General features: G+C 30.6%; 21 protein-coding genes across 61 annotated transcripts; 11 read left to right on the forward strand and 10 right to left on the reverse strand.

Moving 5' to 3' along the window:
• Nucleotides 1–4,908: 4,908 nt before the first annotated feature.
• On the reverse strand, nt 4,909–10,731 carry LOC122501579 (serine protease inhibitor 88Ea-like). Its single transcript, XM_043611144.1, has 4 exons — nt 10,575–10,731; nt 8,041–8,422; nt 6,180–6,567; nt 4,909–6,061 (listed from the first exon to the last, which is right to left on the reverse strand). Exons 2-4 carry the CDS (start codon nt 8,383–8,385, stop codon nt 5,502–5,504), a joined length of 1,293 nt encoding a protein of 430 aa, XP_043467079.1. The 5' UTR covers nt 8,386–8,422; nt 10,575–10,731; the 3' UTR covers nt 4,909–5,501.
• Nucleotides 10,732–13,809: 3,078 nt separating this feature from the next.
• LOC122501580 (protein O-mannosyltransferase 1) lies at nt 13,810–17,535 on the forward strand. The gene is made up of 7 exons (XM_043611145.1): nt 13,810–14,110; nt 14,195–14,457; nt 14,542–14,843; nt 14,963–15,137; nt 15,228–16,314; nt 16,506–16,807; nt 16,933–17,535. The coding sequence occupies exons 1-7, from the start codon at nt 14,021–14,023 to the stop codon at nt 17,117–17,119; spliced, it is 2,406 nt and encodes an 801-aa protein (XP_043467080.1). The 5' UTR covers nt 13,810–14,020; the 3' UTR covers nt 17,120–17,535.
• Nucleotides 17,536–17,860: 325 nt separating this feature from the next.
• On the reverse strand, nt 17,861–21,826 carry LOC122501677. Of its 2 annotated transcripts, none has more exons than XM_043611335.1 (6): nt 21,503–21,826; nt 21,212–21,347; nt 20,097–20,996; nt 19,614–20,015; nt 19,345–19,521; nt 17,861–19,254 (listed from the first exon to the last, which is right to left on the reverse strand). In XM_043611335.1, exons 3-6 carry the CDS (start codon nt 20,970–20,972, stop codon nt 19,090–19,092), a joined length of 1,620 nt encoding a protein of 539 aa, XP_043467270.1. In that variant the 5' UTR covers nt 20,973–20,996; nt 21,212–21,347; nt 21,503–21,826; the 3' UTR covers nt 17,861–19,089. The 2 variants fall into 2 exon arrangements, with proteins under 2 accessions (XP_043467270.1, XP_043467271.1); XM_043611336.1 differs by having other exon boundaries at nt 21,726–21,814.
• A 76-nt stretch (nt 21,827–21,902) lies between these two features.
• LOC122501675 (rho-associated protein kinase 1) lies at nt 21,903–30,307 on the forward strand. 3 transcript variants are annotated; one of them, XR_006301581.1, is made up of 13 exons: nt 21,903–22,287; nt 22,361–22,576; nt 22,883–23,217; nt 23,315–23,475; nt 23,555–23,893; nt 23,982–25,115; nt 25,194–25,494; nt 25,609–26,024; nt 26,218–26,859; nt 26,940–27,350; nt 27,421–27,637; nt 29,066–29,365; nt 29,910–30,307. XR_006301581.1 is itself a non-coding variant. In XM_043611331.1 (13 exons), the coding sequence occupies exons 3-13, from the start codon at nt 23,037–23,039 to the stop codon at nt 29,995–29,997; spliced, it is 4,113 nt and encodes a 1,370-aa protein (XP_043467266.1). In that variant the 5' UTR covers nt 21,904–22,287; nt 22,361–22,576; nt 22,883–23,036; the 3' UTR covers nt 29,998–30,307. The 3 variants fall into 3 exon arrangements, 2 of the variants coding, with proteins under 2 accessions (XP_043467266.1, XP_043467267.1); XM_043611331.1 differs by having other exon boundaries at nt 21,904–22,287; nt 29,066–29,288; XM_043611332.1 differs by lacking the exon at nt 22,361–22,576 and having other exon boundaries at nt 21,904–22,287; nt 29,066–29,288.
• A 1,958-nt stretch (nt 30,308–32,265) lies between these two features.
• Nucleotides 32,266–40,679, reverse strand: LOC122501676. 2 transcript variants are annotated; one of them, XM_043611333.1, is made up of 11 exons: nt 40,526–40,679; nt 39,813–39,881; nt 37,763–38,001; nt 37,275–37,606; nt 36,897–37,187; nt 36,350–36,809; nt 35,847–35,944; nt 34,702–34,813; nt 34,051–34,409; nt 33,736–33,947; nt 32,266–33,314 (listed from the first exon to the last, which is right to left on the reverse strand). In XM_043611333.1, exons 2-11 carry the CDS (start codon nt 39,866–39,868, stop codon nt 33,176–33,178), a joined length of 2,298 nt encoding a protein of 765 aa, XP_043467268.1. In that variant the 5' UTR covers nt 39,869–39,881; nt 40,526–40,679; the 3' UTR covers nt 32,266–33,175. The 2 variants fall into 2 exon arrangements, with proteins under 2 accessions (XP_043467268.1, XP_043467269.1); XM_043611334.1 differs by lacking the exon at nt 40,526–40,679 and adding an exon at nt 40,130–40,409.
• Nucleotides 40,680–42,610: 1,931 nt separating this feature from the next.
• LOC122501679 (Wilms tumor protein 1-interacting protein homolog) lies at nt 42,611–46,583 on the forward strand. The gene is made up of 8 exons (XM_043611337.1): nt 42,611–42,893; nt 43,098–44,410; nt 44,489–45,034; nt 45,251–45,341; nt 45,592–45,761; nt 45,851–45,913; nt 46,000–46,182; nt 46,304–46,583. Exons 2-8 carry the CDS (start codon nt 43,106–43,108, stop codon nt 46,523–46,525), a joined length of 2,580 nt encoding a protein of 859 aa, XP_043467272.1. The 5' UTR covers nt 42,611–42,893; nt 43,098–43,105; the 3' UTR covers nt 46,526–46,583.
• A 670-nt stretch (nt 46,584–47,253) lies between these two features.
• On the reverse strand, nt 47,254–50,057 carry LOC122501680 (uncharacterized protein C18orf19 homolog A). The gene is made up of 6 exons (XM_043611338.1): nt 49,805–50,057; nt 49,553–49,711; nt 49,158–49,437; nt 48,881–49,026; nt 48,445–48,518; nt 47,254–47,932 (listed from the first exon to the last, which is right to left on the reverse strand). Exons 2-6 carry the CDS (start codon nt 49,695–49,697, stop codon nt 47,837–47,839), a joined length of 741 nt encoding a protein of 246 aa, XP_043467273.1. The 5' UTR covers nt 49,698–49,711; nt 49,805–50,057; the 3' UTR covers nt 47,254–47,836.
• A 2,585-nt stretch (nt 50,058–52,642) lies between these two features.
• On the forward strand, nt 52,643–66,056 carry LOC122501723. Its single transcript, XM_043611432.1, has 6 exons — nt 52,643–53,224; nt 54,167–54,386; nt 63,580–63,836; nt 63,988–64,051; nt 64,272–64,520; nt 64,604–66,056. Exons 2-6 carry the CDS (start codon nt 54,183–54,185, stop codon nt 64,868–64,870), a joined length of 1,041 nt encoding a protein of 346 aa, XP_043467367.1. The 5' UTR covers nt 52,643–53,224; nt 54,167–54,182; the 3' UTR covers nt 64,871–66,056.
• Nucleotides 66,057–66,642: 586 nt separating this feature from the next.
• Nucleotides 66,643–107,544, reverse strand: LOC122501722 (voltage-dependent L-type calcium channel subunit beta-2). Of its 16 annotated transcripts, none has more exons than XM_043611420.1 (13): nt 106,632–107,542; nt 104,382–104,938; nt 82,812–82,928; nt 82,127–82,246; nt 81,775–81,985; nt 81,266–81,363; nt 79,064–79,069; nt 78,839–78,975; nt 78,588–78,753; nt 78,141–78,510; nt 76,882–76,911; nt 76,327–76,369; nt 66,643–70,620 (listed from the first exon to the last, which is right to left on the reverse strand). In XM_043611420.1, exons 2-12 carry the CDS (start codon nt 104,574–104,576, stop codon nt 76,329–76,331), a joined length of 1,491 nt encoding a protein of 496 aa, XP_043467355.1. In that variant the 5' UTR covers nt 104,577–104,938; nt 106,632–107,542; the 3' UTR covers nt 66,643–70,620; nt 76,327–76,328. The 16 variants fall into 16 exon arrangements, with proteins under 16 accessions (XP_043467355.1, XP_043467351.1, XP_043467358.1 ...); XM_043611416.1 differs by lacking the exon at nt 76,327–76,369 and having other exon boundaries at nt 106,632–106,771; nt 106,956–107,541; XM_043611423.1 differs by lacking the exon at nt 76,327–76,369 and having other exon boundaries at nt 81,868–81,985; nt 106,632–107,544.
• A 1,214-nt stretch (nt 107,545–108,758) lies between these two features.
• LOC122501695 (protein abrupt) lies at nt 108,759–135,631 on the forward strand. 6 transcript variants are annotated; one of them, XM_043611355.1, is made up of 8 exons: nt 108,759–108,916; nt 114,699–115,054; nt 115,227–115,833; nt 119,376–119,609; nt 119,738–119,944; nt 120,203–120,368; nt 120,479–120,532; nt 131,333–135,631. In XM_043611355.1, the coding sequence occupies exons 3-8, from the start codon at nt 115,627–115,629 to the stop codon at nt 132,283–132,285; spliced, it is 1,821 nt and encodes a 606-aa protein (XP_043467290.1). In that variant the 5' UTR covers nt 108,759–108,916; nt 114,699–115,054; nt 115,227–115,626; the 3' UTR covers nt 132,286–135,631. The 6 variants fall into 6 exon arrangements, with proteins under 6 accessions (XP_043467290.1, XP_043467292.1, XP_043467289.1 ...); XM_043611357.1 differs by lacking the exons at nt 108,759–108,916; nt 131,333–135,631 and adding exons at nt 108,974–109,123; nt 121,155–123,972; XM_043611354.1 differs by lacking the exon at nt 108,759–108,916 and adding an exon at nt 108,975–109,123.
• A 2,029-nt stretch (nt 135,632–137,660) lies between these two features.
• On the forward strand, nt 137,661–183,281 carry LOC122501698 (tensin-3). 7 transcript variants are annotated; one of them, XM_043611367.1, is made up of 21 exons: nt 137,661–138,003; nt 147,764–147,872; nt 148,662–148,699; nt 164,438–164,563; nt 166,594–166,662; nt 168,768–168,995; nt 169,116–169,279; nt 169,362–169,517; nt 169,592–169,889; nt 170,005–170,242; nt 175,873–176,150; nt 177,110–177,657; nt 178,957–179,170; nt 179,243–179,395; nt 179,615–180,100; nt 180,405–180,712; nt 180,796–180,874; nt 181,096–181,279; nt 181,388–181,735; nt 181,810–182,092; nt 182,165–183,281. In XM_043611367.1, the coding sequence occupies exons 1-21, from the start codon at nt 137,899–137,901 to the stop codon at nt 182,322–182,324; spliced, it is 4,572 nt and encodes a 1,523-aa protein (XP_043467302.1). In that variant the 5' UTR covers nt 137,661–137,898; the 3' UTR covers nt 182,325–183,281. The 7 variants fall into 7 exon arrangements, with proteins under 7 accessions (XP_043467302.1, XP_043467303.1, XP_043467308.1 ...); XM_043611368.1 differs by lacking the exon at nt 164,438–164,563; XM_043611373.1 differs by lacking the exon at nt 179,615–180,100 and having other exon boundaries at nt 137,662–138,003.
• LOC122501701 (putative sodium-dependent multivitamin transporter) lies at nt 142,039–149,612 on the reverse strand. 2 transcript variants are annotated; one of them, XM_043611380.1, is made up of 8 exons: nt 149,116–149,612; nt 146,201–146,233; nt 146,020–146,124; nt 145,439–145,660; nt 145,006–145,349; nt 144,758–144,877; nt 144,017–144,682; nt 142,039–143,841 (listed from the first exon to the last, which is right to left on the reverse strand). In XM_043611380.1, exons 1-8 carry the CDS (start codon nt 149,191–149,193, stop codon nt 143,589–143,591), a joined length of 1,821 nt encoding a protein of 606 aa, XP_043467315.1. In that variant the 5' UTR covers nt 149,194–149,612; the 3' UTR covers nt 142,039–143,588. The 2 variants fall into 2 exon arrangements, with proteins under 2 accessions (XP_043467315.1, XP_043467316.1); XM_043611381.1 differs by lacking the exons at nt 146,020–146,124; nt 146,201–146,233.
• LOC122501699 (tubulin glycylase 3C-like) lies at nt 149,760–155,136 on the reverse strand. 5 transcript variants are annotated; one of them, XM_043611375.1, is made up of 10 exons: nt 154,881–155,136; nt 154,674–154,790; nt 154,403–154,582; nt 154,196–154,312; nt 153,925–154,104; nt 153,715–153,831; nt 153,444–153,623; nt 153,234–153,350; nt 153,018–153,143; nt 149,760–152,880 (listed from the first exon to the last, which is right to left on the reverse strand). In XM_043611375.1, the coding sequence occupies exons 2-10, from the start codon at nt 154,765–154,767 to the stop codon at nt 150,161–150,163; spliced, it is 3,831 nt and encodes a 1,276-aa protein (XP_043467310.1). In that variant the 5' UTR covers nt 154,768–154,790; nt 154,881–155,136; the 3' UTR covers nt 149,760–150,160. The 5 variants fall into 5 exon arrangements, with proteins under 5 accessions (XP_043467310.1, XP_043467309.1, XP_043467313.1 ...); XM_043611376.1 differs by having other exon boundaries at nt 149,761–150,035; nt 150,127–152,880; nt 154,674–155,136; XM_043611377.1 differs by having other exon boundaries at nt 149,761–152,610; nt 152,701–152,880; nt 154,674–155,135.
• LOC122501707 lies at nt 154,359–155,965 on the reverse strand. The gene is made up of 3 exons (XM_043611389.1): nt 155,632–155,965; nt 155,361–155,540; nt 154,359–155,267 (listed from the first exon to the last, which is right to left on the reverse strand). The coding sequence occupies exons 1-3, from the start codon at nt 155,660–155,662 to the stop codon at nt 155,146–155,148; spliced, it is 333 nt and encodes a 110-aa protein (XP_043467324.1). The 5' UTR covers nt 155,663–155,965; the 3' UTR covers nt 154,359–155,145.
• Nucleotides 183,282–184,330: 1,049 nt separating the features above from the next.
• Nucleotides 184,331–188,573, forward strand: LOC122501683 (transmembrane protease serine 9-like). The gene is made up of 8 exons (XM_043611342.1): nt 184,331–184,462; nt 185,412–185,721; nt 185,793–186,099; nt 186,190–186,347; nt 186,496–186,518; nt 187,355–187,664; nt 187,933–188,239; nt 188,332–188,573. The coding sequence occupies exons 1-8, from the start codon at nt 184,423–184,425 to the stop codon at nt 188,497–188,499; spliced, it is 1,623 nt and encodes a 540-aa protein (XP_043467277.1). The 5' UTR covers nt 184,331–184,422; the 3' UTR covers nt 188,500–188,573.
• A 116-nt stretch (nt 188,574–188,689) lies between these two features.
• LOC122501703 (carboxypeptidase B-like) lies at nt 188,690–191,942 on the reverse strand. Its single transcript, XM_043611383.1, has 6 exons — nt 191,628–191,942; nt 191,335–191,529; nt 189,889–190,022; nt 189,610–189,785; nt 189,188–189,419; nt 188,690–189,106 (listed from the first exon to the last, which is right to left on the reverse strand). The coding sequence occupies exons 1-6, from the start codon at nt 191,920–191,922 to the stop codon at nt 188,747–188,749; spliced, it is 1,392 nt and encodes a 463-aa protein (XP_043467318.1). The 5' UTR covers nt 191,923–191,942; the 3' UTR covers nt 188,690–188,746.
• Nucleotides 191,943–192,392: 450 nt separating this feature from the next.
• Nucleotides 192,393–195,569, forward strand: LOC122501706 (peptidyl-prolyl cis-trans isomerase 6). The gene is made up of 5 exons (XM_043611386.1): nt 192,393–192,543; nt 193,076–193,280; nt 193,461–193,663; nt 193,820–193,962; nt 195,361–195,569. Exons 1-5 carry the CDS (start codon nt 192,499–192,501, stop codon nt 195,485–195,487), a joined length of 723 nt encoding a protein of 240 aa, XP_043467321.1. The 5' UTR covers nt 192,393–192,498; the 3' UTR covers nt 195,488–195,569.
• A 284-nt stretch (nt 195,570–195,853) lies between these two features.
• On the forward strand, nt 195,854–218,056 carry LOC122501697 (piezo-type mechanosensitive ion channel component). 6 transcript variants are annotated; one of them, XM_043611360.1, is made up of 38 exons: nt 195,857–196,254; nt 199,054–199,143; nt 201,689–201,904; nt 202,187–202,398; nt 202,470–202,901; nt 203,690–203,812; nt 204,753–204,864; nt 204,970–205,079; nt 205,154–205,420; nt 205,499–205,828; nt 205,900–206,045; nt 206,129–206,272; nt 206,369–206,499; nt 206,582–206,724; nt 206,805–206,981; nt 207,067–207,583; nt 207,660–207,755; nt 207,827–208,269; nt 208,342–208,738; nt 210,629–210,694; nt 211,438–211,577; nt 211,889–212,065; nt 212,664–212,957; nt 213,030–213,106; nt 213,442–213,516; nt 213,715–213,985; nt 214,055–214,218; nt 214,296–214,439; nt 214,536–214,706; nt 214,772–214,919; nt 215,009–215,223; nt 215,344–215,502; nt 215,604–215,730; nt 215,801–216,207; nt 216,284–216,591; nt 216,703–216,955; nt 217,042–217,269; nt 217,356–218,056. In XM_043611360.1, the coding sequence occupies exons 2-38, from the start codon at nt 199,071–199,073 to the stop codon at nt 217,471–217,473; spliced, it is 7,611 nt and encodes a 2,536-aa protein (XP_043467295.1). In that variant the 5' UTR covers nt 195,857–196,254; nt 199,054–199,070; the 3' UTR covers nt 217,474–218,056. The 6 variants fall into 6 exon arrangements, with proteins under 6 accessions (XP_043467296.1, XP_043467301.1, XP_043467295.1 ...); XM_043611362.1 differs by lacking the exon at nt 203,690–203,812 and adding an exon at nt 204,112–204,159 and having other exon boundaries at nt 195,869–196,254; XM_043611361.1 differs by lacking the exon at nt 210,629–210,694 and having other exon boundaries at nt 195,854–196,254.
• A 257-nt stretch (nt 218,057–218,313) lies between these two features.
• On the forward strand, nt 218,314–220,145 carry LOC122501704. The gene is made up of 2 exons (XM_043611384.1): nt 218,314–218,546; nt 218,914–220,145. The coding sequence occupies exon 2, from the start codon at nt 218,918–218,920 to the stop codon at nt 219,800–219,802; it is 885 nt and encodes a 294-aa protein (XP_043467319.1). The 5' UTR covers nt 218,314–218,546; nt 218,914–218,917; the 3' UTR covers nt 219,803–220,145.
• Nucleotides 220,146–220,382: 237 nt separating this feature from the next.
• On the forward strand, nt 220,383–222,779 carry LOC122501702 (venom serine carboxypeptidase). Its single transcript, XM_043611382.1, has 2 exons — nt 220,383–220,739; nt 221,490–222,779. Exons 1-2 carry the CDS (start codon nt 220,455–220,457, stop codon nt 222,606–222,608), a joined length of 1,404 nt encoding a protein of 467 aa, XP_043467317.1. The 5' UTR covers nt 220,383–220,454; the 3' UTR covers nt 222,609–222,779.
• A 38-nt stretch (nt 222,780–222,817) lies between these two features.
• On the reverse strand, nt 222,818–224,839 carry LOC122501705 (lysosomal thioesterase PPT2 homolog). Its single transcript, XM_043611385.1, has 4 exons — nt 224,568–224,839; nt 223,935–224,184; nt 223,706–223,824; nt 222,818–223,634 (listed from the first exon to the last, which is right to left on the reverse strand). Exons 1-4 carry the CDS (start codon nt 224,712–224,714, stop codon nt 223,281–223,283), a joined length of 870 nt encoding a protein of 289 aa, XP_043467320.1. The 5' UTR covers nt 224,715–224,839; the 3' UTR covers nt 222,818–223,280.
• Nucleotides 224,840–242,293: the final 17,454 nt, after the last annotated feature.

Below are 242,293 nucleotides of genomic sequence, written 5' to 3' on the forward strand. Positions count from 1 at the left end.
GCACGACTTTGAATTAGAAGTACTCGCATTTTCCTGGACCACCCATCTAATGGGTTTTCTCGACAGAGCAGAGGGAAACTGTAGAAAACCTCTTCTGAATACATAACCGGTTTATCAACAGCCGAGTTCTAAAAGTGCGTACTGGACAATATCTCTACGACAGACCTGCCGCTTTATATGTCTTAAAAGAAGTGAGAAAAACACCGGGCTATAGCGAGAGTCGAAGCGCGGTTACCGAGTAATAACATTGTACTCAGGTGTGCTTAACCTTGACGATCGCAATATGAACATGTTTGCTCGAACACGTTTGATAAATGCCGATTACAACGATTACGACAGGCAGTATCGGAAACTTATGAAACTGGTCAAAGTGTGGGGTATCAAAAAGCATCTTTAGATGCAATTAAACGAACCTAAAAGCTTCCGAGTATACTCGCTTTTATGAGCCTGGCTCAAATGTTCGAAATTTTTGTCTGCCTTATGGAATTCGACATTTAACATTTTTATGAGCTTCACGGAAAAACCTTTGAGAAGTCTGTCTTTTCCCACTGTCACAAAATTTCGCTTCTCACTGCATGAAAAGTCTGATCGCCCACCACTGGGTGCGTAGCATTACCGTTTTCGATAGACAAACTTCCCAAAAAATTTAGAAAATTACAACTGGGTACGTTGGTCACCCAGTTTGGGAGTGCAGATGAACAAGTTTAGTGGTGGCGCTGACACATAAGTTTCGGGTGAGCAGACTGCTTAAAGGTTTTTCCGTGTTAGCTTAAAAGAGATCATTGGCCCCACTGGTTTAAATGACGTGAAATTACGGTAAAACAAATATTTTCTAATAAGTTTTTCTTTACACGCCCCTATACTAAAAATTCATGAACAACATCTTGTTCAAGAAAATATAAACTACATATACAGGACGGAAGTGTAAGTAAAAAATTGTGCTTCAACACAATTATTAAAAAATTAAGAACTTGATTATAATTATCCATTTTGCTCTCTCACTAAGCCGTTCCTTTTTAATATTCAACAAGCTTTACAAATTGAAGAAAATAGCACCGATGCACTTTTTGGCAATGGGTGTTTCTTGGAAATTGTGCTTCACCACAATTATAAATTCATAAATTTTTATTACATACATGTTATTACATTAAACACTTCTGCTTTTATAAAATTATTTTTACTATAAATTTTGAAAATGATATTTTCCAGAATGTTTGTTTTTTAAAATAAGAATAATATTGTATTTCTGATCGAATTAGGCTAAAAAATACGAGAATCAAAGCGATTTTTAAAGTTTTACAAGTTATTTATAAGACTTTAAAAGTTACTTCCACATTTTTTAAAAAAACTTTCAAAAATAAGACTTTTTTACAATTTTTGGTTTTTAAAATATATACCAATAATTTCGTGATTTCTAATCGAATTAGGCTAAAAATAGATCAATCGAAGCGTTTTTGAATGCTCTACAAGTTGATTATGTCCGCACATGCGAGATCTACAATTTAAATAAAAATTCATCCCCGAAGCTCTTCATAATCTTGAAATATTTATGAAAATGTAATGTTACACACACATACATACGTACCCAATGGGAAATTGCCAATGCTCACCACTGGCTTAATAATTGACCAATATTGGCTGCCAACAGTTTTTTCTTGGTCAAACATTGGCAGCCAATATTGGATCACTATTGGCTGCCAAGGCAAATGCCGGACTTTCCAAGCCTTGGTTATTCATTGGCAACAAAGATTGGACCATTATTAATGACCAATTATTTACCAATGCTTTAAAATTAAATTAATGCTTGGTTATTCCTTGGTTACCAATACTGAACCAACGTTTGAAATCAATATTTTACAAATACCAACCATAGCAAAAATTTTTCAAAAAAAAAATTGAATTACTAATCTAGAGAAGGAAAAGTAATTAATTTAATTAGAACACTCTGTTAAAAACAGAATGTGATAAAAATCAGACAAAGATAATATTTGTCTAAGTTCGAGAATGCAAGCGTCTCTCCTTATATAGAACTGGTAACACAACTTGCTGGTGAGTGAAAGAAGCTCTGGCGCACCCTGGTGTTCGAATTTGAAATGCCCCGCGCTGCTTCAAAGTATATGCTCGAAATTACTTTGGATAAGTGCCACCAGGGTGCGCCACAGTTTCTTCCTCTCACCAGCAAGTTGTTTCACCAGTTCTATATAAGAAGAGACGCTTGCATTCTCAAACTTAGACAAATATTATCTTTGTCTGATTTTTATCACATTCTGTTTTTTTGCTATATGTTGGTATTTCTAAAATATTGATTTCAAACGTTGGTTCAGTATTGGTAACCAAGAAATAACCAAGCATTAATTTAATTTTAAAGCATTGGTAATTAATTGGTCACTAATATTGGTCCAATATTTGTTGCCAATGAATATCCAACGCTTGGAAAGTCCGGCATTTGCCTTGGCAGCCAATAGTGATCCAATATTGGCTGCCAATGCTTGGCAAAGTCGTGATCATCCCAACCCGAGTCGAAATTTAAGCCCTACTTTCACCCTGAATTTTCAGGGGCTGTTGAGTGTTAGGAGTAGTAAAGTAGGGTCTAATTCTAATACAATTAGACCCTACTTTGACTCCCAAAATAGGCGGAAATTTGCCAATCTTCCATTTGGAGAAGCAAAGGAGGGTCTACTTCTAAGAAACCTATACCGTACTTTTAAACCTCGTAGACCCTACTTTCATACTCCTAGACCCTACATTCTAAAAGAAAATTTTGAATTATTTTTTAATGCATTACTTGAAACACTGCAAATGCAAAAAGTACTCCAAATTCATAAAACACATAAAATTCCACTTTTACTCATCCCAAGTGCTTCAATTGAATCTGAGCAAATCTTCAAATTTTTCTTTTTCTAATTGTAGGATCTAGGAGTATGAAAGTAGGGTCTACGAGGTTTAAAAGTATGGTATAGGTTTCTTAGAAGTAGACCCTCCTTTGCTTCTCCAAATGGAAGATTGGCAAATTTCCGCCTGTTTTGGGAGTCAAAGTAGGGTCTAATTGTATTAGAATTAGACCCTACTTTACTACTCCTAACACTCAACAGACCCTGAAAATTCAGGGTGAAAGTAGGGCTTAAATTTCGACTCGGGAAGACTCTGGCAATAGTGGCCCAATATTGGTTGCTATTATGGCACCATCATTGGTACTGCTGGCTCCCAATATAGAACCATTATTGCGCCAATGGTTAATTTCCCATTGGGTAATGAAATTTTTTAATTTCTGAGATCAAATAACATAAAGATATACCAAAAAAGCGAATTTGAAAAATTTTGGTATTACAATAATACTTTCTCATGAGGAAGCAAAATTGAAAAGAATGTAATTTAAACGTTTTTTTATGACAATTATGATCTCCTGCTAGCGTTGAGCTGTTGCTGCTAGTATTTAAAATCGTTTAAACATTACAATTAAATTTTCTGTCCTTCCGGATGTTGTTCAGCAACATCCCAGAAACAGTATAGGTTGTTATCAGTCCATAAACAACAATAAAATTGAAAGAAATTTAATTTAAACGTCTTTTTATGACAATTATGACCTCCTGCTAGCGTTTGGCTGTGGCTAGTACTATTTAAAAGCGCTTAAAAGTTAAAATAAAATTTGCTATTCTTTAGAATTTTTGTTCAGTAACATTCCAACAACAATCTAGGTGAGCATCAGTCTATAAAAAATAATAGATTTGAAAAGAATTTAATTTAAATGTATTTGTTTGTCTTCATGCTTGATCATTTAAAAAATTGTACAATAATATTGTTTAATTGTTGATAAAAATTTGACCGGGAAATTTTATAAAATTGACCAGGAAATGACAATATACAAAACTGAACTAATTTTATTATTTTAATGAATTTGTTGGGATATTTAGGTTCCTCGCGAACAAAGAAATGCAAAAAACATCTATCAATATAATTACAAAGATAAATAATATAATATTTATTATTTATTTTTTATAATATTTAATATCATATTTTCTTTATTATACAACAGCCTTTTTAATAATAATAATAATAATAATAGTAATATAAATACACTGTAAAATAAAAATCTTTAACGCCTCTTTTCATTACATATACCGTTTCTAAAAATATCTGTTTTGATAAGTTTTCAGAAACAATCAGAAGATTACTGTTAGTGTATATATCTTATAATAAGATGCCCTCTTTTTACATTTTAATGTTTTCACTTGAATTTACTTTTCCTTTTAGGGAAGTAAGTAAATTATTATTGTATTAAAAACAAGGGCGTTAGTGTTTGCACCCCCCGCCCCACAGCATTAAAATTTGCAGCAATATTGTCAAATTTAGATGCTGTGGGGGCCGAGACATGAACGTGTGCGAAGTTCGAAATATGTATTGATTGTCGAAGCTTATGGAAGACTGTGTAGTTATATTTAAATTGTCCGCATATGAGGAAATAGTAAATATCCAACTTAAGCGACAATTGCATTGTAATATTTAGTCAATATTGACCATCAATGTTCAAGATACATTATTGTCAGTATTATACATATGCAATATTAATTAGGTCTGTGCGGTATTGAAAATCCATTCAGAACATTTTGGTAATATTACGAATACCCGATATAATATTGCAGTTAGTGACATTAAGGAAATACCCTACTAAAAATCCCTGTATAAGATCTTGTACAAGAAAATGCACACGTTCAGCAGCTGAACTTGTACAAGTTCTGGTTAGAAAATGTACAATTTCTTGTACCAGGATTTGGAACAAGTTCTTGTATTAGAACTTGTACAAGAAAATGTACGAGTACTTGTACAAGAAAATAAACTTGCACATGAACCCGTACAAGATTTTGTACAAGATCTTGTACAAGATCTTGTACGGGTTCATGTGCAAGTACTTGTACATTTTCTTTAAACATTATTTTTAAGTTGTAAAAATTAAAAACATTAAAGGCTGCGCAGTAGTTTTTATAAGCTTTTAGAGCTGCGCAATAGTTTTTGGCTTGCCTAAAGTGGAGAGTCTTAATGCTTATAAGTTATTAAAATGCCAATTTAAAAAAAAAATTTATTTATTAATTTACTTAATCCAATTTTCTAAAAAAAAATTATTTATAAATATACTTGTGCAAGAACATGAACGTGTTCATGTACAAATACTTGTACTTGAACTTTTACAAGTTCTTGTACATTTTCTTGTACAAGTTTATTTTCTTGTACAAGTACTCGTACATTTTCTTGTACAAGTTCTAATACAAGAACTTGTTCCAAATCCTGGTACAAGAAATTGTACATGTTCTTACCAGAACTTGTACAAGTTCAGCTGCTGAACGTGTGCATTTTCTTGTACAAGATCTTATACAGGGATTTTTAGTAGGGTATTACGTACTGTTTGGAATTATCTACTTGGAATACTGTATATGAAAGATATTTACATAGTTCCTTTTATATTCTTTCATTATATAGTTTAAAATTTTTAATAGATAAACTGTTTTTTATTTACTTGGTTTACTGAAAATTCCACTGAATAGAATATTACGAGATGAATGATTGTATATTATATATAAAAATGGATGATTGGCATGAAAAACTACTGGCCCCGTAGGTCTACTTGATCTGAAGCTGAAGAGAGCTGTAGCTGCAGTAGCAGTAGTACCCTCTTCGGTAATCTCTATTTTAGCATGGTGTACAGCATCTCCAATGTGTAAACTTTCTTCTCCATCCTCTACAAAACCTAACAAGTTAGCAGCACCTGGCACTAAAATCTCACTAATACCTAAATTTTGAGCTAGCGGCACCATAGGCAACTCTTCTTCGAAACTAAATTTAGGTATTTGAACATCCACTGATTTTGCCTGCATTCCTCCGTCTAGAATTTCGTGTAATTCTGCCAAGCCATCTCGCGATGTAGTCATTTTCTCAATTAACTGAACAAGTCCATCTTGTGCTTTAATGCCACTGGCAGCAGCAAATGGCGGTAAAAAAATAAACATGGAAATATTTTCATCTGTGTATGGTAACTGAAGTACATGGGCACCGAGAACCTCTGAAATAGCTGAAAAACATACAGTGTGTGATAAGATGTAACATGTTTTCAGTTAACCCAGATAACTATAAATGTTTCTCTAAAATTAAATAGGAGGGATAATTTAATAATTTAATAATTTACTTACTGTGATTAAATGTTCCCTTTTGACGCATGAAATTTGCGAAAGTTGCGTTATTTTCAGACGGGTAAAAAATATCTCTCTTGGTATTTTCAGAATTAAAACGATTTTTCCATAATCCTTTGAAATATACAGCATTCGTCAGAACAAGATCAGTGTCTTCGGTAATAGATTGAAAAGGCAGTAATTCTGGTATGTTTCCTTTAGTTATATTCTTAATCCAATGATTGATTTCATTTCTTGCTGACTCAGGATTAGATCGAAAATCAATTTTCTTAATTTCGTGATTAAAAATATCAGACATACACATTCTAATATTCGCATTGATTTTTATCCATAATCGATTTGCTACGCTATATTCTACATTAGGTAACTGCGCAGATGAGGTTTCCACCTGTTAAAAAAAAAAGTATAAGTGTAACTGTAAAAATGTCAAATTACATATTTTACACAAAACTTAACTTCCATGGGAGCTTCTCCAATTTTACTCTAGAATATTATGTGAGGATTCTAATAATGGAAATTCCAATTAATAGATTCCCATGGTATAAAGATATAGATTCTATCTTATATCCTAACACATAATCTCACCATAACGGATATATTATTACACATGTAAATACATGAGAAAAAATTATTACTCGTTTAAAAACTTTTCCTCGTGGTATTTACAAGTGTTTTAGTTTCATTAGGGGACGTCAAGAGGGGAAGTTAAGGATTCAAATTTTTGCATACAAATACATAATAACTTGTTCGTTATACTAAGATTTAATAGTAAGGTTTAAATATAACATTCTCATAAAGTCTCAAGTTCTATAACAACTAAAGAGATTGAATTTTTAAACTGCATGTTTCACTGGGGGACACAAAATCAGTATAGTCTTTGGATATAATTCATCAAGATAAATTGTTCTTCCACATTTTAAAATATTTAAGACGACGTTTTTTACAAATATTTAAAAATATATTTCTTTTAGGCTTATATCACACAGCACAGAAAGTCTCCTGGAAGTTGAAATTAACATAGGCTACAACCTTCGGAGTCTTTAGTTACGAAGCTTATGAAACTTCAAATAAAATTGTTTTTAATTGTTTTACGCTAAAGATGACTAAATATTGAAAAACAGTATAAACATTTAAAGATTACTTTAAGTTTCATGAGATTCTCAAGTCAAGACTCCAAAGATTGCATGCAAGTTAATTTTAATTTTCAGGAAACTTTCTCCAATATGGGACCACTATATATATACTATGGTGAAATCGCGGGATGTCCATGCGGATGCTAATAATTATGGCAGCCATTATTGGTTAATTATTGCTTGCCATAAAAAACCAATAATAAAAATAAATTATTTAAGTAAATTTTAATTAAATGATATAACATTTCTTTTTTCAACAATTATTTTATTAAAATTATAATTAATAACAATTTTTTTTTCGATTGTCGGAAGAAAGAATTAAATGAAACTAACTTATTAATATTATTAATTAGGATGAAATTATTATTAATACATATACGGAAGGTATATGTATTATCCCTTTAAGGCGGACATTTTAATATCACTTTAATAGATACCTGGAATATTTATTCGAATATCTAATGTAATATTACCTTCATTTTAAGATTATATTACGTGCTGCTTGGGAATATTTTTAAAAATAAATAACTGTTTAAAAAAAATAATTTTATTATTTAATTAAAATTAATTAAAATTTTTTTTTATTATTACTCTATTCGTTCAAAACAACGATTAGTGGTATTGTTTTAAATTTCGAGAAAGTTATCGTAAAACCATAATTTGATGTATTAAGACGTATTCATTAATTATATTTACAAATTTTATTAATTTTAAAAGAAAATAAATACCTGCTTGCGATTATCATTACTGTCAAAAGAAAAAAATCTCTGTACATCGACCTTGGACAAATGTTCCGGAATAACTAGAGCTTGTTTCAGTAATTTTTCTGTATTTCCTCGAGAACCAAAGTAGACAAGAGTAAAGGCTTCGTGTAAACTGATTGGACTGAAGAAAAAATTTTCACCTTCACTTATATTTGCTATTATTTTTAAAACATTTAAAGAAAATTGAAAACGTCCATCGATAAGTAAATTCCTTGCATCATAATTAGTGATAACTGGGTTGTCATTCGTCGATAAACACTGAGCATCCGCCAAATAGTAGTAAGAGAATAATAAAATAAATAACTTCATTTTAAAAGATAGTTTCGATATCCTGAGTCATGTAACCCTAAAAGCAAAAAATATAGATAAACATATATCATTATCTTGAATTGATGAATGTTTCAAGAATTAACTTGTATACATTTTTGAGCTCACTTAATATTATACTTGTTTTTGGGATAGAGTTTAATTGAATGGCGCTTGAAAAAGCAGCAAACTTTAAAAAATAATTTATTGTTTTTCTTACATTTCCTTAGTATTAATGAATACATTTGTTAGTACTGTGTCCAAATAAAACTTTGCATTTTATCATTTACATATTGTTATTTTAATTACTACACCAATACCATTGGATTGATCCCAGACATGTTATCTTATCTATCATAAATTGCAATGTAAGTAATAAAAGCACTGAGAAAATGAAATTTGTTGTCATGTAGGCTTATTATTTTCACATGACTTTAAAAAAAAGAGTTAAAATTTAACCCTCAAAATGTTTCCATAAAAGTTGAATGCTTTTGGAGTTAAAAAAGACAAAGAGTAAAATATTGGGAGTTCAACTCCACTGAGACTTAATTTGAACAGTGAAATACGTCAGCATGACCATATTGGAATAATAATATTAAAACAAAAATATTATACAAAATGTATAAAAACATATTGTAATAATATTGTAAAAATAAGCTTAAAATATAGGGTCTATGTCTATGCGGACTCTGTATGGCCATCAATTACAATAATTTTCAGTGAAATACCTCAATCCTACTCTCTTAACTATATTTGAATCAGTGATAGGTATACGACTAATTTAGTAGTAAGTTTCACTGTATGTTCAATTATAATTTCCACTAATTGAGGGCGTGGAACGGATAACTGCCTGCAACGCATGGTCGAAAGGGACTATACCCTATACCAGTCAGACATCAGTGAGAGGCCTAGAGGCGCTCACTATTGTCTGACTGGTTGACTGGTATAGTCCCTTTCGACCATGCGTTGCAGGCAGTTATCCGTTCCACGCCCTCAATTAGTGGAAATACACTGAAAAAATCTTCATTTCACTATATTAGCGAAATTTTAAGGATTTTAATAAAAAAATTAATACTTTCGCTATTATAGAGAAACTTAATTTATAATTAATATAATTCCTGTGAACATGTAACTTACACACAGAAAACCCGGTAAGAAGAGGTTGATTTAAATAGATTAAAATGTTTACACATAATTTCAAAAATGACATTGGTTTGGCATTAAAGCATATTTAATTTTGACCATATAATATGCAGTCATTTTAATGCATTTTATTACCTTTTCATTCAAATGAATTAAAGAGTCAGCAATATTTAAGTCATAAATGGAATTCTAATGATTACAAGAAATTGTTTTCAATTCTAATTACCCAATAAGAAGTAAAATGTATACCGAATTAAATAGAATATAAATGTGTGCAGATGAATTATCTTTAAAGGAATTAAAACATGGAAGTTCAAAATGACATAAGTTTGGCATTGAAATGATTCAGAATTTAGCGATATTTGTATACATTTTAATCTATTTTAATCAACCTCTTCTTACCGGGTAAGTTAAACACATTAAATATGATTAACAGAAAAAAATTATATTACGATATGATTAAGATATTATATTCATATCCTCAAAAACAAGTAGTAGTTTGAGGTGAAAGTAAAATCACAACGTGCGCACATCGCAAAGGAGAGAGATACAACTTTCATGAAAATGTATAGGATTGAATACAAATTAAAATTAATTTACATAGCATAAAATCATTGCTTCTCACTAAAGCAGAATGTTTTGCAAAAATATATATACAAATAAATAAGAGGAGTAATTAAAAATATATACCACAGAAACCTTATCTTGACATGCAATAAATCAGTTACAGCATAAATAGAAAATTATCAAAATCGATGATAGAAAGTGAAAGCAAAATATAAATTAAAATCTTGTCAAGAAACAATCATTTTAAAATGCATATAATTATTTAGAAATAATGAAAACAAGTATTTGGAAGAAAATAATAATGAGCACCTACTTTTATTTACCTACAGTAAATAAAAGAAATGCAAATGCAAATTATCTTCGTAAAAAATAACTATCAATGTAATGTATAAAAATTAATTCACCAAATAAAATTATAAATTATTTTGATAATATAAATGAAAAATCCTAAGATAAAAATTTGAAACACTATTAACACGTACAATCTTGTTGATAGATGATTCCTTAAAATGTCAAATTGTAAATAGTAAAGATTTTCGAAAAATTAAAAACAATCATGTTACTTGGGCACTTGTTAAACAAGACTAAGCAAGTAAATTCACATTCATACTGCTTTTACCAAGCAGCTGCATCCCCACTATTAGAGAGAATGTCTTCTTTTATTATTCCATAAGTGAATATTTCTTTCTTTCTTCCTTTCTTATATAATAAAGTCGTCGAATTGCTTAAACAGTCGAAAAAAGAGAAAGCCGTCAAGATGATTAAAATTGAATTGTTTGTGAAGAAAAAATAAATACTCACTCTATAAATTCTAGAAGATAATAATATCATATGTATATTATATATAGAGTCTTGAAACTCTGGTGCAAAAGTTAATTTTTTAGTAACTCATTACAGTTAAGTTACTTATTAAAAAAGTAGCTAAATTACTTTTAAAGTTACTTTAAAATTTGCCATTTCGAAAAACAATTTGTCTTTTAATTAAAGTGGGTATTAATTAAAAAGTGTCATAGTATCCCACACAGTACTGAAAATTTTCAGAAAGTTGTTCTTTAAATGCCCGATGTTATTCAATGTTTGACGTAAAAGTTGACTGAACATTGCATGAGAGTTGAAGAAATTTTAAACCTTTATGCAGTGTTCACTCAACTTCGCGTCAAACATTAATTTTTACCAACAATTGCTTTTGAAACTTGAATTATAATTTTGCAACTTCTAGGTGTCATTACAAGACTTGCATTACATAGCTCAAAAAATTAACAAAAATTCTAATATCTCAAAGTACAGTAACTATATGTAAAGCTTAATTTTTTGAGTAAATAAGTATAGTAACGAGTTGCTACCCAACACTGCTCTAATAAATTGTTGTTCTATATAAAAGTAAATATAATCATAAAATATTAACTTTCTTAAAAATTAATTGGTAATTTCAAATCTGTATAATTTGACAGAACTATTGACAGATTTTAATTTTTATTAGGTAGTCAATTTTAAAGCACTTTGGTCTACTTCTCACTATACTTGATGAACTACATCTTTTTTTTATCATTTCCATTGGTTAGCTGAGATTTTTTACAAGAAATTATGTAAAGTTGGAAAATGTGACAACAATGGGTTTTCAAGAAAATAAAAAGGAGCTAGTGTCTAAAAAGTTGGTTAATTTGCATTTTCAGTGTATATTGTTGTCCCTTTCAAACTTTATAAATAACTTATTGGAAAAAATAATCAAATCAGCTTTCTAGATGTTTGTATAATTATTCATATAAAAAAAAACATTTTTTACAGCAATCGGTTCAGGAAACCTAAGATACTTGATTTCCATTCTTACAAACCTTTATCATACAAAATTAGTGTTATCAATATATAGTCTAACAAATAGAGCAATTAAACTATCATCAGATAAAAGATTTTTTAACTCCAATTTAAATATTGTAAAAGAATAACTCTACTCCTGTTGAATCCTGATGTTTATGGATTGTGACTATTTCTCATTTCTTTTTTTTTTATTTTACAGTCCCCCACGAAAGATACCGTTAAAACTTGAAATTTGTGCCTAGCCCTTTTTTCACAATAGAATCGTCGCGGGTCTATTGTTACGAGCTTCGGGTCTTTAACCTGATTTTTATTGCTCAAAAGTTTTGCAATTTTAACATTTTAAGTGAAATGAATAAAAATTCAGAATCTAGAAATCTCGACGATTACAAATATCTAAAATTTATCATAGAAAAGATTTTTTCAAGAAAACTGCAACGTATCTCGAAAACCGTAATTGTTAAATAAAAAGGATATCATTTTTGAATTTCAGTTCTAAAGGATATACATATTGTATATAAAATAAGAACATATATTATTGTTAGAATTCTAAGTCGATGAAAATAAAGTATAATGTTTAAATAAATATAAACATAAACAAATAAAAAGAGTTCTCTTTAATTTTATAACGGTCAGTTGACCGTCGAGAGGGTGTCGACTTTGTATAAAAAACCTAAATATACTTTTAAAGTTTTCTCACTAAATATGACTCAAGCTGACGTATATTCCCAGTGAGAAGCGAGGAATTGAAAAGGATTGAAATAATTCAAACTCTGTATGGTGTAGTAGAAATTATCCAATACTTTTGAATGCCATTTCTATCCAATACTTTTCTATACCATGATAGGACCACGTTTCGTCTAAAAATGAATGCTATTCAATTCTGTTTGTAATTGTTAACAAAGACAAATTTTTTTTCTGATAATGCTTTCCAATCCCATCCGAAATTATTACAGCCTGTCATTACATCACTTTTCAATTTTTCATTGGGATATTCTGTTAGACAATAAATCATAACCTAAAAATGTCAGAGACCTTTAAACACTTTTAACCCTCTTAACTGATAATTTAATAATTATTCCTTTTTAAAATAGCAAATAAAGTCATGAGTGCAGTTATTTGAAAGTAATTGAACATTCTATGCAATGTCAACAATATTATAGTATTATATTATTATACTATATTTGTATGAGCATTTGAAAGGATTGAAATTGTAAACTTTTCAACTACTGTCGCGGAATTCAGAAGCATAGGACAGAAATGGAATTCAAAAGGATAGAATTTTTTTAATGCTTCTTAATCTTTACTTTCTTACTGGGTTGTGACTGCAATCTCTGCAATCGTAACAAAACTAGTCTACAATCATTAGAGAATCTGACTAAATTTCTGTCGTTTGGTGACTTTATTTTTAGTAGGGATATCTTGTGTTTGATTTTGTTTTAAATTTTTTATTTTACTTTTTATTTTTCAATCAGTTTTCTTCCATAGTCTTATATCTTTTTATAGTATAATATCTTTTCAGGTTATGTAAATAACTGATCAGAAGTTCATTACCATAATTATAAATAATTTCTCAAACATTTTAATTAGAATTTTTAACAAATTATTAATGTTAGAGTGGTTTTCAAATCAATTAATAAATTTGAACTACTACCTACTAATAAGACGGTGTTTACATGCTTGTGCTTGTGTTGAATAATGAGAGAGAGAGAGAGAGAGAGAGAGAGAAAGAGAAAGAAAGAAAGAATGCTTCTATCCGTGTCGCTGTTTGTTTTCCCTCGAACTATCTGACGTCACATCTCGAAACAACTCTAACGTTTTAAGAAGTGAATTGTGGACTCAACCTTAACTGTAGTTGCAGCCGCCAGTGTGCGTGCCCCATTACGGTGCACCTGCTCTGGCAACAACAACTTAAAGTTCTGCATACATGTGTGATACATGTGGAAATGTGTGGAACCGCTAAGTACCGTTATTATGGTCAGGTCAATGCATGTTACTTATAAGAGAAATTTATTTTCCTATTTTCTGTAGCATATTGATATAAAATGGTTTCTTTATTTTAAATCGTTTTAAATTCAAGTATTGTAAAGACTGATAAAAAATTATAAAATACGAAATGGAAGTACGACGTAGAAAAGTAAAAGATCCTATTGGAAATTTTGATTTCAATGCCGAAAATTCCAATGAACAAATTTTTTCCAAAGCGGTAGGTAAAATTGTTATTCTAGTTATTTAAAGATTAAAATTTATGACAATAACCTCTTTGTATTATAAATAAATTATTCCACAGAAAAATGATCTGCCTGTAGACACAGCAAATAAAGAATTAAAGAAAAGAAAAACTGATGGAATTGTGACTAATATGACAAAAAATACAAATGAACGAATATCGCATAACGAAACTTTAAATAATGAAAGGAAGGAGCAATTTGTAAATACTACATCACCAATTCGGCTTAAAGTAAATTTTGAAATAGATTTAGTGGCTGTGATATTATTAATATCTGGACTAGTTACTCGCCTCTACCATCTGGAAGAACCTCGTAATATCGTGTAATGTATTATTTTAGTATTTGAATAAATTTATGTCAATATTAATTTAAAAAATGAATTAATTTTTTCAATTATCTTTAATAGATTTGATGAATTGCACTATGGCAAATATATAAGTCTCTATATGAAAAAAATATTTTTTTTCGATTCTCATCCTCCTTTGGGAAAGCAACTCGTGTCAGCTGCAGCATATTTAGCAAATTTTGATGGACAATTCAAGTTTGATAGAATAGGAAATCCTTATGATGAAAAAGTTCCTCTTTTTGCCTTAAGATTAATACCTGCGTTATGCGGAAGTTTTCTCATTCCTACTGCTTACTATTTATCAAAAGAATTTGGCCTTAGACATTGGAGTTGCATAATTACTGGCTTAATGCTGCTTTTTGGTAAGATTAATAGATTTTATACATTGTTTATTTAACAATATTTTAGAATGCTCACGTTCTAATATCGACCTAATGTCTCAGACATTTTTTTATACAGGAAATAAAACCTTATATTTCAGATAACGCTCTCTTAACCCAGTCACGTTTCATTCTTATGGAAAGTATTTTAATTCAATTTTTACTTGTCGGTTTATTATGTGTAATGAAATTCAGAAAAGTGCATGATCAACCCTTCACTTTTGCCTGGTGGATTTGGTTAATATTGGGGACTGTGAATTTGACGTGTGCATTATGGTATGTATATTGATAAATTTTTATTCTTCTCTAAAATTAGAATTCATTATATCTCGCTTAGTAATATGTTTAAAAATATTTATTTTTCAGTGTCAAGTACGTAGGGTTTTATTCATTATTTCTTGCACTGGTCTTGATTGGACGAGATTATTGGAACTTACTGTCAAGAAGTGAAGTTTCAAATATAATACTTTGGTGTCAGTTATTTCTGAGAGCTGCTGTTCTCTTCATCATTATGGCAGTAGTTTATTTAGGAGTATTTTACGTTCACCTGTCAGTACTAACGAAAGCCGGACCGCATGATTCCGCGATGACAAGTGCATTTCAGGCCAGTCTGGAAGGAGGACTGGCCAGTATCACAAGAGGACAGCCCTTGGAAGTGACTCATGGTTCGCAAATCACACTTCGTCACACGTACGGCAGAGCTTGTTGGTTACACAGTCACAATCAAGTGTATCCTTTGCGGTACCCTGATAAGCGGGGAAGCTCACATCAGCAGCAAGTAACATGCTACTCGTTCAAAGACGTCAACAATTGGTGGATCGTTAAGCGGCACGACATCAACGACTTGGTCGTTACAAAGCCTAGCGAACCTATTAGACATGGCGACATTATACAATTAGTTCATGGAATCACGAGTCGGGCTTTAAATTCACACGACATTGCAGCACCGATGACTCCTCAGAGCCAAGAAGTTTCATGTTACATTGACTACAACGTCTCCATGTCTGCCCAGAACCTGTGGCGCGTGGAAATCGCCAATCGGGACCAAGCAGGCAACGTCTGGCATGCCATACAGAGTCAAATCCGACTGATTCATATAAATACGGAATGTGCTCTGAAGTTTAGTGGTCGCATGTTGCCCGAATGGGGGTTTAATCAACACGAAGTCGTGGCAGATAGAATAATTGAGCAATCTAATGCCGTGTGGAATGTGGAGGAACATAGGTACACAAAAAGTGAGGACCAAAAGCAGAGGGAACGAGAACTGATTAACGCTGAAATGATTCCATTGAAGGCTACGAGTTTATCGTTTTGGGAAAAGTTTTTGGAGTTACAAATGAAAATGCTATTTGACACTGATGAAGTACAAAATAGTCATATGTACTCTAGTGGACCCTTTGAGTGGCCTTTTTTAACCAGGGGCATTGCTTACTGGGTTTCTACTAAAAGTAATGTGAGTTGACATTGAATAATTCTTCAAAATTCTCAAACTAACACACTTTTTATGGAAACACATACAGGGTGTGGCAAAGGAAAGGAATATATGTTGTTAGGGTTCCATTTTTTTGCCACTCTTAATCTTAAATTGATGATAAAATAAGAAATTTTAATATTTAAACTGATTAAAAGTTTATTATTGTTTAGGCTCAAATATATCTCTTGGGAAATATAGCTATTTGGTATACTGGAACAATTGCAGTAATAACATATTCAGGACTCTTAATTTTCTATTTGATGAGACGAAAAAGGCTTTGTTATGATATTTCTGAAGCAGAATGGAATAAATTTGCAAATATTGGTCAAGTTTTACTAACAGGATATTTATTACACTATTTGCCTTTTATATTTGTAGAAAGGACTCTTTTCTTACATCATTATTTACCAGCCTTTGTGTATAAAACTCTATTAACAGTTGGCACCATAGATCATATATACTCTCTACTCAGGTTAGTTAAAAACTTTCTTTAATTTAAATATTTCTCTAAAAATAAGAAAATAATCAAATTAAATGAAATTATTAAGAACATTTCTCAATTAATTAAAATTCTAATAAAATGTTACTCCTTTACAGAATTCATTTCAAGCAAAAGCATTTTTGGTTTATTTTTAAAATATTCGCCATTTTTTGGATTGGCTTTACTGTTTTCGTTTTTCGCAAATTCGCTTCCCTTAGCTATGGAATAACGCCTCTAAGTGCTAAAGAAATTTTAAAATTACGGTGGAGCGAAACATGGGACTTTATTATTCATAAAACATGAATAAGTTTTTTCTCCTGTTTTATTATAATAATTGGAGGCAATAAAATACTCTGTAATAATGTTGTGAACTCGTAATAGTCAACAACAATTTTAAATTCAATATAAGATAAATTTTACTTAATAATAATAACAAAAATGTACAAAATCATATATATATATAATGTTATTGATCTAATTTTTATATTAAACTTTATACATTATAATTATATTATATTTTATAATTGCGAAATGTACTAAAGTTGCCAAAATGTATAGCTTTGGAATTGCAAAAGGTGAAAGCTGTAAAAATTAATTTATTTTTGTGTCGTATTAAACGATTTGATATTAAATTTATAAAGAAATTTAAAGTCTTCCAAGACTGAGAATTAGAAACTGAATTAAAGATTTTTATAATAAACTACAATTTTATATACTTACTCTCTATCTCTTATTACACCTTCTACCAACGCTTTATGCTCGAATTTTCTCAAGTAATATTAAATATGTATTATTTAAAAAATTAATAAATTAAACATTTAATTCATTTAAGTAATAATTTAATTTGTCCATTTTTCTAACTACAATAACTAATAATAATGTCAGCTTTGCAATTTTAAGCAAGTACTAGAAATGGTAAAAACAGAAATGGAAAACATTTTTCAATTTAAAACGTAAATAAAATTTTGTTTGTGAACATTAGAAATGACAAAATTGTTTGCAAGTTTAAAAAGTTTACATAGGGTTATAAGTAAACACACTATTATTTTTTCTGTTGTTAACTTTTAATTTTTCTTTGTTAATCTTAAATATGCATATTAATCAATTCAATCACGTGTTCGCTTTTCTCAACTATGTACCTAATTTTTGTGTTCTAGCTCAATTTATGTAGGAGCTAGAAACAAATTACATTTTGTTTTACAAAATTTTTACAATTTCCTTGACTTACAGATTAATCTTCTATTGCCAAATAGTAATTGCTACTTATTTATTGAATGAAATATTTCTATTCTATAAATTAAATAGTATTTATAATTACTGTAGTATTAGTTTTGTTAACAAAAATCATAAAAGCGTTAATACATATATCAAAATCTAACAACTGTAAGAAATACTTGACGTTTTAGTTTTATATTTTTGTATCATCTATGATTGCTTCAACGAGCTATGAATTTAATGTTATATACAATAGATATTTTCAACTTAATTATTATGTAGGTAAAAAAATCACACAAATCAAATTTTTATAGAAACTCATTCAATTCATCATAATTTTTAACTTTTTATAAATATATATTATTAGTTTATAAATAGGCATTTTAAGTTTTCTTTTCTTTTTCTTTTGTAATTTAATTTATATACAATTAAAAATAATTTATACATATAATATACATGTATTAATAATACAAATTCATAAACAAGAAAATATAATTTGTGCTTAAATAAAAGTCCCTTATACGAATATGATTAATAATTATATATATTTCGGTTTTTAGTTTATTTTCTAAGCATTAGTTTAAACAACAATAAATGGACTTTAATATAATATAAAATATTTGTATGCAATGTATAATAATGTTACTTTTTAGTCGTACATTACCTTGACTTAAAATTAATATTGCATGGCATATTAAAAGTACAATTTTAAATTTGACAATACGTACGTATTCTTTTTTCATTCCATGCAATATTATCTCGAGGACGACACTGTAATGCATAACATACATGTTGCTTGGGCTAATGCTTAGAAAATAAGCTAAATGTCTAATTTTATAATTATACATCTATATTATTGTGTTGTAATATAATAATTAATATTTAATATTAAAATGTATTCAAATTTGTACATGTATTTTTAAAATTGTCTTCAGTTTGACAAATAACAATTCACGCACAAAAAATGTATGTGGCTAATATAAACATATACAACACTGCGTCTTCTATATCACAATTTGACAATTCATTCTGATTTATTTTTATGAGTTGAAAAAATTTCAGTGATAAGTAAACACAATAGATCTGATTAATCCATCTCGAGTATTATTGTCTACATTACCAGCTCCAAATGTGAAAAGAACAGTATCACAGTTCATACTTTGAGAACAAATTCCCATCGGATACCGTCCAACTTTGTTGAAAACCACTCCGACTCGATATACCTATTGAAAAGAATTATAATTATAATTATATTTTAACAATTATTATTATAGTAGCATTGATGCATCGTATTATAAAAGTATAAACTTTACCTTATTCTTTTGTATGTAAACCGGACGGTTGAAAGTAATTTCAACAAGAGTACCGCTGTCAACTTTAGTAGTAAAGTGAGTGTACGTCAATCGTGAACCATCTGAATCGAGGAGGTGAGCATATAAAACCTCTGTATATGAAGAATCCATTGGAAACATATTTCCTTGGTTAGTCAACTGAAATAAAATGGATTATTATTTTTTAAGAAGCAGTAAAAAATGTTGTATTTATTCATTAAATTTGCATTTGCATTTGCATTTGTGCTCACTTGTATTTGTGTTGGTACTTGAACACCGAGGACACAAATATTTTTATCCACTGTAAATGTGACCGAACAATCCAATACGCTTGTATTGACACAATCCAGTGGTGTAAGAACATTTCTTGTGCAATAATATTTGACTCCATCTCTGTCGAAAACTGTATGAGAAGCAATAATTGAAGGATGTTCTCCTGATGCTAAAGATGAAGGGCCACTTCTCAATGAACTGGTTCGATGATCTAAATCGTCAGTCAGTGGTACAAGTGTTGAACGTCCCATTGACGTTGTGGGAAAATTGAAGGAAAAAAAGGGGCTGTCTACCTTGTACGGAGTTGTGCATTTGGGATACAACTCTTCAAGGTTTGATATGCGTTTGGCTGTCCACTCAATTATAGGAACCTTAGGAACCTTTAAAACAATAAATTTGTGTTACACACTTTTAAATTTAAAATTACAATACAAGTCTTTAATAATTAGTTGATAACCTACTGTTTTTAGATGTATCTTATTGTTATATCTTTTCTGTGTATTTGTGGAAAAGCCTTCAGGCATAGAAATTTCACTGTTGCTTGAAGAAATATTCATTAATATTGCAAAAGCTTCTTCTTTCGTCAATAAACTTGATCGTCCCGGTCCTTCGGCAAATTCTTGGGGTGTTAATGTTAGAAATCTAATTTTTGTCAAAGAATTGCCAATAACAGATCTTTGTGATTTTTTATCCAGGGGATCCAATGACTTTCTCACACATTCTGCTTTTGACCATCGTTCTAGAGCAGTAAATAATTCTATCTCAGAAGAAATTATTAAATCGTTTTGCTCGAAAACTGTTAAAAGAGTTCCTATTTCTATTTCATCCCAACTAGATTCTTTGAAGACATCTAGTGTTTTTGTGCATATTATTTGCAAACATTTTTCCATCAATACTGGTTCTTCAAAAAGCTTGGCAAATTCATAAGCCCTGCAGGCTTTTTTTGGAGACAAGTCTGACCACAAAAATTTTGTACATTCTTCAACAAGAAAAGGCAGCATGTACTTTTTAGCACAATAACACAATTCACAAGCCAATTCAAATGATCCCAAATCCACACGATCAGTATAAATATATTCTAAAAGAGCTTTAAAAGCTTCTGGTTGAACATCTCGAATTGGTATCGGATCACTTTTCTCAGCCATTCCTCCATAAAACATAGCTTCAAAAACAGGACTCGACATGGCTAAGAATACCTTGTGTCCTTCGAGGACCTGCTGGTGTGGTTCTCGACCGACGATAAATTTGCAATCGGACCATTGTCCGGTTTCTAAGAGATACTGTCCTCTTTGTGACACTTTCTGTTTTTTTGTTTGCCAATCACAGGGGAATCCCATTTTTCTGGATGGCCGCTTGTCAAACTAAACACATAAACATTACATAAACCATTTGCACTACTATTTATTAACTACTGTTTCATAAAACATTCAGACATGTATAATTGTCAATAAAATATGAATATGTAAATATGTAATGCGAATATAATATTATTATACAATGTAAAAAGTATACTAAATATTTGACACATTTTTTTCTACATCAATTATTTTGAATGAAAAGTTGCAAAAAAACTCACATTTCTCTGACAAAGATCCGTGATGTTGTTTTCCGTATTGAATGTCTAGTAATGTATATTATTTGTAGGAGAAACTCAAGTAATCGTTCTGTTGGTGTATGACGTAGGGTTACGGACGTGTCTATTCTTGCGCTTGCTATAAATATGTTGGTATAGTTAAACATAAACAATAAGAGGAATAAAAAAAGTCTCCATCAGAAACAAATTATGAATGAATAGCATAGAAACACAAGAAGAAGTGAACGTTTAATATTTATGAGTATTTATGAGATGAAACATGAAGACAAAAACCTTGTAAATATTATCAGTTTGGGAAAATGACTCAATAGCTTTAAAGCGATCTGTCAAAATACAAATTCCACTTATTTTCTAAACACAGCAAGACTCTTCGCCATCTTGACTGCTTCGTGCGTTGAACTTTTTTTTATAAACATTACATATAATGAAAGGAAATATTTAATTTTTTAAATTATACATAAAATCATATGATTTATTAAAAAATTTTAATAATCACTTTTTTAAAACTTAAGTAATATATTCTGCAAGTCTCATTTTTACATGTGTATGTACACACAAACTCATGCAGTTTATACGCAACGTTAGTATGGGTGGAGATAATACCATCGAACATAACCTATAAAAATAAGGTAAGTTTATCGTGTCGTTTTATGTATATGTATAAATAATCTATATGCGTGAGGTGATGTGATGTGATGTGATACATATTGAGATTTATGCATTTTGATATACATGCGTAGGGAAACTTGTTTTCAAATTTAATTTTAGTATATTTTTAATAATTTCAAATTTTCTATGTGCAGGAATAAATAAATATTTCGAGATTGAATGGAATGCAAGTGAAACGTGGGAATTTTTTCTTCTATTCTATACGTAGTATGTATGTATGTATAGAGGAAACTTGGTTTTGATTAGTGTAGTACATTTTCCAAATGGCGCATGTACCGCTCAGCTGGAAAATATTCATTTACTACGCGAAGTAATCGAGAATGCAGTTTTATTTGTCGACTTTTTATAGTATTAACAAAGTGCTGGACACTATCTTGGTGATTCTATAGGTACGTAAATGTGAATTCTTTTGTTGATTGATTATTGGGTTGAAAATATATTTAGAAAACGGCGTCTTTGTAGCACCTGCCGTTGGACCCTCCTAAACTCGAGACAATCGCTGATGTCACAGACAACTGTATTCCTTCATTCTGTCAACAAATAAATTTTACCTTTTCTTTACTGCATATACTTATTTTAAAGTAGTGTGATTTTATGTTTGGTTGAACAAGTACATGGAGTTTAATTACAAGTGCACGCTGGCCATTAAATATAGACAGAGAAAAAAAACTTTCCAATGTAGGTACTTTTCAACTCTAGATTTCTATTTTACAATTAATTTCTTTGCAAAACTTAAATTTTCCTTATTTTGCTACTTGAATTTTTTTTATTTTTAATCTTTTTTCAGCAGTATTTAAAACATTCTTATTAAAATGAAAAAACTCATTTATATTAATTGTTGCTTTGTTCTAGACTTAAACAATTAATTAAAATTTGTATGAAATAATAACGAGACATTTATTTGTAGAGTATTATTGCAATTATTATTGTTATTATTGTTTATCAAAACTTTTGTAATAATCAAGTTTTATTATTTTTTTTCAGAAAAAATGAAATTTCACTAGTAATAATGGCTGTGAAGTTATCACATGTTTTCTGTATGTAATGAAAGATGTATGATTTTTTGATTTAATGAACAATAATCAAAAGAGGACGGTAAAGACTGTGTAGCGAAAGCTTTAAGACTAAAAAGAAAATCATGGAGGTTGCACGAGATGAAGACCGAACCAGACGTCTTCGAACTCTCGAAGATCGTATAAAAGATCCTCGCAGTAATGCAAATATTGATTGTTTATTAGATACCGTGCAGGCTCTTGTAGCAGACTGTGATCACCCTAGCGTAAAGCGGATGAAAAACATTGAGACATTTATGAACAGATGTAAGTGAAATGTCTCTTTATGTGTTTAACTGAATTTTGTTGATGTTGATGTTGATATTGATAATTAATACTACTTAAATATTCTTAAATATTTTAGATGACTCAGTTGCGCAGGAAATTCATAAAATGCGAATGCGAACAGATGACTTCAATTTGATAAAAGTTATTGGTCGTGGAGCATTTGGTGAAGTGCAGTTGGTCAGACACAAGTCCACTCAAAAAGTTTTCGCTATGAAGATTCTCAGCAAATTTGAAATGGTTGGGTGTAAATGTTTATTATGTCGAAGGATTTAAAGAGTAATTTGAACATTTAATTTGAATTTAATTAAATTTGCAGATAAAACGATCTGATTCGGCTTTCTTTTGGGAGGAAAGAGATATTATGGCTCACGCAAATTCTGAATGGATCGTTCAATTACATTTCGCCTTTCAAGATCACAAATATCTTTATATGGTTATGGATTATATGCCAGGTGGTGATTTAGTGAACATGATGTCTAATTATGATGTGCCGGAAAAGTGGGCACAATTCTACTGTGCGGAAGTGGTACTCGCGCTGGATGCGATACACAATATGGGATTCGTTCATAGAGATGTCAAACCGGACAATATGCTTCTTGATAAACAAGGCCATTTAAAATTAGCAGACTTTGGCACTTGCATGCGAATGGACGCTGTAAGTAAAGACTTTTGTTGTTTAACTAAATATTTACAAATGAATATTTAAAATGAATTGAATTGAATTGAATTGAATTGAATTTTAGGACGGTTTGGTGCGCTCCGATACTGCAGTAGGTACGCCCGATTACATATCACCCGAAGTACTCCAATCGCAAGGTGGAGAAGGTGTGTACGGTCGCGAATGTGATTGGTGGTCTGTTGGAGTATTTCTTTATGAAATGTTAGTTGGCGACACTCCTTTCTATGCGGACTCTTTGGTGGGAACTTACTCAAAAATTATGGATCATCGAAATTCTCTTCATTTTCACGCGGATGTTGACATAACTCCAGCAGCAAAGAGTCTAATTTGTGGATTTCTTACTGACAGAACGAGACGTTTAGGTAGCAATGGAGTCGATGAAATTAAAAATCACCTGTTTTTTAAAAATGATCAGTGGACTTTTGAGACTTTGAGAGAAAGTGTGCCACCAGTGGTACCAGAATTAACAGGAGACGATGACACTAGTAATTTTGATGACTTGGAAAAGGAAGACGGGCCAGAGGAAAGTTTTCCGATTCCAAAAGCATTTTCTGGAAATCATTTACCATTTATCGGATTTACTTATTCGGGAGATTATCAGTTAATGGTTAATAATAGCAGGGAGTCTGTTGATGGTCTTGAGAATCATGTCAATAATGGTATCAGTGATGAAGGAAGATTAGCACAGTTGGAAAATTTACTCGAACGAGAGAGACGACAGATGGAAAGTTTAGAGATAAGACATCGAACTTTAACAGCTCAATTAGAAGCAATTACCGAGCGAGAAGCTCAACTTAGAGAGGAGGCAGGCAGGGCTGATAAGGAATTGGCTCTTTTGAGACATAGTCATAAAGAAGCCCAACGGCGAATTGAGCAGGAAACTGATGTTCGTAGGAAAGCAGAGTCGTTACTTCTGGAGCTGAAAAAAAAATTCGACGAGGAGCAAACGAGGAGAGTGAGGGATGCAAGCAATTCACAGCAAACATCTGAACGCATCACTAGCTTGGAAAAACAGATAAAAGAGATGCAGGCTAAACTTGAAAGAGAAACTGAAACTGTCAGCAGACTGCGAAAACAGTCAACAGAAGTGACTGTTGCTCGACAGGCAGCAGAACAAATGGCTAATGAATTGCAAATGGCAAGAAATCAATTACAAGCTCAAAGGGATTCTTTGCAACAAGAGGTTGCAGCTTTACAGGTAAAAATTGATATTTAAATCCTAATGTATTATTTATAACTCATATAATTAAATTTAAATGACATCATCTCTTTTTAGGGTCAATTATCAAAAGAAAGAAGTTCCCGATCACAAGCATCTTCTTTTACTGCAGAACTGGAAACGAAACTTTCTGCCTTGCATCAAGAACTAGAGCATAGTCGTGAAAGAGAAGGAAAAGCTACTTTGGACAACAGACAACTAAATGAAAGAATTTCAGAATTAGAAAAGGAGGCGGCTACCTTAACTCTTGAATTGAAAGCAGCACAAGCTAGATATGACCAAGAAGTTGTAGCTCATCAGGAGACAGAAAGGTCGAGAATGCTCTCAAAAGAAGAAGCGAACCTCGAAGTTGTTAAAGGTAACAATATTTCTAAGGATATTTTTCACCTTTGTAATAATATGACTTATAATGACTTATAACTTATAATGTTGCATTTTTATTAACATAATTAATTCTGTTCAACTTTATTAGCTTTACAAGTAAAGTTAAATGAAGAAAAGTGCGGTAGGCAACGAGCAGAATCACTCGCTCAAGAGAAAGAACGACAAACTTCTATGTTATCCGTGGATTACCGGCAAATTCAGCAACGTTTACAGAAACTTGAAGGCGAACATCGTCAAGAAGTCGAAAAGGTCAAAGTACTGCAAGGACAAGCAGATCAGGAACAGCAAAAGAGGAATAATTTGCAAACAGAACTGGCTCAACAATCTTCCGAAGCTGGACGATTACGAGCTCGAGAACAACAGTTAATGGATGAGGTTGCGCAGTTAAGAGAATCAAAACGGCAAATTGAAGAAGAATTACACCATTTAAAAACCCAAAGAAACGTCGATCAACTTCAAATGAAAGAACTTCAAGAACAACTAGAAGCTGAGGCATATTTTTCGGTAAACACTTTTTATAATTGTATGTGTGATTTGAACAATTGACAGGGACTTATTGTCTGAAAAAGTACCTAAATTTTAATTAAACAGAATATTTAAACAGAATTTTTCCGAGCAATGAGTCCCTTTTGCGTGCAAGTGTGCAGGTCCTATTACTTTGTTTTTTCATCATGTGTAAATTTTTGTATACATACAGACTTTATATAAAACGCAGACACAAGAGCTCCGTGAAGAGCTTGATGATAAAACTAGATCACATCAAGAACTAGAGGAAGAACGAAATTCGTTTTGTCATCAGCTTGAACTTGCCCTTGCCAGGGGAGATGCTGAAGCACTAGCAAGATCTATTGCTGAAGAGACAGTGGCTGATTTAGAAAAGGAAAGAACTATGAAAGAATTAGAATTTAAAGACAGTATAGCTAAACATCATCAAGAATTAAATTCCAAGGAGCAAGTTGTCAATAGATTAAAGGATAGCGAATTAGAAATGAAGAAAACAGTGGAACAATATTTAAAGGAGAAGGAAGAATTAAATAAACGTTTCAAAGAAATTCAGGACCAACTCAACAAAGAGCAATCAAATGTCGATGAAATAGAAAGACTGAGCAGCAAACTGAAAACAGAGCAGCTTCTCAAATTGCAAGCTGTAAATAAATTGGCAGAAATAGTGAATAGAAAAGATTTGTCAATTGGTGGAAAGTCGAAAAATAAAGCATCTTCCGCAGATTTAAGGAAAAAAGAAAAGGAATGTCGAAGGCTTCAACAGGAACTTACACAGGAAAGAGAAAAGTATGGCCAATTGGCTGCGAAATGGCAAAAAGATCTCCAGGACTTGCAGGTTTGTATTCGTGTATAATTATATAATAATTTGAGTATAATAAAATATCGTTTTCATCTATTTTACATACTTTATTTTAGGCCCAACTTGTCGAAGAGAATCAATCCAAATTGAAACTTCAAATGGAACTTGACTCGAAAGACTCTGAAATAGAAACACTTCAAATGAAAATAACATCTATTAATTCAGAGACGGCCAGTGTTTCCTCTGTTGAAAATGACGGAGAAGACTCCGTTTTGTCTGAGCATGGTGCCATGAGATTAGAGGGCTGGTTGAATGTTCCCAATAAGCAAAATATTAAGAGACACGGTTGGAAAAAACAATACGTCGTTGTATCATCCAAGAAAATTATTTTTTATAATAGTGAAAGCGATAAAATTAATGCTGATCCTGTTTTAATATTGGACTTGAGTAAAGTTTTTCACGTGAGATCTGTTACTCAAGAAGACGTGATTCGAGCAGATGCCAAAGATATTCCTAGGATATTTCAGGTAGTTAGATATATTAAATATTTATGATCAAGCATACAAAAATTTACTGTTTGGTTAATGATTTGTTTAGTTGTTGTATGCTGGCGAAGGTGAAGCAAGACGCCCTGGTGACGAAGGTAATGCTTTGCCAGGAGTGGAACTTCCTCAGTTGACTGACAAATCAATTCCTCAACCACTTAAAGGCCATGAATTTATTTCTATCTCCTACCACATGCCAACCACTTGTGAAGTATGTTCAAAGCAGTTGTGGCATATGTTTCGTCCACCACCTGCTCTTGAATGTAGAAGTAAGTTCTTTTTCCTACAATTTCACGATTAATTTATCTCTTTTCTGAGCACTCTTAACAATTTCAATAAAATTTTATTTGTTTATTAGAAAAAACTTGAAAAAACTTGAAAAAGGAGAAGATTAAGTTATCATTTTTTTAAATATTTTTCAATTAAAATTACTTAATGGTGGATTTTGGGTGAAATGCTAAACAATTTCTTGAAATTAAAGACTAAGATTACATGGTGTAATTGGAATTTATTTTTGTATATGAGACAGTGGAACATAAGAAATATTCTTAATACTTAGCCATTTAATTTCGATCTCTCCTTCGAAAGCTTTATCAAAGTTTTGTTAAAGTAATTTAATTAATTAATTCAGGGCTCGAACTAGGTCCGTAAATTTGTTTCAAGTCCGTAAAAGTCAGTATTTTATAAAAGGTCCGTAAAGTCCGTAATTGGCGTAATTTGATTCAAAAAGGATGCAAACTTCGTAAATTGTACGATATAATTGAATATTAAAAGTATTACAGGTTGAACTTTCAAAAATTCTGTAGAATTAATTTTTTTTAAATGTTTAATTGAATTTTCATTGAAACTATTTCAAGTTTTTATTTTATAATAAATATTTAATTGATGAATTTACAAATAATTGAATTCTAACAAATGAATTTGAAAATTATTAAAGAACTTTTTCAAAAATTATTAAAAATAATAGATTTATAGAAGATGTTTAGTTAGAAACACAAAAAAAAATATATTTTGTAAAAATTACAAATTATTGTAGAAATTCAATTATTTTCAAGAGTAATAATATTCTTCGCAAAAATTAAATATTGTTCAAAAGTAATAAAATTCTTCTTAGGGATTCAATTATTTTCACAAATAATAAAACTCATTGCAGAATTTCAATTATTTTTAATACATATTTAATCGAATTTCTCGAAAAATGTAATTATTTTTAAAAAGTTTATTAAAATTCGTCGAAAGAATTCGATTATTTAAAAATTTGTTGAAAAAATTCTTTATGGGAAGTGAATTTTAAGAAACATTCAATTATTAAGTAAATTATTTATTTGCATTTTATTTATATTTAAATAATTGAATTCTAGTAGAATATTCTAATAAAAGTTGATTTAAAAATGAATTTCAGTTAAAATGTTAGATAATAATTGAATATTAAAAGCAATATAGCGTGAAGTTTAAAAAATAATTGAATTTTGAAATTAATTTTTTTGAAGAATTTTAATTGAATTTTTTAAATAAATTATTTTCTAATATTTATTTAATTGAAAAATTGACGAATAATTGAAACTTGGTAAAATTGAATATTGTAAACTGGTTCGAGCCCTGTTAATTCTAAAAGAAGTATAACTTATTTTTCTGTATGGTTTGTAAGAAAGCAAATCAAGTATAAATTGCTTACATAGAGTTTATTTGATTTCTAGGGTGTCATATAAAGGTCCATAAGGAGCATTTAGATAAAAAAGAAAACGCCATAGCCCCATGCAAATTACACTATGATCCTAATAGCGCCCGAGAATTGCTCGTTCTCGCGGGAAGTCCTGATGATCAGAAATATTGGGTAACACGATTATCGAGGAGAATTCAAAAGTATGGATACAAAGCAAATTCACATATGGATGGAGCAGGACAACGAGTTTCGCCAAGGTAGCGTAGCAGAGCAGCTCAACTGGGAACTAAATTGCTCTTTTCTGTTGTGTCACCGCATGATTGGGTGTAGAGAGGTTAGAGTTGTTTTTATCCTTTTCTCGCCATATTGGCAAGGATTTACCTATTTAATTTTTATTGTTTACCATTTATTCCTCTAATTCTTGGCCACTTATTTGAGTCTACACAATCAAGTAGACATTGTTAGATTACCATCTGGTGTAAGCTTATCTTGAAATAATTGCATAATGTCCTAGAAGAGTTTTATTTTGTTACATATATATGTTTTTGGTTATGTTTAATAAGAAGAATTTCATATTTTTATTGCATGAAAGTAGACTCATTTAAATCTGATAAAACAACAACAACAACAACAACTAACTTTCTCTCTTTTTTTCATCTTTCATTTACAAATTGTCATAGAAATATATCATGTCATGTGTATTGTTTGCATGTGTTGTTTTTTCTTTGAGAGCAAAGGGTGTACAACTTAAAAATGATTTATTTCTTTTTGTCTCTTTTGTAAAGTGTCGTTTGTTTGAATTTTGAATTTTGAAGCAGCTTCAGTTTACGATAAATTATATTGTTGAAGCAAATTAATAATAACTCTCCTAATTGCAGAGAATCGACGAGGTCAACGCTCAAGCCTTATTTGTCAGTTCAACAAAGGTCTGCTACATTACCTGCGAATGCGAGTATGGGCAAGTGACTGCCATTAATTCGATGACATTTTTTAACGTCATTACTAATATGTCAATTAAAATATAAACTTTTGTTTATTGACCACACAATGCCCAATCAAATCAGATAATCGTAACTTATCTGCTACTGTGCCACGTATGTGATTTTTCACTTGAGAATTATTGCAAAACTTGTAAAAATGTAATCTTTTCCATAATATTTTTATACATTTCATACCGTTTACTAAATAATTTTTATGGCTGAAAGTAGTCTTGTATTTTTGTCATAATTATATTTTTTCATCAAGACAAATACACTTGAGCTCATGTTTGCATAAATCGCATAGATCTTTTCACTTATCGTTCAAATTTCAATGTGACTTTTAGTATTAAATGTTTAAAACAGCTATTTTTATATTGATTTTATATAAATAATGATCTTTCAAAAAGGTATTTACAGATATAAAAAGTATGCTGTACATAATTTTGCAACTTTTATTATTTCAAAATTAATGCTTTGACTAATAATTTTAATGCATTTGTAAATTGGAGAAAATCGACATTTTTTTTTTTTTTTTTTTTTCTTTTTTTTTAATGTTTAATTGTGCAAATAGACATATAGTTTGCAAAATATCAACAAAAACGGATAAATACATTGCTAAATGTTGGAGTTACTAGTTTTGCTTACTATTTGTACTTATCAAAAATAATTTTTTACAATTATTAAATAAATAATATTTTGTGCGCCTAGTAATGTACTGAGAACTTAACCCAACAACATATTTTTAAACAACTATGATAATTGTAAATATAATTTCTATTTCACAAAACAAATAAGTACATGGGAACAAACAAATAAAAAAAATTGAATTTAATGTCATAATTTCTATATAAATTTTAATATTGTTATGAACAATAATTTGTGTATATATCTATTTTCACATTTCGAATTATAACTTAATTAAATTAGTTAACTATGTATTGATGAAGTAATTCAAGAACGCAAATCCGAAATAAATTCCTGTTAACAGAAAAAAACACGTGGAAAAAACTTTCAACTTATTCAAGAAATAATAAAAATACATAGTACATTACTTTTGTGCCAAGAGTAAGATTTTCTGAAAACATATATTAAAAATGTATTGCAATCTAAGGGAAAAGTTCTTTTATTATAAATTAAGAAGAAAACTATCTGGACCTAAGTTTTGTACAGTAAGAATAATTTAATTATTTGCATTAATATTCATATTATTATTTTATTATTATTATTATTATAGTAAAATTTCTAATCTTTGATAAAAGCTGTAAGTATTTAAAGAATTTCTGAAATTCATGAGGAAGATGTAACTTTGGAAGAATTTTATAAATCAGTAAAAGTTTCATTTGCTGAAATCTCAATCATTGGTGCTTCCTTTCAAGGATTAGACATATATATTATATAAAATTTTAAGGAAAACTGTTTACTAATTATTCTGTGCCTTTTCCAGTCTGTTTCTGAATGGAAATCAAAACTATCAATACAGAAAAAGAGAATGATGGTGAATTTGTTGCCACTTGTTATGGTTTAGTCATTTACAAGTTGTATATTTATAATACTATTAAAATGATTGTTTAGATAATGTCTACTATTGGCTATGACTTTCCTATAATTACATAAAAATTACAAGTAGTATACAGTACCGTTGAAAATTATAAAACCACTTCTCACTATGAAAACAATTATTAAAATCAATTGTTTTTAAAATAAAATTATACTTTTCTCTATACATTGCTGAAAACGATGAATTTTACACAAATCGTTGTTTTGAACATCAACGATTCCGAAAATGACTATAAGAAAACTTGAAAACGCTGAAAATGAAACGTAAAAGAAGGAATAAAGTGCATAAGAAAATGAATGTGTTGTCTTCTCTCCTAGAGGAGATTCTTGATGCGATGCGCACTTGGTCATGTGCTCAAATATAATTTATCACTTTATTTAAATGATAATGAATTTTAAGAAAGCTTAAAAGAAATTTTGCTTGTAAAAGTAAGAATAAAATTTTTATAACGTGTTATATTTTATATATGAATTTTTGTACAACTTATAATTTTCTATAATACCTATTTAACTTTAGAATATATAAACTTTATTGTTGATAATTGAAGATTGTATAGATTTGTTCTACTTTTAGTGAATCTAATGTAAGCGGACTGGATTAAATACATTTTTGAATTCGTTTAGGCAAGTTTTAAACTTTGAATTGTATTTGATTAATATGTATATAATCTAAACGATAGTTTTAAATAGTTTGGACTTTTATATTATCTAAGTGTTTTATTCGGATATGACTCTTACAATTATCAATTGTATATCGTTATAACTCATATAAATACTGCAAATTTTCAAATTATTAATTGGGGACTTTTTCTCGACTACAAATATTTCTCCATACAATATCTAGAATGAAAAAGTACTTGAATAAGCATCGAATCAAGTACTAGAAATTACAGTAATAAATCCACTAAATATTGTTCAAAGTTATAGATAAGACTAATGGGGAAATTAAAAATGTGTTTCTGTCATTGTTTACTATTTCAGGAGTAAATTTGAATAAAAATTATTAAAGTTTACTCTGAAGCGAGAAAAAAGTAGCAGAAGTACAGTTTAGGTTTTATTATTTATTTAAATTAAATAGTAAAAGATATTTTATATCTCTTTCCGTTTAGTTTACTAAAAACATATTTAGCAAATTTAAAACTGGTATTTCCAATATTTAATCTACATATTACTTAACTTTAGCCTTTTCTTTTTTCTTTTCTTCATAACGGGTAACATGCATCAGTTTTGCAACGCGGTACGATCGTGCTTTTAACATCATCATTTCTAAATTGACGAAAACATACTTTAAGGTTGAATTTTAATTGTAGAAAATGGTAACATGCAAAGTTGTAGAAACGATCGATGATGCTATGAAGATAAGAATTTTACGCAAATTTACATCTTTTTTCTTTTCTTTGAAATTTTCAATTCTACCCCACGACATTTCAAATTGTAGCAATATTGTTCCTATTTAAGAACATTAAATTGGATTTAAGGATTGCAAGTAAATATTGCTGCAAGTTTATGCGCCGTAAATCGCACTCTTTTACATTGATAATACATAATTTATTTATGTTATAAACTTGATAATTATTTAGATGCACGTTTGGTTAGACTTGCATTGATCACTGTTGACTTTTTATTTCATTGTTTGCTTGACGATGAGGTGAATTAGAAGTATATTGATGTTTGTATGTTTGGTTTAAGGAAACAATTTTCCCCTTAAAAGGCTGTTTCTTTCTTAACGATTCCTGCTTGGCACCTCTACATTAAACATAGTGGATAATTTATTGATTAATGTTATTTGCATATAACTCGTTATATAACAGTAAAACCTCGTTTACAGGGCCTTCGATTTTAATTTGACTTAATTTCCGCACTATCCGAGGCATCGAAATTAATTAATTGAATCGATCTATATGCCCGGATAAGACGAAAAAAATCGGATCTTATCTTATTCTTGATATCTCCTCTCCACAGTATCTTGAATAAACCAAGTTTTACTGTAAGTTTTACTAAATAAGTTTTGTGCAACATCACTTAATACGCCTGAGTTGCATCAGGTGGCACAGGTACGTCTTTTGTCTCGCGTGATAAAGACGCACCCATGACACTTGGTGCATAAAATATTTGCTTGCATTTGCTTGTGTTCGTTATACTGTGAATGCTCCATATAACAACTCACAAATATCGTGTAAGATCCTCCACATCTACCAGCATTGAGTCTTGTTCCATATGAAGATCGTCTCTTCTAAGTAAGCCTTCAACCAAATTCTCATTTAATGTGGCTATTCGCGCATGAAGATCATTTGCTAAAACTTGAAGTTGAGCAACATTTAGCTCCGTTAGTAATATTCGAGAAAGTCTTCGTCTCTCTTCACTCAATTGAATGCCAATCTGTATTTAATAAGAATATTGTAATAAATATATGCCCACAGACATTATTGTTTTATAAAATTCTATTCTATTCTATTCTATTCTATTCTATTCTATTCTTTACCTTCGCAAGACTCGATCGAACCATTTCGGTGATAGGACTATGTTTGAGTTTTTGCCTTTCAACCTCCACCTGCATGTGAGCCATTTCCTTAGCTTGGGAAAGTGCAATTTTCGCTTCCATTTGCAATCTTGTTTGTCGAGTAAAAAAGTCAACTTCATCAACTGGTGCAGAATTAGGAACAATGTCAAGTCTCAACGGTGGAAGACTCAATACTTGAGGTATTAAATTTCTTCCAAGAATTTCATGACATTGACCTGTCATCATGGATGAAGTTGAATTAACCAAATTCTCTTTGTCTATACTTCCAGTTTCTGTATCTGAAGATGCTTCATTCATAAAGCATATTTGTAGATTCATACCTAAATTTCAATTTTTTATCACATTAAGGGGCGGGATTAGAGAAATTTACGTTGTTTAACAATTTAAAAATATGATAGTTGGAAAGAATTTAGAAAAATCTTAATACTTGATAAATTTGTTAGTAGAGCCCTAAATTCTTGAAAAGTTAAAAATTCAACTCTTTTTACAAGTTCTATTGTTTTTCATAAGCAAGATTTTTAAGTTTTTTCAAGGGTTTTCAAAAAATTTAAACTTTTACAAAAAATAAAATTATTTTATAAACAAATGCGCCCTGTGTAAAAATCTACATACCATTTTGAAGGCGCGATTGAAGACTAGGTTTTTTGCTTTTTTCAACTTTAAGTTCATCTGCATCTGAACCCATAGCCAATCTTCTTCGAATCTCTTCTCTGTCATTTCTTCTCTATAAAAATAAATTGTTCATTAAATTCACATTATATCATTTAAAATTTGACATTGAATAAAATATTATTTACATACATAATTTGTGGAAAATAAAAATGTATGTTAAGTAAGAGGAATTTTAAGAGAAATTATCCTCAAAGTCAACAATTTATAAAAAAACTGAAAATTTTCAAAGTTTTGAACTATATATTTTTATTATCTATGTACTTGAACGACCCCTTTCAACGAGATTCTATGTGCGTCCAGCTGGATAGACGGACATTTGGACGATTTAAGTCTTACGATTTTCAATGTGCGATGGCTCAGTCAGAAATAATCTATTATTCCCTTCTCTTAGTAATTGTATTAGTTAAAGGGGTTTTGAAATAATTATTATAGGTAATAATATATTTAGCAAAAGTTAACTACTAGTTATAATCAAATGTATAAAAAATACTTTTTTAAGCTATATAAATTTTTAATTAAAAATGTTATAAGTAAAATTATAATTAAAAATACCTATATAGCGTTTCTTCAATAAATAAATAAATAAATAAATAAATAAATATGAAGCAAAACACTTACAAAATCAGTATCTTTATCATATGTGAACGTATATAATTCGTTTATAAATCGTGAATCTTTTTTATAATGACTGCGATTCTTTCCACTTCTAATCATAATTTTCTTAATATTGTAATTTGAATATTTTCATCAACAAATTTAGTAATTATATTACTTTTCGTACAATTAATAGTTTAATAAGTAAATTAGAGATGAAAATATAGCTAATCACGTAACGCTGCTGAAACTGAACTATTTTGATAGACATACTTTTATAATACTATACATAGTGAAAGTAAATGTATTGTGAAATTACATTTTACATTTACCGACTAATAAAGGCAAATAGAGAATTGAAATAGAGACACCTTAAATAAAAGCCATACTAAAAACGAATAATCATATCCTCCATTTAAAAAAAGTGAATCTTATATTTCCTGCAAATGTATAAATATATTAATGAGCCAAATTTAATAATTTTTACTTACCCGACGTTCCTCTTCTCGTGCTGCCATCAAATGTATTTCGATTGCATCCAAGTCAATTTTTGGCATTGCTGTTTCAATATTGTAGACATCAAAATTACCTAGAAAATTACCTAAAATTAATATTATTTTACTTTTCCATATGCTTGCAGATATTTCTACAAGTAAAATCCTCCAAAATCGATAGTGTGAATTCAGCATGAGCTGTATCAAAAATGTTGTATCTTAATTAAAGATTTAATTATTAATTAATTAGTTTAAGACTTTCTTTTCACTGTGCAGATATAATACTAAATAGATTTTTCTTTCCACTAAGATAAAAAAGTGATATGTTTTACTTTTCCCATTTCATGCTTCTATTACATATAAATTTATAGCAGAATTATAGAGTCGTTCAATCAGTTACTTTTTTTAAAATTTTTATATTTTCTACTTCTTTGCTATGAAAAAGCATTTGATTTATACATATGCCTAAAATATTAAAAAATGAAATTTGTTAAATTTACCCGATATATTTTCAACATCTCTGGTAAACTTATCTGAACATCCAAAATGCGTCAACTCTTTTCTCTTAGCTTGATTCTTAACCAGTTTTTCTTTCTTCTTGACATCTGTAATTGAATTTTCAGGTAATTTTTCATTCAAAAGTTTATTTGTATCCACCTTTTGTGCTCCTATCACCAATGCACTGACAAATCGTGATCTTGGTGATCGATTTTCAATTGGCTCCATTGCAATAACATCTGGGACTGGTTGAACATATTTCTCAAGATCAACACCAATGTCTCGTCCTATACTAGACAAAAGATCAATTTCATCTAGTTTCGAGATGAAATTCTGACTTTCGTCAGAATAACTGTCAGAGTCAGTGTTGTTTGCCGAATCTTCGACATTGTTGGGCATAGATGCCCCCATTTGTCGAGGCAATTCTTTTGCTTCCCGTATCAGATCCACGTCTTCAGATGTCTATAATTTAACGAAATATTAAAAATTAAAATTTAATCCTTTTTTATTGAATAAATGAAATCGTTTAATGAAAAAAGAATAACTAACCTCGACCGTTTTACTGAATTCAGATATTTCTTCTATTTCTGGAAATTGGAGTGTTTCTTTGACACTGGTCATTAACTCGACAATTTCAACTTCGACCATAGAATCTTCTGTTTCGCATTTCCTCAGAGCTGATTCAAACAGTTGGAAATTATTTTCCTCAGTGAATTTCTCTATTGTTTCATTAACTTTTGGTTCTGTAACGTCCTCGGTTTGAGAAATTTCTACAGCTCTTACATAATTCATACATTTTTCTGATGGAGTTATAACTGCATCGCAAAGGGAAGATAAATTCTAGAAAAAAAATTGTATGAGTGACCATTGAGCTATATATTTGCGAATAACGTTAGTTTTGCAATGCATAATTAAATATTAACGTACATGAATGTTGAATTTTGGTTTGTCGTAAAATATCTTTGGTTCAAAATTATGACCATTTAGTTGATTGATATTTTCCGAACTTGGTTGTTCTTTAATGTTATTATTAAACTCATTTCTGTCAGAAAAGTCTTGAATGTTATTTGCTCTTAGAGTATCTTGTATGTCTAGTTCGTCTTCAGTCAAGTCAGTGTCAGAAAGTAAGGAGGGACCGAGATGATGAAATCCTGGATAGTTAGGATTAACAATTCCGCGGCATCCTGGCGGCGCATTGCTTTCTTCTGACCAATCAGACCAATCTGACGGCGTTGTCTCATTTGAAGGATCTTCAGATCCTGTAAATATTTTTAAACCAACACTTAACAGGCTTAACAGTAAATCTGACTAATTTGCTAATTTGCGCCAACAAATTCCCCAACAATGATTGATAATATATTTTTATTTATTTTTACAAAAAAATGTTCAAGGATTAACTTATAAAATTGAAATACCTTCGAAATCTGTGAGACTTTCAGTAGAACTACTCTGATAAAGTTTAGAAACAGGGAAAATATTGTTGATATTGTTACAACTGTCAGAATCAAAATTGGAGTTATTCCTAGTATTAGCAATACTGGTGTCCTCAGCAATTTGGAAATCTGAATTTCTTTCTTCATTAATTGCAGTCGAATCGATTTTATTTTTAACTTGGTCCAGATTATCAATGTCGAACGAATTTCTATGTGGTTGACTAAAAATTATTAAATTATTTTATTCAGTTTTATAATAGATTAAATCAATACCCACACAGCTCGAGATACCTATTGTGCCAAGTTATTTATCTCATAAACTTTCAATGAAATATTTATAAGTTTCTTTAAGAAAAATTGCAATTTGTGAAAGCATTACTAGTTTTCAAAGTATCATCATCAATTTGAGCAATATTATATATTTTATATACGTACACATTTATTTATGGGGTTTCTATATACTAATTTTTGCTTGCAAAATTCCATGATTTCCAGGTGACAAATAATACAATTTGTATAATATATTAAAAGAATAAAACTCATTTTACGCTAAATATAATTTTGCAATTTACAATAAATTTAGAATTTTTCTCCAGCGAAAAATATATTTTTCTAAAAGTAACGCTAGTACATGCTAAGAAAATTTTCCACACTATAAATCAACTTTATTTTTAAGAAATGCATTTAACAGAAATATTAATTCTATCACAAATAATTTGTATATAATGTGATAAATCCAAAAATCTTTTAAAAATTCCACGAATAATTTGGAGAATTTTAGAGAAATTACAAATGATTGCAGAAATTCAATTATTTTCAAGAGTAATATAATATTCTTCGCAAAAATTAAATATTGTTCAAAAATAATAAAATTCTTCTTAGGGATTCAATTATTTTCACAAATAATAAAACTCATCGTAGAATTATTATAATTATTTTTAAGACATATTTAATCAAATTTCTCGAAAAATGTAATTATTTTCAAAAAGTTTATTAAAATTCGTCAAAAGAATTAAATTATTTAAAAATTTATCGAAAAAATTCTTTATGGGAAGTGAATTTTAAGAAGCATTCAATTATTCAACAAATTATTTATTTTTTTATTTAAATAATTGAATTTCAGTAGAATTTTCTAACAAAAATTGATATGTAAAAAATGAATGAATTTCAGTTAAAATTTTAGATAATAATTGAATATTAAAAGCAATATAGCGTAAAATTTTAAAAATAATTGAATTTTCAAATTACATAATTTTTTTGAAAAAGTTTTAAGTAAAATGTTCTCTTATTGGACTCGGACTAGTTATATTTTTGTCAGTAATTAGTCCGTAATTTTTCAATTTTGGTTCGTAATGTCCGCATTTTTAAATACTTTCATTGGTTCGAGCCCTGCAATTGACATTTACCGAATTTTTAAGTTATTTACTATTATTTGATATTGCGGTGGATAGAAGTTTCATTTGAATTACTGATATGCAAGTTTCTTTTGAAGCGAACATTTTATGTTTGGGGGAATAGTTTCCGTTTCCAAAGAAAACTTGACAATATTCCATTGAAAGCCGGAATATATTGCGTGTTGCGAGGGTATTATACTTAAAATATATACATATATTCCTATATACACACAGAGCCTGGTTACATCGATTAGTCCAATGCAGGAATATTCCCTCTAAGGTCATGTCACTCAATGGTCACGTGCCCCATATACTTTACTATGGGAACACGTGACCATTCAATAACAACAAGATAAATGTTGCGGCTCAGTATACCTATACAAATCCACAACATTTATACGGGACATATTCTTGCTGTAAACCGTTTACCATGCTTATTTGTAAGTTAACAATGTAAAATCTGATTATACATTTAAAGGATTCATCTTCTACTAAACAGATTGCTTTATTCATGTTCAGGGGAATTATAGTAATTATAAGCAACTTTAAATATATATATTAGATTTAAAAATGGTATTGATGAAAGTATATATATATATATGTATATAGTATAGTAGGAGGTTATATAAATTATTTACTTGTTATTTAGAACAAAATACGATGGTACTGAGATGTCGGCATCTTTGAACCGCATTGCGCTTTTCCTTCTGTAAAAGAATTCACTTTCAAAAATTTCCTCTTTGTTTTGGATATTCATTTAACAAATTGTAACTCTTTTACTTCTTCTATGGGTTTTAATAAGTACATAAGAGAAATGAAAAATTATAAATATCCAGTGAATATTTTTATCATGAATTGAATATACTAATAAAACTGAAGACTTTCTGTGTAAATTTTCAGTTTTTAACTTTTTCTACACTTGACAATTTGGACTAAAAATAATATTAAGACTTACCCTTTACCATATTGCAGTTGCGCGCATAGTTGTTTGCGTTTCGCGTGGTTTATCGACTTACGACTGACACCCACCCTTATATTGTTCTTTTTTACCACCTTCCCATTCTATCACTATAAATATAATTCCCCACTCTCATATTCTTTTTTAACAACTATTTTCTAACTTTATTATTTCATTAAGTTCAAAACTTTTAAAAATTTCTTATCAAAAATAAACTCATCTTAAAATTATAGTAATCTTCAAACGGCTAGCAAGAAGAGATGCAACTTTTTTTACGCTCAAGAGAGGGATGCGAACGTTTGACAAATCCATCCATACAAAAAAAATTCATATCTATTTAAACATTCATAAACAACATTTATTCGATTGAATATATATTTACATGAAACATACCTTAATTTATAACGATTTACAATCGTAATTATTTGATTTTTTGAGTATAAACTGGCAGAGGTGTTTTGACCTTTTTCAATTCATCTTTTGTAATTGGGTGGTAGTTCGAGTTGGGTGGGGAAAATTCAAAATGGATGTAAACTGGAGGACAACAACTTTGCATTAGAACTTATCAATTTAGGGGGTAAAATTTAATTTTTTAAACACTTCCTTTAAAATAGAAATTTTCGAAAGTCAAACTTTTAAAAATTTTAGTTTCTATTTTTTTAATATACCTATTAAGAAAATAAATTACAAATAAATTTCTTTCTCAACTATTAATTTTCGTTCCATTTAAAAATGTTTTTTTTTCTATAGAAACCAAAATTAAAAGAATGCTTTTTTAAATTTAAAGAAAATGATGAAAAAATAATTACATACATGGTATGTTAATTCAAAGTTGGCTCACAATTTACTCTTTTCTCTTAAAATTACTTAAGTTGAATCTACAATAGTATAGACGTGAAGCTATAATTATGGAGCTGTCACAACTCTGCATGATGTGTATATCGATGTCCATTTCTATTGTAGCTTCAACTTTAAAGGCGACTTTAAGCACATCAGTTTCTCGAAGAAAAAAATCATGAGTGCAAGAAAGACAAGATAAATATTCAATTTTTACTAACTATAAAGAGGAATATTTGTCATAGTCAATTAAATTTAGTGATACGACTATGAAATTCATCAAAACAAAGTACCGAGGTATATAAGCACCTTAAGGTACTCTCTCACCTCTGCTCTACAGGCGCAATGAGAGTAAGGGAGAAAAAACATTTAATTTTAATTTTCTGACTCTCTTACTCTTATGTGTTACCATGACGACCTGCAGGCAGGCAAGCAGTAGAGCTGTGCGAGCGCCTTTAAAGGTGTAAGGTGCATACAAATACGAGAACGTGAATTTTATGAGAGTAGAAAGGATCCTGCTGTTCAACTATCTCTTTTGCACTCATAGAATTCTGGTTTCATTCACGACTTTTGGAAAAACAACCGTCTTGTCTTTCTCTCTCCTTTGGCAGAGACATAAGTTTGTCTCACTCTACATTTTCTTACTTTTCCAAAAACAGAAAATACAGAGTGAGACAAACTTATGCCTCTGTCATAGAAGAGAGAAAAACAAGAATGGTTTTTCCAAAAGTCGTGTGAACGTACTCTTACACTTTCTGCTTGCATGGGACCGCACCCTTAGGTTGAGTCCACAATAGACAAATTTATCTTGAGCAATGGATAGTTAAGGTGCTTCTATACCTCCGGTGGATTGGTCAAGCAATCGGCTTGATGAATTTTCACGGTCGGATAACGTAATTTGATTGGCTGTACTAAAGATTCCATTTTCACTGTTTCTAATTTTCAGGAACAGTAAAAATAGAATTTACTCTTCAACCAATCAAATTAAATGACCCGACCGTGAAAATTCATCTAAGACGATTGCTTGGCCAATCCACCGGAGGCATAGAAGCACCTTTATGCAGGACTTATGGAGCGTTTACACCTTCTGTAAAAATTGTAAAAATTTTACCGAACATTGTTTTCCTATGATTGATTCTACAATTGATAAATATATCTTGAGTAATGCAATACCTATGCATAGCTTTGCATTGTTTTCCTGGTTTTCCTTGATGAGTAATGCAGTCTGTACACTCGTGCTCAGAAATGCCTTCTCCGTCCGAACGTGTCGCACTCATATGTTTCCATGGGAACATCTGAGGACGAGTGTACAGTAGTGTTCAATGAAGTCTTACTCGGATGATCATGTTGCACTCATATACTCCCATGAGTGCAACACGATCATCCGAGGAATGCTTCATTGAACACTACTGTACAGTAGGTTTGAAAAATGGTAGGTTTGAAAAATGCCTGCCTAGTATAAACGTGTCGCACTCATATGTTCCCATGGAAACATATGAGTGCGACACGTTCAAACTAAGAAGGCATAATTGAAACCTACTGTACATACATACCAATGCATATATGTATGTAGCTTAAGAAATATTAATCTGTGTGAACTCAACTTTAAAATGTAGAACATAGCATTTAGAAATACTATGTACGTAACATTACTATATCTCATATATTGTATATCTTTGCAATTCAGTCGAAAAAAACAGAAAATTATCCAAGTCTCAATCTCGTGAAAACTTTTTTAATGTAAAATTTATAGATAAATAAGTAAATTAATTTAAAAATTCCTTAATCTATCTATCATATAATTTTCATTACTTGTGGAAATAAAAGAAGAAATTTGATGTGTACTTGAATTCAAAGGAATACCTTGTCGGCAAATTGAATTCTGCATGTATTTATTTGATTTTTACGAATGGACATCTGAAAGGTAAATAAGTCTACATTAAGTAATCTTTGATATTTTCAAGTAACTTTTTCATTGCTAATTATGTAAATAGATTTTGAATGACTTTCTACAATAAATTGAGAATAATGTGAAATATATCTCTTTGTTTACTATATTAATCAATGTTTGACACTCCTATATAATTGTACTCAAATATTAATCTTTTATACTGTTTTTTTGGTGTAGATATACCGATGTGTAACTCCGAAGATACTTCTTACATTGAAAAGTTAGGTTACCTACAATTAAGCGATGAAATTGCAAATGAAAGCATTCTGGGCCCTCGATCTGAGATTCAAGTTATTCCCAGATCCTCCAGTAGATCGCTTGGAGCAGTCGAGAGTTTTCTGGAAGCAACATCTGACGTTTGCCGATCTACAGTTCCAGTTGCTGATTACAAAATGTATGAACGTGATATTATAGCAGCTTCCAGATTTACCACACCGAAATCCATAGACCAAATAACCACTCAACAGCATATGCAAAGTCGCTCAAATAATCAGCAAGCTCCAGTTTACGAAAACATTGATTTTTACCCTCAGCAGTCGCAAAATTATCCACCGTACTATCATTCAGTTGAATCGAAGAAAAATCCGCGAAATAGTCCTAGGGATTCCATAGCGAGTGATTCTTATGACATTGCTTTTAGAAAGGATCAACCTCAGATGCCAGTGGGGAATCGCTATCAATCGACGTCTCCTGCCAAGGACCTTCCACCATACGAAGCTCCTCCTGTCTATGAAAATATTCAGGAAGTCCACTTTGGTGAGAGTAATTCAAGTCGGCCGTGTCATCAAGTCACTTCCAGTTATTACCCTACCAACATAAATGGAAGTGACTATGTTGTCATGACTGGGAAGATTCAAGGGCAGAAAAATTCAAATCAAAGTTCAGGCTCTTCTTATACCCAATTCCAAAGAGCTCGCGGGCAAAGTTTCGATGGTTCTAACATTCAATGCTCAGGAATGTCTTCTGAAAGTTCCTCTTGTAGAAAGTACTTGCCTGCCTCTTCTAACTCATTGTCTGCCTTTGTGGACAATCAATCTGGAAGAAATGCCTATGTCCCCCCCTCGGAACTTCAAACGAACAAGAATTTCAACTACCCTCTTGATCAACAGCAACAGCAGCAACAGCAACAACAGCAACACTCCCCTAGATCTAATTTACCTTATCACAGTGAATCTCCCACAAGAATGCAAATGGAGTCACAACAGTATCAGCGAGTATCCTCCATCGACAGCAATACAAATCATTTACATGGGCAAACATCTATTGATGGCAATAGTCCACAAATCCAATTTCGTCAAGAAAATTTACAGTCTTTCAAGTATTCTGATCAGTTTGCCAGAACCAACTATCATGGTGATTCTCAATCGAAAAATGCTCCATGCTACGGAACAACTACTCGTCCTGGTGAACCTATTGCTTATAAAAATGCACAATGTCGCTCACCAGTTCGAAGTTCGATATCCCAAATTGAGAGACAATATCGTCCACAGGTAAGGATACAAACTTTAGTTATTCGTTAAAAATGCGTATTGCCTACATTTAATCTTAACTTTCTTTTCATGTTACAGGAGAATCCTGAAGAATTTCCTTCTAAAAGTTCATCTTTGTATTATTCCTTAAATCGATCAGGTGAAAGTCGTCTCGGACCTCAGAATGATAAGAATTTTGTATTAGATAACCCTGAGTCATCGTCATCGTCATCGTTATCGCAGAATTCTTCCTTTTTAACAACTCGCGGTGACACGAAACAAAATACTCAGAATAATGGCGTTGCAGCAAGTTCTCCTAAAACTAGTCCCACGCATCCAATTTTAGTTGCATCTTCAGCTGGTGCTGCGATGGAAAAACCGCTTCGAGGTCAAGTACATGCTCCCGTTACAAGTGCAGCGACTGCTTCAGGAAATGACTTTGAAATCCACAGACCGAGAATTACGAGCCTTCCACCTGGTGTTACAAGTGGAGTTGCTGGTCCAGTGTTTCTTAATGCAGGAGTGCCAGTAATTCAAAGATCAACAGAACTGGATGTAGAGTACTCAGACAACATTAGTCCTCCAATTAAATCACTATCTGGAAAAGGACTTTTGCCGTACAATGTCACTCCTCCGAGACCGTCGGTAATTTATTCACTTTTATATCTATAATCTATATTATAATATTTGGACTTAGTGAACAAGTTTTTCATTGTATAGCCAATTATCACACGTTGCTAATTTTAGCATGATTAGCTTCACACATTTCCCATAATTATTTTTTATTGTGTATAAAAATGAAGTTTAAATTTTTGGTGGGTAAGACGATTTTTTACATATGATTTTTCTTTTTCTTTACAGGGACCTACTGAAGCAGAAAGGAAGATCGAAGAATTGACTCGTCAACTTGAAGAAGAAATGGAAAAACAGGAAGAAGAAGGAGAATATTTTGGTAAATTAAATCTTATTTTATAAAAATGGTTTATTTTTATATTCCTTTTTTGCTTGTTAATTTACTTAAACTTTATAATAGAATTATTAATTGTGAAATATGCTCCGAATTTAGAAAATATTCTAGACTCGCACCTTTGGAAAACATATTTTAATTTTGGTACTTAAAATGATGTAAGGAATATAAAATTAGACAATTGATTTCTGTTAGTTTGTTTGACAATAAAACATTACTTGAATGATTAATTTAGGAATATGCCATACTTGTGGAGAAAAAGTTACCGGAGCAGGACAAGCATGTCAAGCAATGGGAAATCTATATCATACAAACTGCTTTATTTGTTGTTCGTGTGGAAGAGCATTACGCGGAAAAGCATTTTACAATGTTCATGGCCGTGTGTACTGCGAAGAAGACTATCTTGTACGTATTTGTCCAAAGTGTGTCACAATGTTTTATACAATCTTTTAAAAATAATTGCTTTTGCTAGAGCATCAATTTTTTATTTTTAGTATTCTGGATTTCAACAAACTGCTGAAAAGTGTGCAATTTGTGGTCACTTGATAATGGAAATGGTAAATGTAGACTTTTTTAAATTACAATTGTTATCTTTTTCTCTAAAGCTTTCTTTAAGACATTAAAATAATTAATCAATTTTTAGATTTTACAAGCCATGGGAAAATCGTATCATCCAGGATGCTTTAGATGCTGTGTCTGCAATGAGTGTCTTGATGGCGTTCCCTTCACCGTGGACGTAGATAACAAAATATATTGCGTAAATGATTATCACCGCATGTTTGCTCCAAAATGCGCTTCATGTGGCAAAGGAATTACACCCGTTGAGGTAAATAACGACTTTCAAGCAAACCCAATGAGTCACACGTTTTACCTAGTAAAAATTATTCCCAAGGCCAAATGACCTAGATTTAAGTATAACATAATAATTTTTATTTCATGTTTTCTAGGGAACGGAAGAAACAGTTCGAGTTGTGTCAATGGATAAAGATTTTCATGTAGATTGTTACGTGTGTGAAGACTGCGGAATGCAATTGACAGACGAACCTGATAAAAGATGTTATCCTTTAGAAGGAAGATTAATGTGCAGAGCTTGCCACATTCAACGAATTTCACATACTCAACCGAGAGCTCCTCAACCTGTGTCAGCCAGTTATCAGTTTATGGGTTGAATATCACAAAAATAATTAATTCTTGTAAACTTCGCAATAAATAACCTACCGAAAATAATGCTCTCAGGTTCTCTAACTAATATTTGTGAAGAAAAGAAGAACGAAACTAAATTGCTTTTAATATTAAGTATTTATACGTAAATTAGAATATTTAATTAAATTTTTAGAAACTTTTTTTTCGAAGCTAATAATTTTTTACTTAATGCTTCAAAGACTGAAAATGTTCCTTTAATAGGATTAAAACTTTACATTCCTTATATTATTAAATCTGCCTACAATACAACATATTTTATAAGCAGTAAATGAGATTAAGGACATACACGAGATAGAATAATTCAAAATTTAAGTTTTTTAAAAATATTTATTTTTAGAATTTTTACAATTATATTTCAATTTTTTATTTTTAAAGTAAGGAGGTATAACTCAAACCTACAATTACAAAAAAAGTAAATAAAGTGTAAACTTTTTGCGTGTCATGAATTAAGTCATAGTTACGGATTTAGTTTATTTTACTTTATTTAATTTTAAAATAACAGAATTAAAAAAATGTAAAATATTTACATGTTTGTTCCTTTTGCATCGACAAGCATCAGTGCATAGAAAAAACAAAGATGATTGAAAAACTCAAGATTAATTTCATCTTCAAAGTGATTGTTTAGTGATAGATGTAAGCTTCTCATTGATTTTTTATTATTTTAAATGTATATCTATAAAAATATTAAATACTGTTTTGAGGTCTAACAAGAATTAAATTCTTTTATTTGTTATAAAGAATTAGTGACTGCACTGTACTCATAAATACATTCGCACTTGCACGATATAGAAATTAATATTTTACTTCGAAAATACATAGATGTTCGATGTGCTATAGTTGCACATATTTCAAAGATTTCTTTTAAATATTAACATTGAGTTTATGTACAAAGAATTATCATCTCCCCAAGATTCTCTTGATTGCAGAAGCAAGATTAATGAAATAACAGACTCTTTACATTTCATAAACGTGTGAGCCCAGGAGGTATTTCCCTCACTTCGAAGCACCAATGCATCATCAATGCAATATTACCAAGTTTCATTAAATTGGTGAGGGTGCTCCAAAATGTAGAAAATATTTCCCGGGCTCACACAAAGTAAAATAAATAAAAATATTGTATTTTTTGTGATTTTAGTTACAATTTATAGTTCTATTTAATAATAAAGTCAACAAGTCCGCTGCTGATAATGTTACAATAAACATTAGCGTAAATTATTAACTTATATATAACTCACATACTTTTAATTATTATAAAAATCGAAATAAGCAATTTAATGCTACGTTTTGGAAGAACCAGTCACAGTTTTCGTTTTCTCTTTTATTTTACCAAGCTCAACTTTAGTTTGCACAACTGTTTTACTCGACAGCATATCCTAGAAAAAACATGAGAATATGAAGTAAGCATTAAAAAAACCATTTCAAGTTCAATATTTTGTAACAAGCAAAAATCAAAGGATTATTTCAAATTTATAGTTAATGTCGTTACACATTTTTTATAAATAAAAAATAGCTTTCACCAAAATAATTCACATAGCACATACTTTTCAACAAGTTTGCATTAAAATTCCATTAGAATGTTGAGAAATTCTTACTGCAAAATTTATTTATATCTTTTAACAGAAGGTTTGAATTTGTAAAAAAAGGTTTGCAAACTTCCTGAAAAATATGTGAGCGAGTGCATGTCAGTGTGCACGGAAAAAGATGTCACACATATGGTTATGTATAAGAATAAATTGTCAATTAGAATAAGAAAAATGTTTTCATCTCTAATTCTTGCACGTTACTATGATAATCGCTGTCTGTTGGTATTGGTACTGAAATCCTTGAACCAATACCTTTTAATAAAGGGATACACATAAAAATTACTTTCATTTTTTTCACTTACTTTCATTTTCTCCGGAGTTTTAAATTTCATTATTCCCCATTTATTAAGATATCTGATGGTCATTGTTGTTCCTCCTATAATTAAAAAGGAAATAAATTTAGAAATTTTAACAAAAAATGAAAGAAGAGAATTAAAAAAAGTTTAGTCGATCCTGATAGACATTTTAATTTCTTTTAGCCACAAGTCATCTGAAGAACAACCGTAGGATATTCAGAATATTTGGCTAATGTTCGGTTATTATATAGAAAAAGTATTTTCATTAAATGTTTTTACTACAAATGGATTTATTTAATCAAATTATAAAATTAAAAATTCAATTAAGTAAAATATTTTAAATTTATTATAAATCAAAAGCTTCCGTGCCTTAAACAAGTTTTCTGATCCGGTGCCTCAAAGCTCTAAAAATTTGAAAAATTTACAAAATTTTTAAACTCACCAAGAGTGACAGTATATCTGAAAGGTGTACACACTTTATACAAAGCATATGCCACTGCCAAGTGACCGGCACTAGAATTTCGAATTTTTTCCAGGTATGTTTCACTTAAATGTAAATATCTCAGAACTTCTTCAACATTAACGCCACTGAAAATTTCATTAATATATTAGTATTGAATTCTGTGATTATTATATAAAAATATCCTCCTTTTTGCAAGTTTGCAGTAAGGCTAAACTTGCACTAGAATAATAAAATTAAATATTTGTGTCGTACATACTTTTTTGCAGCTATATAAAATACTGAAAACCATATAATCGACGTAGCCACGTGCACGGGAATTAAAATATACCAATAATCTTTCGCCATTTGTTTCATCTTTTGAAAACGAGTTTGTTCAACTTGACAAGAATCATTTTCTTTTCTAGAACTATCAGTGGTGTATTTACAAACTCTAGATTGAAATTTATGATACTCATTGTCAACAAATTTTCGATTTGTACAAATATAAGTTGGTAAAATTCTTTGGCAGATTGACTTCTCAAAATTTGTAGAATATTCTAAAAAAATTTCTTTTTAATTTACATCATTGTATTACACATACAGGCTTTTATTTATAATGTCCACTATTATTATCATCAGGTACTTGACTTGAAAAAAGATATTTAAACGTACCTCTAAAAGGACCACTTTGTAGTCTTCTATTAAATTGTGTTACTGAATTAGTTGATTGAAAACATGTACTTGGCAAGTAATTTGAAACCGTCCTAATAAATAAACTATAGAGTTTCATCCTCTGATGATAGACAATTAAATCCATTTTTCAAAAATTTCCTATTAATTATAAAATTATATCAACTTACATTAAATGAGAGCAGTATAAATTTTAAATAAGTTTTCAGTTAAAAGTAGATTAAAAACACTTACTGAATTATTTTAAACTTTTATTAAGACTTTAAATTCTTATAAATTTAAGTTAAGTATTCTGTAACTGAAACTATATTTGTGAACTTTCATATTTAAACACCTTTCAAGATATTCTTATAAACAATTTCATGAATAATAATAGAATTAAAACATTTTGATAAATATTTTAGGTTAAGTTTAATGGTCACGTCGGTCACGTCTATAGGCAGAATCGGCAGAATGAATACCACGGGTGATGAATACATTAATACAAATACACTGTGGAAGAGGACATGCCGTCTATCGACATTCGACATGCAATGGAAAATGACAGAAGCTGTCTGTCCTTTTCTTTCATGTTTCCGATTCCGTATCTCTGAGTCCACAATAGACAAATATATCTTGAGCGGTACGTCTGTCCTTTTCTAACTCATACTTTGCGTTTGCAGTTGTGCGTTGGCCTTTACATATCCCATATTCTTATTCGTCTTACGCCGCAGTCCCATGGCAGCGTTTTGCGTTGCGTTGTAATAAGAGAGAATGCAGCAAACGTATATTTGCGTCTTTTTCTCTCCCATTACGACGCAACGCAAAACGCCATCATGGGACTCCACCCTTACGTACACTTGAATCCAACGATGCCTTCTCTTCAGGAAGGCACTAATTTGACGAGTTTTGACCACTTTCTATATTCCTTATAGTTAATGTCCATAATTTCAACGGAATTCTGCTTTTCTATTGGCTTATTTTTTAGACAATATTGGGGATTTAAAATTGCAATGCGACACATAGTGACCATAAAGTGAACTAAAAAAAATGGCTGCTGTGGGTGTACAAGGTTGAAAAAAATGTTAATATTTAAAGTATTCTAATGTTTAAGAAATATTTGTTAAGATTGTTGTTCATTATTTATCTTTTTATTGAAAAACTACTTAAAATTAAAACCGAAAAGTCACAATTTAAGTTTATATTTTTTTAAATTTGTACACCCATTTCGTCCATTTTTGGTGTAAAACACTAGCGACACCGAGCCCGCGGTGGTAATTTTCATTGCCAATAGAAGGTAGGCAAACTTCGTCAAATTAGTGCCTTCCCGGAGAGAAGGCATCGTTGGATTCAAGTGTACCCGACTCATTATGATTATGATGAGATAAAGTGCATAATAAAACAAAAAAGGCCTATCTAAATTTAAATCAGTGAAATTTCACAGATAAAATATATGGAATTTAGCGACTGCCGCACTTTAGTAAAATTTTCACAGTCAAATCTGTGTTATCTATAATCGGTAAAACAGATTCTTATGTTTGAATTAGTATAATTTCACTGTTTCCAGTGACATACAACTCAATTTCAGTAAAAATTTTACTAAAGTGCGGCAGTCGCTAAATTCCAACTATTTTACCAGTGAAATTTCACTGATTCAAATTTCGAGAGTGTATAAAATAACTTCAAATATGACAAAAATACACCATATTTCTTAAATTGCAAATCAATGTCATTTTTGAAACTTTATGTGTAATCACTTTAATATATTTCAATCAGTTTCTCCTTACAGGGCGATTGCTCACTCCTTTGAAAATCGCGGAAACCTTGTTGGCATATTGAGAGGTGCATGCGAACTGTATATAATATATTGTACAATCAAATTGAGGAATTTAAATAAATTTTTGTTACATTCTACACTACTCAAAAATACTGAAATATTTTAAAGATACTTTTCCGACTAATTTTCCTGCAGTATGAAAAATCAATCAAAACTTTCCATTAATAATACCTACTACTTTTTTCAAAAGGAAATAAAATCATCATTTTAAAAAAAATTAATTCAACTAAATTTCTATTTGAATATATTTAAATATAAAAAGCAAACAAAATTAGATAGTATATTGAAAAAATTAATCTTTTTATAAAAATTTGTAATTGTTCTTTTCCTGCTCTTATTTATTTCGTTTTCTTATCTGTGTTAAGAAGTGACATCCGCTCGCCCAAGAATGAAATGATCTGAACCTTTAGACCTTTCTTGTTTCTTAAGGAAGTTATCCGGCCTCAGTGGATCTCATCTCAGCCAGATCTCAGCTTGATGTAGTACCTATTATTAGTCCGCCAAATTTTATATTTCCAGAGTTTACTGTCATTATAAAATAACTCAAATCGAAATTTTTTTATTATTTCAAGATGAAATCTCACCGAGTTATTTTTTTATCAATAAGTTTATGCACGTGTACTTATTATAATAAGTAAAATTTCACTCATGCCGCCTTCAAGTTAGCAATTGACTCAAATTGACTCTTTCAATTCTATAACTCGATTTGTTTTAGTGCGCAAGTCCCTTGCGCAGCTGCTACCTAATTCAAGTATAGCAGTATAGGGAACTTTGAATGGTGTGCAGATCGTGTTGTTAGAAAACAAAATTAACAAATTAGTATTTATTGTAATTTTAATTTAATTATTTGTAATACTTCTCTTTTGAAAAGTAAACTTTTCTTCTGATAAAATCATACTGTATATGTATATATACTGAATCCATATTCTTTTGTTAAAGCACGTTTTGTTATTTTCTTTTAAATTAGTTAAGAATTTTAAAATATAATAAAAAATAATTATGAATGAAAATAGCTGTACATATTTTATTAACAATTTTCAGAAAAACAATGTTTTTGTTATCTGCATTTTATTTACATTTTTATGAAGTACAATATATATGATTATAATCTACTGGGTTTAAATGTTTTCCTTAACTTTTTATTTTACAGAGCTATAAAATTTAAACCAAAATTACAGCAGATATAAAGAAAATGGGGAAGATATTTTAAAAAAATATTTGCCTTGGCTATTTCCTTTTCTGCTCCTCGCTATAGTTTGGTATAGTGATTGTACAGTATAGTGTATTATATTCCAAGCTCCAAGTTGAACTTGTGATCGCTCCAGAGAGCAGTCGATAGTCGGCTTTGGTGTGCAGTTGAGGTTTGTGAATGTTTTGTGTATTTTGTCAAGTTTTTTTTTGACAAATGAATTCGCATAAGTGATTTGTGTCTATAATAAAAAAAAATCCAGTTTTCTGATAGGAAGAATTTTACAAATTCATTGTACGAGAAATTAAAAGCAATGAAATTGTTTACACGCACAAAAGTATTGTTTTTAATAATGCAAAAAAATGAATTTTGATTATAAGTTTTTTACTTTACACATGTTACGGATACGAGGCAAAGTAGTTTTGTGAATATATGGATTCCATGAGTGGAAAAATGGACCTTTAAGAAGAATCGATCGGATGTGGTGATTAGTGATTTTTAATAACAGTGTTGGTTCATCTTCTAAACAGCAGTACATTAAAGTTATAAAATCTGATATTATGTTGTTTCTTCGGAATAAAAATATGATTCTTGTGCTAATATAAGTAATAATCATAGAAGTGAAGCATTCATCTGGGTTCTTTGTAAGGTATGCAGCGCCTGTTTCGTTTTATTTACATTGAGTATAATACTAATACCTATGCACCAGTTGACGTTATAAAGCGTTCAGAAAAAAATCATTATCGCTTTCTTAAAAACTTTAATCACAATAAGCAAAATCCTATCAATATATTATAACTTTTCTGCAATATTGCTATAATATTTGTTTAGTTTAAAAACCAAATATTCTTTTTTTCAAATGAAAAAATTAAACCAAACAATTATTTGAATGAAATAAATATTTATTCTTAAGTTAAATAGATTTTATGTAAATTAACCTAAAACTTGGGCCTGTGATGACAGCAGAGTATTAAATTATTATTTAAGTATGATTGCAAAATACTCGAAATGAAACGCAAGAAATACATCCTACACCTTTTTATAATTAATTATACTAAAATTTTGTTTGCATACATAAAACAGGTTTCCAAAAAATAAATTTAAGGCTGCGTCTACAATAGAAAAAAATAATGTGTAGAAAAATGTGTAATTTGTAGTGTAATGTGTATTGTTTTTAGCACTGCCAACTGTCAGGGTCAATTACACTATACATTACACAATTTTCTACACATTATTTTTTCTGTTGTAGACGCAGCCTAAAGAGGTTAATTTGTTAGTAGTGTTTTACTAAGAAACAGAAAAAACTTTGTGTAATTTGTGTGAAATTAGTCAACGTTAATCGACAGAGCATGGCTCCACCTACGAGTATAGAATTTGCTGCGTGTTATTTTAACACAAAATGACAAAATTCGATGTTATTAAAATAACACGTGATGAATAGATCTGCTTTATTAAAAGTCGATAAAATTGTTTCACTAATTCATTTAGTGAATCCGAAATTAAGCTATATAGTGATGTTTCACTAATTAAAATCGGGAAAAGAAGTCCATAAAAGTGATTAACAATTAGTAAAATGAAAAAATGATTACAGGCGCCACTAAGAGAGAATGCTGAAACACGTATCAGTTTCACCTTGGCGAGGACGAGCAGACAGTGTTAGCCTTGCGTCTAGCGGGAGTTCAAGTAGTTGCGGAAGCGGAAGCCCAACCCCTGGACTAACTCCACCCCCTTCAAGAGCATCATCATGTGCATCCCTTGTGCCCCTCACAGCGCTGTCGAGCTTTTCCCCAGTCGACTCTGCACCACAACAGGTCAGTTTTAAATAAAATGAATATCTTTTGAATATATAATTTATTCATCGTAACAAATTACTGAACACTAGTTTTGTTAAAACTGAAATGAAACAAACATTATTTCTATTAACAAAATCATATACATATACCTATATAAAATTCACAACTGTAACTGTTTGGTAAAGAACTTAGTTGCTTCTAAAAATAAAAACTTGAGAGTTGTTTGTGTCATACTTTAAGGATGTATCATTGAAGTGGCGGTTTTTCCACTGAAGATCCTTGTAAAAATCGGAAAGACTTTGATATGCATACACTGAACAGTCAACAGGTGCATGAATCAACCAGTTTGCGGATTTCTGAGAATATTATCGCGATGATGATTATTATATAATGCAATAAGTCAAAGAACTCCAATATGAAACAGAGCTTCTTTTCATTAAAAAAGAAAATTATGTTTTACTTAAAATAAAGTCGGTTATAGGAATAAGAATGTCTTTATGTCTTGAAAGTATAAAAATTAAAATTAACCAATAATGAAGCAATTAAATTATTGGTTGGTAGCTTTTTTTCTTCTAAAAGAGATAAATTTATATAAACCTCTCTTTGTTATATAGAGGTGGAGTAGGGATCCAAAGGGGAAAATTTACACACATTCACACAACAAAGTTTCATGAATTTTTGTCACGCATCTTAAAATTAGCTTGTCTGTGAACTGAATCTGCAAGGCATTTTTTCTATAGAAATGTGTATTTAAAGCTGAGTTACTTGGTCAAAATGGGTCAACTTTAATTTTAATAATTAAAATTATGATAAACTGAATTTGACATTACAGCAGATTTATAGCGACTTTAACTCAAGCGGGCGAAATATTATTCAAATTTTTATAAAAAGTCAATATTTTTATTGATTAATTTATTTTTCTTTGTTGCCTGATGTATATACTGAAATTGGTTACGATTCGACCACACGAGGTCCTTTAGACTCCACCTACCCGTTCTGTGTATAGTGTTCATAAGGTATCATTATTCAAACCCCATAAAGAAACTCCATAATGGTATACAGGAAGAATGCTAAGAGTTACAAGCGTCATTGTTCTCTGAGCTCTTTCATCTTTAAACCAGATGTTGTTCAAGGAGAAATTTGCCAAAAGATGAAAAATTGAAAGAAAAAACAGCATTAATAAAAAGCAAATCCATATTTGGCTCATTTTCAATGTGAGTGTTTAAGAGTTCCAATAAATTCTGCAACACATCACTCAAACAAGTTTTTTTTAATAAACAATGTTTGGTTCAATTAACCAAGTTAATTTCATTTACAAGTTTTGATTTTTCTTTCTTTAATAATGTTTAAGCACAAATAGCTAGCGAAAGCATTTCACATTCACTATGTACAAAATTATAGATAGAATAAAGGAGTTATATTTATAAGATTTTTTATCTTATGCCAAATTTCTCAATTCGAGAATTATTGATGTTTTCGAAATTTTGTCTTCTCCGTTTCTTCATGTTGTTTTAAATAAGCAGGATTTGTTTAATTTTAAACCAAGAATTTATAAGTATTTTTAAGTCTATTTTATACTACACGGATAAAAATAGTCAGATAATAATCTATCTAACTCGTTGGACTCTTGAGCGTGATTCAATTAATTAGAAGGGGCAACTATTTCTTGGATAGTTGCATTGTCTATGCAATAGGTATGGTACCTTTTGCTTGGGTGTTTTAACCAATTTATTGGATCGCACTCCAGACTCCAACGAATTAGATATATTTTTCAATCCTTTTCCTTATCATACTTAATTGGTATCTATACTCAAGGAAATTAAGTAAAAATAAGCGAATCGTGCACGGACAATGAGGGTAAGAAAGAAAAACTCAAACATCTCTGTCACTCTCATTGTTCCCACTGCGTGGGGCTAAAGTTCCGGTGCTGCTTGGTTAAGTACTAATTTAAGTACGCTATGTAAATATGGTCGCAAACACATAAATCTCTGTATAGTCACGTCACCTTGAATTTATAAGTCTTGGTATATCTAAAATACATTTGTTTATATGACAGTTATTGTAAAAATTGTTCAAATTCTTTTTTGATAATAGTTAAACTTTATTGAATAGACATGAATGTTGTTGGATAAAATAAACTATCACAAGACAAGAAAACCGGAACTATGGGCCGTCGCGCCGGATGTTACGAATAAGGGAAAGAGGGACAGAGAGAGATAGGAATAGAACGAGACAGGTCCTGTGATCAGCAGCGGAACGAAAAATAAAATTCAGTGTCGAACTTTGTCACAGATATATTTTATCTACGAGTAAAATTCTTTATAATATTATATACGCATATAATATATATTGCAATCAGCTTATAATAAGCTCTCTATTTATTATTATTATTATTATATAATATTTGAAACTTCATGATGAAATTCCAGTTGTCTTTCTTGGATGGCCTCAATGTGCGACGACTCAGAAGATCAAGTTCCCACACATTCCTCTTATCCCTTGAACAAAAACTGTAGGTTATTTTCTCTCTCTTGTCTCGTTTAAATAGAGTAAACTTTTAAAATGTTTTATTTAGAAAATTAAAAATTTTGATGATAATTAGAAACAAATACATATAAATTCATATTATTACAGTCTCATCACGGATGGGAGGGTTTTGGATTTGTATCACTTTTTTATATGTAAAAGGTGAACTTTTTATGTATAGTCTCTCTTTGAATTAGTGTAAAGTCGTCCACTAATTTAAATTATAGTATGAAAATTTTTATAATCTGAATTAGTCAACGATTCTTCACTGATTATAATTCATAGAGTAAATAGTTATGATTAACTATATTTTTATGAGTCTCATTTTTATTACAGTTAATATTTATTAAATGAGATACATTATAAAATATAAAAATAGATATAAGAAATTAACATACCATGCACACATGTTTTACAAGGGGACAGAAGCAGAAATACACAAACATCCGACGAATTCTTCTCAAAGAGATCGAGTTTCTGGTTGCGAAAAAAGGACGTGAAACCGCACTATACAAAAGTCACATTGTGACCGTGAGAAATGCATTTTTCCTATACGATTAATATTTGAAAAAGGACAATTTGCCTCATTTTTAAATATCAGAACTTTTTTAATTTATTTATTGCTGAAACCCTAATTCTTTAGAAAATTGGACACGCAGAGTTAAACTCAGATTATTGATTTCAATATGTTCTTTTCCATTAACATAGTTTAGTCTTTATATGGCATTGAATTAGTAAAAATTCTACTAATTTAAATTTAGAGAGTACGACACCAGTATTTATACCTATGAATTTATAAACTAGTAGAAAAAGTAAAATAATATTGTTACAATACCTAAACTATTATCCTATTCATAAAAATATAAATAATTATTAAAATTGCTTTTGTTGAAATAAGTCTTTCAAAAAGTATTTTTCTCATTTCCTTTCATTATTTTTAACCTTTTTAACAGACCGAAACGGGAGGGTCGTTTTTCAAAAAGCTTAAAACTTGGAACAAAAAATTTCATTATTATGAAATCAAGATTTCATAAGTTTGTTTTATATCGATTTTCGTAGAAATGGTGCTTTTTTGATTAATTTAATCCATTTTTCGTAAAAAAAATAAATAGTAAATTATTTTAAGCAAATATTTTACATCATTCAAATAAAAAACGCATAAGTACTTCCAAAGTTTATAGTATATATATATAGAATAAGAAATTTTCTGGTTTTTTGTTCCGCATAGGTGTTAATCTTTTCGGAAAAACTGTTCTCCTGATGTTTTGGTCCTCAAAAAAATAGGGAATTTTAAATATTACTGCAATTTTGTTGTAAAATTACAAAAAAAAAAATGTTCCACTCTTCATTACGTATTTAATAAGCCCTCTAAAAATAAATTCTATTCCTTTTTTCTTTTTCCCAAAATAAATCATCAAAAATAGGTCTTTTTCTGCTTCTAGAGTGGTATTACCACTTGAAGGGGGTTCAAAATAACGACGCCCCCCGACTATAAAATGTTTATTCAAATCTCCGTGCAATAAAATGTTAACTCAGAAATTCGTGCTGTATAATTGTTTTTAAAAATTTCATGCAATATAATGTTAACTCAAGTTGCATTCAATAAAATGTCAATTCAACCACCAGTGCAATATAATGTTATTGAAAATACTAAAATTTTTATTTCTAGCCTTTAAATTATATGAGGTTAAAGAAAAACATAATTAGTGAATTTTTCTTGCGAAAGTGAAAAAGTTATGTTATAAATATTTTTTACTTATACTAAATTAATTAGGAAAATGAAAGAATAAAATTTATTTAATTCTAACTTTGAAAACTATTTTTATTAAAATTATAAATATTTAAAAATATTAAAATTACTTTAACAGTCCCTTTTTTGAATTTAGTTTTCCATTTTGTAGCAGTTTTTAACGCTGTACATATATAATAACTCTTTTTTTCAACCAATTGGTCTGCTGAAGAAAAACCAAACTGTTTGTCTAAAGAGTGGAAAACTATAAGTAAATTTAACTTTTTAATAAATGTTTTTCGTAAATAACATTTGATGGTTAATATTATTTTTTAAATTATAAAATTTAGCAACATCTATATTTTATTATAATATACCTACATCTAAATAATCTTCAAATTTTGAAATATACTTTTGAACAATTGCAATTGCTGCAAATAATAATTACATGAAATGAATGACTATCAAGTGTGTATTATACATGTATATATGTATAATATACATGTACATTAAACGATGAAGTCATTCGCATGTCTGAACACCACGTTGATGTGGGTTCTTGATTTCGTAATTATGGAAGCGAAAGTTAATGAAAAGTGGGTTTGAAATTTTTAATCCTTGGTGTATATGAAAATAGTAGCGCAGATTCTTATCTAAAGTAAGTTTTTTTATTCATGGGTATTTTCTTATGTTATAGGAAAAAATAGTATATACTTTCTAAAGAGATTATACTTTTTGTTGTTTTTTTAAATCAACATATCATTTGCAGCGTCGCTGCTATTTTAATTTCTCTTATCACTGTAAATTCCTGCAAAAATAATTTTTATAAACTTCGCAAAACTTAAATATTATGTCTATATGTTTATCATTAACTTATTATTAATTGCCAGCATTTATCCTTTAATTTTTGCGAAATATTAATATACCAATAATTGAACAAAAAAGTGTATAGTAGGCCTAATCAAATATTTTGGTATTGACACCAGTTTTCTTATTGCGACTTGAATTAGCAAAATCTCAGTTTGAAATTTTGAGTTTTTCCACTATAAAATCAGTTTCTTAATATCTTGAACTAAATCCATATTTGAACAAGTGTAAATTGTTTTTCTTTAACAAAATTGCAATTTAAAAAAGCATTTTTTTACAATGTACAATAATTAAACAATGACGTCGCTTTCATTTGACCTAGTCTCTTGACTTCACTTGACTTAGTGTCAATAAGGTATTTTATTCTGATCTAAAAGTCTATAATAATAATGAATTCAAAACATTATGTTTGTTTTTGCCAAATAAAAGGATAGAATACATGTATTAGATTTGATTATTGTAGATTTGCTATTTTGTACGAACATATTTCGCATAATAAGTTACCTTAAAGACTAAAGGAAATAGAGTAATGTAAATTACTTGTTTTAAATCTGCTGTTAAGTTTGGTTTTCATTGTCATACTGATTGTAGATACTTTGAGAAACTTGAAATTTTGAGAATTTCTTCAAATTGTCCAGTAGTTTGCCGACCGCTTAATAATCACATTTTCTAATGACGACTCACGACGTCAGCAACTATGAGGCTAAGCTCATTGAATCTTAAAACGTAAATCGTAAACTCTTTGACATTATTTTAAGCTTTTAAATTTAATACAAAATAAAGTAAAGAAATGGATATATGGTGGCCATATGAAATTGACACCCTTTACATATTTCTCAATGTATGGATATCCCAACCACATTCTCAAAAACCATATCAAAAAAGTATACATATTCAACTTCAGACCTGCTTCTACTGCGGTTGTGCTATATTTGTGCAGAGGAACTTATTTAAAACAATCATCAGCATTGCAGAGGAAGGTCCAATTAACTTCTATATACACGACTTCAACTGGACAGCAGTCGTGTGCCTTTTAACTTCTTGTTTAACTTTTTGATTACAAAACGTCATGCGTCAGTAGAAATTTTTAAAATTCAATTAGAAATTCTAAATTGGAATTAGCAAAATTTTAAACAGATAGGTTCAGTTTGGTTTCATTTTGGTTGTGGCAACTAAATATTTTTGTTATACTAACAAAAACATTCAAAGAAATAATTTAGCTGCTCTAATTAAATATATATCTTAGTTCATGCAAGAGGAGAATCTTGTTATGTAAAAATAAAGATTATACTTTTTTTGGGGGTGTCGGGTGTAAAATAATATTCACTAACTTATTCAACAAAAATTGTTTTATACACATGTCTTTTTGTATTCAAATTTTAAGATTTAAGTATATTTGTCACTCGCTTGTTCTACATGATAAAAAATATCGAGTTGCAGAGGAAAAGAATTTTCTTGCAGCTGTTATTTTCTCTAAAGAGGCACGCGCTGTCGACAGGAAGAAGGAGATCAATTGACAAGCATATGAATTTGACAATCTGGTGGTTCATAACGTACAATGGCGCAGCAGTCACTCAGAGAAATGTTTCTTAGTTTTCTAGTTATATTGTTAATTACAAATTACAACAATTTAAAGTTTACAATTTATTTCATTTTTACAACAGTATATTCTCAGTCCATGAGATTATTTCAAAACATCCTCACCAATTGACTTGAAACTTTTGGAAATATTATATCTATTGATATAAACTTTTAGAAAATCAACTTACAAATTCTTAAAAAATACAATTCTTTAAAAATTTGTTTAAATGATATTTACTTTTTATGTAAAATTAAAAATAAGCTAATAAACTCATTGTGAGGTAATAATGTAAGCAAACTGCTGAATCTAACACTGCGGATTTTTTTCAAAAATTTCGGATGAAATTTATTTTATTTTACGGGCACAAGTAAATACGTAAAATATTTTATTACTACGGCACTGATGATCGCTCTACATTCATCCGGCTTGAATCAAATCATATTATGAATCGGCTTTTATATGAAATTCGGCATTAACTGAAGCGGCTTGAATGGAGTAAAGGAGATATTTGAGCAATAAAACGTAGTTGATATGTGTGACTAAAAACGTCAACTCCCTTTTCTGTTATATTAAAACGCCAATTTTTCTTTCATCGTTATTTGAAAAAACAAGAGAAAAATATAACTGGTGGTTCCAAGTGGATCTTTTTGTAACCCAAAGTTACGTTGCCTTGAGTGCTACGTCTATTGGAGTCACTCATAAGTCACAATAAGTTATGAAAGAATAATTTTTCTCTCCGCGTAGGCAAACAATACATTATGAAAGCCTGGGATGTTTCTTCAGATACCAAATTGTTTTTTCTAATAGAAAATAATTCGCACGCTCAATAGAAACTCTAGACAAATAAAGAATATATTAAAACCCTTTGTTTTGCAACTGACACACGATCTACTTTTAATGAGGACTTTCACACCAAAAAACCTGGGATCTAATTGTGCGGTATACGCTAAAAATGAACGTCCTCGGTTCGTTTTAAACCATATCTAGCAGCAAAATAAACAAAGTGAATTCATTTTTGAGAATATGCAAATATCATACTATTTGCATTAAAAATTTCTCTCAGGGCATATGATAAAAATTTAGAGAAACCTTAATTTTGCTAAAATTATAAATTTTCACTTACGTAGAAGAATACGCTTCTTTATTAGCTCCTCTGCCGATTGTTTTTGCTTCATTTGCATAATTGCATGATATTCAAACAGAATACTTTGCATTTTGTCAGAAAACGTGGTATAGATTGTTTAAGAAATTTTGTTTCCTTCAATTACCCTTATTTTTTATACTTGAGAAAACTCGAGGAAAATTTCTCAGAATCAATAATTGAATTAGTTTCTTTGCCTTCTAAATCTGAGTCAGTGAAATTTGACAAAGAATCAGTGACTCTATTTACACGATTTCAATCATTTCAATGACTGAGAATCAGTAAAATTTCAGTAAAATTTCACTGATCGTTTCGCTTCATTTTCCTCTACTTAAGAGCGTTCACCTCGCTCAGTGAGGTTGTAGATGTATATTTAGTGGCGGGGCTGATATAAGTTTGCATAATTGTTTGAATGTCCACATGTGATTTGTAATTTTCGCTCAAGTTTCGTGATAAATATTTCCTCATATGACAATTACACAAGCTTGTATCAGTTTCGCCACTTACAATATTTCCTACCTTGCTGACAAGGTGCTGTCAAGTTTCATCAAATGAGAAGAGATTTAAGTTTGTAAACAAATATTTTCGAATAAGTTTTTATCGAAACAATAAGACCCATGTCTTATCAATCACAAAAATGATTATTTCATTAAAATCTCCCTAACAGCATCTGGATATCCTCAAGATATTCTACGGATGTCCCAGGGACGTTCTGAAATATCTTGAGGATATCCTTTTATTTCATTAAAGATTCATTTTTAATTATTTTGACTAAAGGTAAATAAAATTGAATTTTTAATCAAGAAAAAACAATCCTAAATATAACTTATAATCTTCTACCGCGTAACGTCCCTTTCGTCGGAAAGCGTCACATATAGAGCATATGTATACATATATAGTCTGTAAAAAGTATGAGTTATCAACTTTCAATTCTATTCTGCCACAATCAGCAAGGAGATAAGATTTGTGATATATGTTTAAAAATCGTTTTGTGACGAGTCAACGAATCGTATCTTGGCATTGATTTTATACATACGTATACTTTTCACTGTGTAGACATAAGAAAATTAATATATGATTTCAAGAGTTGATTTCCAGTTTGGTACTATATTATATATATCCTCTTATACTGGAAGAGAGAATAAATATTAAATTTTGTAAAATTATTTTACAAATGCCTTGAAATAAGATTTTCTTTTTGCTGTAGCTATTCAGCTTATTTAAATGAAAAATATGTTAAACAAACTTTTCCATATAATCTAAAATTTAGGCTTGTACAGCATAATAAAGTATTTGACTCATCAAACTTAATTTTTTCCTGAAAATGCTATTAAACACAATCTATAAGTCGTTTTCTTATTTCCAGACTACCATAAAGGTCTATGCAAAGTGTCTTCGCTCTGACATTGAATACAAGACGCTAAGTATTACATACGAAACGACATGTCGAGAGGTCGTCCAAAGTCTTTTAAACAAGTATCGAATGCGGCATAGAGATCCACGATTATTTTGCCTGACGATGGAAGTTACAGTCAGAAAAGCCAACGTACGTACTGCCTTATCTCTCGATGAGAATGCCAGACCAGCCTTTTTGCAGTCCTGTCACCCGCGCGGAGATTCAAGGTAGATAATTATAAACATTCATTTATTCCAGAATGAAAAATTTGCTTTCAATATTAATAATTAATAAATAATAATAAAATTTAAAAGCAGAAAATGAACCTGTTTTTTTTTTTTTTTTTACATTTTTTATATTGAATTACAATTATTTCAGATTTTCGTTACAAACGCGAAGAGGTGGTCTTGTGAAAATATATGACAGTGCTTTAATGTCTGGAGTGAGTACATAATATTATACAATACGTATTAATAGCAATAAAATTATAAGTAAATGACAAACAATGGGGAGGAGTTGGTGGTCATTAAACTTTTTATATAAATATTTTTCAGACCACTTGATTAGATAGTGATAAAAGAATAACTGTAAAATAAAAAAGGATAAAAATGAAATTGCTATATATATATATATATTCATGTAAATGTGTAAATGTGTTCCAGTCAAAATACAAAAGTCTGTTGATCTCTGAGCAAACAACAGTTGATGAGCTTATACAAATGCTCCTTAACTGCTACAATTCAACGGAAAGAGTTGAGCAATTTTCGTTGTACGAAGTAAGCGAAGGAGAAGAATACCAAAGAAAATTACATCCTGACGATTCTCCACTTCGGGTCACTCAAAGGTGGACCTGCGCTGATCGGCATTTACGAATTCGACGAAATCCAGACTATGACCCTCACAGGAGAAAGGTTTGTTTTGTCACTGCACTAAATTCGAATTCATTGATAGTTATTTATTTTTGTTATCACTCTAACTCTAATTTTTTTTATAGAGTATGTGGGCTTCGGATTCCATGATGTCAAGATTACATATCCACGATGTACATTTATGCAATCATACGAGCAATTATAGAAACGACAGTAATCGCCATCTGCTTAATCACTACAACTACAACAACAGCTTTAAATCTGGTCAAAATCATCATACATCAAGTTTAATGCATCTTCATGTGCAACAATTACCAAAAAGTATGCCATCGACACCTTTGTCATCAAAACACGTGCCTTATGCGGAATATGAAAATTATCTCTTCATTTGAACTTTGTACTTGTTTCAAAATATACAAATTTCAAATGACATTAAGAAGTAGGGTAAGAGTCAGAAAAAACAATTTTCGGAAATCTTGGAAAGATCTCTTATTTATACTGACCTTATACCCTATTTGCCTGAATTTAATTGCAATGTCTTCTCAAGGGAGATCCGTTTTAAACGACTGCCAGTTTATAGACTTTTTCTTTCAAAAGTGTTGTGTTAAAATTTTGTTGCAGCAGTAAACCAAAAAATACGTATTTCTTAGCATAATAAATTATCATTTTAATACAAATTAATGAATAAAACTGAAATTTTATACCAAATGTTTGTGATACAACTGAAATAACTTTCTTCCAATTCTGGATGTTAAATAAAAGCATTCCAACTTTCTATTGTTTTTCCGTAATGATAACTGGTATTTTTCTAATTTTGTGATTAGTATTCCAATTCTGTCAAATCACAAAATCAAGCACATTTGGAACAAGTATACAAACTGCACGGAGAGAAAAGTCCAACTACTTTATTAGGATATTTCTTCATGAGACTGTTTTAAGCACCCCCATGCTAATTTAATAGACTAAATGCTTAAAAGATGTGGCTTTATACTTTTCTTGTAAGAGCTATAAAAGCTAGGAGCTAGGTTTTTCTCTCCATCTGTCAGATGGACATTTTCGAGAGGACGCACTGATGTATTCGAAAATTAATGAGGCACAGAAACTAAAATTAATGCCAAATAATCATATACCAATGGTTGCCATATCTAATATGGCATTATGTTATACTTTGCGTTCTTCAAAAAAATATCGAGATGATAAATATTTATAGCACATGGCCTCGTGTTCAATATTGAAGTACATTTTGAATGTAACGTCAGTAAACTTTTCGTTTTCCATGGGTAGGAGAATTTCAAACTTAACGACAAACGTGAACATTAATAACAGAAAACTTTCGGCATGTTATTCGTGTTTACTTGAAGGAAATATGTTAGCAATATAAAAATTTTACCAAAGGTAGGAGAAATTGTATGTTTATATGTATGTGTTGTTTGTGTCTGTGTATGCGTGCGTGTTTATTATAAATGTAAAATGAAATCAATTTAAAAAATTGTAACATTTTTAAAACTACTATAATTTGAATGATGCTGTTTCTTTTAATAAATCACTTATTGCTATTAATGTATCGGCAAAATTGCTTTCTCATTTAAAATACATCTGTAAAATAGTCATTATTGCAAAGCAATCAAGTACAACTTAAATATTTGTATAAGTATCTTGTAATTATACATAACAATATGTAGTATGCTATTGGTCAACGTATCTTCTTACACTTTTAAAAATTTTGTTACAAGTTTACTTCATTTTATTTTGCTGACTTTGAAGAATGAAAGTGTATTTTATAATAAAGCAAAATTCAATTTTTCTTCATTTAATAATGAGATTCTTATTTGACAAGTAATAACAATATCATAATTTAAAGAATATTTCCTATATGTTTCGGCATCTCTGTTGGCCTCTTCAAAAACTACAATTTTTTATTAGTAATAAATAAATTATTATATTTTTTAGTGAAACTATTATACATTTTTTAATAAAAAGTATAGTGAAAACTATTTTACCGAATTTAATATTAATACATTGTTCAATTGTTTGAAACGAACGTCTTTTGAACGAAAAGACAAAAACGATATCGTTTAATAATAATAATTTCGTATTCCATTGTCCAAATTAAATAAAATAATCTAATTTTCTACAGATAGGAAGATTATTAAATTCAGACCAATTGATTTGATAAATTATCAATTTATTTTAGGAACAAATAATACCAATGGGAATCATCAATTCATTTTTGTTTTATTAATGAAAACTTACCAATTATAATTTGAAATATAATGAAATGTCATTGGTTGATGCTGGAAAACCGCACAATCTTTAAATAAAAGTCCTTGTACTATAAACACTTTTTTTGTGCACTTCCTTCCATCTGCTTTACTTGCAATATTTATAATCCGTTGAATTAACGAAAAAAATTGAATTATGTATTATATTTCAGATAAGTTAATTTATTAGCCTTAATTATTTATCATTTGATTTCATCTACACGATATTTATATAAAACAACTCGATGATATTTTATTTGGCGAATCAGGAAGATGCACACAGACACGCCCACACATTCATACAATTGCACTCCTGTACAAGTAGTCTATTGTAAAGACCCCAGGGACTGCATGATATTTTGTTGCTTCCACTTTTTTAAGATTATTTGACAACTATTTCGTAATTGTCGAAAATTATCAAATGGTCGCTTGATTTACTACACTGTCGTGATTTCATTAAAGAGCGTTAACTTCTAAACAAAATATTGCGAGAAAGTGAAAAGACTGCATAAACCTTTTTCTTAATTGTTTCTTTAATTGCAAGAAACGAGATTTAAATTTTTAATTGCTTGCATTGCGAAACGTTCTATTGTTTGTTTAAACAACGTCTTGAAAAATCTTATGGTTAACAATAATTTTAAAAATTACGTGAAACTTGTATCCAATTAAAAGTAATTTTACTTTTTGCAATTATCGCTGCTTTAGAAATCACAACAATATATATGCTTATGAAAGGATGATCGAAGAACTAATAAGGTATTCTGGCTCAATTCATAACTTTTCTGAGAGAGCGAAGAGTTAATTCTTTAATCCAGCTTCTAATTTAAAATAAAAGAATTAATTTAAAAAATCCATTCTAAATTTAAATCAGTGACATTTTGACTGGTTTGAAATTTAGAATGACACACATATACATTCAGTAAAAGACTCCATTAGTTGTGTAAAAAGAATGTATGCTGATAAAGAGAGAACAATCAAACAAGATCATTGATTTTCTCTGAATATCAAACTTACATTTCTGATACACTCTCTGAATCTGAATCAGCGATAAGTAAGAATAAGTTACCACTAATTCTAATAAGTGTGTTTATACTCTCAAGAATCTGTAAAATTGCACTCATTTATTATGTTAAAACTCTTTTATTAATTATAGCATATGTACACTTTTTGGAATCAAATGGTATTATTTATCGCTATAGGAGTCAGAGAAATTTCACTAATTCCTTCCATTATATACATATACATAAATTTATACATTTTATCTACTTAGCACAAATTTTTACATGAATATTGCATAAGTATATTGTGATGCAAGTTTCAAACGTATATGTTTATGAATATTGCACTAAATTTTCGAATATATCTGAAAGGCCTTGCACTCAATACTCACACAAGATTGATGCAAAAAATTGCATTATGTGGATAAGTAATTATTGTGTACGCTCTCATACAATTTCCTTCACCTAATACCGTTTTTTAAAAGTGATCTGCGATCTTTGAAATATACATCCGCAAAGTTCAGAAAATATTTATTTAATATTAAAACTTGAGGAAATATTTAATTTAAAATCAAATATTGGGCATTTTCGAGGTAATATTAGTGGAATATATAACAATATTGACTCAATATTTTCTGAATATTTTTTTCCCAAGCAAACATTTTAATATTATGCAGATATTTTCTAAATTTATTTTTTTTTATTAATATTTTCAAGTTGACCAATTTCGCATAGATATCTCCAGATAATGTTGAGAAAATTCCTAATGCTGACGCGAGATTTTTAGTTGAAACAATAATTAATTGTAACTTGAAACGAATAGCAATAATTTTCAAACTTTCAGGGCCAATTTCACCAACTATACTTGATGCCTATTTCTTAAAAAAAAATATTAATCTAAACAAATTTCACACTCAGCTCAATTTTAGTTTAGGAATAATCAGTAATATTTCCGATACTTCAGAGGCAATATTATAAGTTAATAAATAGTTAACTTACTCTCTAAATTTGAATGATCGATATGATATGATGATTTAAGTCAGCATTTAATAAAGTAGTGGAATTTTATTCACTTGTCATTAATATTAATCCATCAGAGCAATATAATATGCTTATTAGAATCACGATGATATAAATGAAGGAGGAGAAAAAAGTTCACTATTCGACCTAGTTGTGAGAGAGAGCCTCATTTTTTGCTCATAACGTTTTAATAACGAATAAACTCATTTAACCAATAATATCAAACTAAATAAATAGTAATAAAAGTAGATACAATAATGGAAAACACTGCTTTAAACTCATATGGTCGCAGTATATAGTGAAAAATATATCGAATATAAAGTTTGTGCTGATTTTTAATTGTAGATCCAAATTTAGTGTTTGTTAAGTAAAAAATATAAAATTACCAGACAATATGAAAAACAATAATTTAATTTAAATTTTGGAATTAAATAAAATCAGTTATTAAGTTTTTATGCTGTTTCCTTATGTGCGGTTTAGGGTTTATTCTACGAAGGTTGTAAGTTATAAATAAATGTAATTGTAAATAAAATCAGGTAATTTGCAAAGGAGGAATATGTTTGTGCATTTTATATAAAATTTGTTGCAAACTTACTGAAAAATATTGTGCTATAAGAATTGATTTTTCTTTAATGATATGGTCCTGCCAACAAGACCGCAATATAGGAATTCAATATGCTAGGAGTGAAGAAAGCATTTTATTCTTAGTAAATTTGACTATTTCATTAAATATTTTTAAATTTGTTACTCAAGTTATAGTGAAAAATTACGAAGAATTGGTAAATTATTGGTAATTTATTTAAATTAGTGGACGACTTTTCACCAATTCAGATTTAGAGAGTGTGTTGGCCCTTACCATTAAATGGCAAGTTAATATGTATTAAAAAAACATTAATGTTGATTGGATCTGAGGTGAATGCCGAATATAATAAAACCGGTCACACTCCAGTTATTAATTTATTTCAGAAATAATTTTCCTTTTTGGCTTACTGATTTAACTAGTAATTCTTAAAATATTATAAAAAACAGATTTTTTTTTGTGAAAATTTGTAAATATTGAAACAATGATGAATTATACTGATTGAGATTAAGATAGAGTAAAGCTGGTGAAAGTGGTTCCTAGAATAACAATTTTTGTTCTACTTTAAATAATAAATAAATTTTGAAACATTTTTACCTTATAGGTAAGACGGAGAGAACTCTGTTACTATCCGTGTAATAACTAATATTGCAGTTTTACAAAACTAGTAACGTAAACGAATATGAAATTCATATTTTTTCATATTGTAAATGAAATTGAAAATTATATAATAATGAAGGTAAGGCAATTTTACTAAGCTATCACTAACCATGTATCGTAAATTATTTCAATACATGTATTAGAAATTTTAAAATAGGAATTTTTTAACAGTGTTATAATATATAAATAGTAAAATAGGATGAATAAAATTGACTCCTTTTTAAATAGTTAAAAAAAGATTACGGGAAATATAATCTCTCTCTTTCTCCTTATTAAGAATAATTTTAAAATACTCTGATAAAGAATAAATTATTTTATCGCAAAGAGTCTAATTTACTCTTCTTGTTTTACTATGAATAATTGATAACAAATATAAACAATTATCAACAATGATTATGTTTTTATGTTTTTCATAAAAGTACTGCCTTCTTTTACGAAGACGAGTACAAAAATATAATTAAAATCATTCTAGAACTAAAGGGCGGTTGTTCTTAGTTCTAGTATAAGGCCCCGGGGCCTTGGTTGATCTCAATCCTGTTGACGTCGCCGATTGTTGTACTCTACGCTATATTCCTCCTCGGTTTCGCGATCCAATCTTTCGAGGCGTGATCGACGAGTGGAACCTACATGGCATAAAGCACAAAGCTTTGTAGATAAAGTATCATTCAAAATAAAAACTAATTCACTTCTATTTCATTATCTTAAAGCAGAAAGTATGTAATAATATTCAATTATTTTCATGTTCCTATTTTAATTCCTATTTTAATGATTCTGCAACCAAGTAAAATTGAATTTGATTTATTTAATCAATTGTAATTAAATGCGAACATTCAATTGTTTATTTTCATTGCTGAAATTTTGAACTAGCAGAATTAGCTCTCAGTAATATTTTTTATTTGAAAAGACTTTATTACACATATTTTCTGCATTAAATACACTTTGAAGTCATTTTATTTTTAAAGATAGAAGCGGATAGAAGGCAGCTAAGTAATTAAGTACGTTTTAGGTGTAAAAACAAGTAAATTATTATTTAATATATTATAGTACCTAATATACAATACTGAGTTCTATCTCTTTTATCATAAAAAAAACATTTTTTAAGACACTGCATCAACATGCGCATTTAAAGAATATGTTAAAACGTGTATAAGAAAAAGCAGAACAAGTCACAAAATTATAGGCATTCGTGCTAAAAACAACATACAACAAGTAAATTCAAATGATTTAACGATTGTTAGCATTTTGCTTTCTCCCTTCAACTCCTTCAATTTAATAGAATAAATGTAAGATATATACAACATTTTTAAAAACACCATTCTTAATTTCAAAAATTTTACTCATTAACTTAACGCGCTTATATTCTAATAAACTATTGTACTTTAGAATGTAGGGGAGACTGGGGTAAACCCGCTCACTTTTTTTCAGATCGGCTAAAATCTAGGAAATTATTCTCTAAATCCAAGTTAATTTACATCATTTGAAAGCTTATGATTTCTACTAAAAAAATAAAAAAGAGTTTTTGATTTATCTTTTTTAGTTTTACTTAGAGAAACTTTTTAATAAACATATACCAAATTTCGAAATCACAATTTTCCAGGGTAAACCCGCTCACTTTATCTTTTCAAGACGGAACAGTTTTATTTTTTAAATATTAAAGTTCGTCTTATTCCAGTCTTAAGTATGATTTATTATTGATAATTTATGAGTTATATAAACAATTCTATAAACAACAAATTGGTTTAATAAATAATGAACATAGATTTCATGAATTACAACTATGGATTTAAATAGTGTTATATTTTATTAACACAGTTTTTCTAAGGGTATCAAATTGAGACAAAAAACGAATCAAAACGTTGCATCGCAACATTATTGATACGTTTTTTGTCTCAATTTGATATCCTTAGAAAAACTGTGAAGAGAAAGTGAAATGTAGTTACAATTTTGGTTTTAATAAGTCATAAATTGTGTTATTGTTGAAATATAATACGTGAAATTATTTTATTCTAAATTTTAAATTTAAAACTAAGTGAGCGGCTTTACCCCGAGTGTATTCCTCACATTTCAGAATAAATTTAATTAAATCTTTTTAAAATAAGACAAAACTATATAATTATGTACTTCGAAGAAGGACATCCAATAGTAACAAAAAAAATTTGCCAGATAAATTAAGACTCAAAAATAATGATCGAAAAACTTAAGAATCCAAAATACGTTTTTTTTTCTGACACCTCTAAAAACATTTGATAGCCTCTGATTCTATGTTGAATTCATGAAACTAAACGAAAGTTCGTTAATATAAGTTGAATGTTAAGTACTATTCACAGTACCAATATCTCCATCTTAAGTTGAGTTCATAGCGTAAAATCGCTAGTGAGCGGGTTTACCCCAGTCTCCCCTACATATAACATTTCATTATGATAACAGTAATTGATATTTATTATTATAATAATTGATTATTATTTTTATCAAACCGTTTCAATAATATTAAAGTGATAATTTATTAATTAATTTTAATAATTAAATTCACCTTCATCATCTATTGACACGTTTTTTAATGAATAAGCTTGCATGAAAAAAAAGAAAATCAACTCGACCACACTAAAACAGCAATTTGACAAGACTACATTGCTAAAATGCTAAATAGTAGGATTCAGCTAATTTTCTCTTTTATAATGCAAACTAATCAACTTCATATTCAACAAAGTGTTAAAAGATTACGATTCTGAATTTAATTTACTCATACTTTTATATAAATAGTCGAATTATTAATTAAGAGTAGGGGACAATCAATTTATGTAAAATAATGAAAAATTGGTACCTCTATAATTATTATTGTTGATATAATCAGCAATTTGGCTCACCAATATATATAAAAAATCTTCACTAAACGACTGAATTTAGAAGACTGAAAATTGCAATAATTTTTTCTTAATTACTATATCGAAATATATATTATCACTTATCCCGGTTTTTCGCTCTAATAAATTTGAATCACTTAAAACTAACTGCGATTCAAAAACAAAGAATCAATAACTTTACTTCAAAAATTTATTGCTGATAGTTTTTTAGTTGTTTAATTATAAAATGTGTAATTTTTTCACTAATTGCAGAATCAAAATGTCAGTTAAGATTTTATAGATAATAATTTACATTTAACTGATTCAAATTAAACGAATCAGCCTCAGCGAAAACTTGTCTGAAATATTCGCATTTACTTTAAATATATTAATTTGAAATATCATTAAAATAATAACAACATTTTAATAAAACTCACTAGATTTCTAAGATTATCTTTACTAAGTATAAATTTTGGGAAGGTATGATTTTGAAGTGATGCATGATTGGAAAATAATTTTCATTACTCGTGAATGAAAGTAATAAGTTAATATTTACTATTTAGACTTCGGACTCTTTCACAGAATACTGAAAATATAAACTTAAAAAATAATACTATAGTGTAAGAAATATTAATTAATTCTCACCACCACAAAAATTATATTAAGAAAGTTAAAAATGTCAGTTAAATTTTGGAGCAAAAAAGCCTTTTTAGAAATGGCAGCCAGAATTTATACTATATTTCAAACGAATTTCTACTGCAACATTGAAAAAAACAACCGAAGTCTAGACTGTTTGTGCTTTCATTATTGCCCAAGAAATTAAAAATTTATACATCGCTATAAGGAAGCAAAGTAGTTGATATTAATAAATCTTTCATTTCTTGAACGCAAATCAAAGTATTTAAGATTTCAGCTAATTCTTTGAATGTTGTGATAAAAATTTGTTTTAAATAAGGTACGCAAGTGCATTGCTAAAGATCTTTCTTACTTCAACACCCTTAAGTCCGATGCCTTCGAGGTTTAACCATTAAATAAAAAGTGAACAAATTAAAAAGTTTTAATTAAGGAATGAAAACACGTTCTATGACTAGAAGTTATTCTATAGGGTAATCTATATGCTTAAACTTTGAAAACTTGGTCTCATTTGATCCATGCATCAAATCGTACTTACAACGCGAGTTAACCAAGGGATCGTCTTTAATTTCTCAGCTAATCTTATGACCGGGACCAAATTGGGTGACATGGTCTCACCAGAAACTGATGAGTAAAAGAAAACCTCTTTCTTTAGGAGAGAGTTCACCTCTCTTAAAGGATATAGCTCTTCACCATATAGCTTAACTTGATTCTCTTCGTTTGGACTTGGATTCCCGATTTAAGGTGACTTTGCCTTCTTTTCGGATGATTCCCGTGGCAGCCACCGCCTCCAAGTCTTTTAAATCGAACAGAAGAAGACCATATCAGAGCTTTCTTTTATTATAAGGGACTCCATGCAGAAATTTTTCAATGTGACCCCAATGGAGAACCAACTGCTATTGTTTCATTAGAATCGTAAATCGGACAGTGAATTTCATTCACAATTTGGTCAATTCTAATTGTCCAAAGTCGTGGCAGTGAGAACATTTTTGCACGAGATAACATATGTGCCCTTAAACATCATTTGGTATAAGCTCTAATAGAAGACTACGAATAATTTAAAATGGTCGAATTTTCGCATCGGGGCAAAGAGAACCATTAACTAATAAATCAATTTAATACATTTCTTTCTTAATATGATTATTTAATATTTCAAAATAACAAATAAATGAAAAGAAATCAAAATTTTCCGGAACTATTATGATGAACGGCATTGCAGTTTTCATAATTTTCGAACTGATAAATACGAAGGGTAGAATTGATTTTACGCCAATCGAACCACCAAAAGTGCGTGATAATAAATATACCAAATCGGATGTATTAAATGCACCTGACTAAAATCTAAAGCTCGTTCTCGGCGGCATCGAGAGAAATATGAACAATGACTTTCAGGGTTGCTACCAGAAGTCTGTTTTTAAATTTCCATGACTTTTCCAGGTTTCCCAGTACCAAATCTGATAAATTTCCAGGTCACCTTTTGAACATTATAAATTAGAGCAATTTTTGAAGAAACATTGGCCTAATAATAATAAATTAGAATTTTTCTGTATTATAAAAATATTCACGTTAGATTATCTCTATTTGATTATTATTAAAGCACAGACAGGGTATGTCTACTGAAAATATGACTTAAAATTCCAGGACATTCCAGGACAGATTTTTTATTTTTCCAGGACATTTACATGTGTAATATTATTTCATATTACGATTAACATAATTTAAATTAACCTACTTGAACAAAAATATTTATTTTATTATAAAAAGAGTTAAAAATCAATATTATATATAGATATCAGATTCTTTAATCAAACGACAAATTAAAATTATTTTTTAAAGGATTAAAAAAAATATTTTTTTAAATTTGAGTAAAATTTTTAAATTATTGAATATTTAAAAGCAAAATATGAAAAATTCAAGGATATTTCAGGACATTTCCAGGAATTCCAGGACATCATTTTTTAAAAGAAAAATGTAGTAAAAAATATTAAGTGGAATAAAATTCCAGGCATTTCAAATTTCCATGACATTTCCAGGTATTCCAGACTTTTTTTTAAAAAATCCCTGACTTTTCCAGGTTTTCCAGGTTTTGTAGCAACCCTGATTTTGAAATTACATAATTCAAAAGATGCTCACATGAAAATTCAAAAAAAAAAATTTTTCATGGAAGAAAGTTTTGATAGCGGTCTTCTGGCTATTTTCTCTAAACTACAAATTTCTTGTAGTTTAGCTAGAAATTTTATAACCATATGCATCTAGTAACTTTAACCAGACCTTTTTTTTGAGTGCATTAAATGAGGACAATGAGGACTTATCAAAATATACAATTTTTTAAACCAAAAATTAACAACAATTTCTTTTCTGAATAACATAAAATTTATATGCGGTGTGAATGATTTGTTTAGTTATATTAGTTATTTTATTTTTCTTTATGTATAATCTACGCCGAAAAACATTAATAATATTATCGAAATGAATGTATAGCTCTCAACATGCGCATTAAGCTTCGGAGTATAAATAATCATTAATGAAATAAGAGGTGTTTGAAAGTAAATTAAATTAAAAATCTTTATCTCGAGGAATTTACTTCTTCTCTCAATTTGAATAAAAGAATATTTCATTGATTCACTAATGCATTTTTACTGATTGGAAATTAGTGGTACATATATTCAGTTGGCAACTGAACACCGCAACTAATTTAAATCAGTGAAAGTACAGTTAAAATATTTTTTAGATTTTCGCACTAGAACCAAAGCAACTATTTGCCTAAATATATGCATGTATGTTTTGCGTAAATGAGCAGAGTGCATATATAAACATAAAGTAATCATTAAAATAAGAGAAAAAATGTAAACTAACTGTCATTGCTGTGGATACAAGTGTGTTGATCCGTACATAGTTGCTGAAAAGAAACACAATATGAGCTAGAAAATAAAACTTGATGTGCATGACCGTCATTCTCGCCTTAATGTCAAAGTTTCATTACAAATATTAATAAAAAAAAAGTTTACAATTAACTTCACACTTTGTGCAATTTTTTTGAGCAAAGAAAATTTGACGGAAAAAATTATAGAATATTTAATCCTAGAATTTGTAAAAGTGTATATTTATCATTGATTTTGAATTAGATCCTTTGACATCTATTTGGAGAAATGTTGTTGACTCAGTTGTTATAGCATTTTTTCTCAGTGTAAAAACAATAATCATACATATAATATTTTGGTTGCATGTATTTCGGTTTAAATACGAGCTCTCGTTTTTGTAGCAAGCTTTCAAACAAAGTAATTTTTATCGAATACCTAAACTTAAGGCATGCAACAATTACATGCATTTACGTGCATTTTTATTGTAAAAGATTTCAAGTAGATATAATAGGTATATTTTTAGATATGATTCATGAAAAGATTGGGTTACCTCTTTTGATATAACCCTCATGATATCCACCTAAGATGTTAAAAAAGATTCTAGTGTTAATTTAATCTTAAAAATCCAATATGTTACATATTAATGTGAAAAAAGTAGTACCTAATAATTCAAAGTAGTATTAAAACTATGTTTGTTACATTAAAATGAAGTAAAATGTTAGTGGAAAACCATACTGTTCCAGACGATTTTTGATCAAGTTTATAAAATGAAACATCAATGTTGTTATTTTTGCAAAGAAATATCGCCAAAATAGCGTAGTATGTTTTACATTATGCGAAAAGTTAAGTTTTATAAAAATTATAGGAAATAGCATGATTATCTAAAGCAATAACCAAGCAAAATGTACAATATTATCTGAATAAAGTTCTGAACGTTCAAATGAACGAAATCTATTTTTTTATATTAAATTTAAATAGATTATAAAGATTCTAAATGCTTAATTTTGTTTTTACTTTTTATAACGGTCAGTAGTTTTTATAAATATTTATAGCGAAAAAAAATTTTGTTCATCTGAACGTTCAGAACTTGTGGCATGGTTTTTCACTGAATCTACGAGTTTTATAGTGATAGTTTAACTAAAATTCTTTAAGCAAATTTTTTCAAATATTAGTGAAATATTAACTTAATATGTGCCAGTCCAGCAGATAAAGATAAAATTTCAAAAAATCAACTTTTTGAGCCAAAACAATGGTTTGTTTATAAGATACAATTAACCTGTTTAATTATTTGAAAAATATGAGCATTTAAACAATTTAGAGCAATTGTCGTATCTTATAAGTAAACATCTGTTTGGGCTCAAAAAGTTGATTTTCTGAAACTTTATACGCGTAAATGGAATATTACCAAGTTTCAAATAATTCGGTGAGGGTGCTCCGAAAACATTAGATAATCTGCTGGATTGGCATATACAACAAATGTAAAATTTTCATTAGTTGAATTGAATTAAAAAATAATGTGTATGCGTACAAATTGACCTAAATATCGAACTAAACTGTTGGAGCTAATAAGAAGAAAGTGTTTAAGTTCCGGCTGACAATATTAAGAGAACTTAAGAACAGCCGTCTGCTGTCGACTATAGTCGAATTAATAGCCACGACCTAATAAAAATGTCCTTTGGAGTTAATTCTCCTAAATCTTAAAAATGGAAAAATTGATGGACGCTCCTAATAAAATATAGAGATGAGCTTTTTGAATCGTAAGATAAAGAAAGAAATTTCGTTTCTAGGTAATAATGTGAAATAATGTACCTGATGTGACCCGAGGCGACAGTGCGTCCACTGGTGCATCAGGCGCTGGTACGGCTCTAGGTACGGCTTGCACAACTGGAGGGTGCGTTGCTCTCCAATAAGCTTCGAGATACTCAGCAACGTGATCACAAGCTTCATCTAATTGATTTTCATCTAAAATGACGTCGAACATTTCGTCTGGACACTGTGCTAGTTTCTCCGCTGCTACCATTTGTACGTTTAAATGACGGGACTGTGATTTTCCGCGCGACTTGATTAGTCTTTGAAGAACTTTAGGAGACGATATTTTTAAATAGACAATTGTAGGGGCTAAACTCGTTTTTGCCAACTGAGAAGGGTGATTGATGGTATCGCAGTCGAGAACAACGAGCTGAAACGATAGTAATTGCCTTTTTGTAATAATCAGTTTCCAAACTTTAAAGAATAATTGAAAAAATTCCCAAGTACCTGAAGCGTTCTGGCAAGTTCAAAAATTCGTTCAATTTCGGCTTGGACCTCTGCTAAACAACTACTCCTACTAGACGACCGCTCCATAATTGCTCTTTTTGTTGGATTATTTAGTAAAGATCTTTTAGCCAAAGAAATATCAGCCATTACCCTAGTTATGATGATTCTAAAAATGTTTGGTTCAGTACATGTTTACGTTCAGTACATTTGGATAAACTGCAAGTTTCAAAAGGTAGAATTAAATTTTGTACCTTCCCGCGAACTTATGTTTTAAGAAATCAAAAAGTGCCTTTTGCATCATGTCAGTCACTTCGTATCCCTTGAGTGATGGTCCTACCAGAACGACTGGTCTCATTGAAGGCACCACGTCATATGGTGTTGCCGTCTCCTGGAATAACGTTTATTCATTAACAAACTATTAAGCTTAGACCCCGTTACTGGGATGCCACAGAAACCGGCAGGAAAGTCTCACTTACGTAGGACTTGCACGGAATGCAAACATTAAAACATTGGAAACAGTTAATGGCCTTGAAAATCTTATTCATGCATTTTATAATATTTTGCGTGGTCAAAATTGGAGCAGTATGTTCATGAATTATCTCAATTTATACTTTTATATAAATATTTAAGCTGATTACTCAATTTTTTAATTCTTGACCAAGCAATACAATGTGGATCTAATTCTACTGGCCTTCTACTATAACTTAACCCTATTTTGTTTTATGTTAATATTAATAAACATGTTTTTCCCTAAATTGTGATACTTTTCCCACATGGAAAGATTGCACAGTGCACAGAAAGTGCCCCTAGAGATTCTGTAGGAAGAAAATATTGTCATTGGAACTGCATTGGAATTTCCACGGAATCTCTAGGAGCACTTTCAGTGTAATCTTTCCAAGTGGGGTTCCATTGATGCTCCATGTCAAATTTGCAACAACTTTAACACCACCTTAAGAATTATTATAAAGGATCCTACATGGAATTGCCTATCGACATAACTATTGCAAATTACCATATAGGATTCTATATCAGATCTTATATAGAATTCCATATAAGATTTCTTATACGTATGAAACTCTAACACGAAGAAAAAGTTGTTACTTTTACAAGCTTTACTAATAAATATAGTGCTATCAAAATTTTCCAATTAAATTTTACAAGATTCAAGCAAATTTTGCTGAATGTCTTACTGAATTAACAAAAGTCAGAATAACAAATAAGTTAATTTAACTACACTTTCAGAAAAATTTGCTTGAATCTTTTAAAACATACTAGAAAATCTTGTTGTTCATATATTTATTTCAGTTTATCTTTTAAACAAGCATCTAATCGAATTAGTTGCAAGCCTTCTTGCAAGCACACTATGTATATAATTGAAGCGATATTATAAATTCAAATCAAAAGAACATTTTCATTTCAATTCACATTTTATAAAGTTATTGTTGCATTGAGAAAGCAACCCTTATGGATAATATTGGTCCAACCATGTGAATGCAGAAACAAGTACCAAGCCTTGAATTTATAATATATTAGATCAATATTAACCCCAGAGTTTAATTCTGTAACCAAGTTAACAAGAAAATACTTATCTAAGGAAAAAAAATCTTTAGGGTCAATATTGATGACAATATTAGCTTTTTCTATTGAGACATGGATCCCAAGATTTCTCAAATTTTACTCTATAAATCTAAATTAGTATGAGAATTTCACTGAATTCAATACAAACAATGATTTTTTTTATGAATCAGTTACTTTTACGTATAAATTAATGAAATTCCACTGATCTTCAATAAAAATCACTAGTTCTACTCAAAGAAAACATAGTTTTTCTAAGGATATCAAATTGAGACAAAAAACGAATCTTAATTTCATACCCTTAGAAAAACTGTCAAGTTATTCACTGAATTGGACTAAACTTAAGTGTCATTAAATTCAATAGCAACTGACTTTAGTGCAGCTAATAATTAGCTTACATAGCTAGCAAGTTTATTGTTGTAAAAGTTACATATTAACTACCATAGCTAACATATAAGTATAGCTGTTCTTATAATAACAAGATAAGTTGTTTCGTGCACATAAAAGTTTTTCTAAGTTGAGAGAATAAAAAAACTTTTATGTTAAAAAATGAAAATTTTGGCAAATTTAGGGAGCGAGAAATAAATTGTAATGATCATAGGTAATAACAGGCCTCGGACTGATTTCGAAATGAAAAATAGTGTCAAAAGTGTCATAAAATTGTGAAATAAGTGTACATTAGTAACCTTTTTTTCAAGATAGTTATTAATAGTTGCGTGAAGTGAAAAAAGGGTCAAAAAGTGTTAACGATAACAATAACCCGAGGCCTGTAGTAAGGAAAAATCAAAAACAATTTTCAAAATGAAGTATCTTCCTTGCTAGCGCTTGCTTTATTTAATTTATTATTTAAAATATTTGTAAACACGAGGGGGTATTTATAGCGCAGTATTACATTGGCGCAATACCACTGTAACAGTTATATAACACCTTCTTAACCAGTAAATGCCCCCTCGTGTAGACAGGAGTGTCGTGACTATGTAATTTTTAGAAGAGTCGCCCTTGTTCGATGAATGATAGGTTTTGATAGGTACTCTTGAAATAAGTTAATTCTGACGCCGAAAATATTAGATATTATCCGAATAAGTTATTTAATGAGAGTTTACCGGCTTCTTAAAAAAGTTCTTCCTTTTTTCCTTAGCTGGTGGAGTTGTTAGAGTTGCTTTACCCGGTCGAATATTTCCTATGCTATCACTGTCGTCACCTAAGGAGAACATAAAGAAACCACTCATTTTTAAAAATCTACTTCTACACTCGTGCATGCAACAACACTTGCTATCTGCTGCCTTACAAATTAGTTACCTCGAGGGTCTTCGAGGGTGTGAGAGCTTTTTAAGAATAAGGGCTACTCACAGGCGTAACAACTTGTAGACGTCCTAGGGGTTCTTGCCAGGGTAAGAATAGATTATCTAACATCATTTTCTAGAAGACAACAATTTGCTTAGGTAGACTACAATAAACTATGCGGTTAACTTTGACCTTGGAAAGGTTTAAAAATGAAAGCATAATCTCTTATCCTCCCTGGTATAAAATTTTGTGAATATTCGCAACATGGCCCCCCCCATATAGCCCAAAATAGTTACGCCTATGAGGACGTTCACAAGAAGTGAGGTACCTGGTGTGGGCGGTGTGGAACCTCGTGAGGGCATACCGCTCTCACCAAGGTTCCCCGAAGACCCTCCACGTGTGGAATAGAGGCCCTTGGTACCGCGTGCAGCACTCGCTTGTACTCTCAACGCCTCCAACTTGACCGGCGAAGGAATGAACCCCACGTCGCAACCCTCTTTCACTAGCCTTCCGATCCACCAATTGTTATCATATTTTTCCTGCATTGCACAGAATAAGAAACACATTTTAGCCCTTCTCCTTTCATATATGTAGTCAACCTCTTCAGTATCACTTATGCAGATTCAAAAAATTGAAAATTTATCCATTTATCGTTTTAATTTGAAACTTTCATTAATTACTTTAATGTGGAGAAAGTCCCGAACATCGAAGCTGACAGCTGATCCATGGACTGGAGAGTCGTCGTCAACAGATCCATCGTAACTGACGTTCGTTCTTACTGCAAAGGCCACCGGTTTTGTCTACAACAATTAAAACCAGACAATTTTAAAAAACAAAGAGCAACACATTTCGCTATCTCAGTCGGCAGCATCACTACTTTGCACTACTTCTCGATACAGACTGAAGGCTTTTTATGAATTATAAGACGTTTTTAGTGAGTCACTAATTGGTATGCAGTGGAAATTTCACTCATTTAATTTAAAATCAGTGAATAACCATAATATATTATGGAAGGAAAATGTAATTTTCTATAGATAGCGTTAATGTTACAGTACTAAAATATATTTAAAAAACAAAAACGTTTAGAATATAGAACCCTTTTTTATTCTATAATTAATTCTATGCGCGTAAGCTCACTATAATTATTATATTCAATGTTCGATGGACGCACTCTGAGAGCTCTAGAGTAACAAAAGAAGGGGAAAGTGTTAAAATTGATACTTTAATAACCACTACATAATTCAAGTTTGGCCCCTATTTATGAAATGCTAAATTAATGATGATGGATCCATGGGAGGGGAAGGCAGTGCCCCCCACCCCTGGATCCGTTATGGAATGCGTATACTTATTACGAATAAGACTTACTCTAGCTTTTTCGAGTTGATTGAGGGCTTGTTTCTCTTTTTCTCGACGTAAAGTTTCTCTTTCTTCATCCAGTGAAAGATCGGAACTCGGCTGTGAGTAGTTTGAATCCGCCGAGCCCTGAAATTAAACAATATATAAGAAATTTTTTTCATTTATTACGAATGAATAGTAAGTTTTGAAAGAATTGAATCTCTGTAAAACATTCAGTTTGCTTGTTGCGCATCACTCGCAGCATGTATCTACCCTAATATGTTTTTAAAATCTAAACTAATTCTCTCTCTTTTACGCTACGTAATAAGATTTGTTCGTTTTTTTCAATCATCTGTCTCTAATTATACCTGCATTCTCCGAACATCGTCAATCTCAATTTTATGATGAAAACAATTTAGTTTGCACAACATTATCGTAAACACCGCTTTTACAAGTAGTTTTATTATACAATTGAAAAGAAGGATTTCAAAATAACCTATGTCAGTGAATATGTGCACTCAGAAAAAAGATTGGGGTTGAACTATTCATAAAGCACCATTGAATTATGTACTTAGCTGCAACAACCATTTTTAGAACATCTTGTTATTCAGTACATGACACAGCTTAATCAATGAATTAATATTCCAATTGTAGCCCAACGTACACATTTGTATATTAACTATACCCACCAATTTAAAGTTACGAAGGATTTCTTGGAAGCTCATTTATAAGTAGTGTATTTTCAATATATTGTTGACAATCTTTGAGTAAGTAAACAACAAAATTATATGAGGTACTAACGTTACAAAGTCGTAAAATAAACTGGTGGTCAATACATACACGTGTGGGGCTCATGAGGTAAAGGACTGTTATGTATGCTCGAGTTAACTTTAAAAAAGGCCGCTTACGGTACGGCAGCTTGACACTGGATAGAATACACTTCGCTGCTCTATTTCGCACTAGAGCGATATGTATATAGTGTTGTAAGTATTGTCCCTCAAAAATAATTTTCTGCTTCTAGTTTATAACACTTAAGGATAAAACCTACAACTTTTACGATAAGAAGCCACTAGAAGCAGCGACAAAAATTCCAAAAATATCAATTTTGCATCAAAATTAAATATTTGATTCGATAAAAATGCAGTTTGAAATTCAGTGGATTTCTATTATTCAACCTGCTGATGCTAGTAAAGCTTTATTAAATACATTATATTATATTACCTGAGTAAAAAGTTTGTTGTAACCAGAATTATGTTGATTATATCCAATCATTGCCAAAAATAATTGTAAAGTTTTCTGGTAATTTTTGAAAGTTTCCTTATGTTTTAACTGTTTTAACAATCTTCTTAATCCAAAATGCAAGTGAGGTTGCTACCGAATTGAGCCTTTTGCATTCAATATTGAAAATTTTTCTTCGTTAAAATGTCTTACTGAACACATTTTTAAGGACACTAAACTAGCTTATCATTTACTTAGTCTACTTTTTTCGTTTTTTTCTACAAGCCATTCGAACAACTTTGTAACTTTTCTGTGAATATGTCCTTTTCATTTCACGTAAGTATTATCCAGTAACTTTTCCGAATTAAGAAAATGTACTTTTAAAACCGACAAGGAGCCAACATTTTCATTTCTAAAATGGAATGCACATCAATTAGTTACAATCTTCAAGATTCATAATCAAACTTTGGGTATAGACTATAAAATTGAATGTATAATAAAGCCGTGATCAATAAATTGTTTTTCCAAAGTTTTAGGGGAACTTATGTATATGAAGAAGGACTTTGTTTAATTGAACCAAACTATTTTTTGCAATTAGGATATAATAGTGACCATCGACCGATTCAAGAAAGTCAAGAAAGTCAATGATAATTTTTAAAGTGGGAGAATTTAATGAATCGATTCCTGTCTAAAATTTTTCTTCGATTTATATCAGTAAATTAAATTACGTTTTGATTATTTAAAACATTTTCCATATTTTACAGTAAAAACAAAAAGATCTCTTTTCCACTGTATTACATTATATTTACTTTGCATTTCTCAATCTTGTACCTAATTTTTTAAAACAAAATTGCATTAAAATTATGTAAAAATATACATTAAAAAATGAACAAATTTAATATTTATCAAATAAATATTTACTTAAATTAATTTATTAATTTACATTAAAAAATAATTTTTAATAAGTCAAATGAACTATGTATTTGAATAATCAATAATTTGTTTTTGACACAAATATAAATATTTATTTTATACCTAATAGTCAAGTAAGCCACATAATTTGAATCAACTGTTTATTTTGAGTACCTGAAGAATAACTTGAAATAACATAAATAATCCAATATCAACAATATTATTTATATTATACAACTTCTATAGGTTCTAAAAGATATTCGTTAAAAAGTTGATTCATTTCTGTTGAATGACCCACTTTTGACAGTTGTAATTATAGTAACTCTGGGGGTTTGGATAATTTCATTAAACAAAGGAATACATATTAAAGTTTTCTCAAACTGCGCCTTTTGTACAAATTATATACCTACATAAATATTTGTGTTGATAAATAAAAAAAATTTGTTAAATTTTGTAAATGTTTCTAAAGATGCAATATAAGAACTTTCTTCAAATAACAAGTTACACTCTGGTAAGTAAGAAAACTATACATCAATTATTCTAATAAACACGAAATTAATTTGCATTACATTGCAAAGTAATTATAATCACAACTCGAGAGAAATAATTGTTTTAGGTACATTGTCGGCATTTAATTTTGCTGCTTCTGCATCAATTGGGTATGGAACGTTTCCCTGACAATAAACAATTATTTAAACACTATAGTGTTATCGTCACTTGTGTTTGCTTTGATTCGCAAATAGTATATTATTAAGCACATATAATTTATAAATTGAAATTCCCGAAGAGCATGCGTGTCCTTAATAACCAATCATTGACCTGAGACATGTGCACACGTTTTCACCCGAGCAAATATGCATTTTTAAAGACACTACGAAACCTTATTTATACCGGCATTATAACACAATAACTGACATTTTCATCCCTTTTTAATACACGAGTAGTATTAGTAATTACTAACTCGCGATTCTTTATATTTTGTCCATAAGATGGAAGCAGTGCAGAACACGGGCGACACCCCCATACAATATCGATCGAAAACTATGCGCTCAGCAGTCATTCCCTCCACTTCCTGCCAAAGGGGGTGAAACACGTGCCAGGGCGCATGTGTCAAATTTCATTGCATTGATTGGCTGCTGTTTCGTAATTTCAAAATACCCGGCAAACTGATGCTTAAACAAATAATATTGTAAATGCATGCGCGCCTCCGCAACTAACTCGAATGAAAACTTTACACTCTTTAGGTAGTAAATTAAAGATGTTTGTTTTTTCCAGTTATATTGTTGGCATTATTATAGCTTTTTATTTCGTTACAAGTTTTTCACTGACTCTAGGTTAAATTGCATTCCTTAAGGAATTTAAATAAAGTAATTTCACTTAGCCAAACTGATAGAATTCATATTTTACTACGAAAGATCAAACTTCCATTCCATTATCTCAAAATTGAAATCAGGAGAATTTTTACTAATTCAATCAATATATTCGCACTTAACTATATATTGATTCTTTGAAACGGCACCCTGCCTATTGTAAAAATCATAATGCAGTTAAACAGTTGAATGTATTATCCAAGAAATAGTTGGCCTTATTAATTAAGTGGATCGCGCTTCAGAGTCTAACGAGTTGGATACATTATCTGATTTTTTTTCTCTATATGATTGAATAAGACTTTGTTTTTGCTGTGTACTACTGGATGCTTGACGACAGGTAATTATAATTGTTAGTCAATTAAAAAATTCATTTTTAAGATTTCTTTAAAAACTGAAAATTTCAGTTATATTTAATTAGCAAATAAGTGAAAAGTGATTGATAATTCAATAATTTTAACTGATTTTCAATGAAATTTCACTGATTGAAACCGTGAGATTAGAGTCACTGAATCAGGTTTAGAGAGTGCCAAAGTAGCACCTTTTCATGCGAATGTCCGAAAATTATAATTTTAATAATTTATACCTTTCTCCTTCCAAATGGCTTGTACAAATCGCGCTTCATTGGTCTTCGTAAGTGGTGGGCCATGATTATGAGAAGTAACTAAAATCGACAATTTTTAAAAAAATAAAAAACTTAATATTTAAGACTTTTGCACATTATTTTTTCTGCCCGTATGCCCAAGTTAAAGTCTTTTGTACACATAGGCAGGACAGTTTTCATAATTCACATATGGTCATTTAAATACTTCTAGATATTAAATAATATAAATTCCTATAGAAATAAAACAAATATGTCCCTTTAATTCTATACATAATTTATGCAGTATAAAAAGAAAGACTTATTTTAAGACATCAACCAAATTTTGCTATAAGATGTATCATTTTTAAGGCAGTCTAATTTCCATAATGGATTTTACATATATATATAATACTGATTATCAGTGCTGAATTGTATTATTATAAACTCAATGTTTTGACTAATAAAATTTACTAATATAAGAAAAATTCAGTCTTTTCATATAATAACGTAATATTTCCTTTGCAATATTAACATAAAAAGATAATAAATTTAATATATTCTGCCTGTGTTTTCTTACTTGAACCTCTTAACTTAGACTTATCAACAATATGTTCATCAAACAACATCCTCAAAATAGATTAAGAACTTTTTAAGTTTAGTTTAGAACAATTGTAGATAAAGTTATTTATATGAAAAAGTATTAAGTCTCACTTGACCTTGAGTCATGCAAATAATTAATATTTTTAAATCAAGAAAAAATACACTTTTTTTCAATAACTTATAACTTCTAATTTTGTCTTAATAACAAGTTGTATCTCGCGCACTTGGTCACAAAAAGTAGAAGCTGTTGTAGAGTTATTTACATTCTGTTGAAGAACAAAAATCTTTGTATTAATCTAAAAGTTGCATTCAAAAGAAATATTTAAAGCGACAATAGAAGATAAAGATACAACTGCACTTTATATGCAAATTGATGATAGAAACATGTGCATTAATCCAACTAATGAATCACATTAACTATTATAAACTAATTTACAAGCAATGGAACTCTCTCTCCGCAGAGCACTAAAATAAATTATGTTATACATTTTGTTGAAATTTTTTGGAAATGACGTTAATGAAAATGATTCCTTCTGAGTGCTGTAAGCACCACGTCGATGGTGCAGTAAACGTGTGACTGTTTAGTGAAAAGATGTTAGAACTCCATTCGACCTCTAACTTCTATAAATAAATTTGATTCCCTGAGCCAGTTATAGATAACTTTGGCTTGGTTCAATTCTTACAAATTTTCAATTTCATTGCATTTTAACAACATCTGCCTATATATATAATTAATTAGTAGATTATGAAAATCAATTCATTAAATTCCAAGAGGGTTGTTCATTTCTTTATTAGTCCCAATGCTTGTTATTCTTACTTATTTAATAATTGTTTTTGTGCAAAGTATGCGGAGAAAACTAGTCAGCTACCGTTTCCAACTGGTTGAATTCTGGAGAGAGATCCAATTAATTGAATGGGGCAACGACTTCTTGGATAATACATCCAACTGTTTAGCTGCATTATCAAATATATTTGGTTAAGTTTCTGTATATAGCCCAGCAGATTAATAAAGTGGCCATTATTGTCCTAGGGTAATAATAAGTATACTGGCCTCCTCGCAGGTCAATAAAGGATACATTTGTATTATGGTTTAACCAACCTACCATGTAGTACTTTTGATTATTATTTTTTGAATATATTTGACGGTAATTTATTTAACAAAGAAGCATAACTTTTCACGCATGTAATTTTCGGAAGCCTACAACTTTGCGTTTCATTACAAAAGAGACTTAATTAAATTAGCTTAGAAATGGTTTTGGTCAAAAGGTGCCACTGCATCTTAAGAAAATGTGCAAATTTGCACATTTACACACTTGCATATGTTGCACCCTCACCTTTTTATTCAATCCAATGCCAAGGCTGTTAGTTATAGACCCACCAGCAGTACACATATTAAAATATGTCTCACAAAAATCTAATGCAACTTACATGAGACTCTATAATCTCAATGATTCTTAATTAAGTATATCAATTAGTATTTTTACTATATATTTTTTTTTCATGGAAATGTATACATGAAATTGCATTTAAAATGATAGAAAATTTCAGGACACAGAATTCAAAGGTATCTTTTTAGACCAAGACGTTGATCCCTGGTGGGATGCAACCTGATCCGCTACGAAGATAAGTAGAAAGAGACTTCGACTCCTGTTTAATATCTTTCTTAAACTTTTACCTGCATGTCGGTTGCATTCCTATTGAAGTCCTTAATACTTTCGTGTAGCAAGTTTGCACTTCAAAATTCTCAAGTGTGCAAGCATTTTTCAAGTATAATACTTTATATATAAATATCCCCTTTTGGCAAGAATTCAGTGCAAACTTTCTGGAAGTTTCTTGTTCTTTTGCAGCAAAAAAATGTTTGTTGAAAACTTTTGAAAATTTTCAAATTTCTAAAAATTATGTACTATATTTGGATTCCCGTACGAAACTAACAAACTTTTGAAGAGAGTTATTTTTAATTTCATTACTTTCATTTCAGGCAATTTTACATGAATATTTTACTTCATTTGTGATAACCAAACAGTTTTGTTAATTTTCGTCTGACCAATTTAATACAGCTCTGCGGATGGTTAGTGATACCAAAGGTAGTATTAGAGTTACTAAACCGTCAGAGGCGCCACTGCCGTTTTCCCATGTAAATGTCTTACTAAATGAGTTGAGTAGCAGTGACGAAAGCTCTTCTCTTCATATATAGATGTCTCTTAGAGTATGAATTGACGCTTGTTAGTCCAATCGCTTTATAAATTTTCATGTCAAAATTGTTACCAAAGTTTTTATTGTTGAGTCATGTAGTGATGAGGGGTTATAATAAATACACATATTTGTAACTCGAGATCTTTTCAATTGCTCTTTATAAACAATGTTGAAGTCCCTTGCCCACATTCAAACTAGATCAAGTAGACGACTTTGAATGGTGCGTGGATCGAGTTGGGATCGAATTATAGAATTGGGAGGATCAATTTATCATAATTGATATATTCATAAAATAAATTTTGTTCAACTTTCAAGTAAAATATATTGTTATGATGTAGACTAATAACCTAAACAACCCAACTTAACGCAATAAATTTGTTTATACATGTGAAGAGAATGAGACCAATATAAAGAAATTCCATTAAAAAATAACATATTTTTAATTAACAAATGGAATTTAATTTATTTATTCGATCTGGTGCAACTTTTACAAAATATCAAACAAACTAATTTACTATTTTCAGAGATATATTAAATAATTAAAAAAGTATACCACTTTTATAGTTTTTCAAATTCATTTGGAGGTAATTTTTTCTAAAATGTTATGAGAGGGAAGGATCATCAAAGAATGTTTTTTTACAAACTTCAACATGGTTTATAAATGACAGCATAAATCGACAGTAAAAACTTAGGTAACAATTTTGTCAAAAAAAACGGTATTTTTTACAAGGGCGATTGGACTATGTAAAAGATAACCAAATTTGAAATTTTTGCACTAATATTAACAAATAAAGTTGTGAACAATTAAACAGACTTGTTATTTCTATATGAACAATATGCAAATAATATTTAAGAATTTCTTTTTCTTTTTGAATAAAACACAAATGCTCGCACAAATGTGCTCCTTTAAGGCATAAAAATGCCAGGGTTCATTTTTGATGTCGCTCAAAATGAACCAATGTAAAACAACATAGAAAGCGACGCTACCTGCGTGGCTCCTTTTTGTCGTGTTACATAAATAGAATAGCTTATACAGGTACTCAATTGGAGACTCGTTAAAAAGAACCAAATGTAGACTTAAAACTGTTCAAAATTGTTGAGGATAAAAAATGTATTCGAAATTTACATTAAATAGTCCATAAATTCATGCAAATAGCTGCAATCTTACTTCTTATTCTTTCTGGTGAAAACCCTACTCTCCCCTAAACAGTTTCTGCTATTCGTTGTTTTCAAATTAACAGATAAATAAATGTATTTATTGAAATTTGTCTGTTTGTAATAAATTTTTTTACATGTGAGTAAATATTTTGTTAAATTTGAATTTGTGCAGTGCATTAAAAGAAACTGAAATTCAATTTTTTGCCTGTAATATAAAGTGCTATTATTAATTTGTTATTCAGTTAAATTGTTATTTTATAAGTATCACAAGAATAATATATATATATATATATATATATATATATATATATATATATATATATATAGTAATCTATATTATATATCAGTGTAGGTATCGTCGATGCTTTAAGCATTTGGGGGTCTAATGTATTTTTGTAATGTCCTTGATGGAAAGAGTCTGCGAATGCAGAAGTGAACCCCATCCCAGGTTTCAGTCAAGGTTATAAGGCATTTAGTCGAGTTCTGAACACACATGCTAGAAGCGATCACGATTTTTAAGACTTTTATGCTGCACTATTACCACTATATACATATATAGATCTTTACACTCTAAATCTGAAAAAGTGTTGTTTCACTTACTATAGTCATTAAGTCCTTAGGTCTTAGGTTCGATTCCCCTCAGGTCTTAATTTTATAAATTTCGTAAAATTGCACACATACTATTTGGGTTTGTCAGTCCGTGTATTGCATCAATTAACAATAACCGTCTGTGTAAACATTTGATTTGAAAAAACTGACTTAACAAGCATTCCATTTATTTTTTTCTGTCTTTATTTAAATATTTGTATTTCTAACAATGAAATATCAATTTTACTATAGCACTGATAAATACTGATGAATGTTATCATTTAAGACTAGAAATGATGGTACTGGTGCAGTAATGACTTTAAATTTCACATTTATTCTAAAATCAAATAATATGTAAATTTAAAAATAAGATTTCCTTTTTACTGGGTATGAATAGATATTATATATTTAATTTACTTTATATAAAGTTATGGACTTCCTTAAAGTTCATCAAGAAGGAATGAGCCAATTGCCTTTATTTTCGAATTTTAGTAAAAGCCCTACTTTTATGGCGAGGCGTGGTAAATGAAGTAAAAAATGAAATGGTAGAGACAGCTGCTGCAACAGAAACGGTCAATTGTTCACATCATGGCGGCCTGTTATCCTTGAGACCTGTGTGTTACTTCTTTTTGTTTTATAGGTTTTAGCGGACGCTCCGGGAGAATGCAAGAAGGAAGAAGGTGTGAGGTATCAAGGGGGATGCAGCCGCTACAATGAATGTATTCCTTTATCGTATCGTCAATTATAATGGAACATTCTATTATTAAAAATATGTAAAAAATAGGGAATAAAATTTATACATTCTTTTTTAAAATATGCCTTGAAACATTACAAATAGATTTTATCTACTAGTAAATACTTTACATTAAGTATTTAAAAAACACGGTTACTCCTGATAATATAATAGCAGAAACATTACATATATATATACAAATATATATATGTGTGTTGTATATATATGTAAAAAGCATACATGAGCTCCGATGAATTAAACTGAATATTAGAATTAAAAAACAGAATACCTATTTTAAGTGTGTATAGACATGTATGCGTTTCGGTCTTGCAAAGTTCGACCTTCTTCTACCTGAGGATTCTTTACAAAAAGAAATTATGGCCGCTGTAAAGCACTAAAGTCGAGAGCCTTAAGGCTTGGACATTAGCGCCCGCATTGTGAATTGGCCAGGGCCTCCACCCAATATACTGACCAATCGGAGACCCCATCTCTCTTATTCTTTTAATTCCAAGAAAAAATATTTTTTACGAGTTTAAAATTATTGTTTCAATTTTTAAAATGTCCATATTAAACAATGCCTAATATTAAAGTAGGTAAACTCAATTTCCACTTCTTTCTCATTTCACATAGTTTCACATGAAATCTTCCGTTGTTTTAATTATATTATTTATCCGTATTCTACCCGACAATTGATTTTTTTCTTATTGTATGGCGCAGAATTGTTATATATGGGAGAGTATTTAATATTACATATGAAATAGAAACGGATCATAAAATCTTCTGGATTTAGAAATTTCGCGACTCATTGTATAATAATTATTTTGTTTCTAAAAATTCTACAATAGTAAATATTTCAACTTTATAATATTTTTAGAGAATTCAGATTTGCGGCACTTTAATAGCAGTTATTAAATAATTTAAAAAATAAATTCATACCTCAATCCACTTAAAATAGTAAACGATTTTCATAAATAACAATATCCCTTCCTTTAATTACTTGTCGCTTTAAAACGGTTACTACGTACTCAACGAGAGAAATTTTTTTTTCTTTTAGTGTTTATAATTTTGAAAAATTCTAGTCATTTTGAACAATGGCACTTGTTCGTGCTGGTGACCCAAAGATTTTATCGGAAATCAAAAATTTAAAGCTTTCTTGAGTACTGACTGACGTTGGGAAAACGCAGAAGAAAAAGGCTGTACAGGTAGAATGCGTTATTTTAAGAGATTTACAACAATGAAGAGACCCCAGGTTTACCTGGGGAGTTTAACTTTGCATTTTCAAGGAATTCCGTTTTACCGTTCAACGAACAATAGACATTTAGATCGGAAGAAAAATCACTCTTTCCGCATGCCTATGACTTGAAGAAGCAAAAGTCATTTTGCCCGACAACTTTTCAGTTAACATGCAGATTTCTAATTTGGGAAAATTTCACTTCACTTTTCTAAAAATAGAAAATTTTCTCCAACTTTAATATTATCTCAACACTATATTAAGATTTTCTTTTCTTTTATAAACTATAAATTTAAATCAGTAAAATGTTACTGAATAATAAAAATTCTTTGGACCAATTCATTTAGTCAAATTTTTACTGACAATAAATGAAATTTCAATAAGAATCAGTGATTTCTACAAAAACAAAATATTTGTTTTTTTTAAAGTGGACATATAAAATGTATCTAAACTTATACATGTATAAAATGTATAAAATATTTGTAATCATCCAGTGTTTCATTACCTACATGCTTTTAAAATGACGAAATTTATAATCATATATATTTCAATATATTTTGGATAATATTAAACTTAGATGAGCTAGGCTTTTTTGTGATTTGTAAATGTGAGGCAGTATTTTGGAGGCATGTATACCTAAGGTATCAGAATCTTTGAAATTTTGGGTCTAGTCTCAGTTGATACAGGTTTTGCAACTTCCAAAACCTTCTCCCTTCTTTTACCCACAACAGGACCTGTTCGTCCAACCGGCATTCTGATTACTCGATTCACATACGTGGGTGGAGCATAGTGTAGGTGCGGCACTAGCAATGGGATACAATGAGGGATCCACAATTTTTCTACTCTCTAAATGTTTACAGCATCAAAATGCATTAACTATATGCACTGCGCTATTTAAATTCATTTTCATATTTTCTTGTAGAGGAAACAATTGATCCGCGAATCATGCCTTTTCTTTTCATCTATGATAATTCAAGCAAAAGTTTCCAATCAATTATAACAGCCTCTGAAAAAAAGCAGTAGACAGCACTTTTTTGCAATAATCTTTAGTTAAGAATATACAGATAATTGATACGCTTCTCACAAATTTTATATGGTTGTATTACAAACTTTTCTCTACACTTGCTATGAATATTAAATTAACTATAATACGCCGTATAACTATTTTTGCCAAATAAATGATTGTTTATGTATCTATGGTGTTTAGACATGTTTAGCCAATTAAATATAGATTATACTTGAATTTTGAAGTGCATTTCATATTTCTAATGTTTAAATTTTAGCAACTTTGTAATCGCTATTAATTATCAATGTTTTTGTTAGTGCTTTAATATTGAAAAAACTATTTTAGAAATTTTGACAAGAATTTATCAACAGTAAATAATTAAACATTTTCTTAAAAGAGTTGCTTAGTTTCCGTTCTAATAAAATCTTTTTAAATCTATAAATTTATGAACCTTACTTGTTACTTCTACCAGTAAGTAGCAGTATGACAACTTTCAATCAAATCGATTAAGCCGTTTCTGTGTGAATGCCATACAAAGTTTTGTGACAGACATTCACACATTACACATTTGAAATGTTTAATGCGCATTTTTAGAATCCTTTATGTGCCTTTATGGGTGGTAGATGCTTTTAATAAAATACTTACACATTGAAGACAAATTATCATTTTAATCAATTTTACAAATTTGTAATTTGAGAAGAAAAGAAAGTTGAATTTTTGAATTTAATTTTAAGAGCCCAAATTCACTGTATAGATTTGGGTTTTTTCCCCTTCCAGACAATATCCTACTACAATTTAATAATATTAAGTATTTAAGAGAAAAAAATAGAAGACGATGTAGCTTAGTGAAAACATACATATACCATATACCTGCGGGAGGACATTCAAATACCCTCGTCACTCAACCCACTTTACAGAATTCCTATACTTGCTATCATTTTCTATTCAGCATCTTTCTCCCTCCTGTGGGATTACGATAGTCCGGACCATACATTTCTCCTCTTCCTCTTCTTCTTCTTACCCACAGTTCTTCTCACACTTACACATGCTGTTATTGGGCTTCTCTCTCTTTTTCTAAGTTAAACAACACCATTCTGTATGCTGCATCAGACTAGTGAAGTCAAACTACCCTGGAGCCTAACCTAAACTATACCGCATTCCGTTTTCTTTTGCTCTCTTTTCGGTATGCCTTCAATAAGTACACATATACAATACATTGGGTGTCAAATATAATTCTCGTCTATTTCACTTTTCTTCCTTATATCCTCTTCAAATATTCTATTGTAATTATCCATCATTGTCAAAGTTCCCAAATTTTATTTGTTTTTAAAATTTTCTTGCAATTTATGTTAAAACCATTCTTTTGGTTTTGAACCAATCATATTTTGTTTAAATCAAAACGTATCTTTTTCTATACAATCAAACATAAGTTAAGGTTGATTTCAAATTATTCATCTCTTAAGTTTGAATGAAACATAAAATTTTTAAACATACTTTATACTTTTTAGTTTAAACCAAAACAAAATATAATTATTTTGAATATATTCAAACGAATATTTTTAAATCAAAGCAGTTTAGGGTGGTTTTAATAATATATATTATATTAAATAAAAAAACCTTAAATACAAATTTCCTTTTTCTACAACTATATACAAATATGCAGTTAAAATTTTCTATCTTTTTTTCTGTGAATAAGACTTAAATTTATTTTTGATTCAAATTCAGATTCTAAGAGTAAATAAGTCACATTTGACAATAACGTACCCGAGGCTTATTGAATTGAAATACGTGATGTGTACGTTCCTCTACAGATTATAACAAACAACTTTGAAAGAACTTATCCTGGGAGCAACTGAGTAAAATATTGTGCATTTCTATATGATTGCGCACGTTTCTAAAATTTCAGTCTTATTTAAATATTGTAGAAAATGACAAATGTATGCTGACATTAAACTCAGTATAGTCCTTATATGAGACGAAAAATATTTTTCTCACACTCAAAAAGTGTTTTGCTTTTAAATTTGTCAAATTTATCAAACACTTTAATTCTTAATATTATTTTACAGAAATAAATTGTCAAAAAAACATCGTTTTCCAATCAGCGACTTTCCAGTGATTCAAATTTAGAAAATTACTGTAAAGCATAATAATTAAATTATTACGCTTATTACACGATTGAAGTGCATATCAAATTTTTTGAGATGTTATATGTATTATAATATATTCTACTTATTGGTTACTGCGTTCGAATAGAGACAAAAGATTCTGCGGCCCTGCTTTTTTAGGTATAGTAATATAGTTACCTGAAAGTCTGAATACAAAGTTTGTTCTGTAAAAATTGAGTGGGCTTTAAGTATAGGGGTACTCTCTAAATATGAATTAGTAAAAAGCACCATTTGACGAGCTAGAGTTTTCCTAACAATTAAAGTAGTCAAATTCTCTAAAATTTTCAAAAAATGTGTAGTAAATCACTTTTAAAAATTGGTTGCTAAAAATAAAGCAGATCTTTTAAGCAAACAGAATACTATAATTGGATTTTTTCGAAAAGTTGCAGAATGTATAAGTATATATTATATCGACCGTGTATATTAAGGCTTTATCAACACTGAAGAAAGAGGAAGTTAGATTTTAACTAAACTATAAAGTCGCACTCTTTTCAAGTTATAGAAGAGAGTTAGAATTAACTCCTCTACATTAGATCGGTGATAGAGACAGTTTTTTTAACTCCTTTATTTCCGGGGGATCTCAATTCCTTCCAAAAGAGGGAAAGTAGTCTTCCTCAAGAAAGAACTCAGGCCTGTTCTCCAAACCGAACTCGTGAGGTGGGGTGTTTGCACCTATTGCTATTCTAATAATAAATCCTTGTAATTTCAACAAAATAACTTATGCGAAGTTATATACTACCTAATTATATTGACTATCGAAGAAAAATTAGCAAATTTTCAGAAGGTTTTAAACTTAAATTGTTTTTCAAATGACAATCCTTAATTCAACGTTTCTTTTCGTTAAGGGTTAATTCCAAATGGAATAATTGTTGATTATTTTTCCTACTACTGACAAATGACAATAAATTCAAAACTGTAGTTAAATCAAGTCAGTCGATAAAAGATACGAATTAGAATCAGTCAATTAGAATCAACTGATAAAAGTTTAAAAGTTCAGATAGCGGTTTTAGTATAAATGTTATTACTATTCTGTATTCTATTAGTGAAATAGACACGATATTGTTTAGTAAACGTAAAGTTGACATTAACTTGATTCACAAAAGAAAAATAAAAAAATGTGATGGACCATTCCACTACACTTTTTCTTCCGTGAATTAAGTTAATGTCAACTTTGACATTTTTGAATCTTCGAAAAACACAACATGAGCAAATGATAAAATTACTTGTTGCCGTATTACGAATGTTATAATATGATGAGAAAGAGAATCCGAATAATCTTCCATGCTTAATATGTATTACCAATAATTTTATACCTATAATTCGATTTTCAGGTATAAGAAGCAGAATACAGAAACAAAGGAGAACTAAAGAAGAAAGAAAATAGATGGTATGTATGTCGATGTCTCGCGTCCAAAAAGGATGAAACTATATATTCCACAGGAACGTATATTTCGATGCGGTAAATTTATGTGCTACTATGGTCGGTATAACCACAAAAGTAGGTATGTACCTCTTATTTGCTCCTCCCTCTTAGACTTTCAACTTCTTACGTCATTTCGATATTTACAGAGGTATGTATCAAAAAAATTTTAATGCATTTGACTTGAAATTGCTTTCTAATATAATTTTTACATTATTTTATCAATTACACTTGAGCCTTCAATAATCTCAACAGTGAGATTGTCATGTCGATAATGTACGGTACTCAAGCAGAAATGCATACTGCAGACAAAATTTTGAAAAATACCCTCCCTAGTTACAGTAACCAAAATTCTAAATTTCTAATACATTAGATATTAATATTTTTTTCTGATTAGAATAACCAGAATGTTTTTTCAAACAAGGTGTATGAAATGAAAATAGATTTTTCGAAGAGAAAACCAAAACCATCTTTGTTACATGAAGCCATGTTTTAATCGAGACGAGGCCAGGTGCGTCGAAACTGTTTTAAGTTATTCATGAATTCGCTATCTAGTTTTTACGTTTTTACCGTGGTGTGTGTACACGGCAATCGACGTTAATTCCTAGAAACCGTACCGGTAACGAGAACCATAAATTCTTTATTAGCCGGGAGCATGAGACCTCTTTCCCCTCACTTCTTAGTAGGACCATATCTCTTTTCACTCCTCTCTTTCATGATTGGCCACAATAACGAGACAATCCCAGATTAAACTTGAGACATTTCGAATTATTTACACCGGTAACCTTTTAAATCGTCCTCGAAATGTCGCTACAGGGGTTCACACGAATTTCGATATTAAACATCAAAATTCTTTTAGTTTTCGTGAGTCTGATGACTGCGGCTCTAAAAATTAAAAGCATCATTTACTCAGTTCAAGAATATTTTTTTGAGACCTAAATTAGTAACTTTCTACATTCTTCAAGAAATATACATAAAAATATACATTAAAATTCATAATTAATACAAGATTTCAATGCATTAATATTGCATGTTAAATACATTTAATAATTTTTATATTTTTGAAAAAGATTATTTGAGAATTATTTACTTATTTTTAAATAAATGCTAACAAGTATTTGTAAGAGGTGGTAAGAGGTAAAGAAATAAAAAATAATTGTTTTCATCTGTTGAAAATTTGATTTATAGGAAATTGGTTTCCTTGGTTTCCTTTTTACCATTTCAGGTAGTTTTTACAATCAGTCTAGAACGCGGTGCTGAATTGAATAAACCATAAAATTTATTTTAACATGTGTAGAGCAAGAGTGAAGACTGTTAATAAAAGCAGGACTTGAACATTTTTAAGCCTAAATAGTTAAATACCTTTCAGACCCCACCCTTTAACTTCTTTTACAAACTAAAACTTACATATTTCCCGATATTTCCTCAACGCCTTCAGTATATTGAGAAAATGCAGTGTAGATGTTCTTAAAATTCGTTTTGGGGATTAAATAAATTAGTTGAAAATTGTTAAAAATCGTGGAAGACAAGTTATATTATGGGTGAGTAATATTAGATATAATTTAATTAGATGTGTGTGTAAAATATCATTGTCTTTCGATTTAGTTGCCTCTACTCAAGTAATGCGTCTAGACATTTAGAGTGAGACAAGATAGCAAAATTAGAAGGCGACCACTTCTTGCTAGAAATATATGAATAATGCAACAATTGGCTGAACGACGATCCTTTGTTTTCTCCCTGGCCCTTCGTTACAACCACGCCAAATTGCTTGAAAGCTATCGTTCTGGGCGACTAGTCAGTGACCAGTTTGACCTGCGGCAAGAATAATTAATAATTATCTTGGAACTCAACGCGACGCCAACAAACAGCACTCCCTGATCATAGACAATTTTGGATACATGGCATGCCACACCGCCTTGATGCTTCCAAATTATCCTTTCCTGTATAACTGTCAGTAACGGAGGGTTATTCTCAATTTTAAAAGCGCATCTTGTTATTTTCAGCATTTAGAAATTCCGAATTATATATGCTGATATCTTTTGTATTTATCCTTTTTCAATTCTTGCTCTTATAAGTAAGCTGCCGAAAAGTAGAAAATAATATACAATCAAAAATGTGAGATGATATTTTCATTTTTCAAGGTTTTTTAATTCGCTTAGTCTTTAAAATTACCCAAATAATACCTGCATAAATTAATAGTTTCTACCATATATCCCATATTTATCAATACAACTCAGAAGTATTAAAGCTCGCATATTAAAGTAAGCCATTTAATTAAATTTTATTATTTTTATATACCTTTAGAGTGAAGACAATAGGTTTAATTAGCAGCAGAAATAGAAACTGAACTCAAAATGAGTCAAGAAAGTAACTCTTTTTGAACTGCGAGAATTAGCATAAAATAATATGATACACTAAAAATAACTAAAAGAAATAATGCATTAAATTCTTGGAGTGAAAAATGTACGTGTAGTTTACACACATACTTTGAACAAGTGGTGTAGGTATGTCTCTCCTTTAATACCTGGAAAGAGAAGTTGCCTTGTGCAGTGTACCTACCCTAAAAACATTTCATCGACTCTACCTACTCTCTACTGCCCCTGACTGCCCCTCTACCTACGTCTACGTGCCATTAAATAATCCTGACGGTTGCTCATTAGGACCTTTATGAGCCAAAATATTCGGCCAGGCCAGGCCAGACCCCTTCTCTATTCGTTTTACTGCGCGAGGCCAACGCAAAATTCTTTCTTTTCTGTAGCGCTAAAAAATTATTCTACATAAATAATCGTAGGTTACAAACTTGGACGCCAACCATGATCCTTAAATTCTATTAATGTAAGCAGATTTCAATTGTGCGTTCATTTCAATTATTTATTTAAAATAAAATTTTCGATTTATTATTAAACTATTATTTAAACTTTAATTTATAGTGAATGAGAATAAAACGAAAACATTCGGACAAACAGTTTTTAAAAATTAGTTTACTAAATGTTACAAACTATTTGTCCGAATGTTTTCGTTTTATTCTCCTTCACTATAATTACTATTTCTCGGACGTAAAAGATTGATTAATAAACTTTAATTTATTATTCATTTAAAGCTTTTATTACATTCTCATTTTGTTGTACACTAATGGAATGCATAAGAATAAACAAAAGTGCCGCAACAAATATTGTTCCGCATTAACAATAATAAATAAAGTGAAATATGTAAATGTTATTTTGGCAATAATTTTCCTGCTTTTTGCATTAATGAAGTTGATTGTATTTTTGTGAGTATATTTTTACAGTTATCTATAATTGGAATTTATTTCTCAATAATTCGAATAAAAAGAAGATTAAATAAAAAAGAAAAAAAATAATACCCTACTAAATATGGACGTCTTGCAAGCAGGTAAACCCCTTTGCCTAAAACCCAGCGATGAATCTACTTTCTAAGAAATATTCTGCAATTTTAGTGGCGTGCGGTCCTTGGATGTTTTGTCTTTTGCAGGTGTGTAAGCCAGCTATATTCGTCTGAAGTCGATTTACGCGGTGCATGTATGTGTGTGCCTCCTGATGGAATCGTTTTACGGTGTGCGCTCATTAAACAGATTTGAAATGTTTTTGTATAGAAATTCATTTTAGGGTAGTGGTCGAGAAAAGAGAGTGCGTGTGTGCGTGTGTGCGTGTGTCTAGCCAAGGGCGAAACAGGGAAAGGGAGTGTGTGCATGTGTTTCTCTGTTGATACCAGGGCAGGGCAGTCATCGAATCCATCCCGTGAGGGGAAGCGATGAGCCCCCACCACAGCAGAGAGGCCTGGGCCTGGGCCCAACTCTCGGGCGAAGGTAGCACCGCATTTTTCTATAAAAAATAGTTTATACAAAGAAACAATAATGTCAAAAATCTAATTTTAGCTTCAGTAAATATTCACAAATTTTTATTTCTGTCTAATTATACCATAAATAAAACATTGGTCGTAGTCGTGCATTTTAAAAATTTATGAAAAGAAGTGCAATTTTTTAAAATTATTGTTTATTTTTATTCCAATTCCTAGATGTTATTTGAAACTGATACTTCTTAACTTTACACTAAAATCCAGTCAAAAATTATTTTTATCTAATCTTAACGGTTTTAGTGAAAAGTGGGCTGAAATTAGGATTTATTTTTTTTCAGTGTAACAGAAATGCACGCCTGGCAGACTGGTCCTGGGACAGGGGTGGCAGTACGAGGGTGAAAATTAATCTATCTTATTTATTTCGTTTGAAATATTAAGTATTAAGTAAACATTCAGTTGAACTTAAAAAAGTTGAAAAAACAGCTGAAATTATCAAAGAAAAAACCTGCGATAAATCTGTGTCATTGATTTCGTTCAATTGCCACGAAACTTTTAATTTTTCCAATACTTTTTTAATTTTTTTCTTCTTTCTTGCAATCAAAATTACAGGTAGTTATATTGGACACCTCGATGACACTGCCCCCCGATGCACCAGAGGCACCGGCATGAATTGATTCGGTTCGGTTTCGTGAGGGTAAGTATTTATTCCCTCACGGGACGGAATCAATGATCGTCCGGATAGCACAAAATACCGTTTGTTTCAGTCATTAATGCAACAACCACAAAAATCATCTTTTAAATTTACCAAAATACCTACAGATTGACATAACTTTCAAAATAAACATAATTTTATCATTATTACGTCGTCTTAACTATAATGAATACAGTAAAGAGTTTGTTCTAATGTTTTACTATCGATATGAATAAATTTAAACGTTTAATAATTAACGCTTAATTTATTTACTAAAATTATTATTTACTATTTTATGTAGAAATGAATCTTGAACAATTGTTTAAAGTGTTGAATTAAACACATTTATAATATATTGTTATATGGTTCTAAAAATATGTTACTTATGCAGGTAGAAATAAGTCGATCTCTCGGAATAATAACTAGTAATATTAACGCTTCGATAACTTCAATAATTTTTATAGACAGGACACGATGTGCGGCAAGGGACTAAGGATCCTTTCTTAGTAAAAAAATAAAATTAAAAAGAGAGAAGCCTAAACAAACCCGTTTTGCTCAGACTCATCCCTACAACGCGTACCAAACCGATCAACACTGGACGGCAAAAATACTCTTTTGCTTTTGCAAGCTTCCATGACCTAATTCCGTGGAACTGGATTTGGAAATTGAAACTGTGCGACAGTCCTATTACTCTTAAAAAAATTTTGAAAACATCATTTAATTATATATATATATAATGAAAACTATTTGAATGTACCAAACAAGTTATATTGCATTCAACTAAATTATTTTCTGTTCTTAAATAAATATTTATAAATGAAAAAGATTTATTTAAAAGAAATAAAGTATTTTATGAAACTTATTTAGTTGGTTTAAATATTTTTGTTGACTTAAAAGAATCCTCTTGTCTTTTAACTTATGATTGTATGTTATTATATGCATGTTGTAAATTAACTTATATTAATTTATAAAAAGCATACATTCAGGGAAACTATATATGTTTAAGTCAAATACTCTATATTTTAAACAAAGTTTGTTTAATTTGAATAAACATTTGGTTTAATTATTTAATAAATTTTGCGTTCGAAGAAAGAATTTGGTAATTAAATTTAGTTAATTAAATAATTGGTGTTAAAATAACTCGCAACAAATTTTACTCTTGTAGGTGGCGCCATGTTCTGTTATTTAATTTCGCATCACTCATAAAAAATCACACCAAGTTTTTTCTGTATAAATAAAAAATCTTTAATTAATTGTTTATAATGAATGTATTTGGTTCATTCAAACAAATTTTTTTCTGCGTGTATAAAATGCATTTTATCCATTATACTGTAAACAAAGAACAACTTTCTCTATTTTAAAAACATCGCTACCTACCTGAAAACTTGAAAATAATTTCCTAATGACACACGATAACGACAATTATAATTTTGTTTTTTCGATTTGAATCATAAATTTAAAATGAATTTGAATCCAGCTGGGATTTGCCGGAATAAGTAAAAAGATGCGAACTGATTATGAATCTTTTTCATATTTGTAAGTAAATTTGGAAATAAATATTGAAAAACGTAATTATAAAAGTTATATTTTTGATGGATATGAGCGATCAAATATTGGATCTATGTGTACTATTTCTTAATTAAAATCCTTTTTTCGCTAAACGAGCCCAGTTGCCCAGTAATGAGTAAAGTGTACCTTCCTCTTTTATTTTCAGAAAATCCCATCCCAAAATAGTACTCTTTCCCTTTTAAATTAAAAGTATTCTATCAGATGAGCTGATTGTATTGAAATCACATCAAGAAGAAGTTGTCGAATTTTTTCGTCAACAGTTTCTCTGGTATGCGGAAATGCTAGAAAATGCGTTGCTGCAGCGCATGTCCATACTACAACTGAATGAGATTTTGCAAAGAGTACTTTACCTGGTTGTTGACATGTGTCGCAGAGGCGGAGGTTGCTGCTGTCGAATGAGGGCCATATTCGTAGTGCCTCTGACGATGTCTGTTGACCACATGTGAGTCCCTCGCGTCTTCAAGGTCGCGAGCATCGCGAAGGTCACGATGGTCGCGCGGTTCGCGGTTTAGGTGATCCCGTGTTCCGCGAGGCTGCCTAGACATCGCCAGCTCCTCCTCCTCCGAATCGAGCAGCAGCTGCTCGACTCCTCCTCCGCCACTATCTCCGCGTCGAGCGGAATAACGCCAGAGGTCACACCATCCTTGTTCTTCCTCCTCTGACGCCCCACCGGCCTCGCAGCCAAGGGGCAAACGAGTAGAACCTGGGGCTCTCACGACCAACCTGCCTCGATATGCCTCCTGCCCCCGCGATCCTCCGGGGGACTCCACCACATCACACCTGTCAACTACTTCGCCTGGAACCCTCACGACACTCTTCACCTGATAACGAGACACTACGAGCAACAGCACCACCGTCTTGATACCTTCTTTTTCTCTTCTTCCTTATTTCCACCCTCTTATTGTTTCTGCAAATTATACCAAAAAATATTATCAGTCAATTTACTCCTTCATAATAGTAATGATTGTAATATTTCAAAGAGCCATACAATAGTCTGTTAAAAATAGCTTACTGCAAATGTGGTGTACTTTTGTATAAACAGAATGCAGCAACTTTATCTGAAAACTGTGTTGCTATATTGGAAAATATGATCCCAATACGTCCAACTGTTGTGGTACACGTTTCCACCAGTCGGAAAAAGCAGAAATAATATACGTTCGCCATTCGCTTAGATGCGTAAGCGTACCGACAGGAATAAAAGCTAAGCCTCAACATTTAACTTTTTCCCCTTTTTCCAACCAGTTGAAACTCGTACTTAGATACAAAGATAATCACTGAAGAAATGTTATTCTTCAATTAGAAATATATAAATCTTGACTCATATTTTAAAAATATGTACCATATTTTGAAGTAAACTATTTAGTACAGCTTCTGCCGCAAAAGTGAGCATGAACTAAACAAAGGTGGAGAAATACTGTTGCGCCAAGGTCACTTTTCTGAAGAGCTCAATTTAATGTTTAACGGGTGTATCAAATTTTTTTCTATGCAGTATTCATTTCTCAAGATGAATAGAAACTAAAAATATTTATTTATTATTGCTTTAAATAAAAATTCTCAAACATCTACGACTGAATTTATTTTTTCTAAAAAATTGTTGGGTTACATTATATTTTTATATATCAAATTTTTTTCTAATATACCGATGAATCCGTTATACATAATTGAATTTATAATAACAATTTAAGGGCATTTGAACCATGATGACGTCACAGATTTAAAACTAATGCTTTGCACAAACTGTGACGTCATCAAGGTTCAAATCCCCTTAAGATAATGAAAAAAAATAATCTACTTCTATTTATCCTGAATTTCATAACAATAAAATATTCAAATATATATTTATATATTATAAAACATTTATTTGTTAAATATTTGAGTTTTTTTTATATAGTTTAAACACTCTTAATGGTACCTATACTTCAAAACAAAGAGTTTTACCTATACTTTAAAAACAATAACCAAAAAGATTTAAAAATAAGAGCTGTCCAACTCTTTCATACTTAATCTAACAAATCTATTTTGTAATTTCAAAATTTACAAAAAAATATATTCTACTAGTGAAATAGAAGTTGCATTTTGAAAGAGAATAAATCATTTTTCAAATACAAAATATTCCATACGTAATTGAAAATAGGTTTTCTTATTCAATAATGAATATCGAATATACTATAAAATAATAAATGTATTATTAGACAAAAATGACATATACAAATCTGCGCGTTTTTAAGATAAATCTGATGAACAGAAAGAGTAGTAATAGAAACTAAAACAATTACTGTTGTTACTCATTTCTAAAATAATATAAAATTTTATTATAATAAACTTGTAAAAGTGATTCATTTTGATTAGTCTAAACATGAAAACAACTACAATCTTATAAGAAATTAAAAAAAAGGTAACCCATACGTGGACTCGTCCTCCTGCATACTCATGTTGTCACAAGACACAAATCTAGGGCTGTGGGTCGCGCCCGGTTTAGCTCAGCTGCACCCCACAGCAGTGTACATTTATTTATTAATTTTTTCCCTTTGATTTTCGTACCATTTTATAACAGTTATTTTATTTTATTTTATTATATTATATTAATAATTTATACTCACATCAATAAATAGATGACCAATTCTCATAATTTCCTTGTCATGTGTAACTGAATCCTTATATACTCTTCTGTATATTATAGTTCTGGGATATTACGTGATGAAATATCAATTTTAATTCATAAGTTTATTCACTGCACACTCTTGAACAACCAACAATAATGTTAAAGCAATTGTTTACAGTAAACTAAGGTAATTATTGACGATTTCTCAATATGTTATATTTTCAATTCTAACCCATTGAAAAAATAATTATTAATTATTTTTCAAGAAAGTAATTTCAAAAAAATGGATTGCACATGTACTGTTTATGTTACAAATGTTTACCTTGCTGAACGTAAAAATTGAATGACATCTTTATATTCTGATGACAGTCTAATTAGAAATTATTTTCATATCACTCGGGGGAAGGAGTCACTGCAAAAAAGGGTTGTAATAACTAAAAGGGTTGTTTTTCGCGACGATTATGAAAACTTGAAAGCCCAATACGTTGACGGTGGCAGACGACGAATACTCTCGGCTTCGCGCACCCTCGGATGCAATCGGCTATTCTCGGTAGCACTCGATTATAGTCGTTTGAGTTCGGTTTGTAACCAGATACATGGTAGAGACTTTCAGGTATCGATCTGTATATATACTGTATAGGCGCATGCGAATGACAATCATAATACGTCAACAAACTTTTCAATAATAAGAAAGAGACACACGACACGTGGTCAAACATTTAATAATTTTTCCTCCAACTCTTGCTATGGTTATGCAGTAATTATATTCTTCGTCTCACAATGTTTGTATTATGGTTTTCTCACATTTCGTCAGGTTATTAAGTATTTAATTAATTATTTATTAAATTAAACATCCAACTATTGAGACACAGCATTTAAAATGACAAGTAAATTTAGACAAAGTCCTTGTCGGTCATGTAGAAAAGCATGCATTTCGCATAGGTCTGTTTCACTCGCACTCATACAAGGGGGGATTTTCTCGCGTATGGCATATGCATACAGCCGTGTAATAATGCGTTATGGTGTACTCCACATATACTTTGGCTATAAAATCTAAAAAATAATTTTTTTAAAATTATTTTTAGAATTAAAAGTTTTATATGACAGAATTTTCTTTTCGACAAAATTTAATTTTTCAAATTCGTATTTGACAGAAATTTTTTTAAACTTAAGATCAGAGTTATTATTACACTTTTCCATGGACACGAAATATAAATGACATAGAAATAAACAAAATATTAGAAAGAATATTAAAAATTAATTCTCTCTAAAGTAAAGTATTTTTGCAATCTACTGTACATCCCGACATCACTTTTGGTACGCTGGTTTGAAAGCAAATGCATGGGGAATCTACGTTATCAACAGAGAATAAAACAGCAAATTATAAACTTTGATTCTTATAGTTGTCACTTCCATTTCAACCAGGACTATTATAAAGAGAAGAAAAATAATATATTCAGCATCCCTAGATGCAATACTATTTTGTTGCCGCCAGCATAATTCATCCTAGGTGTCCTACCAGTCCGAACGATATGTGTAACAAGAAATGATGGCAAATTTCGCCACATGTATTCATAAGTATTCAGTAAAAGCATGTTAGACTTCTACTTTTTTACCTTAATTTAGTGTTGTAGGTCAAGCAATTCTCTATTGACAAATACTTGTTAAAATAACAATTAAAACAATTGAATTTAAAAATTTTATCTCATTTCTGTTTTAAGCGAAGATGAAAAAATAAATATATTTATAAGTGTTATTATGAATTCTCTTAATATAAGAAAATATGAGAGCAAGGAGAAGTACATTATTGCATACAAGATAATGTTTGAGAACCTTTTCTGTCTACAGCAGGTTGAAAAACAATATAATAATGCATTGCTAATGTATAAACATTTAGGTATAGATGAAGAGATTGTCTGAGATCGCGTGCGCAATTTTTCTAAATGTATGGCGATGAATCAGTGAAAGCCATTCGATTTTTTGAATGCAGTTGCAGGCAAAAGGAGATTAATATACATTGTACACTAGTGTGAGCTTGCTTGCCTGGAGAAGCAGTCTTGAAAAAAGTGGGGGGCACATAGCCCTGGGTGGGGATGAGCAACAAAAAGCTTCTCAACTCAACTCAACGTCGCGTTGTTGACGAAGAGGAGAGTGCGGGGAGAGGTTTGGGCGAAATCACAAGCAGCATGGCCGTGTAGAGAGAGTAAGGGGAGGAAGGTAAAACGAGCGAACCCGCCGAAAGCGCATAGCGGATCATAATTCGGCGCGCTGCCCCGCAATCAGGTTCGTCTTCTAATACTTATAACCGTCTTATAAGTCTTAGACAGTTAAAGAAAGAGTGAGTAAGAGTGGGAGGGAGGGAGGGTAAAGGAGAGAGTGAGTGCAGTCGGTACATCTGCCTGGCGGAACCGGCGCCTCTCTAGCTCTACTCCATCTTCTTTCTCTCAGTTCTTAACTTGCCTCGTTCTGTTCACTGTCGTTTCGTCAAAGGTACATACTAAAATGCTTCGCTTGTCTCGTATTCAAAATCAACTTTCGAGTCTCGATGCCTGACAAATGATTCAGTTCTAGTGCAGTGTCTTTCAGCAAAAATTTTTAATGGAGAACGTAGTGTCTTACCGCAAATAATTATTACGCGTAATTTCAAATTAGTAATCGTATTTGGTGCCGTTTCGTTTTTTCACGTTACAGTAATTAAAAACTATTCTACACGTTACTCTTTAAATTATATGCAATTCTTGCTAAAGTATAAATTAATGTGCAGTTTTTCGGAGATTTGTGTTGTATTGGGTGCAGAGTGATATGTTCCAAAACTAACTTTGAATTTTTTCAAGTTGAGCAATTGAAATCTAAAATTGCAGAATTGTTTTGCTTCGTCAAAGTCATCTAATACGTAAATATGCAACGGATAAATATTACATACATTAAAAAGAATATCTTAGTTATTCAGTATATTAAAGGTATTAATATTCGCTCTAACTTTGCAGAATATTTTTGAATACACATTGTTATTATTCCGATGTTAATAAAACTAAAGGGCAAGGCCGCCCATTTGCTCATTCAAGTTAATTGCATGACGTACCACGGTCCATAATGTTAATTACATCGTCCTTCATGCCTTCAGACTTTCGGCAAGGAACCTTTACTGAGAAATTTCTCTTTCAAATCGCGCTTGGTTTTTCTCGCCTTGCACTCAGAATGCCGGAAATTTATCTTATTTTTCATTTATTCCGCTTCTTCTCAGAATAGATCTTGCACATTTAACATTTCTTTTTAATTACAAATTATGAGACTAAACTAACATATTATATTCAATTACCAAATTTTTAGATAATACATTTATTATTAATTAATAATATATGCTTAATATTCAAATGTTGTATTCTAAAACTACTACATTCTCCTCTTTTTTGTATATGCCAAATTTATATTAAAAAATTTATGTTTAACACGATTACCAATTTCTCAAAACAGCATGCATTCAGCATTACTCGAATGAATTTTCAATATACATTCAAATATTATTCTGAGCAATAATGCATATGTGTGTTTTGTTTTCTATTAATACGCGAATATTCATAAGAGTTAATTAATATAGGTTCATAACCTTTTCGTTCTTTTTATTTAAAACAAAACTGATTCTTTATTGTTTATTGCAAAAGTATGATTTACAACAAAGAGAACATTTTTTGTTTTGTTTATATAAGTATTGTTATGAAGTAAGTTAATAAATCTTTAGTCAATTCATCAAATAGATAGATGATATTGTTTTTGACGTGAAACAGAACTGAATTTTTTCTAGTTCAGATTTATTCTTTAGATATAAAAACGAGAAACATTGTTTTTAATTTCTGTTAAACTTAAGTTGACATCAAGTACATAAAATATTACAAGTAAATTTTGATTAGAGGATTATGATTTCATTTTATATATATATATATATGTATATAAAGACAAATTTTAGAAATGACAAAAGCGAGTAGGCGCCACATTACTTTCCCTTTTCTTATCTTTCCTTAAGTCTCTTGTGTTGTTTTGATAAATTCGTAAAATGTAATAGTTTTTTCTAATTCGGAAAATAAGAGCTTTTTGAAAATTCATATGGAAACATTTCTCAGTCTAAATATAATTAATTTTTTAAACATTAAAATTTGAACATTTTATGAAACCAACCATGCAAAAACAAGAATGCTAAACAAAAATTCAAGATAAAGTGTGACGTTTAGTTTTTAAATTGTCGGAAAATAAGAATTAATTTAATTATTTTGTCAAACATATGCTATTTTATTTTCGATATATATTTATGTGATTTTGAAATAAGTTTCCTGTGAATGTTCCTTTTTTAATATATTTAATTGCTCCGTAGCTTTTGTTTCTATCAAAGAGCAACCAAGTTTATTTAATCGATATCTTGGCTTGGCTCTTTTACCCCATGTATTTCGAACCCTCCGCAAACCATCTTAATGACCAAGTCGCACGCATCGATAAAGTATTAAGGTACCTAGATTCAGAAGCGACGCGACCTGATGTAATGAAAATAGTTTCGTGATTCGTATTCTTTGCATTTCAAGATTTCAATAAATTAGGTAATATCAAATCTTATAGCACAGAGGAACAAAAAATTCTTCTTTAAATCCAATTTAATGATGTCTTACAAATGCCAAACAAACATGCAGCAAGAAATATTTATTTATTTTACCTCGCAACTAGAATAATTAAGTTTATTGTTGTGCAGTATTTTTTTAAAGAAATGATATTTTGGATTTCGTAAAATTTCAAAGCAGAAAAGCATTGTAAGGATGAAGAATATACATTGCAGGAAAACTGAATTTCTGGAGGTCAAAAGATAATATTTACAGAGGATTTCTTGACAGTGTAGGTACACGCTGGGTTTAAATGAGAAAATGAAAAATGTATTTGTCTAAATGCAAAAAGTTTAAAGTATTTTTTAAATTCAATCTTTTAAATCGCAGGTATAGGTTCAAAGCCCAAAAGATAATATGGAAGAAAGTAAATGCAAGTCACTTACGACTTTCTATTATCATGCAATTAATGGAGATATCATACTACTGTTGAGAAAAGATAAATAAACATCACTCTTATCGGTTGGTACCTTCCTTATCGGTTATAGCCTGAAATAATTGCGTGTTGAGCGGACCAAAACAAACATTTATTATTTATTTAAATTTGCAATACATAGTTAAAATAATAAGGCCTAAAATATTGTTCTCCTATTTCTTTATCGTATCAAGAAAAATAAATACAAGACAATATTTGCAATTATTAAATATTATTAAACGATAATAAAAATTGTTAATAATTATGCTATTCTTAAGAGGTTGAATAAAGATTCGGTTTCACTTCTTCTACCTGATGCGATTTTGTATTAGAGTTGCAGATGTACATAAATACATACATTCAGTTATTGTAGATTGAGTGCTGTGTCGGGTCTCCTCCTTCTTGCCTTCTTGGTATACTGCAGGAAAAAAGAATCCAGCTGTCTGGATGGCAATTGCGTACTAAATGTATTTGATGCCGAATTTGCCTCTTTTGCACTTCCAGGTATACTTTTAGTCCTCTACTTAAATATTTAGTTGTACGTCAGAAAGGAACTAGGTGCATACCTGATGTAGCGAGTTCGGGTACATGCGAACGTTTTTCTTCTCATACAGCTTCTATTCTCATTTGTTTGAATAACGGAAAAAATGTGCAAATTCATTTGTGCTCAGAGTCAAATGTTGACATTCATCGAAATTTTTAATTATTCGAGAATTGTCTGTCAGGGTAGTAGGCAAAAAAAGTAAATGTAGAAAATGTTGATAGTGATACAATTGTTACAATATTGTAATATTTGAGACTCGGAATTTTCAGAGTGAAATATTTACAATCAGTTTACATTGAACATGAATGTACGCATGCGTGTCAGGCTGTTCACAGAATGTATACCGCATGTGCACTCAAGGACTCGCCATAGTTGTAGGGCCGGAGATTTCTTTCTAAACTCAAGAGACGCTGCTCCTTTTAGAAAGTAGCCAGGAAGAGGCATTTATTTTTCGGTGCAAATGCAATATGTGCTACTTCCATTAACAGCACTTTAGCTTTGTCAGAAATTGGAAATCTCAGGGCTGACATCCCTACGATAGTCTCACAATTCTCGGAACGTATTAACTCTAGTCGGCATAATACAAATCTCTCTCTTGCTCTTGCCATCTTTTAGGTCTTTTTGCTTCCTTATGCTCTCCTCTCTTTATCCATGGAAAATTCAGTATTCTAAATGGCTCAAGTTCCCCTGATTCCATTAGTCTCGGTTTTTAAGTAATTCGAAGCGTTATATGGTACTTTCTCAAATAAAAAGATGTGTTCACTTGTAAAACATTAGTCCTAAAGTTTTCAACGTTTAAATGAACGAAATTTACTTCTTTCTTTTTCCTATAATAATATTGCGTTATAAACCTGTTAAAAAATTATTTATATAAGATTTTAAAATATTGAATTACTGTAGAATTTAAAAATATTTATATCGATAAAAAATCTCGCTTATTTGAACGTTCAGAACTTGTAGATCATCATTATATAGGTATAATGAAGAATTCCAAAAATAAGTTGTTTGAATTAAATACTCTTTTATCAGACTCACTTATACTTAACGTTTATTTAGACAAGTTATTCTTTAATAAATATTTTAATTTATATTCCCACACAGCAATATTGCTGCAAGTTTCGGTGTAAGGTGTTGGATAATTTAATTTTAATATACGGCCGGCCTTATGATTCCAAAAAATGTATTTTTCCTTAAAATGCGTAAAACAACTTTGATCGTAAAGTGACTATTTATAAATATGCTAATCTGCACTATCGATGCGCATAAAAATGTTTACGTACTATGAAAAACATACATTAGTTAAATGAGTTTTGTTTTGACTTGACAAGCAATACTTATTGAATGTATTGCCGACATACATATAAGTAAAGGAAGAGTAAGAGAGAGGAGAGACTTTGGTGAATGGTGATGATCAGACGATCGAATCGGTCATTAATTAATGCATAGAGAAGCAATATAGTGTGTTGTTAAGTAGACTTTAACCTGTCGGATTTTGAAATTAAATGAGGCACCCCTGATCCAGAAGACTTGGGGAGTAAGGGGCAAAACATTGAGCCACACCTAGAATTCGCAGCATTCCAATGGCGACCCCAATCTTGACTCGTCCCAATCTATTCCGGGTATATTATACTGATTGTGAGTTGTACCTAGGTACGAGCAAGTACATACATACACCATCGCGTAACACACACTGAATGTCGTGTATAGGTTTCACGATCGATACGGAATTCGGGGGTTCTTCCTCCGGGCGGATTGCTCTAGCGAAAATGTAGACTCTATTCTCCAACTGTCTTACACACACTATCTACATTTATTTTTTCAAAAATTCTTCAAACAATTCTCATTCAATATTCATTTTTTTTATTAAAAACATATGCTTCTAATTGTAAATTAATTGCTCAACTATTGAACCAATCAATATTTTTTACTAATATTTCATTTACGACTTTGAATTTTCTACATAACTAAAGATTTTATTGAATAATGATTTCACTAATTTTTCATGGAAAATTTAATTTTATAGTAAGATTAATAACATGTCTTTTATTTAATTATTAACCGAATTAGTAAAAAACGACTAATTTAAATTCAGAGAGTATTTAACGTAGATGTCTTAAATGGGTAAATTCAAGTTGCAATTAACAATGTACAAAATTATAAATAATATGCATTTAAAAAGTAAATCTTTTAATACTGAATAACTATATATTACTATTCTTATATCGGTTCTTTTAAAATGTATGCAGCTAAACATTTTAAAAAGTATACGCGTTCTAGGCTTATAAAACACATCGGTCTCACCAAATAGGACGCGATTTTTTCTGTAATAGGCACAATAATTTATTGAAGTACAACGTGTAAACGTGTAAATAAGACACTACGTTCATCTTTTTATTTCCTGCAACATTCATTGAAATGATCACTTTAAAAACTTAATATTAATTAAGATTTCTTTGATTGCAGAGAGGCGAACATATAAATGAAGGAGTAGAAGGAAAGAAAAGAATGCAACAAAAAGAAGGATGTTTATTGTGGTGTTGAGTGCCAAAGAAGAGTAGAGTATGCTAAGAAAGAAAATAATTGGAAAAAACCTATATTGCATTCGCGAATATTTGGTAAATGAAGAATAACAATTTTGAAAGAATAAATTTTATTTGTTCAATTTTTTATCACTGCCCACTGGAATGGAGTATTATTTGCAAAATGGAAAGACAGTACGCACTAAAATTGTGGTTAGTCGGAGGAAATTTGAGTGACATTTGATGACCAGTTAGGAAAAAAGATTTTGCTGTCAATCAACCTGAGTACTAACTGACTAGGTAACTAAATAAGAATCTTTGTCAATTAATATTCAAATTCTGCATGTAAAAAGACATATGAATATTCTTTGAAATCTTTTTAAAATTTATTATTTATTTATCAAAGAACGAAATAGGGTTAAATTAGTTTCTATACATTCTCTTTTTAGTGTGTAATTGTTTTTTGTTTCAGAAACGACTCCTGAGTTCGAGAGTGGTTCACACTCTACTTATCCATATCATTTTTTGCAACATGAGATGAGATAATGGTGCTAATAGGAAAACAATAAGATTCAAAATTTTTCAAATAGAAAATTTATAATTTTGATTAAAAATTTGGTTTCATTGTTGCTTAAAATCTTAATTTCTAATTAATATTCTTTTGGCATTTTTAACTAGAAAGTTAAAAATTTGTTGTCTTACCTCAGAGAAAATTGCAAATAAAAATCAATATTTTAGAATAAATTGAAGTAAATTGAAGTAAATTGAAGTAAATTGATAGAAAAGGGGTAAAAGTAGGTTTAAGGTAAATCAGACTGAGCACGATAGCACCGCTGGTGCCCTTGGCCGTGGGTCCCGGGGGGACGGACGCCATGGCGGCCTCCTCGTCCTCGTCGAGTGGCGAACAACAATACTCCCTGCGATGGAACGACTTTCACTCGAGCATTCTTAGCTCATTTCGGCATTTACGAGACGAAGAAGATTTCGTCGATGTCACTCTAGCATGCGACAGCAGTAGCTTCTCGGCGCACAAGGTTGTCCTCTCAGCCTGCAGCCCGTACTTTCGTAGATTACTTAAGGTAAGATATAAATATTCTTATAAATTAGAGCAGTTCAATACTATTCAAAACAAATTACTTCCATCGATTTCAAAGTACATAGAGTTTTTGGATGTCTTTTGGATTGACTTTTCCAAAATATCTTTTTCTCTTACGTCTGACTTTAATTGCAACACTTGATTCGACCCAACAAAATAATGCATTCAATTGATCGGCGAGCAAGCTCGGAGACAGTTTCCAGCATCTTTATTGGAAAGACAGAGCTCCAACTGTAATGTAAACATGCGTTCACCGCTCGAGCTTCTTTTTTTTGAAAATATGAATAGAACAAGTCAATATAGTTTCGTTTTTCGTTGTGCTCTTACACATTCGTCTCTTTATTTTTATTATTTTCTCTTGTTCTTGTAAGAAGGGGGCGGGAATATTTTTAAGAGGTTTAAGTATCCATCGATTCCACGTGTCTTTCTCCCCTCCTCGAAACTTTATTACAGCCGCGCTGTTCTTCAAAGCCGGAAACAAACGAGATCTCGTCGTGTGTATTTCCAGATACTCACGCACTCGTGCTTTCGTGACCACGTATGACGCGATCATCGGGATAAATTTAAAAACAGTGGCTCACCAACAGCGAGAAGAGATTCTCGCATCTGTACCATGAGCGAGTACACCTAGAAGCACGTTCAAACTGACGCACGTGTCCCCATAAAATACGCACTCCAACTTTAATTATAGAATATGGAGCACAAGTATATGCTGACTTGACATAAATCTCTGCATGTTGGCTATTAAGCTCACTTCAGAGGATGACATTACTGCATTCAAACACATTTCATACAGATACTTTCTTATTTTCCAAATTTTTCCCAAAGCAAATGTACAACGCGCCGCGTGGGTCGACTCGCCCACTGGTTACACGTGCCTGCGTATTTTCCAGCATCGTCCACCGATTTTCATCGCAATACGAATTTCAATCTCACTTGACAAACAAACTTGATAAATGCTCTATTTAGTGTGTCTCGTTATAGCCATTTGGTTTAATTCTTACTTCCATAATGGCAAGTCAAAAGTATTTTTCGCCATCTCTAAATAAATAATTAATAGCAATCACGTGTTGTTAAAAATAAAATTAACAACATTAGCAGTGTAACGAATTGAGTTGCCAGTTTAGCTCGAAAAGAGTGGGAGATGGTATCATTATCGTTGTTCGTTGACTCAAGACATTGCTATATATGTAACGATGTAATTCAAGATGTCAACTACCCAATGACAAATTTGGTAGGGGGTTAGAGAAAGACGAAGAAGGTGGAGAAATTCGATGTGAAGTAGATGTCATGAAAAATAAAAACGAATAAGAATTCTTGGATGGAGAAGGAAGAGGGGAGAAGGCTTCATCTTAGTTTTAACTTTAACACCATTCAAATCCCAATACGCCTACGAATGAATGTACGTACGGACGATGGCTAGAACGATGTTTTCTGAAAAGTCCTACAACGAAAAATTAGAGAGTAGTGGTTGTAGAAAATCGTGTAGGCAAGTACATAGGTTTATCGGTGATTGCACAAAACATAATTAAGTCCGCTTATGTAGGCTGCATATATAGTCGGGTACTCGGGTGCCAGAATACCACAGGACTTGAGTTAAAAATAGGCACTATGCGTTAGGACTTTTTGAATCTCTGCTCTTTTTCTTCTTATACATGTATATCTACTGTAATTGTCTTTTCAAGTCAATTTCTACAATCTTCTTTCCATTTATTTATTAATTAATCTACCTTGTACTTTCAACATTTCTTTTCTCCTTTTTTGTAAAAAGCAGTTTGTTTTCAAAGTAAGAATCGACTCTAAGGAGTTAATTAACTTCTTCGCTAGTAATCCAACATGGCCGCGCTGAGATGTTTCACAGTTTAAATCGACTCTCAAAAAAGCCAACTTTTAACTCACGATATTTCACTCTTCTCATTTCAATTGAAAAAGGGAGCGACTTTTATAGAATCCCAGTGGGAGTTGAATTTTAACTGTCTTTTTTTAGTGTTTGTACAATGTCTATGGCTGTATTAATTCTGTACATTTGTATAGCACAATTATGGCTGATTCAAAGTCTTGATCATCAAAATTTAAAAGTAAAATTAACTTTTACTACGTGTGTGGTAAAAGTTTTTGTTTCTAATTATACTCGTTCATTTATTATAATTTATTATAAACTAAAGCCATACTGAAGAGTTTGTTGATATAGTCTTTAAATAACACAAATAAGTAAATGCATTTTTTTATTAAAATGATAGAAAACTCGCACAATAAGTTTTCAAAAAATTCTTAATCAGTACTTTTAATTTTATCAAGAGAATTTTCAATTGAAACCTTCTTAAAAATTTGATGCCACATTGCTAGGTTTTGAATTTAAAAATTTCCAAAACAACAAGAAAGTAGAAAAAGAAAAAAGATTGACGTAATAATGATAACATTTTGCATTTGTGGAATCCGCATAAGATTTCGACGTTCTTTTAGCAGTATATAGGTTTATTTAATATTACACTTAAGCTCAGCACCAAGTACTTACAAACACGCAAGATCGAGAGTTGACGTATATATGTGTATTCAGCAGACGCATGTGTAGCATATTAAATAAGTGTAATATTATTGCTCTGCACACGGTAAATGTGTACACACATGACACACATTCAACTGCTTCTCGAGTGTTGGTGTTGCGTCGAGTAAAGCGTGTACTGAGACACATTATACCGAGTGTATTTTTATCAACGGAAGTGCGTCGTTGCCGGTTGCGCATTCCTGTAACTACTGTCTGGAAAAGCAATGCACGAGTCGCACATAAATGTCTCCTAGATTGTATTTTTACACGGCTCCGATTGTGAGATGTTTCCCAAATTATAAGATCCCATCTCTGCATTCTACACATACAATTACAAAATTCATCCTAATTTTCGAGTTGATTTATTTTAAAAAATTTAAATGTTACAATAAAGGCGTATATAATTGTTTTCAGTTTTCTGCATGTTGGTGATGTAGAATCACTAATCGTAAGTATGTTTTGTGAAGCCATGATTGCTCGTGCTCGACACGTAAATGGATCAGAAACCATGCAATTGTCATTACCTATAGTTAAGGAGCTTCACATCACATGCATACCCTCACGACATATATGTATGAGTATGCATGACTAACTCTCAATGATTCAAACACATACTTAATACAGCGTGTTCCAGCGTGTTCGCTGGAAAAATAATAAAATATCGATTTTTACGAAATTCTTATTAATTGTTCAACAAGAACGTATACATATAGGACATTATAATACATCAATAAAGAATATTAATATTCTATTCTAATAATTCTTCCAATATTCCTTCAGTACGTCAAGAATGCTGAAATTGGAAACATTTTCTGCAATTTTGCAAATACACTCGTACATACGTAACTCATTTACCTGCAAGTTGTCAATTATGGCCCCTCTTCACGAATTTATATTAAACTTTTTTTGGGAAATTAAAAAATGTTAAATTATTCCCATACATTGTAAAACAGATTTAGTATCTTTTTCTCTAATTTTAGGCAAATCCATGCCAACATCCAATCGTCATTTTGAGGGACGTCGCTTCTTCCGACATGGAGTCCTTGCTGCGGTTTATGTATCATGGAGAAGTTCATGTAGGACAGGAGCAGCTGGCTGCATTCTTGAAGACGGCTCAAATGTTGCAAGTTCGAGGTTTGGCCGATGTCAGTAGTGGTGCTGCGGCGAAAATCCCACAAGCACCTTCGTCGACTGGAAACAACGGTAGCGCACCAGTAAGTAACATGCCACGTAAAAACTAATATTAAAAAAGAAAACCTTTCCATTTACCATGGTGAAGAAACTAAAGAATTTGTAAAACTCCATTACGCATATTTGAAAATATGTAATACTTTTGCTTCAGGCTACGCCTCGAAATTCATGGCAAGACAGTGGTCGAGGGGACGCTAACGAAAGTGGTATTGGTTCACCACCGGAAAAACGGCCCAGAAGTTACTCTCCTCCTATAGGAAACCATATAGAACCAAAGACAGATCTTCAAGAGTCTCTTTTGGGACAAGCACTCGAAGGCGGTCCAACGATACACACAACCCCTACCAACAACTTACAGGTAAGAATCACCTCTATATTTTCAATTTCACAAAAAATATCCAGGAAAGTATTAAAATTGAACACTGGATGTTTACATATTATACTTTTCTCTCTCAAATCATTTTTTTAAAACTCAGTCTTTCCCTTGATAAATAAACAAATTTATTCAATTACATGAAAAAATGTTCTTGACATTTTCATATCAAGAAACAAGAATTAAATAAACAGCAATCTAGATATTGAAAGAGTTTTAAAATAAAATTGTAATAAATTTCAGGCACAATCTACTGGAGAGGATTCGAATTCAATGACAGACAATGAAGAGGACACGTCGAATAATGACAGTATTTTAAATTCAGTGAAGACAGAGCCTAGTGATATTCTCAATGACTCCTTGGAACATCATCGTAATAGTTTTCCAGCTGCATTGTTGGGACTTCAAGGTGTGTATATATTCCCATACAATCATGTATTGCTTCTACTAGTGTTGAAAAGTACTAGTGTTGAAATAAGAAATTTTGAAATGGCACTAAACAGAATTTATTATTTTTAGGTTTGATGCCAGGACCTTCGGGAATTCATGCAGCGAATCAGGATCCAAATTATGGTGAGTAGATGACACTTGATTATTTTTTCATCTAATGATCATAGTCCAAATTAGTATCCTCCTGACGTTCCTTAGAACTCTGGTCTCTCGTTGTTGCGTTGAATGCATGGAACTCTCGTACCTCTCACAACCCTATAATTCCTTCCCTAAACTCGGAGAATTAATATTTTTTCTTTGTCAATAAACAAGTACGGACTAGAGAGAAATTTCAAGTTTTTTGAATTATTCGTAATTCTTGTATTGGGATAAAATTACTTTGTGTCTTTTAAAGCAACAGAGACCAAAGGTGGAGGAGACATGACAACAACCTGATTATTTTTAGTAAATATATAAATTGAAACTATTGAAAAAATCAAAAGTGGTAATTTAGCGGACAAATGTATTAGTAAAAGATGAAACGTGACATGGTGGTGAAGTAATTTACGACGTATTTGAGGAAAAGCTCAATGATAAATGAACTCGCGGGGTGGGGCTCGATAGTAATTCGGCTTTATAGTTCAGTTGTTGAAAGTTAAATTTAAAAAGTAGACCGTAAGAAGGGCTGTGGGAGGAAAGAGACGATTAGTGTTTAAGGGATCGTACGAGATTGGCTGAGGACTGAAAAATTGGCTGGTGGTTCCAGGGCGATGGCAGCCCTCAGGAGGAGACGGTTCAGGCTCGAGCTCTGGCTGGCTGCAGGCAACTTCCTCCTCCAGGAGTGAACCGGACGGATCAGGCACTCTCCAAATTGTTGACGCCAACTCCAAGAAGGACCACCTGCATCACCATCAGCAGCAGCAGCAGCACCACCATGCCAATAGCCAACAGCCGCAGCAACACGCTAACCTTAACTCTCTCAATAGTTTAAATAATCTTAATAACGAGCAGCTTTCCTTGATGCAGCAGAAATTGCAGAGTATCCAGCAGCAGCAGCAGCAACAGCCGCATCACGGGTCGTCCAAGAATGACCAGCTCAATATAATGTTGCAGTCGTGTGCTAAAAAAAAGATGGACGCAATTACGATTATCAATCCTTACCAACAGCACCAACTGGACCCCAATAACCAAACTGGGAAACCAAAATGTCCGGAATGTGGCAAAATTTACTCAAACAATTCAAATCTCAAGCAGCACATCGTCAACGTGCACACCGTGCAGACTGAATTCATATCTTGCCACATTTGCAGCAAACCGTTTAAAACCAAACAATATCTTCAAATCCATCTCTTGTCCATGCACGGCATTCGAAAGAGAAAAAGCTACCCAGTCTATCAAATGCATCAGACTTCTATTTCTCAAGTGATCACACCTGGGCAGTCGCCACAGCAGCAACAGCAGCAACCTTTTCTGTCAGAAACGAGTGAAAGGTGGTCAGACGATAAACCATGATAGGACAAGCACTTGTGTTCAAATACATTGAAATGTGGAACGAGAACGTGTGAAACCTGAGTCCTGACTAAAACGAAAAGATATTCTTCTTCAATATTAATTTCTTAGAGCCATTTGACTTTTTTTTAACTTTTACATTTCCAAATGCAAGTCGGTGAGACTTGCAAGTGCAAGTGTCACCGACTTTAAATATAAGTTTCTTAGAAAATTAATTATTTTTGCCAAGACTTATTCACTCAATGAGTTGCGCGAAATATGCATACAGCGAATATTTGTGATCTCATGTATGTACAAAATTTTACTTACACGCGTTTGTTGAAATCATGGGAGAATACTATACTTCGTATTGATCTCGACGATTCAACAAACAACGCCTAGTACCTCCCTCTCCCTCTCCATTTCTAACTCTATCTCCCTCTTTTTCTTCATTCCACTTTGTTCGTCTTCTGTCCCTTTTGTGCCTTTTGTGAAACACCCTCTCCACACTTTTTTTTCCTATTCTTCATGTGTTTGATATTGGAAGGAGAAACAGCAAATTCATCCCGTGATTCTTTCACTGATAGATTGATGGGATTGTATAAATCAAGATTCGTTTCAATTTTTTATACATTTCGTCATTTCTCTACATGTATATGTACTATCATACAACCAAGTTGATCTCTCTAAATTTCTTCAATTTCGCAGTTAATTGAGTTCCTTTCATGGAATAAGAAACTGGATTTGTAAAATTGTTTTTCAAAATACTGTTGACAGAAAAAACAAAACTTTGCTATGTTTTTATGTGAAGCAACAGAAGACTGTTCCTTTCTATACTGTAAACAAATTTTCTGTATATATTTAGAATTTTGTTATAGTTATAGAATTTTATAGAAACTTGTAAAAATTCGATTTTTAAGTTAGTGAATTTAAAATACCTCTTGAAAAAGTAATACGATTAATGTGTCCGAAAGGGAATTTAAATTTGCTGATTTTAAAAAAATAATTTTACAAGTTTCTACAAAATTCCATAACAATACTTAATGTATAGAAAAATTTATTTACAGTGTAGCTAAACTAATTCTGATCAATTTATCATAGATTCAGCCTCCAAAAATTGAGTTTAATTGAGAATTATTGAGAATTTGTTTTTAGTATAAAGTTTTTGAATCAAATCCTTCCTTTCTACATTGTATGATAATTAAAAAATATTTTTCTATATTATTATTTCTTATTAAACTTTATCCAGATTCGTATTTCTAGCTTGAGTTAATTTTCCACTTGAATTTGTTTAGGTCGAAACTTAGAGCTTCCGAAATCGTCTATAGTTGAAATGAAATTTTTTTCGATTCTAGTGTCGAGCTTTTTTCTATTTATTTTGAGAAAAGTGCTCGCTGTTTATTTGAAAATATTGCTTTTTGTTTTGTAAATTACATTTTCCATACATATAATTTGTATTAAAAAGTCCAATAGGGAGAATTACAAACTGAAATTGAGGATAAGCTAGATAATTCAAAGATGAATGCAACATGTCACGGTTAAGCCGTGTCTGCTTTTGTTATCCTGCATCTTATCTCGTGCTATCAAATCTAGTTTAGTTTTGTATGTTTCTAATGTCTTCCGATCTCTTCCCTGCTACAACCCTCCTGAATCCCTTTAGAAAAAGAGGGAGACCTACACATACACACAATTGGTTCAGCAGCAACTAAAAGTTAATTGTGATTCTTCATTTGTTCTTCAGAAAGTTGACAGTCAACTTGAAGTAAGATCCTTATTAATTTATAATAATTTTAGAAATGTATGGCTCTATGGCTCTGCAAAGCATGCTTACAGTTTTGTTATTTATTTTTTGAAGACGACAGTTACTTATACTCTTGCAATATTAAAGATTAAGAGTACAAGAGAAAGAAATTATGAAAGCGATTATTTTTGTGATACAGTACTTATAGTGCACATTGTATATATATTTTGATAATTACGTGCATTTACTGATTAAATGTAATAAGTTTATATTTAATGCGAAATTGTAAGCCTAAAATGAGCTGACATCAATATTAGTGGTCAAAATGGTACATAAATAAATGAATAAATAGATACATACGTGTATAAATATGAAACTTAAATTGCATTGCTGTCAAAAGAATAAAAGGGTGTGCGTTAGTGGGAGTGAGTAAATGGAATTTGAGAGATAGAAGGAGCACGCGCGCTAGAAATAGATGATAAGGGAGGGGTGGTGCTTTCGCGAGGGTCCTAAAATCGATCCCTGTGCAATTTCCCGCACATGTCCGCATTGATCTGCCCTCGGTACCTACCAACGCCCACACTTACTCTTCAACCACCACTTTTCATTTCCTCGGACGCACTAAAAGCTTCAGATAAAAGCGAAAACTAACACAGTCCTTCAATTTCAGACAAGAATCTTACCTAGTTTCTTTCTTTTTTAACATAATACTCTTTTCACATTGGATTTTATGTGGAAACTATGTCTTTGGCATGTAATGCATGCCAAATTATATTATTCTATCTAGAAATATTTTCATTCAGATAAATCATAACATAAGGGTCTCGACTCTGACAAAATTTTGTCAAACTTTCTAAATCTGAATTAGCGAACTTTCACTAATTCCCAGCATTTATACGCTAATTGGAATCAATGGTATACTTATCGCTATTTCAGATTTAGAGAGAGAACCTTAGGATTTTGTCGTTATTTTGGTGAGAGTAATGTATACAATTACATTTCCTTCTGTTCAAATGATTCGTAAATTTAGTGTATAATATAATTATTTATAAATTCATAAATCTTCTTCTTTATTAGTTTACCAATCTTCTAACTGCTACAACATTACTAAACTAATGTAGTGAACGTAATTTTTCCAGATATTCAATTTGATTATGATTGAAAAAATTAGTTTAGAATTTTACTAATAATAAAAGCAGCACAATTATAAAGAAAGTCTTATTTTAAGATAGAAGGAAAATCTTAATATAAGATGCAATATTTTTAAGTCAGCTTTTGCTGAGTTTGCGTAATGGATTTTACAGCTTAAAATAACTATTACGAAGAAAAAGGAATTATTATTATAAAACTAACATCTCCATTTGTTGTTGAACCAAACTTTTAGTTACTTGAACAATTTAGAATTACTATGATGTGGTAATAAAACCTTTTCAAGTATTTGCAGTAGTAACAATCCGATAGTAAACATAACAATTCATTTTTCTCCGTGATATTTTTCTCGATGTCGATAATTACAATTTAGTTTCTTTTTATTATAAATTTAACATACCTATATTTTTTCTGACAAATTTTATAAAAATTTTCCCTTGAATCCATGAAGAAAGTTTATTGAATAATTCTAAAGTATCTGAAGAAATTTTATAAAATATTTTAAGTAAAATTTATTACAAATATTATTTATAGATACACTAAATTTACAGCACATTTTTGCAGTGACACTGAAAGCGTGTCTATAAATTCTTTTCAAGTATTTGAATGAGATACATTTCACTTTTCTCCAGTGATAATAATAATTAAGTCACTCTGCTTAAGTAAGAAAATCATTAAAAATGATGGAAATTTAATTTAAAGTGGAAATTCATTTTAAACGTGAAAAATATAATTGTATTGTTAGTTTTATTGAAAAAAACGAGTCTATTAGAACAGGAATACTTTTTAATATTTTTAGAAAAAATTTAATATTTTCCATGATGAAACTTTTTGACTTATATGACATTTAAATTTTTGTCATTGATTTATTTGAAGACTAGTATTAATACTCTACTTGTTTTCTATTTTCTTATTCGTTTTCTATACTTAGTTCCATCATGGAAATGGGTGAGGTCTTCACACTGAGATTTGTAGAAAAGATAGTCGCAACGAGACGGTTCGGTGTGGATCAATAGAAGCGTATTATACGTATAGTTCCTTCGTACAGAGCACAATACTTTTCAGAGAATTTGCACATCATGTATATAAAAATGTTTCCAGTTTTGCTACTATCCAAAACTGAATCAGTGAAATTTGACTAGATTAGTGACTTTATTTTCATGATTTCAATCAATGAATTATCAGTCGTCATTTTTCACCGACTGGAGAATTATAAAAAATGACTGTAAATCATTGACATTGTGAGAATAGAGATTGATTCACTGTCAAATTTCACTGATTCAGTTTTAAAAGGGGTAAAAGTAAAGGGGCGTTTCTGTACATAAATAAAGTTTGCTGCAAATTTACTGAAAAATATTGTGCTATGTGGGTTACTTTTCCCTTTCCTGAGCTTTCATCTCTTCATTCATTACAAAAATTCCTTGTTATTTCAATTGATAACAATCACGATTTAAAGGTTTATTTTCAAGTATCTGTAAATTGAAATTGCAGCTCAAGTGTGAAAAACTAATCAATCTTTGATATTCATAAACAAAAGGAAAATTTGATTTTTGTATTTGAAAGTAATTTTTAGAAAGCCGAAGCGTCGGTTCCACTCAATTTCAGAAATAGCAAATATATTATATACATACTTTGTATTAAAGTAAAGTAATAATGTATCTGCAAGGTTTCCTTCTTATAATTCGCTCTTGAGGAGTTGGCTCTATAAAAGGCGATTGTGCCTAAATATAGTTGTCATCTTTTTACCAATAAATATTTTATGAAGAAAACCACACACTATCCTACAACTGGGCATGCCCTGAGAGTACGAGAGTAGCTTGCGTGTGTGATATCGGATTGCACTTGATGTTTTATTTGAAGAGAAGAATGTGCTTGCTCGAAAGACAATGAAAGTGTGTGTATGAGGAAATTAGAGTTTTTGCTAGTGCTGATTGAGTGGCTGATTATGTGAATGTAAATAATTTGGTATGAAAGGAAAAAAGAGGAGATGAAGGGAGAGAGAGAGAGAGAGAAAGAGAGCAAATGTGCGAAGTTAGGAACAGAATCAACTCATGGGCACGTCCTGGTTGTAGGATCAGTGGTGCCAAAGAGGGAAGAAGCCGCAGTGGCTGTGGGATCTACCGACAACGATTCCACACAAGTAGTGGAAAATTTTGCGAGGCTCTACACTGCTCTGAGACACGAGGATGCGCGACCATTATGTCGGTATTGCGGTAGGAGTTATTCGTCACCCAGCAACCTGCGACAGCACGTGAAAAATGTCCATTCTAATTGGCCACCTCCCGACACATGGCCCCAGTGCCACGTTTGCGGCAAACGCTGCAAGACGAAACATTACTTGATCAATCACCAACTCCAGGCCCACGGAATACACCAGCGCCCCAATATCCATAATCCCAATCAACAACACCAATCTTCCGTACCATGAATAGCGATCTCAAATTCCGTATAAGTACCTAGCAATCACTGAAAGTGGTATCAATGTGAGTTTTTTTTACATTTTTTCATTTTGTCTCTGCCTCAAAGACCACTGTCAATTCAAATGTCAAATGTGTTTGTTTATGTCCGAAAACAATTTTACCTCTATATCTAAAGCCTCCTCCACCTGTCTTTGAATTGCTTTCAACGAGCTTTCAATAATGATACAAACACTTGTCCTCTAACCGTCACATGAGTCATCTGTAACATTTTTCACCTTTTCACTTTTATATTTATTTATTTATTCGTTTTTATTACTGTTGTTGTTATGATTACTGTTGTTGTTGTTGTTGTTGTTATTGATGCACAATACCTCCTTAAGTTTAAAGAAATAGTAACCGATTAAGTGAATAATTATAGATTGAGTAAATAATTGTTAGCAGCGATTAAGAGGTTTAAATGTACTTGTATAAATGTATATGTCGTGAAATTATGGCGGTGGTGGCTAGTGGTAACGTTGGTGTGGTGGTGGTTGCAGATGACGGGCTCAATGATGCGGATGGCATGGCTTACCACCACCACCCCCACAGCCATCACCAGCAACGCCAGCATCAACATCACCTTGAGACTCCTTCTCATCTCCAGCCAAGTGACGACGTGGACGATCACAGTCAAGTCAAGATGCAGCGAGCCCAGCCTCCCGACTACCGCCAGCAGAGGATGTTGAGGGAGCACCATCGCCAGCACGGGTACCGATGTCCCCTTTGCTCTAGAACCCTCCACGACATCGGTACCATGCGAGCTCATTTAGAACACCACTATCCCAGGGACTCTCCCACTTGTCCAGTCACCTCCTGTGCCAAGACCTTCTCCCATCCCAACAGTGTTCGCAACCACATGAGACTCAAGCATCCGGTACAGTGGGACCAAATTAAGACACTGAGGTGGACCTATGTGTGAGATTGAGTAAATGTTATTCATAACTTTCGAGGCAAGTTTCGAGGCAAGTTTCGAGGTAACCAAAGGTATTTATTCCGGGCAGTCTGAATCCGCTGGATTCATCATTCAGTTAATTCATCAAATTATTTCCTTTCATTTTTAATTCTTTTCTTCAAACTTACGGTTCTATGCTGCAGGACTTGTGTGACAAAAGACCATATTTTTTAGATCAAAAATCAAGTCACATAATATTTACGTGCAGTCTTGAAAAAGGTGTTATAATAGTGAGACAGAAATAGAGGTACACAATTGTTGAAACAATTATTCATTGAATTCGCTGTAATATCAAAGAGGAAATGTATTTGTCAAAAGTGGTTTAAATGAAGAATTTGGTAAATCGCAAAAATAAGACGCAGTAGAACTTTGTTTATGAGAATCTCTGTTAGTGGAAGGTCGGATAAACGAGGTTTACTGCTTACAAAATATAAGGTGAGCTGGATCTCGCAGTCAGTGCTTCAAAATATCACTTGTAACTTTTGAATATGAAGAAAACATTATTTTAACTATAAAATTTTTCATTTTCATTTTCATTTTCATTTTCATTTTTATTAGTACACGAAGAAAAATAGTCAGATAATATATCAAACTCGTTGGACTCTGGAACGTAAAAATAGTTCTGTAAAGTATATTAAATTTATTTCTTTTTTCATTTAATCTTACAATTGGTTGATAGAGAGAATTTTTCAAGTACAGACTAGAGAAAACAGCTAACCTTAAATGAAACCTCTAATAATAAGTAGAGAAGAAATAAAAAGAAAAAATTAATTGTTAGAATATTTTCTACAAAAAATATAATATATATTAAGGATTTAAGCAGTGACTTTATCACGTAAATAACCATTACTTGGTTTACAAAATTGAATTGATGCAAAGATTTTTTTTTATTCCTTTGTTATTATTTAATATTATCGTAGCCACTTTACATTAAATGAAGGTGAAATTTCATTTTGCCAAAAATGCCAAGTCAAAGGAAGAAACTTTGAGATTATAAATCTCACATTTATTTTCTAAAAAATAAAGTCTAGTTCGTATACTTATAGTAATATAAGCTGGGTGAGGATTGTGAAACATGTATATACTTATAATATATCTGCTCCTCGAGGAAAGCGCACATTTGTACATATACCAGAAAACAAACGAATATATGTATATTAATATTAATTAGAGACACAACACTAGAGAAAACTGATGGATTAGTTTATATGCGATAGAATAGAGAGTTGAATTATTATTATTATTATTATTATTATTATTATTATTGAAGAAAAGAATGTGTACACTTGAAATGCAAATCACTTATGTGTTCTGTGAGTAAAATTTTTTATTATAGCGATCTTTATAAACGTTTAATAATTTTCTCTGTTCATGCTTAGTCGATGTGTAGTACATCGATTCGCTTGGCAAATTATACATCAGTCATCGCTAGCCTTTTTTCGACTCGACTATACAATGTTGCTCACAGTCAGTAAGCTATAATTATGCCTAACTAGCTTTAAGTCTTTTATATGTTCTTCAGTCTTGACATTGTGTATTCAAGTTTTATTTATTACATCTAAAGATTATACTATACATGTGTGCACACATTATATATATGCAGCATAGTCGATTAACAATAGTAGTTCATTTTATTAAATATAAAATTCAAAGAGGAAGAGTTGAAATTTGACCCTTTTTTAAGCAAGAGTTTTCATTTATACAGACTAATCGAACATTGCTGTGTATATATTCTACACTCCTGATTTACAACACTACTTTGTGACATGTTGAAAAGAGGACAACCGCAAGTTTAAAAATTAAAACAAACGAAAAGCTTTTTCTACACTTTACATAATAGTAAAAAAAAATTGTGATAAATTGTATTTTTGAAGATTGTAAAAGGGTATCTTCAGAAAATAAATAGTCGAGTCAAAGTAATGAGTAGAAAAAATTTGACATATAATTTTTTTAAATTAAAATTATTAATTTGATATACAGAGTGTACTCTTTGAGTGAATAGGTACTGCGAAGTATTGGGGCATTGGACGAAGATCGTTTATCAATATACTCACAATTTTAGTTGAACAGTCATTTTAACATGTAAAATTATATATAAGTGAATTGCATGAAAAGACAAACGCAGTTATGTGTGAGAGAGTGAGGCTTGAAAGCGCATTGACCTAAGAGAATCTAGCCTTAAGGTACCTCTTCGTGGGTCGCGGATTGCCACAGCCACTACCTTTTGATTAGTCAACACTGGTCACGTGACAAAGTACTGGCCACTTATAAAATTACTAAAAGTCCTTTTTTAAATTTTATAAAACTTTTGTACACTTGAATAAAGTGTAAAATTAGAAAATGATCACACGAAACTGAATTTTGTAAATGAGTTTAAAAAGTTTTGTAAATTTTGAAAAAATGTTCCCCATGTAGTTGTCGCGGCAACCGTTGCTTCATGAATTGGCCCCTTTATTCTTCTACTTTATTTCCTTACAGTATTTTTTTAGTTAAAGTAGGTTTAAAAGTTGAAGAAAATTTTTCATCTGTAGTTACTATTAGAAAAGATTACAAACAATGTAAACATCATGTTTTAAATACATTTACTTCGCATAATGTTGTCACTTAAAAATTGGGCTAACAAATGAGAAGTTGCAATTTTTAATAAGAAAAATGTATTTTTTGATAAAATATTATGGGAAAATGCATTTCGTGTATGAGAGAGATCGTATTCCTGTCATGGACTGTGAAAATTGTGAGTAATGCTTGCACAATAAACATACACAGATAGTTACTTGCACGGATAACAAGTTAGTCAGGGAAATATTTTAAAGAAATAAATAAAGTTGTATTCATATAGCTTGAATATCAAAAACTGCTCGAATTTTCAACAAGTTTTCACAGTTCGTGACACGAGACGAGGTACAAAGCATTGTATAAAGAATTGATCACATTAATTATTTTAAACGCAAGCAATGCAAACAATTCATCAAATTTACTAATTACTATTTAAGTAATGATTTGTTTAATAAAACATTTTAATTGAATTTTCGTCATGTTCCTTCACTTTGAGTACAACCAACGCCCTCTTTAATCTGTAGTTAGCACAATGTTATTTGCCAGAATTGAAAAATTCTCTGAAAGTTCTCCAATTAATGAATTGCTTTTAATTTCAGTCGCTAGAAGGGGTCTCGACATGATGCGGGTGCGAGCCACCGACCCGAGACCTTGCCCCAAATGTGGCAAGATCTACCGCTCGGCGCACACTTTGCGAACCCATCTGGAAGACAAGCACACGATCTGTCCCGGCTACCGCTGCGTCCTCTGCGGCACAGTGGCCAAGTCGAGAAACTCTCTTCACTCTCACATGTCGCGACAGCACCGGGGCATCAGCACCAAGGACCTGCCGGTGCTGGCCATGCCGAGTCCCTTCGACCCCGAGCTGGCGTCCAGACTGCTGGCCAAGGCCGGAGTCAAGGTCAGTCCGGCGGAGCTGCGGGCCCGCGCGAGTCCCACGGGGCCCCGAAGAGGAGACATGAGACTGGAGCTGCCGAGGGGGGGAGCGCCCTCGGAGGCCGGCAGCTCCATTTGCGGGGGCGACGATCCGGAGGACCTCACTCTTCCTCTGAGTCTCAGGTACGGCTCTCCCACGCCCAACAACAACACCGTCATCACCAAGGTCAGTGGGAACGGCAGGACTGGCGCGACGGCCCTCGCCGCCAAGTCCATGGACTCGTACCACATGAACAGGGAGCCCAACCTGGCGTCGCTGCACCCACCGGTCCACCTCCCGGAACACTACAACACGAGTGCCCTGCTGGAGACGTACCTCCAGATGCTGGCGCAGAACTCGAACCTGACGAGACTCGGCCTCAGCCCGGAGCAGGCGGCGGCCGTGGCCGCGGCCAAGGTGGCGCACCTGAGCGCCATGGACAAGATGGGCGGCCGCGGCCTCGAGGACTACCCCATGATCGGGCGGGACGAGGGGCGGGGGCCCGGCGTCATGCACGAGGACCGCCAGGACCTCAACGACCGGCACGCCATGGCCATGGAGGAGGGCGACTCCTCGGCTGGCGAGGACGACGACTTCAGCGAGAACGAGTCTCCCGAAGGCGTCAAAGCGGAGTAATGTGTAAAATGCTCTTGAGCGACTTCTGATTTTAGGGTCGCAGGAATTGCGGAGCTCAGGATTACCAGTCACTATATGGTCTAACAATAGTAGTCTACATGTACCAAAACAGGGAAGCAATTTTCATGCAGATGTGCGAAACGTGATCCACTACCTCAGGCAATTATATTTTTCAAAGAAAAAGTTTTTAATAGAGATTCAAACAGTTTATAGAAATAGTTTGACGACGCGAACATCGTCACCTTGGAATCGAGAATCTATTAACCTCGAGACCAATTCTGATTAAATATTCCATCCGTCTACCTCAGTGCACATAATAAACGATAGCTAATAGGATTTATTCATTAATAAACAAAGAACAGTAAGTTATCACTCGCAAAAGAACCAAGTCAAAGTGAAAACTGATACAGAGAGGAAAATAATGAGAGAAGAAAGAAACAAGAGTACCAAAAGACGAAGATAATACTTATGCGCTAATGGAAATTTTTATGCGGTCATCAGGGGTGACACATTTCTCATTGACTCTCAACGCTCGAGTCAAAAACGAATCGTTTCTAGAACATATTAAATGTATAACAAGATAATAGGAATTTAAACCATGATGCCGCAGCTTATTATTTTTTTTCTATTTTTATTTACTTTCAAAAGTTTTATCAATGCTTTTTTGCGTTGATTCAACGCAAGAGATATGATTATGATAATAATAATAATAATTATTATTATTAATTATTAATATTATATATATATGAATGTTGAGGAAATATATATTATATATATTGCCTAGATTTTAAAGAAAGTTAGAGATAACTACGCGTAATGCTACGATTATTTTTGCAAACAACATTCGTAAACGTTTATCAACTTTTCACGTGGAATCGTTCGAAAAGAGTTAATAATTTTTCGTTTTATATTTGTTGCCTTTGAAATTTTTAAATGTGAGTATTTTCAATTGAACTAATTCAAGTTTTAACGTATTATTTTTTATTAATCTTTTCTATATCATTCGAATAGTTTTGTTCGAACGTGAATGAATTTAACACATAGAGTCGCACGCGTGAGTTATTAGGTCGTCTCCGTGTAGAATCCTTAATAAGTAATTCTTTTCAGTAGAATGAATGTAGTGAAAAATTTAAAGATGAGGAAAAAGAGTTTAGTGCGCAGATTCGGAAAACTTGACGACAAATAGTGTCGTGACTCGACAAGCCGACAAACATAAGCAAATGTTCCTACTAATACATACGCCAGCTAATAATTCGAGTAAAGTACTTATACGTAGGCTGTAATGTAACATACCTATAGGCACTAAGCAGTACCAGATAGATACTATACACAATACTCTGAGTATAATAAGTAGTAAGTCAATCAGTTATTAAGAAAGAGCGATATGTTAGCAAAGAAGAATTAAGATTCTAAAATGAAAGGTATATTAATGACGTTTAAGAATCAACAAAAGTAGAATGTGCGAATTCAACTGTGGATGAACAAAAGTAAGAAATGAATTTTCTGTTTCAAACTTTACTCACATTTATACGAATGTATACGAGTCAACATTTGTATACGTCGAAAAGTAGGTTATTAAATTAAATTAAATTCTAATTATACGTCCAAAACTGCGTTCATCTACAGTCATTGGAATTCATCAAAACGGACGATGTCTCCGGTACAAAGAAACCATTTCTTGCCTTAAGCTCTCTATAAACGAACGAAACATTTATGTAATTTTTATAAAGATTAGTAGAAAAAAACGAAGATAAAAATCATGCAGAGTACAAATTTTTGTCGGAAATTTAATTAGAACTAAAGAAGATGAAGACATTCTGATTTTTAGAATCATTAAAATTGACGCGCGAAGTTATAAATCGTGAGAAAAAGCGAAAACCGATCTGAATAATAATATGTAAGTTTTCTCGACTAGAAGTTATTATCGACCGAACCGTCAGAAGGAAAACAGTGCCATAGCTTTCTTTATAGACTCAATGATGGTTATAAAAAGGAATAATTTACGGAATAATTCAATCATTATTACTATCGCAAAGTACATGTACGCCTATATTCTGGCGACGTAATCACAGTGATCTCTCGTCGATAGACTTTTGTTTTTTTAAAATGATATCATTATAATAAATCCAGCGACTTCCTTGCAGAATTGCAGTTACTGGCAGGCGGAATGAATTATTTATTACATTCAATAGTCATGTGTTCGTCTCCGGAGATAGATTTTTTTACTACAGTATTTATATACATAGCTCTAATATTTATAATATATATAAATAAATAATATAATATACATAATATAATATATGACGTTGCATATATGTATTTTTTTATACGAACAACATTTTGCAGCTTACGATCGCCTGCCGAACACAATTCTGCACCACTTTTCATAGTCTACAATAGTCGACAATAGTCTACAATAGTCACATACATATTGAAATTACAGTATTGCAATATCTATTTTAAAAGACAATCGTGCATGCGGCCGAGTCTTCTCTGTTAAATAATTTGCAAACGCAACGCAACTCAACGTCAGAACTTGTACATTACGCAGATGCAGATTTATTTTCTTTACGGTACATTTATTTTAGTCAGATAAGTTGACAGAGAAGACGAAGGCTGTCATCTCAGGAACTCGTAATCGAGCACGATTAGAATGCATTATACATATACCTATGTAATAAAATAACAAACTCAGGAAAACTGAAGCAGGCAGGCCGTGATATTTAACTTGTTTTTGTTTTGATTGTTACGAGATTTAACACTGACATGTACCAACCATGCTCTTCGTTGAGCTAGCAGTCTTCTACTTTTATGTACTTATTATAGTTAAATATGTGTAAAACACGAAATGATCGAGCGAGTGTATTTAAAGAGAAAATTCTTACACTTTTCTTTTCTTTTCTTTTCTTTTCTACAGTGCATTTTTGTATTATTATTTTATATATACATGTAATACTGAACGTAAATATCAACTGTTTTTAGCAATTTTTAGTATATAATAAACTGTCTCGACTATTTCGTGATTTCAGTTGAAATGTACTTACCAGAAATGAATCTTTGATATGTGAGTGGATACTTGCGTGATATACACAGTGAACATAATCAGGGATGCGTCATAACACTTATTATTATTATTATTCTATTATTATTATATTATGATTATTATTACATATGTAGAATCTCCTTCATTCAACTATTACTTTCAAATATTTCTATTTAAAATGATAATTAAAATTAAGAGAAAACCTTTTATCATCATGTGACAACATAATCCATTGACAATGAGCATTACTTATTTTCACAATTATGTAAACAAGGTAAATTAAACGTGCAATTTCAAAATGTTTTAATATTTGTTTTAAATCAACAAGTTGATGAATGTAAACATGAAAAGTATCAGGTCGCGACTGAGTTGAGTTCAAGTTTGGCTCCTCAATTATTGTAGAAATTAGTTCATGTCAGTTATCGTTCTTTCAATTTTATTGTTACGTTAATGATTGGCGATAACGATAACTGCGATATCGATGAAATGAAATTTAAATTTTTTCCAGTCGCGAACAGTAATGCAGTTTACTCATATTTACATTTTACTATATTAAGGTGCTTCTATATATTGTTATGTTAATAATGTCATTAATATTATTGCTATCATTTACCTTTATTAGTTATCATATATATTTAAAAGAAATTCGTTTCACTCTTACATCGATTGTGAAGGAAAGATCTCATAAAAAAGTGACAAAGATTTAAGACGATTAAGAAGAAATATTGAGAAAATCTTTGCATATGAAAAATTGTAATAATTCTGATTTTAAATCGTCTAAATTATTTGTAATATTAGCTTTTGCCCTTTTTAATTACTTCCAGCAAATAAAAAAGTATTTACAAAATACCTAGTATCGAAAATAGACTTTTTAGAAACCTTTTTATTGTTCAAAAAAACAAGTTTCTACAATAATATCATAAAAATTTTATAATGTTTCTTTGTTTGCTGGAATTTTATGCTTGTTAAATTTTGTCCTTTCATTCTTTTTTGTAAATATTATAGAAATACACTTCTTTTATTTGCCATTTTTAGTCATGTAAGTTATTCATGAAATAATATGTTAACGAGAAGAGAAAAAATAATGAGTTGATTATTTATTTCTATACCCAATTTCTAAAATTAATTTATCACGTGTAAATATCGTACACTTTAAAGGTTATTAATATTGTCGCAATGCTATAATTAGAAACTTAGTTTCTTTTGATAATGATAAATCTTCTAAATAAAACAATCTTTACTACAATGTAAAGACTCGCAACAAATGCGAGTAATGTCAATATTTTTCAAAAAAAAAATTTAGACAGTATCAGTGGAATATTACAAAACAATTCACTTAATGTACTGTGCTTTGGAGATTCTATCATTTTTACTAAAAGCTGATAAAAACCTTTAAAAATATTCACACGTTCAATTTTCTCTCAACTATCACTTTATCATAATATAAGAATATTTTCCTTTACAGTGGAAAATTTTCATTTTTTATGCATACGACAAATTTTTGGAAGCTTTCATTGAGCTTTTTTAACTGCAAATCTTTTAAGGGTTGTCAAAGTCAGGTCGATTTTTCTATTGAAACTTCTATCGAGGAGTCCAATCGACTTTGACAAATTACAAATTTGCGCTTGTAGTGCTTTTGAGTTGAAGAAAGAAGAAAATATTTAGAATACTGACTTTAGTTAGTCACTGTTCCAAATACTTTCTTCGAGTGCATTCTGCTGAAACCTAAATAAAGCCTGCAATTCCGATTCAAAGTAGGGCTAAAATCGAGCACCCTCCCTCTCAACTGTTTATTACGCCAGTACTGTATGTTTTAATGTTGCAATTATTGTCCGCACTGGCACTGAGAGAAAAGACGAATATACTTTACAAAGCGTCGCGTAATAACATTTTTCGCTGCGAGTAAAACATTGTAACTCGTTACCGTCGTTACCATTTCTTTTGCACGTAAAAGTCATAAAAATGACTACGCTTTATTTGCTTCCAAACCGAGTTCCAAACACTATACCGCATATATACATATATACATACATATATTTTCCACACGTCGTGACTGTCGAGTCATGGCATTCAGTTTTACCACGACTGCGGTCGTGAGCGCGCGCTTTTATTTCGTTTTAATCATTCATATTTTTTTTATCCTGCTTAACAAATACTAACCAATGAGAAGTCTTTTTAATTTGTTTTAAAATATATTTCACATTTTTTTTAAATTTTTTATCATAACTCAAACTTGGACATTTTTATTACAAAATTTAATTTAAGTAAACATTATTAAAAATATACTATATATTATTATTAATATATATTAGGAGAGGGTAAAATAATAAATTCTCAATCAAACAAAAAAATGCAAAAATTAAAATTTTTGAAACGAATAACAGTTAAATATTTATATTTTTATAAAGATCACTTACCAAAATAATTATTTATTTAATTTAATATTGAAGACAAAAGTCTTATATGCCAAAGATCTGTGTGTAGAGGGAAAAATGAAATTTAACTGGTCGCGGCAGATTGAGAAGAAAACGCCGGAAGTTTCTTAGAAGTTGAAGTAAATAAGAAATAACATGCCGTGGATTAATTGTTTTGGGGGAGATAGCGGTGGTGGGAAAAATGCAAGAGCCAAACAACAACTTATTAGTGTTAGTCAACCCATTAATTTATTAATTAAGGTAAGCACATTTTTTATACCTTTTTTTTGCTTTATTTACAAAGTAAAACTGAAAAAACTGAAACTGCCTGAACTCTGCGCATGTCGGTCAACTTTTACTATTTCTGGAGTAGTAAAGTTTGCTAATTTTTAACTAAAATTTACACTAAATAGTTTACTAAATAGTAAAAATTTTTATGAATGAGTAGAAATTTCATCTTCAGTTTAGGTTTAACTTTTTGTAAGTAATAAAAGTTGCTTTATATATACTTTTTCCCTGAATAAGGATTTATGTTGTTTTTTATGAAATTTATCTGCTTAAAATTATTAAATAATTATGCAAATGTATAATAATGATTAAAACAATGTAATACATTTAATACATTAATATTATATAGTAAATTAACCAAAAAATGTTTTAAAATTAGTAGATAAAATCTTTCAATTAATTTTTTTCTACATGCCACATGTGCGTATTGCTTGCTCACAAAGAAAACTTTGTAGTCATTAAAATTTCCGCCTTTAGTTTTATAACATTGACATACATATATGTATGTGTCTGTTTTCCGATTATAAAATGTTAAATATTAACTCCTCGCAAAATTATATTCGAAATTTTCAATATTGAAAGTCTTTTTCCTTTTTCCAAAAGGTTTGGATGAAAAAATTGAAAAATTTATTTATATAAATAAAGGTTTATTTAAGAATGTTAAATGCTTATTCGCAAATTGTGTTTTTTTGAAACAATATGGCGCCAGCTAGTTGGTCTGCCTGATTGATTCAAGTACAAGTGATATTTTAAATACTTAGCACTTGTAAGTGGCAAAAATTCAGTTAACAAGATTAGAACGCACCAGTCAATTATCCTCTTGTTCTATTTTTGGTGTTGAATCGTTTTCTTAATCGGAACGAGATGTTTTAAAAGAATAATTTTCAACTTACATTTATCTAAAGAAATTTATTTATTCAATGAGGAATTAGTAATGTATACTAGACATAAAATATTATTATCAACATTCATATCAGTTTTCACAGAGAATCAGTAAAAGCAACTGATTCTCTATGTGAAAATCCACTGATGATACATAAAAGAAAAGTCGTCAGTGGAATTTTCACCTAAGATTTAGAGCATAAATCTGCGTTTTTAGGGAAAAAAAACTATTGTTTGTGTTACGAGGTAAAAATAAAATACTCTGGCCTTTAATTGAATAAATGAATAGATTTAATTCACAGTTTTTTATTTAAAACAAATGAATAATTTAGTAGGCTCTGAGACAAATATTTAACTCAAATAAATTATACTTGATTGAAATAAATTTTTCCTCTGGGTGTACCACTGAGAAATTGCAGGAGGTTAATTTTTTCGAATGAAATCCTACTATAAAGCTTCCTGCATTTTGCTGTTTACATTATGTAAGTCATTGTTGATTGATTTATATAAACTCAGGAAGTATTTCTCATGATACATGTCACATGCATGTTTGTTACATTTATATTTACGCAGGTGTAATAAATTTTCCAGTAAATGATGTCTCTCATTCACTATATCCTATAAAAGGTTAATGCTCTGTACAATTAGGTACATATCTCCAGTTGCAATGAATGTTATTCAATTCTGTAAATTTAGAATTACAATTGTCACGATGAAACAATATATTTAGCCGCAATTGTCGCTTCACTTCACTCTTTCTTATTTCCAAATATTTTGCAGAAATTCTTGTGTACCTAATATCAGATTTGCAATTTTCTTTTTGAAATCAAATTTAGATTATTATTAATACCGCAGATAAGACTAAACAAATATTCAAAAGAGATTTAGGAACCACAATATTATAAATAGACTAAGAGGTGTAGCGCAGTTCAACGATCGCGAAACTTACATATACCTATACATAAACGCAATAAATTTTTAATAATGCATCAAGTCTTATAATTTTATTATATTTTCTGGTCCATATATCCAGAAGCTCCCATTCTATTTTCTTCTATATTTTTCGTTTCTAATACATTTTGAAAAAGTAAGCAGTTGTTGTATAAAGCAAATTTAAATTAACAACTTTTTTCCCTATTCAGAGGCACAAAAAGTCGTAAAATTTAAAATTCTATTATAGATATTTATTCCTTCTTGAGCAACATATGTGCGGGAAAAGGAAATAAATGACAATGAGCAAGCCGACACATTTTATTTTCTTCTCTTGCCCTTGAAAATCTCTAAAGTCTGCACTGAAAAGATTTAGTTATAGCATCTAGGTATGTTGGTCGGAAGACACTTTTAATATGTAAGAATGCATCGAAAGCACGAACATGTTTTAAGCAAAATAATCTCTTGAAAAATGGTACTAGAGTGTGAAGAAAGGTAGGTAAAAAACAGACTTTATTTTATATTTTTTATAATAATTTTAACTTTATATTTTGTTTTTTATTTAAAAAATCTATCGTTCTAATTAATACTAGATCAGTTATACAATAAAACGAGTAGAATAAATTTACTTCTGGAAACAATTACTTTATGAATGATTTTTATTTAAAAATATTCCTTTTATAGCCAAGCATTTGTTCACGTTTATTTTTACAAGTCTTTGTATTTCTTCTTATGTTATGTCATTTTCAATTGTTCATGTAATCAACTTTCAATTTTAAATCAAACATATTTTTAGTTTAAAATATAAATTAAATTAAATAGAAAATTTAATCCAAATTTCAATTCTTAAAAGTTATAATTCTTGTTCAGTAAGTGCATAAACACTTAAAACAAATATTTCACTTATTTAAATTAAATATTTTTTTGTATTATATTCATTTATTATATATTGAATTCTGAGATTTTTGGTTTATAATTTATTATTCTATAAAGTTATTGTTATACACCCTTTTGGAGTTGAAGCAGAAAATTTAGAGAGTTATAATTTTATTCCTTTTGTTTAACTCCTATACTAAATGTAATTGTGAAATAACTCCAAAGGGAGTAAATGATAAACTCGTTATTTTCACTCTATAAACTCTTTTTTGAAGTAGATTGTTAACTCGAAAAATTGCATCTCTAATGATTAAACAAGACAAGTTTTTCTTGTTTCTTAGTTATTGCAATTTTTTTATAAATCGTGTATCACTGCAGTAATATTGCTGAAATATTTCAGTAATATGATATCAGTCGGACATTTTAATGACAGTAATATTACGTGCTACTTGGGTATGCAATGCTTATAATTTTGTAACAACTTTTCAAATAAAAATCTTTATAAATATTTAAAAATTGTATAACATAAAATAAGTTTTACAATGAATTTCTAAGAAATGCATACTTACGAAAAAAAATTGCATTTCTTTCAGAGATATTAAACAACATATTATATGCTTAATAATGTAATTTACTTTTGCATTTAATTATATGATGGGCTTTGTCAATGTATGTGGAATATTTTTTCTTTCAATGTTACTTAAAATTAAAGTATACAAAATAATAGCAATAAACGAAAAATTTGAAACACAAACTAATAATTTTCTTAGTTTCTTTGAAATATTTGCAAGTGACTAAGAGCATTAAATAATTGAAAACAGACACATTTCGTGATGAATCAACAAAATTCGTTTCAGCAACATATGGCAATGCTTTATTCGTGCGGGTGATTTCTAAAATTCGACTTAAAATAATTACCTTTGACTGACCCCATATGGAACTCTTAGCAACATGCATAGGGTGCGCTTAATGTGAGCGCAAATAAGCTGGCTAGCCAAAAAATTTTATTCGGCTTTAAAATCTATTCAGATTTATGTTAAAGATTATATTGTTCATTAAAAACTGCTGTCTCACACTTGGACAAAATCGAAAAATTACAGTAATTACAGTAATAATTTTTTATATCATTCTTCATCATACTAAATTTTCAAAAATCGTTTTTCTTCCATTTCAAAGAAAATTTGTGAGCAATATTAAAGTGTAGTTAAAATACAAAATATTAATTAAAAATAATAAAATGTACTCCTCAAAGTAATAATATACTGTAATATTACGTGCTAAATTTATCGATTCGATAATTTTTAAAAATAGTACCACAAATCCAGTAGCATCTTCATAAACATACTGGTATAGGTTCGTAAAAAGTAAGAATAAGTTCGTTTAAATATTGTGCCTTTAGTTTAAAACATCTTCCATACTTTTATATGCACTTATTTAAAATCAAGCCACAATATTTAAATAGGTTTATTTCCACTTTTTACCGACTGCATTTGTAATAAGAATATAGATGAGATGATATTAATTTTTTATAGATCTGACGCATATATTACACGACCCGTGTAGAAACTGTCGTAAAATAATCTTATTAATAAATATCACGGTTTTTGTAAGGCCCCTTTTAAGTTGCCCTATTAGCATAACATACAGATGTACCCGAAACTAAACTTTTTCTATCAATTTTTTCAGGTATCTTTAAAATTCTAATTAATTATAGTTGAAATTAATTTAAATAATATATTTTTTCTACATATAAATGTGACATTTATTTATAAATTGTTTTATGTGAGTTTTCATTTTGTTTCTCTTGTTTTTACGTCAGTTTCTACAAAGAGTGTATAGTATGTACATGCGTCATATCTGTAATAAAATGAAAACATCTTCTCATCTTCTCTCACCCTAAAATAATAATAATAAGAAGAAGAAGAAGAAGAAGGCAACCTTATCCGAAACCTATGATGGCCTGATTTAAATTTCTACGCGGAAGCATCTTTGTCTGGTTATACTTGTTGACAATGACGACCTTCAGTTTATCATTAGGGGCCGTCCGTAAATTACGTAAGACATCATTTTGGAAATTTTACCCTTCCTCCATGTAAGATAAATGTTACATATATTAGCGCCATTTTTTCTGTTCATCGTAAAAAATAGCTCGACTCCCTTCCCCCTAAAGTCTTACGTAATTTATCAACCTTGAATTAATAATGACTATACTGTAATTTTTCCAGAAAAAGTTCTCACACACAATCTTTTATTAGATATTTTGGGTAATTATAATATTAACATTATTTTTGAAATTTTAGTCGTATCACACAATTCATTTCCTGATACATAGAGTTTTTCTGCAGTTTTCCATCTCGCCTGAGGCTAAAGTTGCAGGTATAAATGCAATTATATAGGTATATACTTCTAATTCGACTTAGTTACAAAAGTAGAGACTTTTGAAAATATGCTGTGAGCAAAAAGAGTTGAATCAATCACAGTGGAAAAAAATCTTATTTGAAGGCAGAAAGGAAGTCTTCAATAATTAAATATGCAACATTTTTAAAGCAGCAAATGCTGAATTTACGCAATACAGATTTCGGAGAATTTTACATGTAAGCAGGCAGTACTGACTTATTTTATAGACTAATCTTAAATTAAAATTTTCTTTTCATTGATAAGTTCAGAAGAAATCATAAAGACCTTCTTATGAAAAAAAATTTAAATTACACTTCATCGTATCCATCGTCTCTCGAATTTCCAGAGGAATCTTTAGTGAGGTGTACATTATGAATTTGAATTGAAATTTAAAAGCTTTGTCAGAGATTCTTGCTGCGAAAACTGACAATCTTCGTAGGAAGGTATTTTAGTAATGTAAAATTTTTAATGGATTATTTGACTCCTTCTAGTACAAAAACATGCCTATTAGGTTTGCTGTTTTTATTAAGTCTTTTCTTGATTCTGTTTGCGACGAACGGCGTGAATAGTCTTGGATCAGTTCTTTTATTACTTTTTTGAGCAGTGGAAATTCTAAAAATAATAAAACTGAAAATCCACCCTATAATTAGTGTGGATATTGCACCGAGAGGACTGTACCATATGTATGAGATCCGATACAGGTAAAATATCGAAGATTCATCTTGTCTGCAACAGTAGAATAATAAGTTAATATTAAAATATTGCTTTAAATTCTTTAGATTTATTCTGCATAATCTTTTCTTTACGCAATAAATTAAACATTCTGTGCTGAATTTAAGACTCATCTTAAAATAAGATTTACTTTCCACTATGTGTAAAATTAAAAAGTAAAAGTTCTTACACAACGTCTAAAATAGTACTGTTGTTTGATAGGGTGATATTGCAACCTTCCGAGCTAATTGGAAGATGTGGTAAGGGTAAATGTGGCCCACCAAATATAATCCAGAACATGAAGAAAATTGACGAGAGAAATCCGATTAATGTACCGATTTCATTCGCTGTCTCAGTAAACATTCCCAGAGTAAAGACTCCTAACAAAGGTCCAGTGAATACGGATGTGAAAGCAATAGCCGCTTCAATCAAGCTTCCAAAGTTTCCCACAACGAAAGCCACTGCGAGGCAAACCAAGCCACTCACAATTGCAAGAAATTTCCCCAAGAATGTTACTTTTGAATCTGACAATGATTTGTCTCTCTTCATATAGAATGGTTTTATATAATCCTCGAGAATCAAGGCAGACAGCGAATTCAGTACTGCTGAAATTGTACTCAAACTTGCACTGAAGATACCTGCTATAAAAACGCCCATCAGTCCAGGAAATTTTGACATTTTATCCACGGCAAAGTATGGCATAATTTTATCATAAGAATCTATCTCTCCAGATAAGACAGGATCACAGTTTTCGTATACTGCATAGAGAACTAAGCCTGAAAAAGCTATCAATGAACCCAAAGCCATCATAAGAGGCCAATTCAAATATAAAGCTAGACGAGCTTCTTTTAGACTCCTGGAAAAAATAAGTGTGCAAAAGTTTATCCTTATTTATAATTTTCTTTAAATTTCATTTTATATTAGAACTTACTTTACAGTTAATAAACGTTGTATTTGTATTTGACTTGTGCCGTAAAAGCTCACGCACACAATTATGCCTCCAAATGTCAATCCCCACCAATTGTGACGAATTGTAGGATCAAATCGAAAACTGCAAAAAGTTTCAGCACACATATAATTTATATTATAATTTCTTTCTATATAAAAATAAAAAAGTAGTTGTATCATTCAGGCAAATATTTAGAGATATCTTCAGGTTTAAAATTTGTTGATACTTACTCAAAAAATTCAATTCTTTGACCCTTGTCTGCAATTGACCACACATTAGTCAGTCCCCCATCCAATTCATAAGCCGCAACTCCAAGGATACTAATAAGTGCAGCAAACATTAGCATTCCTTGGAAAACATCAGTAATTAGGACAGCTTTGATACCGCCAATTGTTGAGTAGAATGTGCATATAATTCCAATGAAAAGAATGCTCAAAGTTCTTGAGAGACCTGTTGTTGCTTCCAAGGCCAGTGATGGAGCATATAACACTACTCCAGTATACAAAATTAGTTGAAAAGCATTTGCTACACTTGCCACTCTCCTGGATGTAGGACCAAAACGCTTTTCTAGGTACTGTAAAGCATCGAAATGATGTACAATACTAATTTACGAAAGATTTGTTTTTATCTTTAATATAGGTATCTATCAGATCACATCATTACCTCATTAACGCTTTTAGTTTCAAGTTCCCAGAAAACTGGAAGATAAAAATAAGAAACAATTGGAGTTCCAAAAGCAAATCCTGCATACCACATCGTAAATTGTGTTCCTCGAGTATAAATTTCAGCACTGACTCCAAGAAAAGAAATTGCTGACATGAAAGAAACTGTCAATGCAATGGCAAGAGGCCCAACGCTCATCGATCGATTAGCAGAAAAATATTCCTGTTAATCACAACAACCAAAACTATTAACTCTTTTTGTATGATAAAAATATAAACACAAATTATCCACTTCGCTAATTGCCATACTTGTATCTATGGAATCAAATAGATGCCAAACACTTTGGAGTCATAAAAGCGGAAAGTTGCACGTAAAGTAAACACTCGACAAGTTTTCTGCATATTTTTTAAAGAAAATTATATTCTGCTTGAAATAACTTTAAGAGATAATTAAATGTGACTAAAACTGTACAATAATGGAAAAATTGAAATTCTTCATTTCGCAATATAATAAAAGTGTCGAGATCACCTGGATCTCAGTGTGGCAACAAACGGTTAGTATTGTATAATTTTTAGTTTGACCTCTGCAGTCTTTTGTCGACCTCCAGTAAACCGATAATAAATTCCTATGATACTGGAAATAACTAAGACTATTCCAATGACGATATAGTCCGGCCATGATAAGGCCTGTAATTAAACAAATATTCTTTTCTTTAGATTATATCATTTATTTAGGGGGAAATCAAGTTCACTATATACTTACAACTGCCATAGTTTCAAGATGTACAAAACTGATCTACTTGACAAAAAATGACGGTTAAATACACATGGTACATGTGCTACTTGAAAATAACTGAAGCTCTACTGCAGCTTCTATTGTCAACCACAAGAATACCTAATATTTTGTGGAATTTTTTTTTGAGAAAATTGGGTATTATTACAATACATTGCTCAGCAAGTCGTAATGATGGTCACGCAGCTATTACTTGTCATAAAAGATGATAAAATCCACAACAACTATACACATGACGCTGCAAATTTTTTCAGGAAAAGGACATTCTATTTTAAATGAAATACACATGTGTGCACTTCTATGCATGATATACAGTCTGCTAGTAAACTTATTACAGGTTACTTAATAATGTTTTTAATTTTTAATACTACAGTTTCAATTGTTATTTTGTGAAAAATAACAAGTTTCATTTGTTGTACAAATAAAAGTAAAAAGCAGTCCTCTTGGAGTAGTTAAAATAAAACAATAATTTGTTGAATACATTTAAAAGTGTAATTGCATTAAATGTATAAAAAATTGCGTTTTAATGTAATTTACACATAAATAGTTTCAATAAAAAAAAAAAGAAGAAAAGGTTGAGAAAAAACCAATTTCCTAAGCGAACATTTTAGTCTGGTTTCAATTATTATTTATTCTAAATTTCACGTCGACAAGCACCAAATTTGTTTATAACATTGTAGTGTCTTTATTTAACTCAATAATTATAAATAAATAAAAAAAAGTCATGATGCTATTTTTATATCTGCAAACACTGATAACATCTCAAAAGTGTTTTACAACATTAAAGAGACAAACTGATGACACGGGTGTTCCGTTCGATTTGCTTCATAATAATTGAACTATTTAGTCTTTAAATTGCGAGCGGACGTACTCGTCCCTTGTCGTTATCTTAAAAGTTTTGCAGACCTGCCCAGTGAATAATATTATAATACACATTAGAATTAAAAACTCTATGAAAATTTACAACTTTTCTATTAATTAATTAATATAGATAATTTAAATTTTACATTTGGAAAAGAAATGAAAAAATGTTGTCAATGTTTTTTTATTTTTTAATATTTTGCATTTCAACCTCTTTAAAAAATGCAAGTAGAACGTGCTTTGTTTATTCTTGTAAGTATGCAGGAGAAAGGCCACTTGACAAACCGTACAAACTGATGCAAAGTGTCTACTAACGGTGCTCTAAACACTAATGTGAAAAAACTTAAGAATGAAACCTAAAATATTATCTACCTCAAAGGGGAAAATTTTATATTTTTTTAATTATGAATTAATAGTTTAGAATATAGTAAAATAATAGTGAAAGCAAAATTTAAAGACTATAAGGAAAGACTTTGTAAAATAGGTTTATACACATATAGGTACTATATAACTTTATTTAAGATTTTAATAAAGTTCGACAATATAAGTTTTTTAATAATGCATAAATGTTATATGTTACTAAATTATATAAATTTCGAAAATATTTTAATATTTTAGATAACAATATATTTTTCCTGAAATATTGATACAAAATTTCTTATTATGTTTCAGACTGATTTTGAACCGCAATGTCACATATTTCAAACTAAACGATTACGAAAATCGAGACCTTGTCAGATGTGCCATCAACCAATTTTAAAACAAGCCTCAAGTTGTAAAGGTAAGTCGTTATCGTTTGTTGGTAACCACTTGCGCTGGTAAGAAATCGACTAACAAATAGTCGATAAGAGAGAAATATGCGTATAAATAAAATATAAAATATAGATTCGAAACTACATTTCTAAAAAAGCGTGGGGGTAGAAAGAAAGTGCTAAATACTCAATTTAATTTTTTGTTTCTGTATAAATTTAATGAATTTAATATAGATTCTTTACTCTTAATCTGACCTCGCGAAATTTCACTAACCCGCAGCGATAAGTAGAATTTGAAATATTTGCGCTAATTAATCAGTGAAATTTCACTAATTCACAGCATATGTACACTAATTGGAATCTGGTAAATTTATCCCTTTTTCAGATCGTGATTTTCAGTTTAATTATATTCTATGATTAATATATTTCGTAAGAATCACATTCACCCTTATTCATCCAACAACACAGTAAAAAAGAAATCTTAAACCTTGCTTTACAGTTTTTAAATTCAGCTGTTTTTCTCCCTTAAATTTAGTTTTAAAAATAAGCTGAAATTAAGATTTATTTTTAATGAGAACCTTATAACTCATAATTATTCTTGTTGCGCATCAAAAAGCATTTGAATATATTACGGGAATCTTCCTCAGCGGGTCGTTGTAAAGCTTCAGTGAACAGTATAGGGGTAGGGTTTCTCCAATGCCTTTTGACATGTGGGTGGTGTTAAATAACATAAAGTATATTGCAATTAAATAACTAAAAATATTGAAAATAGTTGAGTATTTGAACATTTCATTTATTTCATTTATTTCATTTTCCAGTGTGCAAGTTCACCTGCCACAAGACATGCGAAGATAAGGTATGTTATTTTTAGAATATTTATCTCTTTATTTATGCATACTGAATAAGCAATGGTGTGTACCGTCGTGTTTTAGTATTTTGCGGTCTGCGCGAATTATTAATTTTGTTAAGCGATGATTTGGATATTGTATTACTTATTCGATCTTCTAATCATTTATTCATTATAATATATATATACCCGTATAGAATCACATGCTTATCTATATAAACGAACCTAACGGAATTAAGTGACTTTCATCTTTTAAAATTTCCCTCTTTATCAATTATAATTCAACTACTTGCTGCATAAGAGCTTCAAATTTAAACAAATTTTCTGCTTTCATTAAAAGATGTAATTTAGTGGAAATTCCACTGTTAATAATTCTGTCGATCTCAATCAACAAAATTTCCAATAAAATTGGAGAATTTAATTACCTTAAGATGAAAAGACATTTCGTTGAAAAATGTAAAACAACCGTTGTCTTTGGTCGAAGAGTTTTTATAAGGATTCATGAGCGAGTAAGTCGGCTTTCTATGTCTCGAGACAAACGAACTTCACTGTATGTTTTGAAGCATGGGTTTTTCCTGGTAGAGCTTGCAGGAAAAGAAAAGGTCTTGGTTACCAGAGCTGCCAGGTACCCTCACCAAACGCAACTGCGCTTGCGCGACAAAAATGCTTCTATTTGTAGAATAAAACTTGTCCATCTAAAGTACTTTATATGTATAATATAAAACGTTTTAAAAATGCGCGGTTCATTTCGCCAATAAGATCATTTTTGTAGTGCAAGCTAAGTTGCATTTGGTAAGGGTACTTCTGATTAGAAGGTAAGTTTGTAAAAGAAGAAATTGAAATTGTTAAAAAAAAAGTTTAAAATTAAAGTGAAATGTTGAATCAAGTTAAAATGTTTTGAAAAAATTAAAATTTTAAAAATTACACCGTTAAACTGAAACTAAATTATAAGTAAAAAAGAGAAAAATGATTTAAATTTAAAGAAATAAATGTCTTTTACAAAATTACCTCCCCTCCTATTATTGATTATTTTAATTTATAAAAAAAAACACAAATGTGCTTTTGTTTTTATAAAAAATTTGAAACATTCAAACAATAATCAATAAAAGAAGTAGCATGTTTTTTAATTTCTTAAAAAACCTGGTATGCCTTTTTATAGGCTGGTTCGGATCTCATAAGAGATCTCCTGGTATGTACAATGACAAAAAGCCATCACCACCAGGACCGAATAATGTTTTGTTAAATTATTTCCGCAATTAAGCAGTATATTGTCCATCGTAGAAATTTGTATTTCCGGTTGTTGAGGTTCCTCCTTTTCAATGTCCTTGAAGAGATTTACTTAGTGCTGAAAAAGAGAAAATAATTACAAATTAATTAATTTTTTAATGTTTTTCATAAAAAAAAATATTTTTTAAATATAAATTTTAAAAACTTACATTTAAAAATGAATGTTGAAAGTGATGGGAAAAATCATTTCTGCAATTCTGCATCTTGATGTTGAGCGTCATCATTCGTAATCCGAAATAGATGGTGATTTTTTATGGAATCCTTTGGTATGATTTTTTCTTGAACAAGTGCAAGATTAAGAATATTGCGCCCTGCATTTACATCTCTTTCCCACGTTGTTTTGCATTTCGCACAATAAGTGTATCGATGGGGACTCTTGGATATTTTAAGTGGTCTTACACAGCGACTACACATTTTTGTTGTATTAAACTCATTTACTTTCACGACTTGCAATTTATCTTTTCCTAATTCTTCTGATCTTTGGAAAAGAGTTTGTTGAATACGTTTCAAAGGAGCTTTAGTGTATCCCTTGATAAAATTAGGTATTTCAGCTCCACCAATAGCAACGAAACAGGGTTTCTTCTTTGTATCACCTACTATCCAATTCACAAGTTGATCAACTTGTCGTTTGTGCGCCGAATATTGATCTATTTTTAAACGCGTTACGGATCTTTTTTGATGAAGTGATTGAAAATTTTGTAAAAGGTGTATTCTATATTTTGTTATACGATGGCGATCTCGAGGATTAGTCATGCAAAAATTTTCCATCAATGGATCCTCAGCAAGTTGCTTGTAATATTTTTGCATGTCTATACCTTTTTTCTTCATTAATTCTCTTCTTCTATAGTCGCCCATCTGCCATCTCATCATCCAACTACCAATGTAAATAGCTGAATCCTTTTTTACATTAGTGGTTGGATTAGGATCGTTTTCTCTACTGACACCAGCCAGAGTCGCCCTCGCACCAGGATCAAAACCACAAAATTTTTTGTAACTTCCAACTTTCTTCTTTGATTGCACAACATCATGTTTTGTGGGTAAATCAAAAATTACTGACACGTCCACACCATTTGTCGTTATTGTACCAGAGAATTTACCACCATTCTTTAATTTTTTTCGACCTCTTTGGATTGATTTAAAGTTGAACATTGAATTCCACCTTTCTTCATTGTTCATTTCTCTTAAGCGCTTCATTTCATCGTCCATTTTATCAACTGCTCTTTGAAGATGATCCTTATTCGTTCCTGATTTTGTTTTCTTTTTTTGTAAAATTGCCTTTTTTTCTTTAATTTCTTGAATAACAGTTGCCACTTGCAAATCTTTTAAAGCAGTATTTGTATAAACGACATGCTTCACGCCTAATGAAATTTGTGGAATTAATGTGAAATTCTTCTTCTTTTTATCATGAAATTGTTGTTGAATCATAATGAAAAATGGCAAAAATTTATGCCATTCTTTATCTTTTGTCAATTTTGTAAAGTCCAATTTTCTTTCATCATCATCATCATCCTTTTTCAGTAAATCAATAGGGAATCCTTTCACTTGACATTTATTTTCTTGCAGCAGGAGATTTAAAGCAGCAACAGATTGTTTATAAAATGAAGGCCTTCTTTTTCGAAATTTCTTTTTTTCCTTATTCTTCTCTTTTTCTTCTTCTTCTTCTTCCTTATTCTTCTCTTTTTCTTCTTCTTTTTCCTTTTTCGATTTTTTTCTTCGCCTTCTTGGCCTTTTTTTATAATAGACTTTATCGCAATGTTTGTGATATTTTTCCTGTCGAACATATCTTTCATCGCAATAGTCTGATGTATTTTTTTCTCGCATTTCATCAGGAATTTTTTTTTGAGATTTTTGAAATTCTTTTCTTTGTTCATTTTTAATGCTATTTTTAAAACTCCTAATTTTTATTTTTTCATCATTATCATTTTTGATACGGTAAACTGAACAAATTTCTTGAATTTCATCTACTTCCATATGATTTTTTTCTTCGTCTTCAATTTCCATTAATAGCTGCAAATATCTTCTTAATCGTGATGCTGCATGCGTCGTGAAATTTGTTTTAAAGTTTCGATTCAACACTAAAGCTGCCTCCTGAATTATTGCCGTTCTATGTTCTCCGTCATAAAGTGGAATGTCATTCCTTAATTCTTTGTATTCGTTGACCATTGTATTTATTTTCGCATCCTGTTCAGTTACTTTACGTTGAGCATTTACTTTCTGCTTTAATGATATTAAAAATGACAGAAAGTCGGGACCATTGTTGGTCCATTTCTCCAACAATGATGGGCAATTTTCAACATTTTCAACATTCGTTTCTTCATATAGGCCGAATAATGCCATTGTTGTTGCCTCATACATCATTGATGAAACAACCTTTGCATCTTCTTCAATTCGATTTTTAATGTTTGCTGATTTACATAATTTTCCCAAACAAACTTTTACAGTATGCTTTTCTGTTCCCATTAATTCCAATCTTCTTCTCACTTTATGATGCAACGGTTTATCAATATTTTCATTATCCAAAGTAATTGACGTTCTTTTTCTGTTTGAAGAAACACCAATTGTAGATTTCTCGACACTGTATTTCTTTCGTTTTGAAGAGGGGCCAGCACCACTTTCAATTGATGAGTCAACACCTATAATTGGAAGAAATGAAAATTTTATTAATTTTATATTGAGAGAGATTAAGAAAATATAAAAGAAGAAAAAAGAATACAAAATTTTACCATCTCTTTTTGAAGTTGATGTTGAATGGGAAAATTTAGCTTCTTGCTTTTTCGATTTCTCTACTTTTGAAGAAGTGATTTTTAAATCAGGTCCAGTTGATGACGATAATGATAATGATGTTTCTGTTGGTACACGGTAAACTGAACACGGTGACAGCTTTTCAGGAGAATCACTTGGTGCTGAAAAAGAAAAAAAGGAATTAAATAAATTAAAATTTTTAAATTGTTATTTTAATAAAATATTTTTAAAATGTACCCAGGTGAAAATGATTCATCGTACGAATCATTTTTTCCTTGGTTAATTATTAAAAACTTACATTTCAAACTTAATCTTTGACTATGAAATGAAATTTTTTTTTCCGGTCCTTTACTCGAAGACAAAATTTGCTTTTCAGTCTTTCCAATTAAACTGATAGACATTTCTTCGCGAGATCCAGTTGGTGCTGAAAATTAAAAAGAAACAAAAGAATTAAAATTAAAAAATTCCTCAATTTAAATCAAATACTAGAAGAAAATAATTTTAAAAAACTTACATTTTAAACTCAATCTTTCACTACAAGAGAAAAATTGTTTCTCCGGAATTCCAGATTTTAGATCTTCAGTCTTTCCAATCGAACTGACACACACTTCTTCGCGAGATCTGGTTGGTGCTGAAAAATGAAAAGAAGGAATCAAATAAATAAAAAATAATAATTTTTTAATTTAAATCAAATACTTGAAGAAAATAATTTTAAAAAACTTACATTTTAATCTGAATATTCCACTTGAGCGAAAAGTTTTCTTCTCTGTTTTTCGAGGTTCAGCCTGCTCAGTCATTGAAGTTGTTGGTGATTGAGAAAATGTCAAATTTTCGTCAGATTTTTGTGTCTGTGAGTTACAGTAGAAGAATCTGGTAGATTGTCCTTCACGAGATTCATTTGTTGCTGAAAAATTAGAGAATAAACAAATAAATTACAATTGTTAACTTTACATATAAATAAAAATATTTTTAAAATACATCTGTTAAACACTAACATTTTAAACTCAATCTTTCACTGGAAGTAAAAGATTGTTTCTCCGGAATTCCAGCTTTCACATTTTCAGTCTTTCCAATTGAACTGGTAGACATTTCTTCGCGAGATCTAGTTGGTGCTGAAAAATGAAAAGAAGGAATCAAATAAATAAAAAATAATAATTTTTTAATTTAAATCAAATACTTGAAGAAAATAATTTTAAAAAACTTACATTTTAATCTGAATATTCCACTCGAGCGAAAAGTTTTCTTCTCTGCTTTTCGAGGTTCAGCCTGCTCAGTCTTTGGAGTTGATGACGATGAAGAAAATGTCAAATTTTCGTCAGATTTTTTTGTCTGTGAGTTACCGTAGAAGAATCTGGTTGAATGTCCTTCACGAGATTCATTTGTTGCTGAAAAAATAGAGAATAAACAAATAAATTACAATTGTTAACTTTACATATAAATAAAAATATTTTTAAAATACATCTGTTAAACACTAACATTTTAAACTCAATCTTTCACTGGAAGTAAAAGATTGTTTCTCCGGAATTCCAGCTTTCACATTTTCAGTCTTTCCAATTGAACTGGTAGACATTTCTTCGCGAGATCTAGTTGGTGCTGAAAATTAAAAAGAAACAAAAGAATTCAAATTAAAAAATTCCTCAATTTAAATCAAATACTTGAAGAAAATAATTTTAAAAAACTTACATTTTAATCTGAATATTCCACTCGAGCGAAAAGTTTTCTTCTCTGCTTTTCGAGGTTCAGCCTGCTCAGTCTTTGGAGTTGATGACGATGAAGAAAATGTCAAATTTTCGTCAGATTTTTTTGTCTGTGAGTTACCGTAGAAGAATCTGGTTGAATGTCCTTCACGAGATTCATTTGTTGCTGAAAAAATAGAGAATAAACAAATAAATTACAATTGTTAACTTTACATATAAATAAAAATATTTTTAAAATACATCTGTTAAACACTAACATTTTAAACTCAATCTTTCACTGGAAGTAAAAGATTGTTTCTCCGGAATTCCAGCTTTCACATTTTCAGTCTTTCCAATTGAACTGGTAGACATTTCTTCGCGAGATCTAGTTGGTGCTGAAAATTAAAAAGAAACAAAAGAATTCAAATTAAAAAATTCCTCAATTTAAATCAAATACTTGAAGAAAATAATTTTAAAAAACTTACATTTTAATCTGAATATTCCACTCGAGCGAAAAGTTTTCTTCTCTGCTTTTCGAGGTTCAGCCTGCTCAGTCTTTGGAGTTGATAACGATGAAGAAAATGTCAAATTTTCGTCAGATTTTTGTGTCTGTGAGTTACAGTAGAAGAATCTGGTAGATTGTCCTTCACGAGATTCATTTGTTGCTAAAAAATAGAGAATAAACAAATAAATTACAATTGTTAACTTTACATGTAAATAAAAATATTTTTAAAATACATCTGTTAAACACTAACATTTTAAACTCAATCTTTCACTGGAAGTAAAAGATTGTTTCTCCGGAATTCCAGCTTTTACATTTTCAGTCTTTCCAATTGAACTGGTAGACATTTCTTCGCGAGATCTAGTTGGTGCTGAAAAATGAAAAGAAGGAATCAAATAAATAAAAAATAATAATTTTTTAATTTAAATCAAATACTTGAAGAAAATAATTTTAAAAAACTTACATTTTAATCTGAATATTCCACTCGAGCGAAAAGTTTTCTTCTCTGCTTTTCGATGTTCTGCCTCTTCTGTCTTTGGAGTTGATGACGATGAAGAAAATGTCAAATTTTCGTCAGATTTTTGTGTCTGTGAGTTACCGTAGAAGAATCTGGTAGAATGTCCTTCACGAGATTCATTTGTTGCTGAAAAAATAGAGAATAAACAAATAAATTACAATTGTTAACTTTACATGTAAATAAAAATATTTTTAAAATACATCTGTTAAACACTAACATTTTAAACTCAATTGTCGTTTTCTCTTCATTATGTCAATACCGTAGATACTGGTACATGAATTTCTGTAAAAAAAAAAAAAAAATTTTTGTTAAAAAGACAAAATAATAAGGGTGCAATCTAATGACATCGTTTTGCGTTGGGTTTTGTAATTAGGCTATTTGGGTATTTTTTAAAAATTTTAGCAACTACAAGCTACTACTTGTGTTAATATAATTATATATATTTTTTTCTAGAATTTCCATTACATTAAATTCACAAATTATTAGAGATCAAGCAACTATTTACAAAAATGATAATAAAATTCTTTAAAACGAAATTCAATTAGTAGTTTAAAAAAAATCTTTGAAATTCAATTATATTGTCTTGAAATTAGAAAATAATCAATTATTTGAGAAAATCATTTTCAAAAAGGTGAATTATTTAACAAAATTTTCATTAAAATAATTATAGTTTTGATAGAAATTTGAAAAAAGTCTGCATAATATAATGTAGAGAATAAATAATTTATAAAGTTTCTAAAATGAATTCTTTTAATAGTCAAGTTACAAAAAGCAAAGCAAATAACGATGCCATGGGACTGCACTCGGGGACTTATTTTATCAACGATTATTTAATAAACTGTCGAATAAAAAAAACGTCCGTTTTGCCTTAATAAGGCTTTGCCGTAATACAGCTTTACGTCCGTCTGCCTTAAAAAGGCTTTGCTGTAATACAGCTTTACGTCCGTCTGCCTTAATAAGGCTTTGCTGTAATACAGCTTTACGTCCGTCTGCCTTAAAAAGGCTTTGCTGTAATACAGCTTTACGTCCGTCTGCCTTAATAAGGCTTTGCTGTAATACAGCTTTACGTCCGTTTTGCCTTAATAAGGCTTTGCCGTAATACAGCTTTACGTCCGTCTGCCTTAAAAAGGCTTTGCTGTAATACAGCTTTACGTCCGTCTGCCTTAATAAGGCTTTGCTGTAATACAGCTTTACGTCCGTCTGCCTTAAAAAGGCTTTGCTGTAATACAGCTTTACGTCCGTCTGCCTTAATAAGGCTTTGCTGTAATACAGCTTTACGTCCGTTTTGCCTTAATAAGGCTTTGCCGTAATACAGCTTTACGTCCGTCTGCCTTAAAAAGGCTTTGCTGTAATACAGCTTTACGTCCGTCTGCCTTAATAAGGCTTTGCTGTAATACAGCTTTACGTCCGTCTGCCTTAAAAAGGCTTTGCTGTAATACAGCTTTACGTCCGTCTGCCTTAATAAGGCTTTGCTGTAATACAGCTTTACGTCCGTCTGCCTTAATAAGGCTTTGCTGTAATACAGCTTTACGTCCGCCTGCCTTAAAAAGGCTTTGCTGTAATACAGCTTTACGTCCGTCTGCCTTAAAAAGGCTTTGCTGTAATACAGCTTTACGTCCGTCTGCCTTAATAAGGCTTTGCTGTAATACAGCTTTACGTCCGTCTGCCTTAATAAGGCTTTGCTGTAATACAGCTTTACGTCCGTCTGCCTTAAAAAAGCTTTGCTGTAATACAGCTTTACGTCCGTTTTGCCTTAATAAGGCTTTGCCGTAATACAGCTTTACGTCCGTCTGCCTTAAAAAGGCTTTGCTGTAATACAGCTTTACGTCCGTCTGCCTTAAAAAGCCTTTGCTGTAATACAGCTTTACGTCCGTCTGCCTTAATAAGGCTTTGCTGTAATACAGCTTTACGTCCGTCTGCCTTAAAAAGGCTTTGCTGTAATACAGCTTTACGTCCGTCTGCCTTAATAAGGCTTTGCTGTAATACAGCTTTACGTCCGTTTGCCTTAATAAGGCTTTGCTGTAATACAGCTTAAGTTCGTCTGCCTTAACAAGGCTTTGGTACTATTGCTTACCTGTAACACAGTTGAGCATGAAGTGCCAGTCTCGTCTCGGGCGCCTGCTTATATACCCGTGTCCCCACCACTTCGAGCGTCCCCACCAGTGCGCGCTTGTACTACTAGCGCCGTGGTGATGTACAAACTATTTCAAGCATATTTTCGGTAACTCGTACCACGAGTCGATAATGCAGAAAGTGAAATTACCTATAGTTGTGTTAAATTTTAAAATAAAGAATTTGTTGGTAAAGCAGTTTTGTTTTGTTTACGATAATCTGTGCAGAATGGAATATACAAACGTGTTGTATAATTAATTAAGATAAGTATTGTTTTTTAATGAATAAATAAATAAGTAAATAAATAGTTTAATTATTTTAATGCGAATTAATTTTTTTTTCAGGTTTAAATTATAGGTGCAATATATGACAGTAAGGAGAAGAAGAAAATTAAATTGTGCATTGAGGTTAGTTTTACTTTTAATATTATAAATATATATAATAATATATAGTAAATAACAAATAATTAATTTATTAATTATAAATAACAATATTAAAAAAAAAATTTATTGAAATTTATGTTTATCAATATAAATCTTGATAATCACACAAATTAATATTAAAGGTATATTGAAATTGTTTTTATTTTTTAGGTTAAAAATTCCAACCATACGGCAAGTCATAATAAATTTGACACATACCATAAGGAAACGAGCGACACCAGTTCGGAAAATTAATTAGGATAAATATTGTCTTGAAATTTTATTTTGAGGTTAGTTTTAATGTTTAATTATTGTTTATAGTAATAAATAGGTATATTTTTTTCTCTTGTTTCTAACTCTATATGTAGGCTTCTCATGGAAACATTGTTTTATTATAAATTTTTTTTTAAATTTAAAATTAACCTTAGAAGAATAGAAAATGTTGACAAAGAAACCAAAGAAATTACAGTTCCTCTACGGGTGACTTGTCTAAACAGATAATCTTTGATTCGCTGCTTTTTTGACAAAATGGTTACTAAAATATTATTTTGAATAATTTAGCCCATTTGCTGAAAAACAATTTCTTGGATAAACTCATTTTATTAAGTAAACGTTTGTGTAAAGCCACATTATATCGAATGAAATTTATATGGATTTAACGTTTGACATAATTTGTAATTTTGATCAAATTACATTTTGGACTTTTTAAAAACGGGGATATACAGGCGCCCCAATCAAATATGTTCGCTCTCGACTGTGTATTAAACGTTTTAAAAATGCGCGGTTCATTTCGCTAATAAGATCATTTTTGTAGCGTAAGCGCAATTGCGTTTGGTGAGGGTACCTGGCAGCACTGTTGGTTACGTGAACTGGATGTCGTTTCGTCCTGAAGAGGAAGAGGCAGTGACCTGACCGGAGAAACCAGACGTGTAGCCAGGTGTTCAGGTCGATTTTAACCCACGCTTCGCCTTTCCTGATGTGAAAAGTTCTTTCAGATAAATAATTTATTGTCATCAAGAAAGCAGATTTTTATCTCAATTTTGTTGATACAATATTTTTATTGACAGCGTAGAAACAATTTTTTACGTCTTTTACTGAGAGCAAATTTTTTAAAATAATTTAATGCTTTAAAGTTCAGAAAACTTTTCCAGTGCTGTGTGGGATGCTATATACTTGACCAAAATGGTTGTAATGGATCATTGCAAAAATGTGAATTGTAATGGATTATTACAATTCTTAATTCATAATAAAAGCATCATTATGAATAAAAATTTTCGATTAATTGCACAATTTTACTACATGTACATAAAACAAGAATAAGAGTTTGTACAAAGTGATGAGCTTTTCTTAGTTTTTTAATTAACAAAAACAACTATGTTCTCATAAATATGAAAATAAATATGTTTGACATTATACGAAATATGAACATTGAACGATTAGAGGAGAAATCTTTTGTCAAGTTTAATGCTAGTTTCTGAAAAAATAATATCACAAATACCACCTGAGTTAGTGGCATGAGATAGCGATGGTTTGTCTCGCACATGCCGACCTCAGTTCTCGAGCGGCTTTGCGCTGTGTTGGACGTAGTTATTCTATTCTCTGCTTTCATTTATTACATCTTGAGGAGCAACATTCGTTTCTCCCCTAAAATTACGATTCGATTTAATGCAATTTATTACTCAACACAATCTTCGCTCTGTGTGGTTATTTAAAGTAACTTGAAAGTGCAACTTTAAAGTGAAATATTGGAAATAAAAAATATTTAAATTGTTACAAGTGTTATTTATTCTTACAGTACACGGAATAACGAAAGTCAATAGTTGTACTGCGTAGGAGTGTCTGTATGTGTCTGAGGTGTATTTGTATGAGAGTGAAATCGAGATGAACAAAAAGCCGATCGTCAAAATCGTCAATTTTTTCTTTCAAGGTTTATCAGGACATTTTTTTGGAGAAATAAATGAATCGAAATAAATGAATTGCGATATTAGAATTCTGACCACTTGAGTGTTGACAAACAGATGTTGCAAAGATGCACAGTAGCAAATGTGACAAAATTAATGACCTTGGCCGTAGAAGGCCGATGTCGCGGTGCATTGAAGGAATTCTTTGCGTGATGATCGCGGGGAAAGGATGCAGTGTGATTTTTTGAGAAGCAGCAAAAAGAGGTGAACGATCTTACGTGTAATAGGATCAAGATGAAACGTGAGGTACCTCCTTGTTGTTTTTATCTTTATATGAACCTTTTTTCATCCTTATTCAAATTTCAACTTTCATGACTAAGTCTCCTAATAGTTCTAATGACAGTCTACAATAATATACGCGAAAATTTCTTCTCCATCGGAAAGTAATTTCAAAACTATATATTTGAGGAATAAAGAAAGAAGTGACATCGACTATAATCTTTCAGGATTCAACTATTCAAACAATTGAGGAGAAACTTTTCAAAAATTAATAAATCTGTTTTAAATTGTTTTTTAAATTGAGACAGACACCTATTTTAAATTTTAAGGGGGTGTCAAAGTCAATGCAATTTTTCCATTCATGTTGGGTGCAAAAATCAATTTCTAAATTTGAATCAGATGAAAATTATGTAGGTATTTAGAAGCAAGAAGTCAGTCCTTGATTTAAATAATAATATTTCCACTGATCGGTCGTCAGTTAAGGTGAGGTTATTAACTGATTCAAATTTAGAGAGAATCGACTTAGACACCCCCTTAAGAACCCCTTATTTTTTACTTGAAAAATTTGGCAAAACCTTTAAATCTTTTATTTATAATAAACTTTACAATTAAAAATGAAGTATATCTTATAAACTCAAAATTCTGACATGAATAAAATGCCTTAAATTTTTCTGCCTTAAAATTTACTTTAGTGTACGTTCATTAAAATAAAAAACGCGTTTGTTTAAATTTTTTTTTAAAATCAAAATATAGATATACAAACTTATGAAAATTAACTCCTCCTTTAGATTGATTCTTTTAATATTAATATAGCCGTCAATTATTTTGAAGAGTAAAAACGATCTTCAAAAGGAATACTATTATATACCTACTTGCATTTTACTACACTACATTTTTAAGTAGAAAAAATTGTCTAGTCAAGACAACATTGGCTTTCAAGTAGTAAATATTATTTTGTCAAACGAACGTTTTTTAAGTAGAAAAAGTATATCAATAAAACCTGAAGCTTTATTATGTTAATAGTTGAAAATGTCTTGTTCAGATATTTTAAACTTCGTGGAGATTTCATTCAAAAACATTGGTTTTGTTTAAATGACTTGAATATTTTTCACCATAACTTTTTTAATATTTTATTCTCGCATTGAAAAATATTTAAAACTTTCTTAAATATTTAATTCATAACATTTCTAATTTTGTTTATTGGAAAACAAATTTTTCTTACATTTTAAACCTGTTTTAAAAATGATTTTCATTTGAAAAGACATAAATATTGTTTAATATTTGACAAATTGATTAAATTAGTTTTCTAAACAATTTATAGTAGCACACGTTATATACCAAAGATAATCGTTTATAATATTCGCGAGAATGAGATTTTTATTGTCTTTACGAGGTAATATTTTTCTTATAAAACCATGTCAAGCTTTTAATCATAAATATATTATAAATAAATATTTGTTAATATTTTTTTAAGTGAAGTATATAGTAGACAAATTGCTTTTTGTCATTTTCCACCTTGAACTTGAAATAAAGAACCTGACGACCTTGGAGCTGCCACGCCAGCATTCACTACAGAAAATTCATTTCATTATGTTGAAAATTTTTAATTTATTCTAAAGATTTTCAATATTAAAAATAAATATTGTATTTAAAAAAAGTGTTTTGAAAATTTTTCTATTTTTTAAAAAAAGTAATATTTAAAATGCATATATTATTTAGTTGATGAAATTATTAGGTACTAAAGCAGATGAGTATATCTCTCGAGAAGAAATCATTTTTGAAATTTTAATTAAACCATTCATATTAGGGCTTTCATTTCAATTCGGGATATTTTATTCAATTAATTTAAATTTAATACTTGAAAATAATTTTATTTAAAAAATATTTGAAACACACAGGAATTTTAAGTGTGCATTAATAAATATTGTACTTGTGAATTAAGATTATCAAGTTTTGTTTGAGAACTTGGCGTGCAAAGGGTTACAATATTTTTTTTCTTTTTTTAATGTGCCACAGGATCATATAACCAGACGCTTGTTGAGCTCGCCTTATTCTGTTGGATGGAAAATAACTTGTAAAGGCAAAACTATTACCTTACGTTATAAGTGAATTAAAAAGAATTTTTTTTATTGTTTGTGGTGTAGAATAAAATTTGTTGAGCCACTTTAACAACTAGTTTAATTCCAATATTTTTCAAGTAAAAATCAACGTATAGTTTTCATGAATTTTTGAAGATATTTTAAAACTCTTTCTAATTTCTCCCTGCTAAGTGAATAGAATGAATCGTCTATTCTGGTTTAAATATCTCGACGATAAGTCTATCATAAACACAAGACTCGTTACATAAGGAGGAGTGTTCGGCGAACAAACTGCGGACTTAGTGAGGCTAAGTTGTCTGGCCTGATCGCGTGGTATGAGAGTATGTTTGTTGAAAAATATTGAAATAATAAAACCAGTTATTGAGTTTTAGAAGCGAAATAAGGAGATGGAATTTCAATTTTCAATAACTTGGGTTTTTTTAGACCAACTCATACAAAATTAACAACAATTTTATTTAAGAAATAATTATATATATTACAAAAAACATTAAAGTACAGTATAAAATAATTTTGTTGTCAATTTATAAATTTGTACATAAATTTCATAAATGTATGTACAACGTTGCTGGAAAATTGCATAGACATAAATTTTGTTGCATGTGAATACCATTAAGGATAAGTGCACGCCTGCTTTTTGAATGTTCCGGTTACATATTTGGTTTAAAGTTGTATATGTATATACATATGAAAGAGAGAAATCTAATCAAGCTAATTACCTTAATTATAATGAAAAAGTGTGAAGCTAAATACTCATCTTGTAGTAATATTGTGCAATGTGACCTTATTTTATTAAAAAAAAACTTTTAAAATTATCAGTGCATACATGTATAATTTATTTGTATATCATTGTTTTTAACATTATGTAATTTCACATCAAAGGTCAGAACTTGAAGAAGAAAGTTTGTCAACTATAAGAATTAAAATGTTAACATTCAAGACGTGTACGTGAGTGATTTAAAATAAATAAAAGAAATATCTTCAGATCTCAAGGCATAAAAAGAGAGGTATGCCAATAAAAAGAAGAAAAAAAAGACAACTATTGAGAATCACATGACCACTTCTATTATTATTCTAAGTTTCTTGTACCACAGTGGTATATTGAAAAATTAACATATCGTAATAAAATAATATTGGATTAAAAAAGAGACAAAAAAGAAAAATAATGCCAACGGAATGAGGACAAAAATTCGGGAAAAGAATCTTGAAGCTACTTTCAGTGAGGTATGTACTTACTAAATATGCGATATATGAAATTTCCGTTCCTTTATTACATGCACACAGCACCTCACGAATAGCACAATATTTTTTAATGAGTTTGCCGCAAGCCTTCCGTATATACCTATGTGATTTCGAGTTTGCGGTAAATGTGTGAAAATATCATTGCAAAGAGATTGCAGCAAGCTTTATGGAAAAGTTTTATTTTTAAAATTCCGTTTATATTTCAAGTATAATTAAAATGGAATTCTTATGGTTCCGCTCCTGTTTGTTGTTGACAAAAATCTGTTCCTCCTGTTTATGTCATACAACTGCACAGATGTACTTTCGAGTATAGATAATAAAAAATTCTAGCAAATATCATATGATTAAGTGCGGAATAATCGTAGCGGTGTGTTTATGCTGATGCGTTTACACTGCTGACTGCGTCTCAACTAAATAAGAGTTTAATATGCATTTCTTTAAAATATTAAGATTTCAGCTAAATATGTATAATTTTACATTATATTTTAATTTATGGTACATTAAAATTTTTACAAATGTGTTAAAATTTGCTTAAGTTGAAGTTAGAATATGTTTATTTTTAATTGAAAAAATAATCGGATATAATGGATATTTTTTGGGATGTACCCAAAAATAATAAAGTACGATTACATCTGTTAATTTTAAGCTTTTGCTTTAAAAAAAATTTAAGAGCTAGAGAGATAACATTATATATTTAAAGCAAGGCACAACATTTTAAACGGGCATATTTCTGCTTTAAGCTCACCTGTGCATAACCATTGCGCTCGTACGTACAATAATTATACACTTTTCTTAAATGTTAGAATTTTTGAAATACCATATTACTATAAAATGTCAAGAAAACCTTATATTGCAAGACATATATTTAAAATGCTTTAAAAGGCAAAAAGTTTTAAATCTTAATTTATTGAATGTTTAAAACCAGTAATAAATGATAAAAAAATTAAATTACGATGGTTTATATTGTTTAGGCCAGATTCAGAGATACTTCTCAACAAATTCATAAACAATGGCAGACTGATCCCGCAAGAGCTTTTCCGACTGTTAAAAGCATCAGCAGTATTGAGGACTCGCCGACCAATAATTTTTTTAATCAGGTAAGTCTATCATATTATTTAAAGAGTACACTCGAACGCCGGTTTAGCGGACTTTTTGGGTTGTGATTTACGATTTTCTTTGTCCTGTCTCGTTAAGGTATTGTTCGCTTTAACGGGCGACTCCCCCAGACAGTCCGCTAAACCGGCGTTGGAGTGTATTTCTATAAAAATTGGTGAACTACTATTTTGTTCACACTGTATTTGTTTAATTGCATGAAAATAGGTAATCATCCTAATTTTTCTAAGGATATCAATTTATTATGTTTTTAGTTTCATATTTTTCGAATATGAAGATTTTTATGAAGTTCATATTTGTTTAATTATGCCTTGATTGTTTGATTTAGAAACTCTCCTTTATGAGAAAATTTGGAAAACAAAGTACTTTTAGTACAAGCAGATTTGCAAGAACCTCATCTGTTAATAATTTTGTGACATCATACCCTGAATGTATAAAATTGTATAGTTATTAAACAGTCGTTCAACTTAAACTATAGTGTTTAGGTTAATATTTATAGCGATGAACAGCAAGGTTGTTACTTCTAAAGGCGTAAACGCGATGTGCGAACACGTAATTTATATATTTATAATATTTTCTCAAAACCTTGTGTTATATTATATAAGAAAACCAGTAAGTTTCTATAGCATAAAAGAATATGAGCTCATTCCCGAGTAAAAAAATCTTATTGTTAGATAAACAGCAAAAGAAGCTTTCAGCAATGTTCACAACGTCAGGTCTCCTCAATATTGGAAACGTTGAGGTAATGCTGTCAGTTTTGTTTGGTTTTGTTGCAAGTTTCTGCCGTGTGTAGGTTAAGACATAAAGAAGTTTTACAAATTTAATAGGTATTAGCTGGGGATGAGCCAACTTGGTAGCTGGATTAGATCCCGTGATACTTGATATGTTTTTAAATATTATACATATAGTTGGAATGATCCTTTATGTGAATGATATTTAAAGAGGAGCAATCACGTGCGCAAGACCAAGCCTGCGTGCTTCTCTCATTTTCTCAATGCGGATTTCATCCCTCTTTCTGTAACACCAGGGCGGCTCCCTTGACCCAGGTCATGGTCTGTCGAAAATTCTTCTCAAAAGTACCAACATTTTATATTTATATAAAAATTAAAATTGCAATAATAGCTTGAAATGCAATTTGACCAATTGACATTAGAAGATTATATTTTGACTTGAGTTATTAATTACGATTTAATCGTTGAATTTTAAAAAGTTAAGAATCTACAAGAAGGGAAAAGGATTTAATTGAAAAAAAGTTTGGTATCCTTTGAAACTTGAAATAAGAACTGCAAGTGATATCCACGATGACCTATCCTGATAAATTATTTCCAACTGTCATTAAAATTTCTCGACTATACAAGATTGAAACAGTGATAAGGAAAAACTATGTTAAAAATTTAGTGACTAACAGATTAAAATTAAATTAATTATTTCTGTCTTGAAATAATTCTTTGACATTGAGTACACTTATTATTGACTATGTCGTCTCTCATCTTTCATCTGCCTAATATTATATTTCTATAAGTTAAGAGATAAACTTTTTTGAAAATAAGAAAAGCGCTTATTATTTCTTGAGGTATTTCTCGAAATGATTCACACGTAAGTGCATCATACAAATTGTTAATTAAAAGGAAAATGACAAACTTCAACAATAGCTCTACATCTAACGGTTGGCACACTGTCACAAAACGAGATAATGTAAACAACAATCTTTATTACTCTCGGTGTAAAAAAGAAGAGACCGAAACATTGCTGCAACGCATAGCTTTTAATTTGTGGCACACGGCACTTCATCTTGAAAGTGAGGTGTGCAATTACCGTTCCAATTTAATTAATATTTAATTAATTAAATATAACCTTTTAAAAAAGTACTCTGTAAAATCATTACTTTAATTTTTTATTAATATCGTATTATTTATCCATTCAATAGGATATTTTCATTATTTTTATATAAATAATAATGAATATTACAATTCATTAACGGACTAAAAATTTATTTAATATTGTTTTGTTTCAGCAAAACGGCACTTACAAGTCGCAGCCAAAGAATGTTAATACTTTTGCTAGAAGTTCTAATGGCAAAGACGTAAGTTTATTAATTTATTACATTAGATATTAATTTAGTAGTCGCGTAGATTTGCGCGTAGCAAAGAAATATATGTGTTCATAAAGAGATAAGGCGTTTTGGTCCTCAAGGCAGTAATGAATAAAATGAATTTCATTGCAATAATTAAAGACATTTGTTTTTCAATACCCAGAGAATAATTCAGAAATCAATTTTTATTATCTGATCTTATTGCACCTAAAGGGATATTAAATATTACTTTTAAAAAAATATATATTTATTTCTACGCTTTTACTTATTGTGCGAGTCGTTATTCTTCTATCGAACAAGAAAACTCTAAAAATGTTATACCTTCTATCACTTGAACGTTCCGGTTTCAATTAAAAATTAAGCGCTTCTGGCAATTACGATGAATTAACGTTAATTGACATTAATGACGCCATTTGACGCTATATATTCACATGGAGTTTTCTTCATCAAATGCACACGATTTTAAATGTGTCTAACAGTCAACAATTTTCCATTTTAACAAATGTTAGAGCTTAGTTTTCGATGAAAAGCATTCGAAATCTGGTGTTGAGCAAATTTGATATAGGTATACAGATGTGCGCTTAAATTTAAAAAAATCGTTTTCTTAAAAATAGAATAGGTTTTTTTACTATTACAACATTTAGAGTTTCTATATAAATTTTTAGCCTAAAATATTGCAAATATAAAAAGTTGCAATTTTTCCCCTATAAAATGAAATTTTTGAAAACAATTTTATTCGAGAATTTTTTAACCTATATAAAAGCATCAACAGCAGTTAAATATAAATTATTTTTGTTGATTCTAAACTAGACCTCAGAATAGTTTGATGGCAATCGATCCAGTCATTCTGAAATTATACTAGATTAAAAAAGTAATGGGTCAGATTGAACCCCGTCATCGAAAAAATAGGTGTGTTCTCGGAGGGTTAGCAAAGTATAGATTCATTTTCAATAAGTATTACAATAGATTTATAATCTGCACTGTATCAGACAGTCCAGATTTATGCAATAAATAATTCTTTATTATTTAAAAAGAATGTTACAAGTAGCAATCTAAAATTCTATAGAAGTTTATTAATATTTTTTATGACATTAATAATTTATCATCTGTAGTTTAGAGGTCGATGTAAATTAAAAGTTTATTGTTTTCCAAGAATAATAAAAAGATTTCAGTTGAACCATACTAAAAATAGATTCGTTTATGGGATCATAACGCACCCAGTTCCTTGGAATTGTTAGTCAACAGGACAATGCAGCTTAAAACCATAAATCCTGAACACTCGGTGCCGGAATAATTATTGTCAGACAAAAAAGACTTAAAATTCTTATTGCGCTTATACACGTCTATATTTTAAACTTACCTTTTTTTTGATAAATAGTAGGGTGAAAAAAGCTAAAAATAGACGAGTTGTGCAATGTGAATTATTTAATTATTGAGTCAAGATGGTTCAAAAATTGTAAATTTTTAAAATTTTTTGTTTGTCAGCATAACTAAAGAAATAAGTGACAAATTGGGAATAAGAGTTCATATTTCACATGAACGATATGGATTTCAGTGTTGTTTACTGAAAATATCACGTTCGCTTACTAAACGTATTACATATAAATAGTGTAAACGCTTAGAAAAATTCAAACGTTTTGTTTAATGTTAGCATTGAATTGTAGTTCACGTCATCTAATTATTGTTGAGTGGTTTTCTAAGAATAAATGGAAGAACATGTAAAGAGAAGGAAATGTAGATAAATATTAAAACACATATATTGCTAACAATAAGACACACTTACTGTCATCCAAAGTAATGAGAAACTCAATTTGACATCAACAGCAACACACAATGCCAACTATATTGTGGTAAGAATAATAAAGAATGCTGGATATTCTCTCAGTCTGTGATTTAGAATCACACTACCGAGCGCATCGTTACTTTTAAGTTTTAACATAACATGTCGATTAATCTATATTAGTAATATTATGACGGAAGTATGTAATTCATAAAGGCCAACTTTATGGAGGACTTCCTCGATTCTTCTTTTCTCAACTTACATAAATTTAACAACTATTCAACTTAGTAGCTGAGCAATAAAAATGATGTCTCAGGTGCAGTCGAGAGGTCTCTCGACATCGTCTTCGTCTTCCACAAGGACACCAGGTGTGGGCGCAGATTCGGTGACAATGGGATCAGGAAGAAGTGGAAGAGTGAAGGAAGTAATGGAATTATGTTATGTGACAGAAAGAATCATTGCTCTCTGGTACCGAGAAGATGAACTGGGAGCTCTGGAACATGCCACGTCTCTTCTTCGAGGGAAACATGCCAATAATTACTTGGTATGTTTGAAGAACTTTTTTTTATTAATTTTTGGGAGGATATTTAAGAGGTCCAGATAAGATGATGTAATTGGAATAATTGTGTGAGAAGTTAATTTAAAATTTTTACAAACCTTGTAGATTTTTAATTTATCGTCACCGTATCGATCTCGAGATCCTAACACACGACAAGCAGGATGGCCTCAAGGATTAGCGCCCAGTTTGGAGAGACTCTGCTCGCTCTGCAAAGATATAGACTCTTGGCTAAATGCTGCACCGAATAGAGTAGTGGTACTTCATTCTAGGTTAATATTTTTACACTCTCATAATAGGGAAAGGAATTATTTCGCGCTCTTACAAATATATTTGCATTTCTTTGGGTGTTAGAGGGAGTAAAGAACGAGAACGATTAGGAGTAGCAGTTTCTGCCTACATGAATTACAGCAGTATATGCGGGACAAACGATCAAGCTCTCGACAGATTTTCTATGAGAAAGTTCCTGGATGATAAAATCGGCAAACTCAAAGTACCATCACATAGAAGGTAGAGTTGATTACTCTTGGTGCGTTATGCTTGAAACATTTGAAAAGAAACTATAGTGAATATTTGCTTTACAGGTACATTGAATACTTTAGTGGACTTCTCTCAGGTTCTCTTCGCATCAGTCCGTCCCCATTATTCTTGACGCACGTCACAGTTTTGGGTGTTCCACTCTTCGAACCCACAGGCTGTCGAGCTTTCCTCAAAGTGTACGAAGGTTTGACGCCAGTTTACACTTCCGATCTCTATTCAGTGACGAATGCTCGCGAGTTCACTGTGAATCTTGGGGGACTTCGCCTCAGAGGGGACATTCTAATCAAATGCTATCACAGGGAGTACTCGAAGCAGAGTCGCCAAGTTATGTTTTCTCTACAGGTAAAAAAAGAAGTTATGCAATGTGTACATTACACATATTTCATTTCATCATAACTATTATAACTATTTGTTTAAAGCGCTCTGTGTTTTTAATTTATTCTCGTTGAATTTACAGTTTCACACGTGTGTCATCACTGAAAGCGTGGTCTCGTTTCCCCGTTCGGAATTAGATTTCGCATGTGATGACCCAAGGTGTCCGTTCGACAGTGTAATGACCTTATATTTCGCGACAGCCGCCAGGAGATTAGACGGACCTATACCGGCGCCGACTCCTGCTGTGCCGCATGCTTCAGCACATCACGACCCCATATTGCACTGGGATAGTTATTCGAATCTAGAAATCAACGAGGATGGTAAGTATCCTTTATTTAATAACTTTAAAATTGAATACATCCTACCGCAAATAACGGCCACGGCAATTATGGGTGCGGTGCGGTGCGGCTTGCCCAATACAAATATATTTCTTATTCTGTTTATCAGTCACTCTAATGACATCATAACTTTTTCTATTATTATCGCTTGCTACTTTTTATTACAAATATAGAAAATAGTGATAACCTTTATCAACCGAACAATAAATTAATGCCCATCAGCTTTTCTTTTATATTTCTCGATATGTAGTATAGATGACATGTATATAGGTATACCGATAGAAAGGTTAATATTGTCACAATCTGCAAAGTTACTCACGATAACTCACGAGTTCACGATAGATGGCAATACTTTCCACTTTAATTTGATTTCAAAAATTCATAGGATATTGATCCAATCATTTTTTTGTTGGGAATCGGGATAATCAAGTGATACGACATTGATATATATATATAATTTTAATACCCATAAAATTGCGAATAATTATGGTTCGTTCTATTTAATTACATATACAATATCTTTATATTGTAAAGTATGATTAATAAACATAATAAAATATCTATCGTATTTAAGAATATTCACTTACTGCATATTAGGCTATACTTTTTTCATAATGAAAAATAAATAAATTCATCCTATGAATTTATAATGATTGTGATAATTTAATGTTTGCACTCAATAGTTAAACGTTGTTCCATTCAATATTATATATCTGATATTATATGTTTATATAAAAGCATAATTTTGTCTTTATATCTTCTTTTTATAAAAATTTCATAAAAATGATTTTAATTATTTTTAATTATTTTTTTCTTTCTCTATGAATAAAAAGACAATTGAATTACGATTTTTCAATTTGTGAATGAATGTTGATAAATGTGGAAAATGCAGTCCATAATATTACACTTGCAGTGAAGCTAATTATTTAATTCTCTGACTTTATTCGAGGATGGCGCTAGAGGCGCGAGTTATTCTCGGAGTCACCGAGGATCTGGCTTTCGCGCTCCGCGCTTCTAACAGTTCAGTTCTCGTGAACGGCCTTGTAAACAAGTAACGGAATATACTACTATTGTTGTATATTTTGACTATTACAGAAGTATAAGTTTTTTCTTCTTTTATGATTCATTTCAAAAACGAAATTGAAAATTAAATAATATTTAATCAAAAAAGGATATAATTAGTAATTTAGTGAAAATTATTAATATTCGCAAGTGAAAGATTACAAGTTTTTTTTGTATATTCAGTTGTAAGTATGTATTATACAATTTGGCGCAATAGTAAATTGAATTCCTCAACCTTGAGTAAAAGGTAATCTCTAATTAAAGTTTAACCGCTTTCGTTATAATTTGTTAGGGAATAAAACTGACTAACAAATAAATATGAAGAAAAGCCAATAGAATTTTTTTACGAAACCAAGCTTGCAGAAAATTAAGAAAACTTGGTGAAGTAGTAGTAGTAGTTGTAACCACTGAAGACCAACTGATTAACAGACAAGACAATGGGATTTCAGTTCTTCTCTTTTAAATATACATTTATTTCTAATCTGAGCTCTTTGTCTGGCCACTTCCTTTCTCTTTCTGTGCTTCTAATTTTCCCCTTTTTGAAAAATAAAGAAAAAAAGTTAAATTTTTCTTACACTTGTTGACTCTTGACCGATTTGATACATTATTATCGAAAAGCTGTCGCAGTGGTGCTTCCGATAATTCCCATGTGTACAGTTTCTTAAATATGAGGAGCAAAACGCTGAAAATAGTCTGTCTGGAGTCAACTGGTTTATTTGTGTTGCACAAGCATATATGTAACTCTCCAAAATTCAAAAGAATTTTCGCCTTTCATGCCTGCAATTCATACTCTCCAAGATAAAAGTAACATCGTCTAATAAAATCACAAGCTGAATAAATATCTACAATTCTTCAAGGAGTGCAAAAAATTTAATTTTCTAAAAGTGAAAGTTATCGTACTATCGACTACAGCACGTTCTGTAGAACATGTAGAAAGCACATTTTACTAAAATTCAAAGTTAAAAAATGTACTGTAATTTTATTAAATATCAAACAATTAAAATTTATAAATAAACAAAAAATAGAAAGAATAACAACTAAAGTATAAACAAACATAAACGTCAGCGTGCTACCAGCATCAAGATAACAGTTTGCTCGGTTTAAATCAAATGTATTAATACATTTTGTTACTATAAAAATAATTTCTTTAATTTTAAAAAACATTTTTTCAAATAAGAAATAAAAACAATTCTTTATGGAAATAATAATAATTTTTTTAAATTAAGAAAGTAACAATGCAACAATGCAAATAATCCTTTGATTCGAAAAAGTTTCATTTTCAAAGTATTAGTACCGTATAAAATAGTTTGAGTATAATTATATATTACAATCATCATCTCGTTACTCAATAAAATATCTATATATAAATTGAAAAAAACCTTTTATTAAATACTCTTTTTTCATTTGTATTTAAAATTAAAAATTATAAGAAAGTGATATAATTTTTATAGATATTTAAGTATAATAAGAACGAAGTAATTTTACATTTTTACCTATTATATAGGTACTTCTGGGCCAGAACGTATGATAATCAAGTGAACCGTATAGTCAAATCGCATATATTATGTCCTTGTCCTAAATCGCTTCCTATAATACGCATGATTATTTCACATGCACGTAACAGTGATCAACTTAAATTTAATATTAGTTCTTTAATATAACATTAAACACTTTTTATTTTTTAAACACGCTTGAATACTGCTATTAAAATAACCTAAGTATTAGTTTTGAAATTTTTCAGGATTTTCAAATAATAATTAATGTCAGTTTAAATTTCAAATAATAACTTAATATAGAATAATTGTACTCAATGAAACTTGGTAATATTTAAAAAGTAAATCTCTCGTCAAATTGTTATACGAGTTTTAAAAAAAGTTGCTCTGGAAAATAGAAAAAAATTAAGATATATATAGTCACTTTGGAAAAATTCTTAATTTCTTCAGAGTGTCTATAGCGGTCGGAAAAGCTATGAAAATCAGGAAAACTTTATTTAAAATTATATAAAAATTTCTATAAATCTAAAAAGACTTGAATTGTTCTTATATAATTATGATCCTATATAATTAATTTAATAAATGTGTAATTTTTTTATCAAAAATAGAGAAAGTTTATAATTTATGAATTTATTTATTTTCATTAACTTAAAATATTTAAAAGTAATATTTTAATTGAAAAGTGTTTAATGTTACGATTACAAGAACAAAAAAATTATAATTAGAATAAAGGAAATGCATTAATATCTTCAAATTTCTGTAGCATTTATAACATCTACCACTTTTTTAGTATTAAATTATTATTTGACACAAAACAGAAATAAATAGTCAGGGATCTTTTTTCTCAATCCTTGCTGGACACCCTATTTCTTACGTTTTATTGGTACTTTCTCTATTAACTAAGAACACTTTAATAGTTTTCTAGATATATTAAAATTTTTGTGAGAAAAGAGTTTTTTTAGCGCTTTAGCACCACACCACTTCTACTACTTGCAAGTAGTAGTGTCGTAAAAATGTCTGACCGACACTACTGTGTGTCAGACGTGAGTACCTTTACACAGAAAAATCTGAGTTCAAAATTATCCGCGTTCGATATTTATATTGCTCTTTAAACAAAGTGAAAAGAAAGTTTTCTTTCTTTTAATTATTTTACTGTAAAATGAAAAGTTAATTACAGCTATTAAACTGAAAATCCGAATTACATCCTACTGTATTATCTGTATGCATATTTTCGATTCTTCACACTCATATAGTGTGATGTCGAAGGACATTCATTTACAGTATATAATATTAAGTTTGAAATTCAACATTTTTTCATAAGTTTTTTTGTAAAATAATCTTATAATCAAGTTAGGTGCCTTCAAGTTAGGGGCCGTTCATAAACTACGTCACGCCTTAGAGGGTAGGGGGGGGGGGAAATTATGCAAAATAGTGTGACGTAGTTTATGAACGGCCCCTTATCACAGTTTTTTGTTTCAGAATATCTTATCCTTAGAAAAACTGTGATAACGTGTAAAGTTTTCTGTTAGAAACAATATATCATTTTTAAATAGCTTGATTGCATATGTTGTGATTACATGAACACGTGATCCTAAATGATTCAATATTTTTAGATATAATATATAAGACAATTTTTCTCTACGAATAGTACTTATGATATACTTATGAGGGAGTTTACGTTGCACCTTTTTAAAAAATGATAACACATTATTCTCATGAGGTTCTACAAAACAAACAACTTGTATACATTCCTGAATAAAATTATTCAGTCTTTATACATGTTAAACTACGTTATTCTGCACTGTTGATTTGACATGATTCGTTACGATGTGGCGGAAAGGTGTGGTATTCTTGAAATCTCTTGGAACAAGTCTACCACTTGAATCCGCTGACCACGAGAAGTTGAAGAAAAAAGTTGGTGTCCGCAAAAGAAGAAAGCCGTCGTCCGCATATGGTGTAGACGACCAGTACGCTTTACCAACCATTCGTGTCCTCAATTCGAATTGTGACAATTTTATTTCTATTCTTCATAATATGTTGGGGTAGAAATATTGCCTTTTCTTAAGATCTTCTATTCTTAATTCTTTTCCCATTTCATGTCAACATTTCATTAAAATTTTGCATAGATTAAAATATTTTAATTAAACCCCATGCACGGTATTGTTAGGCTTACACTTATTAATGAATATCACGTTTTAACAGCCATAAAATTAATTGAATTTGCAATGAATTTAACTTGCTATTGAGTGTTAGAGAGTGCAAAGTCTGAAGCATTTTAAAATACGTTTCAGACATAAAGTCCCTGTTCACATTTCAACCTCAAGTCTCAGTCTCAGAGTTTATTTTACAGCCATTTGCCGTGGCACTTAAAGGTTTCATTTTTTCCACCAACAAGTTACATTTATGGCTAATAAAAAATGTGTTATTATTTAAGACTCTGTAAGAGACAAAAAGTTTTTTAAATATTTTATATACAAAACTTTAGTAGGGTTTCGCTTGAATGAAATAGAAACAGTTTAGATTATGTGAAAAACTGCATATGGACATCAGATTAAAATAGAAAAAAACGCTCCATCAGATAGAGTCAAATAAATTCGAGCAGCTTTTAACTCTATATATAAATATATATGAAAATAATTTATCCTCCTCTGCAAAGAGAAAGCAATCAATAATTACAATAAACTTTACGTTTACAATTTACAAAAAAAAGTTTAATAATAAAAAGCAGTATCCTGTTATTATACTGATAAAAACCACTTTTTCATTACTTGAATTAAAATCAATAAATGAAATCAATTTGTTGTAACTATCAAGTTTATTTTATTGGCAACAGATAATATTAAATTAACTGGAAAAGTAACTTGGTCGCAATGACGCCAGTTTATCTTTTACACATATAGATTAAAGTATTATTTTATTAACTGCGATAGATTATATAGAGCATAATTGTAAAGAAATATTCCAACAACAACAACAATCTGTAAAGTTTTATTAGATTTTATTCAGAGTAAAAAAAATATATGTGTTAAACAAGTTTTGTTGAAAAATTTGTTGCAGGCCAAAGCACACCGATATCTTTACCTCCACATTCTAATTCTTTACAAACATCTCCTCGTGGATTAGAATATACTTGCGGTCCTTTGGATGGATCAATTTATGCAGTGGTACATCCGCCTGCAGGAAGTGGAGCTCGAGGTTCTCCACTGACTGTTTCCATGGACAGTGGAATTAGTAGTGGACCACCACAAAGATCTAGCCCCCCCGAAATTCAAACTGGAAATCAAGCTCATGGTGATCTTGATAAATTGTTACACGACATGATGCTTACTGTTGAGGTACGACATGTGGCCTCAAATTTATTCACAACAATATTAGCATTCTTTCTAGTTAGAATAAACAGGCTATTTTTTAGTGAAAATACCCGAGTCGAAATTTAGACCCTACTTAGCCTCTGAAAATGTAGGGCTTATTCAGGTTTAGCAGTCGTAAAGTAGGGTCTGATTTCAATACAATTTTTAAAAACTAGACCCTCCTTTGACTCCCAAAACAGGCGGAAATTTGCCAATCTTCCATTTGGAGAAGCAAAGGAGGGTCTACTTCTAAGAAACCTATACCATACTTTTAAACCTCGTAGACCCTACTTTCATACTCCTAGATCCTACAATTAGAAAAAGAAAAATTTGAAGATTTGCTCAGATTCCAAAGAAGCACTTGGGATGAGTAAAAGTGGAATTTTATGTGTTTTATGAATTTGGAGTACTTTTTGCATTTGCAGTGTTTCAAGTAATGCATTAAAAAATAATTCAAAATTTTCTTTTAGAATGTAGGGTCTAGGAGTATGAAAGTAGGGTCTACGAGGTTTAAAAGTACGGTATAGGTTTCTTAGAAGTAGACCCTCCTTTGCTTCTCCAAATGGAAGATTGGCAAATTTCCGCCTATTTTGGGAGTCAAAGTAGGGTCTAATTGTATTAGAATTAGACCCTACTTTACTACTCCTAACACTCAATAGACCCTGAAAATTCAGGGTGAAAGTAGGGCTTAAATTTCGACTCGGGTAAAATTTTTTTGATTCGTTTACTATTTAAGCAAAGTCCTTTTTCGTCAATTTGTTATAGTTAATTAATATTGCATTTAACTGTTTAGCTGGAAATTTTTAAAGAATAGGGAAAATATTTATTTTGCTCTAAAAACTAACTAAAAATTCATACAAGTTTGTATAGTAAATTTTGAGTCACAGCCTTTCTTTATTATGTCACCTGTACTTTAATCAGATCTCTTTAACTTTACTGCTCAGTCAATGCCAGATGCCCCAACGAGCGAGTACCATCGATCAGACAGAAATGGTTCTCGGAGTTATAGCAGTCACGGCAGTCATCCCACTTCTTCAAATTATTCGACCTTGAAGGATTCGTATAGGAGTTACGGTGCTGGAAAAGATTCGAGCAGTTACAGTACCTTGAAAAACGAGTACATAGAATCACCTTCTGCTCGCACCGACTTTGGAAGAGTGTACGACGCAGTTGACTTTCGAGGATCGCCCGATCGAAAATACGGCGACTCTTTTTCGCCAGTTGGAAATATAGATTTTATTGACGACGACATTCCCTATCACGCGAGACAAACTAGTCAACCATTCTCTTATGGTGCCACTTCAGACATGATCAAACATCAAAAACTCTCCTCACCTTCTTTAGTTAGAAAGGCATCTGCACCTGTTGTTGATATAAATGATATTCTTGGAGAAAGTACAAGTCCCATCAGCCCTCTCAATTCTACATCACATGAGCCTCCAACTGAATTTACTAATGGTTCAATTAAACATAACATGGAACACATTGATGGGTGAGTACATTATTTCATTCTAATCTTGTATTCATACGAATAAAATAATTAATACCGTCTCATTAAAAATAACAACTTACATTCTCATTGTCAGATTCAAAATTATATGGTTTTTCATCTCATGTTAATATTCTGTCAAAAAATATACTTTAATTTTTATCAAATTTTTAATATCGGAGTATTGCATTTCAAACGGGAAAAGTATAATGAAAAGGCAAAAAAGAACAGAAATTTTTATATCCAAATTAGGCGATTAGTATAGTATTGAATGCGGAAGATTTTTTTTATGTATATAGGAAGAAACCTACTCAAAATTTTTAAATATGTAATAATTATTCATGTTTATACAACAGTTTATTAAATTCACTCTGCGTTGTATTTATTAAAATTTGATTAATATTAATAAGTAGATAAACGGCAGTTAAACGCAATTTAAAATCTATTTTTAGTTTTGTAAATTATTTCTAGGTATAGCACTCATATCAAATGATTTTATTCTGGCTAAAATTATTTTAAGAATTTAAAAATTTCCAGTAATGTATATTTTAATACTTAAATTTAATTTTCTATATTTTTCAACGTTCTTGTTAAAAAATAAATTGTGTATAGTATACATATACTAGATACCTTTTAAAAGTTTGTGAAACTAAATGTTCGAGTTGCTATATGGGCAAGTGTTGAGATAAAGAAGACGTTTAAGGGCAAGGAATTCGACTGCTTCTTGACAGGTTTTAGTTGATTGAAATTTCTGTAAGAGAGAGTTGAATCAAAACATAGTTATTATATATGTACAGCAATATTTTCGCGAGTACATTAATCTATTTATTAAATCAGCGAGGTGGAAGTAGCATATTATATGAAACTAATGTACTTACTGCGACATAGTTAATAAATGCAATGAAGAAGTAAAGAAAGAAAGAAAGAAAGAAAGAAACGTAGCCTTGTATAATATTTTAAGAACCCGGTAGCCCTCTGACATAATTATAAATATAGAACAGGCGAGACGCGCTAATTCAGCCGTATACTACAGCAATATATCTCATCTTTTTTCATCACTTGTATTTTCTTTCTTTCTTTCTTCTTCTTCTTCTTCTTTTTCTTCAAGTGTAATATTGTTGGACCAATATTACTTGATTAGGGTAAAGGCTCATATTATTATTCATAAGGCAAGTGTGGGTGTGGAAGTAATTTAATTCGCATAGCGTATTAATTTAGCAATTAAAGAGCAACTACTAAATTAATATACAAGATGTCAAAATACAGTCAAGTTTTAAATTAATAAAAAATGAAATGCCACAGACTGTCCTGGTTGAGGCAACAGCAACTGAAATTGGCCGCAAGAAAAGATGAAAGAAATCCGTCAAAAATTTGGAGACTGGAAGCCGGAAATCGAATGCTCGGTGAATTGAGAAACGTACAAAGATCACGTTTGAGGCACGATGGTTACGCTAGTGATTCGGCAATTCTCGATGATGAAGATGATAATTGGACAAGCAGCCCGATTTCTGTCCAAGTGAGTTTTAATAAGTCAATAATATACTTTCGTCTACTAATTATTTGATTCTGATACGATTGTCTTATTCAGAGAACATCAGCTCCTTCGAGTCCTTTGCTTCCCCAGCGGTCAAGCAGCATTGGAAATTCAACTCTCGGCAGATCGAGAGCAGAAGTTGCTAATGAAAGACCTTTCGTTGCCATAAAAAGGGCTTACGATTTTCGAAAGTACCACGATAATCAGGTATTTAAATGCACAAATAGTAATACATTGAGACTCTCAATAAATTAATTTTTCTTTTTCATATTTAAAAGTAACTTGGCTCACAAATTAAATTTTATTTTTAAAACAATTCTTATATTGTAATAGAGGCTTATCTCATATTTTGACTAGCACACACAATAGATTTTTAAAAAGCATGTAGCTTGAAACCATCTGTTTGAGCTTGACTTGCAATTGCAGAGTCCGTCATCCTTACCTGCAGCATTAATCGCAGCTCCATCCGCAGGCCTAATAAATCATTATCAAAATTTCAATCGAACGCAACCTCCTAGGCCGGAAATGCGTAGTGATAGTTTTGCGCGAGCGGAAACTCTGCTCAAGGAGTATCGACTTTTTAATAATTTTCACACAGAGTCTGTAAATATGCAAAATAATCAAGCACACGAGTCGAAAGATACGATACCTAGAGGTTTCGGGATCCATAAATCTGAATCAGAAGACGCGGGTCTACTGACTATTGTGGATCAAAGTGGCTCTTTGGATGATAGTCTCGAGAGCCACATTCACTCTTTGGTCGACGTCTCATCCCTACGTGGATCACCAACTACTAACAAAACTGTTCAACTCAATTTAGTTTCATCCGACACACCCATCTTCAACACTATGATCAGCACCACTAACAGTACCCCTAACCAGTCGCCAAATGCATGGCAGAGTAGTGTACAGGTTTGTCGCATTTTTCCATTGCTTTTTTACCTCTTTATCAAATTTTTGCTTTTTAATGCATTCAAAAATATTCACTTGTTTAGAGAATAGAATAAGTTCTAGTTTATTTGCACATTATACACCAATTATCGAAAGTCATATTCTCGTGAATTATTCATTTCTTTTTATTATGCATTTAAACAAACATAAGAACACAAAATTGAAAGTGATTTGCATTTATGTACAATAGTACTTGAAATTAATCAGCCATTCAATTTTGGCATTTCACTTATTTGTAAAACATTGAATGTATGAATATTTGCAGTCTCACAATGATTCCTCATCATGGACCGAGAGAAGTACAAGTCCAGGCGCCTCTCGACCACAGACTCCAGCATTTCCAGTTCCACGCACACCTTATGTGAACACCTCTCCCACTGTGACTTTTGCATCCGACCGAAATTATATTACGCCAAACATTAACGATTCGGGATACAACATTAATAACAATCATATTGATTCTGGGATTGGCAATATGAACAACAACTATGTCAATCGTGCGATTTTCATTGAGGAACGCAGGGACGCTAGCAGACATCAAAGACTTCCTCCCAAAAGTCCTACAATTCAACGGTAAATGTTACCATCAATTCACATAATTTTTGCAGCAATTGAAATATTTATTTTTGTAATAGACATTTTGTATGTTCTTCTAGCAAACCTGAGGAATTGTCAGTTTCACAATATGCACTAAGTGGTGTGCCTACACACTTTGAGTTCACTCAGAGCCCTAAGGTATATTATTTTTAAAGATTATAAATAACTAAATTATTATTATACAAGTCAATATGGGATACAACTTTTTTTAATGAGAGATTAAGATTAAAAGTTGATTTCATTAGCTACGGTGAATCACTCTAATTAATCAATAAATCTGGCTTAAGAGAGCTAATTCGGACCAATCAACCTTTAGATGGTATTAAAAAAGATAAATTCATTTGCTTTGCTCTTTTCAGTCTGCGACGTCGTACAATTCAATGAACAACGTTGGTCCAGCTTCTATTCAAGTGCAGTATTATACTTCAAGGCGGTCTAGCATTCATTCAAATACGGAACCCCAAGAAGTTGCGGATGTTAATGTCAAATTTGTACGTGACACAAGCAAGATTTGGTACAAGCCAAATATATCTCGAGAACAAGGTAAGATTTTTCAAGTTTGTAACAAGTTGAAACAAACAAGTTGAAACAAGTTTGTTTGTAAAAAAATTGCAATTTAAAAGTAAATATTAAATTATCTTTCTTTTTTAGCAATTTCGATGTTGAAAGATGCAACACCAGGCACATTCGTGGTTCGTGACAGTAATTCATTTCCTGGAGGCTTCGGTTTAGCACTTAAAGTAGCGACTCCCCCACCTGGAGCACCGTCATGCGAGCTGGTTAGACATTTTCTAATTGAACCCACGTCCAGGGGAGTACGCCTCAAAGGGTGCGCCAATGAGCCAGTCTTCAGTTCACTCTCCGCTTTAGTTTATCAGCACAGCTTGATGGCAATGGCCCTGCCAATTCAATTACTGCTTCCAGAACCGGATGCGACGCAGAGATCGCTTGATTCACCAGGAACTAATAGTGCACAACAACTTTTGGCGCAAGGCGCTGGTAATTATCTCGTCAATTCATTCAAGGAAGGACGAGTTTATTAACTTGTCGACTAATAAATTTATTCATTCCAGCCTGCAATGTACTGTACTTATTCACGTTGGACACTGAGTCACTCACGGGACCGCAAGCTATCAAAAAGACCATTGCAATGTTGTTTAATCAGAAGCCTCTTCCCATCGCCACAATAGTTCATTTCAAGGTCTCCACACAAGGCATCACTTTGACTGACAATGCCCGCAAACTCTTCTTTCGCAGACATTATCCTACAAATAATATCAGTTACTGCGGTCTTGATCCCGATGAACGCTCTTGGAATTTCATCAGCGAAGTTACTGGAAGAGCCCTCAGTGCCCAGTAAGATTCTTTTTCTCTTCTTTTAAATCGCAATAGAACGTATTTTTTAATATTTTACATTTTGCCTTTCAGTCGTTGTTTCGGATTCATAGCACGAAAGCCAGCTCACAAATCCGACAACCAATGTCACATCTTTGCAGAATTGGAGCCCGAGCAGCCTGCTGTAGCCATTGTCAATTTCGTTAACAAAGTTATGATGGGCAATGCACAAGTGAAAGCAAACATTGTCTGATACATCAAATAAGTTGTCAACAAGAAAACAGCCGCTATACTTTTCTTTCTTTAATTTAAACCCGTATTTATTGTTTTTATTGTTGTTGATTTAACTCACGATAATTCAAACAACGTATTCTAAGAAATTAGCCGTCAAAAAAAAGTCAATTTCTTATTTATTCAAATATAAATATAATGTTAATGTAAAATTGACAATTTTATGAGATATCTTATTATTGTTGAAGAAAAGTACCTAATTTTCCAAACGGAAAACAATTAGCATTGAATCAAGAGAATATTTTAAATAAAGAAAAGTAAATAATTTTTTGAAAGAAGGAAAACTGCCTGGAAACTTGAATTCGAAAAAAATTATTTAATAAGTAAGGTAAAAAGAGTTAGATTGTTGAGAGTATAACTTTTTTCAATAGTCTTATTTACAAGATAATAAAAATTAAAAGTCTATTCGAGTACAACAAGATTATTGACTGTTGCAAACTAATATTGTTTAGAAATTGCATGTCGATTCATGTTCATATAACTGTATATATAATATTATTAACGCTTTAAGAAAATTTAACAACAAGAGATTTACTTACGAGCTACGATTAAAAAACTCAAAAAGAATTAGATTTTTGAGTAATTTAATAAGTCCGATAAAATCATTGAATAAGTCTAATAAAAATAAATTAAGGTTCTTGCCATTTGAAGAGATGATGAACGTTGCTTATGAAATAAGCTCGTCTATGCCTAGAAACGTTGACAGTCAATTAAAATCAAATAAATACGACAATATTGATCCTATAATAAATTTACTTCTTGTCCCTTAAAAAATAATTTTGCCAGTCTTAAATGAATAACAGTTTTAATGTTAATTTAATTTCAGTCAGTACAATTATTGTAATGATTACTATATATTTATATTCAACCACTTTCCACATATATTCAATAATTCTAATAAAATAACAATAAAATATAACACTATACATACAATTCATTTTCCCTTTAAAATATCATATTAAATTGAAATGTTAAGTAACGCACTATTTATAAAATTTAGACAATAAGATACCTACGAATAAGAATTGAGTTCTCGGATTAAAAATCAGGTGTACGCTTTAATTCCAGTCAAGTACAATTGACTGGTATTAGACTGAGCATCCGAGCACTAATCGAGTTTTTTTGATCAGAGGGCTCAATTATTTAGTTATCAATGTAGGTTATCTTTTTATAAAATCATTGGCATATCATAGAGATTGTATTTTTATTAATGATATTAATCGAGATATCTTTCTAAAAATTTACCGATTGTTTAAAAAAGATTAAAATAATTTCTCATTAAGAGAATAATTTAATTCTTATGTTATATAATTTTTTAACTTTACATAGAAAATTCTCCATTAGGTATATCCATTAAAGATATTTTGTTATTTCCTGCTTCCCAAAACAAGTTTATCTTAACAATTGTGATCTTAATTATAATCTGTAATTAATTTGAAAAATTAGTGATTAAAATTAATGTAGGTAAATGCCTATATAATTACCTATAATTTCATTTTAATTCGTTTTTAAAAAGAAATTTTTTTCAAAGCAATTTTGCTAAAAAACAAAATTTCTGAAATATCTAAATGCGTCTATTATTATTTAATTCAATGTAGCAAATATAGAAAAAAATGTAAATATGTGTTTATATGTTAACTTTTTTATATTCATTTTTCCAAATACAGAAAAAATTGAAAAAATTTGTTATTTAAAAAAGTAGAAATTCTCTGAAAATCTATTTAAAGTTTTCAACCATAATTTGAAAAATATTTAATGTTGAGACTTACTGCGTTAACATTTTAGCAAACTTTGTTGTACAACTTTTCTTTTCGGACAGAAAATTTCAGGAATTTTGACCCTCAAGTAATTACCTAATTTATAAGACATTTATTATCGTGATCAGTATAATTTCTTTATTGTTATGAAACTCAAGGTCCAAATTTAGGTAATTGACCCCAAAACATAATATCTGATAAAAATTTCATGAATGCTTAGCGAATTTTATCTTCGTTTGTAGATAGCTTCTTTTAAGTGTATAAATAGGCGAATTTCTTTATTAGAAATTCAATCAGTCCAAAATGTTGCTCAGGTACATCGTTCTTGCAGTACTTTTCTATGGTAAGTGCTAAGCTACTTAATGTTAAGATTTCCAAATAATACGAGTGAAAAATTAATAATGGTTTATTCTATTAATTTGAATCAGTGTTTAGTATATATATATCGTTAGTTCTCTTTAAATTTATATTAGTAAAAATATTTACAAATTTGAATTATTGATTGTCTTTTTTCTAAATTAGTAAATTTTACTAATAAATAGTCATTTCTACTAACTTATTAGTCAAATTTACTAATTCAAAAGCAAAAAGTCGGTCACTAATTCAAATTAGTGAACATTTTTACTAATTCAAATTTTTGAGAGTTGATTCAAATAATAAGAGAGAATATGAAGCTTACAAATTAAAATTTTACTTTCTTATTACTTATATTAAAAATTTATTATAATTTTTCAACTTCCACAATAGCTATTAAATGCCTGCAATGCTTTAATCTATCAGGAATTAAAATAATGTATCGAAGGATTAAAATAAATCATCAAAGAATTATTTTTTCAAACTGATTACGAATGATTTGGTTTTAATTTAGAGATACTTTCTTGTTATAGTAAAAATTAATTTAAAAATAAATTATTTTAATTTCTCTTGGTGTTAATTTAACCTGCAACGCTTTTAAATAAAAATTCTTTATTAACACATTACTGTAACATTATGATATTATAATTAAATAATAATATAATATAATTAAACTCTGTAATGTTACCTTATGGGAGTTTCAAAGTCGATTCGATTTTCCCAAATTGAAGCTTTTATGCTTTTAAAATTAATTTAAATATAATTATTAGTTTTACTTAATAAAATTGTTAAAACAAATTATTTGTCTTAAATTGTTTCAATTGATTTGTAACGATTGGAAAGATTATAAAACAATTAAAAACGAGATAAACTGTATAAATGGATTTTTTTCTAAAAGGGTTTTTAACAAAACACACACCCTGTAAAAATTTTTGCAGTCGCGGGAGCTTTGCCCAGAGAAGGATTGACGCCGCGTATCACAGATGGAAAAACAGCAAAAGTTGGACAATTCCCATATCAAATTTCATTAGAATGGTCTATTCTTCCCTTGTTGGTCCCCTACACACACGTGTGCGGTGCTTCAATTATAAATGAAAACTGGGTATTAACTGCTGGACACTGTTTGACTGAAATTCCTAAATTTGGAAAAATGAGAGTAAACGCCGGAAAGTACAAAATCATCGAAGCTGGACCTGAGCAACAGCTTGTTAAAATTTCCAGAAAAGTCGTTCACGAAAAGTACCCAGGGTAAGTTTTTCAAACATTTAAATATTTTTATTTTCTGAATATACATGACAATAGAAACTTGATCTCTGTAGAGGTGTTGCGCCCTATGACATTGCTCTGCTGAAGTTGGAACAACCTCTTGTATTTAATGACCACGTTGGTCCCGTTTCTCTGCCACAACAAGAGGAAGAGTTTGAGGGAGAAGTGGTTCTTTCGGGATGGGGAAGTGTCTCCAAGAAGGTGATACCTAGCTTACCAAAAGTTCTGCAGTACGCTGAAATGCCACTGGTTGACTACGAATCTTGCCGTAAAGCACTTGGCACTTACCAAAAGGATGCTAAACTCTACAAAACCCAAATTTGCACTGGCCCTCTCGGAAAGTCAACATCTGCCTGCTCGGTAAACATATATTATTATAATTATTTTATGCAAAAACGTCCACGATATAGCGATCTTTATTCTTTATACAAACTGTAATTTGCCTTCTAGGGTGACTCAGGTGGTCCTCTCGTGAAAATGGTCAATAACACTCCAGTTCAAGTAGGAATCGTCTCTTGGGGAATGCTGCCTTGCGGTCACGGTGCTCCCTCCGTTTACACACGTATTGCCTCATACGCCGACTGGATTAAAGAAAACATTAAAGCATAAATTAATTTTAATAAAAACTTGAGCAGAATATTATTCGACTTACATCCTTACTGAATCATACTCCCATAATATATGTGACCCGCAATGGGCGTACTTGCTTAAAACCGTTGTGAAAATTTATAAAAGCATAATTAACGCTTCTTTTAGCTGTCGGAACCAAAGTCTTAAAAGTAAGCTCTAAGCTCAGAGTATGTCAAGAAAATTTTTGAAAAACAAAAATTTATGAAAATCTGCACATTTAGTTTTTGAGGTCCTGGACTTATAAAAAAAAATATTACAAAAAACTTTGATATATAGAAATTTATTCAGATATTTACAAATACAAAACATTTATAAAAGGGTGTAATATTTATTTTGAGCAATATTTTGCATGCCAGTAGATGTTATATATAGATTTCAAGTATAATCTCAGATGTCATACTATAATAACACCTTTAATATAAATGATAAAAGCAAAAGTAATCGATGAGCTGAATATTAGATGATAAGATTTCGTATTGATATCACAATTAGTAGCGTTCTATTAAAATCCAACTCATCCATCATTTAATTCCGCAGAAATCAGTGTTAATTGCTTTTCATTAAAATTTTTTTTCATTGATTAACTTTATAAGAAAAATGTATAATCATCATTCGAATCGAATTGAGCTCTTGGGGTCCTTCTGCACTTATGGAGTGTCATAAGTGGATTAGAGGATTTTTAAAATGATGAATAGTCGAGTTCTCTGATAAACGACTACAATATAAATATGCGCTGGAAAGGTAAACACCACAATTATCAAAATGAAGTCAATACTCATTGGAATTTTTATTGTTGCACTTGCGAATGCAGGTAAGTTCATTATGTCTTTTACGCACTAGTATTTAATACCTGTTCTTCTGCAGATATCAAATTGAGACGAAAAACGAATCAAAAGTGTTGCTTTTTGTCTCAATTTGATATCTGCAGAAAAGTTGTGACTATAAATGAGTGAAATAAACATTTCTTGAAATTTCTTTTATGTAGAAGTACGGTTAGGCTATAACTTACCGCATCTGTCTGGTCGAATTGTGGGTGGTTCCGAAGCATCCAAGGGACAGTTCCCACATCAAGTGTCACTGCAATGGGGTATGCCACCTTTAATTAAAAATAAGCACTTTTGCGGAGGATCTATCATTAGCGACACGTGGATTCTCACCGCCGGACATTGCATTCTGGCTGTTCCCAACTATGGTACATTTATTATAAAAGCCGGTAAACATTCTCTAAGTGCAACGGAGAGGACGGAGCAATCGATTCAAGTATTAAAATCAATCGTTCACGAAAAATATAAAGGGTACGTTTTGTCTGAATAATTATAACTGGATATAAATTAAGTTTCATCGTACATACATCATCCTATTATTAATTAACTTTTTTATTCATATAGCAATAGTATTAATCAATTAAGTACATCTTATTCTTGCTGAAATTTTAATAAGTCCTGTTTGTGTATAAAATTATTTTTCAATTAGTAAATTGTAAGAATTGTAAGAATTGTAATATATATTAGAGATGAGAAATATTTTATTTTATTTTATTTATAAATATTTTATTTTTTGCAGTGGAGTTAATCCTTACGATATTGCCCTAATAAAACTAAAAAAGCCTTTAACTTTAAACAAAGTGATCAACACAATCAAACTTCCAACAAGTAACTCCGAACATACTGGAGAAGTGATTCTATCCGGTTGGGGATCCACTTCAAGCGTTAACAATGCAATAATGCCGGACACTTTGCAAACAGTAAAAATTCCATTGGTTGACTTAAGAACTTGCAAAAGTGCACTTGAATCTCTTACTGGGCCATCGCCTCTTCATGAAACAAACGTCTGTACTGGACCTTTAACTGGAGGAACTTCTGCCTGCAGTGTAAGTATTTCTCTTCTCTTGATCAATAGAAATAAATATAATTCGATATCTTCTCTTTACTGTTGAAAATAATTCAATAATTACATTTTCAGGGAGACTCTGGTGGACCACTTATAGCAGACATCACACCCGGAAATTCTGAAATTATTGGAGTTGTTTCGTGGGGAATTATTCCTTGCGGTTCTGTTGGAGCCCCATCAGTTTACACCAAAGTATCTTCTTATGTAGATTGGATACAAAACACAATTGATAGTAACTAACTTTTTTTGTACTTTTAGTAATTATAACTTTTTCTATTTTAAAATGACTAATAAAAATTTTCATAATGTAAAAATATTTTCTTCTCCCATACCTTTATCTCATTAATAATGCAAGTTAAACAATTATTTCTTATTTATATATTAAGTGAAAATAAGTGAGATTGGTAAACATTTAATGAAAAGGCATTAATATTTATAGTAATTATTTAATTAAATTATTTGATGTAAAACTTAATACAATATTAATTTATTCTTTCATAATAGATGCCTCGGTAATTACTTTCACAGCCTCTAGCGCTTCCATCGCAGTTGGAATAATGTAACGTGCAGGTAAAACAAACCCATATCTTCCTCTGTCCTGCAATTCTATCGTATAAGTATATTTGATTTTGTGAATTGCCTTGGCCCAATCGTCAGAACCACCAGCAGCTGCATAGAGAGTGGAAGCACTGTTTCCGACTGTATAATCGTTTCCTCCAATAGCTTTCATTGCAACTGCTGCTTTTTGCCCGACTCTGTCAAGATCGGAATAGTCGGGAGGCACTCGTCTGTCATATCCCCAAGGGTACAAGATGTATTGGCCGTAGCTATGAAATGATAAATATGCCTGAAAACAAAATTTAGAGAATAAATTAATTAGGTAGGTAGAACAAAAATTTAAAGATTGAAAATTATAATTTCAATTCACCTTGAAATTTGCAGCACTTGCTTCAAAGAAGTTTTTGATAGCATTAGTTTCCGGCTCTGAGAACGGTCCAGTTCCGGCAAAAATTTCCCTGCATGGTTGCTTACTTGTTCCGAGGCCACCCCATCGGTAACCATAATTTCTGTTTAGATCAACTCCAATGCAAACACCTCCTTTTTCGGGATTATTTCTATTTTTTCGCCACAACCTATCGCCTCGAAATGTGTACTCATATCTAAAATAGGTATAAAATTTGATTACCAAACGTTATATTATGCAACAGAGAACAAATTTTAACTAATGTTGTTATAACGCGACAGCTAAAAATTAGCTATCCATAATCGCCAAGTCATTTTTCTCCTCGTCTAAATCTGTTAGAGAAAACTCATTCTAAAATACTTTGTTCAAATCAATCCGAAACTTACCCATCAGGATTCACAACTGGAAGAATGTAATATTCGGCTTCAAGAGTTTCACTATTGTCTACAAGATAATTAATTATGTAAGTTACAGAAGCTGGTGAAATCCATTCACGAGCATGTATTCCACCATCGATCCAGATTGCAGGTGTTCCTGGCTTATTGTTCGTTATACGAATTACCTAAAATTTTTATTGATAAATTTTAAATTTTGGTAAGTCGAAGAGCATACGATATTGGATAGCATGTTTCTACAGTGCTTATTTTATTTGATCAATTACATGCCTTCAACGATCTGCCTTCCACAGAAGTTCCAATCGACATGACAGAACAAATCTGAGGGAATGTCTGAGCGAGGTAATCGAGGTATCCATGAATATCTTCAAGACGATGGTAGGTGGTCCATTCCATTCGATGTCCTATGTATCGAAACATGTCAAAAATTGTTCATTGAAAAAAAGGGACAACAAATTTTAATGCAATACATGCATTCTCTTTATACTCTTTAGAAAAGTATCATTATATACAAATTGTAAATTATGTTTCAGTACAGTGTTTCAGTACAGTTTCAGTATTGCTATAATTATTTAAAAAAAATTTTCCTATTCCTATAAAATAAATTAAAGTTTATTAGAGAAGATATCATTAAGCAAAGCAGCTCACCCTTCCAAAGCCAAGTGGCACCTACACCATAATAAGAAGGAACTCGTGGAAATTTACTTCGTACCTTGAACTTCCACCGAGCATATCTAGCTATATAATTTTTCATTTTAAAATATTGATCAGTCTTCTTTTATATTGATAAATATTAAAATATCGTATTGAAAATTTACGTCTATTTTTAAATTCTCTCGAACTTATGTTCTTAATAAACTGCCCTTATAAAAGTTTTCAGACTGGTTTTTTATATACAGTTCATCGAAGTACATTATAGTTAAGGAACCATTTAATTCGAAGCTTGCCAATAATTTGACCGGTTCTCAAGTTTCATCAGAATCATAAAGTCAAATCTGAAAGCTAACGGGATAAGTTGTTTTTCACCGTTATGAAAACATACACTGTTCACATTAAATCAATATTTCAAGTAAAATATCTATTTTGCTAGTATAAGTAAAGATTATTATTTTGCTATTATTTTTATCCCAAAACAATTTTTTTAACATTCAGAGACGATACAAAATCTCGAGTGAAAAATTGAATTTCCAATTAACGAATTGTGAAAAAATAATTTTAAAGCATACTGCTTTTCTTTTTGAAATAGAGGCTAACACTTGCAGTTTATTTTTAATGCTGTGATAAGAGGAAAAGAAAAGTTCGGTGGTGATTTAAATTCAGGACAATTACTTGTTGCTACTACGTGAAGCATGAGATAAATGTCAATTATTCGAAAACACTTTGAATAGAAATTATGTTAGTAGCACGGGTAAAAATGTGATAATTTTTACAATAAATGCATATAAAAGAGTTCATTACAGAAACAGCGTGTGAGACAAACATTAGATCGCGTCATGTTTTTTGTATATTTTTTTATATATAGACTGACTTGAAATTTTGTCGAAAAAATAGTAAAGTGCGGTAATAATCAATTCTATACTTTTCTTCATGTCGTTAGTATCTATTTTTTCAAAATTTCCTCAAATTGAATGTTAGTAAAAGCTAGAAACAAAATTATATGTTAAAAGTAAGGAAGATGCAATGGCAAAATTGTAGGTAATAATTATACTCACGAACCTGCTCGACCTTCCAATTCGTCTATGAGTTCAGGGGGTAAAGGTGGATTTTCCTGATCAATAGCCTGTTGGACGTCGGGAATAATGACATCAAAATTTATGTGTCTTTCTCTCAAGAAACGAGAAACTTGAGGTATCATGTTAGGTCGCACCAAAACGTCTACGGCACTTCCATTTCCCATCCATGTAGATACCTCTTTATATCAAATTATCAATTTTGCAATCATAATTTATAAGTATATTTTTTAGAAAACAAATAAATTATAACTAGTATTTAAAATGTAAAATATAAACCTCCAGTTTCTTGCAGGTAAGATACATATTCTTTCTTTTCTTCAGTGCCCTCAACTACCCTCCAAACTTGGGAACCTTCGTACGTAACTAATTCCTCAGGAATATCCACAGCTTTTATTACTATCGAATCAGATGCATTGCTGTTTTCAACTTCCGTGATGGGTATTTCTAGACTGGGATCAAACGCGTCTTTTCCCTTTCGATTATGATTTAAACTACAAGTTTGGTAGGAAATGCAAATTATAATTAATAGCGTATACAAACATCGTTGGCTTAGTGACTTTACACCGTCCATTCTTTCAAACTGACTTTCAAGTTTAAGTCTCACCTTTTATAATGTACGTTTGTAACGGTATCTCCCTGGAACACCATTCCCTGATATTCACGCGAAATGACAATAATATAATTTCAAATCCGTGCCAAGAAAAAGGAATATTTTTTGTACATTAGACGATAAAATCAATTCATTTTTTGTTACATATCCATAGATATGTATACAATACATAAATATCAAGAAAGTTAAATTTTACCAACAAACGGAAAAGTTGACAAAATAGATATTCTTTCTTTTAGATAGAAATATTCATTTGTTTTATGAATTAACTTTTAATAATTAACAATAATATTCAATTGTTCTCAAAACAGAAATTACATAGATAATTTTTCAAATGGAATTAATTTGATCGAATTTGCTCTGTAGGTTTTAGCCTCGTTATCTAGATGTTGTAGCTGTAGTGGGAGAAATGCTGAAAAGGGTTTTTTAATTTAGTACAGGTCGAGCGAGCGAACGACAAAACGTCTTGGTGACTTTTCAAAGTGTATCAATGAATAAAATTAAATATCAGTGACAAAGTGTAAAAAATACACAAGAATGAAAAAATTGTTAATTCTGATTTCATTTGTAGCTGCGATTAAGGTACACTAAAAAAAATAAAAATATGCGCATTTCAGAAATAATAATTTTTTATATTTGTTAATAATAATTGTATAGTATAATTTTTCCCAAGTAACTATAATAGTAGTGACATTGACATTGAAATGAGTTTAATTACTTTCAATAAAAATGAATTTCATAAAACCATGCGTTACTTCAATAGCAATGAAACTAATGAAATATTTACTTCACCCCTATTTATTATTTAAAAACAATTTAATTATTTTCTATTCAAAAAATATTTATCGAAACTTTTAAGAACATAGTTTTTAATTAAATCATTAAAAAAAATTAGTTTTATGTGAAATTCGATGAAAATGCTTCTGTATATGTAATAAAGTTGAACGTCACAGGCAAGTAGGTAAGCATTTTGTTGGCTTCTTGCCTTTGTATTGAGATTTATATTTTCCATGTAGAAAACGTGCCTGTGATTATTCGTATGTAATTAATTAGAACTAAATTATCACCTCATTAATTAAGAATATAATGTAAAAAATCATACATTTTTGTTAAGGCTGCAAGTTACAAGGTTACCGATCAAGTTTATTTTGATATCATGATAAACGATAAACCAGTTGGTCGAATTACTATTGGCCTTTTTGGAGAACTGGCTCCAAAAACTGTGAAAAATTTTGTCACATTAGCTACAACCGGAATAAATGGAAAATCATATACTGGTTCAAAATTCCATCGGGTCATCAAAAAATTTATGATTCAGGGTATTCTTGACTTTCTCATATTGTTTAAGAAAATATTTCAATTTATTAAAATAATAGGAGTACCTATTAAAAAAAATTATTTCTTGTGATTGAACGAATATTTGAAATGACAAAAAGCTTTCAACTATATCTCTTTAATAAATAACCTTTTATGTAATAAAATTTCATCATCATTGTTAGGAGGTGATCTGGTTAACGGTGACGGGACTGGTTCTATAAGTATTTATGGAAAACAGTTTCATGACGAAACTTTTGAGGTAAAACATAACGCTCCTGGATTTATCAGTATGGCAAATTCTGGAAAAAATTCAAATGGTTGCCAATTCTTCATTACAACTATTGGAACTCCGTGGCTAGATGGACAGCATACAGCCTTTGGAAAGGCATGTATTTAATATTATGCTTATACTAACTGTCCCGGTTGAAAAAAATTCGACTGAATTTAATAAGACATTTAGCGCTGAATTTCTTATAAAATTCGGTCAAATTATTTTCATTCGGAATCATTATAAATACTACTTATTTATGAAATTTAACAGATCGTAGATGGAGTAGATATAATTTTTAGAATTGAACAAACGAAAACAGATTCTCATGATAGACCAATAAATCCAGTGGTTATACTCGAGAGTGGAATTATTCCAACAAGTTCACCTTTCTACGTTTCGGATGAAATTTACGAGTAAACGAATTTTTATTTTATTGTGCTCTTAACCTTCATTTGACACACGTCTTGTCCATGTGTCCCCCTACTGAAAATTCCCACATGGGATCTTACGTGGGTTCTTATACAAAAACCTGTATAAAATCCCAGAGCCCATGTAAGAATCCACATGGGATCCCATGTAAAATTTGAATTTGTGTATCTACATAAAAATCCACATGGATTCCTATGTGAGAATACATATAGGATTCCATAAAGAATTCCCAGGTGAGATCGTATGTTATTTCCCATGCATGTAATTTTCCACATGGGATCTTATATAGGATCTCACGTGGTTTTTTATTAATGATACAGAATATCACAGTTCATATACTTTCACCGCCAGGTGGCGAGAGCGACTTCTCCCCCTGTTAACATGATTTTTTAACACTATATACTATATAACTGATAGTTTATAGCTCAGAAGAAGTGTTTCAAATTATCGAATTTTTTTTCTTACTGATGACAGTGGCGGATCCGGGGGGGGGGCACAGGTGCTTACCCCCCGCCAAGAGTCAAATATTCCTATGAGATAGAAAGAGATAACATTATATTGATTTATTTTTTTTGAATGGATGGCCCCCCCCAAAAACCTTGTCTGGATCCGCCACTGACTGATGATTTGAAATGCTAATACAATTTATTATATAATTTTTAATTAAATAATTTGTAATCCTTTGAAAATTCCCACAATATGGATCCCTAATGTAATCACATATCAAATCTTTTGTGAAATCCTATATGAAATCTTATATGTAACATGAAAACCCATATGAAATCCTTTATGGAATCCTATATGTATTCTCACATAGGAATCCATGTGGATTTTTATGTAGATACACAGATTCAAATTCCCACATGAATTCCTGCTCCAAATCGTGTCCCAAATATACATGTGCTTTTACATGTGATTCCATGTGGATTCTTACGTGGGCTCTGGGATTTTATACAGATTTTTGTATAAGAACCCACGTAAGATCCCATGTGGGATCCCATTTGGGAATTTTCAGTGGGGCCCTTAAGGAATAATTTATGTTAGAAACAATAAATAATTTGTCAAACATATAAGTCAGTGTGTCAACGATAGGTTAAGATTATGTGCCTGAAGCCTGAAGATATTCTGATTATGAGCGTGATTACACCGGTCGGTTGTTAACACCATGTGATCTGATGGCCTTTTGACTGCCGCACTGATATATAATTAATATAAATATGTGGAAATCATTTCTTCTCTTTAAATATTAAATCCATGACTTAATAATTAATATCGGTGTAATCACGCCCATATTAGCATACAATACTTTTTAAAAAGCAAAAAGTTTCAATATTTTGATATTATTTTTGAAGACAACTAATTGTTTAATAAATATTTTTCAGTATTTGGGCCTGGATTAAAGCAACATTTATACCACTTAGTTTCAGTTTTGCAATCTTAGGTTTCTTCCAGTGGATGATTAAAAAATTAGATGATTGTGATAAATTTGACTATAGAAAAATTGATTAATGTTTCTATATTGTTCATAACTTAAATGTAATAACTTATTTAAAATTTGTCTATATGAAAAAAGAAAAATTAAGGAACATGTAAAATTATTCATTTTATTATTATCGAAGAAACTCACAAAATATTTTGTAATAAAAATCTAATGAAAAATAATAAATGAAACATGTAAACATTTTATTTTTAACAATATTTATTAATTTTTTAATACCATTCGAGACTTATAAGATTTTACATTTGTAGGGGTGTAGGTAAGTTATCAGCTGGCGGTCAAGTAAACTATGCTACTATAGATTTTTATTTTACCGAAAGCAGGTATGTACGGCCAGATACCTTATTGTCAGTTGGTAATTCACGACAGCTGACAACACCTCGGTTTATGTATAGATGGTATAGATGGCAAAAGAATTAAGCTGTTTGTTAAATTTATTATACGGAACGGCAGTCGAAAGTGGTCGAACGTTATCGAATGTTAACGTCTTAAGAGACCTTTTTTAGTAAAACAAAAGTTATTGTTGAAACGAAGATAAGCCTCGAGCTTTCAACATGCCGGTTTGAAGTTAAATTAATTCTTCTTAAAACTAAGAAGTGAATAGTGATGGATAAAATGTGATTCTAATATTTGATAATTAAAAAGAAATTTTTTAGTGGTGTGAAAGAATTAAAAAACGCATGTTGTGTATTTGGAAACCCACACGTCAACTGGAGTATTGGGAGGAAATTTTGGAATGGTTGCACTTTGAGAAAGTGCACATTATTCTCTCTAACAGGTATTATTTAAATACACATTAGCTTACTATTTATTTACCTAAAATTCTTTTAATTTACCATGCAAGTTTACAGAAAGTTGTATAAATATGTTAAATAAAAGACAAAACCAATTTTATTAATTTAAAAAAAATTATTGCTATATAAATAATAGTATTTTATCATTATAATTCTATATGCTTCCTTTGTACGTATTTTTAATTTTCCAGAAACGTGACAATAATATAAATTATCTATTGTACGTGTATAGTAAAAAGTCCCATGTTTATTTAAATTCGTCATTCTTTATACATATAGAAATTTAAACATTAAAAATAAATTAGAAAAATAAGTTCGGTGCTTAAAGTTATTTCAAGAGTAGCACCTGTTAATGATGAAGCCGGGAATTTACAATTTTGCAAAGGAATTTTTTTTTCAGTCTGACTATTTTTCATAGAATTAAAAAAAGAATAAATAGTAGGTGTGAATCATTTTTTACTTTTCATTTGCACAAAAAAGATAAAAATCAACACAGCAATGCAGAAAGAATAGACAAATGTTTTTAAACAAAAGATACCGATATAGCAAACGGGCACATAAAATTATCTTTAGTAGGTATTACTTCATATGTGAGCATGTTTTAGAATAAATTTTTAACTTTTTTTGTTCAAATCGTTCAAATAAAAGTTGAAAAATCTAGAATGCTTGACTTAAAAATAATTAATATACATTACGAGAAAAATTAATTTCGAAAAATATACTAATTCGTAGATCGCCCACTCTTTAAATTAATGTTTAGTTCTAGAATATTATCATCATCTACTTAATGAGACATGCAGCTTGATAATTTGAAGTTATATTTTAATAACATGCATATACGTAGGTGATGAGACGAATATTACTATAAAAGGGGAAATATTAATTTAAAAAATAAAAAAGAAAATGCAGTATTCAATTGTAAAAAAACTTTAATGTGACTTAAAGCATGTCATTTTATGTTACATTAATTAATCTCCCCGTGTCGCGTGCCACACGCACGGAAATTAAAACGCACCTTTTACAACTTTGAATAATTTATGGGTGTGACACTGTTTGCATTCAGACAATCATGGCTCTTTAGAAGATATGCAAGATAGCTAAAAATGCGTATAATATGTAATATAATGTGAAAATTATATACTAAGTTAATATTGTGTTTTCGATCAATTTATATTTTTTTTATACATCAGACATAAATGTCTCTATAATGCTCTGAACGTTCAAATGGACGAAATTTATTTATTTCTTCCTCAAAATCAAATTTTATTGCAATAACATCACGTCACGTATACAAAACGTTTAAATTATAAAGTTTTTAAATGTTAAATTTTCCTTTTCCTTGTTATTGTCAAGTAAAAAAATTCCGTTCGCGAGAAATATTCTAGAATTTATTCTATAGAATTTATTCCAGAATATTGAGGATATACAGGAAGATTTCAGAAGAAAATGCATAAATTCTTTGAACATTACTGTCATGTTTCTTTTATCAGTCACCGTTGTTTATTGGTTTTATAAATTTTTCTCAAAATCAGTTTTAAATTTTTATGGGTATAATCTTCTGCAAAATTTTATTAAATTTCTGAAATAAATTCCACAATTTCTAGAAAAGTGATGAGAACAAAATGTTTGGTTGTAAAAATAGAAAATCAGTTTATAAATAAAACTAATCATGCACGTGTCATTAAAAATTGTGTTGTTTTTGTAAAGCATAGTAAAAGCGCCATTCAATCTTGTTAAGTATATTTTGGAGCACATGTATATGAAAATAAACCAAAGTAAAATTTCTCGTTTCAAACACGAAGTCATAATAATGTTACATGTATATACATATATACACGACATGAGTATATTTTTAACACTGGATTTAAATTATCCCTTAGTAAAATTTTTTATTTTAATTAAAAATAATGTAACTTTACAAAATTTAATAAGTATTTAATTTAAATTAGTTTAATTTTTTGTAATTATTTAAAAAGTCTGAGTTTAATAAGGAAACAAATGCCTTTTTCTGACGGAAAACAATAATAAACAAAACTATACACACCTATACATATACTATAATTATTATATATCATACTATATTATGTATAAGATACTTGGAAAATAGTTCCCCTCGCTTATAGAAATAGTTTCATTTCACAATATAAGAAAAGAAGATGTTTTCATTTTATATCAATTACAGAATTCTACAGAATCATTTGGCTAATTAAATGATATAATTTAATTATATGTTTCATTGAGTAAAGTTTTCTTCAATATTAATCAATTATATAAACTTAAATATTTTACCGTTGAATTTCACTAATAATTTAAATTAATATTTAGCATAAAACAATAAAAACGTTTCTTACATCTCTGTAATGTAAGTTCAAAATGTTTGATTAATAATAATTTATTTATAATCTTTGTTCGACATTTCTTAAAGCTACTTTAAATCCTATTTGTCAGAAAAGAACACAAACGTAAAAAAAAAATTATAACATTTTTCGAAATCTGGACGTCTTCTTATTTGTTTTTTGTTATTTTGTTTCTAACAACAGTTTACAACAAGTGTAGTAATAGAAGATAAAATGAAAATAATCTGCTTTTAATTATTATTAGTGTTATTTGTGAAACAGAAATTTGAAGTATATAATTTAGATATAATCAGAGAGATTATCTATAAATAAGGTTTTTTAACGTACACATGGTAGAAAACATATTGTACTTGAGAAATGATACCGTGATGCCTGTTTGATTAACGTTAATTACTCTCATTGCAAAAGTTTTCATTAACATTTCAGGACAAGAAGGGTGCCAAATGAAAACAATGGGAAAATATTGGTTGAATCTGACCCTAGTGAGGGTTATTCTTCCTGCAGTTCTCGCTGGAAGTAAGTTTTCAATTTTATTTTTATAGCAATTACTTAATTTTTTTGAATTTCCATATTTTTAAAATGGTAAAATAGAAATAGTATTTTAGCTGCAGTGAGACATATTTAAACAGTCAAAGCTATTTTATCTATTGCTGAGAGTAAATATATTACTGATTACTGAATCACTACTTACTTAAATCAGTTTTAATAATTCCACTGGTATTCAGTGAGATGTAATTTAATTTTAATTGAATAACGCTTACTGAATTGCTTCAGTAGTTAAAATACCAACTAATACACCAGTGAAATTTCACTGATTCAAATGTATAATTTAAGGTGGAAAAAAAATGATTAAACTTTTAGATATTAAATTCCTCAGATGTATACTAATTATTATTAATACATATTATCAGTGAAGGATTGAAAAACTTGAATTCTTAGTATTCGAGAGTAATCAATATAAATTTTTAATACATATTTTACAAAAATAGAAATGATGATTTTAATTATTAATTTTCTTCTTTATTAAAAGAGGACTTTTTCTGTTTCTCGAAACAAAATAACGTAAAAAAGTCTTATGATATAATAAACCTTCAGTTTGTATAATACGCGTGTGAAAAAATTATATATGTATACGTATACTGCATTCTTCATAATTATGTAGATAAACTAGTGATGACTAAAGAATTGAACGTGTGTTTGAAAATCATATTGATTTATTATAAAAAAGTACATTACCTATATAAAATAGTAAACCATATTATTATTTATCAAATAATAGGTACGAATTTATTGAATTTTCTTTCAAAATTCTACTTCTAATTAAGATTAAAATCAAATTCTTTTTTATTGACAAACCTTCACCTATGTATTAATGATAGGAATATTTTTATGGATTTCGACGGTTTTCGAAATGCATATATTTTGAAAACTAGTCATTCCGGTTTGTGACTTCCAAAAATAGAAAAATTTTAATACTTGAACACTAACGTTGCTGTAATTTTTGCAACTCGCGTAATATATTGATTAATTCTTTAAAAGTTAATAATGTTTTATCTTAAAATAAGATTTAATTTTTACAGTTATTTACTAAATAGACAACAAAATAACATTTAAGAGATTAATTCAACATTAAAACTTAAAGCCGCTTTTATTTATTAAAATGTATTTACAATAATTTTAGAAGTCTTAGAGCCTTGTCAATTTTTTAAATAATACTTACAGTTTCTTAAATTTATGTTATAAAAATATTGTTATAAATAAAAATTTTCGTTTTATAATGTAATTATTTATAATCTTGTCAAGAATTCATGGATTGAATGAATGATATTTCTCGAAAATTTTCTTGTTGTGACTTCTGAAAAGAAAAGAATTATTTATATTTTTAATAGCGTAATAATAATATTAAATTAACATATATATACGAACACTTAGCAAGTGGGACATTTCCTTGAGAATATTATTCAAGTTGTCATCTATGAGTTTTGCCTTTTCAGTGTCACCAAAAAGCAACGATTTTTTCTTATCCCTCTATAATAGATAAAAGTGAATAATAAATAATAATTAAATTTTACACATCATCAGAATTGCACTGATATTTTTTTATGTACTTAGATAAAAAAAGTAATTGTTTATTTACCCAAACCTCGTGCAAGTCAGAAACTTTATTTTTCATACTGGGCATACATGCAGAAATTTTATTTTCTAAATTTTCAATTTCAGTTTCTAAAATATAGATATGATTTATTTCGAAATCAGGTCTCGCTACCTCAGCAGCACACGGAATTTTGTGACCTTTAAATTTAGTCGTGGACTGAATTATTGGTTTAGGATTTCTTCTTGACATTTGTTTCTATAGAAGAAAAAAATTATTATTTTTACACAAATAGAACAAGTACTTATTCTAAACTTGATAAAAATGTCATACCGGCTTTTTAATCAATGATTCACTTTTAGAAATAATTTTATCGTCAAATCTTTTAGATTTCTGTGAAGCATAGCCTTTTATTTTGTATTGAACAGTCGGACTATATGCATTGGGTCCTGGCGTATCATCTTTAATAAAAGTTTCAATTAAATTATAATTGATAGTGAAAGTTGAAAATTCTACGATTATTCTCATTATGATTAGAAATATAAAAAGTGACTTACTTTGAATGTCGTTAAATCTTCGAAGTTTTGCTTTTGCGAAAGACATCACGAATAAATTTTCTTCACTATGATTGAAAAGCTTTAAAAGCGAAATATATTTTATTTAACTGTGCAAACTTGTAAAGCTTCCAATGTTTATGACCGTTTCACTTAAACTAGCACGAAATTAAAATAAAATTTAATGACACTGTATATTTACACCCATTGTTTACAGTTGTAAACCTTCTCTCTCTCTCTCTCTCTCTCTCTCTCTTATTTATATACATCAGGGACGGTGACTTATTCTCTCTTGATGACACTTTTATAAAAATATTCTAGATAAATGTTGTCTTAAATGATTATATTTCGGCAGAAGGCAAAAAAAAAAATAAAATTTATAAAATTTTAACATTAATTTTTCAATTACCAACAGGTGTAATATGGAGGCCAGTTGGATTATCTCTCGTGTACTTAGTACTTATGCTCTGTGCTCCAATAATTCCAGTTCCTACCCATATAACAATGAAGGGACATACTGGACGATATTTGAAAACATGTTTTAGCCTATCATTTATCGTAACTTTAATACAGATTACATTTCACATAGTCCTTTTGGCTTTTCCTCCTTATGGACATTTTCTGAAAAACTGTATGTATGAGAAGAACTTTACCTTGATTATAATAACAGATTAAACATGCGAAGCACTAGAAATATTATATCTTTGTTTTTCGAAAAGAGTGCAATTTGTATTTATCTTATGACATAATATTGCTTTATTGTAAAAATGCTTCTGCTTATCCAAATCTATCTTTCGTCTTTTTAATCCGTAACTTATAGTCAAGTGATTTTAAAAATTTAATTTTTTAATTTATTTTTTTGCTTTATTAATCAACTGTATTAGCAAATTGATTTTTTGTTTGGTATTTTCAGGTGAATTTCTAGAAAAGCTCCTAAGGCATATAGGCTTAGTAAGACTAGACAGCGCATCAGTGTTTGAAATATTTTACTGGTTGGCTCCAGAAATTATAATTTTACCTACAACATTATTAATTTATTATTTTTGTCGTCAATTAACTCGTGTACCTACAATAGAAGAAAACGCACAGCGATCTACAAAAAAGACTGAAGACAGATCTGCGAAAGTAAGTCAAAAAGAAATTAATTTCGGCGGATACACGATTCAATAACGTATTATAATGTTATAAAATTTTAGGTGATAAATTTGTTGGGTAGTGTCGGAACATATGTGGTCCTAGCTTCATTATGCTGGACAGCGTCTTTGAAGCCTTCTGTCGAGGGTGGCTTTTATTTTGTAGTCTTTATGGCCGCAGCGACATGGTGGGCATGCAATAGAGAATTACTCAAAGGTTTTGCCATTGTTTGCAGAATTGTTATGATTGTCGTCGTTCTTCATATTGTAACTTTATTGTCGTATCAGAATCAGTGGCCTCAAGAATTAATACCAGTTAATAGTACGTGGTCGCGATATTTTGCTCTTACGGCCATGTACACCACAAATTGTACAGACCCTCGTGATATAAATTTCATCGACGATTCCGATGATTTAATGTATGGATACTCATTGAGACTCTTCTGGCTGTATTACATTCTAGCTTTGCAATCACAGTTTCTCGCAATAAAGCCGGTAAGTTATTGATAACATAAATTATGTGCTCTAAAAAAACTCAAACTGTAATTGAGAAAGAAATATGCATAAAATGTATGATTAAATTAATTGAAAAAACAATTCAAAGAAATAATTAATACACACGCAGATATAGGGTCAGCTGGAGTAAATGCTAACAATAATATAAGTTCTTTCGGTTTTCTTTTGCATTAAGTTATACGTTATAGTTATTTCACTTTCCTTGAACAATTTTATGGGGTGGTAGAAAATATAGGTAACATGAAAAAGATAAAACTAACTTTTGCTTATCAATTTTTCAACTGTCCTGAAATTTAGGGGTAAATACAAGCAGGCGTTGTTTTTAAACATTTAAGGGGAATGCAATTTTAATTGTGTAAATTAATATCGAGATGATTAAAGATTTAAATTTTTATGCCGTATTTACTTCAAAATTTTCTAATTAAATTAAATTACTGATTGTATTTACCTCACCTGACCTTAATTATTTGTTTAATATTCAATTTACACATGGAATAATATAATATTGTCAATTTAAAGAAAAAAAACTAGCTACTCTTAGTCCTTTTAATGGTTATACATCTACCTTTTCTCGCTTGTACTGAGATGGTAAAACTAATTTTCCTCATTTTAGTAACTAATTCTCTAAATTTTTGTGGTGTTTTTTCAATTTCAACTATACTAATATATGCTTGTTATATCATATCTCTTGCATGAGGGGTCTTTTTTAAATACTAATCAAATGTAAGGATTATCTTTTATCAGCTTTTATAAAGAAAGTATTGCAGGTTAAAAATGATAGATGTTTAAGCGGAAAATTGGAAAATTTGGATACCTCGTTGTCGAGACATGTTTCAATTAGACGAAAAACACCGTCCCAAAGGTGGCAATCTGCTCGCCGCAAGGCTCGAGTAAGATACCAGTTAGACAGACTTCTGCATGATTTTGTTAAATTTTTTTTTTTTGTTGTTGTTGTAATTGGCACAGAGTATTTTTCTATTCAGCTTCGTCACACTTTAGTAGACAGTTTGGAGATGTAGCGCTCGATCATTATTCGTGATAAAATACGTACAATAAAACAAATAAAATTCGCAGACGAACATGCAAAACAGTGTCGCGATTATATTGTTTCTTTCTCATTTTCAATGCTTTGCAGTTTAGTTTTTGTTTTCTTTTAGTATGCCGCTATGTTTAGTTTGCCGTGTTTTAGAAGCAGAATGTCGTTCAACAACCACCACCGGCTACGGAAAGAACTCCCGTATGTATATTATTATAAAAGCAAATTCTTTATTTTCTATTTCTCCTCTACTAACTTATTTTAACTGCACGTTTTTTACTTTTACATTTTAAAACTAAATGTACATATCAACTGCGTCATAATGATAAAGTTGAAACATGTTTGAGATTGCAATTTAAAGAACTTTATTTATTTTTTTTGTCATGCTATAGAAAACTTCCTCAGCATCTTCCTCAGCATGCTTTTTCTAATCCACTGTGAGTTTCCCTGTCTGATATAAATCTTTTGTGATGAATTTTTTATATTGCACTCTTAGACATAAAAAGTTGTCATTTAAACACGTTGCGTATGGCATTATACTATGACTATTTAATATTGGTTGAGGTTTCATGTGCTTAAGCAGTTTTTTCCATTAGAAAAGAGAAAAAAAAACAGCAGTAGAATAATGAAATTTTCATTTAAAATGTACTTGCGCGTAATAGAAATTGTAAATTATTAATTATTTTTATTTAATCAAATGTATACATTTATGTAGATATGAATTTCCTATATAATTGTTGTTAATTCCACATAAAAAATACTTTTATGGTAATTTTTATTTCCATAAATTTTAGTTAATGCGATTTGGCTCAGGAAGATCAGGTTTACTGCAAGATTCAACGGGAAGCGTTACTGTTCCTGATGGACAACAGGACGATAGTATTCAGTTACAATCTCTAAGTGAAGGTTAACATTTTTAATTTAAAAATAATTATTCCGCTACTGAAAAGTATGAATTTAGTAAAATTATATTGCTTTTGAAAATGCTTAATGTCATTATATTTTATTCAGGTGCTCCTGAGGATAAGCCTGGAATAATTGAACATATCATAATGGCAATTTATTCAGTTTTTCAATTAATTGTTAATTCATCTTATCTAGCAACAAATATTATCATGATGGTATGTAAATATAAATAACAGGATCAAATTCATTCTTTTCATCTGTTTATAATGAGAAATAAACTATTTTTCAGACTTGGAGTATAATGTACCATAGTTGGACAACTTTTTTACTACTGATGTGGGCTCTTATACTTTGGATGGTGCCTAATAAGCGAGAGTCTATGATGAAGTGTTCGCCATTCATTGTATTTTATGCAACTTTTTTACTTCTTGTTCAATATATTTATAGTATGGATTTAACCAGCGAAGAGTTGCCGGATACCATTCATGGAATAACCATTGCAGAGATAGGATTTAGTAAACCGGGACAACTCAGTCCTTGGCACTTGATTGTTAAGGTTCATGAAAAATTCTATTTACAATGGAAATGACATTTTTGAATGCGCCATTCAAAAATAACAAATTGTTCATTTCAGTGTCTGTTTATGTCAATGTTTTGGATAACAATGCGACAATACACGGCCGAAAGAAGAAGGCAACGAAGATCTTCGACAATAAGAGATTTAGCTGCTCCATTGCACGTTTCTGTATCAACAGCAGCAACAACGGCAATGAATCAAGATTCTCATGAAATCAAAAGCAAGTTCATGAAGGACGTCGGAAATCTATTGAAACAATTCTTGACAAAATTTTGGATAGCCATAGTTGCTATAATGCTTTTCACAAGTGGCATTACTGGAAGCAGAATGACCGTTTTTAGGATAATATACATGTCTCTGTTTCTCTTCTTCGTCATTACATTCCAAGTAATGTTTCATCATTGTGCTTATAACTGTTTTACATTTTTCTTCTTCTCTTAATTGTAAATTTATTTTAGATATCTTGGAAAGCTTGGAGAAGAATGATGTATCCATTCTGGTTAACAGTGATTGGGTACTCTATTATTATGCTGATCTTGGTCTACACATATCAGTTTCAAAACTTTCCGACATATTGGGAATACATCTATATTAACAAAGAACTGTAAATGCTATAAACTAAATATTCTTACTGTTTTTTTCTGTTTCTATAAAAAAGAGCAAAAAATAATTTATATTTTCTTACAGCCAAAATGATATAGGATTAGAAACATATGAAACCAAAGATCTTTTTGTTCGTCTTTTAACTCCAACGTTTTTCGTGATAATTACTGTTATGCAAATTCATTATTTCCATGATGACTTTCTAGAAATAACAAATATTGAAAGACAGTACGTATTTAAAAATTATTTATAAATAGAAATTTTTAATAAATTTACTATAAAATTTTATTTCAATTTAAATCTATTCTGTTTAAATATTAATAGAAGAGAAAGTAGTTCAAGAAGAGCAAGTCTTGGATATTCTCCAAACACAATACCCGTTGCTTCGCCAAACCAAGTTTTTCTTTCTGATAATGACGAAGAATCGACAATATACACGTTACGACAATTGAAGCGTAAGCAAATATATTTTTAATGTTCATTTAGCACTAATTAAAACTATCTTTATTCATACATTATTGTCTTTACAATGTGCAGAAATGTCTAAAATAGAGAGGATGGCGTTTTTAAGAAAAATAATGAAACATATGTACAGTCTCTATAACCATGTTTGGTTGTTCTTTGAACTTCATATGCAAAAAATTATTTTTATATCACTTATGTTATTATGCTCAAACGATGTAAGTATTAAAAAAATACTTTCTGTAAAATAAGTAGTAAAAATCACTAAATCAGCGTTTCTCAATATTTACATTTTTAGGTATGTGCCATAAATTTTGTTTTTGTGGTGGTATTGGTAATAGTAATTAACTTTAGACGAAATATTCAAATAATGTCGATAAACATCATAGCTGCCGTTATTGCTCTTCTCATGGTTATTAAAATGCTTTATCAAATAGAATATGTTCATCACGAAAATTGGAATGTTAATTGCAGTGTAAGTTAAAATTATAAAAATTATACAAATAATGTTTCAACGATTTCAGTTAGTTAAATACTCAATAGGTTTATAATTATTGTAGAAAAATTATTCGAATGATGATTCTTCACTGGATGGAAATAATACAGTTTATAATATTGCCGAGTGGATAGGTTTCAAAAAAGCTGCAGCAAATGCGTTGCCTGACTTATTAAAAGGCTACATTGGCATCATTACAGTAACAACTCTGAGAGGGATTGTCACTGTTCGTCAGTGGTTTTACAGACAAGAGAAAGGAGAACCTCTGGATCCACCTCAAGTTATGTTTCCAAAAATAGGCAGAAGTGAAGCCGATAGAGGCATTATTCCGTGTCTTAAATTTCTTTTCAATTTCGGATTCTATAAATTCGGAATTGAATTTTGCCTCATGTCAATTGTGGCTTTAATTGGAACGAGACTTGATTTTTATTCTGTTTTATATAGCGTTTGGTTAATTATATTATTCTCTTTGAAACGCAAAACACTGTCGAGATTATGGCCTCTCTTTAAGGGCTTTGTTCTCGTTTTGATTCCCATTCAATATGCTTTTGTAGTGGCACCACCTACTTGGTTATGCATTCGTAAGTATGAAATGGAATCTAAACTATCGAATGATTTGTAAATAGTGTACAAAAAAAGTGTATTCCTTTTATTTAGACTACCCTTGGAGTTCATCAGACATGCTGAGACAACTGCAAGAGTGGATGTACTTTCCCGATCCAGATTTTCCACCGAATCCAAAGAAACTCATATGTTAGTTTTCAAAAATATTAAGATGGTGTAATGCTTTGAATTTAGTTTGTAAATAAAAATGGATTTTGCAGGTGATTTCATTTTATTGATGATGATCGTTCGACAAAGTTTGGTATTTCACATTGAACAACGCAGTTTGTCTACTGGTAGAGAATTTGTTGCTGGTCACAACTACTCAGTTTACTTGGATATGGAGAAGCCAAATTTTGTCAATCCCGTGAAGGATTATGTGTCTCACATTCACAATTGGTTGGACGTTTTTAAACGAGGATTCCTAATGAGTTTAATGTGGATAACTTTGTCCATTATGTTCTTGGCAGGAACCAAGCGAACAAACATTTTCTCTTTAGGTTACCTCATTGGAGCATTTATTTTTCTGTGGCATGGCAGTGACTTTTACCTGATACCAGTGAAAACGATATTAAAGTGGTGGAACTTACTCATTGGTTATAATGTTATGGTGATACTTTCAAAAGCGTTGCTTCAAGGAGTGGGTTGTGTCGCCATTCAAGAGGTAAATTATGCCTAATTATTAAACTTTTAAATGAAAAGTAAAATTTTACGGTAAATAATACTAATATTTCAGTTGGAAAAATCGGCGTGTTGGGTAATTCAACTACTGGGTATAGCCTGTCTTAAGAAGTTCCACAGTACAGGGACCGACTATCCTTCAACTTGTCAAGTTCCCAGAGAAGACATTGGCATGGTTTGGGATGGACTATGCTTTGGATTCCTTTTGATGCAGAAACGACTTTTCAAAAGTTACTATTTCTTCCATATAGTGGATGAAACAAAAGCTATGAGTGTATTGGCCTCACGTGGTGCGGAATTGTTAGAAGAATTACATGAAAAGCGCATTATTGAACAGGAAAATACGGAAAAAGCCGCACTGCAGAAACTCAAATTCAAGATGGATAGAATAAAGGCGAATCAAAGAAAAATTCAAGGTCCCAGTTACACTGAACCTGCTGTGCAGAAAATAGGTAAAGTACCAATATTTTTGACACTTGCACCTCACTACTAAAACAAAAACACATTTCTCTTAGTTACCTAGGAAGTATACAACAGGCGCGGGTCCAGGGGGCAAATGTAGCTTTAGATTTAGAGGAAAGAAAAATGATTACCTCATAAAAACCCATAGTCTGGATCCCTTCCTGTTTAAAGAAAACTAATTTTCATATTAAAATGCACTAATAATAATTAATAGAAAGCATTTCTGTATTTAATGCACACAAACGAAGGAATAGCCCCCTTGGCCAAATCATCTAGCATGAGTTCATGTGTGTCATCCGGCCACACGCCACCACAGGGATATCAGACACCTATAGATGAAGATGATGACTTTGACGATCAGCCTCCGTTAACTCCGCGAGCCGCATCCCTTTTACAGGCTCCATCCCCAAATTCCGCCATTATGACAGTGAGTTTGGAAGGTTATCTCGAACCGACACGAATCTCTTTCGGCTCTCCTCCAAGTAGTGAACTAAATCCTCGTGGCGCTTCACCTGACGAAACCTTTCCAGTATTTTCTCCTCCTCCTTACCATCAGACTTCGGAACCACCAAATCCATCAAACCACCGACGACAGTCCAGTTTTATAGACCCCTCGGCAACTTGGATGAATACACTTCGGACTCCTCGTGCATCTATTGTTTCTTCGACATCTCGATCCGCCCGCTCTCATCACACATGTAACTGCAAACCCAAAAGATCTTCAGCCTGCTCCAATGTCCTGTTCATAAGCTTCTCACGCTACATTGTCAGTTGTTACTTGCACATTAATTGATGATGAATAGTCATCTTGGTAAAATCTTAGGAAGTCTTGAGACAAACTTCTCTAATAACTAAGAAAAACTTTGTTGTTCTTTCAAATTTTTTTTAATGCTAACACTTGTTTTCTTTATTCTTTTAGAGTTCTTTTTTCTATGTCTTTGTGTTAAATTTGTCTCATACACAAGCTTCTGCTCTAGATGAACACATCATTTAAACAAACTTCCTATAACAATTTCCTATACTTTTTGTAAAATATAATTTTTCTTTCCACAGTTCATCATTTTTACAATATCTCTCATTTTACATCTCTCTCACGTAAACAGCGCCTCTAAACAAAAAGAAGAAATACTCCAACATTCCAAAATAATATAGTATCAAACTAACCCGATTAAAAAACTTTATAAGTCCTTTAAAAGAATTTTTTGTGTATAGGTACTTTGCAAATACTTTATTCCTTTTTAGTAAAGAAACGTCTCCTTTATATTGAATTTCAAGAGAGAAATATTTATACAATTTTTGTTATTTTTTTAAATAGCCTTCAAAGGAACTTGAATTTTTCGTTACAAACTGCAAGTAATAAAATCTGTCGTTAAAAACCAATTAAATACTTGAAAAGTACACAAAAAATCCTTTTAATAATTATTTATGAACTTTCTAAGTCGGTTTATTTTATTTGAAATATTTGAAAATCGCATGTTCCAATCTAAACCACAACTAGTGTCTACTAGTTGTCTACTAGTTGCAACTGCGACAAAAACTAAATTTCAAACAGTGAATCGTCAATGATTTGAAACTGTGTAAATTAACAGGTAGAAAATTGTCATAGATATAACTTTTTTTTAATCTCATAAAAAGTATAACGCATTTGCCATCATAAAAATGGTGTATATTCAGGTGGATCTTTGAAGTCCCTTTACAATTTTCTAGTATAATGTTTACTACTTGAAGCAGCTGTCAACAACTTTTCACTGGTTCAAATTTAATCAGAAACTGTATATATTTATATAATATTAGCATCAATGTATATATAATATGTATTATTATTATTTCGCTCTTTTCTAGCTAATTTTGGTTCGATTTCTCTGTATGTGTTTCCTTAGATTCATTATATCCGGCAATAGAACGACCGTTGTATAGACATCGTCCACCAAGAACCAATAGAGAGGGTAAATTATACTTGATTATTTTCATTGCCTTCAATTTTTGAGATTAGAAATGTCAAATCTTTTTTTTAATTCGCATTATAGAAAATAGAAGCATAATGATATGTAAATAACTGTACACTATTTTTTCTGTGGCGTATTAATTATGCGCATAAATTCGAGACGGACTGGTCCCCCAGTCAAAAAAAGTTTTAGATTTTTATGTTTGAAAAATGTCACGGTTTGTATCAGTCTCTGATAAATTATGTTTTCAATGTACAGTTTTAAAAATAATTTTATGCATTATGCGCTCTGAAAAAATATTTCAATTCGTGAAATTATCTAATTTTCCAATATAAATATAAGTAATTCACTTGCAGATTACTTTACGATATGCCAAATATAAAATAACTTTTTTTTTAATAATTTTAGTCTCAATTCTCCTCCCACATTTTTCTTCAGAGCGTGTCACATACAGTTTATAGTTAATGCAAATGTAAATATATGCCCTAATATCTTGACTTTAATTAAAAAAATAATTATGTTTATAAAATGTAAATAGTGTATGTATAAAGAGAAAAAAGTAAGAACAACAAGCCCTCGTAACACAGGGATATTCAGGATATCTCTGTGTTATCATGATGGAGAAAATCATTAAGATTGTTTCGATATACAATTTTTCTAACAGTAATAACTAATGCATGGCTTTGAGTGTTTAATAATGAAATATTTAATATTTATATTTTAATAGTCACTTTGTTGAATAGCTGTTAGGTCCGGAGATTATTACATGTTCGATGATCTCGATGACGACGATCTCACCGACTTGATTCCTGACAAGGAAGAAAATGAAACTGATCGACAAAGACAGCAAGGTGTACGTGGCCGTCGTATGACAGTTTCAGAGGTTTGTATACACCTGAAGTACTTAGTTTTTTTATTTTTTTCTTAATTGATTAATTTTTATCTCTATGTTAATGAAACAGTTATTGAAGAACTTCACAATTGGTATCAGACATTTATATAGCTTATCTATCTTCAAAATTCTTATTCTCTAAAAATCAAATCAAATCAAATCATTCATTTATCATTGACTCATTCATTTTTTTCATAAAATATTTCTTAAAGTCGAAGTTGTAAAGAAAACAGCAAGTTAGGTACTTACAGACTTGAAAGAATGTAAGAATTGAAAATGACAAATCTAAGTGACCATTGCAGTTGATGAACACCCTGATTAAGACAGACATAGAAATAGCTACACACGTCGCATTGTATGGAGGAACACAAAAGGACGCTCTACGACTTCGTCGGCAAAGTGCACCTCTGACGCGCAAGAAGTCCTCAATGTCTTATCTGAGTGCTCGTTCTGACTCTGACACCGCCGCGGTTGTCGATGTGAGATCTTTAAGAATGCCTATCATATATCTACGTCGCATATATTTTTTGTTGTAGTAGCATTTTCATTTGTTTATCTCAATGTGCTCACAATTTCTTTCGTTTCTTTCCACACAAATTTTTCAAAGTTATGTAATGCTGGCTTTGTGTCTACATTGCAATATTTATGGACTTGAAGTTGAAAGTGTAATTAAAATCCACTTACATTAATAATTTCAATGGAGATGGAAGTATTCGTACAGCACCTTGTATTCTATTGTCTTTCTCTTATTGCAACACTTCATTTATACATATTTCATTTAAATATCATCAAACTTACTTGTTTCCTAACTCTTGCTCTTCTATTTCGAACATTAATAACATTAACAACAATAATAATAGTTTAATAAAACAATAGTATAGTATCGCAGGTTTAAGTCTTTTGCTGGAACTCAACTCTTTCTATTGTCATGTAGACTGCAAAAAGCTTCTTAATACATGTCTTAATTATGTATATAAATAAATGTATAATAATCTAATTGTCTAATTAAAAAAATGGCAGTATGTTTAATATTTTATTTTAAGGTAGTTTAATAAATTTATTTTAACAATTCTCTAGGCGGTTCAAGCAGAAGACCCTGACGACTCAATGAAAGTTAAAGTTGTGGAGGGGGAAACAAAGGACCCGAATTTATCACAGTCATCAAAAGAATCTGATGACGAAGAAATTATTGATAACGAGTGCGGAAAAAATAAGAAAGAACAACGGAAGACTTCAATACTAACTTACTTTAAGTTCCTATGGGCCATCTTAAATAGCACAATGGTTTCAATGACAAAATATTTAAATCGATTTTCAAATGACTATCGATATATTCGTAAAGTTCTTACAAAAGAGAAGAAACTTTTAAAGGTCCGTTCTCTGTTAAAATCAACTTTTATGTACTTAAAATATAAAAGAAATTATATTATTGATTGATTTCAGACAAAACCAGATTTCAAAATGGGAAAGCGATTGGGTATAAATCAAATATGGCAACCAATTCCAATAATACAAGAAAGGTGAGCTTTGTTAATTATCTTATTATGTCATAGTTGCAAAATTATTCCTACATTTCTTCTTGAAATAAAAATGCATACCTAATGTAAAAGAAGGATTTAATGTGGACAAAACCTTCAGTTCCGGGAGGTTCTATGTGCACAAATTTTATTATAGATCCTTTGTTTTTATTTACAACATTCTGTAGGTTTTTTTTAATACAAATGTTGTAATATGTTATGAATTAAATCTTTTCAACTTCCCCTCGTATCATATTACAAATATATAATACTTTTACAATTGTTACTAAACACGGTTATTTTTTTTAAAAGAAAACATTTTTTTTGTTATTTTTTAGTTTATTCATCAGTGAAAATAAGGCAGAATTATCAAATAATTCAGATATCAATTGTGCAAGGAATGAAAGAGTGAGGTAATGATGTAAAAGTAAAAAGTAATCATTTATAAACATTAATAAACATGTAAAAGGAGGAATCTGCTAAACTAAATAATTTTTAAAAATAGTTGTGTAATGCCCCAAAATAATTACGATAGTGCCATTTTTTCAATACGGAAAGTTTTAATTTTAATTTAAATATTTTTTTCTAAATTCATTTGTACTTATGTGCAGTTCAATTTATTCTCAACCCGACCAAACTGAAAAGGAGGAAGGTGAACTTTCTGAAATAGATCAACCTCCAATTATTCAACTGGCAGCTTCAATATGGTTCGGAATTTTGGCACATTCCGCCCTGTTGTGCTATTTTATGGTTTTTCTTCATCAAATAAAAAATTCTTCCATTATTTCAACACCATTACCATTGATGGTATTCTTTTGGGGATCTTTGATGATACCCAGACCATCAAAAACATTTTGGATTACTCTAATAGCGTACACCGAGGTAAATATAATTCTTTACGTGGATTTTAATTAGTAAATCAAATAGTAAACTAAAATTTCATTATTTTAGGTAATAGTGATAGTAAAGTGCATATTCCAACTCGAAATAATTCCATGGAATCAAATAGCTAGCAGCAATAATCCACTGTATGGACCAAGAATTTTTGGCGTCGAACGCAAACAAGATTATGCTTTATGGGACTTATTACTTCTTCTAATGGTATTTTTCCATAGGTAGGAGAATACTTTTTTTTAAAATTTATTTAAAATTCCCGAATTAGTAATAAAAGCGAATAAATTTTGTTCTTCAGATTCATGTTAAAGTCCTTGGGCCAATGGACAAGGTCATCTATTAGTTCGAAAAGAGTCACTCCAAAGAAAACGATAGTACCAAGCACCAAACAAATAGGTCAGGGAGAGCCTTCTTCACAAATACATATTGAAAATGAAGAGGCGTAAGTAAACCTAATACTTTACATTAGGACTGGGTATTTTTCAATTTAGACAAAATATAGTAAATTCAACTTTTATAATAAAATAAAATATTTCAGTGGTACTAGTACAGAAATTAAAATTCACAAAAGTGGAGTGGAAAATCTTCAGTATCAAGGTGATTTAGAGCAATCTCAAGCTCCCGTCGAAGAAAACAATAAAGTGGATGCATATCATTCTGAAGATATTAAACCTCTAAATGAAGAAATTGTTGAAAGTGAAAATAAAACGTAAGTATTAATTATAATTTATGAAATCTGTATTTTATAAATTTTTCATAAATTATTGTCTTTAGATTATCCACGTACTTTGAACCGATGAAAGTGTTCTTTAAAAATATCCTCAACCCTGAGGGCAAGGAGAGAACCAATGTTTACGCTTATATGTTTTTCTGTGATTTCTTCAATTTTATACTCATAATTTTTGGATTTTCATCCTTTGGAGTACGTAAAAGGAATTAATAACTTTAATAATAAATAAAAAAAAATGTACTGTTAAGTAATGGAAAATACATAAATATTTATTTTTCCAGACTCAGCAAGGGGATGGTGGTGTGACAGCTTACCTTGCTGAAAATAGAATTCCCATACCATTTTTGTTAATGCTCTTAATTCAGTTTGCACTCATTGTTATAGACAGAGCTCTCTTCCTAAGAAAATCTATTGTTGGCAAACTGGCATTTCAATATTGTCTTATTTTGGGAGTTCACATTTGGATATTTTTCGCATTGCCCAGTGTAACTGAACGGTAAAATTCTACAATTATCCATAATATTCATAATGATTATCTATAAAATATTTTGTATAAAACAATTTACTATGAATCAAATTATACGCATGCACTAATATTTATTTTTAAACATTTAAGGCAATTTGTTGAAAATTATCCAGCCCAAATTTGGTACATGGTAAAGTGTTTTTATCTTTTATTGGCGGCTTATCAACTACGATTGGGTTATCCAACACGTATACTGGGAAACTTTCTCTGCAAGAAGTACAGTTTCATCAATTATATTCTCTTCAAAGGGTAAAATTATTTTAGTACTTTGAATTTAAATGTAATTTAATATTCACTTGTCTCACTTGTCTGTTATTTTAATGTCAATAAACAATTTCAATTTTGTTTAGATTTATGATTATACCCCTTTTGTTCGAGCTAAGAGCAGTGATGGACTGGATTTGGACAGATACGTCTATGACAGTAATGGATTGGTTCAAAATGGAGGATATTTATGCCAATATTTATCAAATTAAGGTTTGCTTTTTACAAGTAATAAAATGATTTAAAATACGTTCAACGATTTAATGACTCGTAAAACTTACAGTGTATGAGGGGAGTGGAGGAAGACTTCCCTCAGCCTCGTGGTCAGAAAAAAGCACAAATGAGCAAATACATGGTTGGTGGAGCTGGTTTATTTGTTATCATTGGACTGGTATGGTTCCCACTTTTATTCTTTGCCCTCGGAAGAACAGTGGGTGTAGCGAATTTGCCCTATGAAGTTTCAATGAAAATTGGAGTTGGAGCTTACGAGCCGATTTATACAATGTCTGCACAAGATGCTTCAATTTTCCAATATACCGAACAAGACTATAAGACTTTCAAAGATATATATCTTCAGGACAGAACGGCGGTAACTTTTCTGGAAAATTACGTTAACTCTGATATTGCTGCTGTTAGATTAAGTGGATCTTCGAAGAAATTATGGTCCATCTCTCCTCCAGATAGAGAAAGGTTGTATTACATTTTACATTATAAATTGTATAATATTATTTCTCAACTTTACTCATTTTATTCTCTTATTATTCAGATTAAAGAACGAATTGGAATCAAACAGTTCAGTAACTGTTCACGTGGAATGGACAGTTTCAAGAAAGACTGACGCGAAAGATTTCTCTGGTATTACTTCTACTCAGCGAGATATAAAAATACCAGCTTATGTCGATGGTAATTTTAATCCTCAGAGACAGCAACTTATAGATTTGTTGTCAGTAGGCAACGGTACAAATTCAAATTCTAATTCTTCACTGCAATTACTTAATGCTTTCCCCAAATTTCTGAAAGTCACCAACAGAATAACCGACGTAGTACCACAACTTATGAGAACACCACTTTTGCGTAAGTATTGGTATAATTTCTAAATAACAGATTTGGGTACTTTTCTTTTCTTCATAATTTTACGCTAAATTTGGACAAAAATGAAAATAAAGTATATAAAAAATCTTTCAGCTTATCTCATGCATCAAGATGAAGATACCAAAAAAAATAAATATCTATACCGTAATATAAGCTTACAAATATCGACCACCAATTTAACATGTTGTTCAAATCAACAGTGGTGGGTTGTTCAAGAAAATGTCACTGATGACATTTACAATTATCTCTTGAGTAACGTACCATTAAATGACAGAAATTATATTATGATGTTTCTTTTCAATGAAAAGGCCTTTCCTGAAAGTTTGAGTTTTATAAGTGGTTTCGGGTGAGTTTTAAACAGAAATATCATTCCCTTATTACGTGTTGCAATTTGAAAATAAATTAAAAAAATTGTTGTGTATTCATTTACAGAATATTGGGCTTTTATTCTATCTTTTTGTATATGATAAGCCAAGTGATTCGAAGAGGAGTCAGTGATGTTGCGCCAAAGATTATGTTTGAAGACTTACCATTTGTCGATAGAATTCTTCGTTTGTGTTTAGATATCTACCTTGTTAGAGAAAGTAAAGACCTGTGTCTTGAAGAGGACCTCTTTGCCAAACTTATCTTCCTTTATCGATCACCTGAAACATTAATTCGGTACGTTATGTCAAAAACTTATTCAAAAATGTATTCAAAAATTTAATTCTATATTGTGTTTACTAAATTATTCTACATGTTTATAGGTGGACAAGACCACCTGAACCGGGAGAACGATCCGGAAATGAAGATGAAGATGAAGACGAAATTGATAATGAAGATGATAATGATAATAATGTAAATAGGCCACCACGCGATGTATGATTGTCAAATAGTAATATTAAAGTCAGATAGTTATCTAAAAATTCTTTTGTACAAAACAAATACAAAATCAAAAAGAAAAAAAACAAAACAGAACATTATGTTCATGTAGGTTTGGAAACCTGTCTTCAATTCTAAATTCACGTTACTGTAAAGTATGAATTTCTTCCATAACATTATGTTTTATAGAAAGTTTGCTTTACAGAATGTTCAAATCATTAGCTCTCTGGAGAAATTTTGATATACAATGTAAAATACTACTGTATAAAATTTATATTTACAGATGTATATTTAATTAATGTCAGCAAACATATCTGTCAAAAGATAATGTGTTACTGAGGCTATTGTTTACTTTTAAAAAGGAATTTCTTTTCTAAGTGAAAAATGCAAATAATAATTCTTTGAACGCTTCAAAGTTATTAGAATTAATAAATAAGCAGTGATTATATTTTTACTGCTTACAAAAATAATAAATATTTATATTATATTTTTTACAATAACTTAAGATGCTTGAGTACATATAGTTTCATACTTTGATATGTACACTTTCACTAGGGAACTTAAATAAATAACATTAAAAACAAAACCCGATGTTTTATTTTTAGAAAATTGAATTATTTGTGAAAAAAGTATCAATTCTATTTTTTCTTAATTTTTGTCCAATCCGTTTAATTCGCAGTTAATTTCGACAATATTAAACAAAAGAGTATCGCAGACACCAAAAGACTCGTAATTCAATTTGAAACTCCGCCCGTTTTACCATTGGAGCAGAACTAAAGTAGTTTCGTATTTTTATTGTTAGCTTAGCATAGGTGGCGTTTTAACATCAGTACAGTTACCATCAGTCAGGTTATCAGTACTGATTGACATGGTTAACACATGGTTAAGTTTGATATCGGTTTGATAATAACGTTATAATACCAATAATAATAATTGTTGAATTAAAGAGACTAATTTAAGTTCTATATTGTATATTAATGTGCACCATATGCATTTTTAAAAATTGAAAGATAGTCGTTGTTATCAAACTGAGATTTAAAAAACGACAAATATTGTGAGCTGTCAGTTGATCAATAGTACGTATTTTCTTTTATAAATTTGGTTAAGATCACAATAATTTTTATTTGAAAAACTTAGATTAAACATAACCTATAAAAACCATTCTAAATAAACATTTTTTTAATAGTTTGTGTAAAATAAAATTAAACTGGGGAACTCTTTTACAAAAAAAGAATATTTAAAACCGATTCAGTATGGCACTGAATAAAAAATATATTCTTTATTCGAGTGTTGTAAAATATATGTATTGGAAACACAGTGAGAATAAATCAACTGTTATAATTCAGAGTTATAATATTTATATTTCAAAACATCGTTTAAATCTTAAAAATTTCTAATCAAAATAAAAAAACTCAATATTATATAAAATTAAATATTTTTTAGCACCATGAATGATTCCTTTCTGGACGAGCTGGATCTAGGACATCAGCAGGTGAACCAGTTTATAACAACAAGAAAGAGTAGATCTTCAAGTGGACCAGTGAAATGCAACGACTTTGAATTCTTAGTGAAAGAAAATATAGGCACAAATACAAATGCAGGTATTGTCGATAGAAAAGAATTAATTAACGATCAAAAGAAAAAAATCACAAAGCAACATGATTTTAAAAAACAAACTGAACAGGAGAAAAAAATTCAGCTAATAGAATCTAAAATGATCGATAAAAAAATTAAATCACTAGAAACAAGAGTTAAACCTACCGAATCGACAAGATTAAAATGCGAAGAGTTGAAAACAAAGCATCAGGTTTTAAAAAACAGAGTCTCTGATTCAAGACAGGTTTACAAAGAGCACAATCGTCGCTCTGGTAATTCGACTCCATCCAGCAGAACATCTGATCCGTCAAGCAAAGAAAACAATATACTCTCTGATAATGCGACTCCGAATAGAAATTTGCCCTCTTTGAAGAAAGTGGAGGCCAATGATCCTGTAATTTTATTAAATGCCGTGAAAGAATGTATATCCTCGCACTCGAAACAGGAAAGCACCAAAATCTTAAGAGCAATGCAGGAATTGCATATCAATTCGCAAGCAAATCTCATTAAACATTTGTTAATTCAAACGGAGGATTTAACAAGGGAAATGCATCCCAGCAGAGATACATCGCGATTAAAAAAATTAGTCGAGGAAAATGAACGAATGCGAGAGGACATTATTATTTTGAAATTAAGAAACGAAGAATTGCAAAGAAAGGTCGACGAATCTATAATAATGAAAGAAGAAAATATTGCTTTAAAACTTAAAATAAAAAGTCTCGAAGTTAATTTGTGATATTTTTAATTTATTATTAAATATTTTTAATTTCTTAAATTCAAACATAAAATTATTACAAATAGTCATGGACTGAATAGTCTAAAAAAATTGTATTACTTTTAGATTTAATTGTTAAAATGTTGTCATTCATCATGTAATGTGTTAATAATGTGCCTTATATTCTTGAAATATTTTGGAGGTACATTCAATTGCGTGCCTTATTGGATGACGAAAGATTAGACGGAACATTAAATGCAACTGCCTTTTCCATTTTATGCCCAATGAAAATTTTTTTTTATTTCAAGACTTTCAACGTGGTATTAATCGTTTTTTAAATAAAGTTTCTTACATTTTTAAAAAATTTGGATTTATTTTATGAACCTTACATGCCGGTAGAATAATAATAATGAATTAAAAATTCTTTAAAAAATATTAGTTTTTCTATTTAAAAAATAGAAATAATTTTAATATTCATTAAAAACTGACGCTTTTTTTATTCAACTAATCTGTATACGAGTCTGTCAGTTTATTTGAAAATAATAAACAAGGAAAGCATGATAACCTATAAAAGAATTCTGCCTCTTATGACTCATCAGTTCATCATCAGATCAGTTGAACTTTAACTGTGCGCAAGTAAGGATCACCATCGAATTTGTAAAAGTATTCAAAAATGAAATACGTTGTTTTCCTTTTTTTGTCAGTTTTTTCAGTTAACAGTTATGCAAGTTTTATAAATGTTTATCCAAAATTAAAAAGTTATCACACATCCCCTAAAGAAGATGTAGGAGAACCATTGTTATTAACACCTTTAATTGAAAGTGGAAAAATTAACGAAGCAAGAGAAAAATCGTCCGTTGAACATGCCGAAATAGAAGGAATAAACAGTTATTCCGGATACTTCACTGTCAATAAGGACTATGGATCTAATATGTTCTTTTGGTTCTTCCCGGCTCAGGTTAGGAATTTTACTAAATCTACTGTCATGAGTAATGCTTTATTCCTTTTAAAGAAAATATAATTATTGAAAGAAAAGTGCTATTAATAATAGCACGAAAGATTATCAGGCATATTTATATAAAGTTGAAAACTGTTTAATGTAAAATACGATGTTATATTCATTTCATATTTCTTTTTAAATTATAGCCAAATTAATATTTTTCTTGTGTATTTTGTACAGAATATGAAACTATTATAAAAGTTGAAATATGAGTTTTGAATTTTATAATATGCACCTATAGATATAATAAAATGAAGTAACCAATTTTATTGTTAAAAGACAAAAAGACAATTAGTATTACGAAAAATTATTGCAGTAAACCCTAATTCCAGAGTTCATAAATCATCAATAAAAATGTATTGCGTCGTATCTTAAAGTTTAATCTTATTAAAATAATTTTAGCAATTTTAAAATTATCAGATTTTTAAAACTATTCTTTTACACATAGATGGGAAGCAAATGTTTTTAAATTATTAAAACAAGAAACAATGTGATTTTCACGACATGAAATGATAATACAAATAATATGCAGTTAGTGGCGTAATTTTTATAGCAGATTGCAAGTATGTTTTCTCTCAGAGAAGAAAAAAACTTGAACTGGTGATCATATTGAAATAAAATGTAATTTACAATACAATAGAATTGGTTCCTTCATCCATAATACATGGTAAAATAAATTATTAACATAAGACAATAAATTTGAAATAGGTTGATCCTGTCAACGCACCCGTTGTTCTATGGCTTCAGGGGGGTCCAGGAGCTACGTCGATGTTTGGACTATTTTTGGAAAATGGACCTTTCCGCGTTACAAAAAACAAAACTCTTCAAATGAGAAAATACTCTTGGAATATGAATCACAATTTACTGTACTTCGATAATCCAGTCGGAACAGGTTATAGTTTCACCAAGGACATTAAAGGATATGCCAACAATGAGACGGATGTGGGACGCGATGTCCATACCGCTTTAGTGCAATTCTTCCAGTTGTTCCATGAATTTCAAAAGAATGATTTCTTCGTAACTGGCGAGTCTTACGGAGGAAAATATGTTCCCGCAGTTTCCCATGCTATAAAAGACTATAATATCAAAGCAGATTTGAAAATCAATCTAAAAGGATTAGCAATAGGAAATGGACTAACAGATCCGGAAAATCAACTTGTCTATGGTGATTATTTATATCAACTGGGATTGATAGACCTGAATGGAAGAAATACCTTTAACTTGTATGAAAAGAAAGCTCGTGATTTCATTCAGCAGAAAAAGTTTAACGAAGCTGCTGATATTTTTGATCTTCTACTCAATGGGGACTTCCACGCAACACCCTCGCTTTTCACAAATTTAACTGGCTTCAATTATTACTTCAACTACCTGCATACACAAGATTCTAATGATTCCGATTGGATGTCAGAATGGATTCAGAGAGCCGACGTTAGGCGTGCTATACATGTTGGAAACTGTTCTTTTCACACTGAAGATACCAAGGTTGAAGAGCATCTGAAATCCGATATTATGCAATCTCTTGCTATATTAATCGAAGATCTTTTGAAACATTACAAAGTTCTAATCTACAATGGTCAGCTGGACATCATAGTGGCATATCCTTTGACAGAAAATTATTTACAAAAATTACAATGGACTGGCGCTGCCAAGTACACTTCGGCCAAGAGAAGAATATGGAAAGTTCAAAATGAAGTTGCCGGATATGTGAAGGTCGTTGATAATTTAACAGAAGTTCTTGTTCGAAATGCAGGGCATATGGTTCCTATGGATCAACCAAAATGGACTTTTGACTTAATCACCAGATTTACTCATGGAAAACCACTTTAGTTACTTTCAAATGTTGTTCATTTTGATAATTAAAAAAAATTTTGATTAAAATTAATTAAAACTTGAAGTCTATATATTATCCACTATTATAATTCGAACAAATTTTTTTATACACATAGGTATGTAAATGTTTTACAATAAAATCAAATAAAATAATTTTGCATCATCCAATACGAAAGTTAAATCATAACAATTATTATCACATTCAGTCAGACTTGTCAATAATTATGAGTATTATTTATTTTTTAAACCGATAATTTCATTTAAGTGTGTAAGTATGTGAGTGCGCACTTTCTGTATTTGGCAAAATATTTTCACTTCTTTCACGATAAATATGTTTACATTTTATATTGTGCGTTTGTGTAGATATAAAAATATTTTTTATTTAACACAAATTGTCACATTTCTTTAATGGTACCTATAATAGAATCAACTCGGTGAAATTTAATCATAGAAAATCGTCTGGTTGATCTTTAAAAGTATAATTAACTTAAACTTGATGCAATTGGTATCGATTGTTTTGTTACGATATTGCTTGGCACATAAATCACAAATATATTTGTCACATCTTTTAGTATATTGCTAAGTTCTTTTAACTTATTGAGTATCAGTTAAATTTCACTATTTTCTCATATTGAAGAGATTCAAACTTTACTAATTGAATTTGATGATTTAGTTTAAATAAGGCAATAAAAAGTGATCTACAATTGATACGTTCGTATGCCAATCATAATGAGAAATTCCTGGTACAGATAATATTATTAATTTCTTCTTTTTGTCTAAGGTTTTTAACCCAATTAAATCGTCGCGATATGTCTCACGATCTCTTAATTCTACGACAGTCTCATTTCCATCATAATAACCGAAATGTGCACTTTGCCATGGCGTAATGACTCCATCGTCTGGACCTCCGATAAGTACCATCTTGTCTAGTTTGGTTATACCAGCTTTCAGATTTATGGTACTATTAAAATATTTCTCATTATTGATTAATGGAAGAAATGTGCTGTATTTATAGTATAATTCCTAAAAAAAAAGAAAAAAATCAGTTCAGTTCATTGTTAATTAAATTGTGGATAAATAAAATTTAATCTTACTTGATGATGTGGATCATTCCAATAATTTCCAACACTCGTGTGTTGTCCAAGCCTTGAATAAAATAATTCATACGCTGTTTCACAGAATAAATCTGGAAAAATTAAGTGCAGGAAACGTGCTGAAATTGACAAAGAAATTGTTATTTACATCTGCGTTTTAATCAAGTATTCACTTTATGCAAGTAATATACTAGGATTTTAATATTATATAATCATCATTTATGCATACTTCCGTATTGTCCAGCTTGTGGAGAACTGAGAGAAATAAAATTTTTAACGTTGTGTTCAGGAAATCTTTGCAGAATTGCTCTAGCTAACAATCCTCCCTGACTATAACCCAGTAAATTAATTCCATCGGGAAACTGAGCACCAAAGGCTAAAATATCTTTTCCTACTTCTTCTACTTGTTTCCACATTGGGTCTAAGCTGCTCCAACCAGAGTATCGTCCAGTGTTGTTGATCAATGTTCCCGGATGCATCTGCAAATTTTTTGCCACTTTTATTTCAAAATTTGTATATACTTTTAAAGTTTATTAAATATATACTATATTTATGTATAGTAGTAATTGTGTAACTTTATTATCATTCAAACTAAGATTTTTACATTACCTCACAGTGAATTAAAATAATAAAAGAAAATATGTCTTTCACAATTTACATACAATATTTTTCTTTGTGAATGTAAACGAGTGAAGAGCAATAACAAAACATCTCAGTTTCATCTGGTTTTAAAAAACTTTAATTACATACCTATAAGTACGTGCAAAAACAAAAAAAGACCGTCTTTTGGCCAATTCAATATTACAAAAAAACATAAAATGTAAAAATCTTAAGTTTCAAAAATACTAAAAATAAATCTTACCTCTTGAATGTGATTTGTAATCTCTTCCATACTGTCATCCCCTGTGAGAATGCCATGAATAACAGCTACAGGTCTGTAGGATTTTGCATCAAAATTAGCAAAGATGCAGCAAAAAACTAAACAAAAGTATATTTTGTGGTTTGACATTTTCAAATCTTCACTTCACTTTATCAAGCGTCAAGCATGATTGGATGAAAACTAAACGTACGATTATGATTCGACTTAAAAACAACAACAAAGAAATGACATTGCATCATGGGAAGCGAAAGGCATCAACGCCAACCTCGACCGGAATGGGAAATATTGAGTCACTTCAGAAAAGTGTCGGTAAGCAGTTGCATTACCAAATGCTGTCAATATCAATATCTACTTTCTCTTAATTTAATGTTTTTTTTTAAATATACAAATGTTTAATATTCATCATAGTTTTTTTAAAGATATCAAATTGAGGCAAAAAACGTGTCAAAATTGTTGTGAAGTAAAATTTTGATACGTTTATTGTCTTAATTTGATATCTGCAGAAAAACTATGATTACAAAAAATCATTTACTTTTCTAACTATAAAAATACAAATATAATTTCCTTTATATATATATTATGAAACTCTATTAAAATTATGTTACAACATAAGGAATAAACAAAAGGATTTAATTGATAGGTAAATAAGATATTAAAAACATTTTTCAATTGTTTCTTGAGCTTACGTACAATTTAGTATGCAATTGAAATAATAATATTGATTGTTATAAATGTGATAATAATTGAAATAAAAGTTTAAAATTTTTACAGAAATGGTCCTTACAGCAACATTCCTGTGCAAACTTCCTTGGAGATTTTAGCAAGAACGACTATGTGAGTACAAATATTTATTTTATTTATTATAATTTATTTGATTGTACACTATAAAGAAAGAAAAAAAGTAAATCTAATGTTGCAAGGGAATCTAATATGCCATGGAAAAAGAAAAGCCAAAATGACTCTTGCTTTTTTGTATTTAATCAAGAACAACATGGTCAGTTGGTAAAGTAATAGTACAAAACCAGACATACTATATATGAGTACATGCGTCTTGAGATTTTTTATATAATCACGTCTTAACCATTCTTTCATTTTTTACAATGTTTTTACAAAAGAAATCTAAAGTATAGAATAAAATTAATTCATTAGTTTTATTAAATGATAATTGTAAAATGTAAGAATTCCTTTCTCCATGTGGATTTAATTTATTTAAATTTATCCTTGTGTGAGAAAATAAGTTTTGAAAGTGCGTATAAATTTATGATGCTTTCGCAAAAACAACCTTTAATTGAAGAAGTGTTAAAATGGTGCAAGTCAACCTTGTCTAAGAAGAGAAGGAAACGTTTGAGAGAACGTCGAAAATTAGCGTTAATTACAGACTTGAACTGGGGTTGGGAAGAAGTGAAAAGGTATTTGTCACTTGCGCGGGTACTGCTTGTTCTGAATATTAATAACTTACCCCCTACTGTCCAATGAATAGCGAGGAAGACAACGCTACTCATTATCTCGGCTGCTTGATTTCATCAGTTTGACGTAACTTGACAACTTCAAATTAATCACAAGGATATATAAGGAAAATTCGCCTGCAATTCCTTCCTTTTTATTTTTCCCAATATTTGACGTACCTATATTTGAATTTTATTTTTCAACATATTTTTCGTACATACAAGCACCTACATTTGAATATAAGTGCACGAGAAATATGAGCTATTGCAACACTTGTAAACAGTGAAATTTATTTAACGTATTATAAAGCATTTTGTTTATTTGTTTTTCTTCTGAAAATAGGAAAAAGTGTATGTTATGCGAAATTCATTTCTTTGGAATCTTACACGTTGATCAAGATCGATCATTCTCCTATCGTTTCGAGTCCCGGGTCCCTTGATGGCGGTCGACCCATTCGGTGAAAACGCTCAGATATTCAAAGTCGGAAATAGTTTATTCATGGCCAGCAAGAAACTTAGAAAGATATTGGAACCAACCGAGATGTGAGGCGATATTGGTCGGGTGGAAATGTCCCCTCGGGGAAACGGGAAACGGGAGGAGCGTTTCTGCGATCAAAGTGAAGAGGCACCCCTGTGGCACAGCATCCTCCTCTTCGCCACTCCCGGACACCCCCACGTGACATCCAACTCGCCAATAAAATTCAAATAGACTCCACTGTGCATACTAAATTATCACCATCCTCCATTACCCACCCTTGCAGTCTCGAATTCGCATCCGACCGTCACTTTAACAAAGTCTTTCTCAAATTCGTTCTTCGCCTTCCTTCGGGATTTCCTTAACTTTCAAGTGTAAATATGGAGAGGAAATCAATTTTTCCAGGGGAAGGATGTGTCTAATTATGTTGCTTACTGTTATTCTCACTTTTCACGGGCATTCGCACTTCACAGTCATATATGTATAGATTTTCTAAAGGAAAATTTGCCACCATCATCAAGGAAAAGAGGGACAGCCGGGTCAGCTGGAATTTCCCAGGCTCCCCTGATTTCAACATTATTCAAGGAGGATCAACTTGCCATGAGCATAAAGGATTCCATTGTTCTTGTGCGTCTGCACATGTACAAATAACTTATATACATGTGAAAGTTCACATTTTATTTTCATCTTTATCACACTTTTTTCGAGTATATATATTTAATATCTCTTTCGTCGAAAAATGAAAACCACACGCACTACTAGATATTTCCAAATGCTATAAATACAGAAAAATTATTTGTCATTGGCAGGGATGAATCATTTTGCTTTTAGTTATCAGAAAATATAACTTGCCTTTAATAGCAATTGAGTTGGCTGCAAGGTAGTGATAAAAAAAAATATAGTTGAATAACTTTCTTTCCACGTAATAATAGAACAGTAGAAATATCTAATAAATAAATAAATACATAAGACTGTGCAGCTTCATATGAAAAGGGGTAAAGAAAATGTTTGTCATTTTCAACGCTTGAAAATAACTATATATAGCAACTTTCTACGGCGTATCTAATTGGTTTTTTGAGGGCGATACACCAATTCTTGTTCCAGATGAGGGTAGGTATCAATGTAAGCATTCGCCGCAACACCCCATGGATTACCGTTGCACCCGATTTCACATTTGCTCGTTCGCAGCGCTTATGTCTCCATCAATAAACAGACTGCAATTTGCTAACCCATTGTAACTTGCCCTCAATCTTCATGGATAATAAATCGCTGTCGAACATTGCGAATTTATATATTTACACCCAAGACGAAAATTAACAGTAAAAAGTACATCAACAATTATACAAATAACGGTGCAGTGACAAGAGGTTATTTTATAAAACTAAATTATGAATTCAGTTACTGTGAAGAATAAGCCTACAGACAGGGTATTTTTGGAAAAAATCTATTTTTGCTTCTTTTAAATAACTTATTTTCAGAAATTTTAATTAATTTTTGTCCATTTTGTATTTCTACCTAGTGGTCAGAGGTCAGGGAATTATTTGATGATTCACATTTTGATTAACCGTTTGTAAAATGTCTACTTGTTTGTGAAAGATTATAATTTTTAATTTTAAGTTGTTAAAGTATTTAAAAATCTCTTCTTTATTTTGTATAATAAAAAAATGTTTAAAACCAACATAAAGTTTTGAAAAATGAAGTATAGGTCCTGTAGCTATGATGCAAGTTGCAGCTTTATAAAAAATAAATTTTTTAATTTTGCACCCATATATGGGTGCCAGTTTTAGCTTCATAGCAATTTTTATTCAACATCTTGAAAGTAATGAAAACAAAAGAAAACAACAATACATTTATTATGGTCAGGTCTCTTTCTTCAGAGCGCACTATACATATTTGAGGGTTATCAAAAATTGACGTATATACATACCTGTCATGGAGAAACGAGGACACGCATTATATTTTGCCCAGTTCCCCTAACATGTGTACAAATAGAAAAAAAAAATTCAATTCACTCAACAGATTTAAAATACTGTGTTTCCTCCAGATCCTTTTACTAGAATAATTACCAATTGGCAACCTACGTTTCGGAACGGATGTACGAAATTAGGCATGTAATATGCGCGTAATCTATGGCACGTGTCAACAGCCTCTGCCATCAGAGGTAGCGAATAACACTTGTCGATTATTATAATACTTGGCCGTACATCTTTCGCTTCCATGTAAAATGCAAAATCCTTTTGAGCCTTCGTTTGTTCATTACTCATCATTCAATATCAATTTGTCCAGTTACTGAGATTAGAAAGCGACTTGAAAGCAATGCTAATTCGTGCTCAACTCTAGTTTCTAATTTACGATTTTCCTCCCTCCTGTTAACCATCTGATCCGTCCGCTTATCTTTTGTCCTCAATTTATTCTGTATAACATTTGCACACTTGTTAGAAATTTATAATACGCCATTTAAGCAACAAATCAGATATAATTACAGCAAAAAGTGTACAGAGAATTTTTGTTCATATGTGCAATATAAGAAAAAGTAAATGATTATTCGCATGTAGTTGATTTAGTGGTTACGAACTGACATATGGCCAACGAATTGCCGGTAAGGGAGGCAGTAACAATATTTACACAACCCCTGATGTTTTGTTAAGAGACTGCATCGCATAAATGCCTCAAGCCATGGTGTCACTTTACTTCTGTAATCCCTCGTAATATTCTCTAGGCCTATATATGTATATATTAATACATTTTAAATACGTGTTAACAAATCCTACGCACATATACATGAAATTTATTTTTATAAATATAAGATACCGAATTCAGCTTCAAAGACAGGCTCCTTACTCCTTAGACTCTGTACAAACTGAATCCTCAGTTAAAATTTTTATAGCTTTTATTATCAGAAACAATTTCTATTAACAACATTCGAAAAAATTAGTTCTTGAATAAAGTTTACAGCACTGTTTCTAATTTTCAATCAATGTAATTAAAATTTTCCGAATTAAATGGGTAGTGAAAAATAATGTACACAAATAATTATTAATATTCATTATACATGTTCTACATCATGATGATATAGCTGCAGGACGAAAATATAAAGCTCATGAAATACTGTTCAGCAGGGTGAACAATATTTGCTTTTGAGCTCGACAATCACGTCAGGGCGGTTTTAGCCCGTTGGCTTTTGGCAGATTAGTATGATCATAATCAAGCAATGACTGGTGGTGGGGAAGGAAATGCGTTTAGTGCGAAGTGTCAAATGTCAGATCCTATGGGATGAAGCATATGAATCATTTTCTCCCTACTAAATCTTCTCATATTAGTTTCAATTCGCACTAACAACTACTGAGAAGCAAATTTTAAAAATTGGGGACAATAGCATCGAAATACAGTTCACTTTAGACACATACATATATACGCACTGTCAATGTTTATCGCATTCAATGAGATGGCATCTTATTTAAAAATTATCTGGTATAATCACTTTTAAGTTATTGTTATTCCGAAAAGTTATCAAAAGCATTGGCAATATTTATTGCAAGTGAAAAAATGATGCTAATAGTTTCAAGTATTAAAAATGGATTTATGGCAGTGAGAGCAAGAAGGTTTTTTATGCAAGTCTGCACAAAGATAAATAAGAAGTTGCAATAACCACTTTGCGCAGTTGTTATTTAGAACCTCAATGCAGTGAGAATCAATCAAGTGCGTATAGGATGTTTCAGATCAGGGTCCAAGCCCACGATCATGTTTCGCGCCAAGATTTGCGCGAAGCCTGAATGGAGGAGGTCGTGGGAACACATGATAAAAGTGACTGCGGACTTGCGGATAGTGCTGACTTGCGACCGGTCTGGTAATTGCTGTAATTATGCCGAGTGATTCACACATTCAGGATCAGCAAGGGCCTTGTGTGCGACTGTGGCACATCGCAAACCGCGTATATGCTCGTGTGTACATGTACTGAGGATTACTGAGACCAGTGCATCTGCGCGGGATTTCGGAAACAATTGTCGACAATTCTCGCCACTTGACTCGCATCTGCGATTGACGTGAGAATCCTCAGTGGACGTAACTCTGCCGCGGAGAGTATGAGGTCATCTTCATTAAATCCTTCGCTACTTAATGACTGATCTAATTTTCCTCTCTGGCTGCCACGCTCATTTTGCTCGATTCTCTTTTGCAGTTAACACCCTCTTCGCTTGCAGCATGCGTGACTTGCCAAACAGTTGCATAAAGCAAATGACTTGAACGGCAAATAAGATCGAATCATGTGACACTTGTTTTTCACAAAAATGTTAACTGTAATTCAATTGTCACAAGATGAATGTGATTTCCATCTTTTACTTGATGCGCAATAAAAATTATATCCATTGCTTATATTGATGACATTGTTGAGAAACTTATTGGAATGGGGTCAATAAGCAGAAAATCTTAATTTGAGATCAGACTTAAATCCAGCATTTAGTTACTTTAAGAGTTTTTAAACTAAATTTAAGATTTTCTTTCTGCCTTGAATTAAGACGTTGTTTTTACTGCGTGTATGTTGACAAAATTTTCCATGACTGAATTTTTAGTTGAGATTGAGACTAAAATCTTAGCTACACTTGTATGTTAAAATTAGCAATATAATTTTTTCCAGTGTATTAAAAATATAGGAAAAATATGTTTTCCTTTTAGAAGTAATAATTTCGAAATGTATTAGGATCTGGGTCAGAAATAATGATAGATAGCTAATTACGGATGCCTAGAGAAATACAAGTGCTTTATTTGATTATACATGTTCTGTGAATGAAATAAGTTGGCGCGGTCGTTGAGGAAAATATGAGCTGAGTGTGGAAGGTGGAAAATTGCGGTACCTCAAAAAGAGAGATACGTGATGGTATATATGGCGTGTGTATATAAAGACAGCGCATACGCACAATACGAGCATACACTAAGGGGTTGATAAGGCTATCGCGCATCCCGTGCATTTAGCATATATTTGAATAATGGGAGGCCGGTATAATCCCTTAAACGGGAGCCTCATTCCCTTAACTAGGTATCCTTTCATCTCTCGCTTCGGTAGCAGAGCTCGTCCGAGCCCGTTTTGCCCTCCCATCTTCCGACCCCGCTACTCCTCCTTTTGCCCCGTTTAAAGATATTTCGTTAAAATAACCGACTCGACTACGTGCACCCTTATATCGCTGGCACTACTGCCACTGCTCCGTGGCAAAAAGGGGGTGGCATTTGCAATGCAGAGGTTAAATGGGCACGGGGGTAGCCTGTGGGCGAGGGGCATTTCAGGGATGGAAAGCTTCCACAGCCACTGCACAGACTCGATTGGTTTTTTACTTGCCTCCGAGCTCCCATCCCACTCTCGCCATATCTCTTTCCGGCTTCCTTCTCTTCCACTTTTTTCATGTATGTGCTCGGCTCCTTCTCTCTCGTGACCGTTGAACCGCCAGACCGAGAGAAAGCTCTGGGAAAAAGGAAAAAGCGACGAGATTAAACATTTATTTAAATGGCTGCTGGTTCCAACCGCTTCCAACCTTTAGCGACTGTTTCAGCCCAGCCCGTTTGCGCTCACGGCGGATGAATATACGCACTTGACGTATCAGCCAGAAACACATACTTAAATTTAAAATCCACTTGTAAACAAGCCGTGCAGGTGTGTGGCGCGCGGTGCGCGGTGCGCGGTGCGAGCAAGGAGATTAGTCTGGTGTTTTTCAATCCCATTTTCATCGCGCTCCTCTTCTGCCGGCATCATTGAAATTTCATCTTCCTCCGGAGCTCACTCGTGGGCACGCTCATATATCATACGGGGATAAATCAAAGGTGAGACGGAAATTGCAATATTGCGAAAATGTTCTCGAATATGGAATAAATTATATTACACTATTGTGTCAATTAATTAAGTCGAGACAGTCAGATTTTAAGCAATTTCTATTGTGGGCGTGTTTCTGTCTCCAGGGATCGACAAGCCCGTATCTTGCGCTTTCCCCTTGGGACAAGCGTGACTTTTCACGAAGGTACAGACGCGCGCATGCACCATGTGACCCCGCTGCTTTATGCTTCTCTCGGCCTTCATTCACATTACATCCTTGGACGAACTGCCTGCCGACACGCTACTCGCCGTGGTGGTCCAATTCGATTCAATTCTATTTTTTTCAATGTTCTCTTCTCATTCGATGTACCATTCTCTTCTTCACCCTCCACCATCATTTGATCCACTTTTTCCCTCGAGTGCAATAGATTCCTGGATGTCTTGATGGTCCCGGGTATTTTTCAATTCTGACGAATTTAAGTTACGTTCAAGTATACGTTCAAGTATATACATATGTCAATAATCTAGTTTTTATTCTCGTGGATAGAAATATAATTTCCAATTTGAAACTTGTGTTTAACACACAATGCTAAACAGTTTAATTATGCAAACGGGGGAGTCGAGAGCGCTGTTTAGATATATATGTTCAAAATATCTATCAATAACAACGTGGTCGGCAATCCTTTCGTGCGAACATGAGTCGGGAGGATATTGGTGGCGTTACCTGAATAGGGTGGTACCTGTTACCTAAAGTTCCCCAGAGTCTCGTTTATTCTGGTCACTTAATATAACCAATGCTTCACGGTTATATATTCCATGGCCCTCGATTCCTCGCCGGCGTAGTGAGGGTTGTTCCTCGTTTTAATTAAGCCCAGCGAGGGAAGGTGACTGCTACTCGTTTCGAACGCTACCTAACGTACGGTGTATACTTACACGGTCCACTTAGTTTACGAGAACTGTCCCTCTTTACGAGGGTTATTTCTACCAAACTTGGGGAAAAAAGGGAGTAAAAATTACGATTCTCCCCCTCCCCCGGACTATCTCTAGGAAAATAGAAACATATGTGCGTGGATGTATGAAATTTTCATTTATACCAGTGAAAGTATTTAAAAATACGAACTTTACGGACCAATTACTGACAAAGGTATAACGGGTCCGAGTCAAATATGAGAACATTTTACTCAAAACTATAAATTAAATTTTTTCCTAACTATAATATAAGAATAAAACAATCACTCCGAGTGGTCAATTTCTTCATGTTTAATAATAATTAAAGACAGCCCAGTGATAATAAAATCATCATTTTTATATTATAAGAATATTATGACTGTAACTCCTTCAAAATTATTTTCATCATTTCAATTCAATTATTACTTCTAAGAATTTGTAACTAAAATTCAATCAAAATCAATTATTTTTAATAATTTTCGAAAAAGTTTTTTGACAATTTTTAAATTCAATTGTTTACAATATTCAATTTCACGAAATTTCAATTATTCATAAATTCTTCAATTAAATTAATATTAGAAATTAAAAACTTTAAACAATACAGAACAAATTTCATTAAACTTTTTCAAAAAAATTAATTTTAAAATTCAATTATTTCTAAAAATTTACGCTATATTACTTTTAATATTTAATTGTTATATAAAATTTAAATTAATTCATTTTTAAATAAATTTTTATTAAAAACTAGTTTTAATAAACTTTTAAAAATAATTACATTTTTCGAGAAATTCGATTAAAATTGTATTAAAAATAATTGCAATTCCAAAATTACATTTTTTTTCATGTTTTTAACTAAAATTCTTCTATAAATCCATTATTTTTAATAATTTTTGAAAAAGTTCTTTGAGAATTTTCAAATTCATTTGTTTACAATTCATTTTTACAAAATTTCAATTGTTCGTAAATTCTTTAATACAATATATTTTAGAAAATAAAAACTTGAAATAATATAAAAAAAATTCTCAATTAAACTTTCTGAAAAAAATTAATTTCACAGAATTGTTAGTTAAAAATATAAAAAAATTCAGATTTTCAAACATTTTAATTTGAAACCTTTTCAAAATGCAATTATTTCTAAAAATTCACGCTGTAATGATTTTAAAATTTAATTATTATGTGAAAGTTTTACTAAATTTTATTTTTAAATCAATTTTTATTAGAAAATTCTACTAGAATTCAATTATTTAAATACGAAAAAATAATTTATTAAATATTGAAGTTTCTGAAAATTGAATTCTCATAAAGAATTTTATCAATAAATTTTTAAATAATTCAATTCTTTTGATGAATTTTAATAATATTTTTAACAATAACTACATTTTTCAAGGAATTCGATTAAAATTGTATTATTTATGAAAATAATTGAATTCCTAAAAGGAATATTATTATTTACGAAAATAATTGAATTTCTGTAAAAATTTTATTATTTATGAAAATAATTGAATTATTTAGAAGAAATCTATAAAAAATTTGTAGATAATTGAATTCCTGTGAAATTTTTATTATTTTATGGAAATAATTAAAAGTTTGTGTGGAATTTTATTAAATTTTGCTTCCTCATAAAGGAAGCCTTATAGTGATGTCGATTTCCGAATTTTTTAGAACCAATTATTTTTACAAATTTTCAAGTGTAGTATATATAATTCGTCGAGAGGAACAAATGTCCGGATGTATGTGTGTGTGTGTGTGTGTGTATGTCACCGATTCTTGTGGACAAATTTTCTCTTACACGTCTTGACGGATTTTGATAAAATTTTGTAGGTGTATTACGGTCACGAATACCAAAAATCAGACAAAAGGATTTTCAAAAATATCTAAAAAAAAATTTTTTTCAACAATTTTTTAATTTTTGAAAAAATTAATTTTTGGGTTTTTTGAAATAACTTTTTTCTATATTAAAATTTGTTGGAGTTCAAATATTATAAATTCACTTTTATAATTCGCGGTATTTTAATTATTCTTTGGACACTAGATGTCGTTCTCTTTATTTTTTAATACGACCCCTTCTGGTCAATTTCAATAATACGTCAGTCAGTTGTTTTACTGTAAACGATTTATATCGCTTGTTCTAAAATAAAATATCTACTTTTCTTATTTAATCGCTCGCCTTACTTCTTCCTAAAGTCCAACAAAATTTTTATTAATTCTTGTCAAAATTGCATTCCTGACATAAAAACGAATCGATTCATGTATATAAAGTATATATTTTATCAAAATTTATAGAATTAATAAATGTTTTAAATTTTCACAAAAAATTGAAATTTTGTATTTTTTGACATTTTATCTTAACACTTTAAAATAATTATTCTAAAATAAAAAATTAAACAATTGGTATATATTATATTCAGGAAGCTTAATGATCATGAAATGAACAACTTGTTTTTTAAATAATTGAATTCTTTTGGAAAATTTGATTAAAATAGCAAATATTAAAAATCATTGAATTGAGGGAAAATTATTGAATATAATTGAAATTTCGTTTAAGAATTTTATTAAAATTTTTTAAAACTAATCCAATTTCGAAGAAGAATTTTATTATTTCTAAAAATAATTAAGGGCGTGTAGTCGAAATGGACTATATCAGTCAGACAATAGTGAGCGCCTCTAGGCCTCTCACTGATGTCTGACTGGTATAGGGTATAGTCCCTTTCGGCCATGCGCTATATACAGGCAGTTTAGGCTGTTCCACGCCCTCAATTGAAATTTTGACAAGAATTTTTTTAAATTGTTGAACATATTAAATTAATTTCTGCGAGGAATTTTATTACTTTTGAAAGTAATTGAATTTCTACAATTATTTGTAATTTGTCTAAAATTATCCAAATTATATAGTATATACAATTTACGAACTTTTTGTCCTTTTTCTTTCAGATTATGAACTTTACGAACCTTTTTTCAAAAAAAACGGACTGTTACGGACTTGAGGCAAATTTATAGACCTTTACGGCATTTACGGACCTAGTTCGAGCCCTGTTATACAGAAGAAAATTTTGCTTATTTTGTATTAATATTTTAAATACATTTCTACGATTGCAATTAAATCTGATGAAGCAGTTTCTTTGTTTGCTCTTTCGAATATATATTTAAAAAGGATTAAAATTGAAATTATTAATTCTTAGAAGAAAAATACTCTAACATAGTATACTGTTAGAGTCTAATGTTGAAAATATTCTACGTACAGCACAGGAAAAAAAAGTCTGACTCCGTTTACACCTTAAATTCAGCCTCGAAAACAGGCTAAAAGTAAAACTTTTTTTTTAGTGTGAGCTTATGATTCTCTTTAAATACACAATTTAGTGGATATTTGAAAATGTGCTTTAGAATCAGTGGCAATATATATTTGTTGGTTTAATTTAAAAAGATGATGCACGCATTTCCGTTTATTTGAACAATGTTGTTGTTCCTAATTAGTAAAATACTCCAGTTTTTATGTAGGTACATCATTCAAACGTTTCCCACGTTTCATTATGACAATTATGAGTGTACAAACAACTATATACATATATTTGTAAAATATTTCATACAACTAAACTGTTTAAAATCTTTACGATTTTCTATGTACTTATGTCAACTATTATGAAAAATTAAATTCGAAAATCTAATATCTTAATCTCGAATATTTAGAAATAAAGTTAATTTGCAGAAAAGATATCTATTAAATACAATATATGATTAAATAAGAGTGAGTTTTGAAAAAGACTAAATTTTTATTTGTAAAACTTTTCGTGTAAATATAATACTTGTACAATGTTACTCACTTTTTTATACTTAAAATTTCTTGTATAATGATCTTTTTTATTTAATTAGATTCCTGAGTTCGTTGGGGAGATCCCAAGTACAATAAAAAAAACTCAAAAAGTGAACTCGAGTAACACCCTAGCTCGTCAAGCGGCGAATTACTAATTTTATTTTTATAGTCTGTGGCATCATAAGATCTTCAAGCTTACATAAAAAATAACAAATTCTGAAACCATTTGCATCTTAAAACCAAAGTGATTGGAAAGTATTAGGTTATTTTTATAAACATGGAGATTAAATGAATTTTAAGATTTAAAATCATACTCTCAAGGCTAAAATTAAGTCAAAAGGGGTTCTAATTAAAAGAGTTGTATTAGAAAAAATACATAATATAAAAAATGAAATATTATTCTTAAATTTTTAAAAGTGCAATAGTGATTGCTATATTGTTAAATAGTCGTAAAAGTTGGGACAGAGAACGTGCAAGTGTTTCCTCCTTGCCAATATCACGCTGGACGTAATGAATTATTTTATTTAATTACGCATCACTCCAGCAAGATCTGCGTGTTTTTCTTAGCCGCTCGTCTCGTCTGGTCTCGTCTGGTCTCGTCGAACTCCCCCTGGATTTATAGGACGCCCAATGGCCGCACCCCTGCCACTCACTACCCCTGATTAGGTGAACTTCCTGTCCGCGAGTCGTCCGTCAAAACACAAGCGGAGTAAACTCATATTGTGTGCAGAGCAACGACTCATGAGCTTTCAGGGGTTAATGATTGGGCTTGATTGCTTGGCAAACATGGGCGAGCCGCAACTTACCCTATCAATTTTCTTCCCTCTTTCAGTTGTCCTTTTGATCCGTGTTTTTATACAAGCGTGTGTCTTAAGTTATTTGATTCTTTTACCAGCCACTAATAATTTATTTTTCCGTCTTAAAATCAGACTACATATATACGATTGTCTTGATTATATAATGCCGCGTATTTCTTGCATCAAGTCCAGAGGGCAACGAGACCAAGTTATACGCTCAAGATATGACTCACGATTGTCAGCGTCGTGATTGTCAGCATCAACGGGTTAACTAACCGAGGAAGTTCAATTTGACCATTTTCATTTGACCTTCAATCTTAGAGATCGTTATTAGTTTAAAATGACCCATTGATAAATAAGCGATCAATCGAATTCATTTACACATTGCCATATTCACTATTCACAGACCAACAATTAAACGAGTGAATATATTCTGACTCGGTATCTTATTTCCTAATTTTCCTTACACTTATTTTTATTTATTTATTTTAACTCAAATATTGACTGTACTTGGAAAAAACAATTCTCTTAAATCCGACAAGATGATAAATAATTTATTGATTTTTTTATTCAGCGGTCTTCTTAGTATTGAAATAAAGTGATATTCTTTTATTGTTGCTAAATCAGTCAAGATTTTAACATATGCAGTAGGTTAAGGCACGTTAACCCGCCGAAATCTCCGGTTTATGATGCGACTTATTTATAACGGAAGCAAAGCTTTTAGTGGCTCAGGTGGCTTGGCTATCTCGACAGTAATATTATTTTAGCGCAGGCACCCCTAAAACACAGGGGCACAGATTACTGAATAGAAAGAAACTTTAGACTATGTTTAACCTACAAGATGCTCGAAGGAGTTGAAAACAAAATAAACATTAGTTCTCCTCAATCTATAGGTGTACGTGTACATTTTTAATATTCAGAACATATTGCAAACAAATTTTTGATGGAGGACGTCAATAAAATGATGTAGTTTTCTACTAATTTTTAATTTTGTTTTGCAGTACCATTCTGTCTGTCTTTGTGCATACGACTACGCAGATCAAAGCCAAAGAGCTAATATTATTCATTTCGCGAGGTTTGTTCTAGAGCAAGTTCGGAGCTGACAGTATGTTCGAGTTCTCATGAGTTTGCGTATACCTTTGCGTTTCTCCTTGAATCTGCTGAAACCATAGTTTTTCGGTATATGTGTGAGAACGTACCGAGTATTGGCTGTGAATATAACTTTATGTATATACATGTTGTGTCAGTCAAGAAGGAAGATAGTCTTTGATATGCTGACAGGAAGATTATCAATTCAGATGAATGCGCAGGGTCGCAAGGTCGTTTCACAAAACTACGTTTGATCTTGTTCACCCTACACCAATGTCCTGCGGATATTCGCTTTAACTCTTATATTCTCTGGGGAAGATTGTAGAAGCTTACAAAAATAAGTCTACAACTAGAAAAACTAAATTCCGAAATCCTTCTACTTACAAAATTATTATTTTACGCACATACTTTTTGTAAACGTTAAGAATAAAAAGTAAATATTTAATTTCCGGCTCGGCTGTAGAATTTATTCCTATGAATTGATTTTTGCATTTCATTGTAATTATTATTAGCGAAAAGAAGAATAAGACGGCAAAAATAATAAGTTAAATTGAGCGTCGACTTGATTGTTTCCGGCAATTCGAACGGATGTTTGATCATTTGATTCTCGAGCCTCACGAACATATCACCCCTTTGTCACGGGAGGGAGGCGGTTTATCTAACTCATTTCACGCAGTTCATCACCCTTAACTGTGAAACTGCTAATGAATATCGGCCCTAAATATCAGTCCATGGGGAGGTAGGTATGCAGTCTGAGGCGGGGGTGCATATGTCTGTATATTATAGGGGATCGACTCACACCCTGTTACTGTTCGCATACAGTTCAGTTCCATTTCCATAGAATTTTCACACACGAATTTCGATGTAAATAACTACACAATATGTCAAACTGTGAGTGAACCGTGATAAAGTCAAAACCTTATGTATTTTTTTCATATACATTCAATGCTCTTTATTTTTTAGTATCAAGTTTTTCTTTCTGCGAGAATATTTGAATTTAATTGCAATAATTGCAATTCAGGATATACTGATATTTAAACAAATTAACTATAGATGCTGCAGATTAAATAACAAATTTTTGAGAGAGAAGGCAATGTTTCTAAAAGTCTAAACCTAAAGTTTCAATCTGTCAAGAAAGTTGACACATCATATTATAAAACATTTGTTCAGCCCCAATCATAAAACACGAAAAATGTAATGAGAATTTATTGTCAATTAATAATATTGAAGAAATATAAAGCGTTTTTTACTAATTGCTCCAATTCGAAATTGCGCTGTAAAATTAGAGAAGCCATACATTTTGGAAGTTAATTTTAAATTAATAAAAACAATGATCTAATGACCCGCAGGGGTCCATCTGCTGCAAAGTTACTTCGATATAAAACCAGAAAACATATAAATTACCTCCATGTACGGTGATGGTTACAAAGTTCTGCTCCACAAATAATCATCACCCACATCCCAATTGGTAAAGACAATCGCTATTAAGTCGCTCCTTGATTGAGAGTGACTCATGTTATGTCGGCATCACCAACTAACAACTAGGAACAAGCGTCTGACAATTTGTGGCGCCACTGTTAATATATATTTATATACTTGCCTGGAGTCATTTTATTTTACTCATGTGCACCTTATTTTGGAGAAAATATCAAAAGTAATTGCAAGTTCTAATAAATAAAAATTAATTTACATTTTTATAATTACAAAAGAAGTATTTTTTAAATGTTAGTTTATAAATATTAAATATTGTTGCAAAGTAGCACGAAATAGCACTGTATAATGTTATGTGTAAGGATAGCAATATTACGATGTAATATTTTTAGTTATTCTTTGGTGTATACTGATAAAAATGCTCTCAATTTCAGAATAGTCACTATTTCAGAGGATTCTTCTTCTTTTGCAGCATTTTTTTCTCTTACATATATATATATATATATATATATATATATATATATATATATATATATATATATATATATATATATATGTAAGAGAAAAAAAAAAAGAAAAATATATATATATATATATATATATATATATATATATATATATATATATATATATATATATATATATATATATATATATATGGACACTAAAGTATTTCTATCTAATCGAGAGGACTTTCCTCTTTCACATTTATCTTTAAATTACACTTTTTAAGTAGTTGCCATTTTTGAGCTAAGATTTGGAAAACATTCCAACTCAGTATTGACGCATTTATTTTTTTTTATTTTTGGTACAAGAAGGAAGTTGTCCAGAAAATAATAAATAATCAACAAATTAATTCAATAAATTAGTAACAATATTCCTTTTTCAAGGAAAAATAACAATTATGCAAAATGCAACTTAAAAAATAATTTTTGTATAACTTTACAACCTTTGCTTCAAATTTTTTCTGTACTGCCAAGTGTCAACCTAAAATAGAAAAAGTGAACGTCAATTCTGAGTTGGCATGTTTTTCAGACCTCAGCTCAAATGGCAGGTTTCTCAAATGTTTTTTGAAACGGCACGTTTTTCACGAGTAGTCTGAATTGGCACCTTTCTGCACCCAACCGACGATATTTTAATAATAATAAATGAAAAAATAATTACCAAACACTCTAAATATGAGTCAGTGTAAATTTCACTGATTTAAATTCAGTGGAGGAGTTTTCTTTAATGAATCAGTGAAATTTTACTCAGAATCAGTGGTTTTTACTAATTTTCAATATTCCACTGAGAAAAAATGAAAAGTTTTTTTTTCTCTGAGAAAACAATTTTTGGTATATAATGCAAATATACATAGTCATAATCACGATATTATAACATTATATGTTGAAACAAAAAGAATAAAATTTAGAGAGTTAAATTTTACTCTTCTTTTTTAACCCCTTTACTAAATTAATGGTAATTTGAATTACAGGACAAAAAATCCAAAATAAAAATGTTCAAAGTAAAAAACTCCAAAATAAATAAAAACGTTCAAAATAAATAATAAAATATGTGAAAAAGCCACGTTTTGACTTTTTACGCTATAAAATCGGAATTTAAAATGTTCATTTTAAAGTCGCAGGATTTTAATTATTTACATAAATAATAAAATTCTACTTAAAAATTCAGTTATTTTCATAAATAAAACAATTTCTAGAACTAGAAAAATCTCAATTATTATATAAAATTTTTAAATAAATTATTCCAAGAAATACCATTATTTTCAACAATTTTGATACAATTCTTTACAAAAATTCAATTATTTTTTTAAATATAATTCCAATTAAATTACTCGATTAAATTAATTATATTCAGTTTATAATATTAAGTTTACGTTATCGAAATAAGCAACTTAAAAAATGACAATTTCATTCAA

This window comes from Leptopilina heterotoma, unplaced genomic scaffold (assembly GCF_015476425.1).
Source record: "Leptopilina heterotoma isolate Lh14 unplaced genomic scaffold, ASM1547642v1 Lhet_212, whole genome shotgun sequence".
Taxonomy (NCBI): Eukaryota; Metazoa; Arthropoda; class Insecta; order Hymenoptera; family Figitidae; genus Leptopilina; species Leptopilina heterotoma.

Bases quoted from the DNA above. Each gene is read 5' to 3' on its own strand.
- LOC122501579 (XM_043611144.1), bottom strand. From the start codon at position 8,385: ATGAAGTTATTTATTTTATTATTCTCTTACTACTATTTGGCGGATGCT. The intron at 6,568-8,040 runs GTATTTATTTTC...TTTTTTTAACAG, and splicing joins GTAATGATAATCGCAAGCAG to GTGGAAACCTCATCTGCGCA. The intron at 6,062-6,179 runs GTAAGTAAATTA...TATGTTTTTCAG, and splicing joins AAAGGGAACATTTAATCACA to CTATTTCAGAGGTTCTCGGT.
- LOC122501580 (XM_043611145.1), top strand. From the start codon at position 14,021: ATGGAAGTACGACGTAGAAAAGTAAAAGATCCTATTGGAAATTTTGAT. The intron at 14,458-14,541 runs GTAATGTATTAT...TATCTTTAATAG, and splicing joins GAAGAACCTCGTAATATCGT to ATTTGATGAATTGCACTATG. The intron at 16,315-16,505 runs GTGAGTTGACAT...ATTATTGTTTAG, and splicing joins GGGTTTCTACTAAAAGTAAT to GCTCAAATATATCTCTTGGG.
- LOC122501677 (XM_043611335.1), bottom strand. From the start codon at position 20,972: ATGGGATTCCCCTGTGATTGGCAAACAAAAAAACAGAAAGTGTCACAA. The intron at 20,016-20,096 runs GTAGGTTATCAA...ATTGTTTTAAAG, and splicing joins ATAAGATACATCTAAAAACA to GTTCCTAAGGTTCCTATAAT. The intron at 19,522-19,613 runs GTGAGCACAAAT...ATTTTATTTCAG, and splicing joins AAGTACCAACACAAATACAA to TTGACTAACCAAGGAAATAT.
- LOC122501675 (XM_043611331.1), top strand. From the start codon at position 23,037: ATGGAGGTTGCACGAGATGAAGACCGAACCAGACGTCTTCGAACTCTC. The intron at 23,476-23,554 runs GTTGGGTGTAAA...TTAAATTTGCAG, and splicing joins TTCTCAGCAAATTTGAAATG to ATAAAACGATCTGATTCGGC. The intron at 26,860-26,939 runs GTTTGTATTCGT...ACTTTATTTTAG, and splicing joins AAGATCTCCAGGACTTGCAG to GCCCAACTTGTCGAAGAGAA.
- LOC122501676 (XM_043611333.1), bottom strand. From the start codon at position 39,868: ATGCGGTTCAAAGATGCCGACATCTCAGTACCATCGTATTTTGTTCTA. The intron at 37,607-37,762 runs GTATTTCAATTT...AAATATTTACAG, and splicing joins AAGTCTCACAGATTTCGAAG to GATCTGAAGATCCTTCAAAT. The intron at 34,410-34,701 runs GTATGTAGATTT...ATTGAAATTTAG, and splicing joins TCAATCGCGCCTTCAAAATG to GTATGAATCTACAAATATGC.
- LOC122501679 (XM_043611337.1), top strand. From the start codon at position 43,106: ATGTGTAACTCCGAAGATACTTCTTACATTGAAAAGTTAGGTTACCTA. The intron at 45,035-45,250 runs GTAATTTATTCA...TTTTCTTTACAG, and splicing joins TCACTCCTCCGAGACCGTCG to GGACCTACTGAAGCAGAAAG. The intron at 45,914-45,999 runs GTAAATGTAGAC...ATCAATTTTTAG, and splicing joins GTCACTTGATAATGGAAATG to ATTTTACAAGCCATGGGAAA.
- LOC122501680 (XM_043611338.1), bottom strand. From the start codon at position 49,697: ATGGATTTAATTGTCTATCATCAGAGGATGAAACTCTATAGTTTATTT. The intron at 48,519-48,880 runs GTGAGTTTAAAA...TTTTAATTATAG, and splicing joins CAGATATACTGTCACTCTTG to GAGGAACAACAATGACCATC. The intron at 47,933-48,444 runs GTAAGTGAAAAA...TGTTTTTTCTAG, and splicing joins AAACTCCGGAGAAAATGAAA to GATATGCTGTCGAGTAAAAC.
- LOC122501723 (XM_043611432.1), top strand. From the start codon at position 54,183: ATGCTGAAACACGTATCAGTTTCACCTTGGCGAGGACGAGCAGACAGT. The intron at 54,387-63,579 runs GTCAGTTTTAAA...TCTTATTTCCAG, and splicing joins TCGACTCTGCACCACAACAG to ACTACCATAAAGGTCTATGC. The intron at 63,837-63,987 runs GTAGATAATTAT...CAATTATTTCAG, and splicing joins CACCCGCGCGGAGATTCAAG to ATTTTCGTTACAAACGCGAA.
- LOC122501722 (XM_043611416.1), bottom strand. From the start codon at position 104,576: ATGTCTAGGCAGCCTCGCGGAACACGGGATCACCTAAACCGCGAACCG. The intron at 81,986-82,126 runs GTAATTAATGAA...TGTGCAATGCAG, and splicing joins GGGACTTTCTCCACATTAAA to GAAAAATATGATAACAATTG. The intron at 78,754-78,838 runs GTACAAAATTTA...AAACATTTTTAG, and splicing joins AAACATAAGTTCGCGGGAAG to AATCATCATAACTAGGGTAA.
- LOC122501695 (XM_043611355.1), top strand. From the start codon at position 115,627: ATGGCGGCCTCCTCGTCCTCGTCGAGTGGCGAACAACAATACTCCCTG. The intron at 115,834-119,375 runs GTAAGATATAAA...CTCTAATTTTAG, and splicing joins ACTTTCGTAGATTACTTAAG to GCAAATCCATGCCAACATCC. The intron at 119,945-120,202 runs GTAAGAATCACC...AATAAATTTCAG, and splicing joins CCCCTACCAACAACTTACAG to GCACAATCTACTGGAGAGGA.
- LOC122501698 (XM_043611367.1), top strand. From the start codon at position 137,899: ATGCCGTGGATTAATTGTTTTGGGGGAGATAGCGGTGGTGGGAAAAAT. The intron at 148,700-164,437 runs GTATGTTATTTT...TATATTGTTTAG, and splicing joins ACAAGACATGCGAAGATAAG to GCCAGATTCAGAGATACTTC. The intron at 181,736-181,809 runs GTAATTATCTCG...TATTCATTCCAG, and splicing joins ACTTTTGGCGCAAGGCGCTG to CCTGCAATGTACTGTACTTA.
- LOC122501701 (XM_043611380.1), bottom strand. From the start codon at position 149,193: ATGAATCCTTATAAAAACTCTTCGACCAAAGACAACGGTTGTTTTACA. The intron at 146,234-149,115 runs GTAATTAAATTC...TTTGTCAAGTAG, and splicing joins AAATGTCTTTTCATCTTAAG to ATCAGTTTTGTACATCTTGA. The intron at 145,350-145,438 runs GTAATGATGTGA...GATGCTTTACAG, and splicing joins AAACTAAAAGCGTTAATGAG to TACCTAGAAAAGCGTTTTGG.
- LOC122501699 (XM_043611375.1), bottom strand. From the start codon at position 154,767: ATGTCTACCAGTTCAATTGGAAAGACTGAAAATGTGAAAGCTGGAATT. The intron at 153,832-153,924 runs GTAAGTTTTTTA...TTCATTTTTCAG, and splicing joins TGGAATATTCAGATTAAAAT to CACCAACTAGATCTCGCGAA. The intron at 152,881-153,017 runs GTAAGTTTTTAA...TTTCTTTTTCAG, and splicing joins TCAAAGATTAAGTTTGAAAT to CACCAAGTGATTCTCCTGAA.
- LOC122501707 (XM_043611389.1), bottom strand. From the start codon at position 155,662: ATGAAGAGAAAACGACAATTGAGTTTAAAAT. The intron at 155,541-155,631 runs GTTAGTGTTTAA...CTATTTTTTCAG, and splicing joins ACGACAATTGAGTTTAAAAT to CAACAAATGAATCTCGTGAA. The intron at 155,268-155,360 runs GTAAGTTTTTTA...TTCATTTTTCAG, and splicing joins TGGAATATTCAGATTAAAAT to CACCAACTAGATCTCGCGAA.
- LOC122501683 (XM_043611342.1), top strand. From the start codon at position 184,423: ATGTTGCTCAGGTACATCGTTCTTGCAGTACTTTTCTATG. The intron at 184,463-185,411 runs GTAAGTGCTAAG...AAATTTTTGCAG, and splicing joins TCTTGCAGTACTTTTCTATG to TCGCGGGAGCTTTGCCCAGA. The intron at 186,519-187,354 runs GTAAGCTCTAAG...TCTTTTATGTAG, and splicing joins TCGGAACCAAAGTCTTAAAA to AAGTACGGTTAGGCTATAAC.
- LOC122501703 (XM_043611383.1), bottom strand. From the start codon at position 191,922: ATGGACGGTGTAAAGTCACTAAGCCAACGATGTTTGTATACGCTATTA. The intron at 189,786-189,888 runs GCATGTAATTGA...TAAAAATTTTAG, and splicing joins TGGAAGGCAGATCGTTGAAG to GTAATTCGTATAACGAACAA. The intron at 189,420-189,609 runs GTAAGTTTCGGA...TACCTATTTTAG, and splicing joins CCAGTTGTGAATCCTGATGG to ATATGAGTACACATTTCGAG.
- LOC122501706 (XM_043611386.1), top strand. From the start codon at position 192,499: ATGAAAAAATTGTTAATTCTGATTTCATTTGTAGCTGCGATTAAG. The intron at 192,544-193,075 runs GTACACTAAAAA...ATTTTTGTTAAG, and splicing joins CATTTGTAGCTGCGATTAAG to GCTGCAAGTTACAAGGTTAC. The intron at 193,664-193,819 runs GCATGTATTTAA...GAAATTTAACAG, and splicing joins AGCATACAGCCTTTGGAAAG to ATCGTAGATGGAGTAGATAT.
- LOC122501697 (XM_043611360.1), top strand. From the start codon at position 199,071: ATGAAAACAATGGGAAAATATTGGTTGAATCTGACCCTAGTGAGGGTT. The intron at 205,080-205,153 runs GTATGTAAATAT...ACTATTTTTCAG, and splicing joins CAACAAATATTATCATGATG to ACTTGGAGTATAATGTACCA. The intron at 217,270-217,355 runs GTACGTTATGTC...ACATGTTTATAG, and splicing joins TCACCTGAAACATTAATTCG to GTGGACAAGACCACCTGAAC.
- LOC122501704 (XM_043611384.1), top strand. From the start codon at position 218,918: ATGAATGATTCCTTTCTGGACGAGCTGGATCTAGGACATCAGCAGGTG.
- LOC122501702 (XM_043611382.1), top strand. From the start codon at position 220,455: ATGAAATACGTTGTTTTCCTTTTTTTGTCAGTTTTTTCAGTTAACAGT. The intron at 220,740-221,489 runs GTTAGGAATTTT...AATTTGAAATAG, and splicing joins TTTGGTTCTTCCCGGCTCAG to GTTGATCCTGTCAACGCACC.
- LOC122501705 (XM_043611385.1), bottom strand. From the start codon at position 224,714: ATGTCAAACCACAAAATATACTTTTGTTTAGTTTTTTGCTGCATCTTT. The intron at 224,185-224,567 runs GTAAGATTTATT...AAAAATTTGCAG, and splicing joins TTACAAATCACATTCAAGAG to ATGCATCCGGGAACATTGAT. The intron at 223,825-223,934 runs GTATGCATAAAT...TGTCAATTTCAG, and splicing joins ACAAGCTGGACAATACGGAA to CACGTTTCCTGCACTTAATT.